This window comes from Dendrobates tinctorius, unplaced genomic scaffold, assembly GCF_039654945.1.
Source record: "Dendrobates tinctorius isolate UK_male_01 unplaced genomic scaffold, ASM3965494v1 ptg000005l, whole genome shotgun sequence".
Taxonomy (NCBI): Eukaryota; Metazoa; Chordata; class Amphibia; order Anura; family Dendrobatidae; genus Dendrobates; species Dendrobates tinctorius.
In genome coordinates, this window is record NW_027361673.1 from 16,623,598 (window position 1) to 16,911,955 (window position 288,358).

General features: G+C 44.0%; 1 protein-coding gene across 4 annotated transcripts; it reads right to left on the bottom strand.

The window, feature by feature from the left end:
• Positions 1-6,424: 6,424 nt before the first annotated feature.
• On the bottom strand, positions 6,425-151,960 carry SLC4A7 (solute carrier family 4 member 7). 4 transcript variants are annotated; one of them, XM_073568496.1, is made up of 27 exons: positions 151,566-151,960; positions 94,030-94,111; positions 82,870-83,013; positions 75,837-75,975; positions 70,079-70,239; positions 66,181-66,369; positions 63,049-63,381; positions 57,508-57,623; positions 54,720-54,779; positions 53,897-54,054; positions 50,187-50,274; positions 49,912-50,058; positions 49,319-49,422; positions 38,534-38,708; positions 35,588-35,721; positions 33,661-33,906; positions 31,863-31,968; positions 30,689-30,850; positions 29,622-29,735; positions 29,238-29,399; positions 27,997-28,248; positions 27,645-27,713; positions 24,929-25,102; positions 24,692-24,823; positions 16,732-16,829; positions 14,439-14,546; positions 6,425-10,951 (listed from the first exon to the last, which is right to left on the bottom strand). In XM_073568496.1, the coding sequence occupies exons 1-27, from the start codon at positions 151,908-151,910 to the stop codon at positions 10,870-10,872; spliced, it is 4,080 nt and encodes a 1,359-aa protein (XP_073424597.1). In that variant the 5' UTR covers positions 151,911-151,960; the 3' UTR covers positions 6,425-10,869. The 4 variants fall into 4 exon arrangements, with proteins under 4 accessions (XP_073424597.1, XP_073424572.1, XP_073424581.1 ...); XM_073568471.1 differs by lacking the exons at positions 54,720-54,779; positions 63,049-63,381 and having other exon boundaries at positions 151,566-151,955; XM_073568480.1 differs by lacking the exons at positions 54,720-54,779; positions 63,049-63,381 and having other exon boundaries at positions 66,220-66,369; positions 151,566-151,954.
• Between the last annotated feature and the right edge of the window lie 136,398 nt (positions 151,961-288,358).

Consider the following 288,358-nt stretch of genomic DNA (forward strand, 5'->3'; position numbering starts at 1 on the left):
AGTTGGTGTTCTTTCTGATGGCCTAGATTCAGTCTTTCGTAGCAATAACAGTGTGATTCCCTGAATGATTTGCCCTTGCGGCAACAACTCAACATTTGCTGCTGGTGGTATGCTAACTGGTGGACTTACAGTGGGGGAAACAATGTTGCGTTGCTGACTACCTTCTTTGGGAGCAGTAGCACATGTGGTACGTGAGTTTTGGTAGTCCATCCACGCTTGCAAGTGCATGGTGGTTAAATGTCTTAGCATGCAACTGGAATTCAAATTTCTCAGATTTTTCCCTCGGCTAAAGGTCTTTGCGCACTTCTTACAGATTACCTTTGCCTGATCATTAGGATTTTGTTCAAAAAAGTGCCACACTGCACTCTTCCTACTAGGGAAGACAGTTTGAGGCCTTGCACGCTGTGCTTTTTTGACCGTCTGGCCAAGCTGTCCTGCAATTTTTTGGGTTTTTGTAACCCGTTTTTGGACTGCTCCGGGCCTGCCAGATAACAACTGTTGCGATGTCGATGCCCGCTGCGGATGCGCCTCCTCCTCTTCTGAGCTATTGGCAGCGACACATTCTACCCCCAATGGATGCCAATCTGGGTCATTCATCACCTCCTCCTCAATGTCATGTGCACCTTCCTCTGTGTCACCGTGTATGGTGGTATAGTATGCGGGAGGGGGCAACTGAGTTTCATCAGGGTCAGATTCTGGCTCAGTACACTGTGAGGACAATGTAGTGCTCTGAGTGAATGTACCAGCAGATAAATCTAGCAGTGGCTGTGCATCAGTGCACTCCATGTCAGATTCATCTTGGCCTGGGAAATACACGATTTGACTTGATAACCCAGGCATGGTATGTGAAAATAGCTCCATGGAGTAATCTGTAGTGTGGCCTACCGCATCCTTCAATTTTGGTAGGGGTGAAGGACACACGGAAAGGTGTGGTTCATGACCATGAGCCTCCAATGACGACTCAGTGCTTTTATTTTTTAAAACTTCAGAAGAGGAGGCGATAGAGCTGGAGGCTGAGTCAGCAATGTAAGCCAAAACTTGTTCCTGAAGCTCCGGCTTTAGAAGCGGTTTACCTACTCCCAGAAAAGGGAGCCTTGTGGAGTCAGATGATGTCGCAGCCTCAACACCTCCAGTATTAGGTGCTATTTTGCTTTTGCCACTACCAGCAGATCCACCACCATCATTACCAGCTGCCCACCCCCGCCCACTTCCACCACACTTTCTCATTTTTTGGAAAAATTTACCCAAATTTACACCAACTCTCTGGTACTGTAAAACAAGGTACAAGGTGTATATAGTACTGGGGAGAATTGGAATGTCTCTACACTTCAGGACACTGTGGGATTCAGTCAGGCCCTGTTTATTTAACACCGCAATATGACAGGCAGATTCTCTATGCTGTTAGAAGGGTGTATAGAGGACTGTGTAGAATTGGAATGTCTCTACACTTCAGGACACTGTGGGAATCAGTCAGGCCCTGTTTATTTAACACCGCAATATGACCAGCAGAAATTTCCTAGTGTATAACAAACTACAAGGTGTATATAGAATTGGGCAGAACTGGAATCTCCCTACAGTGTAGGTCTGTAAGAACGGAACAACTCCTCGACTTATCCTTACAGAGTCACACACAGATAGCTTCACTGTGGCTGTGATAACAGCCCTTACACGGTACTGAGAGAGGAGCGTACACCGCTGTACGGTGTGTGAAAAATGAACGCTCAGTAACTCACAAGGACAAAACAATAAAATCTGGATTGCTATGAAAAAAGCAGCTTGTTCAGCAGTGGGCACACAGCAATGCAGCTACCAGGTAGCCTTAAAAGGCAGCCTAATAACCAACAGAGCTGATGCACCAAAATATAGCCTCCCCTTGCACTGCACAGTGACTAGTGTCTTGTACAGGCAAAATCGCTAGCAGCAGAATCAGTTTTTGGTATCTTCTTCCCTGCCTAACACTCTCCCTACAGAATCAGCAGCAGCTCTCCCTATTCTGAGATCAGCATGAGTAACATGGCGGTCGGCGTCCCCGCCCTTTTATACCCCCTGTGACGTCCCACAAAGCAAGCCAATCACTTGCATGCCCTTCTCCAAGATGGTGGTGACCGCTGCCTATGTCATCACGTTGCCCACAGTGTCCGTTCTTCCTGATTAGCTGGAAAAAGGGCGCGCAAGCATCTTTCGAAACGCGACTTTGGCGCTAAAGTCGCCGACCTCACGCTAAGGTCGGGTTTCGTTTCATGAAACCCGACTTTGGCGAAAGTCGGCAACTTTTCAATTTTTTCGACCCGTTTCGCTCAACTCTAGTCAGCAGTCTTCCCCATGATTGTGGAGCCTACTTAAAACAGACCGAGGGACCTTTTTAAACACGTAGGATGCCTTTGCAGGTGTTTTTTGTAAACTATTCTTATTTACTGAGATAATGACTTTTGGGTTTTCATCGGCAGTAGGCCATAATCATGAACATAAACAGAAAAAAAACACTTGAAATAGATGACTATATAATATAAGAGTTTCACTTTTTGTACTGAAGAATTGAAATAAGTTAACTTTTTGATGCTATTCTAATTTAGTGAGAAGCACTTGTACTATCCTTTTTTCACTCACGTGACTTGTATTCTGACTTGATGACTCACACCGGAGTTTGTGTGTGAGCCGAAAGTCACTTTAACAATTAAGTGTATGACGCCTCATTGTAATGCTCCATAGTGGGAAGATGGAATCCACATGGCAAGCAACCCAGAAATTGCACATAACATACACAAGTCATAAGCAAGAGCACCTACGTTTACCCCTTTATGCAACTTAATTGCAAAGGCTTTAAGTACAACCTTACAGTTATGTCATGACATTAGACCAAAAGATTAAAAATAACTGTGCTAAAAAGTTGGAAGGCAGACTTTGTTGGCATCGGGCGTGCAGTGCCTGGAAGAAATCCCTGCCTCCTGTCCACATTGTTATACTTACCCCCCTCCCATCAGCGTCAGTTACGGCCCCGGAATCCTGCACACTGCCAAAGAAATACATACCTCATCCTCCCTTCTGTAGGCGCTGCATTCAGGGACCATCTGTGCAGGCATATCAGAGCACCCGATGCAAACTCGTGTAGCGAGCACTTGCACTGAACACTAGCAGTCAGTTTTTTTTTTTTCACTTTTTAAAAAAACAAACCCTAACACACCCCTAACGCCAACGAACGGAAAAAAAATTATTTTATCACATTTATCTAACTAAGGGGGTGACAAAGGGGGTATTTGATTTACATTTTTTTATTTTGATAACTGTGATAGGGTATATCACAGTGATTAAAAGGAAGCAATAGGAAAAATGTTGCATCGTTGCCAGTAACAAGCCGGCAGATCATGGCGGGCGCGCTGCGCATGTGCCTGACAATTTTTTTCCCCCATGAAGATGGCGCTGGGCCGGGAGACTGATCAGGAGGGACCAAGAGATGGCAGAGGTATCGGGTGGTCTTGGGGGGCATCATTTTTCTCTCCTCTGGCATGTATATCATGTCGGAATAGAGATAAACAATTGAAACAGCTGGTACACTTTTTTTTTTTTTTTTTTGCAACACCGGAAAATCTGGCCCTGGTTATGTTCTCCGGGGTATCAACTACCCCCCGGTAGCCAAGACTCTGGAGATTTTCCGACCCCAGGAAGCATTACAGCCTTATTCCCGTTTGCCGTAAAACGGCAATGAGGGTATTGGTATCCTTAGAGACCGCCGTTTTACATTGAGGGAATTAGTATCCTTAGAGACCACAATTTTAATGCATATCGGCAATCCCTAAGGGGTTAATGATGTTTGAAAAGTAAACAAAAATCATTGGAAAAAGCAAACAATGCACACCTCTCTCCTACCCTTATATTCCCAATAAGGCCTGCCTGTCGCAGTCCAGCCCATTCTACTAAGTTGCCACTCCACTCCTTCAGTTTGAAAAATAAAAAATGTCACATTAAAGCAAAAGAAAGGAAGGGGGAAGAGGAAATTAGATGAAAGTTCCAAATGATTGCAGTAGGTAACAGACAGCAGATGTAGCAAAAAGAAACATACTTTCATCTAATTTCCTCTTCCTTTTCTTTAGCATCTAGTTCTCCTCATCAAAAGTCACAGGTATTTCCTTATTTTTGCACTGCTTTGGATTATCTGTTTATGTTGCTTTTCTCTTTTATGCCTGAACTCTGCCTTAAGCTGGTGACACACATATAGATGTGTGTGAGTGTGTGTGTGTGTGTGTGTGTGTGTGTGAGTCTCTCTCTCTCTATCAGTATTTTGGATCAACTCCATGTTTTTTCCCCCCCACGGTATTCCATATAAATCTATAAATGTGGATGATGGAATCCCCACGATTATTTCTTTTTTCTGATGTCGTTTTTTGCCTTTTCTGTTGCCTAAAATTTTTTTCTCCTCTTTACTGTATCAGTCATGTATTCTATGATGATATGCTTATTATGTTATTTTTGTTCTGGTTTAGATAATTTCCTTGATGAAGGCCATACTGGCCGAAACGTCGGCGACATTGTGTGACTGATATAGGTTTTGAATAAACTCCTATCTGCAATTCATATTTTTGCCTCAGGTTTTACATAAGAATATCTATATATCTAACAATTAGGAGACTAAGAAGGTCATTCCAGAACTTCAGTTTGTTCTGCTGTAGCCAATGACAGGTCAACATGGCCTTGTTTTGGATCGTTGTTTGTCATGTTGGAACGTCCAAGTATGTCCCATACGCATCTTCCAGGCTGATGATTGCAAATTTGCCTCCAGTATTTGCTGATAATGTTCTGCATTCATCTTTCCTTCAACTTTGACCAAGTTTCCCGTGCCTTTATAGCTCACACATCCCCAAACATCAGCAATCCACCTCCGAGCTTTACAGTAGGAATGGTGTTCCTTTCATCATAGGCTTTGTTGACCTCTCTCCAAATGTAACGTTTATGGTTGTGGTCAAAAAGTTCAATTTTGGTCTAATCACTGCAAATTACCTTGTTCCAGAAGTTTTCAGGCTGGTCTCTGTGCTGTTTTGCGTATTGTAAGCAAGATACTTTGTGGCATGTGCCAGGGCAGCACGGTGGCTCAGTGGATAGTACTGCAGGCTTGCAGCGCTGGGGTCCTGGGTTCGAATAGCCAAGATCAAAAAGCTGTCTAAGGACATCAGGGGCAAAATTGTAAACTACAGAAGGCTGGCATGGGCTACAGAACAATAGGCAAGCAGGTTGGTGAGAAGGCAGCAACTATTTGCATAATTATTAGAAAATGGAAGAAACCCAAGATGACTTCCTCGGTCTGTGGCTCCATGCAAGATCTCATCTTGTGGGGTAGGAATGATTCTGAGAAAGGTCAAGAATTGGCCAAGAACTACAAGGGATGACCTGGTCAATGACCTGAAGAGAGCTGAGACAACGGTCTCAAATATAACTGTTAGTAACACACTACGCCGTCATGGATTAAAATTCTTTGTTGCACACAGTCACCCTGCGTATGCCAGCACATGTTCAGGCCCATTTGACAATGACCATTTGGATGATCCAGAAGACGCATGGGAGAAGATCATGTGGTCAGATGAGACCAAAATAGAACTTTTTCGTATCCACTACATGCACAATTTTTGGAGGAAGGAAAGATGAGTACGTCCACAAGAACACTGTCCCAACCATGAAACATGATGGGGTAAACATCATACTTTAGGTGTGCTTTTCTGCAAAGGGGACAGGATGACTGCTACATATTGAAGGGAGGATGGATGGGGTCATGTATTGCAAGATTTTGGCCAACAACTCCTTCACTCACCAAGAGCAATGAAGATGGGTCGTGGCTGAGTCTTCCAGCATGATAATGACCCCAAACACATCCAGGGCAACTAAGGAGACGTTCCATTAGAAGCATTGCAAGGTCCTGGAGTGGCCTAGCCAGTCTTCAGACCTGAAACCAATAGAAAAATCTTTGAAGGAAGCTGAAACTCAATGTTACCCAGCAACAGCACCAAAAACTGAAAATTCTGGAGAAGATCTGTATGGAGGAGTGGGCCAAAATCCCTGCTGCAGTGTGTGAATTTCGTGAACAACTACAGGAAACCTGACCTCTAATTGCAAACAAATGTTTCTGTACCAAATATTAAGTCCTGTTCTTCTATTGTATCAAATACTTATTTCATGCAATAAAATGCAAATTTATTATGTAAAAATTATACAATGTGATTTCCTGGAGCCAAAAGAAAATTGTAAGTTGTGAAATTTTTAATTTACAGTTCGCATTTTTTTCTATATTCGATACGTTTCATACAAGCCTTCTCTGTGGCATGTTTCTATTTCATGACTATATATGTATAACGTGAGACTCCATCCTCAATAAATCTCTTCCAATGTGCTTTTGTGTGAACAGAAACATAAAATAAAAAAACAAACAAAAACGCTCCCATTTAAAGAAATTTCAGTAGGCTTTATTGCTTTTCAAAATCGACATTGTTTCTCTTTTTAACATTACAAAATATAGTTTGCATTTATTCTAAATTTCCCAACAGATTACAAAGGCAGGGTTTTCACATCTCAGGTATAAACAAGAAACTCACATTTGTCATAAAAACTAACAAAATATAATTTATGGTTTTGGAACTTGCTTTGGATTTTGTTACAAAAGAAGAAAAACAAAACACTATTTTCAATACAAAAAAAAAAAGTCATTAAAAAAAAAAATCTTTTGCTGTGCTTTCATAAAGTTCATCAGTATAATAAATACTAACTGGCTATTTTCGTGTAGGTAACCAAAACAATGGAAGACAACATGGTCGTATACAAGATACTAAAGAGAAAAAGTACGACAAAAGAAGACATTTTATTTGTATTGTGAGAAAATTCAGGTAAATTCTTACATGTTTCAAGTTTAGAACGTAATTGATGCTCCAAAAATCATACAAGCTCGCATCACCCATTTAATCTGAATGCTAAAAATATACAAAAATACTTAAATAAAAAACAAACAGTCTTTAGTCTATTAACGTCCTACAAAGGGAGCAGAATGTAAACATACCAACAGATTAAAAAGAGTAACAATTTTTTTTTTTAAGTTTAATTTTTTTTTATCAGCCTATGCAAAATTATATATTTTTGCATTACACTCCATTACCTTATTTTTTATGACATTATTATGCTTTTTCTCCCAAACACCAGCTGAAAGTGCCGTTTTAACTGCCTAGCTCAAATTTTCACAAGCTTTAAACTGAACTTCTCAAAAGATCCCATACTCCAATACTTTTTACAAACACTCTCAAAGGGCTTGTGCATACGAACGTTTAAATCTGACGAGTGTTACCCGTGGTATTGACGGACCACACTCGTACCTTTTTTATTCTATGGGGCTGTGCATATCTGACTTTTTTCTTGGACTCAGTGGAAAATAATTGCGGCATGGATGATTTGCCTCTGTGAATCAGATTGCACTCGCCCAGTCAAGTCATTAGAAAAATTTAAAAAAAAAAAAAAAAAAATCAGACTGTACTGGTATGACAGTTGAGTGTGGTAAGATTTTCACATAACGGAGAAACTTTATTTTCTCTCCACCTTCGAGAAAATCGCATCTCACTCTGATCAGAGTCTAATTAGCATAACTGGGCCATTTTTCTCCAACTGAGAAAACAATGGTGTGCCCCTCCCCTAGCCTAAGGGCTCATACTCACTTGCGAGAGACTTGTACGATTGTCGTGCGAGTCTCTCGCATTAAAACCTGGCTGGCACTGTCGCCGGTACTGGGACCGGAGCGTGCGGCTACATGTGTTTCTATGCAGCTGCACGCTCCAGTCCAAGTGCCAGTGGCAGTGCCGGGTTTTCATGCGAGAGAGTGAGCTTCACCACTTCCCTCCCACCTACTCGGACAGGGCTTGTTTGACTATGGGATTTGTTGCTAAAGCTACAATTCAAAGTAGTTTGTGAAAAAGCACGAGTCAGGCAGTTAAAACTGAACTTTCAGCATGGGTGTTTAGAAGATCAGAAAGCAAAATATTACTAAGATTCAAAACTTTGCAAAAACTATATAAAAAAAAAAAAAAAAAAAATGTAGTTACTCTTTAAGGAATACTCCAAATCGACAAGATTGTCTACTTAATGGAATCACCAGGGGTCATTACTTTATAAGAGATATCCAAATATAGAAACACGAATGGAAATACATCTACACATGCAGGGACGCATTTCATATACAATATTGCAAAATAACACTTCCATCTTACAATCCGAGTGTGATAACTTTTTGTTTAGTGGGTCACTGGGACTCAACATATTCGATAATCAGGCTTCAGTTTCCCATGGGCGAAAGGCCAGCCTCACAAAGAACAAATAAAAGCAATGAGTATATGTTTGAAACATACTCAAAATTCAAAAAAGGACATAAAACAATTTAAGAAAAAGGAACATAAAACCTTACAGATAAAAGTATGCAAAAATGCATAATTTTTTTTTTTTTTTTTTAAACAGAATACAGCACAGAAAAAGGAAAGGAACTGGAAAGAACCAAGTTATGGACAAGTCATTAAACAAATTTAAAATGGAGGAAAAAAAATTATTCAGAATGAACAATTTTATATGTAATCCTGATACTAAACCGCTAGGCTCCTCCAGCTGAAGAAACACTCGATAGTGGCGGCAGTGCAGGAAGCAGGGGGAGCTTTTGGGGCATTTAAGCCATTTTACAGCAATAGTTTGCCACTTCTCCAGGACAGAAATGCCAGACAAACTGTCTCGGGTCTAGGGGTGCCATATAAATTGCCCTTTTAAGCAACCGGGGTAAAATTTCTTCTTCCAGATGCTCTACTAAAGTTTCCAAAACATCAGAACCAATATTTCGCACCTTTACATGGTCACCTACAATTATTCAGCTAAAGACTACATAGTAACGTGACAGCCATTTAGAAGATTCGTGATCAGGGGACACTTTCATAGGTTGGCTTGTATTTGCTTAAATAGTGAGTAAATTTGAATTCACTTGTTTAAGATTATATTTCTAGTTATTTAAATTCAGCATTTTTTTCTACGTGCATTTATGATTTTCTCGGTAGATACAATATAATGCGGTAATCCTTTGCTACAATTCTGGTTTTTAACGGGAGAATGCGCTTTATCAGCTGTGAAACACATAGAAAATAAACATTTTAAAAATACAGAACTCCTCTTATTGTGACTGGAAGATGCGAGGCAGCTCTAGCTTTCACCATCCGAATCTTCCTACCTTCCGATTATACACCTGGACTCTGAGACCCAGTGGGTGGAGCAGCAGCCAAAAGGAGCAGACATCGAACCTAAGCCAGTGTTGTGCCGGAGGTGCACAACCATCACAGGTGAGCACTTGCACATATAGCCATTACACTTTGTCCCGTTTGATCTGCGCAAGGTGCGCTTTCTTCTTTTCATTTCACCAAAGTTTTTACATAATTACAGTAAAGCCAGATACGGATTTTTTTTTCCCTAATCAGTCTTTATTTTTCAATTATGGAATTTTTATTCCTATTTTCTGTACACGATTAGAGGAAGCAGCCACCTCCATAAACAGCAGCTCTGAGATTTGCTTTCTACCATGGCCATCCATCCAGTGAGAGGCCTACTTTGACACTTTTTATGTATAAAAGGGGCATGGGAACCAAAAAAAAAAAAAAAAAAAAATATAAATAAATTAACACCAAAATTCCTTGAAAAGAAAAATTTGAAACCCCCCCACACCATTTAAGTTAAAAAACCATTAGCTCATTTTCTGATTACCCGATCCCTTTAAGTTGTTCTTTTGCCATTATCCATATTCATGATTTAATCATAGTTTCTCTAACCCGGAGGACTAAAAGCCTATGATGGTCTCGTTAACAAGATGTAGTGTATAGTAATTCAACTAAAAGAACCCAAACTGAATGATAAGACAGATTCACCGTTTGACTACAAAAATAAAACGAATGGTCGCTACCTTGAACCATTATGTTGATAATTTCTGCAGCCCGTGAAAGAACTACATTTATGCAGCTAAAATTAAAAACTGCCACATCACTTCTTTGTAGCAAATTTGGCAAAAAAAATAAAAACAAAATTATAGGTCATACAATGGGACCTATGAAGCGCTGATGTGGCTTTTATTGCACAAACGTCCTGAGTTAATTGACTCATGTCATACATCGGGAGATCAGTGCGCCTGTCCAACAATTCCTTGCATCATCCATTCAGTTTGAATGACAGGCTGTTTTATCAAGCGATTATATTACAGTCGAGTAGCTGCTGAATTACATTTTACAAAAGGACTGGAGACTAGTGAATGGGAAACAACGTAAAGTAACTAAACTGCTTCTTATGGCACTAGTATGCAGTATGACCATTGTTTTAAATGATCTGTTGTCAGAAAGAAAAGAAAAGAAAAAAAAAAAAACAGTTTCCTATTATGATGACCCTAATTGTAGTTTTGGCTAAATGTATTTAATCCAGAAACATATTCCCTTAGTAAGGAGCAGACAGATTTGCATTACACATCATCCTGGTAAAATAGGGTTACCTTGTGAAACGTACGGGAATGACAAATGTAGGACTGTCTGATGGATTGGTACGAACACTATCGCTTGAGGACGGGTTATTAAATATACAATAAAATCAATTAAAAAGAAGGCTATAAAAAAATTCCTATTGAATAAATAATCGTAGAAGAATCATCCTGTGCCGCATTACAATCGAGACAGCCCGCTTGAGATCCTATACAGTATTTACAGTGCTAATAATTTAGGAGGTGCACATACAGTATTCGGGAAATATTCACGCGCTGATGGTCGGATATTCACGTGCGCTACATTCACACACGTTACATACGCTCTCGCGCGCCTTTCCACACGTTTCTTCTTGACAACTCTATAGGGAGGTTTCAGCATCCACGTATTTTCGGAAACTTTCATCTTCTAGGGTGATTTTCACGCTAACTGGTTTGTCAGGACTGGGAAAACAAGCAAATAATGAATCATTAGGTACAATATAACACTAGGGCATAAAAATACCTCTACATTAATGTTATTCCAGGGATGGGGGGGGGGGGGGGAACACATAAATGACATCAAAAGCACACGCAAAAACGAATGCAGTTTGGTCCATATATATTTGGACAGAGTCAACATTTTTCTAATTTTGGTTCTAGACATTACCACAATGAATTTTAAACAAAACAATTCATATGCAGTTGAAGGTCAGACTTTCAGCTTTCATTTGAGGGTATCCACATTAAAATTGGATGAAGGGTTTAGGAGTTTCAGCTCCTTAACATGTGCCACCCTGTTTTCAAAGGGACCAAAAGTAATTGGACAGATTAAATAATTGTAAATAAAATGTTCATTTCTAGTACTTGGTTGAAAACCCTTTGTTGGCAATGACTGCCTGAAGTCTTGAACTCATGGACATCACCAGACGCTGTGTTTCCTCCTTTTTGATGCTCTGCCAGGTCTTCACTGCGGTGGTTTTCAGTTGCTGTTTGTTTGTTGGTCTGTCTGAAGTTTAGTCTTTAACAAGTGAAATGCATGCTCAATTGGGTTGAGATCAGGTGACTGACTTGGCCATTCAAGAATATTCCACTTCTTTGCTTTAATAAACTCCTGGGTTGCTTTGGCTTTATGTTTTGGGTCATAGTCCATCTGTAGTATGAAACAACAACCAATCAGTTTGGCTGCATTTGGCTGGATCTGAGCACACAGTATGGCTCTGAATACCTCAGAAATCATGCGTCTGCTTCTGTCCTGTGTCACATCATCAATAAACACTAGTGACCCACTGGCAGCCATGCATGCCCAAGCCATCACACTGCCTCCGCCGTGTTTTACAGATGATGTGGTATGCTTTGGATCATGAGTTGTACCACGCCTTCGCCATACTTTTCTCTTTCCATCATTCTGGTAGAGGTTGATCTTGGTTTCATCTGTCCAAAGAATGTTCTTCCAGAACTGTGCTGGCTTTTTTAGATGTTTTTTTTTTAGCAAAGTCCAGTCTAGCCTTTTGATTCTTAATGCTTATGAATGGCTTGCACCGTGCAGTGAACCCTCTGTATTTACTTTCATGCAGTCTTCTCTTTATGGTAGATTTGGATATTGGTACGCCTACCTCCTGGAGAGTGTTGTTCACTTGGTTGGCTGTTGTGAAGGGGTTTCTCTTCACCATGGAGATTATTCTGCGATCATCCACCACTGTTGTCTTCCGTGGGCGCCCAGGTCTTTTCGCATTGATTAGTTCACCAGTGCTTTCTTTCTTTCTCAGGATGTACCAAACTGTAGATTTTGCCACTCCTAATGTTGTAGCAATTTCTCGGATGGGTTTTTTCTGTTTTTGCAGCTTAAGGATGGCTTATTTCACCTGCATGGAGAGCTCCTTTGACCGCATGTTTCCTTCACAGTAAAACCTTCCAAATGCAAGCACCACACCTCAAATCAACTCCAGGCCTTTTATCTGCTTAATTGAGAATGACATAACGAAGGGATTGCCCACACCTGTCCATGAAATAGCCTTGGAGTCAATTTTCCAATTACTTTTGGTCCCTTTAAAAACAGGGTGGCACATGTTAAGGAGCTGAAACGCCTAAACCCTTCATCCAATTTTAATGTGGATACCCTCAAATGAAAGCTGAAAGTCTGAACTTCAACTGCATCTGAATTGTTTTGCTTAAAATTCATTGTGGTAATGTCTAGAACCAAAATTAGAAAAATGTTGTCTCTGTCCAAGTATATATGGACCTAACTGTATGTACTGCAAACACGCCAGTATTTTCAGCAGTTTTTTTTTACTGCAAAAAACAAAATGTGTGTACTCGGACCTTAAAGTCCATGAGCAATGGAGTGCAAATTATACAACGCACCAAAGGGCTTAACTGTCTTGTACAGAGACCTCACTGCACCTTCGGCAAGGGCCGCCCATTCCATGTGCATAGACCTCCATGGCTTAACACCCAGACTAAGAGCTAAGTCTGCGGCTGTCAAATGTTAGAAGTTTCTTAGCTGTTAAGACCATACATATGGTTCTTTTCATGCAGAAAACTTAAATGTGAACGAGCACTCCACCCATCAGCAAGTGGCGGTTTTAATGACAGCAGGATACTACCTACTCATATAAATGTAGGCTCTCAGCTCAAGAGAGGATTCACATTAGGTTAAGTTCACAGCAAAGAAGATTGCCTTGTCTGTGTCTGTTAGGCACACATGAATTGGCCAACTGATGCGCCAAGAATCTTCATTTTAACTTACTTTATAAAGCAGCAATGCAATTCTAATTTCATATATTTCATGTTTGCATGCTGTAGCGCTATGGAGTACAGCTTTCATTTGTTGGAATAATTATTGGTAGATCTGAAGCCTCTGTCTCTGCTCCTGCTTGACAGCACTTTTGCCAAAAGTCACCCAGCAAAGAGATAGAGGTAGTCAGTCAAGCAGGAGGAGGTGACACTGGACTGGAAATAGAGCTGGAGTGACAGAGGCTTCAGGGCTACAAATGGCTCTTAAGCCTCATTTGCATATCAATTCATACACGGATTTCTCATTAAATGAGGAAGGACTGGCCATGTAAAAGGTATTTGAAAGAGCTACATGCACATATTACTAGTTTGGGGAATGAAATCCTGCTGACAGACTCCGCTATTGTGATCAGTAGGGTCCTAGTGGTGGGAACCCCAGGGATCAGACAATTATGACATATCCTGTGAATAGATGTTAAGTTGTGATTGTGGGACAGCCCCTTAAAAAACAAAACAAACAGTTATTTCCAATGATGTCTGCTTAAAAAGGAGTTGTCCACCTTTGGAGAAAATTTTTAATGAAATCCAATTGCAATAATGATTTTTAGCCCCCGTTGCATGCATTTAGGAAAGAAAAAAAAAAAAAAAAAAAACTGTGCCCGAAAGATGGACAACCCCTGTAACACCAACTTATTTTTTCACATGTGAAAAGTGGATGTAGCAAGAATTGTTAACACAGACACGGCACAAAGATGGGTCCTGCACGTTGAAGATAGATTTATGAAAGTAATGAAATGGACAATATTGGCTGATGTAGTCTGAAGTGTCCGGAGTGACTGATGACCATGTTCAGACCATTTTCATCTAATGGGGGCCCTGAGACTTTACGTTCTTCTTCCTTAAAGAGGACATGTCTATAATAAACAAAGTATAGACGCTACTCTCGTTTGAGAAGTTAATACATTTTCCAAACAGGCCACACAACACAATTCTGATGCAATGTGTGTGAAGAAAAATAGATGATGTGGATAATATAATCTGAAGGGAAAAAATTAATTTAAACTAAAACATAATACAGAAGAAAGAGTAAAAGAATAGAAGAAGAATGTTTGCACATTGACTTATGCAGGAGTTGCCTACACAATGTATCTGCATTTGGTGCGCGACTACCCAGAAGTGCCGGGAGACAATGAAGAAGTGAACTGATGATAGCTACCTCTGGTTAGACTTGGTTACTTTGGCATTTTCGGGGTTCATAGACAGAGCCTTCCACTGTGCAGTTTTTGCCATCTCATCTGATATGTTTACAACTGATGGGTCAAGGCTAGAGAATAAACACAGGTTGTGGTTAGTAGCGGCTTCTGCAAAAGCATTAATTTAGTTACTTGGCTGATCCTAATTGGAAGCAAAGTCTCTTTTCTCTTCCACTTACAAAAGTAGCAAAGAGAAAATGACAAACGTTTGAAGCAAAATGCGGGTAAATGCCATCGACTGACTATTAACAACGAAACGAATGCTCAGTAATTAGCCAACCTGATCGGAAGCACCGATCGCAGTAAAGGTACTGTCACACTTAGCGATGTACCAGCGATCCCAACCAGCGATATGACGCGGTCAGGATCGCTAGTACATCGCTAAGTGGTCGCTAGTGAGCTGCCACACAGGCAGATCTCACCAGTGACAACGCAGGGGTCGCTACTTACCTGTCAGATGAGGCAATCCTGACGTCCTCCCGCCCACATCCACGCGTCGCTCGTCTCCACAGCAGGAAGCCCCAGTAGGAAGCTGACGACGAGAAACAGTCCAGGACGTTCTCGCGCGATCAGCGATAACCAGCGGGGGAGCGGTCAGAGGTAAGTATCACACACAGCGATATCGCTAGCAATATCACTGCTACGTCACAAAAACCAGTGACGTTATAGCGATATCGCTTAGTGTGACAGGCCCTTAAGACCTCACTCACACGGTCCATTTTCATGGACAGATTCTAGATAATTTGTTGTTTGCTTTTCTCTCATGCAGGAACAATTGAAGACAAGCAAATCACAAAGACAAAACATGTATTTTTTTTCTGCATACAATTATTTTTTTTTCCAAACGGACATGAAAATCCAGAGTGATCCATATAGTTCATAGCGTGTGTATTTAGAAAACAAAATGCAAAAGTTGTCAACCAGTTAGGTCAGTGCATCCATTATATGATCTGCATTGAAATCATGATAATGGAAAAAACATTCATGTCTCCTTCATGGAGATCATCAGTCCTATTATGTGCACAGCATGCATAAAAACGCAGAGGGTCGAAGGGAGAGCGCCAATTTGGCATAGGGAGAGGTATAGGCCGTGCAATCCTCCCCAGAGGATTTAAAAAAGAGCTGTCACTAGGTCAAAGGTGGTTGGTTTTTGTTCCTGCTACTCCTCTGAGTCTTGCATTTAATTATTTGTTTTTTTTTTTATTCCACAATTCAGTTCCAGAGATATGAGCCTTTCAACGCTATTTGCTATGGTCTTTACAAGGTGGTGTGGCCAACGGTGATAATGCGAGCAGCCCAAAAAACCCCTCTAGAGAATCCGGTGAGCAGTGCCCCCTTCAAAACACATTTTGAAATTATTTTACTTGATTGAGTCACTTTGGGGAACTTGAACCAGAGTTCCTTTAATTGCTTGCTCTAGATACTGCAATACTATGTTATCTTAGTATATAGTGTGGATGGCTGTCTTCTATGAAGCCTCACAGGTGGCTACACTTCACAGAAGTACCTAGATGGCAGCCACGGGAGCTTTTGAGCAGCGACCTCCCACCACCACCAAGGTAACTGTTCGGCAATACGCAATCACATTGGTGCGTGCTCTGGTGTTCGTTACCTTTAATTGCCACTGTGACTTTTACATAAATGGTAAAATAGTAGCGATGGGAACCAGCTCGTCGCTGCTGTTACAGGCAAATGCCAGCTCTATAAACACATGCAGACCACAGCATGGATGCACAATTATCTCCATATGCCAAGGGATAACCTAGAGTCCTACGGGGCACTTATGGCATCTGCAATGACATGCTACCTGGAAGGCACAAATCATGAAACTATACATAACTGATATATGCAAAAAATAGGTGATGGGGAGAAAAAAAAAAAAAAAAAAAAAAAGAAAACACAGGTTGAGCCAGTATAGCACAAGCATTTCAGACACCTTCTGCATTTTTCATGTATAGAACATGTACAGAGACTATTGGCACGTTCACATCAACGCTGGTGGTGGCTACAGACAGACGGAATGGAATCATTTACATCTATTTAGAGGATTTGAAGTTCTGCATCAGAAAAATAAAGCTCGGATGTTAAAAGCTAGAACAGTGTTGGGCATAAAACCCCGAGGTCTCAGATTGGACATTAATTGGAAATGCTACTTGGATAAAGAATTTGACTAGAATACAAACAGGTAATAAACACATTTCACTGGTCATAAAATATATGTGCATTCAGAACTATGGCACAATGTATACTGCATACCTATACTTCAGGCTCTTCACAGGAATCTGAAGAAGGCTTCTGCCCTCATAAGCAAGCTGCACATCACTGTCGTCTGCTTGAAGCATTCGTTCAGCTTCCTGAAAACCAAGAACATGAAGCGTAACATAAAAGTTTCTTTGGATTTTTCAAAAGTAAAAAAACACTGACTGCAGAAACTACATACATTTAATGAGGACAAATACCAGAGAACTTCCCATACTTTCTTACTCCTATGTAGTACATCAAAAGTGTGGGGAAAACGGGGGGGGTGCCTCTTACAGTCGGAATGTACTTACACAGTTAGCGTGGTGGCAGCGGGAGTCGGGCGATTCTTCGGTGGTCCCATGATGCAGGGAGATGATCTCACTCCCATCTCAGCCTGGTGCGGCATTTTCAGCGGTGCTCGGTGCTGCGGGGGGCTCCGGAGACATTTTGTGAAAGCCCCCGTAGTTCTTTTTGCCTCGATGCTGTGGCCTCAGGGAAAATGGCCACCGGATGCAGCGCATGTGCGGATTGGGATCTCAGCTCCGAGATCTCGTCTCCCGAGATCTCAATCTGCGCATGCGCCGCCTCTGGCAGCCTTTTTCCCCAGAGGCTACAGTGTCAAGACAATAGAGCTGCAGTGGCTTCGGGCTTTCACGTAATGTAGCCGGAGTCCCCCCACAGCACCGAGCACCGCCGAAACTGCCACACCAGGTAGGGATGACAGTAAGATCATTGCCCTGCAGCGTATGACCACCGGAAGAATTGCCCAACTCCTGCTGCCACCAACGCTGCCGATCCCCCCCCCCGGGTAAGATGAATTCAGGACAGTAAGACGGACCCCCATTTGATGCATTTTCTTTCGCATTTTCCTTCTGAAAATTTGGGGTGCGTGTTATGGTCCGGTGAGTCTTATAGTCCGAAAAGATGGATTTTTGGTTCTTACCGTAAAATCTCTTTCTTGGAGCCTTCATTGGGGGACACAGAATACCATGGGTGTATGCTGCTGCTGCTAGGAGGCTGACACTATGCAAAAACAATAAAATTAGCTCCTCCCCGGCAGTATACACCCACCGACAGGCACCAAGCACCTCAGTTGGTGAAAAAGCAGTAGGAGAAGCAACGAGAAAAAACTCGAACCATATGTACCAACCCAACAGGGGACTCTAAGACCCAACACGGTACAACTGAAACAGGGAGGGTGCTGTGTCCCCCAATGAAGGCTCCAAGAAAGAGATTTTACGGTAAGAACCAAAAATCCATCTTTCTTTATCGCCTTATTGGGGGACACAGAATACCATGGGACGTCCCAAAGCAGTCCCAAGGGTGGGAACAGCAAAAAGGAACGAAAGTAACCGAAAGGCTCAGGTCGGCCGGTGAGCCACCGCCGCCTGCAGAACCTTCCTACCAACCACAGCATCAGACGAGGCCTGGGTATGAACCCTGTAGAACCTCGTGAAGGTGTGCAAAGATGACCAGGTTGCAGCCTTGCAAATTTGCATGGCCGAGGCCTGGTGACGAGCAGCCCACGAAGCCGCCACAGCCCGGGTGGAATGAGCTCTTACTCCCGGAGGGGGCCGCTTTTCCTGAAGACGATACGCTTCCAGAATGGTAGAACGAATCCAGCGAGCGATCGTGGATTTGGAAGCCGGAAGGCCCTTCTGGCGACCTTCAGAGATGATTAGCAAGGAATCGGACAGACGGAAGGAGGAGGTCCTGGCAAGATAGACACGCAGGGCTCTAACTACGTCCAGTTTGTGGAGAGACTTCTCAAGAGGATGAGATGGAGCCGGACAAAAAGAAGGAAGGACGATATCCTCATTGATATGGAAAGCGGAAACCACCTTTGGAAGAAAAGAAGGAACGGGCCTGAGGACGGCTTTGTCCTGATGGAGAATGAGGTAAGGGGAACGACATGACAAGGCCGCCAATTCAGAAACTCTTCTGATGGAGGAAATGGCGATCAAAAAGGTGACCTTCCAAGAGAGAAGGGACAAAGGAATGTCCTGGAGAGGCTCGAACGGCGCCTTCTGGAGCGCGCTAAGAACGAGGTTGAGATCCCACGGGTCTATTGGCGAATGATGAGGGGGAGCCACGTGGGAAACCCCTTGTAGAAAGGTCTTGACCTGTGGTAGAGAAGCTAGCTCTCTTTGGAAGAGGATAGAGAGAGCGGAAACCTGGCCCTTGAGCGTACTGAGGGACAGACCCGCGTCTAACCCAGCTTGAAGAAACCATAGGATAGACGGGATAGAAAACGACATTGGGAAGACTCTTCTATCATCGCACCAACGGAAAAAAGCCTTCCAGTACCTATAGTAAATGCGGGAAGAGGCTGGTTTCCTGGCTCTGATCATAGTTTGAATAACCTGACTGGACAGACCTGATTCCTTTAGAATTGCGGTCTCAATGGCCATGCCGTCAAACTCAGAGACTGAGAATTCTCGTGGTAAAGGGGGCCTTGCGAGAGAAGGTCTGGACGGTCCGGAAGCCTCCAGGGAACGTCCGCGAGCATGTTGACCAGTTCCGCGTACCAAGGCCGTCTTGGCCAATCTGGAGCAACTAGAATCACTGGTACGCCTTCCGATTTTATCTTTTTGACCACCCGAGGGATCAATGCCAGAGGCGGGAACAGATACGGAAGTTGAAACTGGGACCACGGAGTCACCAGTGCGTCGCATGCGACGGCTAGAGGGTCCCTGGACCTGGCTACGAACTGCGGCACCTTGTGGTTCATCCGAGATGCCATGAGATCGACATCCGGGGTGCCCCAACGGTCGCATATCTGAGAGAAAACCGCGGGGTGCAGGGACCATTCGCCGGACGCTAGGCCCTGGCGACTCAGAAAGTCGGCTGCCCAATTTTCCACCCCTGGAATATGGACGGCGGAGATTGTCGGAACGTAACGTTCTGCCCAGCGGAATATCTTGGCCACTTCTGACATTACCTGTTTGCCGCGCGTACCCCCCTGATGGTTTATGTACGCCACGGCCGTGGCATTGTCCGACTGAATGCGGACCGGCTTGCCGGAAAGGAGGGGCTGCCAGTGAAGAAGGGCCAGGAAAATCGCCCTGATCTCCAAAAGATTGATTGGAAGGAGAGACTCCTGTGGCTTCCAGCGTCCTTGGGCCGCTTTCTGATGGAACACGGCTCCCCATCCTAGAAGGCTCGCATCGGTGGTGATGATTTGCCACTGAGGCGGAAGGAAGGACCTCCCTTGGAGAACTGACGCTGGCCGTAGCCACCAAGTGAGAGACTGCCTCACTCTGAGAGGAAGCCGAATAGGACGGTCCAAGGACATCGTGGTCTTGTCCCAGGCTGAAAGCAGAGACAGCTGGAGAGGGCGAAGGTGATACTGCGCAAAGGGCACTGCCTCCATGGAGGCCACCATCTTCCCCAGGACCTTCATGCCGAACCGAATGGGAATGGGAGCAGGCCTCTTGAGAGTTTTGATGCACTTGGACAGAGTTGTAAATTTTTCCTTTGGAAGAAAAACACGGGCTAGCTCCGTGTCGAATTCCATACCCAGAAAGGTCAGACGCTGGGTGGGGACCAGAATGGACTTCTCCTTGTTGACTAGCCAACCTAGGCGGCTGAGAGTGTCCAGGGTTATCTGAAGGCTCCGGAGACAGTCCTGGCGAGACGAACCCTTGATCAAAAGATCGTCCAGATAAGGGATGATGAGGATCCCTCTGGAGCGAAGGATGGCCATCACAGTCGCCATCACCTTCGTGAAAACCCGGGGCGCTGAAGCCAGGCCGAAAGGAAGAGCTGTGAACTGAAAGTGGTCTCCCTGAAACGCAAATCGAAGATACTTCTGATGTTGCACACATATTGGAATGTGGAGATAGGCATCCCGAATGTCCACCGAGCAGAGAAATTCCCCGGGCTCCATGGAAGCAATCACCGACCGAAGAGACTCCATCCTGAAATGAAGAATCTTCACGTGGCGATTGAGCAATTTGAGGTCCAGAATAGGACGAAGAGAGCCGTCTTTCTTCGGGACTACAAAGAGATTGGAGTAGAACCCGGAAAACCGTTCGTCTGAGGGAACGGGAACAATGACTCCGGCGGAAAGAAGGGAGGAAATGGCCTGCAGAAAACCCGGAATCTGGGCCCGCTGTCGCGGAGGCCGAGACCGGAAAAACCGTCTGTTCGGGAATGAAGCAAATTCGATTTTGTAACCGGATGCGACGAGTTCTCTGACCCAAGCGTCGTCTACAACGGACAGCCAAGCATCCGCGAAAAAGGAAAGTCTGCCGCCCACCCTGGAAGAAATTCCAGGTGGGGGTGACCCGTCACTTAGACGAAAATCTGCCGGAATTGGCTCCTGCAGATCTGGAATATTGTCCTCTAGATCTCCAGCGAGGAGCGGGTTTGTAGGAAGGTTTCCTCTGATCCCGCTCCCTGGTGGCAGGCGGCCGATCCTGTTGAGTGGCTCTCTCCGTGGCAGAGAAGGGACGAAAAGGCCTGAATGGTCGAAACCCCCTTCTGTTGAAGGGACGTTTTGGTCGAGACTGGGGAAGCGAAGTACTTTTGCCTCCAGTGGCATCGGAAATTATCTGATCCAGCTTTGCTCCAAAGAGCCTAGAGCCATGGAATGGCAGATTGGTAAGCGACTTTTTCGAAGTAGTGTCCGCATTCCATGACTTTAGCCAAAGGACTCGGCGTACAGCTACTATGTTGCTGTTAGCCCTTGCTACGCAGCCGGCCGCGTCCAAGGAGGCGGCCAAAAGGTATTTTCCCGCCTGGTTAATCTGATCTGCAAGATCTGCCAATTCGTCTTGAGGAGCTGACGCTAAGATGCCTCTGCGAAGGATTTTTGCCCAAGCGGAAATGACCTTCGCCACCCAGGCGGATGCAAAAATAGGGCAGAGAGAGGCGCCAGATGCCTCAAAGATAGACTTAGCCAGAGATTCAATCTGCCTGTCAGTAGGATCTTTGAGCGACGCCCCGTCTGGCAGAGAGAGCACCGTTTTAGAGGCTATCTGGGATACTGGAGGATCTACCTCTGGAGCCTTGGACCACTTTGAGAGCAGTTCTGCGTCAAAGGGGTACAGAACGTCCAAATACTTGCGGCCTGAGAAACGTTGTTCAGGGCGCTCCCAGTGTTTGGCTAAGGTAGTATTGAAATCGTTGTGACTGGGAAAGGTTCGGGACGGAGGTCTGGCTCGTCTAAGGACAACCGAGCTTTCCTGAGCTGGAGCCTCATCCTGTTTAAGTTTTAGTGTTTGGAAGATAGCTGCAAGAAGACTATCGACCATGTCCCGCGTTTTAGAAACGCTGTTCCCCTCAGAGCTAGCTTCCGAATGAGAATCATCGCCTGACTGAAGGCTGTCATCTGAGGAAGGAGAAGGAGGCCTGGGAGCGGAAGGGCCCTGCGAGCTGGAGGACGAAGTGGACAGAGCCCGCTTCCTAGAAGACCTTCCCCGTCTGTCTCTCTGAAGGTCGCGGTCAGGTGCGGACGACTCACCCCGAGAGGTGGTCGGGGCAGAGGTGGCTGAGGATAGCTGAGGTAATCGTTCTAAAACCTGGACCAGCGACTGTGATACTTTTGTCAAGTCAGAAACAGACTGTGACATTGGAACGGCCCACTCCGGGGGGAGAGAGGAGGGAAGAGCGCCCTCCGCCCGGGACTCTGTGCGCTCCTGAGATGCTGACATATTGGAAGGACTGCAGGGGGGGCAGAATGGAGACGACTGACCCGATGCCCACTTCTTTTTACAGCGCGCACAGGCGTAATAGATAGCGGTGGGCCTGAAGCAGAGATCCCCTGAAGGGTTGGGCATAAGTAGACTGCACTGAATGGCCGCAGGATTTAAGGAATAACTGCCGAGGAGAGCTAATCTTTGCCTCAGAGCAGAGCCTACCGAGATTCTGTGAGCAGCAGAAAACGCTGAAGTGTCCCCCAAACAGCGCAGGAAGGAGTGAAACAACCAGGAAATCCTTGTGCTGGAGGCTGGGGGCGGAGCTTAGCGGCCGCTCCATGACTGGTTAACAGCGAAGGAGAGGGCATGGCCGAAGGAGGAGGCTGGCATATGAAACGAAAAGGAGCCCTGTGATGGGCTAGTAAAGGCGCGCTGAAAAGAGCGCGCTCAGGAAGGGAGGAGGGAGCACAGCGATGAGGAGACTGTGAGGGAAAGTGAAAGTGAAAGTGAAGACGCCTCAGCCCCATGCCAGCGCCGACATAACGGAGCTGATCTGACAGTGGCCCTGGGAAGTCTGCCTCCCCTGCTTGTGACGCTGTGTGGTGAGTGGAGGAATCCCCAGTGTCTCCCTGGGAGTGAGAAACAAGCGGCGTGAGCGCGCGGCAGGCAGAGAGGGCGGGAAATTCAAAAATTGTGGACCTGAAATCACAAAGGTACAACTTCTGCCATTCACGGAGGTTATGCGGGGCCGGAGGGAACGTACAGGCACTTACCTGACGTCCCTGAAGAGGATGACCACAGGGGCCCACGGGGAAACGGCAGGCCGCTGGGGGGAAGGGAGTCCTCTGTACCCGCATCCTGCAGAAGACGGCTTGAAACACCTGCGATCGCCGTCTTCCTCTCAGCCCTGTCCCGAGAGAGGGGTGAGGAGGGGGATTCGGCAAGGACTAGCCACCTGTCCACAACCCTTATCACCGGAAGGCGAAAGGGAAAAGTCCTGCCTGCGGTACTGAGAGTTGCGATGTGGGTGACACCACACTGCTCGCTCAGCCGCATGATATGGGAAATCAGGGTGACAACTACACCCTGTTTCCCGATGGAAAATAACCTAAAAGACAAAAGAGGGAAAAATTAAAAAGTTCAGACTAAACCTGAAAAGAAAAATGCGGATCTGGGGAGATCCCGGTCCGCCTCCTACAGACACTAAGCACAAACTGAGGTGCTTGGTGCCTGTCGGTGGGTGTATACTGCCGGGGAGGAGCTAATTTTATTGTTTTTGCATAGTGTCAGCCTCCTAGCAGCAGCAGCATACACCCATGGTATTCTGTGTCCCCCAATAAGGCGATAAAGAAAATAATAATAAAACATATAAAATAATTACAGATATCAAAACATGTCAGCAGCCATCACACTGTACATTGCCATCTAGATTACATAATTCACCTGCGTTATCGGCTATCTTCTTGTTTTGGAAAAGAGAGAGGGAGAAGGTCAAATCAAAATCTCTCTGCAAAACTTCTAAAATAAAGCATAAATGCAGTATATGTACAGTACATGTAACCTACTAGAGATCACAATATTCTATGGAATTCAAACTAGCGGAGGATAGCCCAAATCCCAGTATGGGACACGCCATTTAAAGGGAATCTGTCACCAGGTTTCTCCAATAGAAAGCATGGCCACCACCATTAGGGCCTTTTTTACAGAATACTGTTGAAAAGTCCCCAGCCAAGTTTTCAGATCCCTCAAAAGATAGCTTTAATTATACTTAAGGTACTGTCACACTTAGCGATGCACCAGCGATCCCGACCAGCGATATGACGCGGTCAGGATCGCTGGTGCATCGCTAAGTGGTCGCTAGTGAGCTGCGACACATGCAGATCTCACCAGCGACATAGCAGGGGTCGGGGGTCGCTACTTACCTGTCAGACGAGGCGATCCTGACGTCCTCCCGCCCGCGTACACGCGTCGCTCGTCGGCGCCACAGGAAGCCCAGCAGGAAGCTGACGACGAGAAACGGTCCAGGACTTTCTCGCGCGATCAGCGATAACCAGCGGGGGAGCGGTCGGAGGTAAGTATCAGACATAGCGATATCGCTAGCAATATCGCTATAACGTCACAAAAACCTGTGACGTTATAGCGATATTGCTAGCAATATCGCTTAGTGTGGCAGGCCCTTTACAGACGGGATCTGCAGAGGGGATTGAGCACTTTTTTCTTTTTACAGCATTCTAGTATGCTGTAAAAAAAGGCCCTAATGGTGGTGGCCGCACTTTATATGGGGAAAAACCTGATGCCATGTTCCCTCTAACAGCTTCAATATTTACACATACCTCCTTTTCCTTTTTCTTTTTATCATCTTCTTTCTTTTTCTTACTTTCAGGCATCAGGTCATCCAGCCAGCTTAACTCACGTTTAGTAAAACCAAAATCTAAAAGTTTGCGGATAAATACCAGTGCAAGAACCTAAAAAAAAAAAAAAAAAAAGAAGACAATAAAGATAGACATTGGAGACAGTTATAAATCTTCTTCGATACAAGCACTTTAATAATGGCTGAGAATAACATTTACCATCATTGGGAACACAACAGCAGCGGCAGAGGCTTTGATCACCCATAAGAGCACAAGACAAGTCAGCTGTATGACCGTGAACACGTGGACTTTCCAGAGGGGAACGTAACGTAGATAGATCAGGTCTGGCTGATGTTTTGCAGGCATTCCAAACAACTTGATGCGGTCGAAAAACTGTAGGGTATACATCGAAAGATTACTTTAGTGTCTATAATAAGAAAACTTAGGCTGGCTATAAAATTTGGATTGAAGTTGGCCAAACATTTACGCCTCCACTCACCACTCATATGTATGTGTACTGAATAGACGGGAGTAACCGGCTACCAGACAACCTTGACTGGCTACACCAGTCATATGACAATTATGTTATGTAACTGCCAGAAGACCCATTGTAACTAGATTAGAATACAGGAAAGTGTATATCTATGTACCGTGTTAGCCAGTAGATAGAAAAATATTCAGAATTGAGAGTCCTCAGTGGTTGATACCATCTTTTCAGTTAGCCATTAAAAGGTAACACATTGCAAGCTTTCGAGACTACTCAGGTCTCTTCATCAGGCATAGACTAATACAAAATCTGAAGAGTCACATATTTATGCACAATACAGCACAGAAAAAATGCAATAGATGAGACAAGTGACGTGAAGCAGAATTGTGATTATGGGAGAGGGAGAAACAAATATTGAACCAGTTCATAGATAAGGAGTCCAGATGTTTTATTGTCCTCTGATTGGGGTCTCCTAATGTGTTGTGATGCCCCCACAAGGTCTTAGGAGCAAATTCTTTAATTGATGTAAAAAGACAACACAACTGACCAATTGAATAAACTAGCAGCAATAGGTCCTCTACCAGAAGGAACCCTCCTGGCCACCATGGATGTGGAATCTTTGTACTCTAATATCCCACACCAAGATGGATTAAATGCCTGCAAATTCTTCATGGAAAACACAGGGACTGATGCTGATGCTGTGGTGAAACTTATAAAATTCATCCTCACCCACAATTACTTTGAATTTGACAACAAGATCTATCTACAGGAGACTGGCACAGATATGGGAAGTAAAATGGCTCCACAGTATGCAAATCTTTTCATGGCCAAGCTTGAAAGCGACTTATTGTCCTCATGCCCCATCAGGCCCCTGGCCTACTACCGCTTCATTGATGATATTTTAATCATCTGGACGGAGTCTGAGCAACAGCTAAAGACGTTCCACGAACAGTTTAATCAATTTCATCCCACCATCAATTTAACACTCAACTATTGCAGCACTGAGATTAACTTTTTGGACAGCATCATTAAGCTAAAAAACAATGAAAGAGACATCCCTGTATCAGAAGCCAATCGACCGTCCAACATACCTTAAATGGGACAGTTTCCATCTAAAACACATAAAGAACTATTATCTACAGCCAAGCCATCAGATACAATCGTATATGTTCCAACCCCATGGATAGAGACAAACACCTTGGTCGCCTCAAAAAGACCTTTTTGAATCAGGGCTACCATCGAAGAACGATTGAAAACCAAATTACAAGAGCCAGCAGAATGTCAAGGAATCACCTGCTACATTACAAAGCTAAAGATGGAAATAACCGGGTGCCTCTAGTGGTCACCTACAATCCAAATCTGGAAGTGCTAAGGGGAACGGCACGGAAATTACAACCTTTACTACAAAAAGATGCCCGATTACAATCCATTTTTCCAGACCCCCCCCCACTACTGTGCTTTAGGCAGCCCCCAAATCTAAGAAGCATCATTGTCAGAAGCTCCGTGTCCTCTCCAACAGCTGGAGGAACATTTCCTTGCAACCAGAAAAATGTAAAACCTGTCCATCTATAATGATCATGGACAAGATAAAGATCCCCAATTCACATCAGGACTACAAGATCCCAGGTACTTTCAGCTGCATTACATCTAATGTGGTGTACTTAATTATTTGTACTAAATGTCCAACTGGGGGTCTGTATGTGGGGGAGACAGGGCAAAAGCTTAGAACAAGGATGAATGCTCATCGTCACACAATAAGAGGAAAAAGAATGGCTCTACCTGTGGCAAAACATTTTTGTATGATGGACCACAACACCAGGGATATGAAATTACTGGTATTGAAAGGCAACTTCACATCTCAGATAGAGAGAAGAGTCTGTGAGTATAAATTTATGACGACCTTTGACACTCTCAATGCAGGAATGAATGTGTCGCATGGATTTATGTCTTTTTACATCAATTAAGGAATTTGCTCCTAAGACCTTGTGGGGGCATCGCAACACATTAGGAGACCCCAATCAGAGGACAATAAAACATGCGGACTCCTCATCTATGAACTGGTCCAATATTTATGTTTCTCCCTCTCCCATAATCATAATTCTGCTTCACGTCACTTGTCTCATCTACTGCATTTTTTCTGTGCTGTGTTGTGCATAAATATGTGATTCTTCAGATTTTGTATTAGTCTATGTCTGATGAAGAGACCTGAGTAGTCTCGAAAGCTTGCAATGTGTTACCATCTTTTCAGTTAGCCATTAAAAGGTATCAACCACTGAGGACTCTCAATTCTGAATATTTTTCTTAGATTAGAATAATAACTATTCCTGACCACGAAGAGAGTAAGAGGTTTTAAATTGTATTTATTTATTTTTTTAAACCAGGGGTACTTTATCAGACAAGAAGAGATTGTCCAGTATAAGAAAGTGTATTTAAAGAAAGATGACTAACCTGAATACCCTTCAATGATGAAGCGCCCATGTACAGGAACACACCATACAAAACTGGCATTGGAATAAACTGAAAATACATTACATCAGTATGTTAGTTGCTTTATATGCGTTTTTTTTTCTTAACACAAAGACCATGAGACAAAAGAGGAGAAATTCAAAACCCACCAAAAAAAATACACATCTTATATTTTTCAAGTTTTATATATTTTTCATTTGTCTTGTCTGTGCATTGCCTCTTACATAGGGACACAGCATCTCCATCCCAAACAAGAGGAACAAATTTATCACATGTGCTGGTATAAAAACATCCTTTACATTCAAGCTAGCCATAATTGTGCTCCTCACCTTACCTTCAATACAGAGGTCATGAATACAGACAGTCCCATCAGGACAAAGATCAGAAGGCCCGTCACTCGCTGCTCTCTGATGCCCAGGAATTTTGGCTGTTCTCCTGGAGCAGAACATTCAGATTCCACTTTTAAGCTGTTAACGTGGCTGATGGATAGAACAGTTGCAGCTACAAACCACGGTAAGCCCATGATGGAACAAATCCCCAGCATGACCGAGACCATGAACAAGTCAAGATGATAGCCGCAACCCTTCTGGAGAGCCAAACAAAGCATACAAGTCGTCAGACACATTACTACTAGGGGATGAAAATATAATGTGATATGTATAATAACCTGCATTCATCATAAAGGATTCCCATAAAAAACTACAGGTTGTAGGTTCTCACTTTCTTATAATGGGTCACCGGCTTATTACTGGATAATAACTACCCATGAAAGCAGCAATTTATTCAGGGCTTTGTGGCAATTTTAGGGTCGCTGAAAACATTCAGATGTGCACACAGTAAATTGCTGAGATTCGGCCTGGATATGAAGAATTAACCATTACTTCTTCAAAGAACAGGAAAGCTACTCACTCACATGATCTTACGTGTCCTGTTATAGTATCAGACCTTTTATATTTTAATGATTGGTGAGGTGGTGGGGGGGCACCTATGCTGCGGAAGCTTCCACGAGCGCTGCAGCAGATATCCCCAATGTGTACAAAGCCCACAGGCCCGTCATAGCTGAAGATAAACAGCGCTACGACAGCTTTCTTTCCTTATAAGAACTAGAGGCCAAAAACATGAAGAGAATAGCCCAATATTTTTATACAAGTTTCAGGTCTTTAGGAGGTGGGGTCGCTGTCTCACGTGTGTGAGCAAACATGCGTTTCCACACATTTATCACCTATCCACAAGCTAGGTAATGAAGAACTAATTGCTGGAACCCCCGTGATCATCAGAGCAGGTGCCCAAACTCCCCCTCCGCTGAATAAACCACAAGTCCACTCAGCCACGCCATACAAAGCTATGACCCTGAAAAAGGCTGCCGAGTACAGGGCTTGGGGGTCTTTATCTGCCAAACAGCATTGTGCAAGCTCGATCACCGCTCCATTCAACATCTTCCACATTTTTCCACAGCGAGGAGCAATAATGGTGCCCACAGCGATTAGACCTTTCTCACCAATCCATTGGATAGTGATAAGCGTCTATGCAGAGTTGTACAACTATGCCACACAAGAATCTTCGGTAGATTATCACCTTTAGCTTGTGTTCCTTCCGGTTAATGATCACAGCGGTGATTTGCTGATCCATGAAGATAAGAATAGTGCATAGCAAGGCCGGGATGGCAGCGGCAAGTAATGTCCACCAAGGATTAGGCCCAAGAGGGTCTATGATCCATCCTCTATCTTTCAAAGTTGGCTTAAAGAGGAAACAAATAAATGAACTGATTTAATAAACTTAAAATTAGGGTTACAGCAAGATTGCAACTATTACACACACACACACACACACACACACACACACACACACACACTATAATTAGATACATTCTGTTTTGACCTTAGGATGAGACATTACAGATCCTACAGATTTCAAAATAAGAGATTCTTATAATAAAGTGAAATAAATTGTCTTATTTACCTCAAACTTTTCAGGAACGTGGAGCTTTGGTGATGGAACACCCACAAGGTAGTCAATGAGGACCATGATGACAATAGTGAGGAAAACCCCAAAATCACTGATTGTAGATCGTACCTAGGAAATATAGCTGATGTAAAGAAAGCATTCTTGCTTTGTAAGCTCAGTGATGAGCCACACTGTTTCTGTACGTTGTTCTGTTATTTGTGGTTCATAACAAATCACTCAGATGATGGCGAAAATGATGCCAGAAAGACTCCATTATAAGTTAATAGAATCAATCAGGCTTCTATAGGGTGTCCATTATTTTACTAGAAAAGCTGCTCTATTTAAAGTAGTCCACCCCTTTATTACTGATGACCTATCCTCAGCATAAGTCATCAATGTCTGATTGGTTAGGGTCCGACACCTGGCACCCTGCCGATAAGCTGTTCTCAGTGGCCGGAACTGCTGAGTCTTCTGATAGCGGCAACAGCCCGATACTGCACATCCACTTCGTATGGATTTGAATGGGAGATGGATGTGCAGTACCCAGCCGCAGCCACTATCAGAAGATTTTACAACTCCGCAAGCGAGCATCTCCAACCGGCCAGCCGCCAGCACCGAGAACCGCTGATCGGCAGGGCTGCCGGGTGTTGGACCCTTACCGATCAGACATTGATGACCTATCCAAAGAATAGGTCATCAATGATAAAGTGGTGGACAACCTCCAAGTAAAAAACATGGAATTTGTGACAGCGCCTTTTTACGGAGATTGAGGCTTGCCTTGTGTGTGATCTGGCTGATCGACAATACAGAACCATATGACAAATAAGATCCTGGCTGTTTGATATTTATTAGAGTAGGATCATACATTTTAACAACCAGCTTATTAGGCGACTTAAGTGAACTTTGTTCAGTCACTGTACTTCGGCAGTGAAAAATGAGTAAAGTCTAGCTAATCAAAAGGAAATTGAGACAGGACATGTTGTGGATCAGAGAATCTGCAGCTTGTCATTAGGATTTGCAATAATGTGTAAACAAATTTTATTTTTCTGTATTTTGAAAAAAAACAAAAAAATGAGGCATACCTTGGTTGGAAAATAATTTTTAAACTTGAATTGCTTCAGAAAGGATGAAAGGAAGAAGGTTGTAAAAAATAATATGACACACCAGAAGAAAACATCTGGTATATATGGACCATGGTGACCACAAGCTGGACCCTCAAACGAACCGTGATGGTCGATACATTGCTAGGAAAGATTAGAAATCAAAATGTATAATTAAAGATCAGTTACCAAAACTTTAAAAATGTTTTTCTAAATTCATGAAATTCCGCGTAAATCGCTACAGAATGAAAAATTCTGCAACCTACTAATGTAAAACATGGACTTGCTATCAATGAATGAATCCATATTTCCACACGAGAGGCTGTGTGTGACTGACACTGAGAAAAAAATGCTTACTACAAGAAAGCTGCTGCCATTCCTTTACTAGTCAGCTCTACATGATCCGGATATTTATTTTCACCGACAGCAAGCAGAGATCTTGCAAATGGTGAGTAACATATCGAAATGATATCAGAAAGTTGGAGGAAATCTACAATAACTGAAAGTCATTTCCATACATATGGGTAGCTCCTTCAGAGTGGGGTGAATAATGCAGGATATTGTCAAATTGCAAATGACAAAAGGATATCTGTGAGCACAACTTCACACCCCAACTATTTATATGCGTAAAGTACTTTCATAGACAAGTCCAGCAATAACTTTACATGGCCAATTCATTCTTCTATTATGGAGAAATCAGCACTTGAATTGATGTGTAAATGGCTGTGGCAGATCTGAAACTTCTGTCACTCCAGCTCTATTCCCCACCCACCACTGCTTCCTCCTGCTTGACTAATGGTTCCTTTGCTTGAAGTCACACAAAATCGGGGCAGTCAGTAAAGCAGGAGGAGGCAACGGTGATGGGCAGGAAACAGAGCTGGAGTGACGGGGGCTTTAGCTCTACCAATATCCATTTACATATTAATTCAAATGCTGATTTCTCAGTTAAAGGGGAACAGACTAGCCATGTAAAGGTATTACTGGACTTACATTTAAAAGTTATATGTGCATATAAATAATATGGGATGCGAGATCCTCATGCTGGATTCACTTTAAAGACTTTCTAGTGAATTTAGGATGATACCAGCAAATCAACTTGTAGTGCAGAGTAATGAGAATAGTATGGACATCATATTATACTCGTGTTGCCACTTACCGACACGGTGAGATTACTCCAGGGGACTTCGCTGGCAGTGATATTCTTTGCCATCCATGCAGACAGAGTCTGATTGCTGGGGAAGGTAGGCTCTGCGCACACACATCTAGAGAGCAAATATTACCCAACAATATAAATATACTAAAACACAGAGGCAAAGTTATAGTTTAAAATTTTCAACTAATATTAATATTGGATATATTACTACATTAGACAAAACCATAAAACCTTATAGGCTGCAAGAAGAAACATTCGCGAGTCATCCCCAACTCCAAAGCACATTCCTATTAAAAGGGGGTATCCGAGACTTTACAAAAAATGTATCTAAACACTAGCAGGCAGGTAATTGCAGCTTACCTGCCTGATGTGCATGGCGCCGTTCTTCCCTGGCACAAAGCGTCACAGACTGCTCCTGCCAGGGATTCAGCAGCCTCCGATGATGTCATCTCAACTAAACTGAAGCTTCTTTTCCACTCCACTCTGTCGACGAGACTGGACAACCAGCCTCATTGTGATTGACCGCCGAACCCCCACTGCCTAACTGGGGGAGCCGGCTGTCAGTCAGAATGATGTTGGAAGTCCCGCCCCGTCGCATCAGCAGAGGCAGCTGAATCCCTGGCAGGAGCAGTCTGATTGCTTTGTGCCTGGGAAGAACAGTGCCCGGCACAACAAGCAGGTATGCCGCAATTACCTGCCTGTTAGTGCTTAGGTGCATTTTTGTTTTTTCGTAAAGTCCTAGATACCCCCTTAACTTCATTACATGTGACGGGGGCTGCCAAAAGTTGGAAAGATCAGGGGTCATGCTGGATCTGAATAGGCCCAATTATTAGCTACTTCTAATAATAATAATTGTGGTGCCAACAAGGGAAAGACAAGACATTAAGGACTTCATTTTGAATCATTATGTATTGAAGGAAAATTATGTATCTATCATGTATCGGTAGCCCAATGTAACTGCGAACCTGCACTGTATGACATAAAATAGGTTTTCACACTTCTAATGTAATATCTTGCAAGGTGAAATTTAGGGTTTTTTGTATTCCAACCTAGAAGCCTTAGTCTTCGTCATGTTCTTATGACAGTCAGGTAAAGATTCAAGGAATGATGCCATGGTGTTGTCTTTCTTGGAAGGCTCTTTTCGGTTCCAGTATGACTGTGCCTTCATGTATGAAGCAAATGTATGGGTGAAATTGGTGATGACAAATTTGAAAGCCCTGACCCTAAATCCTACATGTGGCAAATATGGAGGCATTCTTACTAGTATCTTGGGACGTTTTCACAATTTTGACAGAAAGTGTCTAATGCCTTTAAGGATAGTCATCCCACTATGAAAGCCAGTAAAGCTTGATAATGATGCACTGATCAATAATATTACACACATGATCTGGAGTGTGAACAGAGCCATCAGACCGGCTAACACAGAGGAAGAAGTGCAAAATATTAACAAGTCCTCTGGAAAAGGAAATCCTGCCTCTGGGTGTGTTTCATTTCTACCAGCTGTACATTAAATCCACAATGTGGCCTGAGGCACTGTGCTCACTAAAGGCATAAGAACGTGTAAAAGACTTCACACTTCTATGGAATGAAGTGAGAGAAGCTTCTCGCATGATCACAAGGGTCATGTTTAGGGCGGTTATTTGGAAAAACGCCACTGTCATTTTTGCCAAGCCACAGCAAGAAATGGATCCAGCAAGAAGAAGTAGAAGTAATTCCTTCCCACTCAAATGAACCCAATTCTCGCTGGTGGCATTTTTCCCGGAAACACATAATACCTCCGTTATTGGGACAGGTTACTTACGAGTATTTTGTCAGCAAATCGAGGTCATTGTGCATATTGAAAGCATAGTTTTCCCCCAGGTGGTAGAGTTTCTCCAAAGCTTCATAAATAAATATAATACAAATGAGAGCAGCAAACGCTTCTTCTGTAAACCGGGTGATGTAGCAGACGAGACTACTGGCATCCGTGGCCACCAGCAGCAGACACAGGAAGGCCGTCCATAGACCAATGCTGGTGCGTAGAGACAGATAGGACAGGTGGTAGTCCCTAGAAGAAAGGAAAAAAAAAAAAAAAAAAAAAAAAAATTGGGTACAACCACTACCATTAACTTCAATCTGCCCAAGAGACCAAAACAACAACTATGGACTCCGTTTTATTAAAAAAAGATGGACAAAGCCAGAAAAGACATTAGAAGTAGTCCAAAGTTTTATATTTTGCTTCATCTACGTCAATAATTATGTCAAAGGAATAGTTAGACATCAGTCCGCAACATAGTGCTGAACGGCCCATGAAATGTAATGTGAACGCTGCCAAAAGCTCCACAGAGCCTGTATGGAGGAAAAACGTCCATGTGTCTCATTAACAGTACTAGACACCCCATGTGCACCACGTTGTAGGGAATCTGTCAGCAGGTTTTTGGTATGGAATCTGAGAGCAGTATAATGTTGGGTCAGAGACCCCGATTCCAGAGATGCGTCACTTGCTCAGCAGCATGCTACAAAGTTTCAATACAAATCAGTGTTTTATCAGCAGGAAATTGTCACTTCAGAACTAGGAGCCACATTCCAGGCAGTGTAGCTCGTCTATTTAGCCCAGCCCCCACCATTGATTGGCAGCTCGCAGACAACGTACTCAGGAAGCTTCCAATCAGCGTTGTGGGCGGGGTTATACAGCGCTCAGCATTCAGAGGGCTGCTACATCAACAGCAAAGAAAACTGTGCTTTTATAAGAACTGAACCAAACAGCACAGTAAGTGATACATCACTGGAATCAGGGTCTCTTCCCCTATATCATGCTGCTCTCAGATTACACAGTGAAACCTGCTAAAAGATTCCCTTTAAGCTCCTCCACAGCCATATATTACACTATAATGCAGTGCTTCTGGAGGAGAATACTTACTAACGAAACACAGTTGGAAGAAACACAGCGCAATTTGATTTTGGTGTATTACATCTCCAACAAGATTGGACTTTGATATAATACGGTGGTATGCTTGAGACCCTAAAGGGGTATGCCATAAACATCTGGAATGGGAATCTCTCTCCCCTCACACCTACTGCATCCTCACCCATCCCTTGTAGATGGAGCCCTCGGGGGCCGGGTCCCCTCTCCTCCTGTACCAGTTGGTCATTTGTATTGTTTAAGATTTTTTTTTTTTTTAATTAGGTATGCCCCTTTTCACATGGAAAGCGCCATAGAATAAATGGCGCTATAATAATAAATTGTAATAATATCTACAGGCGATGGCAGGGATATCTGGCAGACTCAGGTCCCTTAGGCGAGGTCCCAATATATCTCTAGATCGGGGTAACTAGACCCTCCACAGCCGCTGTGATGTAAGAGGTGACCAAAATGCAGAAACAAAGCGAGCTGTGCGACTCTTGTTCTCTAATCGGCAGATATGAGGCAAATGTCTGTGGAAATTCCCCTTTATTTTGTGTGTGCATGATGAAGGCGCTTGCATTTTTTACTTTTGTTTAAATTAAAAAAAAAAAAAATTTCTCTTGTACAGTGCACACAAAGGCTTCTACAAGTCAGATCCTCTTGCTTATCTAGGTACTGTGTGACACATCCTCTTTTTAACCATCAATTGGGAATTTCCTGTAAAACCTGAATTCAAAGTTAAGAGCGTTAACACAACTGTACAGATTTAGACAAAAAAAAATTTCAAAAAAGCAACAAAACTGGTCGGTGAAGGACGCGTCTTAGACTGCTGAATCATACTTACTTGCAGAATTTAAACAGGATCTTTTCAAACACTAAAACGGGTCCTGTGCTCCCCAATATCGTCAGGGGTTGGCCAGCAAAGAGAGAATAGGCGATGCCCGTCAACGATGCTCCAAAAAGAGACTCTATTGCACTCTGAGGAAAAAAAAAAAAAAAATAAATAAAAACATTATATGCTGGAGTGCATAGTAAAAGCCTAACCCACACAAAACACAGAAAAAAAAAAAAGAAAAGTTTAAACATGTTGCAACCTGAACACAAGACAAATATTTATTTCCTTGTTTGTGAACTACGATTCAGAGAAAAGAAAAAAAAAAAAAAAAAAAAAAAAAAAAAAAAAATCACAACAATTAATAATAGAAATACTGCAACATCGTCTTTTCTAATACATAATGCTCTGAATTTCCCCATGGTGGGACGATTAAAGGATTATCTTATCTTATCTTACATCTAGTATGGAAAGAATTTTTTTTCAGACAAAATGCTTCTCTAAGGCTAGTTTCACACTAGCGCTTTTGAGCGCAGCGACGGCCTGCACACGGCCGCCACTAAGCCCTGCCCCCTGCCGCGCCGGTAGCTCCGCCTGCCAGCGCATGACGCTGCATGCGCCCTGCGTCCCCTATCTTTATCACTGTGGGCGCAGGCCGTGCGCAGTATGCGTTTGGCGGCGCCTGCGCCTTTTTGACGGTGCGCAGAGAGCAACCAAACTGCAGCAGGTTGCGTTTGGCGCAGGTCGGCGCACCGTAAAAAAGGCGCATGCGCCGCCAAACGCATACTGCGCACGGCCTGCGCCCCCAGTGATAAAGATAGGGGACGCAGGGCGCATGCAGCGTCATGCGCCGGTAGGCGGAGCTACCGGCGGAGGCGGGGCTTAGCGGCGACCGTGCGCAGGCCGTCGCTGCGCTCAAAAGCGCTAGTGTGAAACTAGCCTTACGCGTGGTTCATCTTCTTACATGGGTCCCTGTACTGACAGCAAGCTTATACAATGGATTACCTTGTCAGCAATTATGTGCACAGTTTACCTTCTTGACCTCTTATACATTCTGTTTTTCAAGGCTTTAGTTATCACAAAACCAATATTTCATTTAGAAATAAAAGGTAAGTAATCGCCACTAGGCGCCAATATGTAAAGGCCATTTTGCTAAGTATGAGAATTTGCTAAGAACTAATCAACATATAAATATATCCTGTACACGAAGTGACGAGATTATATTACATCAGTGTATAGTGGTGCAGTCTTTGCATTCTTAAAAAGTAAAGAGCATTTCCACAAAAAAAAAAACAAACCCCAAGAACAGTGGTCCCGAGTCTCCCGTTGTTGAGGCAGCGGTTAATCATGCGATTTTAGGTAGCAGCGTGTAGCGCGCATCTATCTTTCAGTTTTGCAGACTTTGAACGAGGTTGCAGTGTGCATGCTCGGCCGCCGCTGCTTCATTCAAACAGAAGACTTAGGAATCCCGTTCTGGTTAAAAGGTAGAGGTCCAAGGTGTAGGACCCCCAGCAATCAGCTAGGCAGTCACTATGTGATGACAGGTTATTGTGGCATGATTGTTCTACCCTCTTCCATTATAATGTTAAATGATCGGTTACTCAGATATGTTTCCTCTTTCGAAAAGGGGCTGCCTTGACTTGTCCCATGTCACTAAGGTTTCATCGTAGAAACGGGCCTAGTTTTCCATAGTATATATATAATGCATTACAAGTTTGCCACTACAGTCTGGGAAGTCATGACAGTCACCCATATTGAAGGGCAGTCATTTCTAGTTCTTACTTTGGAGGAACAGGTGGGGAAAAAACGCCTATATTGAAGAAACCTGTGACGAGATATTGAACAACTTAATATAAAGTGATTAAATTGCTTTTTTTTGTGGAAATACTGCTTAAAGAGGACCTGTCACTTGCTCCCAAAAGGCCTTCTAAACATCCCTGATCTCCCCCTATTCTGCCGTTTTTCCTGGTTTTGCTCTGTGTCGCTCTATTGAAGAGATATTCACATTTGTTTCTTTTGGAGCGCAGGATGGGAAATCTCTGCTTGCAGTTCAACTGGGCGTTTCTTTAGAATCTACTCTGGGGGCATGCACTTTCACGCCTCCTTCCCAGACACTGTAAATCACTGCTCAATTGCTGATCTAGGAGTCTCAGACAGCATTTGGGAAGGAGGGGTTAAAGCGCACACCTCAGTGAAAACTCTTGCAGTTGTACTGGAGGCAGAGATTTCACATACTTTTCTCCAGAAGAAGCGACACAGAGCAAAAAAAATATCAGAATCAGAGGCGCTTAGGAAGGTTTACAAGGTGTTTATTTTATTGAGCAAGTGACAGGTCCTCTTTAAATCACTGTGATACAGCCATAACACTGTCAAAATATAGCACCCCTGTTACGACCACAACAGACCTTATGTAACCATAGTTCTATAGTGACCTAATGTAAGTTCAGTATAGGAGGTCAAGCGTTGCAGATGTAATATGGATGCTTAAACGAGGCTGCATTATGGCCATACGTACATCACTATGTCCACTATACGTAGATAACTTATACCTGAAATGAAAAGCTGTGTGGGGGAAATACTTGTGCACGTTAGCTTATAACTTAGAACAGAAATAGCTGAAAATCAAGTATTTAAACCAAATATACAAGACCTGGTTGTAAATGAATATGCCAATAAAAACTTTGCCTGGTGTAGTACTCTCTGCAGATCGCTGTGGCCCCATTTCTTGCTTATGGACTCTCTGACGCCAGGGAAAAAACTGTTTTACCTTAAACCTTGCATCTTCTGTTCACTTGGTCTCCCCCAAACTGTGTCAGAGCTGTGAGCAGGGGGAAGGTCAAATACTGTGGGGTAGACTCTTTGGATCAAGCATGAACACGTGAGACAAATGCACAAGGACACCTTCCTGAGAAGGTCTAATAAAAGCCTGGGCACTACCAATCTTTCTTTTGTACTCACTATTCTGTTTTGTGTGGCTTCTCCCAGAAGACCTCCAAAAGTGATTACAGGAGACATACAGGCACAGTATAGGAAAAGAACGGAGGCCAGGCACTGCAGGCTTAATGCATCCTTGAAGTCACTCAAGAAAAAAGGAGCTTTCCTTTTGATGTCAAGCATCAAACCACCAAAAAGCCTAAATAGGTGAGATGAAACTTGTCAAACTGTACACTGCAGGAGTCTAACTACTTGCTTAGTTACTGTTCTGCTTTCCTTAGTAATACAAGAGATGTCTACCCATATGAAAGATATTAACGGCACCGTGAATCCCAACGAGCAACCAGGGTCAGAAGTCCAGTACAACGTCAACTCAGGAGATACTCAATCTTGTGAATGAATTACGTGGTTTACGACTACCAACCAAAACAGTGCACCCAAAGTCATGCTCGGCGCGACCCACACAAGGAGACAATGACATGAGATGCAAGAACAGAGTATATCTCAAGTGAAGTTCCCAGTCATCATAATTAGTGACAAGCGAACGCGCATGGATAAGGTGTTATCCGAGCATGCTTGCGTGCTTAAAATAGTGTCTTCGGCGTGCTCGAAAAATATGGTCGACTTCCCGCGGCTGTAAAGAGGCAATGAAGCCGCGGGGACCTGAACATATTTTTCGAGCATGCCAAAGACACTTACCACAAGTGCATGCTCAGATAAAACCTTATCCAAGAATGTTCACTCATCACTAATCATAACCCTTTCTAGGAGACTAGTTTTCACCTGGGGACCGACAATGTAATCTTTAATATGGGTACACCTCACCAGAAGTCTTGCTTGCTTTCCTCATTCTAAACCATTAGTTTACTATATTTGGGATGTCACTGTATTTACAATGGGCAAAAGCCACCGTGTTCCCACAATTTACTATACTTACTGCAAAAAGGAAAGTATATACAACATGGAATAATTATACAATAACATATGATATGCCGTACTTACAAAGGAGTATCATGAAAGCTATTTAGTAACAAAATGCAACAAAGTCATAGAAATAGGAGCATGTTAATGGGAAAAGTCAGGCATTCTTTTAATAAGAGTTAATGAGATGTTAAAAACTATTGATATATTTATACATTCAATATCGAAATAGCAACACCAATATAGAAAAGTCATGGAGTTATGGAAATCACAGGATCAATAGACATGGTGACGATATACAAACAATGAATAAATGGAAACATTTTAATAAACATCACAATTTATTAAGTATCTAGTATTAGCGCCATCCACAGAAATCCCTCCATTTACAGCCTTGGCTGCGGTAAATGAGGATATTAATGGTTGTCTGAGAAATGATCTACAATGCTGAATACAGTTGGGCAAATCAAGAGACCCGCTGCTGGCAGCTCTGTACAACTACCATGGTGGCACCTTTGGGCCTCGCAGGCTGCTCACAGTAGCACTAGCAACATGCAGCCTGATGTTATAGTGTTGAAAAATGCCTCCTGGGACACTATGGAGAAATGGTCGTACCACTGGTCCCTGAACCTGTTCCTTAGTACAGGTCTCTTTACGGCATTGTCCCATTGCACTATTTCAGCCTCCATTTGGAGACCATGTGAGCAATACCATGAAGAGGCATTCACGAGGAACTTCACACTGATCCTACCTCAAGGATTAAGGTGTGGGGTGATAGCCGGCATCCTCTAGTTTTCATTTTGGGTACGCCAACAGCATGGCTTTTCCACCGATTTGGTGATGGAACCAGTGGTATGTTCTTTTCTCCAAAGTGTCCCAGAAAATGTTTTTGAACAGAAAACCAGTCCATGTTACTGGTGCTACTGTGAGCAGCCTGCGTGGCCCAAACATGCAGTCTGCAGCGTCTCCGGGCATGTCTCCAAACGACCAAATCTTGGACGTCGTTGGTTGGAAACAGCAATGGAAGCAGCCAGCAGTGGATCTTGATGAGCTGCACGCTCAAGTGCATTCCGCGTGTCAGAACATTCCTTGGAAAATTATTAATAACCTCACTGATGTCAGTCAAGGTGTGCAAGTGCATGTATTTTTGATGCTCATGTCGGCGCTCATAAGCGATACTGAATAAATTGAGATATTTTGATAATTTGTATATGATTAACATGTCCGTCGATCCCATGATTTCAAATAATTCCACATATTTTCACTCTTGGGGTTACTATTTCAATGTTGAGGAGTGTATTAAGAAACTAATTGTGGTCAGATAATATACATTGCTTTCATAGGACTTACTCTTCTACACTTTCTCCAATACCATTAAGATGAGGGGAACATTCCCCCTTACACACCTGCTGCACAGTACAGTGTTCACAAATGGGGTTTTACAAATGCTTATTCAAATGTGGTGGGGAGAGGGTGGGGGACGTGGAGTTGTGTGTAAATTTTAATGCATTTTGGATCTGATGTGAAACTATGCTACAGATTTTATCAGTTTTAGAAGCCATTTAAGGATTTACGTTTTTCCCTTGAGAAAGCGTGGTCTGTGACACGCGTGACACGCGTAACACGCGTCTGGTCCTCCTCTACCTGGCCCAGGGCTCACTCTGCCTCTGCCTTCGGTAAGCTACCATCCCCTCACATGGTTTAGTAATCTACATCTGACCGCTATAAACCTTTCTTATATATTAAGCGGTATGAGATGCCTTTACCTGGGTACATGACATTGTAAAGTGCACTGGCTATTTATATTCACATTTTTCTTGCTCTGTACCGCATGCACTCACGTGCAGGCAGGCATTGTGGTTACCCTGCGGTTTGCTGCTCTCACCATGTGGTGTTGTCCTATTTATTATTTTGTCTGTTACCTTGATAATGTTTTTACTGATTTAAATAAACATGAATTTTTTTTTACTCTATTCACCTGTATACTCCTGTTTCTCCTTGCATTCATCTATATTGGAGTGGGTGCCTCTTTTTTCTTCATAGGGGGGCTTAGTTTAGCCTCACCTTCTTTCTGACACATTGAGATGTCATTGAGGTATTTGCATATACTAATATTCTTATGTTGTAATCAACTTTTTAAATTATCCAACAGACTATATGTAGTGACTAAATGCATTGTGACTATAGCTTAAGGGGACCTTTCACTAAATTTTTCATGTTGAGATGGACACACGATGTAATGGTGGCTGCAGAGTGGAATAAAAGTTTTTTTTTTTTAAATTTCAAATGTTTGTTGTGAAAATATTTGCAAAGTATTTGGGACCTAAGGAGTTAACTTTAGTGGGTGTTAGATAGTTTTCACTAGGGGCATATACTTCTTCTCCTTGTATGGGAAGAGTCAGACGGCAATATAACGCGGACAAGGATCGCATCGCAATATTCAGACTTGCTGTCGGCTATCCCAACCCAAGTGTGACAGCATGTATTTCTAGGTCACTCTCGAGTCGGGAGAGATGACGGCCAGTCCCAGCATTGTGTTGTGATCCTCGTTCGAGGTATACGGCGGTCTAAATCTTCACTACGAGTTGCTAACTGATGACATCTACTTGGAGTTAAAAGTGAACTCATTAGGTGCTAAATATCTCTGAAATGGAGTGGTGAAAAAGTAAAAAAAGAAAAAAAAAAAAACACAAAACAAAAACACGTTTTATTCTGCTCTGTAGCTACCATGGCATTGTTTGTCCAGTTCAATATGAGAAATTTGGTGAAAGGTCCTCTTTATAATGGAGTTTAAAATGTTGAACTTTTGTCCCCATTAGAGTGCAGTGTTCTTTATAGGGCTGTCGCAAAAAGTTGAATGCAGAGATTTGCTGCCCTATAGAGAATGCTGACTACCAATCCATAAAAGCCCCCCCCGTTCTGACGATCAAAAGCGGGTCTCAGCAGTTGGAGCCCCACTCATCAAAAAGTTATCACCTATCCTGTGTGTAGGTGATAATTTGTTTACTGGAGAACCCCTTTAATAGCCATTACCAGCTCTGTCAGTGGCGCTTTCCCACCATGTAGAATGTACATTGTACTCACCCCTTTAAAAACAAAACAACCCATGACGTTTTCCCAGTAACATGATTTGCCAATCAGAAAACGTCAGTCTTTATCTGACAAGCTGCTCCCCATGACAAAACAATTAAGTGCGAATTGCAGAAATATGTAGTGATCCTTTGGCTAGGATATGGATGTCACTGACAAACAAGGGGTGTTAAAACATTTTTTTTGTTTTCAGATTTCAGTATCGGTCAAGGGGACACATGCCAATTTATAATGCTTGATTTTTTTTTAGTTAAAATGCTAAATTTTTGTGGAAATTTTAATACATTCATGTGGTGAGATGTTGGCTATCAAAATATGGCATTTATAGGGACCTTGGTGGTCCCCCCCACCCACCAAATGCAGCAAGCCTTAGGTCTATCTATAAAACAGGATTTTTGGGTTGCTTACTGTAAAATCTGTTTCTCGGAGCCTTCATTGGGGGACACAGAGACCATGGGTGTATGCTGCTGCCACTAGGAGGCTGACACTATGCACAAAAAAAGGTTAGCTCCTCCTCCGCAGTGTACACCCCACCGACCGGCAGGCGAATTCCTCAGTAGGAGAAGTAACAGAGTAGATTGAGAACAAACAACTCAACTGTAACCAACAAACAACATAAGAACAGGAGTTGTAGAACATGGGAGGGTGCTGTGTCCCCCAATGAAGGCTCCGAGAAACAGATTTTACGGTAAGCAACCCAAAAATCCTGTTTTCTCGTTCGCCTTATTGGGGGACACAGAGACCATGGGACGTCCCAAAGCAGTCCCTGGGGTGGGAAACAAACTTCCATCAGGCCAGTGGACTCACCACCGCCGCCTGCAGGATCCTTCTACCTAGGCTGGCGTCCGCCGAAGCGTAGGTGTGGACTCTGTAGAATTTCACAAACGTGTGAACCGAAGACCACGTTGCAGCTTTGCAAAGCTGCAGCGCGGAAGCTCTGTGGTGCACCGCCCAGGAGGCACCCACCGCCCGGGTAGAGTGCGCTCTGATCCCTGGAGGAGCCACTCGATGCTTGACCCGGTATGCCTCCAAAATTGCCGATCTGATCCAACGAGCAATAGTGGCCTTTGAGGCTGGGTGCCTTTTTCTCGCCCCATCAGGAATGATGAATAGAGAGTCAGACTTTCGCAAGGAAGTCGTCCTAGCTAGATAGACTCTCAATGCCCTGACTAAGTCCAGCTTGTTCAAGGACCTCTCCCGAGGATGAGCTGGACTCGGACAGAAGGATGGCAGAACAATGTCCTCGTTGAGGTGAAACGAGGATACCACCTTCGGAAGAAAAGAGGGCGGAGGCCGCAGAACTACCTTGTCCTGATGAAGCACCAAAAAGGGAGAGCGGCAAGAAAGAGCCGCCAATTCCGACACCCGCCGGATGGAAGTAATGGCCACCAGAAAGGCCACTTTCCAAGAGAGGAAAGAAAGGGGAACGTCCCTGAGCGGTTCAAAAGGAGAACCTTGCAGAACCTCAAGGACCAGGTTAAGGTCCCAAGGATCCACGGGAGCACGGTACGGAGGAACCGTGTGGGCCACCCCCTGAAGAAAGGTTTTGACCTGGGGCCGGGAGGCCAGCGTCCTCTGAAATAAAACGGACAGAGCCGAAACTTGACCCTTCAAAGAACTGAGGGCAAGCCCCGCATCCAGCCCTGCCTAAAGGAACGCCAGAACAGAAGGGAGTGAAAAAATCATGGGCGCAACGTCATTGGTTTCACACCAGGAGAAATAGGCTTTCCAAGTACGCTAATAGATCTTGGAAGAAGGCGGCTTTCTGGCACGGATCATGGTATGAATTACTCGATCGGAGAATCCTGCCCGTTTCAAAACCTCGGTCTCAACAGCCACGCCGTTAAATTGAGCGACCGAGAATTGGGGTGGCAAATCTGGCCTTGAGACAGCAGATCTGCCCTGTCGGGAAGCTGCCAGGGGGCGTCCGCGAGAAGGTTGACAATGTCCGCGAACCAAGACCTTCTGGGCCAATTTGGGGCAATGAGGATGACTGGGATCCCTTCTGCTTTGCCACCGCCAGAGGATCCCGGGACCTGGAGACAAACTGAGGGACTTTTCTGTTGAGGCGAGACGCCAGCAGGTCTACGTCCGGGGTTCCCCACCGACGGCAGAGCAGGTGAAACACCTCCGGATGTAGGGACCATTCTCCCGCTGCGAGACCCTCGCGGCTGAGAAAATCGGCGGCCCAGTTGTCCACGCCGGGAATATGAACCGCGGAAATCGTAGGAACAGATATCTCTGCCCATTGAAGAATTCTGGACACCTCCACCAGGGCCGAGACACTCCGTGTCCCTTCCTGGCGGTTGATATATGCCACCGTTGTGGCATTGTCTGTCTGAATACTGATCGGCAGACCCTTGAGGCGCCTTTCCCAGTGGACGAGAGCCAGATGAATCGCTCGTATTTCTAGGACATTTATTGGCAGAGCTGATTCCTGAGCAGACCATCGACCCTGAACAGTGTGATTGCGGAACACTGCCCCCCCAGCCGAGGAGGCTGGCGTCCGTCGTGACAATCTGCCAGTGGACGGGAAGAAAGGATCGACCCAAGAGAATGAGGGGAGACGTCAACCACCAGTTGAGAGACTGCTTGATCCGGCATGAAAGACGAACAGGACGATCCAGAGATAGAGCCGACCTGTTCCACCTGAACAGAATGGCCTGCTGAAGGGGTCTGGCGTGAAATTGGGCAAAGGGAACTGCCTCTATCGCCGCCACCATCTTCCCCAGGACCCTCATGGCTGTCCGGAGGGACGGAGATCTCGCGAACTGCAATGATCGCACACCCTGCTGCAGGGAAAGAATCTTCTCTTGTGGGAGAAAGACCCTTGACCGACGAGTGTCGAACAGAAGGCCCAGGAACACAAGGCGTTGAGTCGGGACCAGACAGGATTTTTTCCTATTGACGATCCACCCAAGACTGGACAGGGTGGCTAGAACGATCGTCAAACTTAGGTGGGCCTGTTGAAAGGAGGGAGCTTTGATCAGAATGTCATCGAGGTACGGAAAAAGAACGAGACCTCTGATCCTCAACAGGGCCATCAACGCAGCCATAATCTTCGTGAAGACTCTGGAAGCGGTGGCGAGCCCGAAAGGCAGCGCGACAAACTGGTAATGTTCGTGGCAAACTGCAGGAACTTCTGATGTCCGGGAAATATGGGCACATGTAGATAGGCATCCTGAATGTCTATCGAACACAGGAATTCCTGCTCCTCCATGGAAGCGATGACCGAGCGAGCCGACTCCATCCTGAAATGTCGAAGGCGGACTCTCTTGTTGAGTAGCTTGAGATCTAAGATGGGTCGGACTGCCCCGTTCTTTTTCAGCACCACAAACAGGTTCGAATAAAACCCTGTGAATCGTTCGGATTCGGGAACGGGCACAATTACCCCGGAACTGAGAAGAGAGGCGATGGCCGAAACAAATCCCGGGATTAAGGCCGGATCTCTTGGCGGATGGGATTGGAAGAAACGATCCCGTGGCAGAGAAAGGAACTCGATCTTGTATCCTGTCGACACAACGTCCCTGACCCAAGCGTCCTCCACTGAGGCGAGCCAGACGTCGCTGAAGAAAAGGAGTCGACCTCCCAACTGAAAAGGACCCCTTGGAGACCGACGATAGTCATGCAGAAGTAGACCGTCCAGATCTAGATGATCGGCCCTGGGAAGAGTGCGACCGCCATGACGGAGTGGGTCTGAAAGAAACCTTCTTCCTTTCCTGGCGAGCTTGTGGTCTTTGCTGGTTGGAAGGGTTTTCCGCCGCATTGAAACGGCGGAAAGTCCGAAAGGGACGAAACTGACGCCTTGGAGGAGGTCTGCGAGGCTTGGATTGAGGGAGAAGAGAACTCGTCCCCCCGGTAGCGTCCTTAATAATCTGGTCCAATTGGGACCCAAAGAGGCGCACTCCCTGAAAAGGCATATTAGTCAGAGACGTTTTAGAGGACAAGTCCGCCTGCCAGGCCTTGAGCCAAATTGTACGTCGGATCGCCACGACGTTGCTTGACGCCTGAACCGCGCAGGAGGCGGCATCCAGGGAAGCAGAAAGCAGATAATCCCCCGCATGAGAAATCTGATTGGCGAGATCGGCCAGGTGCTCGGGTTGAGCTTTATCCAGGATGCCCTGATGAAGATCCTCCGCCCAAGTAGCTACGGCCTTTGCTGCCCAACATGAAGCAAAGACTGGACATACCGCCGCTGATGCCGCTTCAAAGGCAGACTTTGCTAGAGATTCTATGATCCTGTTGTTAGAATCTTTCAGAGACGCCACACCCGACAACGGGAGAACCGTGTTGGTAGAAAGTCTGGACACGGGAGGGTCCACTGAGGGAGAAGCGGACCAGTTATCCAAGAGCTCTTTAGCAAACGGATAGAGCACGCCGAGACGCTTTCCTCTTTGAAAGCGTCTGGTCGGATCATCCCTCTCCTTGGTAAAAATCTTTCCAAACTCTGAATGGAAGGGAAACACCCTGGATGGTGTTTCCGCCCGTCTGAACGAAACCTCCTGATCTGAGAATTTCGCAGGGGCGTCAGTGATGTCGAAGGTATGGTGAATCGCGGCAATGAGGTTCTGCACCGTAACCATCATGCTCGCATCCTGGTCCGAATCCAGCTCTAAAACCCCTTCAGATTCCGAAAGCGCTTCGCCTGACTCGGGAGACGAGGCCCGAGAGGGAGACTGCTGGGGACCGTGGGGTGAGGTAGGACGAGGAGAGGACTCCGCCTGGAGATCCTGCCTGGGCCTCTTGCGACTGACGCTGGCTGGCTCAGATGGGACGTCCTGAGACGTGCTGGGTCCCGCCGAAGCTCCCAAGGGCAACTTATCCAGAACGGCTACTAGGGACTGAGACACCTTGGTGAGGTCTGCCACCGACTGTGATAGAGAGGAGGCCCAGCCCGGCATGGGGGGCTCACTCACCACTGGAGCTATGGATGGCTCCTGAGCGGCGTCGGGCTGAATTGGATTGCTACAGTCCAGGCAGAGGGGAGTGGACTGACCTGAGGGAAGTTTGCGATTGCAGGACGAGCAGGCAAAGAACTTCACTAGCGTGCTAGGGGGAGCCGCAGAGCGGGTACGATCAGACTTAGCGTTAGACATAGTGAAAAATGAGGCAGTGCCGGCCGGTTGGGGGACAGAAGGCAGAGAAGGGTGTCAGTCTGCAAAAGCAGAGCTACTCACGGTCCGGTGTCCCCAGAAGGTGACGCTGTCTGATCTGTCTGCAGGATGCGCCAGGCCAAACCGGCTGAAACAGAACCAAGTGGACGATATTCGGCAGGGAATGAGGTCCGGCTGGCAGGCTGAAAAGATGGCGACCCCCGGAGGAAAGAGCACGCTCCCAGAGAAGGAAGGGCGGAGCTCGCCGCAGAGATCCCCTCAGCACCGCCCGCCGACCAATGGCAGACAGGTGCAAGGAAAGGGGGCTGGGAGGGCCTAAGACGGGCGGGAGAAAAGCCCGCTTAGAAGAAAGGGGCAGGGGGCGTGGCCGCAACGCAGAGGGAGGCCCGAAAGAAGCCGGGGCCTAAATTAATAGCGCCGTCCGCCTGTCAGCAGGGGGTCGGCACGGAAGCGCGCCGCAACACCGGCCTACGTCCCTGCCCAGAGCTACCCGACTCCTGCGCCACCCCTGCCGAGATGGAAAAAGGGAGGGGGAGAAGCGCAGAACGAGGCCCGTGAAAACCCGGGGCCTGCATGGATGCGGAGACCGTGGGGGGATGCGGGGTGCGCATGGACCCTAACGTGGTCCCCCTGGCGACCGCTCCAAGAGAAAACGCCGGGGGACCGCCTAGACTGAGGGGGCCTTACAATAAAGGTACCTGAAAATCCCACGCTGTCAGTCTCTATGAAATCCGCGCCTCATCCAAACTTCAGGCTCTGGTAGGCGAGAGGGTGGGAGGCGGGGGGGAAAGGACCGTCAGTGCGGCTGGCACCTACTTGTGCGAGGCTCCTGGTCCTGCTCCGGAGACCTATGAGGATACGGGGTGGCAGTACACGCCGTACTCATAGTCTCTTTGTGGGAGTACGGATGTGACTGTTCACTCCGTTTCCCTCCGGAACCTGTAAAGAAACGACGCACACTGAGGTAGATATGGGTCTAATAAAAGACCCGTGTCCACCTCCTACTGACACTAAGCTAAACTGAGGAATTCGCCTGCCGGTCGGTGGGGTGTACACTGCGGAGGAGGAGCAAACCTTTTTTTGTGCATAGTGTCAGCCTCCTAGTGGCAGCAGCATACACCCATGGTCTCTGTGTCCCCCAATAAGGCGAACGAGAAAAGAAACACACAAATGAGTATAACAGAAAAGCCATATAAAGCCTTGATAAAAAATATATAATAACTCAGGCGTGTTTTAATAGGAAGCATCACCACCCTTTTCCACCCTTCTGCTGCCCATACATGAATGCACCAAGTGCAATTTTGTTGTGGGGACTAAGCCTCCATCCCAACGCCAATACCTGGGTGACTTCCTCTAACACTTTGGCTTTGCCCTTTAATTAAAGGATGACATTTTATATATTGCATTTTGTTGTAATAGTTTCACTACTTCCTTTTTTTAATACATTTGCTTAATAATGTCACTATAAAGAGATGATGATTATACACACTTCACACCATTATAACTACTGCCATTGAAATATCCTATGGGGTTTCGCAATGAAGGCTGCCATCAAAGAAAAGGCTCAGATTCATCAGCACTTAATTGAGAAATCCGTAAAGTATTAACTCCTCACACTATGATAGAAATATCATACAATGGTGATATAAAAACAGAAAAAAAAGCGCAAGTAAAATGTACACACCTTCCTGTTCTCTGAAGCTCGGGGCCAGCATGATGCTGCTCCTCCTTCATCGTCTCACCTGTTGGGGTGGAACCATTTGGTATCGTTGGGATCTTGCGCTTTTCCTGATTGAGTAGAGAGAAATATTTTAGCTAGACCTCATAGAAAGAAAATATGAAGATGGACCCCCCCCCCCCCACAAAAAAAAAGTATATACGAGGAAGTCACTGAATCACAGCAATCTGAATTTGTCATAAGAAAAATTACTTTCTTTTTTACGAGGACTGTTCTCCTCTGCATAATAAAATTTCCATTAAGGCAAAATAGCAAAAAAAAAAAAAAAAAAAAAAAAAAAAAAAAAAAAAGGACTTGAAAATCTAGTCTGAGCTATGAACAATTGAGGCCAAATTCAGATGACCATAAACATGGACAACGCTCGGATCCACAATAGTTCCAAAACACTAACGATTTTCAGCATGGACAGATGGCAGCATGCACCATTAGGCTCAGCCCCATAGTCTAGCGTCAGATAAGATGGATTGGGCCAAGGGCACAATAAGGACACTTCCACCCATCAATGACAACACGTCTTCCTAGTCCTTGTGTGATCTTACCTGAGAAGGAACACTTTTTGGTGGCTCAATACGAATTGTTGGATCCCACTCTCCTGGAGGTAGGACTGTAACTTGGTCTAAAAATTCATCAATCCCTGCAAGAAGATCGTTTCTATCTTTTGCCTTGTATGCGACATCATGAAATATCTGTAATTGAAGTAAACAGATGAGAACTGGCGAAGACTCCGCAGATAGGGCTCAGAAAACACAAACTACAGGGGAAACATTTAATAGATTTCGCTTTGAAGAGCAACAAAAAAAGAAAAAAAAATTACTTCATCTGTCATTAATGTAGCAATGGATCTTCCTATTTCATGGTATTGTGCGGCCTTTCCAGTTGGACCCAATAATACAAACAGGAACCTGATAAAAAAAAAATAATAGTATTAAGAAATAAATGGAAACAGTTGGCGCTTAGCAACAATTAGGCCGGGGTCACATGAGCAATGTTTTTCTCTGCGAGACAATCGGGTCGATTATACTAATGACATTCAGCTCAAAGTCTGAGAGTCTGAGCCGAGTGTCAGTATATGGTGATCTGATTGTCTCCCATGAGAATCTCATCATAGCATAGATGAGGAGACGATGGAGAACTTAGTTTCTCCATGTTCTCCATTGTCTATGTCCACGGATGGCGGATTGCACTCTGATGACAGATTGCAGTCCCAGGTTTTACTTGCACCCATAGACTTGAATGGGTGCTTGTGGTGCAATTTCTGGAGCTGCTTGCAGAATGCAGATCTGCACTACCCCAAAATATAACATTGGTCCGTGTGCCCTCTGATAAAACATTGGATAGCACTCAGCCTGTTATACGCTCATGTGAGCAGGACCTTGTAAGTACGATTTAAAAGGCTGGTGCCATCTTTTTCCAGTATTGTACTGATCCTAATTTATTGCCAGTTCAGACCAGCAACATTGTTAAGCTGCTGAACTTTGCGCACCTAATGCCGCGAACAGGGCGCTCCGGCCAGCCGTGGAACAGGGCGCTCCGGCCAGCCGTGGAACAGGGCGCTCCGGCCAGCCGTGGAACAGGGCGCTCCGGCCAGCCGTGGAACAGGGCGCTCCGGCCAGCCGTGGAACAGGGCGCTCCGGCCAGCCGTGGAAAATCCTTAAATATGCAAATATACGGGCACAACAGCACCAACCAAGTGGAGTACAAAACACCAAACAGGACAGCAAAAAATGAGGACTTATGGTTTTTTTTGTGTTTTCTGAACATCCATAAAAGGTGTATGTCAGCAATTGTCCTGATGGAATAAATAAAACTTATAGTCTGCGCCTATAAGCCCATGTCGGACTATTGTGCTAGAAAGGACGTGCGGTGATTAAAACAGTGACAATGGGAAGTCCTTCATCGTACTATCGGCAACAAAGGGATTACACGTTTACTTTGACTTCACAGGACTTCTGTTCTCATTAAACAAACAGTGTGAATTGAAACGGGAATTCAGTACTGCTCAGCGAATGTCTGAAATGGAGGCCCGTCCCATTGTGTCGCGGACGTGAGCAGAACACTAATTGCTTTTGATTTAATTAGTTCATTGCTTGGACACTTTGCATAGACAAAGGCTGTGAAATATTGATTTATGGATTACAGCTGCTGATAAAGTCCACTTGACTGGGAAGGCGCAGATTAGAAATGTGAAATGCTCAATTGATTTCACATCACATGGACTCCGGATTCCTGCAGCGCTGGAGCAGAAGTGCCCAATTTGATTCCCACAGGAAATATAGGAAAGTTTGCTCTCACCCCAAGGTCTCATTCGCATAAAAAAATGATCCGAGAGACTTCAGGTTTTGATCATTTTGTGAGTTTTTACAATCAGTGATTTTCATGTATAAATAAAAGACAAAAACGTCTCCTAATGTTAATCACAGACTGCACACGGCTCTGCATTCATGCAGTCTGATATTCACAGACCCAGAGACTTGTAGTCGTACTTTTCATCAGTCATGACGGTAAAAAACAAAACTAAACTAAACTAAATATATGTCTAGACTAGACGGTCCACAAGGAAAGCACTGTCAAATGAACAGCCTCATGGAGTATAATGGGTACATGCTCTGTGAGCGTCACAGATAGAACATGTATACCCTGCACCCCAGTGTCTCTCGTACATGTCTTCTACAGTGATGGGGCACAGTATATATATTTCTTCCATATTCGGGGGCGCAGTGTATACATTTTCTACAGTGAGGGAGACAGTGTATACGTGTCTTCTGTAGTCAGGGGGCACAGTGGAGGTGTATACATGTCTTCTGTAGTCAGGGGGCACAGTGGAGGTGCAGTGTATTGTGTCTTCTGTAGTCAGGGGGCACAGTGGAGGTGCAGTGTATACGTGTCTTCTGTAGTCAGGGGGCACAGTGGAGGTGCGGTGTATACGTGTCTTCTGTAGTCAGGGGGCACAGTGGAGGTGCGGTGTATTGTGTCTTCTGTAGTCAGGGGGCACAGTGGAGGTGCGGTGTATACGTGTCTTCTGTAGTCAGGGGGCACAGTGGAGGTGCGGTGTATACGTGTCTTCTGTAGTCAGGGGGCACAGTGGAGGTGCGGTGTATACGTGTCTTCTGTAGTCAGGGGGCACAGTGGAGGTGCGGTGTATACGTGTCTTCTGTAGTCAGGGGGCACAGTGGAGGTGCGGTGTATACGTGTCTTCTGTAGTCAGGGGGCACAGTGGAGGTGCGGTGTATACGTGTCTTCTGTAGTCAGGGGGCACAGTGGAGGTGCAGTGTATATGTATCTTCTGTAGTCAGGGGGCACAGTGGAGGTGCAGTGTATTGTGTCTTCTGTAGTCAGGGGGCACAGTGGAGGTGCGGTGTATACGTGTCTTCTGTAGTCAGGGGGCACAGTGGAGGTGCGGTGTATACGTGTCTTCTGTAGTTAGGGGGCACAGTGGAGGTGTGATATATAGGTGTCTTCTGTAGTCAGGGGGCACAGTGGAGGTGCAGTGTATACGTGTCTTCTGTAGTCAGGGGGCACAGTGGAGGTGCGGTGTATACGTGTCTTCTGTAGTCAGGGGGCACAGTGGAGGTGCAGTGTATATGTATCTTCTGTAGTCAGGGGGCACAGTGGAGGTGCAGTGTATTGTGTCTTCTGTAGTCAGGGGGCACAGTGGAGGTGCGTTGTATACGTGTCTTCTGTAGTCAGGGGGCACAGTGGAGGTGCGGTGTATACGTGTCTTCTGTAGTCAGGGGGCACAGTGGAGGTGCGGTGTATACGTGTCTTCTGTAGTCAGGGGGCACAGTGGAGGTGTGATATATAGGTGTCTTCTGTAGTCAGGGGGCACAGTGGAGGTGCGGTGTATACGTGTCTTCTGTAGTCAGGGGGCACAGTGGAGGTGTGATATATAGGTGTCTTCTGTAGTCAGGGGGCACAGTGGAGGTGCAGTGTATATGTATCTTCTGTAGTCAGGGGGCACAGTGGAGGTGCAGTGTATTGTGTCTTCTGTAGTCAGGGGGCACAGTGGAGGTGCAGTGTATTGTGTCTTCTGTAGTCAGGGGGCACAGTGGAGGTGCAGTGTATTGTGTCTTCTGTAGTCAGGGGGCACAGTGGAGGTGCAGTGTATTGTGTCTTCTGTAGTCAGGGGGCACAGTGGAGGTGCAGTGTATTGTGTCTTCTGTAGTCAGGGGGCACAGTGGAGGTGCAGTGTATTGTGTCTTCTGTAGTCAGGGGGCACAGTGGAGGTGCAGTGTATACGTGTCTTCTACAGTCAGGAGGAACAACATATGTATACACTGTTCTCCCTGACTGCAGCAAAAATATATTTTTTTTTCTACTGCTGGATTGGGGGGGTATAGTATGTACTGAGAAACTCTGGTCTAAATACTAAAGTAAAAGAAAACAAAAAAACAAAACAAAAAAAAGAAAAAAACCCACAAGAATGGTACAGCATCCATTTTGAAGCCATATGTACATATAGTAGATACACACATATTGTACTTCTATATACACACACAATATAAATAGACAGCGAGTACCACTTACCTTGTTGGGATCGGCACTTCTGTTAGACCAGACAGGAGAACCGCTGGACTCAACCTGACAAAGGCAATAATTGGCCGATCCAAAGTATCTACTTCTCCCACCAAGACGTTTGAGGCCTCAGCTCCAGGAGGAATTTTCCTCATGAAGTTCATGTCAACCTGAACATAATAAAATATAATGTGATTGGCATAAGACTCCGCTCTAGCACCAATTACCTGTGGAGGGAAGAAGACGGCCCAAGTCTAACGCAATACATAAAATACGTGTGAATTTGAGACGAAAAGTACATTTTTTAAAGTGAGCAAGTCTGTCAGCTGTAAACCTTTAGCGGTCTTTGAGTAGTGACGTTTGTAATGATCTGTGTATTTTTAATGTAATACATTAGAATTGATCAAGTATAAGGAAATTCTGCATTTGATAAAGAAGAATGAAGAAGCTGCGCGCTCATAGTGCACACAACCAAAGATCGGACAGCGACAGACATACTCACCGATCACATATGGAGAAATACACTTACGATACAAGAAATCCAATACTTAAAATGATAATAACTGAGAAATAAAACAGTGTTGGTATTATACACAATATGCTTACCAAGATTAATAATTTGCCACAAGAAAATGTGACTGAACAAATTAATTTCATGGTTTAAGTTTGTTAAAATATATATATATATAGGAAGCTGCACAAACTGGGTAAATGGGGTTGTCATATGTGTATAATAGCACGGCTACAGCACAAATGAGTCTTGGCCAGCAGACAATGGGACATGATTTGCACTGTAGACTAAGAATCACTGACATGGTTTTCGGCAGAGACTTACAGCAGACCTCTTGCGTCCCACTACAAAGGTGCCACAATTACAGTGCCAGGAGTCATAATTCTGCTTGTGGAGGGGAAGAAAGAAAGGGCCAAGCAAAAAAAGCAACACTATTATAAATTGATTGTCAGCTCGAGGACAATACAATAAGCCAACCCAGAAACTGAAAACGTGTATTTGTCACATGCAGCAAACTACGGGAGGACAATGGTGCAATTATCCCAGAGCTTAACACAGTCCATGCTCCACAGGCAGCGAGCCACGACCATGGCGCTCATTAGTCATCACACTGCATAGATTGCAGCCGCAGGGTGGAGACGACCGCACACAATAGGTCCTGTGACCATTTCATTTACTTCACTTCATGGCATAGAATCACAAATATGGTATTAGGAAACTGTTCAGTAACATTACACAAGTACACCAGGAAAATGAGAACCTCGAGCCTATTTAACGGTCCGGCTACGGTGGAGCATATGTTACAAACCTCATCTATATGAAAGTATGCTGCCATGTGGTTGTGTAAAAATGACCGCTACATATGATACTAAGCCCCCATATGGTGGTGTAAAAGTAACCACTACAAATGATACCAAGTCGCCATGTGGTTGTGTAAAAATGGCCGCTACATATGATACCAACAGCCATGTGGTTATGTAAATCGTCTGCTACATATGATACGACACCCCTGTGTGGTTGTATAAAAATGACTGCTACATATGCTACCAAGCCACCATTTAGTGGTGTAAAAATGACCACTATGTATTATCATACCCTAATCATCACTGAAAAGCCCTGGAGAATGCTTATGAGGCCGTGATGCATTTCTATCATCTGATCGATCACCAGACACTGATCAATATAACAACTCTTCGTAACAAGACTTCAGATTAATCCCAACCATTTTCAGAATTGACTACTACTCACTCCCAGAGAGGTACACTTTTCCCTGAAGACTGGTGTGTGAAAATATATGTATATAGAATATTTTTTGTAACTCTTAAGAAAACTTTTAATGTTCGAGGTTTAATAGTGGGGGTCTCTGACAAGGGACAGGAAGGTGCAGCTACGCCTTGCCTCCCTTATAAGGGGTGCACAGGGACTACCTGTGCTCACTCTCCCAGCTAGAAAATTGAATGTGAAATGTAATGCTGCTATATGTGTTGTTGTGTAGTGTAATATATCTAGAGGGAGGCTTTGTAGGAATAGCGATAAGAGTGGGATAGGAATTAGTCAAGTAGGAGGGGCCAACTGGGGTAAGCTGTAAGGTTTTCCTGATTCTAGTTAGTAGGGCCTGAGAGCCCGGACAGGGCAGTTGAGGCACGTAACCTTTTGTTTTTGTTTTAAAGGAAAAAGGGGCCCAGCTCGCCCAAGGACTAAGAGTAACGATTGTCGGTGAAGCAAAGGAATACAGGCCAGCTTTGTCATGGTAGCAGTCAGCTACATAGGAAGACGCCTGCGTGTCTGGGGCAAAACGGACCGGGAACTCTTAAAGATAGTCAGACAGAATGCTGCGGTATCGGGAACATCGGTGCGACCCTGCAATATTCCTGAAGAAGTGAGGGACAGCACAGGGACAAAATGTTGTGTCTTATGTAGGATCTTGTGCTGTACCTAAATGTGAACTGGAAGAGCTGAGAAAGAAACTGAGTAAAATCGTTTGCTTTAAGCTGGAATTTAACTCTGTCTCTCTTTGTGTGGAACCTCAAGAAAGAAACCCCCAGCGAACCAGAAAGGATCCAGATGGACGGGAAAGTGGACAAAAAGGTATGCTACCGCTGGGACATTGTGACGGAGGGCCAGGGTGTGCCAGTACTGCCACGCTCAGCCACGACTACCCCCCTGGTCCCCCTCGCACCCTCCAAGACTTAAGACCGGTTCAATAGAACATACACAGAGTTGGTCTTTAGTCTCAGTGGAGGGGGAGCACTCTGCTGAGCACTTATGCATCTCCACTTGAGTGATTGATGAGGGGCTAAAGACACAGCCACCCACAAACTGGAGGGCAGCAAAAGCATTCAAACTACCCCAGTCTGGCATACAGTTTGGTCCTGTGTGGCAAACAGACCTGGGCAGTGTTCACAGTCATGCAGGCAATCCTGCATGCAGCATCCTGGACATGTTTGATGCCTACAAGACTCCCTGTGACACAAATTAAGACGTCAGCAGAGGCCTAGTGATTGATCCGGCTGCACAGAGGACTGGACGGGACACTGGGGCAAGGCATTGGGAATCTTATTGCCCTTCTCGATCACCATCCTAAAGTCTTGCTACCCTTTGCAATCACACTCTTCATGATTTCTATGTTTAGACACTTTTTTGTACAGCACGAAGAGTAATACCACACAGCCTCCAAACAGATAAAGATGACGTCCATCCTCGGGGATTGCAATCTAAATAGTTTATTTAAAAAATAAATAAAAACCAACAACAAGAAAGAAATGAAACCCAACGTACTGTTGCCAAAATGCAAACTTTTCAAAAAGCAACCAAACCTGTGAATGCAGCTAAATACAATAATGCACAAGATTTACCAAATTGCTCATCTTTTTTATGTATCCAGGAGAACATGCAATCATTTCTTTCTGCAAGTGTCCCTGCCATTATCCTAGGCCTCATACTACCACTTTAATACACTGCACGGACGTCTTAGGGCCTCAATAAAATCAGTGTGCAACGGCCAGTCCATAGAAGATACCATCAACATCAATCAATCCAACATTCAGACATTTTTAGACCATGTAAAACCCATTCAGCATGGACACGAGGGGAGTAATGGAAAATGCCATACCTTGCTGAAGTCCACGGTGATGTTCTCCTGACTGCCCCCTGTCCCGTTCCGTTTCAGCTCGGCCGATTTGCCAACATCTAAATTTCCTGGCATTGACTGTGGTGAAGACAGAAGTCCTATGAAGAAACAGATGTTAGATTGCCTCAGTTGTCTCCTTTCCTGGAAGAAGTAGGAGGTGGTCTTCATGGATGTTATTCAATGAAACACTGATCATTAGTATTCACACTGAGACAGACATGATAATGTCTCCATGATTTTAGTAGTTAATTTGGCAGATGTCTATGCACATACCTATTTGTAATAGCAATGATACTTTCAAAGAACCCAGAAAAGTTCAAAGGAATAGAGCAATCACAGAATCCAATATCTGGAGGGTCCACTACACTGGAGAACAGCAACAGCCCCGATGTAGTCTCATTAAATGACCCGGTCTTAGAAAGCCGCCAATGTAATTCCTGCACATATCCAAGGTCAGCGCACTTTGTAACAAACGCGCAAAGCACACATTACTCTGATCAAGATTTGCAGCGAGTTCTCCTATTAGGCTCGTTACTAATTATTACCTCTACAGAAAAATTACCGAACCCTGAGAGTAGAAGAATCGGCCCCTATGCAAGGATAAAGTGTATGGGCAACAGATTAGTAACTGAGCAATCTGCTGGAAATCTATCAGTATTGCATTTAACTTTCAGTGTACATTGTATAATGACAGCAAGGCGTTTTTTGGAGGAGTGGGGGAATGGTCAGACCATTTGGCATGAGGGAGCTAGCCTTCGCAGTGATAATTTCCTGGTGATAAAATGTTCATTGTATGGGAACAACAGCACACAGTCTGATAAGGAATATTGCCGAAATCTGTTTCTCAGTCCCCAACTCATGCTGTCCTCAAATTAGAGCAAAAACCTTCTGACACATTCCCTTTAAAAGACAAGTCATGCAATACCTTTTCATCACCAGTCTGTTCCTAAGTTATGAAGAAATCAGCCTTTAATTTGATCTGAAGCCTTTGTAACTCCAGCTCTATTCCTCACCCAGCGCTGCCTCTTCCTGCTTGACTGACCGCCTCTATCCTGCGTGACTTCTGCTTGACTGAAAGCGCCTTTGCCTGGAGACACTGGGTGAGGAATAGAGCTGGAGTGACAGAGGTTTCAGAGCTAGCACCTCATTTGAATATAAATGCAAACGCTAATTCCTCAGTAACAGAGGAACAGACTGGCCAAGTAAAGTTATCACTGGATTCGTGTATGAAAAGCTACATGCATAGATTAACCCTGCTGACAGATGATGCTCTTTAAAGAAAAACAAAAAACACTCTTAAAAATGTGTTGCTTTTGGGATGCGTCCATCTTGGTCAACATTCCTACAGGTCATAAGTAGGGTTTCCCTGGCAGGTATTTAATGAGCCTAGTGAGTACGACGAACAGGTGAGACATGCTGCCTAAATATTATTTTTCTTTCCCCAAAATGGATGGTTGGAACCCATTGGGTGTATAGGTCACCTTCTTCTGCACGGTCACTGCTCGGGTTTGCTAGTCGCACAAATGAATTAGAGAACTCACATTTTCCTGTAATAAACAGTAATAACATGCATTTCACTGTGGACACCACAAGCAAGTGCTGCATAACAACCAGTGGTCCTCTCAAGCAGATGGTAAATGCTGTAGGATCCCTCCCCGATAACTCCACTACAATGTAAAGTATGTGTCGTGTTCACAGATCACGGCACGGCGGCTCAGTGGTTAGCTCTGCAGCCTTGCAGCGCTGGGGTCCTGGGTTCAAATCCCACCAAGGACATCTGCAAGGAGTTTGTATGTTCTCTCTCCGTGTTTGCGTGGGTTTCCTCCCACACTCTAAAAACATACTGATAAGAGAATCTAGATTGTGAGCCCATCGGGGACAGTGTGATAATGTGTGAAAACTGTAAAGTGCTGCGGAATATGTTAGCGCTATATAAAAATAAAGATAATTATTATTATCACACATCGAAGGCCACATAAATGACATACTTTACACTGGTAATATTAGACAGTTACCCTGCGTTTGCTGCGCCACGTTTTTCTAGACAGGTTCAGCATGTATGTGACTAGTGGCAGCGTTCCTGAGCAGTACCTGAGAGGAGCACATAGTAAGGACAGCAGGACCCGTGACCACAGCCCAGTGACAGCTCCACAACAATGCAATGTGGTTAGGACAGCATGCAGAGGAACCACACATCCACTCCAACATTAGCTGAGACGTCCTGTGCTAGCAGATCTATCAGACACGAGACTGCAGCACATGTCTCAAACCTGTTACCAGAATACCTGCTACTACTAATCTGCCCGGCGCCAAACGCTAGGGGAGAAAATTAACTTTAGGCCACATGCACACGTTCAGTATTTTACGTCAGTATTTGTAAGTCAAAATCAGAAGTGGGTGAAAAATGCAGAAGTGGTGACGTTTTTCTATTACACTTTTCCTCCGGAACGCTGCCGGGGGGATAAAAGTTCATTTTCTCCAGGCAGTGTTCAGCTACCTGCAGGCACCAGACAGGTTAATGATGCTATTAACAGTTTTTTTTCTGGCGACAGGTTCCTTTTAATCTTCATGAACTTTGGAGTATCAGTACTTTGCAGATGCTCTATGTTCTATACTGCGACGTTTTGCCCGGCATTTCCAGATTCTCCCAGGTGGAGGAAGACTAAAAGCCATCCATGTATCCTCAATGCAGTGCTGACACGATGAAGGCTGCCATAAATGGCTTAAGTCATCTGGCAAACCCAACGGGTCTATTATAAAAATGCCGTCTGAAATACCAGGTGGACTTTCCATAATGGTTATGCTACCAAGATGTGGATTTTACTGTGCTGGTAAAATCCGCAAAGGACTATAAGCAGAAATGGACTGGAAATTGGAATTTTAAAGGGAAGCCATCATCAGAAAATAACCAATTGTTTAAAAAAAAAAAAAAAAAAATACATGTAGCATAAAAACCTGATTTATCAAAAAGTCAGGAAGACTTTACAGCAGTTTCCTTATCAGCAACTGGCAGGATGACAATGACAGGTAACACCGCTATACACAACTGATATCACAGGATCCACCAATCACAGCCGACCCGGTTACCCCTTCCTTCAGAATGATCTTTGCACAGGCTCATTAGACACTTTAATATAAAAAAATAGGGGTCAAAGTTCTGACCATTGTGAACATGTACACGTGTTGTTTCCTGAAACATTGTCATTCCTTTCAATTCAATAGAGTTGACATATGGATTTTGATGTGGATGTATGGCACAAATCCGGTGAAAAAAAAAAATCCATAATGTGTTGATTTCTCCCACATCAAATCAAAATACGGCTTCCTTCCACACCCCTACCACCACCACAACCATAAGGCTGTGTGCACACGATGCGTTTTTTCAAGCGTTTCCGCAGCGCTTGAGCCGGCTCAGATGCTGCAGAAACGCTTAAAAGATGCATCAAATTAATTAGCATGCGTTTTTGGCTTTCTGTGCCAATGCATGCGTTTTTAACCGCTCAGGAATCGCTTAGCGGCTAAAAACGCAGCATGCTCATTAATTTCCGCATTGCTGAGCGTTTTTAGCCATCCCCAATGATCCCAGAAATCGCGTGTCAAAAAACGCGTCAAAAATCGCGCAAAAAACGCGCGGAAAAAGACGCGCGATTTCTGGGAAGGGGATCCTTTTCCTGAGCGTTTAAAAACGCTAGCGTGTGCACATAGCCTAAGACTAATCCAACCTTTATGAAAACACACCTCTCTCTAAAAGTGGGGCACCTACATTATTTTGCGTCAATTTTAAAAAGCCTAGTAACAGGATCGGATGACTGAGATCTGCTGTTATCACCCAATGCAGGCATGCAATGCCCTAACCAAATTCCAGTGGCAATCTCATTATGCAGCAAGCCAGGTAACTCGTCACTGGCTTCACATTTGTAAAAAATGGAGGTCATCAAATGGACGTTTCAGTGTGAATTATTTTTTTTACGTGCCTACGATATTGCCTTTACATTTTAGATAAGGTGCACTCTGGCGTTCTTTTCATGCCTTCACAGAACGGTCACCAAATGTGTCATGACAGTGGTCACACATGCCGAGTAGCTCAGCACACCTGGATCTACGTGTACTCACACAGTGACATGATACATTCATTATAGGATGCAATTCAAAGTACTTGTTCTCACCCACAAAGCTCTCCACAGTGCGGCACCCCCCTACATCTCTTCCCTCATTTCTGTCTATCGGCCTAGCCGAGCGCTGCGCTCTGCAAACGACTTTCGACTAACCTCTGCACTAATCCGTACCTCCCACTCCCGACTCCAAGACTTCTCTCGTGCTGCTCCTATCCTCTGGAATGCTCTACCCCAAGAGATCAGGACTATCCACAATTTGCATAGTTTTAGGTGCTCCCTCAAAACACTTGTTCAGAGCGGCCTATCACGGTCACTAATCACAGTCATTCTCTGTGTAAGTGTGCGTGTGTAGCCCATTCACTATCTCCATCCATCCCTCACTCCCTCAAGATGGCTGGACCTTCATTGTAAATACACACCTGTACTTTGTATCTCCCTCACCTCATTGTAGTTTGTAAGCTCTCACGAGCAGGGTCGTCTTATTTCGTCTTATTTCGCTTTATTGTATTGTTAACGTTGTTACTTATGACTTGTGTTTTGAAACTATTAAACTGTAAAGCGCTGCGGAATATGTTGGCGCTATATAAAGATTATTATTATTATGGTATCTGCCATTAAGCAACTGAGCCTAAGAATAACGGAGCTTGAAGTAATATTTTCTCACCAGTACAGGTATGTACCAGCAATATTAAGACTCAGGACAAATATCTAGACACAGGAGAAATGATTCCATTTTAAAATTGATGTAATTTGTTTTAAAGAAAAGTAACATTACATTCGACAACCTGTTTAACTGTTGTCTCCCATTAACGTATCTCAATGATGAAGCTGTACACAACCTGAAAACTCTGGCAGATCACCAACCTCTCCCAATAATGGGCTTATGGAACATGAATGAGAGAACGCATAAAATAAATGTATTTACCTGGTTATCCTCACTATTATAGACCATAAAGAAAGTTTGTGACAAACATGGATCTCCACAAAAGCTCGGAGATCTGCACGCGTCACTTGCAGGAGGTGAGCCGGGTTAGAATGCATTGGGACCGCAGGAAAAAAAAAAAAAAAAAAATGCTGCAAAAATATTTACAGTGGGAATATTCAAGTTTACACGCAAGTATGGAAGAAGCGTAAAGGGGAGACTGATTTCCTGACCATAATATAAGCAGACACTGAAAGGATAGAGTACTATAGTCACAGGTATGACCAACGTATCAGGAACACTCATGATGTGACCGGGATGGCGAGTAGGCACTGCAAAGGAATAAAACATGCATGCACACGGAAGCAACCTTGTAAGTTGTAAATGTAGGCAGCCAGGACGTGCAATCAATGTGACCAAACGCATTCATGCCAGTGTGAGTGTCAGCGGCAAGGTGCACCACACGGCCGGAGGAACAATAGTTGCCTGGATAGAGGTCACCGTGTTCTTCCTTCTTTATGGCGCAGACATCGTGATTTTCGCCATCCTCCTCTGGTGGATGAACTATTACAGTAGGAATGAGATCACCAGTGAAAGGCGGGATCTCGGGGACCCAGAGCTCACTCCGCTGAGAACTTGACGACTCCAGCCGGCTGAATTTAGGGCTGGAGGGTGGCGTGTTTTGGGGGCTTGGCACAGGGGTGGTTTGCCTGGAGCCAGCTGGGGTTCCAACTCTTGAGGGTGGAAGAAGATAATTGAGGAGCAGGGAAAGGCGAGATTCTGCTCGCAATGAGTTACGGGAGGCTGAGAGGCCTTCCCCTGAGGTAAAACAAGAGAAGAAAAATACAAAAAAGGTTTGTGCTTAGTCTTACAGAATTTGCTCAATTTTCACACACACTCTATTGTGTTCACTTCACAAGACACAATCAATATTTGTAATAGACACGCGTTCCTCTACCTCCAGTATCAAACCAGTCTCTCCAGTCCACCAATCAGAGCCCAGGGTCTTTATCCTTTAGTGCAAAATAAAATTAAAAGCTGAATTCTGATTGGTTGATATGGACAACAAGGTGACAATGGTCAGACACAATGTAGCTTTAGGAGCAAAGGATAAAGGAAACCCATTACTTGTCTTAAACATTGTATATACACACACTGACAGAAAGAAAAAACAGTGACGATGACTTCTGGAGTCATTAATACGTAAAAGGAACATGTCATACACTACATAGAAAAGGAGGCTCACATTGAACTACAATTGCCTCAAGAAGGTTTTCCACAAGATTTCATTGCATCTAAAATCTGTCATTCACATCGCATTTATCAGTAGACGAGAGCGTAAAACCACTGCCCGGCGTCACACTCAGCATTTGTAGGGCTCATTATTGCTGAAGGCCAATTATCCCAAATCCATCTCTATGACGTCAGAGAGACGACATTGCTCCCTAGGTCAGGAGGACGTCAGTAGACGGGCGCTGGAACAATTATTTATTCCCTCACCTAGCCATTTTGGGCATCAAGAACATTGTGATCTTTTTTTTTCTTTAAGTCGTCTTTTTCTGAGAGTCATATTTTTTAAAAAACACTACATTTATTTTATTTATTTATTTTTTTTTTTTTTTGGGGGGGGGGGGGGACAAATTGTATTGTTCAGTTACTTCCAAACGTACAAAATTATGGAACTCTGCCTATAAGCATTCTTTTAAAATGTATTTTTTACCCTACGGTACATTTTTGTTTTCCGTTGGCACCCTTTATCTTCTTTTATTCTATTTTAGGAAGGCAGAATGCACACAAACAAATCTTTTAGCATCATTTATAATTAAATTTTACTAGAACACTTACTATGCATTTTATAATAAGGCATGATTTGATGTAAAAAAAAAAAAAAGTGATTTTTAAGTTTTATTTTACTTTTTGAAAATACTTATAAATGTATGTAATGTTTAAAAGAAAAACAAAAAAAACAAAAAAAAAAAAAAAAGGAGGAGGAAAGAAAAACACACTTCTATAATACATTACATGAGTAATGTTGTGCAGTCTATTACATCTATGTGTCAGAATTCAACTGACAGGCAATTATATTAGGCGGTGCCCGAGGCAGAGGTTATTAGTAGTGATGAGTGAACGTGCTCGGATAAGGTGTTATCCGAGCATGCTCGGATAAGGTGTTATCCGAGCATGCTCGGATAAGGTGTTATCCGAGCATGCTCGGGTGCTGACCGAGTGTCTTCTGCGTGCTTGAAAAATATGTTCAAGTCCCCCCACGAGCACACTCAGATAACACCTTATCCGAGCACGTTCGCTCATCACTAGTTATTAAGCTTCTGTAATTGGCAAATCCGGAGGCCATTATTAGGCCTCCAACTGCCAGAGAAAGACCCCTCTCAACCACAATATGCCATCCCTCTGTCCAACCATCTATTAAGTTTTGAAGAAAACATTTCATGGGTCAACCACTCTAGATTTGTCCTTGATGTGGACACTCAGCAGACAAACATCACAAATCCGTTCTGCCATGCCGCATACTATCTGAAATTTAAGGCATAAATGGACATTTTTAGCACACGGTCATACACGAGACCCTCCATAAGCATAAAATGTCTATAGTGAGCATCAGATGGTGGAATGACCTTCAAGAACCTTTATATCTTGGCTATAGGTGATCATGAATGTATCATTTGAATCATTCCAAGCACCAATAATTGACAACCACATATATCCTGCTTAAAGGGAATCTGTCACCGGAAGTTGGCGGGCTATGTAAAATGCCCTGTGTCCGGTACGATGGGCAGTGTTTCTTCTTTTTTTTTCTTCACCTCATCCGTGGCCCCCGTCCGTGATATTTTCCGGAATTAGAGTTGTTCTCCTCCATAGTTTGCGCGTGCACAAAGCAATCTTGCCTCACGCACGTGCAGTATGCTTTGCACAACAGCGGGCAAAGCCGAAAATCATTACTGCGCATGCGCTGGTGCACTGTGTCCCGGAACACAGCGAAATACTTCCGGGACAGTGTGTACCGGCGCATGCGTAGTAATGATATTCGGCTTTGCCCGCAGCTGGGCAAAGCATACTGCGCGAGGCAAGATTGCTTTGTGCACGCGCGAACTATAGAGGAGAACAACTCTAATTCCGGAAAAGATCACGGACGGGGGCCACGGATGGGGTGGAGAAATAAAAAAAAAAAAAAAAAAAAAAAGAAGAAACACCACCAATCAGACCGGACACAGGTCATTTACATAGCCCACCAACTTTCGGTGACATATTCCCTTTAACAATGCATTTCGCTTTAAACTGGTAGCTAAAAAAAACACGTTCAGAAAACAAACAACTGAACACAAGAAGAGAAAAGGCAAAAGGTAAAGTAAAGCAGTAGCCAATATGAGAAAGGCAGGATGATGAAGAGGAAATGTAAGCCCAGAGTACTACAGATTTCGCAAAAAGAAAAAAGTGCCACTTTTTAGTTTGCTCAGATGATAGATGGAGCGACAATGACTGTAAGCAACTGTGCAAATTATAAAAATCAAGCAATAAGAGTCAGAACGTGGCTGCTGCTTTACAGGTGAAAAGAAGTAGCGAAATAGGTTAGAATAAGCTGCTTGTGACAACTTATCTCACCGTTTCGTTCAAGCAAGTGAGGATCAGAATGTTTCTTGCCTATGTCAGCGAAGGACCGCACCAGTGGGATACGGTTGCTCAGCTTCTTCTCGTTCTGGTGGTGATGTCTCTTCAAGAGAGCTTCTCTAACCAACTCCCTCATGGAATCATCCAGCTGCCCCGACGCGATCATGTTATCCAGCACCATATCTGTGGAGAACAGATGACAAAAGCATTTATTCATAAAACCACAAGTTTCGAAACACATGCGAGAATTGCCAGTCTCCAGAGTTGCCACAGGAGTTGCATTAACGCCCCCAATACTTTCCAATTCTGTAGAAAACATTTCACATCCAAGGTACAGACACTATGATAGTACAGACACAAAAGAAAGCCAAAGTACTAAACTTTATGCTGAAAAAAAAAAGAAATAAGACAGACAGGTGCAAAGTTACTAACACCCTGCTTGTCCAACACACCCCAAAAGAACAATTACCAGATGGCCATGATCAGATTTCATATGAGAAATGGACCTAAAAAAGCAAACTAGATTTATTCCCTGAAATCTATAGCACACCCACGTTATACCAAAGCGCCATACAGAGAACAGATTCACCAACACCCGTCCTATTCTCTCTTACACATACAGTACTTCTGTGGGATTACTACACGGTCTAGGACGACTTATAACTTAAAAGGGGGCTCTGACTGAAATATGACTGCTTTTCCCCAAAAGGAGCCCCACACCATGACTTGTATGTGGTATTGCAGCTCATGGGTCCAAGCTGCAATACGACACATATCCTGTGGAGAGATGTGGCACGGTTTTCCTAATTCTTATCTAAAGAATGGTTTCCTACTAGTGGATGAACAGATGACCAGCTGAAAGTCACCAATAAAGAGCCAATAATAGCAAGAAAACCTATGAGCAGCTGCATGTCTTCCCTATAGCAGTCTCTAATAGGACACATGGAAAGGGCTGTTCCTCCTGATCACCATTAACCTATTATATGCCAATCTGCCCCCTTTCAGGACCCCGGATAACAGTGCTACCAACCTGAAAACAATACACTTTCCTCACCTTAACAGAGAGAAGGACTTTCAATGATGTATGTAGAAACACTGCGCACAGGCACTATTTACCCTGAATATAGAAGGCAAAGGGGTGCTCACTGTGAACGGATGTTGGTGCTCAGAAGAAAATACAAGAAACTTTGGCACTCAAGCCAAGAATTTATTTGTCTTACGTTGCATAGGAGGCCAAAAAAATTGAGTGGAAAAAAAAAAAAAAAAAAAAAGAGAAGTGACTCAACCCTTATGGATACAATTCAGTAAATTCTTGGATTGAGGGCCAAAGATTTTTGGATTTAGTATTTGACCCTGCACACAGTACACAGCAGGGGCACATTTATAAGATTATCTCAGCACAGGAACTTTTTTTTTTTTTTTTATAAACACATCCAATCGTGGAAGTTATTTTTATTCCAAGATCTATTGATTAAAATCTTGTGGGAAAACCCCTTTAGGGACCCCATACACATTAGGAAAGTTGGCTGAGCCTGATGATATTCGCAGATCGGCCGACCATCTATTGTATAGGAGGAGCACCTGACTTGGAAATATCAATTTATGTGCCCGATTCCTTTGTCTTGAGGCAAATGCCTAATCCACCATCTTCACGCAGAGCATACACACTCAGGCGAGCAGAGTGGGGAGAGGTAGCTGTCAGCTTAAAGGGTTTCTCCAGATAAAAGTACTTGATATCTATAGGATAGGTCATCAATAGCAGAATAATGAGGGTCCGTCACCCAGTGCCCCAACTATTAGCTTTTTTTTTTTTTTTTTTTTTTTTTTTTTTTAACTGCAGCCAGAAGTAAACACTTTGAATAGACCTGCAAACAGCGGATCTGTGGAGGCGTAGGGTGTTGGACCCTCTTCAATCTGCTACTGATGACCCATCTAGTAGGTAAAGTCATCAAATACTTATCCCTTTACGTTATCTAAGCTCAATGGGCCCCTATATTGTAGTTTCATGGTGCAGAAACTGTAAACTCTTCACATGTTCATCTATAAAGGCAGCAGGGAAATCTCAGGCAACACCCGTTTAATAATAATTGGTGTAGATTTTATTACAGGAAAGCAGTTAAGACGCAGCAGGGCACAACCATGTAGGCCAAGTGGCCTCTTCATGTAGTTTATTGGTCTCAGCTGCCTGCAGCCTCTCATCTTACTAGACTTCCCAGATGCATACAGTGATTTAAATCGTGAATAATTGCAAAATACCCCCATCACCATAAGTGACAGCCAGAGACAGCGCCTGGGTGTGATGAGGCCAAATAAAAATCCCAAAAGTGATGGTTACTGCAGTGTACTGTATACTGGGCCAGGTGGTTACACCCCAGTATAAAAGTAATGGGGGGAGGTACGTGTTTGGCACAGCGTGGGTTGGACATTAGTCAGGTCTCTAAGCTTTGTTGGAGCTCCCAGACATAGAGATTAAAGATTCACCGGAAACATCCTGATAAGAACATCTACCGTACGGTGACCCTATCATAATGGCACCTGCAGTTCTACAAGCTTGGGGGTCCACTGTGGTAGCAAAGAGCCCAGGAGGCTTTCTAGTGCATTTAGAAGTGTCGATGACTGGAGATTATTGGCCTGTGTAATCAGATCATGCAAGGGCGAAGAAAAGTTTCATGAATAACGGCAGCGTATCGCTCCAGGGGACGTGCTGCCAATCACAAGTATGGGCACCAAGCGATCACACTGTGCGCCGGCCTGTGTAAATCGGCTGCAGCGTATATAAAATAATCGATCGGAGCGCAAAGAGAAGAGTAACGTATAGGTATTCGGTGAAGAGGAAACGTTAGTTTAAATAGCTGTGTAAATGGAAGTCGCCAGCTCATTAAGCATCACTTCAGCTTGGATAACCAAGCAGATGGATCCTTCACATTGATTTCTGCCTCTCAAGAAAGAGGGAACATTAAAAAATAAAATAGCACTAGGTCTAGGGATGAGCGAGTGTGCTCGTTACTTAAGTTTTCCCGAGCATGTTTGGGTGTTCTCAGAGTATTCTGGCGTGCTTGGAGAATTTTTGTGTCTCCGCAGCGGCATGATTTGGGGCTGCTAGACAGCCTAACTACATGCAGAGATTGCCTGTTTGTTAGGGAATCCCCACATGTATTCAGGCTGTCTAGCAGCCGCAAAATCTCCGAGCACGCTCAAGATACTCAGAGAACACCCAAACATGCATGGAAAACTCGAGTAACGAGCACACTCGCTCATCACTAATTAGGTGTCATTGATCTGTAAGAAAAGCATCTACTGCACACAAGCATTGTAGAAGGATTGGGATACCAGTGCTAAGCATTCTGCAAGATAACGGTATGTTCACACAAGGCATAACTGCAGCATTTGTACCAAATATTTTATACAGCAGATTTGGTGATTACAATACACAGCGTTTTGCAGAGCCAGCAAAATTAATGAGATAACACGTCCTGATTTTATTTTTCTATTCTGCAGTATGTCATTTCGACAATTTGTTTTTCATCATCTTTCATCCACTCAAGTGAACAGAAAAAAAATGCAAATAAAAATACTGCGAAATGCGCAAGTAAAAACATGCAAAAATGCATATATTGTACGGTACAAAAAAAAAAAAAAAATAATAATCCACTGCAAGTATACCATGTGTGAATGTAGACTTATGCCTGTAGAGTAAGGGCACGTGTATGGGCAGTGGTATGCATCTGCATGGCGCCCTTTATACAGTCCAATGTAAAGACCAAAATGCTGTTTTCCACTTTAGATGTGGATGAATGGACCCATTGAATATTATCACATTTTCCAAGTTTCATTTGGCCATGCATAAAAAACACACGGGATCTGCAGATGTGCGCTCGCTGCTGCTATTTACCTGCAATCTCCTCGATCGTGCCGGCTCGCATATCCAGCATCACCGTGCCATTCAGTATGCAGCTGCGCAACTCAAAGAGACTGTGTAAAGAGAGGGTGGCCACATAGGGTTTACTCCATCTGTCCCCACCATCTTCTACGTCCTCCTCAAACTTTAGCCACCTTTAACGATGAGAAAAACATTAAAATAAAACCTATATTGCAAAAGTCCAATAACACCGGAAATCAAATAAGTGCTTTGACTCGTCGTGCACAAGTTGCACTAATAACAGCCACCATCTGCTTTCCAATGTACATACAATAAAACATCCTTCATATATCATGACAGTGCAATCTACAGCTACAAGAGACAAGCAGAGGATTTTAGCACAGTATATACTCCAAGATTTAAAGGGAACCTGACAGCTGATACAAGCTGCCCGATACATGCACAGCATGTGCCAGACATGGACTGATCTCAGCCATCTATGCGCAACTTAGGCTAGTTTCACACTAGCATTTGGCAGAGCTCCGGAGGGCTGTGTAGTTCCTCTGTGAAGCTCCACCCACTGCCGCGCTTCCTCCGTTTAGCCCCGCCTACATACCCCATCTTTAGCATTGGTTACGCAGGCCATGCCGATGTATGCGGATGCCTCCGCATGAGTCGTTTTGACGGTGCGGTGACCTGCGCCGAACGCAACGTGCTGGATTTTGATGCGGTCGCCGCTCCGTCAAAACGACGCACTCGGAGGCATCCGCATACAGTGGCATGGCCTGAGTACCCAATGCTAAAAATAGGGTATGCAGGCCGCATGTAAAAATAGGGTACGCAGGCCGCATGCCGGCGGAGCTGAATGGTGGAGGCGCGGCAGTGGGCGGAGCTTCACAGAGGAAGTTCGCATCCCTCCGCAGCTCTGCCAAACGCTAGTGTGAAACTAGCCTTACAAATGCTGCAGCTTAAAAGTCGCTGGGGACCGAGCTGCACAGGATACTAATTGGTCCCCGGCAGCTTCTCCCTGCCTGCTACTGGTGACTTACACGTCTCTCCTTACAGACGCATGCAGGGAGATCAGTCACTCCAGAGGAGCGGGAGAGGAGAAACCTGTTGCCCAAACCAACGTTCAAGCCCAATGCAAACATTGCTCAGCTTAGCAGACAACCGTGGAGTGGTTTACACTGTGCGATTTTCATCTGTAAGCGACTGTCAGCTAAGTTTGCTGATCCGAGGCGATTACTAGCCCGAGGTTGATTAATAGCCCCTCACTACTAACCGTTCTGGCACGTGTTAATGGAATGTTCCGTGCCATAGTCATGTGCTCAGAGCAGCATGTGCCGATCACACTGGATCATGTGCCGAGAATGAGATTTTTAAGAAAAATCATTTCACCCTACAAACAAGTGTTTACCGGATTACATGGGTATGTTCACATACTTTTCGGAGGATTATTTTTTTAAATTGTATATGGGGCGGCTTCTTTCATTCAATTTGATTCAGTGGCCATATCTGGTTGATTTTACAATGTGAAAACGGCCCAAAAATTTACTTGATGATATACATATACAGGAGGTTAAAAAAAAAAAAAAAAAAAAAAAAAATTATATATATTATATATATATATATATATATATATATATATATATATATATATATATATATATATACACACACACTGTATATACATACTGTACAGTGTGTACACTATTCTAATGTGGGCTTTGAAGCAAAATCCACACACAAAAACAAAACTGACAATACACTTGGGGTATCTGCCCACAATGTCATTTGACACCGGCGCATCAGTCAAGTTTTCCCAGGTGAAGAAGCGTCAGGAAAAGCTGGTGGTCATTTTTCCTAAAGCGGTTTTGCCAGCATTGTTGGAATCTTTCTGGTGAAGATAACTAGGTAGACTCAAAGCAAAAAATGTGAAAAAAGCCAGGCAGATGTGCTATTAAAAATTAACTTTTAATAAATTCAACTAAAATAATGGAGCCCCTTTGGTCCACTAAGAGCAAGACAGAACATACATACAAGTCACACAGAGATCATCAGTTAGCTTTAGTGATGAGAGTATATAATAATGGGTTAGGGAAGTATAACATCATGTAAATATTTCAACCCTTAAAACACTCAACAAGCAGGAACTTCCTTAGAAAATTAACTGCAACAACCTGATCAATGCCCTGGTGAGTAATAACAAGCATATAATATGTATAAAAACGGAACAGTCTCACCCAACGTTGCTCCTTGTTCTACCAGATCATTGTCGTTCAGTATTGGCAGGATCCTGTTTCTCCGATTGGGATGAGGGAGGCCCTCATATATGTCCGTACATTACTCCACCATAAAGGACATTCCATAGGATCCATCACAATGTCTTTCCAAGGATTAGCTCCTGAAGCGTTTCATCAATCGAATCATCAGGGTAGGAATGGACTATCATATGAATGTGGGTTTTTTTTTTAGAATGATGGGTGTGCGCCCACCACGTATAAGGCTGGTTTCACATTAACATTTTTGTGCGCAGCACATCGTGCGTACCTATGTTTAACATGGAGTACGCATGGTCTTGCGTTTGCATGCATTAGTCTGCGTTTTCGTATGCATGCGTTTTTCTAGGTGTGTGTCTAGACGCGCTGGACGCAACATGTTGCATTTTTTGGTCCGTCCAAAGGCGTCAAAAAGACACATGCGCACGCTTGTGCACGGAATGCGTCAAAACAACGCATTACAGTCTATGGGAACGCAGGCGTGCGCATGGACATGCGTACACATGCGTTTTAAGAGTAAACATGTCTAGACACTGGTTTAAACCACCCCCTACACAAAGAAACATTGTTTGAAATGCGAGTATAAAAACCTAATGTCTGACTGTACTTTTTTCTCCATTTATACTGTATATTATGTACTAGTGTCTTTTTTTTATTGCAGCATGTCTTCTTCATCAGCAGCAAAATCTGAAGAATTCAGCTGTAATAGGGTCTATATAAAGAATTTCCATGACACACGCCCACTGGTGTCCCATTGGTGGAGTCTGTTTCAAGGATTTTCCTCCTGTGAAATGTGACACCTAGAAAACGCATGCACATAAAAAACGCAAACGCATACTTGCGCACAAAGATGCAAATGTGAAACTAGCCAAAGAGAAAAGAGATCTGGTATATCGCATCAGCAGTCAGAGATGTTTAAATAGACCACCGAATGAAGTAGCGAGGATGTCATTTCCGGTGCACGCTAGTGTGTAACGCACTGGTGACACACTCTTGTCACTTCCGGGGCCGGCGTGTTCACTTGTCACTACCGGGCCTCCGATGTGCAATACCGTGGAGCGTAACGGTGGAACGCAAACAAACTTTCTGGTGTGGCGTTCTTAATAACTCCCAAAATAAATGGAAAAGTTATTTAACCCAGTGTACCGATCCACATCACGAAAAGTCAGGGTAAGCAATCAAAAGTATAGACATTAATGAATCATATAAGGGCAGTGTCAAAATCAATTGAGACCTGTATACAAGATCCTAACAACCCCCATAAAAGGAAGGATCTGAAAAATAGGCATTGGTAATAACATGAAAAGAGGCAAAAAAATGACACCAAAGTAGTGACCCAGTCACAATCAGGAATCATTATTAGTATTAGAAATATTTTGCAGTCTCCAAGAGAAACAAAAGGGTTAAGGGCACACTCATTTATTTGCAGAAGGAGACAGTACCTTAGGGACCCAGTGGGGAAAGGACTTTTTACCTAGAATACCCTAATTATAACCTGAAAATGATAGCTGCCTATTAGTGGAGGTAGGAACCCTAGAGGATGGAACGAGAAGTGGCGCCCCCACTCAACGATGACTGGCCCTGCCTGAAACCCTGGTAAACCCTACAACAGTTATTTCTTGGTCTAAGAGGTTGGAGATAGAAAGCCAGAAAAAAGCCAGAAAAAAGGGGGGAAGAAAAGAAAACACAACTTTTTGTATACAGGCAAATGGAATTGGACCGCGCTGACAGATAGAACCTAAATCTTGTAAACTGTATATCAATCTTCCAATCAGTGGAGGTTGGTACCCTATGGGTAAATGAGAATGGCGCCCCCACTCCGCGGCGGCTGACCCTAACTGACCCCATCATAAAAAACAATTAAAAGTGAGGGTCTCATTAAGGCCCCAGGGTGTTTGGGTTTTTAAGTGATATATCCACCTCGCCTCGCACTGCAGCACTAGCCTATTCCAATGGGGTCTCCTGAAAAATGAGCAGGTCACCACTGTCAACCACTTCAGAAGCAGTTAAAAGTAGTGACATAAGATGGAACATGTGCACGGCAATGTGGTTTTGACACTGCTGCACATTATGTTTGTAGGCCGCTTTTGCAGTGCTTTTTCAGGAGGATTCTGGCCAGAATGCACCTGAAAATGCTTCATATGCACATTGCCTTAGGACACTCCAGCCACTTCCTCCACCAATCAGCGTGTGAAACTGCTGACACGATGACGTAATTTCATCGCATCAGCTGTGTAATGCGGAGAGTCAGCGCACCGGAGACACCGAGACAGGAGCAGAATGCTGGGGAATGGGACCGAGGTGAGAATATGGTGTTTTTTTTTTCGCCATGTGTATGGGATGTTTGGGTGGGCATGGGAAAGCTATGGGGGGTGTCATGCTGCACATGGGGAGGCTCTGTGGGGCTCACGCTGTATATGGGGAGGCTCTGTGGGGCTCACGCTGTATATGGGGAGGCTCTGTGGGGCTCACGCTGTATATGGGGAGGCTCTGTGGGGCTCACGCTGTATATGGGGAGGCTCTGTGGGGCTCACGCTGTATATAAGGGGCTGTGAGGGAGCTCATAATATACAGAAGGGGCTGAACTTGGGTTCAAACGACATATAGGGGGCGTGTCAGCATTCTTAATTCTGTTCAATATTAATATAATAATTATAATATATTGATATTAATATTCAGCAGAATTAATTTCAGCCTATTGGTTCAGCCTTCCAGAACAGTCACAGTCTCATGGGGCCCCTCGGGAAAATTAATTGCCCACCCCTGCCTTAGGATGTTGGGTTAGATTTCTACTGATCTAAGGCTTCGTAGAGCTTCAGAAGATTGGAGGCTCCAGAGTTCAGGAGTAGTCTCCAACCCTTGTACAGTCCTCAGTTCCCACACGTGTAACAAGCTGTGTCCCTGTACCGCGGACTAAAGGGTGAGACAAGAGTAAAACTAAAAGCGGTCTCTCCTACAAGCGTCTGAGGAGAGGTCTAGTTCCAAAGGTCACGATATCAGTCTCTAGCTTGTCAACACTCATTATCAGCTTTCTAGGACAACTATATTGTAAAGTGTGTATATATATATATATATATATATATATATATATATATATATATATATAAAAAAAAGTTTTTATTCAAAGCATTTTACGCCTTATATCTTTGCAATGAGTCACAGTTTTTCTTTATTCTATACACTTAGCCTTACTTTAGGTTATTTTATACTATGGTTCTATCTGCAGACAGTTTCCAGTGAAGCCTATTTATAGAGGAGATAATTATGGGATGCCTTTTTGCGGTTACATTATCTCAGAGCATGCAAACCTTTGGAAGAATGTCCTACATCTATACCAGGAAAAGTGTAGATCTCCAGGTGTGAGGAACGTGCAAGTTGCAACAAGTCCACAACTCTTCCCTGTATGTAGGTGCTGGTGCAATATACTCAGAAGACCTTGCATTGTGTGGACACAGAAGACTCCCCAGCTCAAAGCTTGCTATGAAAGGGACGTGTGGCCAATGGCCCCTCACCTTGCAGTCTCCTTCCATTCAGATTCCTCTCCATCCCGAAAGCATAGCTCGTCCATTTCTGTGAAGAGGTCATGTGGGATGTGTTCTTCATCATCGTCCTCGGTGCCCAGAATAAACTGAACACGCTGGGATGGGGTGTCTGTACAAGGTCAAAGCAACAGAGCGGCAGCTTAGAACAGGGTTACAAATCAAGGCCTTACCTAAAAAAAAGGAAACTCCCCTGTGTGACCAGGTATTTGTTTGCAGGTTACATTTAACATTTTTTGATCATGGGATGTTCTCAGCCTTTGTACCCAGACCAAATTTCACTTTCTTTCCTTTTCATTTTGGAATTCCAAGTTCTAGAAACAGTGTTTTTTCTTATTTTTACATCTTTGTTTACCACCTACTTTTTCTTCATTTAGGGCTGATTAATTATTTAAATGAATTTTAAATACCTAAGTTTTCATATAGACAAAGATGGGGAATGCATCAAGATATGGTACATATTTTGTACGCCAGTCTCTATCCCGGCGGCGGTGGAGTAAGATGCACCAAATTCATTAGGAGGCGCAGACTCGGGAACTGGTCACTCTATCCACATTTCCCGAACTATGATAAGCGCATGAATCGCAACCAGGTGTGTTTTTTATGAAAACACTCTGACGTTTCAGGGAAAATATCATTTGAAAGGTGGGATTATAGAGAGACAAGACTAGTCCGGTGGATTGACAGGTCTCTACATACAAACCATACGCACACACTGACTAGTACGGAGTGGGGGAGTTGCTATGGGACATTATGGAACTAGTCAGGTCTCCCCTATAGTGCCTAGTTTTCTGGATCTGGATGAATTTGTCTTAAGGGCATGTCACACTAAGAGATATCGCTAGCAATATCGCTATAACTAGTGACGTTATAGCGATATTGCTAGCGATATCTCTGTGTCTGATACTTACCTCCGATCGGCTCCCCCGCTGGTTATCGCTGATCGCGCGAGAACGTTCAGGACTGTTTCTCGTCGTCAGCTTCCTGTGGCGCTTCCTGCTGTGAGGACGAGTGACGCGTGGAGCCGGGCGGGAGGACGCAGGATCGCCTCGTCTGACAGGTAAGTAGCGACCCCCGTCCCCAGCGATGTCGCTAGTGAGATCTGCCTGTGTGGCAGCTCACTAGCGACCACTTAGCGATGCACCAGCGATAGTGACCGCGTCATATCGCTGGTACATCGCTAAGTGTGACAGTACCTTAGAGTCAAAAGCCGAAGATCCACAGTATAACTTCACACCATAACCGATTTTCTATAGCTTTGGTGCTTACCTTTGCCAATTCTATACATAATGTTAAAAAAAAAAAAATATATATAATAATAATAATAATAATAATAATAATAATAATAATAAATAATAATAAAGTTCTAGCATAAAAGAATAAAAACCATGTTTTCATTTGCAGAGGCTCGCCCCCCATTCATTTTAGGCTAATCAGTCAGATACAGAAATAGGACTGAGGGTACCGTTACACTTAGCGATGCACCAGTGATCCCGACAACGATATGGATCGCTGGTACATCGCTAAGTGGTCGCTAGTGAGCTGCCACATAGGCAGATCTCACCAGCGACATCGCTGGGGTCAGGGGGTCGCTACTTACCTGTCAGACACAGCGATCCTGACGCCATCCCGCCCCCGCGTCCATGCGTCGCTCGTCGGCGCCACAGGAAGCCCCAGCAGGAAGCACCCGACGAGAAATGATCCAGGACCTTCTCGCGCGACCAGCGATAATCAGCGGAGGAGCCGGTCGGAGGCAAGTATCACATGTAGCGATATCGCTAACAATATCGCTGCTACGTCATAAAATCGGTGACTTTACAGCGATATCGCAGTGTGTAACGGGGGCTTGAGAACAGACTAAAATGGTTGGCAGTTTGTGGTAACATATTCAGCGTAAAATGAAAGCATCGGACGCCCACAGTTGGGTGTCTCTGATTATTTTTTAAAACTCATTTTAAAAAGGGGGCTGTTCAGGACTGACATATTGGTGGGCCATCTGTAGGGCAATGTGAGTTCAGTGGGGGCCTGACACAGCCCCTCCAAAGATCAGCTGGAAATGGCCCCTACAGCGACCAGATCGGGGCAATGCATGGGGCTGCAGTGTTTGGCACCAGGCATCATTATATATATATATATATATATATATATATATATATATATATATATATATATATATATATATATATATATATATATAACCACTGTGGGAACAGGTTTTTTTTTTTTTTCTATTGCTTGTTGGGGGTGATGAGTGACAGACCCCCACTGATCTCATATAGATGACCCATCCCATGGAAAAGGCCATCAATATATCAGTCCTGGAAACGCCTTTAATTTATCTTTCTACACTTCACTCTATTATTGAGGTTCTTACTATGTGGGTAGGTTAGCAGTAGTGTTGAGCATTCCGATACTGCAAATATCGTGTATGGGCCGATATTCGCTGTATCGGAATTCCGATACCGAGTACCGATATTTTTACAATTTCGGATACCTGAATCGGAAGTTCCCATAATGCAATGAGCCAGTGTTGTGGCTGTGATTGGCTGCTGAAATGATGTCATCATGATGCGCGGTCTGTGCGGGCTTGCCGGGGGTCTGTGCGGGCCTGCCGGGGGTTGTGTGTGTGCAGGCATCGTCCGATGGGACGACATACATACGACATACATGCTCACCATCACTTGTCACTTTGTTCCCCGAAGCCAGTGTCATCTCACTGTAAAAAAATATTAAAACAACAAACAAGCAATATACTCCCTGATCCGCAGAAATCCACGAGTGTCCCACGACGATCTCCTGCAGTGCATCACTGAGAGGTTACTATAGTTCACTGGTCTCACTTTATGGCAAAAGCTGCGTGGGAACTTTCTCACACAGCAATGCCAAAAGTGAGACTAGGGACTATTTTTTTTTACAGTGGCGGAGGAATACAGTGCGGAAGGATACCTACCTCCCGTCAATGTATTCCTGGGGCCCCTAGAGAGCGGTGGCATCAGCTGATGCTGCTGTTCTCCATGGGAGATCATCGTGGGACACTCGTGGATTTCTGCGGATCAGGGAGTATATCGGTTTTTTGTTATTTTAATTTTTTTTTTTTTTTTTTTTTTAAAATGACACTGGCTTCGGGGATCAAAGTGACAAGTGATGGTGAGTATGTACTCTGTTATATGTACTGTATGTCTATATGTATGTACTGTATGTAGTATGCATGTTGTATGTATGTCTGTAGCATGTATGTATGTATGTATGTATGTATGTATGTATGTATGTATGTATGTATGTTTTTTTTTTTACATTGAACACATTAGCCGGATGATGGGACGACTACTACTGTCCCATCATTGGCTAATGTGTCAATCACTGTCATTGTAGAAGGCATAGCCCGATGGGACTTGTGCAGGCATCGTCCGATGGGACCACACACACACACACACACAACCCCCGGCAGACCCGCACAGACCCCCCCCGCACACAGACACGTACAGTGTCCGCCCACGCACCGCCCACACTCTTCCCCCCTCCCGAACTGGATGTACAAGTAAAGAAAGGGTTTTTTTTTTTAATTCCGATATTTCTGTCCCATTGACTTGAATGGGGTTTCCGGTATCGGAATCGGCGATACCCGATACTTTTTGGGTATCGGTCCGATCCTTCACGATATCGGATGGTATTGCTCAATACTAGCTAGCAGAGAACCCATTCTATGCTTTCTAGCCATCCTTACACAGCTTATATCCTACAGTCATGTTCCTGAGCCTAGTCCGCAAAGGAAAATCCGTTGACCTCATTAATGACTGAGCCCCAGATCCTCCAGGCTGCATAAAAGAAATGAGCAGGAGTTTAAAAGGAGGTGTCCATTATCGGTCACTTGCATTTTTATGCAAAAACACATTTAGGCTAAGTTCACACTGGGTATTTTTGCAGCTTTTTTATGCAAATTCCCAACTGTGTTTTACAGTACCAGCAAAGCCTATGAGATTTCAGAAACCTCATGCACACAGGTTGGGTTTTCTTACATCAGGATTTTGCGCTGTGTGTGGGTTTTTGCACAATAGAGCATGTCAATTCTTTCAGCGTTTTGTTCAGCATTTTTTGCCCATTGAAATGAATGGGTGGTGAGAAAACACAGGTATTAGGTTTTGCTGCACTTTTTGTGCCAAAACCTAATTCTATAGAATAGGACTTTTCTCTCAACACTAAAACTTCTTCAGCATGTACAAGAGACAATCTAGCATACCACAACTAAAAATGTGGCAAAACATGCAAAGAAAACATGCTTTTTTACTTAGCTTCTTTCCTGCCAAGAGATCTGGTTTTGCGGCAGAAAAAAAAAAAAAAATGCAGAACGCATGCCTAGTGTGAACTTACCATTATGTGACAAATTTTTCCTATTAAAACTCATGCTTTCTATAATAGACAGGGATCAGAATGAGCTGTCCGACCCAATTGTGGCTAGACAGCCCATCATAACCCAAGCTACAGTATACTGGGTGGTCTGACACCTTCCATCATAAAAAGCATTATAAGGGTTATTCCAGCGCCTGCTAAATCATTGCTGACACTAGTAAATGGGGACCAGTAAAGCGCACAATTTGGCTATGCCGCACAGCTTTCGTAAATCCTGCAAGTTATTGAATGAGCACAACATTTCAGGTTTTCAGCAATGTGTGCGGCATTAGCTCTTCTGTGGAAATGAAACAGGTGGGCATTGTAAATGAGACATACAACACCCATGATCTCTGGTCCCCAGGAAGGCCTCTGGTAGGTACCAACCACCGCATACGAGGAAGGCTCCTGGTAGGTACCAACCATCGTATACCAGGAAGGTTTCCCAGTAGGTACCAACTACTGCATACCAGGAAGGCTTCTGGTAGGTACCAACCACCGCATAGCAGGTAGGCTTTGGGTAGGTACCAACCACCGCATACCAGGAAGGCTTCGGGTAGGTACCAACCACTACATACCAGGAAGGCTTCCCAGTAGGTACCAACTACTGCATACCAGGAAGGCTTCTGGTAGGTACCAACCACTACATACCGGGAGCAACCTTGTCATTTTTCAGGTGCTCTGACCCGATCCCAATTCAGAAAGTAACAAAGGTCCTTACACTTGCCCGCTTTCCTGGCTTCTAACACATCAACTTGACTAAGTGACTATTCACTTGCTCCCCATCATATCCCAGTGCTCAACAGGCTCAGATGTCATGATCAAGGACAGTTGAAATGTGCAACATTGGTTTTAATGTTGTGGTGGAACATCAACATTGGGTAATAGCTACTAAGCAGTCAATAAAGGCTGGATTCGGTCTTCTAAACTTGGTTGAGCCATGTGCAGAGTCTTTTTGCAGAGTTTTCAAAGCAAAAATTGAACAGAACTTCCACGTTTTTTGAGGAATTTTTGAAGAGGATTTGGAGTTTCCTCTAAGTGTCTGCTCAAAAAACCTCAGTGTGCACATAGCCTTGCAAAAACTTACAACTGAAATGAGAAAAGTTCCAGCTTCTATCCCATGGAAGCAGGGAAAAAAAAAAAAAAAAAAAAAAAAATGTAGTGAAAGGCCAGTCTGTGTTGCTTCATACAGCACTGACATGTAGTAAATCTACAACAGAAACCCAAGTGATCTAGTTTCCATGAGACATAATGGGTCGCATATCAAGGGGCAAGTATCTCATTGCAGTCTAGAAATAGCTATATCAGGACAGCGCACACAGGGATCAGTGCCACTAAAATAACTTGTGCACATTGTTATACCAAATAAAGCCAATATTCATTGGTACAGTAATATTTCACAGGCAGAAGAACTAAGGGGTTTCGGGCACAGCCTACGTATTTGGGTCATCGAATGACATCACAAGACACTAAACTAATAAACTTAAAATGAATGGAGATAAGTGGAGGATCACAGCTGTACTATCGCTTTTTCTTTGGTGGTGTAGTCCTGCCTATCTAGTGTGCAGCAGTATAATGGACCAGTCACTCGGACATTTGGTTTAGTTCTCCGATTTATCAGTATCTTAGTCACTATTAATATAGCACAATGTTCTGTTTGCACCCAAGACCAAAACTTGACTGTCCACTTTGCAAGAAAACATTTTACGGGCACGCCTAATTATTCTCAGGATCACTTTACAATATGTTCACACGTTGGCCCCAATTTATCAAAGTGTTTACACCAGAACATTGGCATAATACACTCTGAAAATTGGCAAATTTTTTTGTACAAAATTGGGCAAACCTGTGACTTTTGATGCTCTCACGCCAGTTTCAAGCAGCTCCGCCAAAATGGGAGGAGCTGGGACGGGGTTTGACAACCCGCCAAATTCATCAAACGTAGCGGCGTTTTTTACTCCAGTATGTGAGTGAAGCAAACAATTCTGTTGTTACATGCCACTGATAAGATGCGCAAGATTCATTAAGTGGCATGGGTTTCTTAGTGAATTTGGAGCATCCTATACCTGCACTACCCAAAATGCCAGTCTTCAAGGAGATATCCAGGAGTTTAAAAAATGTGCCTAAGCCTTAAAAGTCATGTAGCTGCTAACCGGGCGCCGGTCATTGACCGCTCCTGCCGAACATTCAGTTGCTCCCTAAAATCCTCCTAATTCTGTAGCTTTTTTTTTTTAAAGGACAATTTTTTTTTTTTTTTTTTTTTTTTAAACATCTTTTCTTTCGACACTTCACGTGGAAAAAACAAAATGCACCATGTGAATTATGGGCACGTTTTCCCGTTCAAATCAATGGGAAGCTTTTCCTTAGAGTGTTTGATGAATTTGTTTTATGTGACTCTCTAAATCTAGGCCTGAGTATTTTAGGGAAGATTCTGCTCTATCCATTTTTGCCAGCCTTTGATAGGAGCGCACTTCTTGCAATGGCACACAGCAGCTGATGAGATGCACCAGATTCATTACGAGGAGCACACCTCCAGCATGCACCAATGCCTGTTTTGATGGTTCAGTGTGAACATACCTTAAGGTTGATAAAGTAAAAGATAATGGAATCTGGTGCCTACCATAGTTGGGAGATTCCCGTCCATCATCTTTATCGTTTTCCTTCTCTTTTCTTCTTCGGTGATGTTTGTGCCCACGATGTCTATGACGTCTACGGCTCTGTCTGCCCAGCGGTACATGAACCCCAATATAAACTGCTCTGTGACCTAGAAGGGAAAAGGAAAGAAAAGTAGTAAAAGAAACTGAAGAGTATATATACACACACATAGATACAGTTAACAGACAGTTCTCCATCCTCCTCCTTCTTGACCTGTCCTCTGCCTTTGACACAGTTGACCACTGCCAACTGCTACAGATTCTTTCTTCCCTTGGCATAAAAGACCTTGCCCTGTCCTGGATTTACGCACATTCAGCGTTTCCCACTCCCACACTACCTCCTCATCCCGCCCCCTCTCTGTTGGAGTCCCCCAAGGCTCTGTCCTGGGGCCCCTACTTTTTTCATCTATACTCTTGGCCTAGGACAACTCAAAGTCCCATGGCTTCCAGTACCACCTGTATGCAGACGACACTCAGATCTACCTCTCTGGCCCAGATGTCACCTCTCTGCTGTCCAGAATCCCGGAGTGTCTATCAGCCATATCCTCCTTTTTCACCTCTCGCTTCCTAAAACTCAACGTAGACAAAACTGAACTCATTATCTTTCCTCCATCTGACGTATTTTCCCTACCTGATCTATCTATTATGGTAAATGGCATAATGCTCTCTCCTGCACCTGAAATCCGCTGCCTTGGAGTAACTCTCGACTCTGCCCTGTCGTTCAAACCGCATGTCCAATCTCTTGCCACCTCCAACTCAAAAATATTTCCAGAATCTATCCCTTCCTCAGTCCTCAATCTAATAAAACTCTTGTACATGCCCTCATCATCTCTTGCCTTGACAACTGCAACACCCTCCTGTGTGGCCTCCCTGCTAAGGCTACTTTCACACTAGCGTCGTGCGACGCACGTCGCAATGCGTCGTTTTGGAGAAAAAACGCATCCTGCAAAGTTGCCCGCAGGATGCGTTTTTTCTCCATAGACTTGTGTTAGTGACGCATTGCGACGTATGGGTACACGTCGCACGACGGCTGCGCCGTGTTTTGGCGGCCGCGACGCACAGAAAAATGTTACATGTAACGTTTTTTGTGCTTCGTGTCCGCCATTTTCGACCGCGCATGCGCGGCAGAAACTCCGCCCCCTCCTCCCAGGACATTGCAGCGGATGCGTTGAAAAACTGCATCCGCTGCCCCCATTGTGCTAAACTTTCACAACGTGCGATGCTACGTCGCCCCGACGCAGGGCGACGTGCGTCGCACAACGCTAGTGTGAAAGTAGCCTAACTCTCTTGCACCACTCCAGTCTGTCCTCAATTCTGCTGCCCAACTAATCCACCTCTCCTCGCTACTCCCGTCTCTCCCCTCTGCAAATCCCTCCATTGGCTCCCAATTCCCAAACGAATCCAGTTCAAACTACTAACACTGACCTACAAAGCCATCCACAACCTGTCCCCTCCCTATATCTCTGAACTAGTCTCCCAATATCTTCCCTCACGTAATCTTCAATCCTCCCAAGACCTCGTACTCTCCTCCACACTTATTCGTTCCTCACAAAACCGCCTCCAAGATTTCTCCCGAATATTCCCTATCCTCTGGAATTCCATGCCTCAACACGTCCGATTATCCACCACCCTTGGATCCTTCAAACGGAACCTGAAAACCCATCTTTTCAGGAAAGCTTATAGCCTGCAATAACCATTCTGCCGCCTCACCTCCGCCTGAGCTGCCGCCTCAAAACCACCAGAGCTGCTGCACCCCCGACCTTCTGTCTCTTCCCCACTATCCCATAGAATGTAAATCCGCACGGACAGGGTCCTCTCCCCTCTGTACCAGTCTGTCATTGTAAATTTGTTTACTGTTAACGATATCTATTACTTTGTATGTAACCCCCCTTCTCATGTACAGCACCATGGAATTAATGGCGCTATATAAATTACACGTTATTGTGAAGGATGACTGTTCGGATCGTTTTGACCTTATACTGTGATATTATAGGATTGTATCTTTATCCTGTGGAATCTTAAAAAAAGTTGTGTTTTGTTTTTTGTTTTTTTTTAAAAGAGATGCTACATGTGAGGAATGGGGGGGGGGGGGGATAACATGGTCCTTTTCTCACATACTTTAAAATTCATAAATGTGGTTTTTGCTAGCATAATAATATAATAGAGCAGCATAATATAGGGGCAGAGACAGAAATTCCAGCAATATGTCACTTACTGGGCTGCTTGCTGTTACTTTGATCAAATCAAATTGTATCTGCAGTAGATCCAGCAGTTCTCTCATGCCGAGCCGTGTATAACCCGCCTACACCTCAGATTAGTGTACACGGAAAGCTGCCAAACCATTGGAAGGGTTATATACAGAGCACATGAATATGGAGGACTACACGGCAGCAAATTGACTATCACCGCGGAAAATAATCAAAACTACAGCAAGTAGCCCAGTAATGCGATGCTGGAATCAGGGTCTCTGCCTCTAGATTATGCTGCTCTCAGATTACGTAACAAAAACCTGGACACAGATTCTTTTTAAAGCATGGGAAGATTTACTATCTTCTAATAAACCGAAGGACAGTTCTATAAATATGAGCAAATTGCTAAATCCGGCATGAAGTCATGACCTTGGGATGGATTCGCACATGCCCATAAATTGAGAACAAGTGCTCCTATGAATGCTCATGCTCCGATTATCGCTCTTCTAAACAGGCTGCCAATCACCCAATAATAAGCAAATAGTTTGTTCACCAGGGGAAATGATTCTTAAGTCTGCAGCACGTCGTTCAGGGTAAACAGGATATGTGCTGCCGAGAACAAGGATATTGCATAAGCACAAAATCATCATATTATCGAGTGTTCTGTGCCTAGAAGTATTGTCAGCAGGCCTAAATGAGCTATTAAAAGCCCTCTGATCGTCCAGTAGCGATGAGCGAATGTGCTCGTATGAAGGTGTTATCTGAGCATGCTCGGTAAATATGCTAGAGCCCCCGAGGCTGCATGTCTCGCGGTTGTTCGACAGCTGCAAATTGCAATACATGCAGGGATTGCCTGTTTGTTAGGCGATCCATGCATGTGTTGCGGTTGCCACTGACGGTAATGATGCAGTCACTGTGCGCTCTGTCAATGCAGATGACAGAATCCTGCTTTCCAGAGATTCAGGCACAAAAATGACGGAGCCACTGTAAGGAGAAATGCTAGCAGAGGTTCCTGGCTGCGGCTCATCTATAGCCTCCTTACACATAACTCATGTACATGGCTAAACACAGCTGTTAATGTGGATGTCAAAAAACAAAACAAAAACAAAACAAAAAAAACACAATCAAATTGACCGTCCATCACTATATGGTCATACGTAGACTAAGCAAACGGCTTTAAATGACGCCGGCACAGACCAAAGGGAACAGTCCTGGTCTGACCGCCGGCTATCAAACAAAGGTTTTACTTCTAGTAACCGAACGAATCTAACTCCAGTAGACAGGGTAATAAGACAAACTGCGCAAATGTCAACTGAGATAATTCCGTAATATTAACACCCTGCTATTCATGCAATGTCGTCCACAGAAAAAAATTAATGTTTATCATCTGGATATGACCCTATTAGAAGAATAAGGCTCGTTAGATTGGCCCGGTCATGAACTGGTTATTTTCATCAGTTTTGACTAGGCACATTTTCGCGTTTTAATCACACAAACGCGTTCATTTTTGCCGCTTTCCTCAATCCATGAGGCTTACATTTTCAAGTCATTTTTTCATATTTTTATATTTTATATGCCTAAATATTTACATATTTAGATTTTATTTTCTAAGTTTTTTTCATTTATCCTGCACACTGTGCCCCCCATTCAGTCATATAAGATTTTTTTGGGTAAATTGAACACATTGTTACATAGCCAATAAAACCAAAATTTCCCTTGTAACTGGGCCTGTTATATTAGCCCCAGTTAAAAGGAATAAAATTAGTCTTCTCTGCGCAGGATAGCAGACTGTTTCATACAACCTAGAATGTTCCGTTTTCTCCATACACACAGAGATCACATATTTTCTGGGTCTGGAGAATGAAGCAATGTCAGTGCTTGCTAATCTGTGCAAACAGCACTTGTTCAGCACTGTGTATACAGCGATCAAGAAGATAGATAAGATAATAAATCAGGTCTGCCTTCTCTGCAGATAGTCTAGCTGGGCCTTGCAGCTGGATCCTTACCCGCCACAGCTACACAATGTCATGCAGCTGATCTAGTCTGCACTGACATTCTAAAACATCACTGCATAGTCGGGATCACCCGGACAATCATTATATGTGCAGTCCTGATGGAATTAAAGTGGATCTGTCAACAGACTTCACAATTCATACTGAATACATTATTGGACATATCTTACAGTTGATGACACTCGGTGAACTCAGAGCTGAACAGCAATGAACTCAGTGAGTTACTCACAGTGCTGAGGTCACCGCAGTTCAGACCAGCGGGAAACGCAGCCTCAGTGACCCACTATAACCTTGATGATGTCACTATTGCTCACTGATGCTGCAATCGCAGCAGTTCACTCGTTAGTGGTTCTCAGCCTGGACAGTTGCATCTAGGCACCGTCCAGGTTGAAAACTATTTATCCCCCAGACATGGATTATGGTGTGGGACAGAACGATAGACAGGTGAGGGATATTGTTGTCTTTTTATTTTGTTACAGGAGACAAGGGATTCAATGAAATGGGAGTTAGGTGATTAGGCGAGTATAATTGCGTTTGTTATTTTTAAACAAAAATGGAAAAGTGAGTTTTATATCTAATAAAGGACTTTACTCTTGCTGTGTCTTTCTTTACAATACAACTATAGGATTAGTAATGTATAGTCATCTTATAGACACCTCTCCATTACTAACCTCAGGGCGTGATGTCACCAGACAACACAAAGGTGACATCAACCCCACAAATATGACCCCAGTTGCCACGGCTATAGGGCAAGTGGGAAGAGCCGGACAAAGAGCCAGAATTGGAGCATCTAATAGATGCGCCTTTTCTGGGTGAATGCGGGCTGCTATTTTTAGGCTGGGAAGGGGGCAGTAATATCCATAACCCCTTACCAGCCTGAGAAAACCAGCCCCCAGCTGTCTGCTTTAGCAAGGCTGGTTGTCAAAAATGTGGGTAACCAACTTTTTTTTTTTTTTTACAGCCCAGGCTGATGAATACTCTCGCTCTTGCTCTCACTGTTATTAACGGCAGCAGGCTTCGGATGATGGGAAAAGTAGTCTCTTCAGCAGACATCAATGAACAGAGGTAAGCTTTATACCTCAGATCACAGCTACGCACTCACGCTGTCATTGGACAGTGTGGGAACCGTGGCTGTCTGATCGGTGGTGATGATTTTACTGCCAATCAGAAGCGGTGTTTGCCACGCTCTCATACACCTGACAGTGCGACAAAACACCCGACGTTTGGGTGGCTGAACCCAAACAATAACACTGATTTCCTGGTGAAGTCCATGTTTGGTTTCCATGCCCGAATAATAGGAGTTCCGTACGGACGCAGAACTTTACTGATCGGGTTTGCCCATCTCTAATGGACATCTGTTTTGTGTTTTGGCATACAAATACTGATGTGTGAATGAGGTCTAAAAAGGTTCAACTACAGAGGTATTCTTTTTTATTTTTTTAAAAGAAAACGACAATATCTTAGGACATCGGTACTTCCATAGGAAGATCAATTAAGACTAGCCCTGATCAGGATCAAATACTCTAGGCCAACGTTCTTTATTCCTGGAACTCTTCTAGATTTCCCGATGCTGCCATGACGGATTTTCAGCTGGAAGACGACACAGAACTGGAACATGACACAGAAAATCCTAATACTTCCGTACAAGGGACATTATATCCCAGTTATGACCAAACCTTACATTGTACTCCATCTAGCATTATTAAAGAGATCATCAGGCACCTGACATATTTCCCTTGATAGTTTCACGTAACTGTGCCATTAAAAAAGTAACCACTTTCCAGATACAAAACATTCGATCATATCATGGTCACCGACACTTAAAAACATAAACAAGTCATTGTAATGCTGCACAGAACCCTGGGTTTAGCGCAGTATCAAATCATACCCTGTGCCAAAAAGATTAATCAGGCACTCAGCTATAAAATCATCTCATACCCAACAGAGTCCGACATGTCCAGGAGTAAAATACTAGAAGAGACACACACAAAAGAAAAAAAAAAAAAAAAAAAAAAAAAAAAAAGAAGAGGTAACCAACTATTCAATACCACACTGCCACTCATGTATAAAAGGGAAAAAAACGTGGATATTCCACATTGCTGGTGGGTAGAATGCAGATTCAGGAAACACAAGGATAAGTTTGCGTCTTTTACTAGTAGATGCGTTTTGAGGTTTTCATATTTCTTCAGGTCATAACCAATGATGTGGTTATGTGCTGAAGAATAAGAAGTATAAAAATTTCATCTCCTAACTTCAAAAACAAAAGATTTTCAAGGTGGTAATGAGGTTCCCGTATATACTGGACTTCCTTCACATTGTTCTGTAGCCTTAGTAAAAAGGGGAGATATTAAAAAAACACTCTAGATTTACACGTTGTTTAAACCATAATAATATTTAGGATTTGCAGTCGGAATTTACAATTAAAGTTGTCAATTAACATGCTTCCCCTTTGCCTGCACCTGAAATGTTCTGGGGACTATGGTGCCCGCTGACCCCGCAGCCTATGTGCTTGCAAAATATATATTGCCCCAATGTATAGGTTTCTAGCAATTGGTAATGACCAGCAGTAATAACAAGCCCCTAAGGCCTCTTTCACACTTCAGTTTTTTGCATCAGTCATAATCCGCCAAAAGGACGGATGGCGGATCCGTTGTAGTACTGATGACAACGGATGCCACCCGTCCGTTTTTTTGACGGATCCGACAAATGAAGAATTTTAAAGGAATCGCAGCCTGGAAAGAGAGAGAAAGAGAAAGATAAAGAGAGAGAAAGAGAAAGAGAGAATTTTTTTTTTTTGTCCGGCACCCAGAAAGAATTTCGGGTTAAATGAGTGTCTGGAGGATCCGCCAGAGAAAAAAACGTTGCAAGCTCAGTTTTGAAATCTTTGAGGATGGTGACGGACAGCATCTTTTGGCGGATCCGCAAAAAAAACGGATGCAACGGACGGCAATCCGTCACAATCCGCCTATAAAGGAAGTCAATGGGGAAAAAAAAAACGGATCCTCAAAAGAAAATTGCGGATCCGTTTTTTTCAAAACCTGGCGGATTGTGACTGATTGTAAAAAACTGAAGTGTGAAAGAGGCCTAACAGTAATAGTCACAGCTTCATTAGGCTCATACATTTAGAGCGGTGAAGCGATGTTACCATACATACAGAACTACTGCCCACACCTACAAAAAGCTGAAGAATCAGACTACACCCAAGGAACAACTTGGGAAAAAAAATAATGTTATCCACAAATACACAGAATACAATGCACGTGAAGGGTGTTTAGACAAATCCATTCACATGCAGCGAAAGAGAAAGTCTTGCCATGCACGCAACACATTTCAAAATCCAAAGCGAGCGATATCACGCCGGGTTTCTTTTGTTGTTTTTTGTTTTTGCAGTAGTCTACTCATCGCTTTACTAAAGCAGTGAAATCTGTGGCAGACCCCTGCATTCTCTGCCATGGAGATATCACCTTAGCATTCACAAACATAGTAGGATAAGGGTATATTTAAAAAGGTACAGTGGTGATCATCAGATTAATGAATGGAGAAAGATCTCTGCTGCTTTCCCTATTTGGGGAACAGTACAGTTGTATCAATTCTAGGTTATATTCACATCACATTTTAGAGCCCATTTATCACTGGGAAATACTTCCGATATACACATTAAAAAAGGAGTCTGTCACCCCCTCTATACTCCCCGAAATGCAAACTATAGTAACTAGACAGTTATAGATTGGACTTGGGCCAAACAAAAATAATATGAGCAGTATACATATAATTGCAGTGATTACTTTTAAAATTCAGTTTCATTTCATACGCAAATGGGGGGGGGTGTACCTATAGCGTGACCTAAAGCTCGGCACCCCATTTCATCAATGTCTGTCAGTGGCCACCGCTTCCAGCAATGCTACACACCCAGAATTGTAGAGAGCGGCTTTAGAGAGGAGGAAAGGACCGATGATCAGTTACGAGCTCCTCCTGTCTCCAGTGCATCACAGTAGATCAATGTCAGCGCTGATACTGATCTAATCTATGATCTACTGCACACAGAAGGAACACATATCTGATCCTCTCCTCCCTGAAGACGTATCACACGGGATGGGGTTGGCTACACGGATCGCATCACACGGGATGAGGTTGGCTACACGGATCGCATCACACGGGATGAGGTTGGCTACACGGATCGCATCACACGGGATGAGGTTGGCTACACGGATCGCATCACACGGGATGAGGTTGGCTACACGGATCGCATCACACGGGATGAGGTTGGCTACACGGATCGCATCACACGGGATGAGGTTGGCTACACGGATCGCATCACACGGGATGAGGTTGGCTACACGGATCGCATCACACGGGATGAGGTTGGCTACACGGATCGCATCACACGGGATGAGGTTGGCTACACGGATCGCATCACACGGGATGAGGTTGGCTACACGGATCGCATCACACGGGATGAGGTTGGCTACACGGATCGCATCACACGGGATGAGGTTGGCTACACGGATCGCATCACACGGGATGAGGTTGGCTACACGGATCGCATCACACGGGATGAGGTTGGCTACACGGATCGCATCACACGGGATGAGGTTGGCTACACGGATCGCATCACACGGGATGAGGTTGGCTACACGGATCGCATCACACGGGATGAGGTTGGCTACACGGATCGCATCACACGGGATGAGGTTGGCTACACGGATCGCATCACACGGGATGAGGTTGGCTACACGGATCGCATCACACGGGATGAGGTTGGCTACACGGATCGCATCACACGGGATGAGGTTGGCTACACGGATCGCATCACACGGGATGAGGTTGGCTACACGGATCGCATCACACGGGATGAGGTTGGCTACACGGATCGCATCACACGGGATGAGGTTGGCTACACGGATCGCATCACACGGGATGAGGTTGGCTACACGGATCGCATCACACGGGATGAGGTTGGCTACACGGATCGCATCACACGGGATGAGGTTGGCTACACGGATCGCATCACACGGGATGAGGTTGGCTACACGGATCGCATCACACGGGATGAAGTTGGCTACACGGATCGCATCACACGGGATGAGGTTGGCTACACGGATCGCATCACACGGGATGAGGTTGGCTACACGGATCGCATCACACGGGATGAGGTTGGCTACACGGATCGCATCACACGGGATGAGGTTGGCTACACGGATCGCATCACACGGGATGAGGTTGGCTACACGGATCGCATCACACGGGATGAGGTTGGCTACACGGATCGCATCACACGGGATGAGGTTGGCTACACGGATCGCATCACACGGGATGAGGTTGGCTACACGGATCGCATCACACGGGATGAAGTTGGCTACACGGATCGCATCACACGGGATGAAGTTGGCTACACGGATCGCATCACACGGGATGAAGTTGGCTACACGGATCGCATCACACGGGATGAAGTTGGCTACACGGATCGCATCACACGGGATGAAGTTGGCTACACGGATCGCATCACACGGGATGAAGTTGGCTACACGGATCGCATCACACGGGATGAAGTTGGCTACACGGATCGCATCACACGGCATGGGGTTGGATGCACGGATCGCATCACACGGCATGGGGTTGGATGCACGGATCGCATCACACGGCATGGGATTAGATGTATGGCTCAGAAGACCGTATCACACATTAGATTAGATGCATGGCTTTGCTCAGTCAGTGTAACGCTGCTGTGCTCTGAACACCGACTCCCCTCAGTCAGTGTATCAGACCCAGGAGTAAAGCCTCCTTCAGACATCCTGCACACAGACATCTGAGTGAAGCATTACACTGACTGAGAAGAGTGGAGTCTGTTTTTAGAGCACCGCAGTGCGATAATTACGCTGCTGTGCTCTGAACTCTGCGGTGACCGTGCAGTGAGTGCAGGTTGGGCAGTCGGACATTATACTACTAATATCTGGCTACAGAGCTGTTCTCACGCCTGGAAGAAGTTACTGCTCCAACACTACTCTGGTCATTGAGGACATGTGGTCAAACACGGATCACTTTCTCCTTTGCCCAGGAGCTGCCATATTTGCAGTGTGTAAGTGACATGGCACATATACAGCAGTATGACAGCGTCAGCGATGTTTATTGACATAGTAAAAAAGCAAAAAGGGTAAAATTGAGAGTGGGTGGATAATATACTCCTCTACCGCTGCCTTCTCGGGGATCTAGCGCCGTTCTGCTCCTCTTCTCAGTGATGTCGCCGGTCTTTGGACTCTGTAGGACACACTGCGCTCTGCATAAGTCGGAAGCGACTTTTACAATGTAAACTACGGGGTGTCAGAACAAAGCTCTGTAGGCTTTCATTGTAAAAGACATCTGGTGCACGCATGGAGGAAGCCAAGAGTCTGAAGAGCGGTGAAGTCACTGAGATGTACGGCGCTGGATACCGGAGATATGTTCTTATTGTCTTATGAAAGAGCAATGAGAAAACGTATTATCCTATTACACAAGGACACATACGGATTATCACAGGAGCAGGAACTGCTTGTCTGATGTGGGGAAAATGAGGTTACTTCATAAAGTGAATGTAGGAAATTGCGTAAAGTTAAACTATGGTGTATAAAGAAAAAAATATATATACACCAAATACAAATGTAACAATAACTAGTCCATCACATGATTACACAGTAGATGTCTCATAGCAGATCTAAAGCTACCAATTACAGGGTCGGAGAAGATACAGAACACTTTCAAGGGTAAGGCATCAAGACAGGACAATTCATATTACAGTTGCTGGTAAACAGTTTTTTGTTTTTTTTAAAGGGGGGGGCTTGTGTTCTCTTACTGCTGTATTAGCCACACAGTTCGTACAAACGATTTTAAAGGATTAGATCCTGCTGAAATTGCACACAAAAAGGAACCAGCTGCACACGAGGACACTTACTTTCCAGTTCTTCCTTCTCGAAGTTTGTGTTGACAGAAGAGCTGGTTTTTCCCAAATCAACTACCGCTTCTTCATCGTGACCCTTAAGAAAAACAAGAAAGAACATTAAAAAAAAAAAAAAAAAGTATAATAAAATATATATGTCTGGGCTCGCAAGCAACAGTTTGTCCAAACACTGGAAACTTGTGAGGTCATTAAAACTGAAAGCAAACCGGAATAGAAAGATCGGCTTTACTTTACCAACTTGTGTAAATGTCATAAGTAGAGGGTTCTTGGTTTGAAACTCACTGAGTATATTAATGTTCTAAACTTCACTACCTGTGCTGGACCACGATTTCCAGACCAGACGCAAGTCCCTTGAACCAAAAACAGCCTTATTTATGCCTACAAGGCTTCTGAATTTCAGGTCAGAACATCCGCAGCCGGTCCGGAAACTGTTCCGTAAGTGGTCAGTGACCCCAGTCTAACCCTCTGGTCAGCACTAAAGTCACACTAGTGGTAGATGAAAAATTGCTTACAAAAGCGTTTCAGGTAAAGCCAATAACTAACCTTACCTATAAACCATTTGCACATTTTTGCACCAGTAAACCCCTTTAAAGAACTTTGTACTGGTAACTGCAAGTGGTTTCTATCCCCACAAGAAACTCATACATGGCTCTTACCCAAACTCTAAAGTCACCTCATCCCCCAATCAAACGCGCTATAAATTGTAGACCAGCTTCCACGAATGATCACCAGTGCTCCCCTCCATAGAAGCCTTGAGTAGCTAGCTCTCTCCATGGCCCTGTTTAAAAATCATGACATCAATGCCAAGCCACAGCAAAACCTGCATGTCTACATGAGAATTTCACCAACATTGACAATGCCTTTCAAAAGAAAACTTTAGGGAACTATGGACAGAGACCTGAGTAGTCTGGCTTCTCCCCTCCTCGCCCAAGTTGATTGCCCGATCTCTCCTCATGTACACATGAGGGGAACTCTGCAGCCAGGCTACGATTCATGCTGCCCAAATCTAATGACAGGTTCCCTTTAACATTAATCAAACTAACAATTCATGTTATAGAATATATTTATTTCTAATGAATTCATCCTGGATTCAATTACTCTGGTATCACTGCAGGCCGATTATGGCACTAGTGCCCACACAGACTGTACACCAGGACCAGAAGCTTTATTCTAGCTGATGATCTTGTTTTAGCCTTTACTTCCCCGTGTAATAGACATTTCACCAATAAACTGACCAGTTCAACTGGCTGAGATGGTGGGAACAAACTTGTCACTTCAGCTTACATTCACAGAAATGATGCCCAGAGCAAAGGACGGGCATAAGAGAATGATACATGGACACACAGGTACCGAATATTTCAGAAGTAGACAAACCTGTTCTACCACCTCATGGAAACACCATGCATTAGATCATAGTGTGGTCTCATCAGCTTTCACTTCCCCTAATTCCCAACTAGATGCTTCTATGGACACAAAGACCAAATATCAACCATCTTACATGGAGCGACAGCAATATGTGCAGCATATGGCTACAACCCAAACCACCATGTCTAGACTATCTTCATGACCTCCCGTAGCTGATGCTTCCTGCTAATGTGCGACAGACATGAATGCCGCAGGCTTTTTCCACAGAGGAGAGTTTCCCTCCCAGCCTCTAAAGTGGACAGTCACATAATTATACTAGTTGTTGTAGACAGCAAAGACATTGACTTGTAGCGTACCCAGTGTTGCATTTTGTGGCGAAACAAATGACTCTCTCACCAGAGGCTTCTATGACCCTACACAAACTCTCCATTTACTACAACTCATCCTAAAATAGAGGCATGACAGCCATCCAGCTTTGTGGCACATCCACACGCAACAGAGAAAACAAAAATCAGCTGCTGATTCTATTGTGGATCTGCCACAACATCAACACTTTACTTGCCGATTACGTTGGGGGAATATCCCAGATTATCCCCCTATGCACTGCAAAGGGTTTATAACCACACAAAGATTTCCAACTTGTTCCTCACCGGTCATGGATCATAAGACGTCTATAAATTGCTTGTAGAATGCAAGGCATTGTGGGAACTGTAGTTCTAGCACATTACAGAATAAATAGGGTGCACACTAGTATCGCAAATGCTGATGATTACTACACAGTCTCCTCGTGTTGGGTGCAGGGTGCACACTAGTATCGCAAATGCTGATGATTACTACACAGTCTCCTCGTGTTGGGTGCAGCACGGGGACATGATTTATTTTTAGGAGGTGGGGATGAATCCAAGGAAACTTTTTTTTAGCTCACATTCACTACAGCTTATTAAAAAAAAAAAAAAAAAAAAAACACACTCTATACAGACAATGTGGGAAGGAAGTATGTTCCCCAAATATGGCACCTCCCAGTGAAGTTACACAAATGCCTTTCATATCTGAGGCCAATTTGCAGGTCAGCATGAAAAAGCAAATATCACACATGCAGCACAGTACAAGTTCATCCTCAGGTGCAGTCACAGATGGTATTCTGGTTTGTTTAAAAAAAAAAAATTCCCAAAAATTGAGATTCTGTGCCATCACTACCTGCATGTATGAACATGCCATAGTGGGTAGACATTCATTAGGCTTAATCTCTATGTGGCAGAGAACTGTACAAGCCAAAATCAAGTAGGAATATAGTTGTAGATCCAATAAGATTTATGTAATTAAAAAAAAAAGGGAAGGTAGGGTGGAGGAGGGGGACAGGAAATCCATTCAGAGACAAGTCTTATGTAAGACACAAGCTTCTCCTAAAATATTAATACTTTTTACCCATTTACAAACTGTGTTTTCAAAAAATTAAAAAACGTAAAAAAAGGAAACGTTTTATTCACAAGCGCCATGTTCAGTTCCAAGCAGAACCCTGGGATCACATGGATGCGGCCTGTCTGGCAGGATAGGGTTACCGGCAGGAATGTCCTGGTAAATCTTCAGGGCACATTATATCGCGGTATAACTAAATGGAACGCAGGAGACGGTCCAGGAATAAACCGCTGGCAATCACAAAGTATCTCTCCACGTGGAGAAGGAGACCATTCATAACCGGTGCATGATGACATCCAAACGGCCCTCTAAGAGCCATAATAAAGCTACATAATTGCATCAGTCTCTGCTGGCAACACACAAGGTTAGAACCCGACGAAGACCGGGCACCAAGAGAGGAGGGTCTAATCACCAGCAAACGGGAGGCATTTCAGAGTGCACTTCATATTTCATTATCATGTGGAAGACCCCTTCAGAGAAATACAGTCATTACCAATCCAGGGGCGGAGGGTCGACAGCGATCAGACATTTATGGCATGGCCTGTGGTTAGGGGATTGGATTTGGGGACAACCCCTTGAGAATATGTATGTTCACATGATTTCTCATGTGGCCTAAAACTTTTTTTTTCTTCTCTGGCATTTTGTAAACCTGAAGAGTAAAGTCTTTAGCTTTTTCCTTTTTCAATGCTCAGCGATTTTCCTGCATTTTTTAAGTTTTTTTGTACTTGTGGGTTTTTTTTACTCCATTAAACAATGAACAAATTGCTAGCATTTTTTTTTAATGCAAAAAAAATGCCCAGGTGACTTTTTGGCATTCCCATTGACTTGTATTGTATAGTACAACACGTCTTTAGGGCAGAAGATGCATGAAAATTGGTCTTCTCACTTCTTTTAACCATTTTTAGATAGAATTAAATAAGTTCTTTTTTTGAGTGTTTGGCATTGAAAAGTGACCTTTGGTTTGTTCTAGCAAACCCTTGAGTGATCCGGTAGGTCACAAACTGCTGGAGACTGACTGGGGCAGTACCGATAAGACATGAAGATAGCGGAAGGTAAGAGCAGGTGCAGATGACCATAGATTCTCTCATCCAAGAGAATGAGGTCGATTATCTGTGAGAATTGGGTCACACTCTGATCAGTGTCATTTGCATGAAGACTAGATGGAGGAAAAAAAAAATCTCCATCTTCTTTATTCAGTCAGTCCATGGAAATCAGATTGCACTCAGATCAGATGACATCCGAGTGCAGTCTGAAGTTTTGAATGGACGCAGTGACTTGCATGGCCAAGTGCAAACCAAATATCAGATCAAACTCGGAGGCATGCAGCGATTTTTTCCTCGGACAGACCAACATTGGTCCGACTGCGATGTGATGTTTTGAGGGATTGCCCTTAGACCAAAAATAAGGTAGTTTTTTACCTGCCATTAGTTGAAGAGTAGGGGCAAGAAATTCACATTAGTAGCACTATTCTAGCACGGCAATATTTAAAAAAAAAACAAAAAAAAAAAACACAAAACAACAACCCTGGAGTGGTGCTTTAGACCATCACCAATTGTCTACATGCAAGCTGATTTAGTGGACGTTTAAAGGCCTCTGGCCTAAAGATGGGCAACATCTCACATTTCCCATGGATACAGAAACAGGAGAAGACAGGTTCTTCTAAGTAGGTTAGACAAAGCAGCCTTCAAATGTACAGGGTGGGCCATTTATATGGATACACCTAAATGAAATGGGATTGGTTGGTGATAACAACTTCCTGTTTGTGGCATATTAGTATATGGGAGGGGGGAACTTTTCAAGATGGGTGGTGACCATGGCGGCCATTTTGGATCATGTGACACATCAAACTTATTGAGAATTTCACAAGAAAAACAATGGTGTGCTTGGTTTTAAAGTAACTTTATTCTTTCACGAGTTATTTACAAGTTTATGACCACTTATAAAATGTGTTCAAAGTGCTGCCCATTGTGTTGGATTGTCAATGCAACCCTCTTCTCCCACTCTTGACACACTGATAGCAACACCGCAGAAGAAATGCTAGTCTAAGGCCTCTTTCACACATCAGGTTTTCGCCGTCAGGCGCGACCCGGCGCTTTTGACAGAAACCGGATCCGGCGAAATGCAATGCCGGATCCGGTTTCCCCCCCCATTGACTTGCATTTGCGCCGGATCGCGCCGGATGGCCATGCGTTTCATCCGGTTTTCGCCGGATCCGGCAATGTGTCGCGATCCGGCGTCTGGAAAAAACGGCTACTGTAACGTTTTTTGTCTCCGGCAAAAACCGGCGCTCAATTGCGGCGCTCATAGGCTTTCATTGTGTGAAAAAGCCGGACACGCCGGATCCGGCGTGTCCGGCTTTTTCACACAATGAAAGCCTATGAGCGCCGCAATTGAGCGCCGGTTTTTTGGTCTGAGCATGCTCAGTAGCTCTGCCCACAGGAGATATATAAAAGCAAGACAATGGGACCCTCAGCCACACCCAACATGCCACCCAAGCCAAGAACCAGGAGCAGGAGAAGGCAGCAGACATCTGCAGCAGCAGCACCATCAGCACCACCCCAAATGGAGCAGCAAATGGAACATGCTGAGGAGGGGAGTCCAGCAGCAGATGAGAGACGGTAATTATCAAATCCCCCATTCCTCCAAACTAGGGCCATGGAATATCAAGATATTCATTGGCCCTTTGTTTCTCTTTATTCAACAGCCGCCAAAGAGATGCAGCAGCAGCAGCAGCAATACCCACAGCCATGGAGTCTGGCCATCAAATCTTCTTCTGGGAGCCCTCCCTCGCATCGTCAGCGTTTGACGGTAAGTTTTTATTTCCAAAATCCATCATCTCTGTAATATATGTCTATTCATTGCCTTTTATTTCAAAACAGGAATCACAAGATGAAGAGGAGCTCCCAGAAGAAGGAAGGGGTGGACAGACACCTGGAGTGGGCTCACAATTGGTAAGTTTTTTGCATCAAACGCAGAAACACAACATCACACTACACACAACACATAGAAAACAATGTTCTGCAGACCACACACAGCAAACAAATGCCTACATCCAAAGACATAACATTTTTTGTTTTTTTCTCTAGTCTTCCCAATCTGGTGCTCGGCCAAGAGGTCCTCGCAGTGCCTCCCAGGGTCGTCGGCGACAGCAACGCGGCGGTCACCAGCGTGTAAGTATAAATATTTTTGCTTTGTTTTTTTGCACTTTTTATTTCATTTCTTTTGTGGAGGCTAATGTTATTTTTGTCTTTTTCTTTAACAGCCTTCACAGCGTGCTCCCGACTCTGACGGTGAGGATGGAGGACTCGATGTGGACCACCTCATCGATCTCGTCAGACAAAGGGAGCCGCTCTGGAATATGGCTGACAAGCCCCCACGCTGACCTTATCGTTACCCGACGACTCTGGGAGGAAATCTGTTCGCTCCTTGTGGGCCGCTGGGAGGACCTCGATGTTCGGGCCCAGATTAAAGAGCGTAAGTATATACAGTACCGGTTGCTTGATGTAAACCAGTGTTTCCCGAACTCCAGTCCTCGTGGTCCCCACGGATCATGTGTTCAGGATTTCTATTTACTATGGAAATCCTGAAAACATGACCCCTGGGGACCATGAGGACTGGAGTTTGTGAAACACTGATGTTGTATACTAACCACTCCTTTCTCGTTTCAGGGAACAGAATTGCGAATCGGTGGCGGTCTGTGAGGGATCGTTTCAAGAAGGAGTTCAATAAAGAGATGCGGGCCCCGAGTGGATCTGGAGGACGCAGGAGCAAGTACAAGTACGCACAAGCCCTGTCGTTCCTCCGGGAAACAATGCTCACCAGAAGGTAAATATTACACACCACATGTGAAAAAAAATGTTAGATGTAACTTTTTTTTTCAGCCAGGGCCATACCATGTCAGTATTTTAATTGTTTTTTTTTCTCTTTATTCCACAGCACGGTGAGCAGCACTCGGGAGCCTGCACGATTGGACCCTTCTGAGGCGATCCCTGAGGAGACCGGCACCGAGGGACACTTCGACCGCCCCGGTACATCTGCACCTTCCCAGCCTTCCCACACATTCGACCCATCTGTCCCATCCACCAGCACAGGAGCATCGTGGCCGCCTACATTACATGAAGCTGCTGGTGAGGAGATCGCTTTCCCTTTACCCCACCCTTCTGCCCCTGCCACCTCTAGTACACCTGCGGGTACTGGGCGGCAGCGGCAGAGGGGTCAGGAAAAGAGTTATGCGCAAGAGTTCTTGCATCTGAATGCATCTTTCCAGAACTGTCTAAAAGTCTTGTCAGAGCAAATCTCCGCAGGCTTTCAGCAGATCAACTCCAGCATTCTGGAGGTGAAGACACTTCTGCAAACCATGCATTCAGAAGCAAGATCTTCGCCAAACCACACCTTTTTCAGGTCTGTTGTGGAGCGCATGGCAACACTATCTCCTACCCAGCAGATGCATGTAATGCATTCGTGCCACGGTGCTCTACAGCAGGTTACCTCCCAACCTCCACCTCCCACCACTGTAGTTCCTCCACCTGCACCCCCTCCAGCCACTTTCCATCCTCCCCCTCCTATTACATCTGCACCCCCTCCAGCCACTTTCCATCCTCCCCCTCCTATTACATCTGCACCCCCTCCAGCCACTTTCCATCCTCCCCCTCCTATTACATACCAGCAACCTCACCAGTACCAGCAACCTCCCCAGTACCAGACATCTCCCCACTTCCAGCAACCTGCCCCGTACCAAACTCCTTCCCCATACTACTTTCCATCAACATCATCTGCTCCTACAGTCCCTGCCCAACCCTCCACTCCACCGCCCACCACCTCTTCTGCCTCCCACATGTCCACCCATTCTGTAGTTTTTTCCACACCTTTACCTCTAACTGTTCCTTCCCCACCACGATCCCAGTCCTCTCTCCACACACCCAGTGTCGAAGTGTCCCGCAGCCCCTCCAGCAGTATTTCCACCCCACACTACACAGATTTGTAATGTGTGTTTTTTAATAAAAATGCCCATTGAGTTTAAAACCTTTATTAAAAAAGTTTTTTGCACTTTAAAAACATTTTACAAAAAAAAAAAATTTTTAAATAAAAGTTAAATTATCGTTTCACAATGGTTGTCTGTCTTTTCTTTCTGCGGCGAACTGTTTAAAAAAAAGGTTAAATACAGGGTATTTCAAAGGTAAAAAGGTATTCAAAACCAGATATATAACTGTGGGTAAATTTTAGCTTTTTGCCACAGTTGTGTTCCTGGTTGTGTTTGAAGCAAAGTATTTCACCTAAAAAGTTGTGTTTATTGTTGGTGATTTCCTAACAATGTACACAACTTTTGTTAAAAGGTGAAATACTTTGCATAAAACACAACCAGGTACACACCTGTGGCCTAAAGCTAAAAATAGTAGACCATGACAAGATTGCCAACCAAAGTTGGCTAAGGTATATACTGTTGGTCCAGAAGATACACAAGTTTGGTTAGGGCACAAATCTTTCACACTCTGTCATCCTGCCAGTGTACTCTGCCTTGAGGGGCAATTTTAAAAACCGGATCCGGCGTAATCCGTCGAAAAACGGATGAACCGGATGAGACGGATCCGGTTTTGTCTGTCAAGAACAAGACGGATGCGGCAGAAAACCGGATCCAGCACTTCAGGTTTTACAAAACATTTGCCGGATCCGGCATTCCGGCACGACGCCGGATCGAGCCTGACGCCGAAAACCTGATGTGTGAAAGTAGCCTAAGGGGGTGAGATTCCTTGTAGGAATGCTCGGACCTGACACCCATAATGTGGTGGTGCACCATCTTGCTGGAAAAACTCAGGGAACGTGCCATCTTCAGTGCATAAAGAGGGAAACACATCATCATGTAGCAATTTCAGATATCCAGTGGCATTGAGGTTTCCATTGGTGAAGAATGGCGCCACTATCTTTGCACCCCATATACCACACCATACCATCAATTATGGGTGCCAGGTCCAAGCATTCCTACATGAACAGTTTCCTGGAAAGCGGATTGGTCGTCGTGGGCCAGTTGAATGGCCACCAAGGTCTCCCGATCTGACCTCTTTAGACTTTTAGCTTTGGAGTCATCTGAATGTAATTGTCTATGCTGTGAAGAGATGAGATGTGCAGTATCTGAAACAGACACTGGAAGCCTATGCTAGCATTTCGTCTGTGGTGTTGCTATCAGTGAGTCACGGATTGTAAATGCAACCCTCTTCTCCCATTCAACACAATGGGCAGCACTTTGAACAGCACTTTGAACACATTTTACAAGTGGTCATAAAATTGTAAATAACTCATGAAAGAATAAAGTTACGTTAAAACCAGTCACACCATTATTTTTCTTGTGAAATTCTCAATAAGTTTGATGCGTCACATTACCCTCTTCCCTTTGAAAAAAAAAAATAAAGTTGGATCCAAAATGGCCAACTTCAAAATGGTCGCCACCCATCGTGAAGAGTCTCCCCCCTCCCATACTAATGTGACACAAACAGGAAGTTGATATCATCAACCATCCCCACTTTATTTAGGTGTATCCATATAAATGGCCTACCCTGTACAGCAGATGTGTCTCAAAGTAAGCAAGAGAGAAATTATTGTCTTTTGGTCATATGGTTATCTTTTATGGTGCAGGTGGGAAGTGGTTATAGGGCTTGTCCGGCCTTCATTTAAAAAAAAAAAAAAAAAAAAAAAAAAAAAAAAAACACAAACACACACACACACACTTTACCTTGGGCAAGATTAGTTTAAAAACACCAAACTGAAACATAGTTTCTTGCTGTCAGCCCCTGTGATTTCAGCGTAACCTGCACAGACTTTTGGTCCGTGCCAGGAGTCATGGCCTCACGGCACTTCTGCAATTTCCCGCAGTGGTCAGGTGACTTAAAGGGAATCTGTCACCCCATTTTTCGACTATGAGCTGCCGGCACCGCCATCAGGAGCTTATCTGCAGTATTCTCTAATGCTGTAGATAAGCCCCCGATGTAACCTGAAAGATAAGAAAAATTAGTTATATTATACTCACCGGGAGGGGGGCGGCGGCCGGTCTTGGTCCGATGGGTGTTGCAGTCCAGCGCCTCCCATCTAACGGTGATGTCCTCTTCTTTGCTTCCCGCCGTGGCTCCTGCGCAGGTGCACTGCAGTGCCCTGTTGAGGGCAGAGCAGAATCCTGCAGTGCACAAGCGCCAGGAGAGGTCCAGCACCCGCGCACTGCAGTATTTTGCTCTGCCCTCAACAGGGCAGAGCAGTGTACCTGCACAGGAGCCACGACAGGCAGCAAAGAGGATGTCATCGCTAGAAGATGGGAGGCGCCGAACCGGACCGCGACACCCATCGGGCCAAGACCGGACCCCGACCGCCCCTGGTGAGTATACTCTAACTCATTTTTCTTATCTTTCAGGTTACATCAGGGGGCTTATCTACAGCATTACAGAATGCTGTAGATAAGCCCCTGATGGCGGTGCTGGCAGCTGATACTCGAAAAATGGGGTGACAGATTCACTTTAAAAAAATGGTACGTCCAATGACGCTATGTTTTAGTCACCTGACCCCAAGGACTAGCAGGCCGAAGTGTGTGTGCAAAGCATGTATTCACGGTCAGCAATCTAGTGGTTCAGAAGAGGATATCAGGAGAATGGGGCATTTTAGTTCCAGCTAACCAAGGGAGTAGTTACTTAGGGTAAGTGCACACGTTGCAGAAAATTTCTGCACAAAAACCTGAATCCCTTCCCAGAAACCGCGGTTTTGATGCGTTTTTTACCGCAGCGGTTTCTAAAAGCATGGGAGAAGCCTAAACCGCGGAAAAAAACGCAAAATTAAACTGCATGCTGCGGTTTTTACCGCGATGCGGTTTTTTCGCGGTAAAAAACGCATCAATGTGCACAGAATGTGCAAAATGCATAGGAATGAATGGGAAGCTTATTTTTAGCGGTTTTATAGTGAAAACCGCTGTAAAAACCGCTAAAAAAAACGCTGTGTGTGAACACAGCCTTAATGTTACAATACTGGCATGTACGGTATATGTTAATTTTTAAATTATGAGAATGCCCCTCAAAAAGGGATCAATGGACTACAATGATTTATAACTAATAATATCAATGATCTGGTGGATCACTTATTGATCGTTTTGTCAGTAGTAGTTTCGGAGCTTTGTTGGGACAGGTAGAATTACATGACGTACGGTGAGACCTCATGGTGTGTAGAAGAGGAGAAACATAAGCAGCGCTTTCATGCAGAAGCTTTACACCTACAGCCGTGTATGAGCCAAGATCCAGGAGTCTAATCCTTACAAGTAAGACACAAGGCCGCCTATGCAAGAAATGTAACTATGATCATTTCACTGACCGAATACAAATAGTAAACTTGACTTTTCGACATCTGTGTTTACTTTTCCTATCTGGTGAGCACGCCCCTGACAGAGGTCACCGTTTAGGGGAAGGAATTCTTCTCTCGTGGCACAGGTGATTGACACTGATAAAATATATACACAGATAGTAGAAAGCGGTATATAGGAAAAAAAAAAAAAAAAAGCTCACCACATTCGTAGTTACAGTATAAACTTCCCAGGTGCACGGGGACTTGTAAAAGACCAAATCATGATAAATTTTTAAAAAATCCAGCATCACCAGTTACATGTGAAAAAGGTTTTGGGATTATTTCATATATGCAATAAGGTCAGAGACCATGTTCACACTTGCATTTCAAAAAACACCTTGTTTTGAAAACAAAATGCTTGTTCAAACCCTATTCATCCAGAAAAAGAATGGCTTAAAAATGTGTGGCTTTTTGGAATGCAAGTGAACATGCTATTTTCTTATTTTATTTTTTTTTTAAGAGGTTTGCCGTCAACCAAGTTCAACCTATACATGTCCCTCATTGACAGAATCGTGAATAACTCTTTTATAGAGAGTAGCGAATATTTCGATATTCAGTTCCGATTACCATCGCTGTATTTGCAATATTCGCCGAACGCCATTGGAGTCAACGGGAGTTTGGAAATGATCGTCAAACATACATTCGAGACAAATATGGTAACTTCGGATTCGGCAATAGTTTTCCGAACATAGTCACTCATCTCTACTCATTTACAGCGATGGTACAGCCATGAGGATGAACCGGACCACCAGGGCCATATTGACCGCTCATGCTGCACAAAACAATGCAAGTGAATTTACCTGCAAGTCCAGGTATTACATGTTTAGCACCAGTTGTTCAAGTGCTTCCAGGAGCCATAAACATGGACAAAGGCTAGTCCTATATTCTAAGTGTGCAATGTAGGATGACTTTCCTAAAAGGTTTATAGGTGGTAATTATGCAAACTGTCTCTTCAGAGAGGAAGAGGACTAGAACTCTAGTGCCACCTATTGGAAGCAGCAATCCTAAAAGTCAATGTCGACCCTTTAACGAGCCTTGTCACATGACTTAGGATAATAGTCAAGCCAGAATCTCAATTTGCAGACACTGTGTTTCGGGGTACTGCCCCTCGTCAGTGCAAAGTGTGAGATCTGGTTTGGCTGTGAGAGAGGCGTCTGTCCGATAACCAAGAAGTATCATTTCTCCTTGCGGAGAATGACATATAGGTGGCACTAGAGTTCTAGTCCTCTTCCTCTCTGAAGAAACAATTTGCATAATTAGTATATTTCCCATAGGAGCATTGCAACTTTAAGTCGCCTCATCTTGACATGGTGTCATTCTCCGCAAGGAGAAACGATACTTCTTAGTTTATAGGTGGCACATTTAAACTTTTTTTGCACATAATAAAACATCCAGAATATAACAGGTCTCAGAAGAATCCCATACCATGCACACACACACACACACACACACACACACACACACACACACAAAGGCCTACACTCAGGCTGCAAATTCCCAAACCCAATCCCTTTAGATACCCAAAATGCACAACCCTAGGCCCCTTACTTTTGCAAGGCACTGTATTATTTGGCCCCCTGGAACTTTTCAACCTTTTCCCACATATCATGCTTCAAACAAAGATACCAAAAGTAAATTTTTGGTGACGAATCAGCAACAAGTGGGACACAATTGTGAAGGTGAATGAAATTTATTGGTTATTTTAAATTTTTGTGGAAATGCAAAAACTAAAAAGTGGAGCGTGCAATATTATTCGGCCTCTTTACTTTCAGTGCAGCAACCTCACTCCAGAAGTTCATTGTGGATCTCTGGATGATCCAATGTTGTCCTAAATGACTAATGCTAAATTTAATCCACTTGTGTGTAATCAAGTCTCCGTATAAATGCACCTGCTCTGTGATAGTCTCAGGGTTCTGTTTGAAGCATAGAGAGCATCATGAAGACCAAGGAACACAACATGCAGGTCCGTGATACTGTTTTGGACAAGTTTAAAACCGGATTTGGACACAAAATGATTTCCAAAACTTTAAACATCCCAAGGAGCACTGTGCAAGCGTTCATATTGAAATGGAAGGAGTATCATACCACTGCAAATCTACCAAGACCCGGCAGTCCCTCTAAACTTTCATCTCAAACAAGGAGAAGACTGATCAGAGATGCAGCCAAGAGGCCCGTGATCACTCTGGATGAACTGCAGAGATCTACAGCTGAGGTGGGACAGTCGTACACTGCACAAATCTGGCCTTTCTGGAAGAGTGGCAAGAAGAAAGCCATAAAAAGTGTTGCTTAAAGCTTGCAACAAGCCACCTGGGAGACACACCAAACATGTGGAAGAAGGTGCTCTGGTCAGATGAAACCAAAAATCGAACTTTTTGGCAACAATGCCAAACGATATGTTTGGCGTAAAGGCAACACAGCTCATCACCCTGAACACACCATCCCCACTGTCAAACATGGTGGTGGCAGCATCATGGTTTGGACCTGCTTTTCTTCAGCAGGGACAGGGAAGATGGTTAAAATTGATGGGAAGATGGATGGGGCCAAATACACGACCATTCTTCAAGAAAACCTGTTGGAGTTTGCAAAAGAACTGAGACTGGGACGGAGATTTGTCTTCCAACAAGACAATGATCCCAAACAAAGCAAAATCTACAATGGAATGGTTCACAAATAGGCGTATCCAGGTGTTAGAATGGCCAAGTCAAAGTCCAGACCCGAATCCAATCAAGAATCTGTGGAAAGAGCTGAAAACTGCTGTTCACAAACGATCTCCATCAAACCTCACTGAGCTCAAGCTGTTTGCCAAGGAAGAATGGGCAAGAATTTCAGTCTTTCGATGTACAAAACTGATAGAGACATACCCCAAGCGACTTGCAGCTGTAATCACAGCAAAAAGGTGGCGCAACAAAGTATTAAGTAATAATAATATTGAACGGCCCTCTTTTCAATGTTTGAATTTCCACAAAAATTACCAATAAATTTCATTCAACTTCACAATTGTGTCCCACATGTTGTTGATTCTTCACTAAAAATTTACATTTGGTATCTTTATGTTTCAAGCATGATACGTAGGAAAAGGTTGAAAAGTTCCAGGGGGCCGAATACTTTCGCAAGGCACTGTAAATTTGACCCCCAAAAATGTTCACATTACAGTCAAAACTCCTAAACGAATTATTAGACAAGTCAGTATTTTGGGCAAATCATAATTTTTATGCAGATTTTCCAATTCAAAGTGGTACAAACTTAAAAGGTGGCAGGGGTTGGGGGGTGTTAAGGAGGCTTTACACATAGCGATATCGCTAGCAATATCGCAAAAGCAACACCGATTTTGTGACGCAGCAGCGATATTGCTAGCGATATCGCTACATGTGATACTTACCTCCGACCGGCTCCCCCGCTGGATATCGCTGATCGCGCAAGATCGGACTGGTCCATTTCTCGTCGTCTGCTTCCTGCTGGCGCCGATGAGTGAGCCATGGACGCAGGCGGAAGACGGACTCCCTCGCCGCGTCTGAAAGGTAAGTGCGACCGCCGCTGCATCGCTTGGGAGAGCTGCCTGTTTGGCAGCTTATTAGCGACCATTTAACGATGCACCAGCGATCCTTACCGGGTCGTACCGTGGTCGGGATCGCTGGTGCATCGCTAAATATAAAGGGGCCTTTGTTTCCTTAGGCCCAAAAGCCTTTATCAAGATGTGCAGAATTGTTAGGCACAGCTTGTGTTCCTCAGGCACAATGGGCCATAAAAAAAAAAAAAAAAAAAAAAAAAAAAATTTAACCGGCTTAACGTTAAGCGGATTCTGAAAAGTAAAAAATTACTACAAGTCTTTGAGAGGGATGCAGAACTCTTGAATGTGCTGAGATATTGGGGCAAGATCAAAGAACCATCAAAAGTTTTGTTGCAAGAAGTCAACAGTTGTAAAAAACGTATTGAGAAAAAAGAAGATCCACATTAACTGCCAAAAATTTCAGACAAATAAAATGTGAAGCGACCAGGAAGTCATTATCCTAAAGTGCTGTCATATTCCAGAACTGCAATCTTCCTGGAGTGCCCAAGAGTACAAGGTGTTCAGTGCCTAAAGACATGGCCAAGGTAAAGAAGGTGGAGACCCAAACAATGAACAAGACATAGAAGAAGTGGAAACGTCAAGACTGGGCTAAAAAATAGCTAAAGACAGGAGTCACTCATATCATCAGTCCATAAGGCCGGTTTCATACGTCCTGATATTTCCGGTACCGGAGATAATCGTGTTTGTGTTAGTTTGTCACATTCGTGTGGCATCTGTGTGCACCATCCGTGTGTGATCCATATGCTGTCCGTGTTTTGAAACAGTTTGATTCAATGTTAACCCTATGACTTTTAAAATGCACATGGATGGCACACGGACTCCATCCGTGTGCGATACGTGTTTACACGGACCCATTGACTTGTATGGGTCCGTGTGATCCGTGCTGTCGCTCAAAATCGGACATGTCAGCATGTTTTGCACAAGGACCCACGGTCTGTAAAAACACGTACATAGACCCATTCATTTGAATGAGTCTATGTGCATCAATGTCTCCAGTACGTAAGAAAACTCTCACCATACGTACCGGACACACTGACTTGTGAAACCAGCCTAAAACCTAGGAAGAACCTGTCGGACCAGATACATGGGCACGTGGCTAAATTAATAATGAGCAGAGCCAACAAAAAGAGCAAAGTGCATAAAAAGTGATCCGCACCACTGCAGCCACCAGGTACCTGTTCAGACCAAGAGTCCCGCACAAGCAAATTGATGCTATTTGTCTCGAACAGGGAGAGGACGGCTTAAAAAAAAAATATATATATTTTATGTAAACCCCCAGATGCCAAAATTAACTTCAACCCCACAGATTATCATTCGCACAACAATCTTGTGCACCTGTCAGGGTAGGAAGCCATCCAGAAATTCCAGGATGGTGCATAAAAACAGAGCACTTTTTTGCCATGTTCGCAAGAAGATGAAAATTTAAGCCGTCCATGATTTTTTTTTTTTTTTTTTTAAAGATTAAGAAACTAATAACTTTTGAAAGCAACGGTCTTCATTTTACAGTTTTCATTGAATGTAGTTCAAGTCTCATCAGAACCATGGGCTTCAGAAATATACTGTATCACGTATAAGCATAGTGACTTGTTATGGTTTTCTAATGTATCCGTAGAAAATATTGTTTGTCTGATTTTTTAATAAACTTCAGAAAAAAGTAATAAAGTCAAGTTGGCAATCCTGGCACCTCTGTGATTTGGGTCTTGGGTACTGTAGTATGGCCTCATTCTGCCCCTACAAGCAGAGCCGTGGAGTCGGAGTCATAGAAATCGAGGAGTCGAAGGTTTGGCTTACCGACTCCACAGCCCTACCGGTATAATAATAAGGCCAGCACCCCCATGCACTTCCTTTACCATTATGGAAGCCATCACTTTGACAGCAACACGTGTGGGATTCTTTTAACCAAATTATTTGCCTATAATACCGTAGTTTGACTTGCCAAGTCTTCTATGCTCACTCACATAGTAGAAAATGTTTTTTTGGCATGTCTTTCTGTAGTTTAGCATTTATGGGCATTGTTTTCATAGGATACTTTGTGGCACCTCATATGGTGTTTTTGCACTTTCCCTCTATTTCTTAGTATTTTATAGTAGATGTTGATGTTATGGCGAGTTATGCTATTATGTAGAAACCTACTAGGTAGGGGATCGTTAGAAGGTTATTTTTACAGACCTTACGCTAATTTTTCTGTGTTGCAGTGCATTAAGGGTGAGTGCACAAAGTGAGGATTCACCTGCAGATTTTTCAGAGCGGATTTGCAGGTAAAACCGTAGGTAAAGAGACCTGCGGTTTTCCTGCAGATTTGCCAGAGGTTATCCCCTGCGGTTTGACACTTAGACAATGGAACAGGTGTCAAACCGCTGTGGAATCCGCAGAAAGAAGTGACATGCTGCGGATTTAAAACCGTGGAAAAATCGGCAGCATATGTACTGCAGTTTTGAAATCCCATTGGCTAACATGGTACTGTACATTGCTTGCGGATCTGCTGCAGATCCGCAGGGCTAAATCCGCAGAAGAATCCGCAGCGTGTGCACATACCCGAATAGTGTTAAAAAGGAAAGCAAACGGTGCATTCTGTTGTGGTACCAAGAAAAAAAAAAAAAAAAAAAAAAAGGGGGGCGGTACAAATATAGGGCTCACCTCCAGCGGCTGTAATAGCAGATGCTTTTCGTCTGTTTGTATGTCCAATCACCTTTTGGGTGCAGCTTTAAATATCTTTCCCTGCTGGCATTTCCTGCTGGTGATTGACTCCAACAAAGCCTTTCACTTTGCTGTAGTTTGTGTTGGTTGGAGTTGTTGCGTGCGATTCCTTTTCTCCTTAGGATCGCTAGAGTAGCAATTCCCTAAAAGCTGCCAAGTCCAGTGGGAGCGTCATAGCATTAGTTTTAGGGTGCCAACCTCTGTGGTTCGGCAGGGACAGACCAGGGTCAGAGGAGGGCTTTTTCCTAGCCTGACCAGGGACCTGTTAGGTTCAGGCATTTGTCCCCCTGGTTTGTACGCTACTCGTGTGACTGTGCTTTAGCAGCCATAACCGCTGGATTAGGTACATGAAGAGAGACTGTCTTTACCAGGTGAATGACAGCTGATAATTTAGGAGGGAGGTGTGTACAGTGACGTGCCCTTTGTACTTCCATGGATTATGACGCACATGCCAAAAACATTTTTTTTTTTTTTTTTAACACGCATGCAGGACTGGAGGGAGCAGTGCTCTGGAATCTCTCTAAGCACCACAATATTGTATTGGTCATAGTATATTAAAAAAAAAAAAAAAAAAAAAAAAGGAAGAGCATCTAATGGGGGCGTTTGGAGGCATACAGTGCCCAGAAAGAAAGGCATGGAGCTGTAAACTGATTACCTTCAGGCATGAAATCAGCTTATCCTAAACCTAAAGCGGATCAGTGTCATTGTGCGGCACATTTAGATGACGGTGACAGTTTCTTACTGCGTCCTGTGCTTCTTATCGACATTTCAAGCCTCATTGTAAGAGACAGAAATGACAACAGGATTCCTAATGTATCATTTCTTGTGTCCCTTTGTAGAAATTGCCATTCGGAATAGTGTTACCTCCGTTACTACCAAGATTCCCATTCAACCAGAACACAACAGACAGTATCTAAAGACCACAATCCACTCCAGGTATTTCATTAAGCGCAGTAGAAACACACAAGAAGCAGCAACGTGGAACAGAAAAAGATGTGACAGCGATTCCGTAGCAAGACCATAAAGTAACGAGTGCGCCAGCACACGACAGCCTGTCCCCTTACTATATAAAGCCTGTCAGACTTACAGCTATCATGTCCTTACGGGCACGGCGTCGCTCCATGCTGCCTTCCTAATTGTGGAGCATGTCCTTGACTTGAATCTGTGTAATGCAATCCAGCCAGAGCAGATCTGTGCAGCAGAGTACGTGACGGCTTTATAATGGTGCTGTCACACACTCTCCAGCTCCGGGCCAATCCGCAGAGAGGGCAGTCACTCCTCCTGTATCATACGCGGCTGAAGATTAAGATTTGGGGAACATGGCAGACTTTCAACTTTTTACTTCTGCAAACAGCAAAAAAAAAAAAAAAAAAAAAAATACAATTTTCCCAGATGGTTTCATTTTCAGAGGGTCTGTAAGTGGCTCAGATACAGCAGCCAAGTCGTTTCATGAGAAGACGCAGAGCGGCGTTCGGAAAAGTGACATCAGCTGCCATACTCACCCAGAGGAAGAGCAATAAAGCATATTTATAACGCGGAGGGAAAAGCCTAAGGAATGAACACAGCCGCATCTACACGTGTTCGGGGAAACTAAAGGAGTTGTCTGGGTGTGTAATATCGGTGGCCCATCAATCTCATATCTGTGGGGGGGGCGACAGCAGGAATCTCCAATAGGCCGTTATTCGCTCGGCTACATTTTTTGGGCTGTGTCGCCATTTTTCGGAGACTCGGTACATTTTTATTTTTCAGTCGATGTAGCCGTGTAACAGTTAATCCTTTGCGGGACAAGAAGACATTTTTTCGACTACGCCATTTAAGATCAATGTGACGTTCTGATCGCTTGTTACGGCATTTTTTGTGGAATTCCAATTTTGGGATTCTGGAGTTTAGTTTGCTGCAGTGTTTACCGATCAGATTAATTATTTTTACAAGCCGGACCTTTCGGAACTCAGCGATACCACGTATTTTTTATTTAAATTTAATACCTAATTTTTAGTGGGGGAGGGGAAAAAATCAGGGTGACTTGAACTTACTTTTTTTGTTGCTTTTTTTTTTTTAATTATTATTTTGCTGCACATAGGGGGGGGGGGGGGGGATTTTTTTCTTTGTTGCCCAGCCATAGGCAGTGTTTCAAAGGATGGCATGGGGGTCTTCAGCAGACCCGTTTGTCACAGAAACCTGTCGGTGACCCACGAACATGTCACAGGCATGACAATGGGCTCATGGAATGACGCGCACCCGTGCCATTGTGTGCCAAATGTCGCCGTCAGAGATTGACAGCAGCATTTAAAAGATCTAACAATCGCTTCAGACTTGTGCCGTACGTGTACAAGGGGTTAAATAGTCGCTAATCTGCAGTACTCAGCAGCAGCTGCTGCTGCTACACATTGAACAGAGGCGAGCTGATCTGCTCTATCAGTGCTTACATCCGGCTGCAGGAGCAAACAGCTGATCAGTGGGGGGTGCTGGACCCCCAACGATCTGAAAGGTCATCAATATCATGTCAGGGCAACCACGTTAACCAACAAGTAAATGATACAGGCTACCACCAATGTTATCACATATGTAGTAGGTGATAAAGAACTACATGGTGCCATTCTGGATATTCCTCCTAGACTTGTATGATTAAACTACCAACAAGGCGGTACCATTTGCTTTCACAATAGGGCACCACAGTCCGGATAATGTCAGACTGTGTGCGGACCTGCTCCACTAGTTTCCATAGTATTTGGCTGTAGGCAGCACGGTGGCTCAGTGCTTCGTACTGCTAATGGGTTCCAATCCGAGCAGGGACGACATTTGCATGGAGTTTGCACGTTCTGACTGTGGGTTTCCTCCCACACTCACAAGACGTATAATCGCTGAGACTTAGATGACCATTGTCCGCAATGGGCCCCACAATGCTGCTCAGGCACTGCAGCTATGTTACCTCTATATAAGCTAGCGTAAAAGCAAATACATGTGCAGTGACAGAAGACAAGTAAATGCCACCGCTATGGAAGAAATCTGGGTGACCTTTCATGCTTCACGGTTCTTTAAATGGTTTTGCACACTTAGGCGCAATCAGCTGTTCTGCCATGTCGTTGCTGACAACAGGAGGCAACAGAGAAAACCTGCTAAGAGGGCCGCACTATGCGATGTAGCAGGTGCAACAACACAGACTCCATGGAGCTCGAAACTGTACGGCACAGTTACACAGTTAAAGGGCAGGTACATGGCTGCACAGGATCCGGTTGGCAGCGCGTGGGTGCTGAAGGTTTGAAATCCTAAGACAATGGATGGAGCGCTGACTATGGCTACACGGCAGTCTCCACTAGGATGTGACTGCCGCTACTTAGGCCTGTTTCACACTTCAGTTTTTTGTGTCAGTCAAAATCCGCCAAAAAGGCAGAAAGTGGATCCGTTCCTAACTGATGCCACCGGATCCGTTTTTTTGACGGATCCGCCGAATGAAGAATTTTAAAGGAACCGCTGCGAGCGGTTTTTTTTCGTCCACCAGAAAGGATTTCAGGGTTAAATTCCCGGCTAACTTCCTTTCTCTGGGCATGCGCACTGTAAAATGCGGATCCTGCAGCAAAAAAAAAAAAAAAAAAAAAACGTTGCAGGGTCCGTCCAGGCATGTTGGCGGACGCAAAAAATTTGGCGGATCCAACGGATGGCCATCCGTCAAGATCCGCCGGTAATGCAACTCAATGGGGAAAAAAACGGATCCGCCAAAAAAAAAAAAAAAAATGGCAGATCCGTTTTTTTCAAAAACCGGCAGATTTTGACTGATGGTCAAAAACGGAAGTGTGAAACAGGCCTTACAGGAGAGGGTCGAGGGGTCCCCGGATTAGTAGAAATCTCTCAGTTGCCACCCTGTCTAAATAATTTGACTCCAATTTAAATGAAACTGTCTTCTGTGCTCCGCAGGCGTGAGGAGCTTGGACAATACTTTTCCTTTAGAGAGTGGTGTGATGTGGCAGAGTCAATAGCTCAACTCTCTATTAACACAGCTTTGGTAGACTATCGGTATAAACTCCTCATGGGATGGCATTTGACACCAGGAAGCTAGAATTAATTTTCCTGGGATCCTCTTCCCATTCTTTTTGGTGGGTTATTGGGGTACAACGCTTTGAATGTGCTTTTCTCTTCTAGAGTCACCCAGGTGTCCCTTGCCCGATTCCCTTGGGAAACGTTAATGAACAGGCCGTTACTTTATCTACCAAAACTATTCTCAAATGTTTCTTGCTGCCTTAGTATTGTAGGAGCTTGGAGGTCTCCTTCAATTAACGCTGAGCTAGTAAAATTTAAAGGTTCATAGTTACACAGAGGTTGTCCGAAACACAGTGAACCCAACGCTCAATATCTAACCATTTAAATTTAAAGAGTAACTACTTTCGCACTGTACATCAGTTAACAATTCCCCACAGTTCCCTCTGTACTGTAACTTCCTTCCTTTGTTTATTTCTGCCCCATCCACCTTCTGATGAGATTATGTTGGAGCCTCCCAGCATGCACTGGGGATTCTCAAATAGACCATTATTGGGGTCTGGGGCTGCAGTCACTCACCCCTGCTTTTTCTGCCCAGAAAAGGGATTTCATCGGGGGGGCTGGTACTGCAGTCACTCGCCGCCGCTGCTGATGTCACCACCCTGAATCGGGAAGTCAGTGACAGCGCATTTATGTCGCTGTGCTAATCTCTGGTCTACTTAGCCGTGTGCTCTCTCGCTGGTTCATCACTTCTCATTAAAATCGGTGAGGAGGAACACTAGTGGTGTACATTGAAGCTGTGTGCACACACATGCAGAATATTTCTGCATAAAAATCGGACTCCTTCCCAGAAAACGCGCGTTTTTTTCCGGAGCATCCCCAGTCCTAGAAAATAGCTAGAAATGCGGATTTTTCCGTGAAATTAATGAGCATGCTGCGTTTACCGCAATGCGTTTTTTTTCGGAAAAAAAGGCATCAATATGCACAAAAAGTGCAGAATTAATTAAAATGGGGGTGCTTCTTGTAAGCGTTTTATTTGGTAAAAACGCAGAAAAAAAAACGCATACGTGTGAACACAGCCTGAAAGAGAAAGGACAGGGAAAATATATATGTCAGAATTGACAATCATCGCATGCTCACTAGAAGAGCGACTAGCCAAGCCCCGGAAACGGACTTCATTGAGGACTCCAGTTTCAGGGCTAGTGACTGCAGCCCCAGCCCCCTGGTGACAGTGTTTCAGGGAGGAGAAGGGGCAAGCGACAGCAGCACCAGCTCCCTGATGACGTGCTGTTTGAGAATCCCCAGTGCATCATGAAAGAACAAGAGTTAAAAGTACAGAGGGAATGGTAGGGAATTATTAACTTGATGTACATTACAAAATAAGTTTAATTTTAAAATCAAATAGATATGAAAATTAGGGTCACTGTGACAACACCTTTAATGAGAAGCCCTCTAGTACCCTTTAAGATAAGACTTTGAAAAGATCTGGAGAAGATTAATATCTGCACAGAACTGATGGGTCAGAAAGGCGGGTATGCACCCCTATGGAGTGGATGACTGGAGGAATACCCTATAAATTTCGGTCTTGCTTGCTCACCCGTCTCATTTTTTATTGCCTGAAGACTCCATGAACTCTGATTAACGGAAGAACAGTGTGTGATGGGTACTCATGTTAAAGAAGCCCCCTATGAACCCTTCCCCCCCCCCCCCATATTACACATTGCTTGTGACCTGTATGTGGCTTTTACATTGTAAGCCTATGGGTCATCAAGCTTTACATTGTAGAAGACTTCTGGCTCACACACAGAGCGTACAGTCTGAAGAGCAGCGACGTCACTCAGCAGAGCGGAAACAGATCTGGTTCACACAAAGGGTTCCCGTTGTATATTTGTTTTCTGCGAGCTTTTGCCAAAGAAAACATCATTTACTAATACCAAGCTGGACGTTTCTTCACACAACTGAAGAAGCTTCCAGCTCCGTATTAGTGAGTAATGGGGTTTCCTCCAAAAAGGGTGCTCACTAAAAAAAAATTTGCATGACAGATTGAACTTCCGGCATTGAGAAGCAGCACTTCATGCATCAGCAGGTTCTCAGCAATTTACTCATTACAGGAAGGAAGCGATGACTGATCTTAAAAGGCATCTATGAGGTAAGAGACCAACCAGGACATGATACTAAAAGGCCCTTTATTATGGAAGAAAGTTTACACGGCTCTGTTACTGACTTGATATTTAGAGACATTTTCATTCTTGTAATTTTTCAAAAGTGGATCCATGTATAAAAATGCTAATAATAAACATCACAAATTCAGAATCTCGAATCTGCAGTGACAGCTGCCAAGATGGCGATAGCGCAGGTCACGTCTCCTGTACCGCACCACTGGACTGGAAGATGACCTATTATTTTAATTCTAGTCTTAAGAGGCCAGTTTACCGGATTTTTTTTAAATTTCAACCAAGTATGTCCTCCAATTGGTGCTGTCCCACTGATTCTGTGATAGTTTTTCTTTTTATTCTGTTCCCCTCAGTTCCAAAATTATGTCCCTTAGAAATAAGCAGGCAACGATTCCCGTATACCTCCCAGATCCACGCACGGATGGTTCAAGGGAAAAATTGCACATTACTCTAGAATGGAGGGGCTCAGAAGAAAAAGAGAAGACAGATTCAGAATCAGGAGCAGCGCCAATTGGAGGAGGTCCTAAGTTTAAAGGGTTTGTCCACTGCTAGGACCTCCCCTATTTAATCTGGATGTTTGCCTCTGACTAGATAAAAACACTTATACTCCCCTCTCGTGCTGCTGCCATTCCAGTGGCGTCGCGATACATGCTCCCGGGGACAAGTGTGGTTGTTACATCACGCGAGCCCTGCATCCAGTCACCACCGGCTTTACTTACCCATCTGAAAGCGGGGGACAGTAATCAAGAAGAAAAAAAAATAAAAATCTAGAAATTCACATGCAGTTATTAACATTTTCATGTTATTCCTGTTTTTTTGCCATTGTACAGTATGACAGCTTTTCACACGAAAATGTACTTAAAAGCATACAGAAACTGCAGCAGTAAAGAGTGCATAGAATGCTAATAACCGCATCCATTGGTGAAGTGCAGCACAGAGCAATAATGCAACCCACTAGGGAAAATGATAATGGAGAGATTAAAATGTATAGTTTCGGCTGTAAACAGAGGTAGACTAGGGAACACTGAAGCTTTAAAAACTTCCTTTGGCTTATTATGGACAACATAAACCAAGGTGTAGTAAAATAAATACAGCCCTCTGGGCAAAAATAGGTAAAAAAAACAAAAACCAGTAGCAGAAGACACAGTCCTTCTGAGAGCAGGGTTCCTCCCGCTCACCGCTAGCAGAACACATGGTTCAGACTGGTTCCAGCATAACTTTTCTGGAGTGTTCCTCTCTAGAGATGAGCGAATTTGATCGGGCCCCCTTCTTATTCGGCAAGCTATAGCGCTTACCGAATAAGCTGCAGCAAGAACCCGGATACATGGAGCGCCCCGACCGATCACAGCCGCGACACATGCAGCTGCGGCGCTGGACAGCAGATCAGACGGAGCACTCCAGGTATCCGAGTTCCCGCTGTAGCTTATTCGGTAAGCGCTACAGCTTGCCGAATAAGCAGGGACCTGACCAAATTCGTTCAACTCTATTCCTCCCCAGACACTGATTACTGCTGCATTTGGAGGCCAGCTACTTAAGCCCCAGACCAAACCCTGGGGTGGTGATAAGGTGGGCATCCTCCCACCCGCTCTCTGGATGTCCACATAAAAGCCAGCCCATTATGCAACTTAGCTTAACCCCCTAACCCCTCACAGCACTTAGTGCGCTGGAGGAAAAACGCTGGGTTTTATATTACTGGCACCATTAGATATCTTCCCTCCAGCACTTTACCAGTGACTGTCACAATAATCAGTGGCCAGTCTGACAACAGAAGAGCTGTGCAGTCTGTAATAAGAATCAAACTGATAAGTGTAGAAGAAGGATCTGCAACACAATCAAGCGCCCCAAAATCAAGTCCTGAACACATTAGTTAAAATAAAGAATCATGTGGGCCTGATCCATCTAGAGTGCTCTGTTGGTGCCCACAGGACCAACACAGCACGATTTCCCCTTCTTTTGCTGCATAGGAGATTCCATTACACTGGCGACAACAGCATCCTATAGGGCCCTATGGGTGCAGGAATACTTGCTGACTTGCTTTTTCCTATGGCATCTGAACAGTGCTTTAAGTGACAGATTTCTTTAAATTATTTACAGCTTTAGGAAATCATACATTTAAGTTGACTACGGAAAGTAAGTTCGAGTTTAGACTTGACCCTGGAGTCCAGCGGATGCACCTGCCCCCTATACAGCACAGCATCAGGTGGCCAAAGAGCACACACTGCACACGAATAGACCCCCCAGAATGATATTTCACTGTTGGTTATGTCTTCTGAATCATTCAGCAGTGCATATTCCCTACCCTGCAACACAATCTGCAGACGCAACAAGACAGCGGGCATATTTAAGAAGGATCAGTCATCAGGACAGGAGAAGTGGCCATTTTGCATTTTATTCCATTCCCCACTTTTCCCATTTATTTCTTCCACAGAGTTGTGCTTTTTCATTTTGGACTGTTCTTTATGGTCTCTACCAAGGGTAAGCATGCAGAGCAGCCGAAACACACGTTCCCAGAGAATCCGGAGCTCCATGTCCGCACAAATTAGCACCAAATCTAAAAGACCCATTTCTATGGAACCATATGGAGGATTTAGAACATAAAAAAATGTGAGCAACAGGAATAAAATAAGAGCAAAAACTGGCCACTTGTGATCTGGGGACTAGTCCTGAGCAGTATGAGTAGACTCATCCCATCATTATCGTAAAAAGTTGAAGATTGCTGATCGTTATCCATTTTGGGATGTTTCTGCAGCAATATTAACAAGCCAAACACTAACGTAAGAAGCCAAAACACCACCTAGCATCACTGCCCACAGGGTGACCTCGATGAATTAGCCCATTATCCAAGGACAACCTTCCCAAGACATGTTATTATCACCAGATTCACTTTTTTGGGATTTGAGTTGATATTAGGAGATTGGACACGATCACCGCTGATTTCCGGCTTTGGACAGTTTATTCCCAACCATCGGTGATGCCCAGGAGCGCGGTCGTAGGCTTAGGATTACACCTGTCACAGGCAGGAAACTCCCACACTGACCTCTGTTGGCTCCAAGCAGGAACTGCAGCTACTTTTATAGACTAAGGCTATGTTCCCACAATGAGTACTTAGTGAGCTTTCGACACTGAGAATTTGTGCTCTGTAATGTGAATGGGATTTATAGAAATACTTGAAGATGTCACACCGGGTTCTGTAGACAAGCGGCCGGTCTGTGCATTAGTGGTCCGTGATCGGACATTTGCATGAGCACATATATGCAAAAAGCAGATATATTGTAATCAACTGGTGCAAAGTATCTAGAGCACGTTCTTCATACCCCAACTGTGAGAGCTGCCTCCCTCCTGTAATGTGGATTGCACAGGTGATGGGTAACCTGGACTGTTAGGCCTCTAATTTACAGATTCTGCTACCCTCGAGCTTATTAGGACTACCGAGCTAATATCCTGTCATCAGTCAGCTAGAATGATAGTTCATTGGGAAAGTTCAACAGATGAGCTTTTTATTAAAATTGTGTATTTTTATTAATTTCATATGTATGCGTGACCTTAAAGAAGACCTGCCACCACATTAAAAAGGTCTAGTTTTTGCCATTTCATTTCTGTTGCTCCCCTGGAGTATTGTCCTCTCTTTATAAAAAATAAAACTCTGCCATACGGTCCCAGAGACGTGGGCCTTTTTATTTAGTGCCAATTCTTGTGGTCTTCATCAGAGGGCCTGGCTCAGATTAGATTTCCTGGGTGAGAGGGAGAGGTGGATTTGAGCCTTTAGGCTGCCCTGCCTCTAACCCTGAGCCAGGCTCCCTTTGCTAAAGATAACAAAAAAAAAACCTCATACTTGGTGTACAAATTAAAAAGCCAGTCAGCAGGAAAAATGCTACTGACCTGCAAATCTGGGGTTAATTTGCAGGTTAATAGTTTTATTAACCTGCCCAGCGCCTGCACTTAGCTTAACTCTGCAGGGAGAACATTAACGTTCTGGTCAATGAAGCGTTCCGGTTTCAGTTACAGGGGCGTCTGAGAATAAAGAACAGTGGCTGTAACCGCGACCCTGACTGACAGCCGCCACAATGCAGAGACCGTGTCAGTCAGGGCTAGGGACACCGTGACAAACCAGATTACTGCTGGGGGGAATAAAGTTAATTTTCTCCCCGCAGTGTTCAGCCAAGTGCAGGTGCCAGGCAGGTTAGTAACGCTATTAACCTGGAGATTAACACTATATCTGCATGTTAATAGCGTTTTTTTTTTTTTCCTTGTGTACAGTTGCCTTTAAAGGGTTACTCCCAACACAAAGTTTTCACCTATCCTATCGATAGGCAAGAATTTTACAATTGGTGGGGGTCTGATTTTTGTAATCCCCACCAATTCCTGTTGGATTGGTGTGGCACCCTGATTAACTGTTCCCTATCTATGGGACCACTGGAGAGAGACATTCAAATACCGGGCCCAGCTTTTTCAGAGAATGAAAGGAGCAGGGGGTGCCCATGGGCAGACGCCAGACACCACTCCATTCCAGCAGGACTTTTCAAAGCCCCATTCTCGAGATCAGTGGTGGTGCCAGAGATTGGCCACCCAGTCATTCAATGCTCAGCTATATGCATAGAATTTAACATCTGTGTTGCACCCTCCATTCTAAGACAGAACTCCACTATATGTCGGGGGGGGGGGGGAATCAGACAGTGCTGATAATTCCTCCTCCTAGGCATTATGTTGTAGCTGTGTGAACACAGCCTAACAAAGTCACTCACATTTATGTGTGTCCTCATTAAACTAGAGAGAAAGTCGTATTCCTCATAGATGCCATATAGCTGGATCAGCACCACCTTTACAGAAACAGCTAAGGTGAAATCTAAGGCCATGGTCTCAGTGTAAGAAAAGTACTCCAGAAAATCTGCAATAATCAGAGCAGACTGGTGTTGCATAATTTGTTGCACATATTTGCAGAAAAAGGACATCAGTTTTTGCAAGTGTGAACATGGCATAAAGTTAAATCTGGCCTGCAAGTTAAATCTGGCCTGTAAACAAGACAGTACTATGGGCTGCCTCTCAATCAATGGTTATACTGGCAGCACTTGCAGGATGTCAGTCATCCTCAGAGCATGTTATTTTAGGAGATTCTATGAAGTTCATGGTGTAAGAGCTGACAAGCGTCTGCGGGTGTCCTCAGCCAATGTGACTTGGACATAATGCTGCTGCTGTAAGAGAAATCAAGGAAAATTAAAAACTCAAGTATGAGAACATCTGGAGGTCGCCTATAAAAGAAAAACGATCATGGTCAGCGCCAAGTTTCGCCAGTCTTTATAGGACTGCAAATCTCTGGAAGGAAATGAGCAGCGCACCAGTCACATTCACCATAAGAGTTCCTGGGGTTTTGATCATTCTTGGTGTCATCGCAATACAACGAGTTTACTCAGTATACATCGTGTAGGGGTAAATGGACGACTGATCTCACTGTCCGACTACGTGCGATCCCAGCTCTAACACGACAAGATGAGAATAACCAGTTATACAGTGGAAGTCACTTCTGTGATCCAATCTGAAGGATCCCTTGGCCAATCTGCTCCTTGTTTTATATGTTCAGAAATGGCACATAAATGCCACACCAAAAACCTGCATGAAGTTACAGTACAACGTGGACATGGCTTTATAAATTCCCGCTGATACAGGGTAGGACCACAGGATCCTTTATGGTTTGACAAAAACCAAGTCTCAAAGCGCGTCAGAAAATCGGCTGTAATCTTTACAGACGCATTGGAGTAAGATCTTAAAGGGGTTGTCTGGTCTAAGACAAGTCTGCAGTCACTATGTAACTTCAGACATGTGATTCCTCACATAGCACACATATGCATACTCCCGGACAGAATCGGACTAGACAAGTTTCCGGAGCGCTCAATGCAAGTGTACAGTGTGAGGCTGAGAACAGTCTAGGTCGGATTTTGGCCGGAAGTGTGTGGTCACTGACAGCCGTTCCCGGCGCAGACACTGGAGAATCCTCACAGAGCGCAATGTGAGGATTCACAACTCTGCAGTCAAACTGACTGCAGACTTGTCGTTTTATCCAAAAAAAGAGGACATCCCGGAACTCACATGGGTTGACTTAATTTGCTTTATTCCACATTACAGCAAAACGTTTCAGCTCATCCAGAGCCTTTGAATTGGCAAAGCCTCTGGATGAGCTGAAACGTTTTGCTGTGATGTGGAATAAAGAAATTAAATCAACCCATGTGAGTTCCGGGATTTCCTCTTTTCTTGGATGAATCATTCCCTCTACGTGCACCACGATAACGACTGGAGTGCTGACTACTTTTTATTATCATATGACTTGTCGTTTTAGACCAGACAACCACTTTCAGGGAGACCTGTCATTAGATTCACATAGTCAAAAACCAAGGGGTAAATCAGAACCTGGCTGCACGTCTGCAGCCAAGTATGTTTTACTCTCAAATGTTGCCCCAGCCCGGCTTATTCCTCCTCCGCTCCAGTCAATAGGGAGAGACCGGTCAATGAAATGAAGCAGGGTGAGGAGTAGCATGGCGGGGCTGCACTGGATTAGTGAGGTCCTGCTTGATGGTCCTCAGCTGGCTTTTAAATTACCTGGCTGCAATTGCACAGCCAGCGATTCGTGCAGCATGATTCTAATGATAACTTCCTTTTAAGTTTTCCATCAGCGTGACCATTGTTATCACTAGAAGAAATGGAGACTGGCAGAAGCAAAGGTGTCACATCATCATCATCATATTTTGGTGCTATAAAAAGGAGCCTATAGCTACTGTTACACATTATTTTGCATTGACATTAGTGTGCTAAAATTTGAAGCGGGACCTACAGGACATTGCATCATTATTAATGTCAAAATAGCAAAACCCTACTGGAACAAAGTGGTTGATATGGGTGGCCAGACATCTACATAGAACAGTGGGTGGCAGTAATCTGCTCTTCTATTATTGTTTGCATTTTTTTTTCCCTCTTAATTTTGGTCCAAAAAATAAAGGGTACCTCTAACAATTACACCTCTTTCAAGGAATTTAGAAGAAATGGAGACAGGTGGCAGGCTGAAGGTTGCTTTGGCAACCAACCGAAGCCAGGAGATTTCAGTGAAGCTTCGGCAATTGCGTGTAAATAGAATGTATGAGAGACATGGATCGGCCATGTGACACTTCGCTGAATATTTTCCCCCAGCCATACAAAATAAAAAGAAAAAAAAAAAAAAAAAAAGTTTATAGCCAGCCTACTTCCATTTGCTTGTACTAAGCAAGACATGAACTATGCCAGATGACATTTTCCTTGGAAACAAACGGGGAGGAGGCGCAATAGCTACTTCTGCTGACGTAAAGCATTCTTCCTACCAGAAGATATCTGCAATCTTGTGCCTCACCATGTTATATTTAGTTACACTGTACTTAATCAATACGGCCATCAGGCAACTTCCAGTGCCACAAGGTAAGCAAACAGGCGGAAAAAGTGCTTACGGATTGCAGGGCCTCGCTATTATCTGCCAGATGAATCTGCTGGACACCCTTGTGTTTCATGCAAGGACATGGTGAGCAGAACATATCCGAGACTCGTCCTGGGTCACAGTCTTCAAATAGTATTTGTAACCATGTAAAAAAGCAATAAAACGTAGACAAAACGTCCACAGTTTTTTAACTGATAAACAAGTAAATGTCCAAACATAGAAGAAACAAGTTACAATTGTCTTGTCCAGGGGTGGGGAAAAAAAAAAAAAAAAAAAAAAAGGATCACCTATATTAGACACCCAACTGAAAGCACATGAGACAGCAGCATTCATCATGGCGTGGACTGCGCATGGCCCATGTGGACAGGATAGCGTCTCGTGGTGACATGCTGTAAAAGCTGGTTCCACCTCATCCCAGAGCAGAACTTTATGGATATTACTTGGGGTCTGAAGGCCAGGAAAGTTAAGGAGATGCAGTTATGGTGTCTGGAACGGATCTATACAACTCTAGAGACATAGTGCATTATACTTCTGTAGTCATGAGGTTTTATATAAATTTTTTGGATTCTATGTTTTTAATGAATCTTGAATAAAGCAAATTATTTTTACTCGTTAATAGATGGATGTGCCGCTCATTTCCTCCTATCCTCTCGGGCTGAACTTCACCAGCAGGACCGGCACCCAACACACAGATCTCAACATCGGATGACATGGCGTAGTGAGGCAACAATTCGTCCCTCTGTCAAGTTGTCATGAAGGGATGGACTTTGTCAACCATACTACTTGGGTAAGCCCTACAGGTCAACCATCAATCCACAGCTATCTCAGAACCCTGGGTTTGCCAAAAAGACATTCCCCACAACACTAACCCACCTCCACCTCCCTAAACTATAGACACCGGACAGGAAGGGATCATCCAATCATGCTGTTTTTAAGCAAACTGTGACCCTATGAAGTGGATTCATCTGACCACACAGTGGGGAATATCTATCAAACTAAATGCACCAGAAGTCTGGTGTAATTTGCACCAAAACCAATCTTTAATGAGTTGCAGCATATTAATTGTGTGCTTTAGACATATTTTACAACTTGACAAGAGATGTGGATTATCGAGAAAAGAACGTGACCTAGTGTGCAACAGCAAAAAAAAAAGCCAAAAATGTGGCGCTCATTTTTTGGCAAAAAGTAAGTTAGCGAATAGGTGATGTAAATTAAGTCCAGACAGTATTACAATTACACAAATTTATCAACCGGCATAAGAACAGTATAATAAATTTGGCAGATTTTCAGACTGTCGGATTCTCACATGATAGTAGACAAGCCGCCAAGAACAGGAAACGGTCTTCACAAACGTATGCAAAAGCCTCAATCTGCAGAATCTTAGCTTTAACAATTCTGGTAAATCTGGGTTTCAATTTCACAAGTAGCACATAGTATTGTAGCAGCTGTTTCTAGCAGAGCCCAGTGTGAGAAAACTCGATCCAGCTGCAGGAAGAAATGGTTGTGAAGCCTCCACTATATTTTCAGACAAACATGGCCCAAAACAACAAAATGTCCACTTTAATAAACCACCCCAGAGAGATCCTGCAAGTGAGCACCGAAAATGGCAGAATCCTGAGGATGTCAAGAGTGCGAGCGCGCCCCAGGTACTTTACTCTGAAAATAAAGAGGAGAACCCCATCACCAAATGATCCAGACATAGGCCTCATTCTAATAAATAGCCAGCACACACTGTGCTTAGGATTTAATGATGTTGCTCCGTTCTTTAACTTGTTACTTTCCATGTAGGAAATTGGAGAAGAGGAAAAACAGAACATTTCCCCTTAGGAGCATCTGTTGGTATACAAGGAATCTCTGCAGAGCATGAGAGTGAGAGCTGTCTACTCCCAGGATGCATCATCCAGGCCCAGACACCATAGGAAATGAAAGAAACATTGTTGCAAATATTATTTCCTACTGTGTAGCTAAAAGATACAAAGTATCACATGTAAACAGTGACATTTACATTCTTTATCACCTGGGCTTGAGCCTACTCTGCCAGGAGAACCTATATAGGCTCAAGAGTAAAATTCTTTAGAAAAAGAAAATCCTCTTTGAGGGTTCTCGGGTGGGTACAGCAGGCAGGTGATGGCGTTCACAGGACTAACAGACCCCATCATGGGCAGCAGAATGACGCAGGTTCCCAAGGAGCGCAGGTGCACAGGGAATCCTCAGAGCTTCTTCATGACTACCAGCATGTACAGGAGGCGGCTAATGAAGCCTTCACACGGATGACACCTGGGGACTACAGAATGCAACCAAATCACATCCAACAGGCTTGTGTAATGCTGGGTCACAGGATGGGAAGATGGACCTTTGATCACAGGAAGGGATACGAGTGGCATCCACAGAATTAAACTAAATCACTCACCAGGTTTTTGTGAACCCATTCGATTCCTGCAACCTTGTTTCTAGCGATTTGTCACTTACTGGGCTTCTTGATGCATTTCATAAAAATCAGTTTCGGCTATGACAGATCTACCAGTTGTCAGAATGCTGAGCTCTGTATAACCCCGCTCCCACCATTGATTGACAGCTTTCTGCCTATGCACAGTGTACACAGAAAGCAGTACTGTGGTGGGAGGACAGCAGGAGCTCCTGAATATCAAGGACTAAATACCTGAATCTTTGCTAGTCCTCTGTGACAATTTTCCTGCTGATACAATATTTTTGATAGGAAGTACAGAAGACTGCCCAGTAAATGACATCACTGGAATCAGGGTCTCTGCACCAAGTTTATGCTGCATATAGAGGAGGCAGCAAAAACCCCTTATTAGAGGGTCATCACAAAAGGACGGTTCAAACCAAGTGCAGGCGCTCGGTGCATCATGGCGTGCCTAAACATTTAAGTGCACTTTCCCCTCTATCTCCACCCTACCTTTGCTTTGTGAAACCAGAACTGTTAATCAAAGAATCGGTGCAAAGATAAGTGGAGAGGAGACAGAGGGAAAGTAAGCAGGTGGAAAGGTACATTTAAAATGATTGGCCCTACCATGATGCGCCTGTACTTTAAGTAAGTCCCGCTAAAGACGAAAAAGAACCATCGAAACGTGCACATCTATACCCAGGCTTAGAAAAAAATAAGTTACAGTATTTAGAATAACTATCTGCCACTAGGGGAAAATATACCATTTCTGCAACCTGTGCAGCCACACAAGAGCCCTAGAGGTATGGAGGCCACTTCCACCTCAAAATCAGCACATAATTGGGTGCATTATAATGAACAATTGGACTGCAAGGGGCCAACACACTGTTCTTGCACAGGGGCCCTCTTCCCTCTCTCTGTCTGACCCCTGCTACCACCTACCTGCAGTCAGTCCAGAGAGCTCCTGACAAACACACTAAACATATCCATATGTCACGGTAGCCAGACACAGGGCAAAAATGTGACCCAGCATAGCACCCCAGCCGGGCTAGGCCATTTCCGACACAGAATTAACAGATCCGCTAAGTGTTACAAGTCTGATTGTATAAAAATCTACAGTCAGCACAATGACCATTAAAATGTATGATGATCTAGACTAAAATGTGACAAATGTTAAAAAATTTCATTTATCGTCTAAACTCGCTTTAAAAAAAAACAAAAAAAAACAAAAAAAAACAATTGTGATGAAAGGCTAACAAAAAGCTCATAACCTCAATAGAACAGACTGAATTATAGCAAATGGGTGAGGATTCCATGAAAAAGGGGAGGTTATGAGAGGCGCCAACATACAGTATATGTAGGCCAATAATGCCATGTGAACATAGTCCTGCAGTAAAGTCAGAATCTGCTGTAAACCACTCACGCATTGATGGATCTCCCAAAACTAGATATCATGAAAGGTGCAGGCATTCTGGATCTAAGGAGAAACACTGTAAGGCTACTTTCACACATCAGGTTTTCGGCGTCAGGCGCGATCCGGCGTCGTGCCGGAATGCCGGATCCGGCAAATGTTTTGTAAAACCTGATGTGCCGGATCCGGTTTTCTGCCGGATCCGTCTTGTTCTTGACAGACAAAACCGGATCCGTCTCATCCGGTTCATCCGTTTTTCCGACGGATTACGCCGGATCCGGTTTTTAAAATTGACCCTTGTGGCCCCTCAAGGCAGAGTACACTGGCAGGATGACAGAGTGTGAAAGATTTGTGCCCTAACCAAACTTGTGTACCTTCTGGACCAACAGTATATACCTTTGCCAACCAAAGTTGGCTATCTTGTCATGGTCTACTATTTTTAGCTTTAGGCCACAGGTGTGTACCTGGTTGTGTTTTATGCAAAGTATTTCACCTTTTAACAAAAGTTGTGTACATTGTTAGGAAATCACCAACAATAAACACAACTTTTTAGGTGAAATACTTTGCTTCAAACACAACCAGGAACACAACTGTGGCAAAAAGCTAAAATTTACCCACAGTTATACCTGGTTTTGAATACCTTTTTACCTTTGAAATACCCTGTATTTAACCTTTTTTTTAAACATAGTTCGCCGCAGAAAGAAAAGACAGACAACCATTGTGAAACGATAATTTAACTTTTATTTAACATTTTTTTTAAAATGTTTTTAAAGTGCAAAAAACTTTTTTAATAAAGGTTTTAAACCCAATGGGCATTTTTATTAAAAAACACACATTACAAATCTGTGTATTGTGGGGTGGAAATACTGCTGGAGGGGCTGCGGGACACTTCGACACTGGGTGTGTGGAGAGAGGACTGGGATCGTGGTGGGGAAGGAACAGTTAGAGGTGAAGGTGTGGAAAAAACTACAGAATGGGTGGACATGTGGGAAGCAGAAGAGGTGGTGGGTGGTGGAGTGGAGGGTTGGGCAGGGACTGTAGGAGCAGATGATGTTGATGGAGAGTGGTACGGGGAAGGAGTTTGGTACGGGGAAGGAGTTTGGTACGGGGAAGGAGTTTGGTACGGGGAAGGAGTTTGGTACGGGGAAGGAGTTTGGTACGGGGAAGGAGTTTGGTACGGGGAAGGAGTTTGGTACGGGGAAGGAGTTTGGTACGGGGAAGGAGTTTGGTACGGGGAAGGAGTTTGGTACGGGGAAGGAGTTTGGTACGGGGAAGGAGTTTGGTACGGGGAAGGAGTTTGGTACGGGGAAGGAGTTTGGTACGGGGAAGGTTGCTGGAAGTGGGGAGATGACTGGTACTGGGGAGGTTGCTGGTATGCAGTAGGAGGGGGAGGATGAAAAGTGGCTGGAGGGGGTGCAGATGTAATAGGAGGGGGGAGGATGGAAAGTGGCTGGAGGGGGTGCAGGTGGAGGAACTACAGTGGTGGGAGGTGGAGGTTGGGAGGTAACCTGCTGTAGAGCACCGTGGCACGAATGCATTACATGCATCTGCTGGGCAGGAGAGAGCGTTTCCATGCGCTCCACAACAGACCTGAAAAAGGTGTGGTTTGGCGAAGATCTTGCTTCTGAATGCATGGTTTGCAGAAGTGTCTTCACCTCCAGAATGCTGGAGTTGATCTGCTGAAAGCCTGCGGAGATTTGCTCTGACAAGACTTTGAGACAGTTCTGGAAAGATGCATTCAGATGCAATAACTCTTGCGCATAACTCTTTTCCTGACCCCTCTGCCGCTGCCGCCCAGTACCCGCAGGTGTACTAGAGGCGGCGGGGGCAGAAGGGTGGGGTAAAGGGAAAGCGATCTCCTCACCAGCAGCTTCATGTAATGTAGGCGGCCACGATGCTCCTGTGCTGGTGGATGGGACAGATGGGTCGAATGTGTGGGAAGGCAGGGAAGGTGCAGATGTACCGGGGCGGTCGAAGTGTCCCTCGGTGCCGGTCTCCTCAGGGATCGCCTCAGAAGGGTCCAATCGTGCAGGCTCCCGAGTGCTGCTCACCGTGCTGTGGAATAAAGAGAAAAAAAAACAATTAAAATACTGACATGGTATGGCCCTGGCTGAAAAAAAAAAAGTTACATCTTTTTCACATGTGGTGTGTAATATTTACCTTCTGGTGAGCATTGTTTCCCGGAGGAACGACAGGGCTTGTGCGTACTTGTACTTGCTCCTGCGTCCTTCAGATCCACTCGGGGACCGCATCTCTTTATTGAACTCCTTCTTGAAACGATCCCTCACAGACCGCCACCGATTCACAATTCTGTTCCCTGAAACGAGAAAGGAGTGGTTAGTATACAACATCAGTGTTTCACAAACTCCAGTCCTCATGGTCCCCAGGGGTCATGTTTTCAGGATTTCAATAGTAAATAGAAATCCTGAACACATGATCCGTGGGGACCACGAGGACTGGAGTTCGGGAAACACTGGTTTACATCAAGCAACCGGTACTGTATATACTTACGCTCTTTAATCTGGTCCCGAGCTTCGAGGTCCTCCCAGCCGCCCACAAGGAGAACAGATTTCCTCCCAGAGTCGTCGGGTAATGATCAGGTCAGCGTGGCGGCGGTCAGCCATATTCCAGAGCGGCTCCCTTTCTCTGACGAGATCGATGAGGCGGTCCACATCAATCCCTCCATCCTCACCGTCAGAGTCGGGAGCACGCTGTGAAGGCTGTTAAAGAAAAAGACAAAAATAACATAATTAGCCTCCACAAAAGAAATGAAATAAAAAGTGCCAAAAAACAAAGCAAAAATATTTATACTTACACGCTGGTGACCGCCGCGTTGTTGTCGCCGACGACCCTGGGAGGCACTGCGAGGACCTCTTGGCCGAGCACCAGATTGGGAAGACTAGAGAAGAAAACAAAAAATGTTATGAGTTTGGATGTAGGCATTTGTTTGCTGTGTGTGGTCTGCAGAACATTGTTTTCTATGTGTTGTGTGTAGTGTGATGTTGTGTTTCTGCGTTTGATGCAAAAAACTTACGAATTGTGAGCCCACTCCAAGCGTCTGTCCACCCCTTACTTCTTCTTCTGGGAGCTCCTCTTCATCTTGTGATTCCTGTTTTGAAATAAAAGGCAATGAATAGACATATATTACAGAGATGATGGATTTTGGAAATAAAAACTTACCGTTAAACGCTGACGATGCGAGGGAGGGCTCCCAGAAGAAGATGTGCTGCCCTGTTGATGGCCAGACTCCATGGCTGTGGGTATTGCTGCTGCCAGTGATGCCATTTCTGCTGCTGCATCTCTTTGGCGGCTGTTGAATAAAGAGAAACAAAGGGCCAATGAATATCTTGATATTCCATGGCCCTAGTTTGGAGGAATGGGGGATTTGATAATTACCGTCTCTCATCTGCTTCTGGACTCCCCTCCCGTTCAGCATGCTGCTCCATTTGGGGTGTTGCTGATGGTGCTGCTGCTGCATCTCTTTGGCGGCTGTTGAATAAAGAGAAACAAAGGGCCAATGAATATCTTGATATTCCATGGCCCTAGTTTGGAGGAATGGGGGATTTGATAATTACCGTCTCTCATCTGCTTCTGGACTCCCCTCCCGTTCAGCATGCTGCTCCATTTGGGGTGTTGCTGATGGTGCTGCTGCTGCAGATGTCTGCTGCCTTCTCCTGCGCCTGGTTGCTGTCTTGGGTGGCATGTTGGGTGTGGCTGAGGGTCCCATTGTCTTGCTTTTATATATCTCCTGTGGGCAGAGCTACTGAGCATGCTCAGACCAAAAAAAACCGGATCCGGCCACCGGATCCGGCTTTCGCCGGATCCGGCGCATTGCGGCGCTCATAGGCTTTCATTGTGTGAAAAAGCCGGACGCGCTGGATCCGGCGTGTCCGGCTTTTTCGCCGGAGACAAAAAAACTTTACAGTAGACGTTTTTTCCAGACGCCGGATCGCGACACATTGCGACACATTGCCGGATCCGGCGAAAACCGGATGAAACGCATGGCCATCCGGCGCAAATGCAAGTCAATGGGGGGGAAACCGGATCCGGCATTGCATTTCGCCGGATCCGGTTTCTGTCAAAAGCGCCGGATCGCGCCTGACGGCGAAAACCTGATGTGTGAAAGAGGCCTAAGACCCCTTGTCTCACTCCCTACTGGAAGAAACACGGGAAAGAAACAGAAGTAGGCCACCCGTTAGCTTTTGGATCCGGCTGAAGGTATTGCTGCACGGCTATATGTCACTTATATCCATGTACCCCACAATAGGGTACAGAAAAGTTATAGTAAGTGGGATCTGTAAACACAAAGAGGAATACTTAGATATTCTAGTCTGCTAAATTTAGCTGGACTGCTCCAGTAAAGGTTTCTGGGCTTACAGTTGTGTTTATGATCTCCCTGGTAATGAGTTCACAGTGAGGTTGCTGCATGCAGCAAAGCCACAACATTCCCTTAAAAGCAAATGAAACGCAGAAATTCCCAGAAACGAAATAAAAACACAGGATCCAGAAATGTGAAGGAACCAGCAAGCGCACACCTACCATCACCAAACCTAAACATAGGGACACAAAGAAGACATTCTGTATCAAGTAGCGTCACAAGAATGCAAATCTTTACACTGGACAATTAAAAAAAAAAAAAAAAAAACCTGTGACATGCAACCTTCTATGGAGATTCCCTATGGAAATGTTCTGTACTTGCAAGGAAAAATCTATCTAAATATTAAATGAGACCCTTAGCAGACTATACCTGTATAGCAGGGGGTGAGGAGTGTGGCGATGAAGTGTCCTCCTCGACGCGCGTTTCGGCATCTGCTTTCCCTGACAAATTTAATATTTATATAGCCCGAATACCTTATGTATTATATTTATGCATCCTCCTCACAGCAATCCTTTCGTGACTTCAGATCCGCAGTACAGACATATGCAAGTGCACTTTTTCCAGCCATTCATGCTGCTTACAGATATACGGTACTCTGTTTTCTACATTTTCTGCATGTATCTCAGTGGTTAATACATGTGATGTGTTGATACCAGTACATGGACTCAGGTTATAGGACTTTTGCACTTTATTAAATTTACTATTCCCTTCCTTATCCATACTGGTGTCCACATCAAGGTTAATCACCCATGGTAATTATTCATCATAATTATGATATATATTTTCACAACTTATATATGAGTGTTGCGCTGAATTGCGTTCGTTGCACTACCAGTTATTTTCCCCACCCTATACCTTTTAATGTATTTGACTAATAAAGTTATATATTTTATTCACATTTTGGAATTGTATACTATTTTCTTTGTATGTATGCTCACCGATCAGTCCGTAAGAGATCCATAAATACATATGTGGTGTTATGGAAAGTCCCCTACGTCTATTTACGGTATTTCATATATTCATTATAACTTCATACAGTGGGGGGAAAAAGTATTTAGTCAGCCATCAATTGTGTAAGATCTCCAACTTAAAAACATGAGAGAGGCCTGTAATTGACATCATAGCTAGACAAAAACTATGAGAGTCAAAATGAGAAAACAAATCAAGAAAATCACCTTGTCTGATTTGGCAAGATTTATTTTGCAAATACTGCTGGAAAATAAGTATTTGGTCACCTAAAAACATGCAAGATTTCTGGCTCTCATAGACCTGTAACTTCTCTTTTAAGAGGCTCCTCTGTCCTCCACTCATTGCCTGTAGTAATGGCACCTGTTTGAACTTGTTATCAGTATAAAAGTCACCTGTCCAGAACCTCACAGTCACACTCCAAACTCCAACTCTGGTGAAAACCAAAGAGCTGTCGAAGGACACCAGAAACAAAATTGTAGCCCTACACCAGGCTGGGAAGACTGAGTCTGCAATAGGCAAGCAGCTTGGTGTGATTAAATCAACTGTGGGAGCAATAAAAAGAAAATGGAAGACATACAAGATAATCTGATAATCTCCCTAGATCTGGGTCTCCACGCAAGATCTCACCCCGTGGGGTCAAAATGATCACAAGAACTGTGAGCAAAAAGCCCAGAACCACACTGGGGGACCTAGTGAATGACTTGCATAAAGCTGGGACCACCGTAACAAAGGCTACCATCATTAACACACTACGCCGCCAGGGACTCAGATCCTGCAGTGTCAGACGTGTCCCCCTGCTTAAGCCAGTACATGTCCGGGCCCATCTGAAGTTTGCTAGAGATCATTTGGATTATCCAGAAGAGTATTGGGAGAATAATATATGATGAAGCCAAAATAGAACTGTTTGGTAGAAACAAAACTTGTCGTGTTTGGAGGAGACAGAATGCTAAGTTGCATCCAAAGAGCACCATACCTACTGTTAAACATGGGGGTGGCAACATCATGCTTTGGAGCTGTTTCTCTGCAAAGGGACCTGGAAGACTGATCAATGTACATGAAAGAATGAATGGGGCCATAGATCATGAGATTTTGAGTGCAAACCTCCTTCCATCAGCAAGGGCATTGAAGATGAAACGTGGATGTGTCTTTCAGCATGATAATGATTCCAAGCACACCGCTAGGGCAACGAAGGAGTGGCTTCGTAAGAAGCATACGAAGGTTCTGGAGTGGCCTAACCAGTCTCCAGATCTGAACCCCATAGAAAACCTTTGGAGGGATTTGAAAGTCCGTGTTGCCCAGCGACAGGCCCAAAACATTACTGCTCTAGAGGAGATCTGCATGGAGGAATGGGCCAACATACCACCAACAGAGTGTGCCAACCTTGTGAAGACTTACAGAAAACGTTTGACCTATGTCATTGCCAACAAAGGATATAACAAAATATTGAGAAGAGCTTTTGTTAATTACCAAATACTTATTTTTCCACCACAATTTGCAAAATAAATCTTGCCAAATCAGACATGGTGATTTTCTGGATTTGTTTTCTCATTTTGACTCTCATAGTTGTGGTCTACCTATGATGTCAATTACAGGCCTCTCTCATCTTAAGTGCGAGAATTTGCACAATTGATGGCTGACTAAAAATACTTTTTCCCCCCACATGTGTATTCCCTTCCCTATTCCACCTTCTTTTGAGGTTTTGCCAACCGACTTCTCATCAAGATCAATGGGAAGAACGCTGGTCTGGATGAATCTAGCCCATTGACTATATTGAACCTTGTCCAATTTGCACCAGGAAATCTGTTATCAGTTTTTTTATTTTTTGACAGCATTTGTGATGGCGGCCTGTAGCCCCTCTATTCAAACAGCCATCTAAAGACTTAGCAGATACGATGAAAAGAATTATGCTGCAGGCAGAGCCTTCATAGTCAACGAGGTCCGCCAGGCACTAAGGAAACTGGTCTTCTGACAGATCCAATCGAACTTTGTAGCTTCTGTTATATGCAGATGCTAAATACTAGTGTGAACAGACTAAGTTGTCAGTAAGACCCCAGGAGTGGAAAAAAAAAAAAAAAAAAAAAAAAAAAAAAGTCTGTCCATGATACATAGTGTCTTGGCATAATCAAGTCAGATGAGAAACAGGCTCAGACACATCAAAGGCTCTCATGTGCTAGAGGCGAAAAGCAACACTGAGATCATAAGCAAGTAATCAGAAATGGGGGCTGGACACAGGAATGTGGGCTTCCCAGAGAACTTCATTATTTAGGTCACTTTTACTATTGCCAAATCTTTGCTACTTCTACACATTAAAAAGAGGAGAAAGTTATGACTGATTGTCACTTCACATGGACGGGACGGTACGATGTTATACAGGCAGAATGCTGTGCCAACAGAAGATTGTGTGAGCTGGGACGTTTATGGGATGTTCTGTTGGAGAGAGTCCATGAAAGAATAACCTTAGATCTTATGAATCCATGGCTCGTAAAGATCTTCTAGCTCTTATGAATCCATGGGCAGCATTAATCAGGGACAGACTCGTTACCAAACATCTAGGTTTTACTCAAACACTGCAGCGATTTAGGGCCTATGTAGACAAGTAGTTGCAAGCCGATCAGTGGTCGCTTAACGGCCAACAAGGATTCCAGAAAGACCATCAATTGTTCTGCTGCCGAAAATGCATTCAGATCTTGGGTATGACCAGGACAATGTGCTGCAGAGAACAGCAATTTTACTCGTCTCAACGTGACTGGCCAGTCTCTATTTAGGGAAAGACCTTTTAGTGAAGACCAGCCAGGTAAAAGGAAGCCACAAGAGCACAGGTTCATTCATTTTTCTCCATCTGGAATCCGTTTTAACCTAGGCTTTATTCAAAATACAATAGGCTTTCTAAGGATACTTTCACACATCAGTTTTTTGCCGTCAGGCAGGATCCGGCTATTTAGAAAAAACGGATCCGACGTAAAATTTTGGAGAACTGTAGAAACGGATCAGTTTTTCTGACGGATCCGTCCAGCACGTTACATCTGTTTCCTGGAGGCTGGCCAATTGGATCTGAGCATGCGCAGACTTAAAAAAACGGATCCGGTGGCTGGATCCGTCTTTTTCTGGATCCGGTGCATTCCGGCGCCCATAGACTTTCATTGTAGCAAATAGCTGGAAGCGTCGGATCCGGCGCTTCCGGCTTTTTCGCCGGAGACAAAAAACGTTACAGTAGCCGTTTTTTCCAGACGCCGGAATGAGACAAGTAACCGGATCCGGCGCTAATACAAGTCAATGGGGAAAAACCCGGATCCGGCACTGCATTGACGGATCCGGTTTTACAAAAAAAAAAAAAAAAAAAAGCCGGATGTTGGCTGACGGCGCAAAACGGATGTGTGAAGGAGGCCTAAGCAAATTTGAGGTGAGAAAAAAACAAAACACACACACACACACCAGAAGATAGATGTAGAGTCACTATTCTCTTTTTGATAACTAATTAACCCCTTACCTACAATTGACGTAATATTCCGTCCATGTGACCATGGACACTGATCGCGGCCGAGTGTCAGCTAATTATCACAGCTGACACCCGGCACAATGTGTCAGGGGCGGTCACGGACCGCCCCCGACACGTTAACCCCTTGCACACCGCGATCAAACACGATCGCGGTGTACTGGGGGTTAAAGGGAAGCATCGGCAGGGAGGGGGCTCCCTCCTTGCTTCCCTGAGCCCCCCACGGCAGCGCAATGTGCAGCGCTGCTGCGGGGGGCTCCTTTCCTGCAGGTCCCCGGATCCAATATGGCGACGGGGACCTCCGGGGGCCTGGAGGAAGCTGGCTTCCTCAGTGCCTGCAAAGCGCAGGCATGAGGAAGCCTGTGCAGTGCCTGATCAGCGATCACAGGACAGTTATGTCCCCCCTGGGACATTGTAATAAAGTAAAAAAAATAAAAAAAAAAAGTGAAAAATATATATATATATATATATATATATATATTCCCCAATAAATTCATTTTTTGGAAATAAAAAAAAACACAATAAAAGTACACATATTTGGTATCGCTGCGTCCGTAACGACCCGCCCTATAAAACTGTCCCAATAGTTAACCCCTTAAGCGAACCCCTTAAAAAATAAAAAACGAAGCAAAAAATAATGATTTATTATCATACCGCCGAACAAAAAGTGCAATAACGCGCGATCAAAAAGACACATATAAATATCCATGGTACCGCTGAAAACGTCATCTTGTCCCGCAAAAAACGAGCCGCCATACAGCATCATCAGCGGAAAAATAAAAGAGTTATAGCTCGCAGAATAAAGCGATGCAAAAATAATTATTTTTTTATATGAAATTGTTTTCATTGCATAAAAGCGCCAAAACAAAAAAACGACCTAAATGAGGTATCGCTGTAACCGTACTGACCCGAAGAATAAAACCGCCTTATAAATTTTACCGCACCCGGAACGGCGTAAACGCACCACCCAAAAGAAATTCATAAAACGCTGGTTTTTGTAAATTCTGCGTCCCAAAAAACAAAATAAAAAGCGATCAAAAAATGTCACATGCCCGAACATGATACCAATAAAAGCGTCAACTCGTCCCGCAAAAAATAAGACCTCACATGACTCGGTGGGTCAAAATATGGAAAAATTATAGCTCTCAATATGTGGTGATGCAAAAACTATTTTTACAATAAAAAGCGTCTTTCAGCGTGCGACAGCTGCCAAACATAAAAACCGCCATAAATAGTAAATCAAACCCCCCGTTATCACCCCCTTAGTTAGGGAAAAATAATAAAATTAAAAAAAATGTATTTATTTCCATTTTCCCATTAGGGTTAGGGCTAGGGTTAGGGCTGAGATTAGGGTTAGGGGTGTGTTGGGGTTCGGGTAAGGCCTGTTTCACACTTCCGTTTTTGTGTCCGCCAAACGGATCCGTTTCCGTTTTTTTGACGGAAACTGATGCAAACGGATCCGTTTTTAAAAAAACGGATCCTTTTTTTGACGGATCCGCGGTAACCACTAATGGAAGTCTATGGGACAAAAAAAAGGATCCTGCAAAAAAATGGCGGATCCGTTTTTTTACGGAAACCAACGGATTTTGACGGATTTGAAAAAACGGAAGTGTGAAACAGGCCTTAGGGTTAGAATTGGGGGTTTCCACTATTTGCGCACATCAGGTGCTCTCCAAACGCAACATGGCGTCTGATCACAATTCCAGCCAATTCTGCGTTGAAAAAGTCAAATGGTGCTCCTGCCCTTCCAAGCTCTGCCATGCACCCAAACAGTGTTTTACCCCCTCATATGGGGTATCAGCCTACTCAGGACAATTTGCAAAACAACTTTTGGGGTCCTATTTCTCCTGTTGCCCTTAGGAAAATAAAAATTTGGGGGCAAAAATATCATTTTTGTGGAAAAAAAATTTTTTTGTTATTTTCACGTCTGGGCGTTATAAACTTCTGTGAAGCACTTGGGGGTTCAAAGTTCTCACCACACATCTAGATAAGTTCCTTGGGGGGTCTAATTTCCAAAATGGTGTCATTTGTGGGGGTTTCCACCTGATGTTTTGGTACATCAGGGGCTTTCCAAACGCGACATGGTGTCCGATCTCAATTCCAGCCAAAAAAGTCAAATGGCGCTGCTTCCCTTCCGAGCTCTGCCATGCGCCCAAATAGTGGTTTACCCCCACATGTGGGGTATCAGCGTACTCAGGACAAATTGCACAATAACTTTTAGGGTCCTGTTACCCTTGGGAAAATAAAAATTGGGGGTGAAAAGATCATTTTGTGGAAAAAATATGATTTTTTAATTGTACATTATAAACTTCTGTGAAGCCCTTGTGGGTTCAAAGTTCTCATCACATATCTAGATAAGTTCCTTAGGGGGTCTAGTTTAAAAAAAAATGGGGTCACTTGTGGGGGTTTCCACTGTTTAGGTACATCAGGGGCTCTCCAAACGCGACATGGCGTCCGATCAGAATTCCAGCCAATTTTGCATTGAAAAAGTCAAACGGCGCTCCTTCCCTTCTGAGCTCTGCCATGCGCCGAAACAGTGGTTCCCCCCCACATATCAGGTATCAGCGTGCTCAGGACAAATTGCACAATAATTTTTGCAGTCCAATTTCTCCTGTTACACTTGGTAAAATAAAAAAAATTGAACCTGAAGTGATTTTTTTGTGAAAAAAAAAGTTAAGTGTTAATTTTTTTTAAATATTCAAAAAATTCCTGTGACGCACCTGAAGGGTTAATAAACTCCTTGAATGTGGTTTTAAGCACCTTAAGGGTTGCAGTTTTTAGAATGGTGTCACTTTGGGGTATTTTCTATCATATAGACCCCTCAAAGTGGCTTCAAATGTGATGTGGTCCGTAAAAATAAAATGGTGTTGCAAAAATGAGAGATCGCTGGTCAACTTTTAACCCTTATATCTTACTAACAAATAAAAATTTTGGTTCCAAAATTGTGCTGATGTAAAGTAAACATGTGGCAAATGTTACTTATTAACTTTTTTGTGTGCCATATCTCTGTGATTTAAGGGCATAAAAATTCAAAGTTGGAAAATTGCGGAATTTTCAAAATTTTCGCCAAATTTCCGTTTTTCTCACAAATAAACGCAAGATATATGAATGAAATTTTACCACTAACATGAAGTACAATATGTCACGAGAAAACAATGTCAGAATCACTGGGATCCATGGAAGCGTTTCAGAGTTATTACCTCATAAAGGGACAGTGGTCAGAATTGTAAAAATTGGCCCGGTAGTTAACGTGCAAACCACCCTTGGTAGTGAAAGGGTTAAAAATAATATTGTCATTTACCGTAACTTTAGTTTACTCTTTTTCACATACATGATCATGAGGATGCGTGGGGACATCCCACCCCCCTCTGCCACAGACTGGTGGGTCCATGATTTTCATTGATGGATCCGCTTCACCTTTGGAAAGCTAATCCTTATATACAAAAGCAAAAGGTGCGTCAGCAATCCGACAAACAGCAAAGTCAGAATTCCCAGCCGTCCCACACACTTCAAAGCTCCAAGTTAAGCGCCGATTAAGGAATTTAGACGTTCGCTCTGTACAGATCAGCAACTTTCATCTCTATGTTGCATTTTCATAAACCAGCAGATTAAAAAGAGCTTCAAATGACTCCGTCGGGTTTTCACCGTATGCAAATATGAAGGGTAAATAAAAAACATTTATTAGACGGCACCGTACTAAGATGCATCATTATGAGACAGCAGAAAAATTAAATAGAGAATTCAAATCACTTTGACACAGGTGCATTTTGCCCCATGTTTCTCCTGTGTTTTGGGGGCAGGGCCACGGTCACAGTACAAGCTTGCACACCTTGCACCCCCCAATGCACTTTTTACAATGATGCTTCAGTTAAGAGATTAAAATCAAAACTTTTTTTTGGGAAAATAACAGCAAAAAAAATGCATTGTGTGAGCACAGGCTTGGATTTTAGGTGCAGATTTTTCATAGATTGCAAACGTGAAATCTCATCCAGCGAACGCACCTGCTGGAAGACAAAACGTCTCTGCTACACCTGACAAAAGCAAAACCAGTCAGGGACAGTAGGAGACGTTTAGGATTTGCGGCACAGAGATTTTTACGGCTCAGACTGTCTACACCTGCGCTTTCAGTTTACCGTAATCTAATTTATGTGAAAAGCGGATCCTTCACAAAATAGAAGCAATCAGAAGCAGTAGCGCCCCATTTACTAGACTGTCATTCTGGGGTCTGCTTGGCGACCAGACCAAAGAGTGCAGCTTGTAGAAAACGATACCTTATGACATCTTACTGAGAATTAAAATCAGAACTAAATGACACTATGGAAACATCAATGATGGTCAATTATTTTCTGACCTCCCATAGAAACCGGCCACGTCTCCATTCACAGAGCGCACGGCTTCTTTCTTGAGACAGTTGACATTTCCCTTTGGGACTAAACCTCAGACATTTGAGCACATCCAGAGTTCCAAGATAGAAAAACACCTTTTTAAAAATTGTCACAGCGATATGAAAAGAAAAAAGGAAAATTAATTAAAAAAAAAAAAAAAAAAGTGACAGTCACCACTCAGCAATGTGTAACCTGCTAGCATCAGTCTGGCAAGTCACAAGAGCACTGCAGTCAATCGTTAAGGGGGTTGTCCAGTTGTGGAAAAGCCCTTTAAGCATTTTACCTGTATTGGCCAGTGATCGACTAGTGATTAAAAACACTCCCAGATCTCCTCTCCTGGGAGTCAGTGTGAGATAAGGTGTGTTCTTTTTTCCTGGATGATGGCCACTGCTTATGATTGACCAATGCAGTACAGGAAAAAGTGCATGCCCAAAAAAAAAAAAAAAAAAAAACACCACTATGGCAACGCCCAGTTAGGCTTATCATAAATTCTAGAGAAATTAAAAACAAATATATGTAGTGTTACTTAGCTCTCCAGCCACTATTCCAGGATGTGACCAGTTTAGTACACAAACTGGTAAAAGGTCATTTGTAACCATAAAAAAGTTATTGCAGTCCTATTTTTTTTCCCCACAAGTGAGAGATCTTCCATTTACTTGCATGTACTTGTATTGGTAATCTACAGGTAAATCCTGCTTAGCCAGATTACTGGATAAGTGGCTATAGGGAGAAAAAAAAAAAAAAAAGTTGTATTCTCCCTGCAGCCACTAGTTTCCAATTGTGAGGGTGTTGCAGGGAGAGGACACGGTCGCCACTCACTACACAGCGAGCGCGGCTGGAATCCTGCCTAGTGCACTGCCAGCCTGCTCTGGAGTATATGCTTACGGAGAGAGCCATCAAAGTGCAGGGAGTGAATACAGCCGCTCTGACTCTATAGTGAGTAGTGACAGTAACCACTCTCTGCTCCACTCCAATGACCGGAAGCGAGAAGCTGCAGGGAAAACAACATTCATATTTTCCATGTAACCGCTGCTCCAGTAAGCCAGCTACACAGGAATTAACCATTTAGCTGCAGATTACCAGTATATCTGCAGGTAGATAGCATTGCTGGATGTGACTAGTCCCCTTTAACGTGTATTTTCTCCAATTTTTAATGTTATTTAGAAAACAAGCTACCTAAAATAAGAATACAGGCGGAAATTATCAGGAGATGCTAGCATAAGTACGCACATAGGGCGCTGACCTTTCCAATGTTTCATGTCAAATGTCACTTACACAGGCAGGTAATCCTTTGAAAGCAAGGTAAAAGTCAGTAACAATATCTTAAAATGCCAACAAACACGGTAATCCCAATCCACATAAGATGATCCTGCTTAACTTCTTTGTGACATTATTTTTAGACATAAAAATTGTCTCATGGTTAAACAAGGCCACGGTAGATCACACACCTAAGATAACGGCCCACGGCGGCACTATGGCACCGGACAGCCTTGTACCTCACGCTTCATTAGAACTGGAAGGCACAGCTGACATCTAGGTAGCAGTGCCGCCTGTCTGCAGCCAATCATTCTGACATTTAGTAGATCTCATCAACAGGAAATTTTGCACCTACGGGGCAATAGAGAGAGCCAAACTCTCCCAGGAAGTCCTTGACATTTAAAAAAAAAAAAAAAAAGTGGAGAGCTGGAAGGTCTCCCAGGCACAGCCAAAGACTCATGAAATCTCCTGGATATCAGCGCTTCAACAAGGTTTCTATTGAGCAGCTACCAGGATCTACAAGGTTTCTATTGAGCGGCTACCGGGATCTATAAGGTTTCTATTGAGCGGCTACCAGGATCTATAAGGTTTCGAATGAGCGGCTACCAGGATCTATAAGGTTTCTATTGAGCGGCTACCAGGATCTATAAGGTTTCTATTGAGCGGCTACCAGGATCTACAAGGTTTCTATTGAGCGGCTACCAGGATCTACAAGGTTTCTATTGAGCGGCTACCAGGATCTACAAGGTTTCTATTGAGCGGTCACCAGGATCTATAAGGTTTCTATTGAGCGGTCACTGGACAGAGGCATAGAAGGCACAGGGAAGAGGCATGGACGATGGTGGCCTAAGGCCTCTTTCACATTTCAGTCGGGTTTTTTTTGGCGGAATCCATTTTTTTCCCCATAGACTTACATTAGCGGCGGATTGTGACGGATGGTCGTCCGTTGCATCCGTTTTTTGAATTTCCGCGTCCGCCGTCTGAACTAGACGGTCAAAGTAACTTTTTTTTCAGCGGCGGACCCGCTTTTTTTAAACTGAACATGCCCGGAAGTCGGAAGATGCTCAGTCAGTCTCTCTCCCCTTTTCCAGAGTTCGGTTCCTTTAAGTTTCAGACACTGGCGGATCCGTCCACAAAACGGATCCAGTGCATCCGTTATTTACATAGCGGAAACGGATCCGTTTTTTTCACACTGACGGTTTGCAACTGACGGAAAAAAAAAAAAAAAAACTGAAGTGTGAAAGAGGCCTAAGGGTGTATGCACACTCTGCGGATTCTGCTGCGGATCCGCAGTGGTTTTGGCCCTGCGGATCCGCAGCAGTTTTTGCTGCTGTGTACAGTACCATTATAACCTATGTAAAATAAAAACCGCAGTGCAGACACTGCGGAATTTTCTGCGTGTTTTTTCTGCGGTTTTAAATCCGCAGCATGTCAATTCTTTGTGCGGATTCCGCTGCAGTTTGGCACCTGCTCCATGGCAGGTGTCAAACCGCCGGCTAAACCGCAGAAAAACTGCAGATAAACCTGCGGTTTTAATCAAATCCATGCGGAAAATTCTGCAGAGCAATCCGCAGGGTGTGCACATACCCTAAAAGAACAGGAACTGCCAAGTGCCCCCCAAAATATCTAAATAAATAAAAAAAAATTTACGGCCCTACACAAAATGCATTTTAGGCTGTGTGCCCACGTTGCGTGTTTTTTTTTTTTTTTTAAGCGTTTCCGCAGCGTCTGTGCCGGCTCAAACGCTCCAGAAACGCTTAAAAGAAGCTTCAAATTAATTTGCATGTGGCTTTGGCTTTTTGTGCCAATGCATGCGTTTTTAAACGCTCAGGAATTGCTTAGCAGCTAAAAGCGCAGCATGCTCGTTAATTTCGGCATTGCTGACCGTTTCTAGCCTTCCCCAATGACCCCAGAAAAGGCGCGGAAAAAAAAGGTTCAAAGACACACGGCTTTTTTGCAAAAACGCTCAAGAAACGCGCGGAAAAAAGACGCGCGTTTTCTGGGAATGGGGATCAGCTTCCTGAGCGTTTAAAAACGCTAACGTGGGCACATAGCCTTAATCGAAATCCTCCCAAAAGTGCATCTTTAAACGTTGCCATGTACCTAAATGTTGGCAAGTAAACACTAACAGGCAATAAAAGCATTATGCCATGATCCATTACTCAGCTAAGTGGCAAGGAATGGGGGGGGGGGGTATACTGACAGCAGGTAATACAGTATTGTAAAACAATAAAATATCTACACGAGGGAGGCATTAAAAAGGGTCAACCTCCTGTCCATTTGTATCTCCTTTGATGCTATGGAACACTCAGTGCCTCACTTGCCTTCTGATACCCTCTAGCCAAGAGCGAGATTGGCAGCAGTCCAAAACTAGTGTCCCCCCCAATGCCCCAATGGATCACTGCTTCACAAAGCAGCACAATTTTCCTAATATTTGCAGATCTAAAGCTGCTGTGGGGGGGGGGGGGGGGGTAGAAAAACTAAAATCAGGCATCTTGCACCTTTTATAACATGAGCATTTTTTGCTAAGATGCCCATACACCTGAGATCTTGTTCATCCAGCTGCCATCTCCCATACACGTGAACACATGGCTGGGGACGTAAAAGAAAAAAAATAAAGAAAAATCATCAAGTGCCCAAATGCAAACTGCCCAATCCTTCTCTCTTCTAATAAGATCTGTTTCTGAGTAAATTGGTGGGACAGGCAGCCTTTAATCCTAAAGTTATAGGGGGCTTTATACATCCAGAGGCAGAAAACTAACAGACCCGGTGTGATCCGTCCATGCCTACCAGAGGTGCCGTGGGAGTGTTGTGGATATGCACACAGGCCATTTGCAGCATATTCCAGTATAAGGCCCGGCTCACCTATATGATTTTTATGCACATGCTCTATCCATGTTCATCACAGACAGACCACGTTCCCATTATAACCCATGGGGCTGTTCACTAGTCCGGGTTCATCGCATATTGCTGGAATGAATTGATCCTAGTCACGGAACAAACAAACAAACAAAAAAAAAAAAAAAAAAAAAAAAACACCCACGCAAGTCAATGGGTCAATGTCAAACGCAGATTGTATTCTAGCTGTGTGTTTTTCCATCGACTTTCATGGGAGAAACCCAAGAACAATCCATCAGGTTTTGTTTTTGTATACGAGAACAAAAATTGATAAAAGGCTGTTAAAAATGGACACAGCAAGCAAAAATATTGAGACTAATCAGATGAAACCCATTTAGAATTTCAGATACGCAGAGAAAGAAAAAAAAAAAAAAAAAAAAAAAAATGATAATAAATAACCCCTCTTTCCTATAATCCACAGGAAAATCTGTCATGGCCATATCCAAACTAAAAAATCATACACACCTTTTGGACAGAGGGAAAAAAAAGGCCATCATGGATCGACAGCTGGAAGGAGAATGTCCCCGATGCTCCTGGCACAGCAGAGCAGTGCAGCTGCACTTCACTTAGCGCTGGCCTATGTTCTGACAGTCAGTGCTTTGTGCACTTGTCAATCAATGCTCAGATATGTCCGTGACCTCCCGCATAGGTGATTTATTCCACTGGTACGTGTGCACACTGGGAGAGCATGCAGCAGATGTTGCCGAGTGAAAATCCATCGGGTATTACAGAAACAACGCTGGGGGAAATCAGCATTTAAGAAACGGCACGTACGAGCCACAGAAACTCGCCACAATGCAAACTGATGACTGCTGAGGATGTCAAGTCAGCATCAGGTTAATTTCTGACATTAATGTCACCCTCTACAATGCAGACTGGGAAACGTGCAGCTGCAACACGCTCTTGATGTACAATCTATGCACTCTTGTCATTGTTCTTAGACCAAGTGTCTGCAAAAATGTAAAAAAAAAGAAAAATTAAAAAAAAAACCATTGCTGGGTGTTTGAATTTATGGAGAGGGTTTCCAGGGGGCATAATGACTGAGCCCATGCAGGGACAATTGGCAAACACCTGTTTAAGTTGCATGTGCGTTCAAGGTTGCATATTCAGCTGATATTTACTTTGGCGCAGGGACACACCAGGTCCCTGCACAGCAATACAAGCCGCCAGCCAGCCAGAGGCCAGCATGCAAGTCACTGGTGGCACACAGCCACGACATCATGTGTCGCCCATAGCAGGCACACCAAAGTCAGCTGCCAGCTTCTGCGCCAGCTACAGAAGAGGACGACGCGTGTCGTGGGGGGGGGTTGTGGAGAGGTGAGAATAACGGTTTGGAGTTTTCTTTTATGTTTTGGATAACAGCGGCTGGACGGGAAACATTATTACTCGTGATGAGTGAACGTGCTCGGATAAGGTCCTGTCCAGCCATGGTTGGGTTAAACCAAGGGTCTTCGGCGTGTTTGAAAAATATGTTCGACTCCCTGTGGCTGAATGGGTTGTGGCTGTTAGGTAAGCCCTGCATGTCTGCAGCTGTCGAACAGCCGCGTGGACTCAAACATATTTTTTGAACACGCCGAAGACACTCGCTTAGCACACAAGCATGCTCAGAAAACACCTTATCCGAGGCAAGTTCGCTACTCACCAATTATTACAGGATGGGCCCAGAAGGGGGATACTAATGCTGGATAGTGAATGGGAATATCGTACCAGGATGTCTTTAAAAGACTTAGTATGATGCGCCAGGTCACAGACACCACCGCAAATGCCCCGATGCGTGTTTCGCTCACATGCTTTCTCAAGGGGAGTAATATTAACATATTTGTTTGTGGTGTCATGTTTTGATGACTAGGTGCACCCAAATATTTTTTTTTCCATTGGCATTCATAGCTCCCTGGTGGGGCATACAGGGTCTATAATCTAAATTAGTGATTTATAAACGTAATGGTCAATACCAAGTAATTGTCTGCTACAATAACTGAAAAATACTGGGAAGGTGGTGCTTATTATTTGTAATTTATCAATATTTAATGTAAATACATATTTGCCTTTTACAAGAAATTTGCACCTTCCTATTTGATGCACTTACCGAATGCAGTTTATGATGAGTGAGTCACTAGACATTTTTGGCACGTGGTGGTGGGTGGGGGGGGGTGCAACTCTAGACTTTTTGGCAGTAACTTTTGCTTTCCACACAAGGTACATGTACCACACAAGGTCACACTCCCTTTGAGAGACCACGTGAGCGAAACGCGCGTCAAGGCATTTGCGGTGGCATCTGTGACATGGCACTTCATACCATGGGTAAGCACTGATCTTGCAATAACTTCACCTGTATGACCCAGTTGGACTATCTTTGTAAATTACTTTAGCCACATTCCTACAATGTCCACTGGCAACTACGTTGCTGAGGTTGATCTACATTTGGTCTGATGTGGCACTATTGCCTGCACTATATTTTTTTGACTCATCACCTCATTTCTCCACACTTGATATATCCTCCTTGTTACAAACCTCATGCGTATCCTCTTTTTGTAAGATATATGGTTTTATATTTCTGTTCAATAAACTTTATTGATGCTATATTTTTATGTGAGTGGTTCATGGACACTTAGTATCCATCCATAGGCAATATAGGGGATTCAAGCCAGTATGTGTGTGTACACACACACACACACACACACACACACACACACACACACACACACACACACACACGTATATTTGTTTTAATGGGGAGACGAGCGGCTTGCATCTCCTTGTGTGATCTGATTCTGAGGCCCAGGACACCCCACAACTGATTGGCATTAATGGGGTGGGGATTACTTGGGGCCAGTAGAGACACTCCATCTGTGACCCACTCCATCCTAATCCCCACAGCTACTGAGCACATTATGACACACTGTACCGAATACAAAGCAGTGGCGAGGGCGGCACACTGAGGGGCAGGAGGCCGGGACGGGCGGCTCTTCCATGTGACTCATTTCCACCAGAGATGAAACATTGGATGGAGTCACCGGTGATGAGGAAACCCTGCGCGCACACACGTGCTCCCCGCAGTCGGTGACGTGGAGATGCTGACCCTTTACAAATCCCCCCCGGGCAACAGTACACGGGTTACGTGGCCTCTGTATGCAGCAGCCGCGGTGGTGTACGGGACCCTGACCCTTCTGTATTGGGGTGCCAGGCTGTACCACACTGCCCAGTGCCGAGGTTATACGGTGACTGTGTCCTCCAAGTACTGCGTGTGCCCACTACAGGTACCAATGCCAGCAGCTGTACATAACTGCCCGTGTACACTGGGGAGCCATTACAGGTGCCAGCCTGCCACAGGACCAGTATATAATATCTAGATCATGCTTGTACCATGTGGCTCCAGTGTATGACAGTGTACAGGTGATGGATGACCATAGTATGCCAGTAGGTAATAATCGCACATGTACCATAGAGAGCCAATACCGAGTGTACAGTGTCCATGTACCACTCTGTCAAAGTATGAACTAGCGCCCATGTCGTGCCACATACATTGCTGCCCACGTACCATGTCATGCCACTAAACATTGCGCCCATGCACCAAGTCATGCCAATATACATACTTTTACACACATAAATACACACTAGATGTACCATGTAATGCCAGTATATTAGTGTTTATGTACCACGCCACGTGCCCGTGTTACTGTACCCATGTACCACACAGTGCCCGTCTTACAGTGCCCATGTGCCACGCAGGGCCTGTGTTACAATACCTGTATGCCCCTGTACCACCCAGCACCAATGTGTTACCGTACCTGTGTAAAACGGACTCACAGGTACAGTAATACAGGGGCACTGTGTGGTGCATGACACACGGGCATTGTAACACAGGGGTGTTGTGTGGCATATGGGTACAGCGCCCACGTGTTACCGTACCCATGTACCACCCAGCACCCACGTGTTACCGTACCCATATGCCACGCAGCACCCGTGTTACAGTGCCCGTGTGCCACACACCAGACAGTGCCCCTGTATTACTGTACCCATGAGCCCATTTAACTGTGCCCATGTACCACGCAGTGCCCGTGTTACTGTACATTTGTGGCCGTGTCTTACGATGCCCGTGCGTTACCGCGCCCATGGGCCACACAGCGCCCGTGTGCCATGCAGCACCCGTGTGTTACACTGCCCGTGTGCCCCTATTTACCACGCAGTGCCTGTGATACTGTACCCATCTACCACAGTGACCCTGTGTTACTGTACCCATGCGCACCTGTGTTACAGTACCCGGGTTACTGTGCCCGTGTGCCACGCACCACACTGTACCCATGTACCACACAGTGCCTGTGTTACTGTACCTGTTTGCCCATGTTACAGTGCCCGTGTGCCACGCAGCACCCATGTGCCCCTATTTACCACACAGTGCCCATGTTACTCCACCCATGTACCACAGTGCCCCTGTTACTGTACCCATGCGCACCTGGGTTACAGTGCCCATGTTACTGTGCCCTTGTGTGCCACGCAGTGTCCCTGTGCCAGTGCCCGTGTGCCACACAGCACCCCTGTATTACTGTAGCCATGAGCCTGTTTTACTGTGCCCATATACCACAGTGCCCATGTTACTGTGCCCACGTGCCACGCAGCACCCCTGTTACAGTGCCCGTGTGCCACGCAGCGCAGTGCCTCTGTATTACTGTACCCATGTACCACACAGTGCCCATGTTACTGTACCTGTGTGCCCCTGTGTTAGTGTCCATGTGCCATGCAGCACCCATGTGCCCCTATTTACCACACAGTGCCCATGTTACTCTACCCATGTACCACAGTGCCCCTGTGTTACTGTACCCATGCGCACCTGTGTTACTGTACCCAGTTTACTGTGCCCCTGTGTGCCACGCAGTGCCCCTGTGTTACAGTGCCCGTGTGCCACGCAGTGCCCCTGTATTACTGTACCCATGAGCCCATTTTACTGTGCCCATATACCACACAGTGCCCATGTTACTGTGCACGTGTGCCCATGAGCCACGCAGCACCCATGTGTTAAACACCGCTCATGTGCCACGCAGCACCATTGCATTACTGTACTCATGTGCCCCTGTACCACAGTGCCTGTATTACAGTACCCAGGAACCACAGTACGCGTGTTACAGTGCCCGTGTGCCCATGTACCACAGTGCCCCTGTTACTGTATCCCTGCCCCTATACCACTGTGCTCCATTACTGTACCCATGTTACTGTGCCCGTGTGCCATGCAGTGCCCCTGTGTTCCTGTACCCATACACACTCAGCAGCTGGCCGGGCATGCGGTATCCCAGAGACCGGGACAGCAGAGACAATGAGCCGCGTCTGGTACCGTGGTGAGCAGCGGTCTCATCTGTTCCCCGGCGCGGTCCTCGTCCATGGCTCCCGGGATGATGAGCAGTGGCCGGGAGCTGTACACGTGTCCCCGCCGGGCGCTCCCGGTGCTCACAACATGAGGTGTCCTCACACAATCCCCGGTTGGCGGTCGGTCTTTATCGGAAAGCGGTGCCGTTGTGTCGGTCCTCCCTCTTCCGCCCCCCGTCCCGCCCTCACTCTGTCTCCTGTCTGCTCCATTGGCCGGGCCTGCTCTCCCCGGTGTCTGCCTCCCTTCCCCCTCTGCGCTTTGTGCTTTCTCCCTGGAGGTTGCCTGCGCTGATAGCTGATGGTGGGGAGCCATTATTCTCCTGGCCGAGGTGACTGTACCATCCCACCCTGTGTGAGCCGTCAGTGGACGTCAGCAGTCCTGTAGCGGCTCATACACCGCTGCACGCCCTCTGCCGCCACATCTGTCGCCAGTGGCATCCGCGAGCCCTTCTTTACAGGCACTGCAGTCACCTACAGTGTCACTGTGACAAGACTGCACTGGTACCGACAGCGTGGGCATCTGTATACTAATCCCCACAGCTACTGAGCACATTATGACACACTGTACCGAATACAAAGCAGTGGCGAGGGCGGCACACTGAGGGGCAGGAGGCCGGGGCGGGCGGCTCTTCCGTGTGACTCATTTCCACCAGAGATGAAACACTGGATGGAGTCACCGGGGATGAGGAAACCCCGCGCGCACACACGCCGCCGGTGACGTGGAGATGCCGAGCCCTGTACAAATCCCCCCGGGCACCAGTACACGGGTTACGTGGCCTCTGTATGCAGCAGCCGCGGTGGTGTACGGGACCCTGACCCTTCTGTATTGCGGTGCCAGGCTGTACCACACTGCCCAGTGCCGAGGGTGCCCACTACAGGTACCAATGCCAGCAGCTGTACGTCACTGCCCGTGTACACTGGGGAGCCATTACAGGTGCCAGCCTGCCACAGGACCAGTATATAATATCTAGATCATGCTTGTACCATGTGGCTCCAGTGTATGACAGTGTACAGGTGATGGATGACCATAGTATGCCAGTAGGTAATAATCACACATGTACCATAGAGAGCCAATACCGAGTGTACAGTGTCCATGTACCACTCTGTGAAAGTATGAACTAGCGCCCATGTCGTGCCACATACATTGCTGCCCACGTACCATGTCATGCCACTAAACATTGCGCCCATGCACCAAGTCATGCCAATATACATACTTTTACACACATAAATACACACTAGATGTACCATGTAATGCCAGTATATTAGTGTTTATGTACCACGCCATGTGCCCGTGTTACTGTACTCATGTACCACACAGTGCCCGTCTTACAGTGCCCATGTGCCACGCAGGGCCTCTGTTACAATACCTGTATGCCCCTGTGCCACCCAGCACCAATGTGTTACCGTACCTGTGTAAAACGGACTCACAGGTACAGTAATACAGGGGCACTGTGTGGTGCATGACACACGGGCATTGTAACACAGGGGCGTTGTGTGGCATATGGGTACAGCGCCCACCTGTTACCGTACCCGTGTACCACCCAGCGCCCACGTGTTACCGTACCCATATGCCACGCAGCACCCGTGTTACAGTGCCCGTGTGCCACACACCAGACAGTGCCCCTGTATTACTGTACCCATGAGCCCATTTAACTGTGCCCATGTACCACGCAGTGCCCGTGTTACTGTACATGTGTGCCCGTGTCTTACGATGCCCGTGGGCCACGCAGCACCCATGTGTTACACAGCCCGTGTGCCCCTATTTACCACGCAATGCCTGTGATACTGTACCCATCTACCACAGTGCCCCTGTGTTACTGTACCCATGCGCACCTGTGTTACAGTACCCGGGTTACTGTGCCCGTGTGCCACGCAGCGCCCGTGTTACTGTACCCGTGAGCCCGTTTTACTGTGCCCATATACCACACAGTGCCCATGTTACTGTGCCCGTGTGCCACGCAGCGCCTGTGTTACAGTGCCCGTGTGCCACGCACCACACAGTGCCTGTGTATTACTGTACCCATGTACCACAGTGCCCGTGTTACTGTACCTGTGTGCCCCTGTGTTACAGTGCCCATGTGCCCCTATTTACCACACAGTGTCCATGTTACTCTACCCATGTACCACAGTGCCCCTGTGTTACTGTACCCATGTGCACCTGTGTTACAGTACCCAGGTTACTGTGCCCCTGTGTGCCACGCAGCGCCCCTGTGCCACGCAGTGCCCGTGTGCCACGCAGTGCCCCTGTATTACTGTACCCGTGAGCCCATTTTACTGTGCCCATATACCACACAGTGCCCATGTTACTGTGCATGTGTGCCCGTGCGCTACGGTGCCCATGTGCCACGCAGCACCCATGTGTTAAACACTGCTCGTGTGCCACGCAGCACCCAAAATATGTATGCCACGCCGCACCACTGCGTTACTGTACTTATGTGCCCCTGTACCACAGTGCCTTTATTACAGTACCCAGGAACCACAGTACGTGTGTTACAGTGCCCGTGTGCCCATGTACCACAGTGCCCCTGTTACTGTATCCCTGCCCCTATACCACTGTGCTCCATTACTGTACCCATGTTACTGTGCCCGTGTGCCATGCAGTGCCCCTGTGTTACTGTACCCATACACATTCAGCAGCTGGCCGGGCATGCGGTGTCCCAGAGACCGGGACAGCAGAGACAATGAGCCGCGTCTGGTACCGTGGTGAGCATCTGTCACCAGTGGCATCCGCGAGCCCTTCTTTACAGGCACTGCAGTCACCTATAGTGTCACTGTGAGGTGGCATCGTGTGATTGTCTCATAGCCGCCTTCCTAGACACTAGAAATCTCCACGGAAGATCTGAATTCAGCTCTTGATGCGGTGTGGAAGCTGCTGATCTTGGTCAGGCAGGACACAGACCTGGGACTGGGGCTTTGTTTGGCCATGAGATGATTACCTTAAGTGGCCAGTAGATGTCAGCACAAGTCACAGATTCCAGAAATTAGTTTTACATCTCTAAATATAAAAGTGAATGTATGTATGTGTGTATCACCAACCAATCACGAAGCATCTTTCATTTCACCAGAGCTGTTCAAAAGAAGCTGAGCTGTGATTGGTTGCTATGAGCAAGTTTTCCCACTTGACAGTGGGTCGCCCTCCCAGGGCCGTGGGGTACTCGGTACCGGGCCGGTGTCAGGGGAAGGTGCTGCGGTGGCGGTGACCCAGTCCGTGGCCCTGGGCGCCCAATAAAATGGTGGTTTATGTTATAGTTTATATGGATAGTTCGTGACGCCACCCGTGGTGTTTGGCAAGTAAGCTGTTAAGCCAACGCTGCATGCAGATCCACTGGGACTGATGGTGTGTGCAGCATAGATGGTAAAGCTCCCCACAGATGGAGCTGTAGTCCCAGGGCAATGTAGGCCCTGGTGCCCAGATGTAGCAGGGCTCAGTGTGTTGGCGCAGAATGAATGGAGGACACCAGAGGATGTAGTTCCAAGGCTTTACTCTCAGTCTGTAGTGCACCCCGGTGCCTGCCTCCGCACTGTGTCCTCCGGGTGAGAGACTCGGTCAACCTCCAGGCAAGATGGAACTCTCCTTTCCAACACTCCGCCAACATGTACCTTTCCTGAACGTCTCCTCTATAGCGCCTTTAAGTGCGAAGCACTCCAGTACTTAGTTACCCTGGAATGCCTCTCTTCAGGTGTTCCTAGAACTCTACTTGTATGACAGACAGCTGTAGCCTGCTTGGGGACCTCCTGGATCCCGGCTCTCTATTCCGTTGCTGTTGTGTCCCAAGTCTTTGATGGGAGTAGTGCATTTACAGCCAACTACTCCACCAGTGTCTGCTGCAGAACCATAAGCGTTCGTACAACCTCGGAGACCGGGCCCCGGCCTTGCGCTGAGAACCTATAGGCAGGGTTCCTCTCTCAACCCACGACTCCTCTCTGTTCTCTCTCCTTCGTTACGTGCTTATCCTTCTTTCTTATGGAAGCTGCAGTTTCAGGTCTACGTCTCTTCTCCTTCCTTTCCTTTCCGTGCCAGCTGGCTCAGACCACTGAGGCAGCTGCAGCACTCCTTCCTCCATCCCTTCTTCCAGGGATCCTCACTCTTAACTGAGTAACTGTCCTTTCCTACTCCGCCTGCCCTCTCTGCAGACTCACCTCAAATCCTACACTTTCCCCTTCTTTTATATCTAACTCCACCCACCTCCCAGCACATCTCGTGTTACGAAGCAGTGTTCCACGAAGGGTGCTCTGCTACCCTGAGCCTGAAGCTGCAATGTGGCCCTGCTGAACTATCCTGTGTGGGGGATGCAGGTGTTGGAGCGTGGTCAGGAGTTCCCACCTTACCCGGATGGTGGGGCACCACACCTTAGGAGAAGGTGCAGTACCTCTGTGGCGACCGAGCCTCAGGGGAGCCACAACAGCACCTAAGCAGACACTGACATGGTGGGAGAAATCTAGCATCCCCGGGGACTTAAGCTCCCAGCCATTGTCTGCCCTCCAGAAAGGAGCACAGAGCAGATGTCAGAAATGAATCCCCCCTCCCATGCCTATATACCCATCACACATCCTCCTTCCCATAGGCATGTCTTCCCTCTTAAAGGGATCTCCGGTATGGAATGGAACGGTATGGAAGTTAGGACCATTCCACTCAGCGCTGTGGTTCTGACCCCAGGGTCTCATAAAGGGATCATTGGTATGCAAGTTAGGGCAAATCCACTCAGCGTTTTGGTACTGACCCCAGGCCTTTCTTAAAGGGATCCCCGGTATGGAAGTCAGGCCAATTGCCTTCAAATACTCTGGTACTGACCCCAGGCTCTCTTAAAGGGATCTCCTGTACGGAAGTTAGGGCAAATCCCTCAGCGCTCTGATTCTGACCCCAGGGTTCTATTAAAGGGATCATTTGTATGCAAGTCAGGGCAAATCCATCCAGCACTCTGGTTCTGATCCCAGGCTTTCTTAAAGGAATCCCCGGTAAAGAAGTTAGGGCAAATCCACTCAGCGCTCTGGTTCTGACCCAAGGCCCCTCTTAAAGGGATCCCCGGTATGGAAGTGAGGGCAAATCCACTCTGCACTTTGATACTGACCCCATGCCTCTCTTAAAGGGATCCCCGGTATGGAAGTCAATTGCCTTCAAATGCTCTGGTACTGACCCTAGGCTCTCTTAAAGGGATCTCCTGTACGGAAGTTAGGGCAAATCCCTCAGCGCTCTGATTCTGACCCCAGGGTATTAAAGGGATCATTTGTATGCAAGTCAGGGTAAATCCACTCAGCGCTCTGGTTCTGATCCCAGGCTTTCTTAAAGAGTTCTCCGGTATGGAAGTTAGGGTAAATCCCTCAGCACTCTGATTCTCACCCCCGGCTTCTATAAAAGGGATCATTGGTATGGAAGTCAGGGCAAATACACTCAGCGCTCTGGTTCTGATGCCAGGCCTCTCTTAAAGGGATGGAAGTTAGGACCGTTCCACTCAGCGCCCTGGTTCTGACCCCAGGCTGACAGGATGCTGTAGATAAGCCCCTGATGTCGGTGCCGGCAGCTAACAGTCAAAAAAAAGGGTGACAGATTGCCTTTAAAGGGAATCTGTCCCCTATTTTTTCGTATATAAGCTGCACAACCGCCATCAGGGGCTTATCTACAGCATTCTAAAATGCTGTAGATAAGCCCCCGATGTAACCTGAAAGATAAGAAAAGCAAATTAGATTATACTCACCCTGGGGGCGGTTCGGTCCAATGGGTGTCGTGGTTCGGTCCGGCGACTCCCATCTTCATGCGATGACGTCCTCTTCCTTTTTGCCTGTCGCGGCTCCTGTGCAGGCGTACTTTATCTGCCCTGTTGATTGCAGAATAAAGTACTTCAGTGCACAGACGCTGGGCTTCTCTGACCTTTCCCGACGCCTGCGCATTGCAGTACTTTTATTAAGTCCAAGTAGGTGTTTTCACTATGGGCACTTCTCCGTAAAGGAAAGAAGAACATGTCCCACGATAGCTTAGACCTCCTTCAAGAGTCAGTGTGGGGGAAGTGGCAGTGGAGCTGAGTTTAGCTATGTCACATTACAAACTCTTCCATCGGCTCTTCTCCTTTCGTAGCATGGTCACCTTTGGTCCCATACATTTTGTATCCGGAGATGTGTCAGTAATCACACTTAGATCTGTTGTGCTCACAGCAACTTGTAATTGCTCTGCAGTGAGATCAGATCAGGTATGTCATGACATCTCACAGAGGAGCAGCCTGCCTACTCTGGGCTACTTCTGTATGAGTCTGGTCTCACTGCAGAGCGATTACAAGTTTAGCACAGCAGACATTAGTGTAATTACTGACACATCTCTTAACAATGTGGGAGGAGTGGTAGTACAGCAGAGGTGACCTTGCTATGAACGAAGGAGATCTGAGATCACCTTGTCAAATATAAAGTGTATACAATTGCTAGTAGATTCACAGATTATACACATAATAATAATAATCTTTATTTATATAGCGCCAACATATTCTGCAGCGCTTTACAGTTTAACAGTTTCAAAACACAAGTCATAAGTAACAACCTTAACAATACAATAATTAAAGCAAAATAAGACGACCCTGCTTGTGAGAGCTTACAATGTACAATGAGGTGGGGGAGATACAAAGTACAGGCTCAATTTTTGTGTTTTTTTTGAGTCTCTTAATTGAAGCTTCATGTTAATAGGCGTGTGCAAAACTCTGAAGCGATTGGCCATGATACCGAAGGCATTTTCTACAACCCAACGTGCCCTTGACAAGCGGTAATTGAAAATTCTTCTTTCCCCCGTAAGACTTTTTTGGGGGAACGGTTTTATAAGATTGGGATGAAGCGGGAAGGCCTCATCACCGACAAAAACAAAATTAAGGTTGCCTCTAGTCTCTGAGTTGGGAGGCAAATGAAGGTCACAGTTGTACAAATGCTCTCCAAAAAGTGTGTGCTCTAAAACACCACCATCGGAAACCCTTCCGTTCATGCCAACATCTACATTTATAAATTCGTAATTGGCATTAACAAGGGCCATCAGGATGATGCTGAAATAGCCCTTATAATTAAAGAAATAGGATCCGCTGTTTGGTGGTTGAGTGATCCGGGCATGTTTCCCGTCCAAAGCCCCACCACAGTTAGGGAACTGCCAAAGCTGCTCAAAATCGGAGGCAATCTTTTTCCATTCCTCCTCCGTGTTGGGAAACTGCATGTAGCTCCGTAGACTATGGAAAATCGCTTTACATGTCTCCGGTATTAGAACGCTGAGCATAGTCCTTGAAATGGCTGCAGAAAAATGCAAGTCTTGCATTGAGCGTCCGGTGGCCAGGAATCGCAGCATGACTGCCAATCTTTCATCTGCCGGGATGGCAGCACGCATCGCTGTATCCTTCTGTTGAATAAGGAGTAATTTTTTCCAGTAAATATATGAAGGATTCCTCTGACATCCGCAGATAGTTGCGGAAATCATGAGGATTTTTCTCCTGAAGCTCTCTTACAAGTTGCATGTAGGACAATTCGGACCTCTTCTGCAGCCACTCTCTGGTCCACATGCGACGCTTTCGTTTTGAATGCCTCTCCAGCCTCCGTGTCTCATCTTGACGCCGAGCTTCCTCAACCAGCTCATACATAACTTTGTATGTAACCCCCCCTTCTCATGTACAGCACCATGGAATTAATGGCGCTATATAAATAAATAATAATAATAATAACCAGCAATGCAGTAACCACAACAGCACACTGCGCTTGGTTCATGATGGTGTAAACTGAAAAAAAAAAAATAAAATCAAAAGATGAGAAAAGTTTCAACAAAACAATAAAGCAATTATTAAAACTGTACATGCAAAATGTCATGGTACTCTGCATTCCATTCCTTTAGCGAGTGTGCCAAAAAACGTGCTTTGTTGGGTGTGTGCACACGAGACCCCCTAAAATGGCTGCCCATGCAAAAGCATATGTACACAGATAGAAGCCAATCCCTCCCCCCAGAGGAATGATAGCAGATAATTGGAAGGTGTCCTATAAATTAAATAAGATGGAAACGCATTTGAGACTCCACACGATACCTACCATGCACACTGAGTATAGGTGTCAGAAGAACCATTGAAGAATAGATAAATTGATGTGGAGTGGCAGCCGGAGAACGCTACTATGATCTGCAAACCAGCATGCGGTCAGGAGCAAAGAACGGAAGCGCTACTATGTTGCCTTCTTTTAAGGTAAGGCCGCCAATCAGGACGCAGTAGCGACCACCAATCAGAGCCGAGGGGGCGCGGAAAAGGCACCGCAAATCCATGCCTATGTGTCTCGCTTCTGAGTCGCTAACGAGGTCGTTGGTAAGGTGTCAAACATACCGATGCATGCTACCCAGCGGGACCTCGATAATCAAAAATATGTCCAGGTCATTCCAACACGACCAGCGATCTCACAGCAGCGGCCTGGACGCTGCTACCTGTCAAACGTAGCGAGATCGCTACTGAGGCCGCTGTTGCGTCACAAAAATTGTAACTCAGCAGCGATCTCGCTAGCGATCTCACTTAGTGTGAAGGGGGCTTAAGTCAACTTCAACCATGATTAGGTATTGAAGCCTTGTCCACTGGACAGTAGTACAAACAAGCAAACCATCAGCACATGTATGAGCAAATGATGTATGTTTTAATAATAAATCAAAATTTTCAGCAGCTCCAAAACCCACAAAGAACCCAATGGTCATATGTAGTAAATAAATTCTTCATACAAAGATCCATAGGTACCTCAGATACCTTTGACCAAGATTTCAGACCTTAATTAGCCTGTTAAAGTTATGGCTTGTTCACTATCATTGTTAGGAAGGGCCAGGTTCGGCAGATTTCCCAGCTTCATAAAAACCCAGCCTCCTCTAACCTATACCAAAAACTAGAAGACTTGGGTTCTTCTAAGCAGCTGCCTTGCACTCTCAAAATGAAAATGGTGGATGTCCACAAACCAAGAGAAGGTTAAAAGAAGATAGCAAAATGTTTTCAAGTTGCCCTTTCCTCAGTTCAAAATATAATTTGCAGTTAACAGGAACAGTGGAGGTCAAGATAAGGTCAGGGACACCAATAAAAATTTCAGTGAGAGCTGCTTGTAGGATTGCTGGAGAGGTCAATGAGAACCCCCAGTTGACTGCAAAAGACCTTCAGAAAGATTTAACAAACTCTGGAGTTTTGGTACATTGTTCTACTGTTCAGAGACACCTGAACAAATATGTCCTTCATGGAAGAGTCATCAGAAGAAAACCTCTCCTGTGTCCTCACCATAAAATTCAGAAGTATGCAAAAGGACATGGAAACATGCCTAATGCATTTTGCAAGTCTTGTGAATGAGGTTAAAATAGAACTCTTTGGCCACAATGATCAAAGGTATGCGTGGAGAAAAAAGGGCACAGAATTTCAGGAAAAGAACATCCCGCCAAACCATTAAGCATGGGGTGGATCAATTATGATTTGGGGTTGTGTTGCAGCCAATGGCATGGGGAACATTTCATAGGTAGAGAGAAGAATGGATTCAATGAAATGTTATCAAAGTGTTGATGCAAACATAACACCATCTGTAAAAAAGCTGAAGTTGACAAGAGTTTGGCTTCTACAAATGAAAAATGATCCGAAACACATTTCAAAATCCACAACAGACTACCTCAAAAGGCGCAAGCTGAAGGCCCTCACAGTCCCCTGATGTGAACATCTGTAACGGGACTGGTGGTGGAACCACCAAGGAGACCCTGGAGGGGTGTAACTAGTTGAACACCAGACTCGTTGCTAGAGCCCCTGATGGTGGGGTTAGATTTGGGTCCAAATGGATACCAGGTGCTACACCAGGACAGACCTCAGATGCACAGCAGCTGACCCCCAAGGGGCAAGAAGCTGGAACGGCCTAGAAGGGAAAGTTCAGCAGGTACAGACAGGCATGGCAGGAACACAGGAGTGGCAGGTGCTGGCAGAGATGACTTGAATACAGGCAGGCACTGGAAGGTGCAGACAGGAACAGCTGGTATTCAGGCAGGCACTGGCAGGTTCAAGCATGTATGTCTGGTATACAGGTGGGCTCAGCAAGTGCAGGCAGGTACAGCTGGTATACAGGCAGGTACAAGCAAGTACTGGAAGATAAACTAGAACAAGGGACCTGGGAACTAACAAGCATGCAACTATCAAAGAGAACACGTTGCTTGTTGCTCAGGTGGCAGTGCCTTAAATAATTGGCTGGGGACTCTTTAGGATAGCATGTGCTGTCCCTTTAAGAAGGAGGGAGCGCGCTTCCTAAGCATAGTGCTAGGGATCTGTGACCCATGCGCAGACACTGGGTAGCAGGAGGAGGAAGTGCGGGATGGGGACAGCGACGGTGAGTGAGGGGGAGGAAGGAAGCCTGCAGGGATGCCGACACTACAGTATCATTGAAAATCTGAAGCTAAAACTCGAAATATCAGTGCATGCAAGACGACCCAGGAATCTCACAGAAATGGAAGAATTTTACAAGGAAGGGTGGATGAAAATCCCTCAAACAAGAATTGAAATAGTGTTGTTTGGCTACAAAAAGCATTTACAAGCTGTGACACTTTCAAAACGGTGTGCTACTAGATACTAACCAGGGTGCCCAAATTTTTGGTCATTTTTAAGATGTAAAAGATTCAAATATTTTTTTGTTCGCTAAAATACAAAGGAAATGTGTCATCTTTATGTAACTTTAGGTCCTTAGAGATCATTTCATCTTCAACTTGCTTTAGGGTATGTGCACACGTTGCGGATTTTGATGCGGATCTGCAGCGTTTTTGGACGTGCGGAATTGCATCAAATCCGCAGTGTAGTGCACAACCAATGTTGGAGAATGGTAAATAAAGAATTGCTGGGCACATGCTGCAGAAAAATCCGCACAGATTTGCAGCGGGTTTTTTTCTGCAGCGTGTCAATTCTTTTTGCGGATCTGCAGCAGCGTTTTAGCAGTCTGGCATTCATTTTCATTTCTCTCATAAAATCTGCAAGAAATCCGCATCATTTCAGCATGAAAACTGCAAGCATTTTACTGCGTTTTCTGCCAAGTGATGCGGATTTTCTGCAGAAAATTCTGCAGCCTAATCTACAACGTGCGCACATTCCCTTACTGTTCACAAAAACAGTTATTTTGAATAGAGGTTCCCAAACTTTTACATGCCACTGTAGGAGTGAGGGAATACAACATACCCATGATGGAGAGCGCACATGTCAGAAATGCGCTGCATTGTATGTGGACCTTGCCGCACACCGTTTAGTATTGTGACGTCACCAATTGACACTACAGCTTCTGTTTGAACAACTAGAGACTGTGTGAAAAGTTGCTACCGGCCATGGTATTTTCCACAGAACACTCCAGTTGGAATATCATGTATCTATAACAAGAACCCATTACAATCCTTATGGATATTTAAAGTGACCCAAAATCTACACTTATTACTGGTATTGGAATGCAGACATCAGACTATCATCTGACAATCTGTGTATCAGCTCTGTGCATAGTCTGCGATTTGAAGGCTTGTCTTTTTGCATTAATTATTGGGACACCATGCATGGATAGATTTGTTATTTCATACTGGTTATATAATGTAATCTCTGGTGGTTTGGGATTCCTACCTGCTGCAGGCTGAGTGCATTTAGGATATCAATAGTAGCGCCGTGTGTGAAATTTCATTAGCGTGATTTAACTTAATTTGTTAAGAAATTGTACCAGTTATTTCCAATCAAGGTTACAGAAAATAATAGTGATGGTGACTTCACTATTTTCTGCCAAATAGACTTGGCAAGACATTTCTAACACTAATACAGTAGATAATATTAATATTTGATAATATTATTTAATAGTAAAAAAGGTGTGTGATGATCAAACAAGGCAGACAAGTGAGGTACAACTTACTATACAATTGTCGCTCAGTACTCAAGATCATCATACATATTAGAATAAATTGGCGGAACTAGCGCTATGAATTGTGTATCCAGGTCCAAAACCGCTAATGCTGGGCAAGAGAAGATATGATGCCATCAGAATTGCATGGCAGCCATTTACACTCTTTTTCCCTTTGAAAACACATGACATTAAACATGCAAGTGTGTGGGGGTGTCAGGAGCAATAGCTGTCGACCGGACAGACAACGATGTATGGGCACCTTTATACTAGTCATGTGTACACCAATACATAATCATTTCCAAGTTGCCAAAGCTTAACATGAAGAACTCTTGATGACAACTAAAACAACCAGCAAAACTGCTACTAACTACAAAGTTACTACTATCATCAGAATTGCATGGCAGCCATTTACACTCTTTTTCCCTTTGAAAACACATGACATTAAACATGCAAGTGTGTGGGGGTGTCAGGAGCAATAGCTGTCGACCGGACAGACAACGATGTATGGGCACCTTTATACTAGTCATGTGTACACCAATACATAATCATTTCCAAGTTGCCAAAGCTTAACATGAAGAACTCTTGATGACAACTAAAACAACCAGCAAAACTGCTACTAACTACAAAGTTACTACTATCATCAGTATAGACATGCATCACTAGAACCACCAACAGTACAGGAATATACCTGTGTTGCTAGTCATTTCTCAAAGCCGAGTCAGAGTGGTCAAGGAGTCCAAGATCAGAAGCCAGGAGGGTACGTCATAAACAGAAGGAAGAGACAAAAGCGTAGTCTGATAACATTCCGAGGTCAGACTACCAGGAGGATAACGGATCAGAGCTGAAGGGGTTAAACAGGCGGATGGTCCGAACGAAGTCCAAGGTCAGGCAACAGATCAAGCATACAGAACTCAAGGCACAGGAAAGCACAAACCTCACATACTGAATGTATGATATGTCTGGCAGAGTTCTGGGAGACACAACTCAGTTAAGAAGCATGGCAATTAACTGGAATAATAAACTCATAGAGACAGCCAATGCCTCACAATTTCAGATTGGATAGTTGAGCTGTCAATCAACACATTAACAGCTCAGCACGCCCCTGTACCAGATTGCATGGCCAAGCTGTCCATCAAAGTACCGACAGCTTCAGCACACTCCTAAACCAGATTGGACAGCCGAGCTGTCAGTAACTGTATCCCAGACACCCTGAGGGGTGGAACCGTGACAGTGCCCCCTCTTCTAAGGGGCCACCGGACCCCAGGCTTCCCAGGAAATTTTAGGTGGAAGGCCCTGACTAACCGATTGGCCTTCACATCTCGAGATGGGACCTTTGGATCTCTCCTCTGGTCCATATCCCCTCCATTGGATGAGGTACTAGAGGGAATTACAGACCCTTTGAGAATCCACAACTCAGTGAACCTCATACTCCAGGCCACTGTCTACTGAAAGCGGATGAGGCGGGGATGAGGGAAATAATAATGCAGAAGGAGCATACTCCTTTACTAGAGATTTATGGAATATGTTAGGGATGTGAAGGGATGGAAGAAGCTTTAATATAAATGCCACAGGATTGACCACCTCTAGAATCTCATATGGACCAATAAACTTTGGGACCAACTTTGTCGATGACACTTTAAGTTTAATGTTCCTGGAAGACAAACAAACCTTATCCCCAATCTTAAAAACAGGACCCACCGAACGTCTTCCATTGGCCTTTCATTTTTGGTGAATCTGGGCAGTCCCAATATTCTTTTGAACCTCCCTCCAGACATCCCCAAGTCTCTACACAGCGACCTCCACCCCAGGGCATTAAAAAATAATTCTAGAAAATTCAACAAAATGGAAAACCATAATTACATACAAACGGTTAGGTTCCAGTGGATTGATTTACTTGACTGTTAAAAGCAAACTCAGCGAGAGGTGAAAATGAAGACCAGTCCTCCTGTCGCGCTGCCACAAAGCACGTTAAAATTTGTTTCAATGATTGATTTGTCCTCTCAGTCTGACCATTGGTTTCAGGGTGATAAGCAGATGAAAATGACAAGTCAATCGCTATTTTACTGCAAAAAGCTCTCCAAAATTTAGAGACAAATTGTACTTCCCTGCCAGACACAATGTTCAGAGGGATCCCATGTAACCTTATAATATGAGAAATAAACAATCTGGAGATTGTCTCTGCATTAGGTAATCCTGACAAAGGAACAAAATGAGCTTGTTTTCTGAATCGATCAACTACCAACCAAATAGCAGTCTTCCCATCAGACAGAGGCAAATCTGTAATGAAATCTATGGACAAATGAGTCCATGGTCTTTCTGGAATAGGCATTGGAGCCAATTTCCCAGCCGATCGGCTATGACTGACTTTGGCATGTGCGTAGACTTCACAAGCAGATACAAAATCTTTAATATCCTTATGCATGGATGGCCCCAAAAAAGTCTATCAATGGCTTTCCTTGTGGCAGTAACCCCAGGATGACCACTTAAAATGAAATCATGAAATTCCTGTAACACCCGCAATCTTAGGAACACAGGCACAAATAATTTGGATCATGGGGAAGTGGAAGGAGCCAACGACGGGGCTTTACAAATCTCTTCCAGCTCCGAGGTTACCATAGACACCACAATACCCTGAGGAATAATGGAGATTCAGGAGGAGAAATGGAATGTAGACTACGAGATAAAGCATCAGCTTTGACATTCTTAGACCTTGGCCAGAATGTAATAAAAAAATTAAACCAAGCTAAAAACAAGGACCATCTGGCCTGTCTAAGAGTTAACATTTTAGCCGATTCAATGTAAGCTAAATTCTTGTGATCCGTGATCACCGTAACTAGATGAATCACCCCCTCCAAAAAATGCCTCCATTCCTCAAAGGCTAAGTTGACACCAAGTAACTCCCGGTTCACAACAACATAATTTCTCTTCGCCTGAGAAAATTTTTTAGAAAGAAAAGCACATGGACGCAGGTTAGTCAGAGTTTTGGGCCCCTGTGATAAGACTGCTCCCACTCCGATCTCCGAAACTTCCATTTGCACAATTAACAGTTCTTGGAGATCAGGTTAGATCAGAATGAGTGCAGATATAAAACACTCTTAATCTTTCAAAAGCCCTGATAGCACCCGGCGACCAAACCTTGAGATTCGCCCCCTTACGTGTAAGGTCAGTAAGTGGTTTAGCAATCTGTGAAAACCCTTTGATACATTTTCTATAATAGTCGGCTAATCCCAGAAAAAGCTGCAAAGCCTTAAGATCATGAGGTTGAACCCAATCAATTATGGCCTACACCTTCCCAGGGTCCATCTTAAACCCTTCTGCTGACAAGATAAACCACAAGAAATATTTACTGCACAAAAAAAACACATTTCTCTAAGTTAGCAAACAGAGAGTTCTCCCTCAGTCTCTGTAACACAAAACGGACATTTTGATGCACAGCAGGTGCATTAGATAATCTGAAAGGCATGACAAGGTTTTCAAACAGACCCTCAGACATTAAAAATGCCGTTTTCCACTCATCCCCCATCCAGATGCATATCAAATTGTAAGCCCCTCTAAGATCAAGTTTAAAAAACACCCTGGCCCACAGAAGCTGATTATATAGGTCAGGGATGAGTGGAAGTTAGTAAGTATTTTTAACCGTGCTCTTATTTAGTTCTCAGAAATCAAGGCAAGGACGGAGAACCCCATCTTTCTTTTTAACAAAGAAAAATCCAGCAGCTACAGGGGAGGAGGAAGAATGGATATGAACCTTACATAAACTTCAATTAACATTCTTTCATGGCGGTCTGTTCAGGCCCTGTCAAATTGTAAAGGAGAGCTTTTGGCAACTTGGTGCCAAGAATAAGATCAATAGCACAATCAAAAGGATTATTGGGAGGTAGTATCTCCGCCTATTTTTCCAAGAACACGTCTCCAAAGTCCTTCAGGTACCCCTGGAAGACCCTCCAGATTAGCGGAGTGTTATGATTGAGTCACCGTAGGAGGCAAAAACAGAAATGCTAGCTAAGTCCTGAAAACCAGAGAAGTTGGCAACTATCAGATTGCAGACCCCTGAACCTATCAACACAACTAGCAGTAGCCGTGGGGGGTTCCTACGATGACCTAGACCCCTCGATCACAGCCGGAGAGATACATAGGCCTAAAGAAGGAAAGGGGAAATCTAACTGCCCCAGAGCAGACCCAAAGCAATAGGCAGCCCCCCACATATAATGACGGTGAAGCAAGATGAAAACACTTACACAGACAGAAAGACAGGCTGAGCAAAGACGGGGCCCAAAAACTACCTAGATAGGAACGGATAGGAAGGCTGCTGTCTGCAATCTGCCAAAACCCTATCAGAGACAAAAGCCAACAAGCTGATATAAAAATGGCCCTGAAGCAACTAAGCTTCAAAAACTAAATCAGCACTCAGGTACTTTCAGAAGACAGCGCTCAAGGAACACTGCACACTCCAGCAGGGAGTGGCAGAATCCAAAAAGCAAGAAAAACAAAAACAAATCTTAGATGCAAAAAGGCAAAACAGAAAACTTAGCTTTAGGAGAGCAGGAATCAGACTGGTGTCCAAGAGTCCACAGAGAAATCACCCGCAGGGCAGAAAGGGCGTAGGCTGCCTTAAATCCAGTCAGTGACTCCACTCAGCCAATCGTCTTCATTAGTCCCAGGTGCCTGATAATCAGGCTCACTACCTTCCTTCACTAGAATAGGGAGTTCACCAGGCCTCAGTGACGGAGGGGAAAATGAACTCACAACAGTACCCCCCCTTGAGGAGGGGTCACCGAACCCACAACAACGCTACCAGGGCGATCAGGGTGAGCCCGATGAAAGGCACGCACCAATCTTTTGGCATGAATATCAGAGGCAGAGACCCAGGAATTATCCTCCTGACCATAACCCTTCCACTTAACCAAATAATGGAGTCTCCGTCTAGCCAGACGGGAATCCAGAATTTTCTCTACCTCATATTCCAAGTTACCTTCAACCAATATAGGGTCCGGAGGTGCCACCTCAGGCACAACTGGCTCAACAAACCTCTTCAACAAGGACTTATGGAACACATTATGGATCTTAAATGTGACAGGAAGAGCCAAACGAAAAGAGACCGGATTAATAATCTCCAAAATCTTGTAAGGTCCAATAAATCTAGGCTTAAACTTAGGAGAAGCCACCTTCATAGCAATATTTTTTGATGATAACCACACCATATTGCCAATCTTAAACTGGGGACCAATGGTCCTATGTCGATTGGAAAACCGCTGGGCCTTTTCCTGGGAGAGAGATAACTTATCCACCACTTGGTCCCAGATCTGGTGCATTCTCTCCACCACAGTGTCAACACCTGGGCAGGCAGAAGGCTCCACCTGCCCTGAAGAAAATCGAGGGTGAAAACCAAAGTTACAAAACAAAGGTGACATCAAAGTGGCAGAACTAGCTCTATTATTTAAAGCAAATTTGGCCAAGGGCAAAAATGAAACCCAATCATCCTGATCAGCGGAAATAAAACATCTCAAATACGACTCCAAGGTCTGGTTTGTTCTCTCTGTCTGCCCATTGGTCTGAGGGTGAAAAGCAGAGGAGAAGGACAACTGAATTCCCAACTTGGAACAGAACGTCCTCCAAAATTTAGACACAAATTGAACTCCTCTGTCAGATACAATGTTCTCAGGAATCCCGTGCAAGCGAACCACCTGTTGCAAAAACAGAGGCACCAACTCAGAGGAAGATGGCAACTTAGGGAGTGGTACAAGATGAACCATCTTAGAGAACCTATCACAAATCACCCAAATAACAGTCATTCTTTGAGAGACCGGCATATCAGAAATGAAATCCATTGAAATATGGGTCCATGGCCTCCTGGGGACCGGCAAAGGCATCAACAACCCACTAGAGCGAGAACAAGATTTAGACTGGGAGCAAGTCCCACAGGACTGCACAAAATTCCTGACATCATGAGACAAGGTGGGCCACCAAAAAGAGCGACTCACCAGATCTCTAGTACCAAAAATACCTGGATGACCAGCCAATGCAGAGCAATGAACTTCAGACATCACTCTCTTCTTCCACTGGTCAGGAACATACAACTTTCCACTGGGGCAACGCTCAGGTTTGTCCTCCTGGAACTCTTGCAGAGCAAGTCTCAAATCGGGCGAGATGGCAGAAAGAACTACCCCTTCGCCTAAGATGGTGGCAGGCTTGGTCACCACAGGAGAATCAGCAAAGAAACTCCTAGAGAGGGCGTCTGCCTTGACATTCTTAGTTCCAGGAAGGAAAGAGACCACAAAATCAAAACGTGTAAAAAACAAGGCCCACCTAGCCTGTCTAGGGTTCAAGCGTTTAGCCGACTCTAGGTAAATCAAATTTTTGTGGTCAGTGAGGACCACAACTTGATGTTTGGCTCCCTCCAACCAATGTCTCCACTCCTCAAATGCCCATTTCATGGCCAACAGTTCCCGATTCCCCACATCATAGTTACGTTCAGATGAAGAGAACTTACGGGAAAAGAAAGCACAGGGATTCATTTTAGATGTTACCGGATCCTTTTGGGACAACACCGCTCCTGCACCAATCTCAGAAGCATCCACCTCTACCTGGAATGGGAGTGAGACATCAGGTTGCCGCAGAACCGGGGCAGAGGTAAATCTACGCTTCAGCTCCTGAAAGGAAGCAACCGCCTCCGGAGACCAATTCAACACATCCGTACCCTTCCTGGTCAGGTCAGTCAATGGTTTGGCAATACTAGAAAATTTTGCTATAAATTTCCGATAAAAATTAGCAAAACTCAAAAACTTCTGGAGGGCCTTCAAAGAAGTGGGCTGAACCCAATCATAAATGGCCTGTACCTTGGCCGGGTCCATTTCAATAGTTGACGGAGACAAAATAAATCCCAAAAAAGAAATTCTCTGTACTCCAAAAAGGCATTTTGATCCTTTGACATACAGAGAATTCTCTCTCAAGATCCGGAACACAGTCCGAATATGTTCCACATGAGAATCCCAATCCTTGGAGAAGATCAAAATATCATCCAGATAGATAATCAAAAATTTATCGACAAAGTCTCGGAAAATATCGTTCATGAAGCACTGGAAGACAGAAGGGGCATTAGTGAGCCCAAAAGGCATCACCAGGTACTCAAAATGTCCCTCCGGAGTATTAAACGCCGTCTTCCATTCATCCCCCTGCTTAATGCGGATAAGATTATACGCCCCCCTGAGGTCAAGCTTGGTAAACCAGCAAGCACCTCTGACTCTACAGAATAGATCCGAAATCAGGGGTAACGGATACTGATACAGTCATATGTAAAAGTTTGGGCACCCCTATTAATGTTAACCTTTTTTCTTTATAACAATTTTGGTTTTTGCATGAGCTATTTCAGTTTCATATATCTAATAACTGATGGACTCAGTTATATTTCTGGATTCAAATGAGGTTTATTGTACTAACAGAAAATGTGCAATCTGCATTTAAACAAAATTTGACCGGTGCAAAAGTATGGACACCCTTATCATTTTCTTGATTTGAACACTCCTAACTACTTTTTACTGACTTCCTGAAGCACTAAATTGGTTTTGTAACCTCATTGAGCTTTGAACTTCATAGCCAGGTGTATCAAATCATGAGAAAAGGTATTTAAGGTGGCCACTTGCAAGTAGTTCTCCTATTTGATTCTCCTATGAAGAGTGGCATCATGGGCTCCTCAAAACAACTCTCAAATTATCTGAAAACAAAGATTATTCAACATAGCTTCTCAGGGGAAGGATACAAAAAGTTGTCTCAGAGATTTAACCTGTCAGTTTCCACTGTGAGGAACATAGTAAGGAAATGGAAGAACACAGGTACAGTTCTTGTTAAGCTCAGAAGTGGCAGGCCAAGAAAAATATCAGAAAGGCAGAGAAGAAGAATGGTGAGAACAGTCAAGGACAATCCACAGACCACCTCCAAAGACCTGCAGCATCATCTTGCTGCAGATGGTGTCACTGTGCATCGGTCAACAATACAGCGCATGCATAACGCCTTTTTGTATGACCAAACAACTCAATCTTTGTTTCATCAGTCCACAGGACCTTCTTCCAAAATGTTGCTGGCTTGTCCAAATGTGCTTTTGCATACCTCAGGCGACTCTGTTTGTGGCGCGCTTGCAGATACGGCTTCTTTCGCATCACTCTCCCACACAGCTTCTCCTTGTGCAAAGTGCGCTGTATTGTTGACCGATGCACAGTGACACCATCTGCAGCAAGATGATGCTGCAGGTCTTTGGAGGTGGTCTGTGGATTGTCCTTGACTGTTCTCACCATTCTTCTCTGCCTTTCTGATATTTTTCTTGGCCTGCCACTTCTGGGCTTAACAAGAACTGTACCGGTGTTCTTCCATTTCCTTACTATGTGCCTCACAGTGGAAACTGACAGGTTAAATCTCTGAGACAACTTTTTGTATCCTTCCCCTGAAAAGCTATGTTGAATAATCTTTGTTTTCAGATCATTTGAGAGCTGTTTTGAGGAGCCCATGATGCCACTCTTCATAGGAGAATCAAATAGGAGAACTACTTGCAAATGGCCACCTTAAATACCTTTTCTCATGATTTGATACACCTGGCTATGAAGTTCAAAGCTCAATGAGGTTACAAAACCAATTTAGTGCTTCAGGAAGTCAGTAAAAAGTAGTTAGGAGTGTTCAAATCAAGAAAATGATAAGGGTGCCCATACTTTTGCACCGGTCAAATTTTGTTTAAATGCAGATTGCACATTTTCTGTTAGTACAATAAACCTCATTTGAATCCAGAAATATAACTGAGTCCATCAGTTATTAGATATATGAAACTGAAATACCTGTTGCAAAAACCAAAATTGTTATAAAGAAAAAAAGGTTAACATTAATAGGGGTGCCCAAACTTTTACATATGACTGTATTTAATAGTAATTTTATTGAGGGCACGATAATCAATACAAGGCCTTAAAGAACCATCCTTCTTGGCCACAAAAAAAAACCCGGCACCTAAGGGTGAAGAGGATGGTCTAATATGACCCTTCTCCAACGCCTCCTTAATATAGGACCGCATAGCCTCGTCCTCTGGTACAGATAAATTGAAGAGCCGACCCTTAGGAAATTTACACCCCGGGTTTAGTTCAATTGCACAGTCATAACTCCTATGAGGAGGCAAGGACGCAGACTCATTCTCACTAAATACATCATAGTAGTCCGCCAAATAGTCAGGAACCTCATGCGACTGAGGAGAGGTGGAAAAAACCGGAGCCTCACTAAAGGTACACCGGCAACCCCAACTCACCACAGACACAGACTTCCAATCCAAAACTGGATTATGAATCTGCAACCAGGGAAATCCCAGAACAACGGCATCATGCAGACCATGCAACACCAAAAATCTGCAATTTTCTTGGTGGTCTGGGGCGACCCGCATGACCAACTGGGTCCAAAACTGAGGTTTATTTTTAGCCAGAGGGGTAGCATCAATCCCCCTCAAAGGGATAGGCGTCTGCAGAGGCATCAACGGAAATCCACAATGTTTAGCAAAATCCAAGTCCATTAGGTTTAGCGCTGCTCCCGAATCCACAAAAGCCTTGGCGGAAAATGTGGACAGGGAACAGATCAGAGTAATCGCCAAAAGAAACTTAGGCTGAACCCCACCAACAGAAAACGTGTGTGCAAGGCGTTTCTCACGTTTAGGACAAACAGAAATAACATGTGAGGCATCTCCACAGAAAAAACACAGCTTATTACGCCTTCTGAATTCCTGATGTTGCGCCTTAGACAAAACTCTATCACATTGCATAGGTTCAGACGTCTGTTCAACCGGTGGCAACACCTCTCGTGAAATCCTGCGTTCACGTAAACGCCGATCAACCTGAATGGCTAAAGACATAGAATCGTCCAGACCAGAGGGAACAGGAAATCCCACCATAGTATCTTTTATGGCTTCTGACAAACCCTTCCGAAAGAGAGCAGCCAAGGCACTATCATTCCAGGTAGTAAGGACTGCCCACTTTCGGAACTTTTGACAGTACAACTCTGCAGATTCTCGACCCTGGTTCAATGCTAACAGGGACTTTTCAGCCTGATCAATAGCATTAGGTTCGTCGTACAGCAATCCCAAGGCTTGAAAAAATGCGTTCACATTAGTCAGAATAGGGTCATCTGGTTTCAAAGAAAACGCCCAATCCTGGGGATCGCCGCGCAGCAAAGAGATGACAATTTTAACCTGCTGCGCTTGGCTCCCTGACGAGTTAGGCTTCAAAGCAAAAAATAATTTACAATTATTTTTGAAACTCAAAAATTTAGATCGATCCCCAAAAAATACATCAGGTGTGGGGATCTTTGGTTCAACAGCATGCGAACGAGCAAGATAGGCGGAAATTCCTCGCACTTCAGCAGCGAGCTGCTCCACACGATCAGACACTTGCTTTATCTCCATTGAGAGAAAAAAAAAAATTCCCCCTACGGCCTCAGAGATATAGAGGAAAGAATATACACACACTTTTTTTTTTTTTTAAACACAATTCTTTCCTGCTATTGAGTACCCCAGGATCTGCGGTTTGGCGGGTGATTCTGTTATGACTGAGTCACCGTAGGAGGCAAAAACAGAAATGCTAGCTAAGTCCTGAAAACCAGAGAAGTTGGCAATTATCAGATTGCAGACCCCTGAACCTATCAACACAACTAGCAGTAGCCGTGGGGGGTTCCTACGATGACCTAGACCCCTCGATCACAGCCGGAGAGATACATAGGCCTAAAGAAGGAAAGGGGAAATCTAACTGCCCCAGAGCAGACCCCAAAGCAATAGGCAGCCCCCCACATATAATGATGGTGAAGCAAGATGAAAACACTTACACAGACAGAAAGACAGGCTGAGCAAAGACGGGGCCCAAAAACTACCTAGATAGGAACGGATAGGAAGGCTGCTGTCTGCAATCTGCCAAAACCCTATCAGAGACAAAAGCCAACAAGCTGATATAAAAATGGCCCTGAAGCAACTAAGCTTCAAAAACTAAATCAGCACTCAGGTACTTTCAGAAGACAGAGCTCAAGGAACACTGCACACTCCAGCAGGGAGTGGCAGAATCCAAAAAGCAAGAAAAACAAAAACAAATCTTAGATGCAAAAGGCAAAACAGAAAACTTAGCTTTAGGAGAGCAGGAATCAGACTGGTGTCCAAGAGTCCACAGAGAAATCACCCGCAGGGCAGAAAGGGCGTAGGCTGCCTTAAATCCAGCCAGTGACTCCACTCAGCCATTCGTCTTCATTAGTCCCAGGTGCCTGATAATCAGGCTCACTACCTTCCTTCACTAGAATAGGGAGTTCACCAGGCCTCAGTGACAGAGGGGAAAATGAACTCACAACAGCGGAGCTTATTTGTACATTTTTTTAGATATTTCTTGTAACAATTGAGGCTCTATTTCACAATCTCCTGACACCAATCAATCACTGGATTGTGAATGTGCAACCATGGAAACCCCAGTACCAATCCAGCAGGTAAATTATCCAACCCAAAACAGGAGATGAATTCAGAGTGGAGTGCTCCCACTTGGAGAGTGAAATCCACCGTTGCTCTCTTGACCAAATTGTGAGCTAACGGTGTCTTGTCAAGAGCAATGATTTGAATGGGTCTTTCTAAACTAACTGTCCCTAACTCTAACTTCAGAACCAGTCCCAAATCAATAAAGTTAGCAGCAGACCCACAGTCAATAAACACCAATGTTGATAGCACCTGGTTCTCAAAGGAAATCATCGCATTTATCAGTACTTTTACAGCGAAAGAAAAAGGTACCTGGGAGTCTGGGTGACCTCTTTGGCCGTCACCCAGACTCAGATGTTCTCCCGCTGGTTTGATAGCTTGAGGATGAGTTGGGCAATTCTTAATTAAATGTCCAGAGAGACCACAGTAGACACAGAGTCCGAGATCTTGCCTCCGTCTTCTCTCCGTAACTCGAAGACTGGCAACTCTAACCTCGGGTAAATGGACCTGCTCTGGGGGAGTAGTACATGTGGCCTGCATTTCACCATGTCTCTCACGGATTCTGCGGTCCATTTGTATGGCCTGAGTCATGGCCTCCATCAGGGAATAAGGGGCGTCATGGAGGACCAGAGGATCCTTGAGTGTCTCAGAAAGGCCTCTTTGGTACTGGCACCTGAGAGCAGCATAGAACTATGGTGGACCACTGCTGAGACTCAGTACAGTAGTCCTCAGCTGTGCGACCCCCCATGATCTTAGTCTCAGCGACCTGGATTCTGTTGGGTTTGTCATATATCAGACCTAAACGGTCAAAAAAAGGCATCAACAGAAAACCATTCTGAGGCTTGTGGGGTCAAAGAAAATGCGCAGGTCTGAGGACCCCCTCACAGTAGGTACATGATTATTCCCACCCACTGGAACTCCTCCCCTGATGACTGGGGGCACAGGGTAAAAAAATAACTTACAGCTCTCCACGAATACCCTAAACTGGTCTTTCACTCCCGAAAATTTATCAGGGAGGGATATCACAGATTCAGGAGATGCTAACTGTATATCAGAGGGTACTGAAGCCACAGCCACTGCCGGCAGTGGGTACTATGGTGGGGTCTTCATCAAGTTATTTATCTGACCCTGCAACTGATATTGCGATTACTCCAGACTCTGGCAATCCTTCACCAGATCCTGAGTCATCTGCATCAAATTCGCCACCTGGTCACAAGCGTATGAACAGGATCCATACTGGCGTAAAAGAAAAATGTGATGTGATGCTAGTCACTTTCTCACAGCAAAGCCGTGAGTCAGAGTGATCAAGGAGTCCAAGGTCAGAAGCAAGGAGGGTACGTCATAAACAGAAGGAAGAGACAAAAGCCTAGTCAGGTAACGTTCCGAGGTCAGAGTACCGGGAGCATAACGGATCAGAGCTGAAATAGTTAAACAGGCAGATGGTCAGAACGAAGTCCAAGGTTAGGCAACAGATCAAGCATACAGAACTCAAGGCACAGGAAAGCACAAACCACATACTGAATGTACTGTATATCTGACAGTGACAATATCACAAGCCACCTTCAGAAATGGTAATACTTCCTAGAACCACCATCAGTACAGAAGCACATCACCAGAATTACTAACAGGACAGAAATGCATTGCCAAAGCTATCATCATTACAAAAATACATCACCAGAACCATAACTAGTTGTTATACCCAAGGGTGGCACAAGTGGATTCGTGGACCCACTGTGCCCCAGGACTGGGCTTGCCTTGGAAGAGGAATAGCTAAGCAGCTACCTGTTGTTCACTGGAGCTTCTGATGGTCGAGACAGACTGGGCTGCAGGTATCCACCAGGTACCACTCCTAGGCAGATCCTAATAATCCAGCTACTGACCCCAGGTGTCGGGTTTGCTGACACACACTAGGGCTACATTCAGACACACTGGTCTAAGACACTGAATCAGGGACAGGCTGCACATGGAGCAGGGAACAATGTTCAGGCCCTGGCCGCACTGGGATCAGGGGACCTCGGAAACAGGACTGGCCACAATTAGACGAGGGGACAATGTTCAGGACCATGGCCGCACTGGTAGTCTGGATTAGGTTCAGGACACTAGCCCAGGGGAGCAGGTTCTGGCTCTGACGGCAAAAAGTCAAGGGGAGCAGGTTCAGGCTGTGGCTGCATGTGGACCAGGGGAGCAGGTTAAGGCCCTGGCCATACACAGACCAAGGGAGCAGGTATAAGATACTAACCATACACATACCAGAGGTAAGGGTTCAGGATACCAGGACCAGGGATTCGGGTTCAGGGAACTGGCCACACTGGGACCAAGGATTTGGGTTCAGAACGCTGGCCACACTGAGGCCAGGGGACCTCACAACTCACTAGTAGGAGAAACTACACACTAATTAATATTGTTGCATTGGTGACTTCCTAAATGGGAGGGAGTCTTTTATACAGGATGACTCCCAGTAATTGGCTGGGGACATTTTACTATGTGCATGCACTGAACCTTTAAGAACGCAGGAGCACTCGCATTCCCACACACACTAGACACATCAACAGGAAGGGCGGCCTGCACAAGCAGGATACATGCCAGCAGACGGGGACCAGGCAGTGGGGCCAGAGCAGTGAGTATACCAGTGTCCCTGCATGGAGGGGAAAGGGAAATCATACAGGGGCGCTGGCAATAGTGTTACACTAGTACATGAATACAGCACCAAAATAGTCTTCAGTACAGAAATAAATCACCAGTACCACAAACAGTACAGAAACACATCACCAGAACCACCATCAGTAAAATGCATACCGCACCAAGCTTAGTACAGTGATCAACTGTAATGTTAGGTCAGCACTGTATACAATTTTATCACACAAACCTATAAGTCCAAGTATGTTTTAAACAATGGTAAAGAGATACTGAGAGGCCATACAGGATCCACAGTACTAATTCGATATAGTATCGCAAATAACCATTTACATCCAGGTACCTTATAGGTGACATCTCTTATTTGAGTTGTCCTCTTTCTTCTCCATCTTGCTCTGGCGCCATGGTGACTTTTCACATCCACAGCTTATCGCTGCAGACTTCCCTCTTCTCTGGTCTTCTGCATCACATCCCAACAAGGTGGATGTTTACCGGAGGAGACCAAACAGAGAGGGGTCTGTACATAAGAAACATGGAAAAAGCCAAGCAAGCACATGCTGCACCCACGCCAATTTTACACACTAAAGCCCCCTTTACATTTAGCGATGCACTAGCGATCCCGACCACGATATGACCCGGTCAGGATCGCTGGTGCATTGCTAAATGGTCACTAGTGAGCTGCCAAACAGGCAGATCTCACCAGCGACGTAGCGACGCAACAGCGGTCGTTACTTACCTTTCAGACGCGGCGATGATGACGTCCTCCGCCCGCGTCCACGCCTCGCTCGAAATGGACCTGGATGATCTTGCACGATCAGCGATAGCCAGCAGCGGAGCCGGTCGGAGGTAAGTATCACACATAGCGATATCGCTAGCAATATCGCTGCTGCGTCACAAAATCGGTGACGCTTTAGCGATATTGCTAGCGACATCGCTATGTATAAAGCCACCTTAAGACTGTCCTGTGATATAGATTTTAGAATTAGGATAAATATTAGTGCTGAAATACAGCAGCTTTTTTAGATAAAGTTTGACATGGGAAAATAATTTACAGCTTCATTAGTACAGTGTAACCATCCATACCATCCATGAGAGTATAATGAATCTTGGATCATTGCGTTATCATAGATAAGTAAAAACCCATGATTTCATGGTCCAAATTGCAATGGAATGGAATTATCGAGTATGCACGAAGTTTATCACAGTGGTTCATGCTGGTGCATCCTTTGTCTAACTTTGTACCTCTTTTTTGGTTTGATGCCAGTTTTTTCTTATTGTGCATCATAAGCCACTCGCCATTCTTTCAAAGCCACACTATTGCAAAGCCATGCCTCCTTCTTGAGGAGCAACTTATGATGGTAGGATGCATTAATGATGGTAAATTTTCGCCATTCAGCCTTGTGAATTACTTTCGACGCTTTGAATCCCTTGCTGGTAAAAATTCAATTGAAAAAGAATCTGAACAACAGCAATGAAAAAATAAAAAAGTTATTGCTCACAAGCAATGAAACAGAAACAGTACACTGGAACCTCAAGGCCAAAAAAGCAGCATCCATTAAGGGTATGTGCCCTCAATCAGTAAACGCTGCAGGTCTGGTGCTGCGTACTTGTGCAGCGTCCAACTCGCAGCGTCCAGCTGTTACAACATAGTGGATGGAGTTTCAAGAAATCAAATGTCAACTATGCGTGAACAGATGCCCGCGGCTCACCTGCGGAGACAGACATTCAAGGCCGCAGCATGTTAATTTCCGCAAGAAAAATTTCACCAATACAATGTACTGAACGTGGTGAATCAGCATGGATCAGTGAAGACATGTGGATTCACCTGCTTTCAATAGAAGACAGCGCTTTGGACACAGCGAACAGTTCCGAGTCGTGGGCACCAGGCCTAAGGGTTTAAGGTGTTTTCCGGATTTATTGTCAATAAATCTTTTAAATGCATATTATTAAAAATTATGCAGCTTTGCAAAATCACTCCTATAATAATGTTATATCGAAGCTGTAAACCTATTCTGTTGTGTGCAGCTGATGCAGTAGCTTGGCTTGGCGTCTCAGAAATCTCGCAAGTAATGAGCCGTGAACCTGTGTAAGTTGGACATGAATGAGACTGCAGTATACAGAAGCATTGGCTGCTCAGCTTGTCTGGAATGCCACCCACTGAAAGAAGCCTGGGAAACAATCGCGGAAACCTCGTCAGTTATTCTAATGAACTGCAATCTAGATGATTCGTGGGTGAGGATAAGTTCTCCTTTTTACTGCGCGCTCCTCTTATATGTGGTCAGGATTTACACAAAGAGTTAGAACTGAATGTAACAAGGCATGAGCTACCTCAGAGTAATAAGGGTCACTCTCAATGCCTCCTAGCGAGAGGATCCACCCTCACCTTTCCCTCGTAAATTCAAATAAAAAGTAAATGTAAAATCAGCATCAAGAACAAGTTTTAGAAACAGATATGAGCAAATTAGCCGAAATTTGAATTCGCCAGATTTGCTCAAATTCGGCCTGGAAATTCTATTCTTATAAAACATTATTAAATTTAAATGAGTTGCCGGTAAAAGATGTTTTTAAGGTTCTGAGGTCTCTCTAGACTGACTAGTGCATAGTAAATTCAATAGTTAAAAGATTAAAAAAAACATATTCATCTTGCCCTTCACCTGTCTTGGCACTGTTGCCCTCTGCCAGCTTCACTGATGCTTCACTTCCCTCCTTATGGCTCCAGTCTTCTCTTCAGTCTTCAGCACCTCCAATGCTCATTAGGCCTCAAGCAACGTCAATGCCATGGAGAGACGAAAACCATGATGTCACATGTGACCTAAACAGTGCTTGACGCACCAAAGAGTGAAGGTGGAAGAGATCAATGGAACTGGAGGAAGCAAGTCAGCGCAGAGAAGTAGTGGAAACTTGCAATAATTACCAGAATAAGTAAAGGACAAGGTAATTCATTTTTTAACCCCTTCCTGGCCTTAAGTCTGCAGCACTCTCTGTCAATCTTGTATAAATTATTCAGAGAACAAATCTGCTAATCAGTTCCATTCCGCTGGTGGCTCATTGAAGTCATTACCCCTTAGATAAAAGGCTGAGCCTAATAATTTTTAGTCAAACTATAGCAGACAAGATGGTAGGGAAGCTTCTGCTGCAGCCAGTTGTCCTACAGCCACACACAGCATAGTGATGTGACGGGGATATGGCTAAGCTCCTGAGACACACAGAAAAGATTACTTTTATATTTTTCTCAATTTTACCAACAATGTGTGACAAAATAGGATCAAAGTAATGGACGAGAATAAGGGAGCAATAGATGGGATTTTTTTCTTTTTTTGTGAGTGTTTAGTGTTCTATAAACTATAACTTGGAGCTAAAATCACACTTCTGGTGGCTGTGATTACAAACAGCTAACATTTTATAAAATGTTTACAGTTTAAAAACCTTTACATAGCTGATTGTGAGAGAGCTGCTAAGACCCTGTTTACATCAGCATTTTAATTGTGTTGCGCAATAAAATTATTTGGAGTACTAGCTACCCCCTATGCCGGATATCAGTTCCTTCAGTTTCCTTCATGAACCCAAAAAATAGAGCAGCAGGCAGGAAAATTAGTGCAAAACTGTGTGAAAAATTGCAACCTAACAACCAGCAGGACTGGTGGCACCATTGCGAATATGCTGCCACTTCAGTGAGGACCTTACAGAAAATGCACCCCTGTCCATCTAATAAATCTCTATGGTAAATATCAAGCATATATGGTGCACTGTTGATCTTGTGCTTGAAACAAGAGCTAAGCAATGAGATAAGAGGCCTGCTCATTGATAATTTCAATAGCTTACCACCCCTCATTTTCCAATAAATAGATAGGGACGAGGGCTGTTGAAATGACCAGCCCCGGTTCTCTTTTCTCATTACCCCTTGGTCACACTGGGTGCTGGACCAATAGTGCAGTGTGAAATTGCTAGTTAAAAGTTAAAAAAAATAATCAACTATGAGTATAGTTGTGTTCCTCAAATTTTAACTTAAAGCCCCATACACACTGGATAACTTTTGGACAAGCTATTGCTCAGCTGACAACTACAGTGGATATGAAAAGTTATACCCCTGATAAAATGGCAGAAGAAGAATCATTTCAAAAACGTTATCCACCTTTTAATGTCAAACATAATATATTATATCCATTGAGAAACGAACTGAAATCATTATGGGGGTTGGTGGGGACTAGAAATAAAAGTAAAATAATATGGTTGCATAATATCCCTCTTATAATTAGGGATGGAGTTGTGTTCAGAATTAGCCAGTCACATTTAGGCCCTGTGCACACAGTGCAGATCCAGGTGATGCAGGTGATGTACAGTACCATTACAGCCTATGTAAAAAAAAAAACCGCTGTGCACATGCTGCGTTTTTTTCCGCGCGGTTTTTGTGCAGAAAAAAAAAAAGCAGCATGTGACTTCTTTTGTGCGGTTTTGCTGCAGTTTTCCACCTGCTTCATTCTACAAATCCGCAGGTGGAAAACCGCAGTGGAAACCGCAGTGAGGCTATGGGCCCACGTAGCGTTTTAAAACACACAATGAAAACCGGACTCCTTCCCAGAAATCGCCCGTTTTTTTCCGCGCGATTTCACAGAAATTTTACCGCGATTCTGTTCGCGATTTTGCCGCAATTTTCTCAAGCACTTTCCAAGCGATTTGAAGCATCGCTTGGAAAGTGATTGACAGGTTGGTCACATTCGTCAAACATAGTGTTTGACAAGTGTGAGCAGCTTTTTACTATTGAGGCCGCCTATGCGGCATTAATAGTGAATAATAGAATGTTAAAAATGATAAAAACAATAAAAAATCCGGGTATATTTACCTTCCAACATCCTGTGCTGCCATCCCGGGCCTCAGCGTTCCCAGCGATGCCTTGCGAGACCTGTGATGACGTTGGTCTCGCGTTACTATAGCGATCTCGCGAGACCGCTAGAGTCACGCGAGACTACGTCATCACATGACCTTGTCGCAAGGCATTACTGGGAACGCTGTGGCCTGGGATGGCAGCGCGGGACGTCGGAAGGTAAATATACCCGGATTTTTTATTTTTTATTCTTTTTTTTACAGGGGTATGGTACCCAGGGCCTGGAGGACAGTCTCGTCTCCACACCGTGGGTACCAACCGCACATGAGACGCTTAACTTCCCGCATGGTGGGCATAGCCACATGCGGGAAGTAAGCGGTTCTCATGCATTCCTATGGGTGCGGAATCACGGCAATTCTTTGTGATTCTGCACAAAAGAATGAGCATGCTGCGATTTTTTCCGCGATGCGATTCCGCCGTGGAAAAAAGCGCAGCATTAGCACAGCATGTGCGGAATGCCATAGGAATGCATGGGGGGCGTCATGTACAAGATTACAAATCGCATTGTGGGCACACAGCCTAAAACTGCAAAAAAAGGGAAGAAATCCGCAGGAAAAATGCAGGTCATTTGACCTGCGGATTTCGTAAAATCCGCGCTGAAAAATCTGCGAGAGGATCCGCACTGTGTGCACATAGCCTTAAACTCATGTTGCATAGTAGTCAGTACACAGCTACCATCATTTAAACCAAGAATGGGGAACCTTTTTTCTGACAAGGGCCATTTATTTATACCATTCTTCAGGGGCCGTACAAATTTATGAACTTGAAAATGATTCTGCTACATTTGATGAAATATTTAACTGACCCCAATGTGACTGTTGGAACTGCTTCTCTTTGGTGCGGCTGTGATGTTAGATGGTCTGGATGATGTTGCTACTTGTAACTGCTTTTTTAAATTTGCGTTAGTCTGCAGCGCAGGCAACTCTTTGCGATAATACCTTTTGTAAACAACTCGCAGCAGTAAGTTGCACCAAACACAGATGTATATTACACTGCACACAGTGGGAAATTCATAATTATCATGTTACATTTATAGAGCCCAAGCAGTGTGAATAAACATAACATAGGAGACACTGAGACTTTTGTATATACATCACATAGAAGATGCCGAGACTTCTGTATATACATCACATATGAAACACAGAGACTGCCATGTACAGATCACATGAGACACCATGGCTGCTATACATAGATCACAGTAGACACTGGGGCTGGAGTATATATATCACAGGAGGAAATACAGGGCTGTGCTATATACATCACAGGAAGATACACAAGGCTGCGATATATACATCACAGGAGGAGACATTGGGCTGCGATATATACATCACAAGAGGAGACACAGAGCTGTGATATATAAATCACAGAAGGAGACATGGGGCTGTGGTATAGACATCACAGAAGGAGGCACAGAGCTGCGGTATATACACAGGAAGAGACAAGGGGCGGGAGTACTGTATATACATTAAAGGAGGAGAAACGGGACTGTGTGACATTACAGGAGGAGACACAGGACTGCGGTATAAACATCACAAGAGGAAACATTTGGCTGCGATATAGACGTCCCAGGAGACACGGGGCTGTGGTTTATACATCACAGGAGGAGACATGGAGCTGCACTTGTCATGCATCTGGTTCAATCTCTTGAGCCTGTGCTTTGAGGTCATCTTCTCTTTCCACTGAGCCACAGCAGATACACCTTTTGTCTGGATGTTTAGTTTCTGTTATCCTTGCTTCAATCTTTTTCGGGTACCAGTTGTTTTCATTTACTTATTTGTCTGCCCTCACCTTTTAGTTGCAGCTTTAGGCTTTATATACTTTTCCTCTGCTGGTATTTCTTGTTGGTGATAGTTTCATTTAGATGTCCAGCCATACTGCTGCAGTTTTAGCCAGTCAGTGAAAAACCAGCTAGGATTTATCTCTCTTCTTTTTATGTTCTTTACCCTGCACCTGTTTTCTGTTTCATTTTAGAAAGTAGGCAGTATTTTCCATTCTGCTCTGCCCTCTTGTTCTTTAGGAGAAACGTGAAGCGCTCAATGGCCTTTCAGGCATCATAGGTCTGAGTTGCTATCATCTAGTCCATGGTTTGGGCTATTTCAGCTCACGCAGTTATCTCTATGGACTGTGGGGTCATGATCTCTAGTCTGTACAGGAACCGGGAGGGTCAGTTGCAGTTTTTTGTGTGTTACCTATTTCCTGAGTCAGTTGTTACACTATCAACAGCAGTATAGACAACACAGGAGGAGACACAGGCCTGCAGTATATACATCACAGGAGGAGACACAGGGGCTGTGGTATATACATCACAAGAGGAGACCCAGGTGCTGCGGTATATACATCACGGGAGGAGACACAGGGGCCTGAAGTATAGACATCAAAGGAGGATACTGTCACATAGTGACAAGGGACTGTGGGCACCTACCCGGGGTGCCCTAGGCTATCCCTGTCCCCCTGATTACCCTGGATAGTAAAGATGCTGGGGTCTCATACCTTGTTATGCTCCTATCTTACCCTTATCTGTTCCCTCCTCCATCCAGGGGCGTGTGAGGCCGAAGTGTATAGGCAAAAACTAACCAGACAGACGGGCAAACAGACAGGGATAAAAGAAAACTACAATCATATAAATACACTCACAAAACAGCAAAGTGGGGAGGAATAGGAAGTAAGAAACAAAATTGGAGAGGATAAGGATAAACATGCAAACCAACTCCAATCAGCAATCTCATGAAAAACTCTCCAACTGCCCACTCCAAACACTGAACTTTCTCTTTCAACTCCAAACCAGGTAGTGGTAACTATCACTGGCAAGGTCAGAAGCAAGGAGAAGGGTTCTCATATCTGCTAGGAGTAATGAACTCAGGACACCTGATACAACCCAAGACAGAGAACTCCAGGAGGCCAACTAAGCAGTTTAACTCTTGTAGCACCAAAGCAAAGAAAGCCAGTACTGTTAATAGGACAGTGAAGTTGTTCTAACTACCGCAGGTTTATGTGTCACCAGACACTGCGATCGTATGACCCCACTCTGTCGCAGTGTCCCTATGACAGATACTCAAGGCTACGGTACATACATCACAGGAGGAGACACATGATTGTGGTATAGACATCACAGGAAGAGACTCAAGGGCTGCAGTATAGACATCGCAGGAGGAGGTATGGGCCTGCAGTATATTTCATCAATAGAAGGAGATAAAGATGCTGATGTATATACATCACAGGAGAAGACACAGGGGCTGCGGTATATACATCACAGAAGGATACACAGGAGATGCCGCTGACATCTTCTGTGGAACGAGAGAGCATCACACACTAACTCTGCCCACAAAGTATGTCTTGACATTGGCCTAGACATAATCTTGTATTGCATGCACTGCAGTATTCAGTAGTGAACGCTACATGTGCGTGCTCGCAGAATAAGACATTAAAGGGCCGTCAAAATGCAACTGTCGGCCCAAGCATGCGGTTCCAGGGAATCTGACCGGAGGTCGGATAAAAAGCTTGACGTTCCCCATCCCTAATTTAAAGTGATACTAATAAAGTTTAGCTGTTCTGCAAGGATTTTTCTGATATTTTCTGAGTTGTATTTTACAGCAAACGCCATGATCCATAAACAGCTTACAACACAGCAAAGGGATCTCATTGTATAAAGTTATCAGTCAGGAGAAGGGTACAAAAAAAATGTCCAAGGCATTAGATATGCTATGGAACATTGCGAAGAAGGTCGTCAAGAAGAGGCTTAAATTTGGCACAACATTGACATTACCTAGAACTGAATGTCCCTCAAAAGTTAATGAAAAGAGAAGAAAAGTTGTCTAGAAAGCTATCAAAAGGCCTACAGCAACATTAAAAGAGCTTCAGTGATCTGTGATGTGACAGATCAGCGATCTCACAGGAAAGTGATGTTCCACCTGAGACAATGTAATAAAGTAAAAAAAAAAAAAAAAAGTGTAAAAATAACTTTTAAAAAATCACTAAATAAATTAAAAAAAATATATTCCCTAATAAATTCATTTTTTGAAAATAAAAAAAACCCAAAACAATAAAAATGCACATATTTGGTATCGCCGCGTCTGTAACGTCCCGCCCTATAAAACTGTCCCATTAGTTAACCTCTTTAGCGAACCCCTTAAAAAATAATAAAAAACAAAGCAAAAAATAATGATTTATTATCATACCGCCGAACAAAAAGTGCAATAACGCGCGATCAAAGACGCATATAAATATCCATAGTACCGCTGAAAACGTCATCTTGTTCCGCAAAAAACGAGCTGCCACACAGCATCATCAGCAAAAAAATAAAAAAGTTATAGCTCGCAGAATAAAGTGATGCAAAAATAATTATTTTTTATATAAAATTGTTTTCATTGCATAAAAGTGCTAAAACATAAAAAAAGACATAAATGAGGTATCGCTGTAAACGTACTGACCCGAAGAATAAAACCGCTCTATAAATTTTACCGCACGCGGAACAGTGTAAGCGCACCCCCCAAAAGAAATTCATGAAACGCTGGTTTTTCTTCATGGTGCATCCCAAAAATCGGAATTAAAAGCGATCAAAAGATGTCACGTGCCCGAAAATGATACCAATAAAAACGTCAACTTGTCCCGCAAAAAATAAGACCTCACATGACTCAGTGGGTCAAAATACGGAAAAATTATAGCTCTTAATATGTAGTGATGCAAAAACTATTTTTACAATAAAAAGCGTCTTTTAGCGTGTGACAGCTGCTAAATATAAAAACCGCCATAAATAGTAAATCAAACCCCCCGTTATCACCCCCTTAGGGAAAAATAATAAAATTAAAAAAGTATTTATTTCCATTTTCCCATTAGGGTTAGGGCTAGGGTTAGGGTTAGGGCTGAGATTAGGGTTAGGGGTGTGTTGGGGTTAGGGTTGGAGTTATAATTGGGGGGTTTCCACTGTTTGGGCACATCAGGTGCTCTCCAAACGCAACATGGCATCTGATCTCAATTCCAGCCAATTCTGCGTTGAAAAGTCAAATAGTGCTCCTTCCCTTCCAAGCTCTGCCATGCGCCCAAACAGTGTTTTACCCCCACATATGGGGTAACAGCCTACTCAGGAAAAATTGCTAAACAACTTTTGGGGTTCAATTTCTCCTGTTACCCTTAGGAAAATAAAAAATTGGGGGCAAAAATATCATTTTTGTGGAAAAAAATATGATTTTTTTATTTTCACGCCCGGGCGTTATAAACTTCTGTGAAGCACTTGGGGGTTCAAAGTGCTCTCCACACATCTAGATAAGTTCCTTAGGTGGTCTAGTTTCCAAAATGGTGTCATTTGTGGGGGGTTTCCACTGTTGAGGTACATCAGGGGCTCTCCAAATGCAACATGACACCTGCCGACCATTCCATCAAAGTCTACATTCCAAAACGTCACTACTTCCCTTCCGAGTCCTGACGTGTGCCCATACAGTAGTTTTCTCCCACATATGAGGTATCAGCGTACTCAGGACAAATTGGAAAGCAACTTTTGGGGTCCAATTTCTCCTGGTACCCTTGGGAAAATAAAAAAATTGGGGACTAAATGATCATGTTTGTGGAAAAAATACGATTTTTTTTATTTTCACGCCCGGGCATTATAAACTTCTGTGAAGCCCTTGGGTGTTCAAAGTGCTCACCACACATCTAGATAAGTTCCTTGGAGGGTCTAGTTTCCAAAATGGTGTCATTTGAGGGGGGATTCCACTGTTTAGGTATATCAGGGGCTCTCCAAAGGAAACATGACAACCGCAGACCATTCCATCAAAGTCTGCATTCCAAAACGTCACTACTTCGCTTCCGAGCCCCAACGTGTACCCATACAGTAGTTTTCTCCCACATATGAGGTATCAGCGTACTCAGGACAAATTGGACAACAACTTTTGGGGTCCAATTTCTCCTGGTACCCCTGGGAAAGTAAAAAAATTAGGGACTAAATGATCATGTTTGTGGAAAAAATACGATTTTTTTATTTTCACGCCCGGGCATTATAAACTTCTGTGAAGCACTTGGGGGTTCAAAGTGCTCACCACACATCTAGATAAGTTCCTTAGGGGGTCTAGTTTCCAAAACGGTGTCATTTGTGGGGGGTTTCCACTGTTTAGGTACATCAGGGGTTCTCCAAATGCAACATGACACCTGCCGACCATTCCATCAAAGTCTGCATTCCAAAACGTCACTACTTCCCTTCCGAGTCCCGACGTGTGCCCATACAGTAGTTTTCTCCCACATTTGAGGTATCAGCGTACTCATGACAAATTGGAAAGCAACTTTTGGGGTCCAATTTCTCCTGGTACCCTTGGGAAAATAAAAAAATTGGGGACTAAATGATCATGTTTGTGGAAAAAATACGATTTTTTTTATTTTCACGCCCGGGCATTATAAACTTCTGTGAAGCAATGGGGGGTTCAAAGTGCTCACCACACATCTAGATAAGTTCCTTGGAGGGTCTAGTTTCCAAAATGGTGTCATTTGAGGGGGGATTCCACTGTTTAGGTACATCAGGGGCTCTCCAAAGGCAACATGACAACCGCAGACCATTCCATCAAAGTCTGCATTCCAAAACGTCACTACTTCGCTTCCGAGCCCCAACGTGTACCCATACAGTAGTTTTCTCCCACATATGAGGTATCAGCGTACTCAGGACAAATTGGACAACAACTTTTGGGGTCCAATTTCTCCTGGTACCCATGGGAAAGTAAAAAAATTAGGGACTAAATGATCATGTTTGTGGAAAAAATACGATTTTTTTATTTTCACGCCCGGGCATTATAAACTTCTGTGAAGCACTTGGGGGTTCAAAGTGCTCACCACACATCTAGATAAGTTCCTTAGGGGGTCTAGTTTCCAAAATGGTGTCATTTGTGGGGGGTTTCCACTGTTTAGGTACATCAGGGGTTCTCCAAATGCAACATGACACCTGCCGACCATTCCATCAAAGTCTGCATTCCAAAACGTCACTACTTCCCTTCCGAGTCCCGACGTGTGCCCATACAGTAGTTTTCTCCCACATATGAGGTATCAGCGTACTCATGACAAATTGGAAAGCAACTTTTGGGGTCCAATTTCTCCTGGTACCCTTGGGAAAATAAAAAAATTGGGGACTAAATGATCATGTTTGTGGAAAAAATACGATTTTTTTTATTTTCACGCCCGGGCATTATAAACTTCTGTGAAGCAATGGGGGGTTCAAAGTGCTCACCACACATCTAGATAAGTTCCTTGGGGGGTCTAGTTTCCAAAATGATGTCATTTGTTGGGGGTTTTCACTGTTTTGGTACATCAGGGGCTTTCCAAACGCGACATGTTGTCCGATCTCAATTCTGTCATGATCCAGTGTTGGATCTGGCGGTATTAAAAGCACAAAGTGAACTTTTTTTACTTTGGAAAGTTCCAAGGTGTCTTGACTGTCCCCGGTGGTGGTGAGTGGTATTGCACTTTAGGGTTTTTTGCACTTAATTATGGATCAGGTGTGACACCCTATAAAGGTGTGCTCAGGGGGTTCACTCACTGCCTGTGATATTGTGAGAGTGTGTTCACTCTGTTTTTGGAGAGCCTGGATGAAGGATGGAGCTGGTGAGGAGTCCTGCGCAGCTTAGCCAGGGGGGATGTGTTTCAGCTATGGTGTCTGGACGAAGGGCTGGCATGGCGTGGTGGAGTCGCAGTGATGGTGTCAGCGGGAAGTGTCTGCATGGGCTGGTGGAGTGGCGACTATGGAGAGTGGCACTCACCATGTGGGACTTGGCCGCTGAGCTGGACTCAAGCATGCTCGACTTCGTGTCAGCAGCTGAACTCTTCCTTGGGACTCTGGTACTAAGCAGCTGCAACTGGTTTTGGACTCTGCTCCAAGGCTGCACTAAGGTGAAGGATCCTGTTATGGTGATGGATCCAGGTGGAGGAGAAGATGCACTCAGGTGGAGGGCTCTGTTGCTAGGAGCGCACGCAACAGAGCAAAGCTAAGTGGTGTTTCCCCTGTATTGTCTCTTTCCTCATGTGTGTTATTAGTGCAGTGGTGGGATTAGTTTCTGCACCGACCTATTCCCTAGTGAGGGTTTAGGTTCAGGGCGAGCTAGGGCGTTGAGGTACGCGTGCGGCGCCCGGTGCGAAACCGGCATAGGGAACGTTAGGAGTGCAGGAACACTGGCTCAGGGGAGCTCAGGAGGTCTCCAATTCCCTTTTCCCTATTGCAGGGCCCACCATTGTTAAAGTTACCCAGGTTCCCCCCTTTATTATTTAAATGCGCCTTACTGGAGGCGGTGTTTCCAGATATTGTATGTATAACGTGTAATACCTAAATTCGCCAGGTGGAGGCGGCGTATCCACCTGCACGTTTTTATTATTTAAATGCGCCCCACTGGAGGCGGTGTATCCAGGGTCACGTGTGTTATGGGTCCGCCTTGCGGTAACATCTGCGTCCTGACACATGTGATCATGACATTTTCCAGCCAAAAACATCAATTGGCGCTGCTTCCCTTCCGAGCTCTGCAATGCGCCCAAATAGTCGTTTACACCCACATATGGGGTATCAGCATACTCAGGACAATTTGCACAAAAGCTTTTAGGGTCCTGTTACCCTTGGAAAAATAAGAATTGAGGGTGAAAAGATCATTTTTGTGGAAAAAATATGATTTTTTTCATTGTACGGCTGTACGTTATAAACTTCTGTGAAGCCCTTGGGGGTTCAAAGTTCTCACCACACATCTAGATAAGTTCCTTGGGGGGTCTAGTTTCCAAAATGGTGTCATTTGTGGGGGGGTTCCACTGTATTGGTACATCAGGAGCTTTCCAAACGCGACATGGTGTCCGATCTCAATTCCAGCCAAAAAAGTCAAATGGCGCTGCTTCCCTTCCGAGCTCTGCCATGTGCCCAAATAGTCGTTTACACCCACATATGGGGTATCAGCGTACTCAGGACAAATTGCACAATAACTTTTAAGGTCCTGTTACCTTTGGGAAAATAAAAATTCGGGGTGAAAAGATCATTTTTGTGTAAAAAATATGATTTTTTTTAATTGTGCTGCTGTACGTTATAAACTTCTGTGAAGCCCTTGTGGGTTCAAAGTTCTCACAACATATCTAGATAAGTTCCTTGGGGGGTCTAGTTTCCAAAATGGGGCCACTTGTGGGGGGTTTCCACTGTTTAGGTACATCAGGGGCTCTCCAAATGTGACATGGCGTTCGATCTGAATTCCAGCCAATTTTGCATTGAAAAAGTCAAACGGCGCTCCTTCCCTTCTGAGCTCTGCCATGCACCGAAACAGTGGTTCCCCCCACATATCAGGTATCAGCGTACTCAGGACAAACTGCACAATAACTATTGCAGTCCAATTTCTCCTGTTACCCTTGGTAAAATAAAAAAATTGAACCTGAAATTTTTTTTGTGAAAAAAAGTTAAATGTTCATTTTTTTTTTTAAATATTCAAAAAATTCCTGTGAAGCACCTGAAGGGTTAATAAACTTCTTGAATGTGGTTTTGAGCACCTTAAGGGGTGCAGTTTTTAGAATGGTGTCACTTTTGGGTATTTTCTATCATATAGACCCCTCAATGTGGCTTCAAATGTGATGTGGTCCGTAAAAATAAAATGGTGTTGCAAAAATGAGAAATCGCTGGTCAACTTTTAACCCTTATAACTTCCTTACGAAAAAAAATTTTGGTTCCAAAATTGTGCTGATGTAAAGTAAACATGTGGGAAATGTTACTTATTAAGTTTTTTGTGTGCTGTATTTCTGTGATTTAAGGGCATAAAAATTCAAAGTTGGAAAATTGCGAAATTTTCAAAGTTTTTGCCAAATTTCCGTTTTTTTCACAAATAAACACAAGTGATTTGAATGAAATTTTACCACGAACATGAAGTACAATGTGTCACGAGAAAACAGTGTCAGAATCACCGGGATCCATGGAAGCGTTTCAGAGTTATTACCTCATAAAGGGACAGTTGTCAGAATTGTAAAAATTGGCCCGGGAGTTAACGTGCAAACCACCCTTGGTAGTAAAGGGGTTAATACTGAAATTGATAAAAGTCAATAGACTTTTAGACCAACTCTTTGCTTGACAATAAGTGACTTGAAAAGAGTTCATTTTATATTGAGGGAGAGGAAATTTTGAATACTATCTCCACAATTTATGTAATTTCAGATGAAGGTTAAAGATTGACCAGAAAATTTACATGTAACCTTAGGAAGATTCAAATCACCAGAAAAACACTGGTACATATTGTAAATAATTATTTGCATACTAAAACATTATGATTATTAATCATGATTTCTGACAAGTTATGACATTGCTAATAAATGTTGTTGGACCTTCTGCCATATTTATTGCTGTATTGTAAAAAATAGTCTCAGTTTCGTAATTTTTCCGGGCCTGATCTCTGAAATAAAGGATGAAAAATATAGAAACAATCATGGGCTGCCAGCTCACAGGTCAACGCAAATATTTTGTTCCCCTTTACCCATGGACCATTTGTACCCCTGAATCCCTTCTGCCATTCCAGTTTTTAACCCCTTATCCACCAAGCACATGAATTGTATTTTAAGAAAATACTGATAAGATTCTAGTTTGTCTGCTGCATCTAAATAAAATAAGATCGCTTCATCATACTGAGAGCTTTGTCAACCCTGTGGCTGCCTTTGTATAGTGCAGAAGATGATAACAAACTCATTTTGACTGCTGCACTTTTCATAGGACTTTGCAGCACCAACCGAGATGTGAAGGCAGCCCCTGCTTGCTTACTTACTGCCTTTCTCCAAGAAGAAGCAGCAGTAGGGGCAAAATTTTACACCGTCACATGATTTAATGCACTGTGTGACCACCACCGGATCAGCAGCATAGAACAAAGGTAAAATTACAATTTGGGTATTGTAAGTAACAGCTTCCTTTTCCCATTACTTTTGTACTTATATATGCTTCCCCAGGGGCAAAAATAGTCACTTTTCAACCTATGGAGTTGCAGGATTGCCATCTTCCTCCCTAAATGACCATTTTGGACCATTATGATCAAGCCTCATTTATGAAATCTTGTATATTTCATTTTCATGGCAATAACTTTGGAATGCTTATATTTATAAAGGTGATTCTGAGAATGTTTTTTCGTGTCAAGTTGTACTTTATGCTGAAAGGGATTTTAGATGGATATGTTTTGAGAGTAACAAAAAAATAGCAATTTTAAAACTTATAGCTTTTTTGCCCTTCACAAAAGGCATTTGAATGACATTGAGCTATGAGCCAGATGTCCAGCTACAGGTGTTTATTCCATTGATCTCACGCCATCGCTGTCAGAGGCTATCATGGTACAGAGTGCGATGGCAATGGAGGCTGAAATGGAGGTCTATCCTCTTCAGCAATGATTCATGCTTTTGTCTTAAATGCAATAATATGAACGTGTCCTAGGAGTCATTTTTCAACATGACAATTCCAAGCCATATGTTGCCGTTGCTGTGAGCAGCGTTTGTGGCCTAAATTTGATATCCTAGCTTGCAGCGTCTCTGGACTTGTCTTCCACTGACTAAATAAGGGATGTTACTGGTCATCAATTGCAAAGAAAGCTGTCAGCAGTGGATCTTGGTGATTTGCATGCCCAAGTGTACTATATGTGGCATTCATCAAACAACCATTAATAACCTTGTTTATAGCACACTCAATATCGACATGTTTTGAACATTTTGTTTCTATTTTTTCATCATTTGCATATCATTAACACGTCTATCTATACTGCAATTTTCATGATGTCACAACTTTTCCTTATTGTTCTTGCAATTTCAGTGTTGAGGAGTTTGTAAACAGTAGTGTGCAAAAAAAATTGCTGCAAAGTAAGAGTGTTTTCATTTTCAAAATAACTTTATTAAATTTTTAAAATAACAGTAATATTTAACTTTGACATTTAAGTGTCGAGATTGCAATAGGACGAAGGGAATGGAAGGATAATGAGTTCGGAATAGGTTTAAGTTGCTTTATTAAGACATACAAGGGGTAAAACAAAAGGGAGGGTGGGAGGGGAAATATAAACTAAACTAAGGTTGTCGTGTCTCTTCGATATGTTGGGGATTAAATAATCCCATAAGGAAAAGACAGGACAATAATCTAAAAGTATTATTTCTTTGCAATGTTTTTAGGAGTATATAAACCCCCATAAAAATAATGACAAGCGTAGTAACAGTATTGTGTCTTTAGATGCTTTTAGGGGTTGAATAAACTCCTAATAGTAATAGGACAAGCATACCTTAACCTGTAAAGAAAAAACATATTATTATAGAAACACTAATATACCAAAATGCTTATTACTAATACAAAGAACTATAAGTACAATTATATGTAGACTTGTCGAAGTTGGTCCGAGTACATCCAATACCCAAGGACCAAATGGAGGGAAAGTTCAGTTTTTTTTTTCAAACTATACTCGTGGAATCTGGATCGATTACACTCATTAAATCGCTTTTCCAATAAAACTTGACATTTGAAAGTCCACAATTCTGTAGAGAGTGGGAATTACACACAGTCCTAATTTTCAAATATCAGCAAGACGAAGATCTTGTATAGATGTCGGAGGGTAAGAGTGTTTTCAAAACTAAACGTTTTAATAGTTTATTCAGAATAATTAACACAATGGAAAATGAATGAACACAAGAGAAATCTAAATGAAATCAACATTTGGTTTTACTTCCCTTAGCTTTGAAAACAGCATACACAGTATTTTTCTAGGTACACTTATAGAAAGTCAGGAATTTTGTAGGATTATAAAAAAGTGTATGGGTAACCAGTTATACAGAACAAATCATTATCACTTGTTGGGTATAATTGGTTACTCATACGCTTGACTACAATCCTACAAGATCCCTGACTTTGCAATATATATAATATAGAGTCTTAATTAAACACTGATAGTCATATGAAATGTTGCAAACATTTTAGAATTACCCTATTTACACTTTTACATAATATATTTAATTGGTTAAACATTTTGACATTAGATTAGATTAATACACACTAACAATATAATTTAAATTAATCAGTGTAGGAATTACCCAACATAAATGCTAATGATTCTATCAAATGTTGATTTCTCTTAATCTGTAACATTAGGTGCGGTTATTTCACATATTTTCTAGGTGCTACATGTAGATAAATATATTAACAAATTGTTTACTCTGTTATCCATTAAATTAATAATTCCCAACTTTTATATATTTAATTGCACAGGTACAAAGTTTTCAGGTATGAAGTAGTAAAATCCCTAAGGAACAGGTGAATCATTTATTGCTACCAAATCATTAGTATAGTTATTCACCAATAGCAGACAGTGGACATCCATTAGCTGGCATAATGTTATCACAGCTGCTGGAAAATTTCCCATTTGGTCTTAGGTGGGGAGTGCTCCAGGTCATATTGCTTGGCCCATGATCGGTATGTGGGTATTGGAAACTTGCATCCCTCTTGTATAACTTTGTATGGCAAAATGACCATCTGAATGGTTGACTATATGCAATAGAGTTGGCATCTGTTAGCCGAAATACAGGTTTCTAATGGATGAATGTGGCCTGTTGCTTTATTTGGGTTGACCCCCAGAGGAAGACATTATGCCAAAACACGCGTCTGGGCTTAGCGCCATGTCTTGCAGGATGATTATAATGTTCACTTTCTTACCCTGACTTCTTCCGTTGTTATTTATTCGACTGTACACTTTATCCTGGACTTAATCTTTCATATAAGTAAATTCAGCAATAGGCTCATTATCGTATAATTTATTGCACACTTTTATCTTGGTTAACTGGTTCCTGACTGCCCACTGTAGATAAACTTCGGCGCTTGCTGGTCTTTATGCAGTGCCGACATTTTTCTACGGTCGGCACTCTGGCAGTACTCAGAACCCCCAGGTTCATATGCAGAGCGGTTAGGCCTCTTTCACACTTCAGTTTTTTGCATCAGTCAAAATCCGCCAAAAGGACGGATGGCGGATCCGTTTTAGTACTGATGACAACGGATGCCACCCGTCCGTTTTTTTGACGGATCTGACAAATGAAGAATTTTAAAGGAATCGCAGCCTGGAAAAGGGGAGAGAGAGAGAGAGAGAGAGAAAAAATTTTTTTGTCCGGCACCCAGGAAGAATTTCGGGTTAAATGAGTGTCTGGAGGATCCGCCAGAGAAAAAAACGTTGCAAGCTCCGTTTTGAAATCTTTCAGGATGGTGACGGACAGCAACTTTTGGCGGATCCGCAAAAAAACCGGATGCAACGGATGGCAATCCGTCACAATCCGCCAATAATGGAAGTCAATGGGGAAAAAAAACGGATCCTCAAAAGAAAATTGAGGATCCGTTTTTTTCAAAACCTGGCGGATTGTGACTGATTGTAAAAAACTGAAGTGTGAAAGAGGCCTTACTCTGACAGTTAACACCATCGGGACCTGATTGGATCAGGTCCAAATGATGTTAACCCCTTACTATCTTTTAGATACCGCAATTGCAGCATTTAGAAAATAGCAGAGGGAGAGAGCTTTACTCACCTCTCTGACTTTCCGAACGTTGTCATCAGGGCCGCCATCAGGGCATTACTGCCCTTACAGGCGTTTGGGTTCCAATGAGCTGAGGGGGCCTGCAACGGGCCCCCTCTGTTTTGCTCATCGGCCCCAGCAGCAGGATTCTGCCTAAGACACCCGGGCAGTTAAAATTTGTTAATGTACAACAGTTAACAGCCGCCAGCCAATCACAGGCCGGCAGCTGACGACAGCGGGCACGTCGCCGGCATATGACGTCACTGTCATATGCCGGAATGATGCTGCGCGCCTCAGATGCATCGACCGGAGGACACTGCTGGAGCTCGGCCAGGTGAAGAGAAACTTTTTATTAATTTTATAAACCCGCGGTATGGTGTGCGTTATACTGGCATGGGGGTGCATTATACTGACAAGGGGGTGCATTATACTAGCATGGGGGAGCATTATACTGGCATGGGGGTGCGTTATACTGGCATGGGGGTGTATTATACTGGCATGGGGGTGCATTATGCTGGCATGGGGATGCGTTATACTGGCATGGGGGTGCAATATATTGTGGAGTGCTTTATAATACTGTGGGGCTGCATTATATCAGGGGGGTGCACTATACTATGGGGCTGTATTATACTATGGGGGTGTCGTATAATACTATAAGGCTGCATTATACTATGGTGTGCATTATACTATGGGGGTGCGTTATATTATAAGGTACATTATACTGCTATGGGGCTGCATTATACTGCTATGGGAGTGCGTTATACTAAGTGGGTGCACTATACAGTACTATGGGCTGCATTATACTGCTATGGAGCTGTGTTATACTGCTACGGGGTGCATTATACTATAGAGGTGCATTATATTATGGGGTGCATAATACTGCTATGGAGGTGCAGTATATTATGGAGTGCATAATACTGCTATGGGGGTGCATTATATTATGGGGGTGCACTATACTATTTGGCTGCATTATACCGCTATGGGCCTGCATTATACTATTATGGATGACTATGGGGGCAATATGGAGAGACATGAGGCAGAATGAGTGGACACGTGGGGTCCAGAATGTGGGATCTTATTACTGTAGGTGCTAATTAAAGGATATTTTTGAGGTTACTGTTTTCATTGTGGTGAGGAGAGGTCCTGCTACTGTGCAGGGCTTTTTTTTTCATCTGGCGTAATATAGAGGTTGGAGAAAAATTAGGAAATTTGCTCTAGATAACTGTGTTCTTTTCTGCAGAGATGAGTCCTGGCTGAAAGAAGTGATGGCGGTCTGTACTAGATGTTGAAGAAACGCGAAGATGAAAGACTTCAACTAGATATGTCACTGGTGAGTCAGTGTGTTACCAGTACACTTACACTATATACTGTATACAGAGCTCCTGTGTATAATGTCATTGGTGATCACTGTATTACCTGTACACTATATACAGGGTTCGTGTGTATAATGTCACTGGTGATCCCTGTATTTCCTGTTCACTTACACTATATACAGAGCTCCTATTTATAATGTCACTGAAGAGCGCTGTATTACCTGCACACAGACACTGTATACTAAGTACAGATCTCCTGTGTATAATGGCATTAGTACTGTGTTTTTTTAAATTAATTATTAGTATTGTAGTATTCTGTCACTATGTGGTGGTAATATGTGATCTGGACAAGGTGTGGCGGTATTTGTTCCTTGTATGTGGTATTATTCAGTCACTATGTGGTGGTAGTATGTGATCTGGTAATGGCGTGATGGTATTTGTTCCATGTAAGTGGTATTATTGTTCACCATGTAGTGGTAATGTGTGGTCTGCTCATGGTGTGGCTGTTTTTGTTACTTGTATGTGGTATTATTTGATCACTATATGGTGGTAATATGTGGTCTGGTCATGGTACGGTGGTACAACCCTTATGATATTATTGGTCATTTTAAAAATGTAAAAATAAATAACAATATCCCTAAATTGTATTGGATATTTTAACAAATATTTAATCAATTACAGTAGAGTAGGGCCCGGCCAAAAGAGTTTACCTTATCTTGGTAGCAGATTAAAAAATCTTTTGGCCAAAACAGAAAGCTGCTGGCTATGTATGTGATAATGGGAACTGTAAATGTGTGATTGGTGAGGAGGATGTTTTGCAGATGTGGAGTTTTTCCAAGAGAGGGTGCTGGGACTGTGGAAGGTTTGAGGGGTGGAGGCGGGGCTAAGGTGGAGCCTGAGTGGAGTTTCAAGGAGCCCCCCAAAATTTTGCCATTATGGGGCCCCGAAATTCCTAGTGGCAACCCTGGCGAGGGATGATCCATGAGCTGTATTTTAGTGAGGCAGTGGCCAGCAACTTCAGGGGAAAGGACTGTATGGACCACTTCAAGATTAGTGAAAATCAATTTAAAGGGGAATCCCAAGCGATACTTGATGTTATTGGAGCAAAGAATTTCTAGATATGGTTTCATTGTCTGTCTTTTGGTGATAGTAGTGGGAGCCAGGATCGGGAAAAGTTCGTAGGAATGGCCTTTGAATTTTAAAGGTGCAGACTTGCTTGCTGCCTGTAGGAGCTGTTCTTTTGTTTTAGAAAAATGCAGTTTAAGAATTATGTCTAGCGGCGGGCTATCTGGCTTACATTTGCTTAAAGCTCTATGGATTTGGTCCATTTCTAGGCGCTCGATGGATACCGGTTGGAATTCTTGAAACAGAGCGGTCGCCGTAGATTGGAGATCTGTAATTGTTCCAGGTAGCCCTCTGATTCGAATATTACATCTGCAGGCGTTGTTTTCAAAATCCTCTAGTTTGTTGTTAAGGGTGTAGATCTCATAGTGGAGCATCTCTCTTTTTCATGGGTGGCAAGGGTTGTGGAGGTCGAGTCCATATTTTCTTCAAGGTCGAAAGTAAAGGAACCCAGCTCTCTAATCTCTTTAGATAGTTCTTTAGTTAGCCTGTCCAACATTTTGGATAGTTCGGAATGTAAAATAGATTGGAACTGCAAGAGTAAAGCTGTTCCAGAGTTGGGGTACTTGGTATCCTGGATGTGGAAGCTGGGATCATCACTGAATCGGCTCCATCTGGTATAGAGGAAGTGGATGATTCTGATGAGGAGTATGGTGCAGGAGACATGTTGATATCCAGATCCATTAATGCGTGGAACCTTTTATGCTAGTGCAGTGCAGCATAGCGCAACCTCCACCAGGGGGGTGCTGGTGAGGGAAGAGAGATTGCATACACAGTGTAGCAACTCTGAGCAGCAGCACAAGCACCACCAGGTGGCGAAAGAGTGGTTGGACAAGCCGAGTCAGAAACAGGAGCTGAAGTACCAGAGGTCACAGCAGTACACATAGTCAGAAACAAGCAAGGGGTCAGCAACGGTCAGAAGCAGATAAGACAAAGACAAAAGACAGAAGCAGGTCTGAATGCAAGCCAAGTTAAAACCAGGGAGTCAACAAACTTACATGGAAACAATGAGTCAGGACAGACAGAGGGAATAAACAGACACAGGGCAAGTCAGGGATCACAGCTAGACAAATCAGGATATAACAGTCAGATACACACGCTGACGGCAGAAGTATAGATGACACCGCCTGCAGGATGCAGCAGAGCTAAATAGCAAGCCTGAAACAGACTGAGGCTGAGAAAACTTAACCCCTGAAATGACCAGACCAGGAACATGGAAAGACAGGACTCAAAACCCGGTCTGGATCATGACAGTACCCTTGTCTCCGGGGGGGGGCACTGAACCCCCAGGCCTCCCAGGATAACATGTAGGAAACGCCCGAACGAATTGATCAGCATGGACAAATCGTGCCGAGACCCAATGGACCGTAACCCCTCCAATGGACCACATATTGAAGTGAACTGTGGACCATGCGAGAATCCACAATCCGTTCCACTTCATGCTCAGTCTGACCATCCTCAGAGACAGGAGGTGGAGGGGATGGGGACCCAGCAGAGGATGGTACAAAAGACTTAAGAAGGGACTTATGGAACACATTGGGGATCCGAAGCGACGGAGGAAGGCGTAAGCAAAAGGCAACTGGATTGACAACCTCAATGATCTCATAAGGACCAATAAACCTGGGACCTAGCTTAACAGAAGAAACTTTTAGATTAATGTTCTTGGTAGACAACCACACTTTATCTCCCACCAGGAACAAAGGTCCTACAGACCGTCCCTTATCAGCAAAATGTTTATGTTTGCCCTGAGCTTCCCCAATGTTCTTCTGGACCTCCCTCCACATATCCCCCAACCGTTGAACTGCCATATCAGTCCCTGGACATCCTGAATCCAGCCTGGAAAATTTGCCAGTGGATTGGTTAATCCAATTGTTAAATGCAAAATCAGCCACGGGCAATGAAGAACACCAATCATCTTACTGAGATGTAGCAAAACTGTTCAAATGACTGATTGGCCCTCTCTGTTTGACTGTTGGTCTCAGGATGGTAGGCAGAGGAGAAAGTCAAGCAAATGCCCAATCTTTTACAAAATATCCTCCAAAATTTGGACACAAATGTTACTCCTCTATCAGAAACCGCACTCAGAGACACGCCATGCAGCCTTACAACGTGCTCAACAACTTGGATAGTGTTTCTGCATTAGGCAATCCTGTCAAAGGTACAAAATGCACCTGTTTACTGAATCTGTCAACCACTACCTAGATAACAGTTTAGCCATTGGAAGGAGGGAGATAAGTGATAAAATCTATGGACAAATGAGTCCAAGGTCTATCCGGATTCGGCGATGGCACCAATTCCCCAGCCGGTTGGTTATGGGAGCTCTTAGCACGGGCACAGGTTTCTCCATTGGAACAAATAGGACCCCATTTAACAATATCACGAAATCCCCAGTCTATAACAGGATTATGCCTCTGTAACCAGGGGAACCCCAACAACAGTCCCACAGGAAGATTATTCATAACTTAACATGAAATTTGTTCCTCGTGCAAGGAGCCCACCTTGAGGGGGAGCTCCTCAGAGACAAACTTAATAACATTTTGAGCCAACGGTGTCATCAATGGGAATGATATGGATAGGAGTCTCTAGTCTAACTGTCCCTAACATTAACTTGAACACCAGACTAAAGTCAATGAAGTTCATGGAAGATCCACAGTCCACAAAAACTGAAGTGGATGCGAAACCACCTACATAACACAGTTCCACCTCTAACAAAACTTTTTGAAATGCTGAAAATGGTACCTGAGAGTCTGGGTGACCTCCTCGACAATCACCCAGACTCGGCCACTTGTTACTCGATGGACAAGAGGGTCAGTGCTTCTTCCAATGTCCCAGATCTCCACAATAAAAACATAATTTCCCATCACGTCATCGCTTCCTCTCTTTCTCCTTGAAGTTGGTGGCACCAGTCTCCAAAGTCTCTGTGAATTGCACCACCTCAGACTTGGCAGGCAATACAGGAATCTCACGCTGGATAATTCCTCCCATAACCTCCGGTCCATACGAATGGCCTGGGTCATGGCCTCCTCCAGAGAACTGGGTGGTGGACAGAGGGCCAGTGCGTCCTTGAGATTATCAGAAAGTCTTCTCCTGAACTGGCATCTCAGAGCAGAGTCATCCCAAGACACCTTAGTAGACCACCGTCTAAACTCAGAACAATACCGTTCAGCAGTGAGTTTATTCTGGGAGAGACCCATGATCATCTCCTCTGCTACCCTGACTCGGTCTGGTTTTGTCATACTTTATTCAGGGCTGTAAAACTATTCGTTTCGTGTTGTTGTACAGATATGCAACAAATTCATGATTGTATAACTGCCATGCACCAGGTGTGTTTGACGTCCATTTTTTTCTAAGTGCAGCCCACCTTATATATATGTGAGTGATACCATGTTGTTAGTATTGGTTATGTACCTGAGGAAGTGGACATGACGTCCACGAAATGCGTAGTTTTATAGCCCTGAATAAAGTATGCAACTCTTCTGAACCCAATGGTTCCCTTGCCTGATTTTGGAGGAGCGCGGATTTATCGCCATCTTGAATATCCTGTCCAGAATTTCTTGAAGATCCGTCGTGGGTCCTGTGCCCTCTGCAGCCCCCCTGACAAATTCATTATATGTGTTGTGCATACTCACAATATGCAAAGGTGAGAATTCTACCTTACAGTCCACTAATTGCTTATTGGGTAACTGCGCTATTGCGCCTCTACACTTTCTAGAAGGATGCATAGCTGCCCAGAGATAAGTTACCCCCCTGTTCTTGTCCCTGTATGCCTGTCACACATTGCAGCTTTGTGTCTCCTCTGCCTGCATCACTTCGGATGCACTACTTGTAATGTGAGCAGGGCCGGTTTTAGGCAAAGTGGAGCCCTAGGCAAAGTTTAAAATGGGGCCCCAAATGCTAACATATTGCACATCACAGAAGCATTTCGATTGTATTTACATGCGCTGAGTTCAGGTCGCTAAATGAGTGTGATCGACAAAATTGAAGAAGTCGTTCAACATTTGTTTCCCGGCCTCTTTCCACAGTCTGAGAAAGAATGATGGGAACAGAACGATCGCTAAGGGTGTGTGCACACGTTGTGGTTTTTGCTGCGGATACGCAGCGGATTTGGTCCTGCGGATCCGCAGCAGTTTCCATGCTGTTTACAGTACCATGTAAACCTATGGAAAACCAAATCCACCATGCACATGCTGTGGAAAATTCAGCACAGATTTGATGCGGTTTATTTTCCGCAGCATGTTACTTCTTTTTTGCGGAACCGCAGCTGCAGTGTAGGTTCCGGGACATACAAATCAATCAATCTCTCTCTCATCCGCACTGCCAAACCGCAATAGAACCTGCATCAAATCCGCTGTATACATGCTAGGAATCCACAGGAAAAATGCATGTGTTTTACCCTGCGGTTTCTGCCAAGAGATATGGATTCTCTGCAGAAAAAGCCACAGACTAATCCGCAATGTGTGCACACACCCTAACAAATCACCATACAGTATCATGTTATCAGCAGCACCTCTACAGTTTACACCCCATAGTCCTCCATATAATATAATCTGCCCCATAGTCCTCCATATAGTATAATACACTCCTCAGTCCTCCATATAGTATAATACACTCCTCATAGCCCTCCATATATTAAAATACACTGCTCAGTCCTCCATATAGTATAATACACTCCTCATAGTTCTCCATATAGTATAATGTACCGCCATAGTCACCCATGTAGTTCAATTCACTTCAAATAGCATAATGCACCCCATAGTTCTTCATATAATGTATTCCCCATAGTCCTTGATACAGTATAATGCAGCCCACATATAGTATAATGCAGCCACCCAGTAGAGCATAATGCAGCCACCCCACAGAGTATAATGAAGCCCCGCCATACAATATAATGTAACCCCCATAGAATATAATGCAGCCCCCCTCTTATAGTATAATGCAGCCACCCCTTAGAGAATAATGCAGCTACCCCAGAGTATAATGCAGCCACTCCACAGAATATAATGTAACCCCCATAGAACATAATGCAGCCCCACCCCCCATATAGTATAATGCAGCCCCTCTATAGAATATATGGCAACCCCCTCATAAGATATAATGCAGCCCCTTATATAGTATAATGTAGCCCCTCCATAGAATACAATGTAGCCCTCCTCATATAGTATAATGCAGCCCCCATTGAATATAATAAATATAATACATCCCCCCTATAGAATATAATGTAGCCCCAAATAGAATATAATACAGCCCACCTCCCCATAGAATATAATGTAGCCTCCCATATTATATAACACAGCCTCCCACTATAGAATATAATGTAAAATGTACCCCCCATGGTATATAACACAGCTGCATAGTATATAGCCCAGCACCACATGGTATATAGCCCAGCATCACATGGTATATACCCCAGCACCACATGGCATACAGCCCAGCCCACCATAGCCCAGCCCACCATGGTATACAGCACAGCATGGTATACAGCCCACCATGGAATAATTCAGCCCACCATGGTATAATACAGCCCACTATGGTATACAGACTGTATACCATGCTGGGCTGCATAATACAGCCCAGCATGGTATAATACAGCCCAGCATGGTATACAGCCCACCATGGTTTAATACAGCTCAGCATGGTATAATACAGCCCAGCATGGTATATAGCCCCCTAGAATTGTATAATACAGCCCAGCATGGTAAATAGCCCCCCCAGAATGGTATAATACAGCCCAGCATGGTATATAGCCCCCCCAGCATGGTAAGATACAGCCGAGCGTGGTATAATACAGCCCAGCATGGTAAATAGCCCCCCCAGAATGGTATAATACAGCCCAGCACGGTATAATACAGCCCAGCATGGTATATAACCCCCACAGAATGGTATAATACAGCCCAGCATGGTATAATAAAGCCCAGCATTGTATATAGCCCCCCTAGAATGGTATAATACAGCCCAGCACAGTATAATACAGCCCAGCATGGTATATAGCCCCCCAGAATGGTATAATACAGCCCAGCACGGTATAATACAGCTCAGCATGGTATATAGCCCCCAGAATGGTATGATACAGCTGAGCATGGTATAATACAGCCCAGCTTAGTATATAGCCCCCCAAAATGGTGTAATACAGCCCAGCATGGTATATAGCCCCCAGCATGGTATGATACAGCCGAGCATGGTATATAGTCCCCCCAGAGTGGCCCCACAGTCCAGTACTCACACTGATTTAAAGAAGAAAAAAAATACACTCCTTACCTTCTCGTGCTTGCACTGCTGGCTGCTCCTGTCTCCTGCTCTGTCTGAAACACAGTGAGTGAGCAATGATGTCATCGTGCCCCCGCTGTGTCAGAGGCAGAGCGGGGAATGATGGGAGAGGGAGCATCAGCTGACGCTCTCTCGTCCATCACTGCCTCCTTCAATGAGGTGGCGGGAATTGGCGCTGGGGGGCAGGTGGGCCCCCCTGCCTCACAGGGGCCCCATAGCGGCTGTGTGATGTGCCACTGGCTGGGGGCCCCTGGAGGAGCGGGGACCTTAGGCAGCTACCTGGTCTGCCTGCCCCTAACACCGGCCCTGAATGTGAGACTCCAGTGTATGATCCACTCACTCTTTCCTGTCCCCCCTCCTTCCTCAGGAATGTCCTAATTAGCAGACAGAATTTCCTTTGTCTCTTTTCCACCATGTGAAGCTACTCTCATAGGCAATAATGAGAATCTAATCACTTGGTCATAGAACGCCACCAGATTATAATAGAAATATGAAAATGACATATTGGGACATGCTTCGATCGGGCTTCACTACAGTGGTTCTTACTAAATTCTAGCACCAACAGAACCAGGGAAATGGAATTCTCCTGAATGAAGTGGAATAGACAGCTAGTGTTTGATGTCATTGCAACGCTAAATTCAATATAAGATGAATGATGGTTCTGCCGATATTCTGCTAGGTTCTCAGGCTCAGATATGATGGTTATAAGTTTACAGAACCCAAATCTGTACTTTGAGAAAGGGGAGGACTGTCACAAGCCAGCCCCTTTAGTGATGCACAAGCCCAAAGGTATAAGGTATTTTCCCCTACCCCTCCCTCATTCTAGCCTGGGATGCCGTGGCAATAAGATCTCAAATGATTGGTGACATTTGGCTCCTCCTCCCCGCATGGTTCTGCCTGAAATGATCTAAGCAATATGTAAGTTTATCTGTTTTTTAAATCCCTTTTAATTGTGGTTGCATTGTACATACTGTTATTGTCTCATATTGTAAAGCCTTTTTATCTTCTGTAAACACTGCCCATCTTTTGGGAATAAACTATAAAATTTATTAGTTCTGTCTCCTTGCTCTGTGAGGTCCCGCGCCTCCCATCTTCATGCGATGCCGTCCTCCTTCTTCTGCCACGGCTCCGGCTCCGGCGTACTTTCTCTGCCCTTTTGAGGGCAGAGTAAAGTACTGCAGTGCGCAGGCACCGGGAAAGGTCCGTGTAAAAGGATAAATGTAGAGGGAGCAATATGGGTGGAATATACTGAGGTGAAATAATATGTAGAGGTGGAAGTAATGGGAGATACAGTGTGATGGACCAGTGTGAACAGGGAAGGGCGTGTAGGTAGGTAAGGCTCTAGAAAGGGACAGCCTGAGGAGAAACGGAGGAAGGGGGACAATGGCACGCCAATCAGGCATATCTATATAATCCCACCCCCATCCCTGATTAGCAGTTTACTGATAATGTAAATACAGAAAGCTGACAAACAGGGGTGTGGGCAGGGTTATATACATAGCTCAGCATTATGACCACTGCTACAGTGGTTACGGAAAGCATTCAGACCCTTTTAAATTTTTCACTCTTTGTTTTATTGCAGCCATTTGGTAACTTTAAAAAAGTTCATTTTTTTCTCATTAATGTACGCACTGCACCCCATCTTGACTGAAAAAAAACAGAAATGTAGAAATTTTTGCAAATTTAGTAAAAAAACAAAACTGAAACATCACATTTTCATAAGTATTCAGACCCTTTGCTCAGACACTCATATTTAAGTCAAATCCGTGTCCATTTCCCTGTCATCCTCCTTGAGATGGTTATACTCCTTCATTGGAATCCAGCTGTGTTTAATTAACTGATAGAACTTGATTTTTAATGGCACACACCTGTCTATATAAGACCTTACAGCTCACAGTGCATGTTAGACCAAATGAGTATCATGAGGTCAAAGAACTGGCCAAGGAGCTCAGAGAGAGAATTGTGGCAAAGCACAGATGTGGTCATGGTTACAAAAGAATTTCTGCAGTACTCAAGGTTCCTAAGAGCACAGTGGCTTCCATAATCCTTAAAAGGAAGAAGTTTGGGGCCACCAGAAGTCTTCCTAGACCTGACCATCCAGCCAAACTGAGCAATCGTGGGAGAAGAGCCTTGGTGAGAGAGGTAAAGAAGAACCCCAAGATCACTATGGCTGAGCTCCACAGATGCAGTAGGGAGATGGGAGAAAGTTGGAACTTTGTGGACAAAGTCAACTATCAACTAATCTCATATTTACATAGAATATACCAACCTGCGAGCTGGTATCCAATGGGCAACTCATTAATATAGACAAAATGTAATTACCTCAGTCCAATGCCAGACAAAAAGGGTGCAGTGTGAAAGGATAGGAGTTTCTGTAGTGCCAAATAGAGGCTTCAAGGAGCAGTGATATAATTAGCATCATGTACAGTCATATGTTAAAGTTTGGGCACCCCTATTAATGTTATCCTTTTTTCTTTATAACAATTTTGGTTTTTGCAACAGCTATTTCAGTTTCATATATCTAATAACTGATGGACGCAGTTATATTTCTGGATTCAAATGAGGTTTATTGTACTAACAGAAAATGTGCAATCTGCATTTAAACAAAATTTTACCGGTGCAAAAGTATGGGCACCCTTATCATTTTCTTGATTTGAACACTCCTAACTACTTTTTACTGACTTCCTGAAGCACTAAATTGGTTTTGTAACCTCATTGAGCTTTGAACTTCATAGCCAGGTGTATCAAATCATGAGAAAAGGTATTTAAGGTGGCCACTTGCAAGTAGTTCTCCTATTTGATTCTCCTATGAAGAGTGGCATCATGGGCTCCTCAAAACAACTCTCAAATGATCTAAAAAACAAAGATTATTCAACATAGCTTTTCAGGGGAAGGATACAAAAAGTTGTCTCAGAGATTTAACCTGTCAGTTTCCACTGTGAGGAACATAGTAAGGAAATGGAAGAACACAGGTACAGTTCTTGTTAAGCCCAGAAGTGGCAGGCCAAGAAAAATATCAGAAAGGCAGAGAAGAAGAATGGTGAGAACAGTCATGGACAATCCACAGACCACCTCCAAAGACCTGCAGCATCATCTTGCTGCAGATGGTGTCACTGTGCATCGGTCAACAATACAGCGCACTTTGCACAAGGAGAAGCTGTATGGGAGAGTGATGCAAAAGAAGCTGTTTCTGCAAGCACGCCACAAACAGTCGCCTGAGGTATGCAAAAGCACATTTGGACAAGCCAGTTACATTTTGGAAGAAGGTCCTGTGGACTGATGAAACAAAGATTGACTTGTTTGGTCATACAAAAAGGCGTTATGCATGGAGGCTAAAAAACACAGCATTCCAAGAAAAACACTTGCTACCCACAGTAAAATTTGGTGGAGGTTCCATCATGCTTTGGGGCTGTGTGGCCTATGCCGGCACCGGGAATCTTGTTAAAGTTGAGGGTCGCATGGATTTAACTCAGTATCAGCAGATTCTTGACAATAATGTGCAAGAATCAGTGACGAAGTTGAAGTTATGCAGGGGATGGATATTTCATCAAGCAATGATCCAAAACACCGCTCCAAATCTACTCAGGCATTCATGCAGAGGAACAATTACAATATTCTGGAATGGCCATCCCAGTCCCCAGACCTGAATATCATTGAACATCTGTGGGATGATTTGAAGCAGGCTGTCCATGCTCGGCGACCATCAAACTTAACTGAACTGGAATTGTTTTGTAAACAGGAATGGTCACAAATACCTTCATCCAGGATCCAGGAACTCATTAATAGCTACAGGAAGCGACTAGAGGCTGTTAATTTTGCAAAAGGAGGATCTATGAAATATTAATGTCACTTTTATGTTGAGGTGCCCATACTTTTGCATCGGTTAAATGTTGTTAAAATGCAGATTGCACATTTTCTGTTAGTACAATAAACCTCATTTGAATCCAGAAATAAAACTGAGTCCATCAGTTATTAGATATATGAAACTGAAATAGCTGTTGCAAAAACCAAAATTGTTATAAAGAAAAAAGGTTAACATTAATAGGGGTGCCCAAACTTTAACATATGACTGTATATACAAAATGGAAGCAAAAGAGGAGAACTGTATGGTACCTAGTTGTATAATGTTGTCCTTGTAATGGCACTGGCTCATCACTAAATGGTGATGGAAATCTGTGGAGAATGAATGATAACACACATGAGGGGGGTGCCAAGATATGTGCTGCCTGAGGTGCTTAAAAAAGGTAGCTGACATCATGTGCAGTGATCTGTGGGCAATGAGGAGATTACCTTGTGTAACTAATGTCTGTAGCGGCGCTCCCGCGCCTAGCTGCCATGCTGGCGTGTCTGCAAAATGCTTAATGTGAGCATTTAAATGCCTGGGTGAACCACCGGACCGGAAGTGAGCGGTCTGGACTATAAGTGACGTCGTGCAGCTGGTGTGTGTATACTGTGCATGCGTGGCCGTTGTTAAGGTCTTATATCTTGTATTATTTTACACCAGGTGATATATTTGTTACTTATGTACTTTTTATTTTACAGCGATTTTGTGATTAAGGCCTCGGTGGAGCCGAAACGTTGTGTTGTTATCGCTTTTACCTCTTATTTCTGTTACGCTTCTATATGATTGTTAATTAAACATAAGCTTTTTTGAACGATAATCCACAAAAGTGTGCGGTGAAGTTTAATTAGTCTATTTTGGGACCACTAGGTCCGTTACACCAGCACCTCATAGTGACAGGACTGAGTGCACGCTAACCTTATTCTCCTGGTTATCTGACCCCCTTGGCTTGTCTCCGTTTACTCTTTGTCTTATCCCTAGGTACTACGCTCTCGTCTGGCTTGACCCTCAGCTTTCCTTGACCACGTGTACTATCTTTGCCTTGCACTCTGTGCATTTAGTTGCCTTCCCTGCACTCACGTGCAGTGGCTCCGCCCCTGGTCACATGACTGCTTAGTGCCAGGTCCTGTGCGCTGCTCACTGCTTAGTCTCAGGTCCTTTTGCACAGCGTACCTTGTTCCTGCACTCCTTGTGCTCATGCACGTGCCCACTGATAGCGCCCCCTAGGCAGCGCCAGTGACACCACCGATGTCATCACACCTCAGACTTGATTGAAGGTTCACCTTCCAACAAGACAATGACCCTATGCACACAGCTAAAATAACAAAGCAGTGGCTTCAGAACAACTCTATGACCATTCTTGATTGGCCCAGCCAGAGCCCTGACCTAAACCCAATTGAGCATCTGGAGAGACCTGAATATGGCTGTCCACCAACGTTCACCATCCAACCTGACGGAACTGGAGAGGATCTGCAAGGAAGAATGGCAGAGGATCCCCAAATCCAGGTGAAATTTTTTTTGCATCATTCCCAAGAAGACTCATGGCTGTACTAGCTCAAAAGGGTGCTTCTACTCAATACTGAGCGAAGGGTCTGAATACTTATGACCATGTGATATTTCAGTTTTTCTTTTTTAACAAATTTGCAAAAATTTCTATATTTCTGTTTTTTTCAATCAAGATGGGGTGCAGAGTGTACATTAATGAGAAAAAAAAATAACTTTTTCAAATTTACCAAATGGCTGCAATAAAACAAATAGTGAAAAATGTAAAGGTCTGAATACTTTCTGTACCCACTGTATATCTACAACAGAAACATGGATCAAAAACAACAGGAATCAAAACTACACCAAGCAGTTCAGTAAGTGATGATGTTGTTTTTGATACTTTATTACTGCATTAATGATCATTCTGGTGCTATATTCATTTGCTGATGATAGTTCTGGTTATGTATTGATGGTGGTTCTGGAGATATATTAATGTACTGATGGTGGTTTTGGTGCTATATTTTTGTACTTATGATGGCTTCAGTATTTTAGTCATGTTGTGATGGTGATTGTGGTGAATTCATGTTTCGATGATGATTTTGGTGCTGTATTCATGTACTGATGATATTTCTGGTACTGTATTCATGTACATGATTTCTTATACTACAATACTGTGGTATTGCAGTGTATAGTATAAGCAATCATACGATTACAGATTTAAGTCCCCTAAGGGAGCTAAAAAAAAAAACCCAAGGTAAAAAATAATGAAAGTTTTCTAAATATATAATATAAATTAAATCACCCCCTGATTAAAACAATGAAATTGAAAAAAATAACATATTTTGCATTGCCTCAGTCTAATATAAATCAAATATAAAATTAAGTGACTTGTAAGACAAAGAAAAAAAATCAAAACACCTCACCTTTCTAAAAAAAAAAATAAAATAATAAAGAGTGATCAAAAGGTATGTTCCCCAAATTGGTAGTAATAAAAACATCAGCTCATTATGAAAAAGCAAGTCCTCATGAAGGTCAATGGAAGGAAAATTAGAAAATGTTACAGGTCTCAAAAAATGGCATCACAAAGCAATTTTTTTTTTTCAGAAAAACTGATGAAAGTTTATTATCATCGTAATCGCATTACCTGGAGAATCTTTCTGACTAGTCATTTCTACCATACAGTGAATGCTGTAAAAGCAAAACCCAAATAAACAATGACTGAATTACATGTATTCACCTCAGGTTTAGATTGCAGGGAGGAACGTCGTTCCATCTTTATATTTATGTTATCAGATAAAGTGAATTCAATACTAAAACTTCTCCAGCAAAAAGAGCGGTCATATATAGAGAGTATCTCTTGAAAGTGAAAAATCTGAAAGCACAAAAAGAAATGACCACTGTGTTATGAGTCTAAATAAATTAATAAAAAAAAACAAGATGAGAGGTAAAATATTTTATTTTCGTTACGTGACTAGTAAAAGTACAGGGTGAGAAATTTTACTGGGTGTGAAGGAACTGACTCATTGATACAGGTAGTAGTTATACCGTTAGCATTTGTAAATCTCTATATATAAAACTGAATGTGTGTGTGTGTGTATCACCAATCAATCATGAAGCATCTTTCATTTCACCAGAGCTGTTCAAAAGAAGCTGAGCTGTGATTGGTTGCTATGAGCAACAGTTTTCCTTGCAACCAATCACTAAGCATCTCTCATTTCACCAGGGCTGGTTAAAAGAAGCTGAGCTGAGATTGGTTGCTATGAGCAAGTTGTCCCTCTTGACAACACCTCAGCAGACACTGACATGGTGGGAGAAATCTAGCATCCCCGGGAACATAAGCTCCCAGCCATTGACTGTCCCCCAGAAAGGAGCAGAGTACGACTTAAATGAATCCCCCCCTCCCTGCCCATATCCCCATCACACAACCTCCGTCCCATTGGCACATCTTCCCTCTTAAAGGGATCTCCGGTATGGAAGTCAGGGCAATTGCCTTCAAATGCTCTGGTCCTGACCCCAGGCTCTCTTAAAGGGATCTCCTGTATGAAAGTTAGGGCAAATCCCTCAGCGCTCTGATTCTGACCCCAGGGTTCTATTAAAGGGATCATTGGTATGCAAGTCAGGGCAAATCCACTCAGCGCTCTGGTTCTGATCCCAGGCCTCTCTTAAAAGGATCCCTGGTATGGAAGATAGGGCAAATCCACTCAGCGCTCTGGTTCTGACCCAAGGCCCCTCTTAAAGGGATCCCCGGTATGGAAGTGAGGGCAAATCAATCCAGTGCTTTGGTACTTACCCCAGACCTCTCTTAAAGGGAACACCGGTATGGAAGTTAGGGTAAATCCCTCAGCACTCTGATTCTCACCCCAGTCTCTCTTAAAGGGATCTCCTGTATGGAAGTTAGGGCAAATCCCTGAGCGCTCGGATTCTGACCCCAGGCTTCTATTAAAGGGATCATTGGTATAGAAGTTAGGACAAATCCACTCTGCGCTTTGGTACTGACCCTAGGCCCCTCTTAAACGGATCTCTGGTATGGAAGTCAGGGCAAATCCATCCAGCGCTTTGGTTCTGACCCCAGACCTCTCTTAAAGGGATCCCTGGTATGGAAGTCAGGGTGTTGTGAACACTTTTGACCTGACTTTTGAGTTTGGGCTCCCTCTGGTGGTTGAAGCAGGTAATGGAGCTGGTCGGGTTGACAGAAGTCAATCACCTGAAGAGGATGAGTGGAGATCAGGTGTTACAGACTGGGAAGATTTAAGTCAGCAAGCTTCCTTCAGTTGTTGCTAGTGATTTGGTTTTCTTCCTATGCATTTTGAAGTCTGCTTGCCCCCTGCTTGGTCTTGCATTGTTCAGCTAAGTTATTTGTTTGCTGAAATCTTTTTGCATTTTATCCAGGTTTTGTCTTTCTTTGCTTTCTGCTTTGCTGTGTGGGTTCAGCATTGTTCCCTGCTGGGACCAGTGCTGGACCTCGTTTCATATGCTACAGCTTATGTCAGTCTGTTCAGTATTGCTAGTCCCCTGTTATATCAGTATCGTTTGTTTTGCTTCCAGTTCACACCAGAATGTTGATCTAGTGGGGGAGAGGTAGTGTGGCCTCAGTATTTTTGCATATCAGACGTGTTTGATTTTTCTTAGGGTTTTTTGCGTGATTGCAGACAGTATCTGTTAGGAACGGCGGAGCGCACTAAATAAAATAATAATAAAGTGCATTCACCGCTCGGGGTCCACCGTGCAGTAGGTGGTATAACTGCTGCTAAGTGGTGGCAGACAAGCAATATGGCGGTATGATGCACACGGGTTAAACTTCACCCGGAGTGCGAAGTTCGGCCTCTGTTCACACACAGAGGTGCCGCAACAAAAAACATACAAAACTCTGAACCTGTTAGTGACACAGGCTTCAGGTAGATGCACACACGGTATCTGGTCACAGGAGCAGGACCCAAGACAGAGGAGCTGCGTCCCTCTAGACCTACTGTGTGTGCGGCGTCGCTTCTGCGGACGCCAAGGAGGGCTGCAACTGCAGCACGACGTAAGACACTGCTGCTCGACGACAAAGCAGAAAGCAAGCGCGATGTCTGACGCTAGCGTAGCGGTGCGGTGAGCACAGTGGCTTAAGGCTTGCCACTGACTGGCGCTGACTGCAAAACTAATTCCCTATCCACATGCGTATTATCAGAGGGAAGGGGTTTCAAATGAGTCAGTCACCAGAATCATGCATCCGTCACCATTCACACATAGCAAGTATAGACTATACTAGCGCATAATAACCACAATATCCAAAACCTAATAAGGAGGGCACTTCACACAATCATAAAGCACAAATCCCATGAAAAATAACATGGAACAAAGAAGAGATCCCAATAATATTAAAAAATCCTTTTATTCAAAATAATTATAAAATGACAAAAGCATAATGCCATATAGGGGACGCTATGCACACTCACAAAATCATATGAGGAGAAAATACATAAACCCGGACTGGAACATGTGTAAGCCAATCACATAACAATACATGTCAATGATCCAGATTACATTCTAAAAAAGACCATGAGTAATGTCCAAAAATAGACAATATCACTCCCCAAACGTGAGAACAGTCTCCCCCGGAAGAAGCAGGTGGCGAAACGCGCGTCGGGGTGAGGGGATGCTGGACCACACTCTCTTACATAGGTAACGATATATCATTTTCTCTGTGCACTATGGCATTTTCTTGATTAGGTTGCCTTACATGGTGACTGTGTTATTTACACACGGTCTCTGAGTATTTGGGCCTCTAGTTTACAGAGAGACTGTTCTCACGTTTGGGGAGTGATATTGTCTATTTTTGGACATTACTCATGGTCTTTTTTAGAATGTAATCTGGATCATTGACATGTATTGTTATGTGATTGGCTTACACATGTTCCAGTCCGGGTTTATGTATTTTCTTCTCATATGATTTTGTGAGTGTGCATAGCGTCCCCTATATGGCATTATACTTTTGTCATTTTATAATTATTTTGAATAAAAGGATTTTTTAATATTATTGGGATCTCTTCTTTGTTCCATGTTATTTTTCATGGGATTTGTGCTTTATACTAGCGCATAGCGGAACGGCCATGCGCGCTTTTTATAGCTGTGCGGGACCTTTCAGATCTCCGAGATGGACCAATGAGATCTGGAACAGGACCTGGACACATGACTCCCGATCTCCAATGGGAGATCTTCTCGTGAGCATGCCCAGAAGGAGCACAGAGGAGCTTAGTCTCTGGAGCGGTCTGCTGCAAAGTAATCTTCTCTGCAGTAGATGGGCAGCAGGAGACCGCAGAATGTGAGGCTCTGGTTTCCTGCAGAGCAGATGCAGAAACCAGATGCCTAACAGTATCTTTCCTGTCCTGTTCTATCCAGACAGTTTGGGCCCCATCATTTGCTTACTCTATTTTCTGCCTGTGTTTGTGCCTCATCTTGTCTCACTGGCAATATATGTTTGGGGGCTATCTATTCCTTTGGGGTTCTACTCCGGGGCAGTTTAGCTTCCCCCTTTCTTGCTTTAGGCTTAGTTAACTCTTTGGCTGTGCTGAGGCGTCTACGTCATCGTAGGTATGTCCCACGGCTAATTCTAGTTGTGTTGTTAGTTTTAGGGGTCTACAATCTGCTTAGTTACTAACCTTTCTGGTGTTCTGGTTGCCTTGCTTATTCCCCGGCTATCCTCCTCTGTGACCTAATCATAACATCAGGGCAATTGCCTTCAAATGCTCTGGTACTGACCCCAGACTCTCTTAAAGGGATCTCCTGTATGGAAGTTAGGGCAAATCCCTCAGCGCTCTGATTCTGACCCCAGGGTTCTATTAAAGGGATCATTGGTATGCAAGTCAGGGCAAATCCACTCAGCACTCTGGTTCTGATCCCAGGCTCTCTTAAAGGGATCCCCGGTATGGAAGTGAGGGCAAATCCACTCTGTGCTTTGGTACTGACTCCAGGCCTCTCTTAAATGGATCACCGGTATGGAAGTTAGGGTAAATCCATCAGCACTCTGATTCTCACCCCAGGCTTCTATTAACCCCTTCCTGACATGAGACGTACTATCCCGTCCACGGTACCCGGGCCCGTATGACCGGGGACGGGATAGTACGTCTACCGCGATCAGCGGCGCCCACGTGGTGAGCGCCGCTGATCGCGGCCGGGTGTCAGCTGATTATCACAGCTGACACCCGGCACTATGTGTCAGGGGCGGTCACGGACCGCCCCCGACACATTAACCCCTTGCACACCGCGATCAAACGCGATCGCGGTGTACCGGGAGTTAAAGGGAAGCATCGGCAGGGAGGGGGCTCCCTCCGTGCTTCCCTGAGCCCCCCACGGCAGCGCAATGTGCAGCGCTGCTGCGGGGGACTCCTATCCTCCAGGCCCCCGAATCCAAGATGGCGACGGGGGCCTTCGGGGGCCTGGGGAAGCTGGCTTCCTCAGTGCCTGCAAAGCGCAGGCATGAGGAAGCCTTGTGCACTGCCTGTGACAGATTGCTGATCTGTCACAGTGATCTGTGATGTGACAGATCAGCGATCTGTCACAGGACAGTGATGTCCCACCTGGGACTATGTAATAAAGTAAAAAAAAATTTAAAAAAAAGTGTAAAAATAAATTAAAAAAAATCGCCAAATAAATTAGTAAAAAAAAAAAAAAAATATTCCCCAATAAATTCATTTTTTTAAAATAATAAAAAAAAAAAACAATAAATGTACACATATTAGGTATCGCCGCGTCCGTAACGACCTGCCCTATAAAACTGTCCCATTAGTTAACCCCTTTAGCGAACCCCTTAAAAAATAAAAATAAAAAACGAAGCAAAAAATAATGATTTATTATCATACCGCCAAACAAAAAGTGCAATAACGCGAGATCAAAAAGACGCATATAAATATCCATGGTACCGCTGAAAACGTCATCTTGTCCCGCAAAAAACAAGCTGCCACACAGCATCATCAGCAAAAAAATAAAAAAGTTATAACTCGCAGAATAAAGCGATGCAAAAATAATTATTTTTTATATAAAATAGTTTTCATTGCATAAAACCGACAAAAACATAAAAAAACGACCTAAATGAGGTATCGCTGTAACCGTACTGACCCGAAGAATAAAAGCGCTTTATCAATTTTACCGCACGCGGAACGGTGTAAACGCACCCCCCCCAAAAGAAATTCATGAAACGCTGGTTTTTGTTCATTCTGCGTCCCAAAAATCGGAATAAAAAGCGATCAAAAAATTTCACGTGCCCGAAAATGGTACCAATAAAAACGTCAACTCGTCCCGCAAAAAATAAGACCTCACATGACTCGGTGGGTCAAAATACGGAAAAATTATAGCTCTCAATATGTGGTGATGCAAAAACTATTTTTACAATAAAAAGCGTCTTTTAGCGTGCGACAGCCGCCAAACATAAAAACCGCCATAAATAGTAAATCAAACCCCCCGTTATCACCCCTTTAGTTAGGGAAAAATAATAAAATAAAAAAAATGTATTTATTTCCATTTTTCCATTAGGGTTAGGGCTAGGGTTAGGGCTAGGGGTGTGTTGGGGTAGGGTTAGGGCTAGGGTTAGGGCTAGGGTTAGGGTTAGGGCTAGGGCTAGGGTTAGGGCTAGGGCTAGGGTTAGGGCTAGGGTTAGGGCTAGGGTTAGGGGCGTGTTGGGGTTCGGGTTGGAGTTAGAATTGGGGGTTTCCACTGTTTGGGCACATCAGGGGCTCTCCAAATGCAACATGGCGTCTGATCTCAATTCCAGCCAATTCTGAGTTGAAAAAGTCAAATGGTGCTCCTTCCCTTCCAAGCTCTGCTATGCGCCCAAACAGTGTTTTACCCCCTCATGTAGGGTATCAGCCTACTCAGGACAAATTGCAAAACAATTTTTGGGGTCCAATTTCTCCTGTTACCCTTAGGAAAATAAAAAATTGGGGGCAAAAATATCATTTTTGTGGAAGAAAAATGATTTTTTTATTTTCACGTCCGAGTGTTATAAACTTCTGTGAAGCACTTGGGGGTTCAAAGTGCTCACCACACATCTAGATAAGTTCCGTGGGGGGTCTAGTGTCCAAAATGGGGTCACTTGTGGGGAGTTTCAATAGTTTAGGTACATCAGGGGCTCTCCAAACGAACATGACACCCGCAGACCATTCCATCAAAGTCTGCATTCCAAAACGTCACTACTTCCCTTCCGAGCCCTGACGTGTGCCCATACAGTAGTTTTCTCCCACATATGGGGTAGCAGCGTACTCAGGACAAATTGGAAAACAACTTTTGGGGTCCAATTTCTCCTGGTACCCTTGGGAAAATAAAAAAAATGGTGACTAAAAGATCATGTTTGTGGAAAAAATACGAATTTTTTATTTTCACGCCCGGGCGTTGTAAACTTCTGTGAAGCACTGGGGGGGTCAAAGTGCTCACCACACATCTAGATAAGTTCCTTGGGGGGTCTAGTTTACAAAATGGTGTCATTTGTGGGGGGTTTCCACTGTTTAGGTACATTAGGGGCTCTCCAAAGGCAACATGACACCCGCAGACCATTCCATCAAAGTCTGCATTCCAAAACGTCACTACTTCCCTTCCGAGCCCTGACGTGTGCCCATACAGTAGTTTTCTCCCACATATGGGGTAGCAGCGTACTCAGGACAAATTGGAAAACAACTTTTGGGGTCCAATTTCTCCTGGTACCCTTGGGAAAATAAAAAAATGGTGACTAAAAGATCATGTTTGTGGAAAAAATACGAATTTTTTATTTTCACGCCCGGGCGTTGTAAACTTCTGTGAAGCACTGGGGGGGTCAAAGTGCTCACCACACATCTAGATAAGTTCCTTGGGGGGTCTAGTTTACAAAATGGTGTCATTTGTGGGGGGTTTCCACTGTTTAGGTACATTAGGGGCTCTCCAAAGGCAACATGACACCCGCAGACCATTCCATCAAAGTCTGCATTCCAAAACGTCACTACTTCCCTTCCGAGCCCTGACGTGTGCCCATACAGTAGTTTTCTCCCACATATGGGGTAGCAGCGTACTCAGGACAAATTGGAAAACAACTTTTGGGGTCCAATTTCTCCTGGTACCCTTGGGAAAATAAAAAAATGGTGACTAAAAGATCATGTTTGTGGAAAAAATACGAATTTTTTATTTTCACGCCCGGGCGTTGTAAACTTCTGTGAAGCACTGGGGGGGTCAAAGTGCTCACCACACATCTAGATAAGTTCCTTGGGGGGTCTAGTTTACAAAATGGTGTCATTTGTGGGGGGTTTCCACTGTTTAGGTACATTAGGGGCTCTCCAAAGGCAATATCACACCCGCAGACCATTCCATCAAAGTCTGCATTCCAAAACGTCACTACTTCCCTTCCGAGCCCCGACGTGTGCCCATACAGTAGTTTTCTCCCACATATGGGGTATCAGCATACTCAGGACAAATTGGACAACAACTTTTGGGGTCCAATTTCTCCTGGTACCCTTGGGAAAATAAAAAAATGGTGACTAAAAGATCATGTTTGTGGAAAAAATACGAATTTTTTATTTTCACGCCCGGGCGTTGTAAACTTCTGTGAAGCACTGGGGGGGTCAAAGTGCTCACCACACATCTAGATAAGTTCCATGGGGGGTCTAGTTTCCAAAATGGTGTCATTTGTGGGGGGTTCCACTGTTTTGGTACATCAGGAGTTTTCCAAACGCGACATGGTGTCCGATCTCAATTCCAGCCAAAAACGTCAAATGGCGCTGCTTCCCTTCCGAGCTCTGCCATGCCCCCAAATAGTGGTTTACCCCCACATGTGGGGTATCAGCGTACTCAGGACAAATTGCACAATAACTTTTAGGGTCCTGTTACCCTTGGAAAAATAAGAATTGAGGGTGAAAAGATCATTTTTGTGGAAAAAATATGATTTTTTAATTGTATGGCTTTATGTTATAAACTTCTGTGAAGCCCATGGGGGTTCAAAGTTCTCACCACACATCTAGATAAGTTCCTTAGGGTGTCTAGTTTCCAAAATGGTGTCATTTGTGGGGGGTTTCCACTGTTTTGGTACATCAGGGGTTTTCCAAACGCGACATGGTGTCCGATCTCAATTCCAGCCAAAAACGTCAAATGGCGCTGCTTCCCTTCCGAGCTCTGCCATGCGCCCAAATAGTGGTTTACCCCCACATGTGGGGTATCAGCGTACTCAGGACAAATTGCACAATAACTTTTAGGGTCCTGTTACCCTTGGAAAAATAAGAATTGAGGGTGAAAAGATCATTTTTGTTTAAAAAATATGATTTTTTAATTGTATGGCTTTATGTTATAAACTTCTGTGAAGCCCATGGGGGTTCAAAGTTCTCACCACACATCTAGATAAGTTCCTTAGGGGGTCTAGTTTCCAAAATGGTGTCATTTGTGGGGGGTTTCCACTGTTTTGGTACATCAGGGGTTTTCCAAACGCGACATGGTGTCCGATCTCAATTCCAGCCAAAAACGTCAAATGGCGCTGCTTCCCTTCCGAGCTCTGCCATGCGCCCAAATAGTGGTTTACCCCCACATGTGGGGTATCAGCGTACTCAGGACAAATTGCACAATAACTTTTAGGGTCCTGTTACCCTTGGGAAAATAAAAATTGGGGTGAAAAGATCATTTTTGTGGAAAAAATATGATTTTTTAATTGTACCGCTGTACGTTATAAACTTCTGTAAAGCCCTTGTGGGTTCAAAGTTCTCACCACATATCTAGATAAGTTCCTTGGGGGGTCTAGTTTCCAAAATGGGGTCACTTGTAGGGGGTTTCCACTGTTTAGGTACATCAGGGACTCTCCAAACGTGACATGGCGTCCAATCTGAATTCCAGCCAATTTTGCATTGAAAAAGTCAAACGGCGCTCCTTCCATTCTGAGCTCTGCCATGCGCCGAAACAGTCGTTCCCCCCCACATATCAGGTATCTGCGTACTCAGGACAAATTGCACAATAACTTTTGCAGTTCAATTTCTCCTGTTACCCTTGGTAAAATAAAAAAAATTGAACCTGAAGTATTTTTTTTATGAAAAAAAGTTAGATGTTCATTTTTTTTTAAATATTCAAAAAAATTCCTGTGACGCACCTAAAGGGTTAATAAACTTCTTGAATGTGGTTTTGAGCACCTTAAGGGGTGCAGTTTTTAGAATGGTGTCACTTTTGTGTATTTTCTATCATATAGACCCCTCAAAGTGGCTTCAAATGTGATGTGGTCCTAAAAATAAAATGGTGTTGTAAAAATGAGAAATCGCTGGTCAACTTTTAACCCTTATAACTTCCTAACAAAAAAAAATTTTGGTTCCAAAATTGTGCTGATGTAAAGTAAACATGTGGGAAATGTTAGTTATCAAGTTTTTTGTGTGCCTTATCTCTGTGATTTAAGGGCATAAAAATTCAAAGTTGGAAAATTGCGAAATTTTCAAAATTTTCGCCAAATTTCCGTTTTTCTCACAAATAAACGCAAGTTATTTGAATGAAATTTTACCACTAACATGAAGTACAATATGTCACGAGAAAACAGTGTCAGAATCACCGGGATCCATGGAAGCGTTCGAGAGTTATGACCTCATAAAGGTACAGTGGTCAGAATTGTAAAAATTGGCCCGGTCATGAACGTGCAAACCACCCTTGGGGGTGAAGGGGTTAAACGGATCATTCATATGGAAGTCAGGGCAAATCCACTCAGCGCTCTGGTTCTGATGCCAGGCTGACAGGATGATGTGGGATATTAGGGGTAGTAGTTCGGTGGCTCTGGCTGATGGGATGATGTGAGATATTAGGGGTAGTAGTCTGGTGGCTCTGGCTGATGAGATGATGTGGGATATTAGGGGTAGTAATCCGGTGGCTGTGACGGGATGATGTGGGATATTAGTGGTAGTTGTCCGGTGGCTCTGGCTGATGGGATGATGTGGGATATTAGGGGTAGTAGTCCGGCGGCTGTGACGGAATGATATGGGATATTAGTGGTAGTTGTCCGGTGGCTCTGTGTTGTGAGTTCATTTTCCCCTTCACCATTGAGGTCTGATGAACTCCCTCTTCTGGTGAAGGAAGGTAGTGAGGCTGATTACAAAGCACCTGAGCAGAATGATGATGACTGGGTGACTGGGATTGCTGACTGGATATAAGGCAGCCAACGCCCTTCTGCCTTGCGGGTGATACCCTGAGGGATTCTTGGAGACCAGTCTGATTCCTGCTCCTCAAAAGCTAAGTTTTCTGCTCTACTTTTTGCATTTGTGTTTTGGTTTTGTTTTGCCTTGTTTTTCTGGATTTCTGCTTTTCCCTGCTGGGTGAGCTGAATTCCTTTTTGCTCTGTCTTCAGGTAATACCTGAGTACTGATATAGTCTTTTTGAAGCCTAGCGTCTTCAGGGCTTTTTTCCCTATCAGTCTGTTGGCTCTTGTTTTTGAGAGGGTTTTTGCGGATTGCAGACAGCAGCTTTTCTATTCTGTCCTATTTAGTTAGCTTGGGCCCCATCATTTGCTCAGCCTATCTTTCTATCTTTGTGAGTGTTTTTTCATCTTGCTTCACCGTCATTATATGTTGGGGGCTGCCTATTGCTTTGGGGTCTGCTCTGGGGCAGTTTAGATTTCCCTTTCTGTCTTTAGGCTATGTAGTTCTCCGGCTGCGATCAAGGGGTCTAGGGCACCGTAGGAACCCCCCACGGCTACTGCTAGTTGTTGTTGTTAGGTTCAGGGGTCTGCAATCCGATAGCTGCCAACTTCTCTGGTTTTCTGGACTTAGCTAGTATTTCTGTTTTTGCCTCCTACGGTGACTCATTCATAACAGAATCACCCGCCATACCGCAGATCCTAGGGTACTCAATAGCAGGAAAGAATTGTAAAAAAAAAAAGTGTGTATATTTTTTCCTCTATATCTCTGAGGCCGCAGGGGGAATTTTTTTTTCTCTCAATGAAGATAAAGCAATTGTCTGATCATGTGGAGCAGCTCGCTGCGGAAGTGCGGGGAATTTCTGCCTACCTTGCTCATTCACATGCTGCTGAACCAAAGATTCCTACTCCTGATGTGATTTTTGGGGATCGGTCTAAATTTTTGAATTTCAAAAATAATTGTAAATTATTTTTTGCCTTGAAGCCTAACTCGTCAGGGAGCTCCACGCAGCAGGTTAAAATTGTCATCTCTTTGCTGCGTGGCGATCCCCAGGATTGGGCGTTTTCTTTGAAACCAGATGATCCTATTCTGACTAATGTGAATGCATTTTTTCAAGCCTTGGGGTTGTTGTATGACAAACCTAATGCTATTGATCAGGCTGAAAAGACCCTGTTGGCATTGAGCCAGGGTCGAAATTCTGCAGAATTGTACTGTCAAAAATTCTGAAAGTGGGCGGTCCTTACTACCTGGAATGATAATGCCTTGGCAGCTCTCTTTCGGAAGGGTTTGTCAAAAGCCGTAAAAGATACTATGGTGGGATTTCCTGTTCCCTCTGGTCTTGACGATTCTTCTGGTAATTACTCTGATCTGCTCCCTGTCCACATTTTCCGCCAAGGCTTTTGTGGATTCGGGAGCAGCCCTGAATCTAATGGACTTGGATTTTGCTAAACGTTGTGGATTTCCGATGACACCTCTGCGGACGCCTATCCCTTTGAGGGGGATTGATGCTACTCCTTTGGCGAAAAATAAACCTCAGTTTTGGACCCAGGTGGTAATACGGGTCGCCCCAGACCATCAAGAAAATTGCAGATTTTTGGTGTTGCATAATTTGCATGATACCATTGTTCTGGGGTTTCCCTGGTTGCAAATTCATAATCCAGTTTTGGATTGGAAATCTGTGTCTGTGGTGAGTTGGGGTTGTCGGTGTGCCCTTAGTGAGGCTCTGTTTTTTTCCACCTCTCCTCAGTCGCGTGATGTTCCTGACTATTTGGCGGACTTTTATGATGTATTTAGTGAGAATGAGTCTGCGTCTTTGCCTCCTCATAGGAGTTATGACTGTGCAATTGAACTGAGCCCGGGGTGTAAATTTCCTAAGGGTCGGCTCTTCAATTTATCTGTACCCGAGCACGAGGCTATGCGATCCTATATTAAAGAGGCGTTGGAGAAGGGTCATATTAGACCATCCTCTTCACCCTTAGGTGCCGGTTTTTTTTTCGTGGCCAAAAAGGATGGTTCATTAAGGCCTTGTATTGATTATCGTGCCCTCAACAAAATTACTATTAAATATCAGTATCCGTTACCCCTGATTTCGGATCTATTCTCCAGAGTTAAAGGTGCTTGCTGGCTTACCAAGCTTGACCTCAGGAGGGCATATAATCTTATCCGCATTAAGCATGGGGATGAATGGAAGACGGCATTTAATACTCCGGAGGGACATTTTGAGTACCTGGTGATGCCTTTTGGGCTCACTAATGCCCCTTCTGTCTTCCAGTGCTTCATGAACGACATTTTCCGAGACTTTGTGGATAAATTTTTGATTATCTATCTGGATGATATTTTGATCTTCTCCAAGGATTGGGATTCTCATGTGGAACATGTTCGGACTGTGTTCCGGATCTTGAGGGAGAATTCCCTGTATGTCAAAGGATCGAAATGCCTTTTTGGGGTACAGAGGATTTCATTTTTGGGATTTATTTTGTCTCCGTCAACTATTGAACTGGACCCGGCCAAGGTACAGGCCATTTATGATTGGGTTCAGCCCACTTCTTTGAAGGCCCTCCAGAAGTTTTTGGGTTTTGCTAATTTTTATCCGAAATTTATAGCAAAATTTTCTAGTATTGCCAAGCCATTGACTGATCAGACTAAAAAGGGTGCTGATGTGTTGAATTGATCTCCGGAGGCTGTTTCTTCCTTTCAGGAGCTGAAGCAAAGATTCACTTCTGCCCCGGTTTTGCGGCAACCTGATGTCTCACTCCCGTTCCAGGTAGAGGTGGATGCTTCTGAGATTGGTGCAGGAGCTGTTTTGTCCCAAAAGGATCCTGTAACATCTAAAATGAATCCCTGTGCTTTCTTTTCCCGAAAGTTCTCTCCATCTAAACGTAACTATGATGTGGGGAATCGGGAACTATTAGCCATGAAATGGGCATTTGAGGAGTGGAGACATTGGTTGGAGGGAGCTAAACACCAAGTCGTGGTCCTAACTGACCACAAGAATTTGATTCACCTGGAGTCGGCCAAACGCTTGAACGCTAGACAGGCTAGGTGGGCCTTGTTTTTTAAACGTTTTGATTTTGTGGTCTCTTTTCTTCCTGGCACTAAGAATGTCAAGGCAGACGCCCTCTCTAGGAACTTCTTTGCTGATTCTCCTGTGGTGACCAAGCCTGCTACCATCTTAGGCGAAGGGGTAGTTCTTTCTGCCATCTCGCCTGATTTGAAACGTGCTCTGGAAGAGTTCCAGGAGGACAAACCTGAGCGTTGTCCCAGTGGAAAGTTGTATGTTCCTGACCAGTGGAAGAAGAGAGTGATGTCTGAAGTTCATTGCTCTGCATTGGCTGGTCATCCAGGTATTTTTGGTACTAGAGATCTGGTGAGTCGGTCTTTTTGGTGGCCCGCCTTGCCTCGTGATGTCAGGAATTTTGTGCAGTCCTGTGGGACGTGCTCCCGGTCTAAACCTTGTTCTCGCTCTAGTGGGTTGTTGATGCCTTTGCCGGTCCCCAGGAGGCCATGGACCCATATTTCAATGGTTTTCATCTCTGATATTACTGTCTCTCAGAGAATGACTGTTATTTGGGTGATTTGGGATAGGTTCTCTAAGATGGTTCATCTTGTACCACTCCCTAAATTGCCATCTTCCTCTGAGTTGGTGCCCCTGTTTTTGCAACAGGTGGTTCGCTTGCACGGGATTCCTGAGAACATTGTATCTGACAGAGGAGTTCAATTTGTGTCTAGATTTTGGAGGACTTTCTGTTCCAAGCTGGGAATTCAGTTGTCCTTCTCCTCTGCTTTTCACCCTCAGACCAATGGGCAGACGGAGATAACAAACCAGACCTTGGAGTCGTATTTGAGATGTTTTATTTCCGCTGATCAGGATGATTGGGTTTCATTTTTGCCCTTGGCCGAAATTGCTTAAAATAATAGAGCTAGTTCTGCCACTTTGATGTCACCTTTTTTTTGTAACTTTGGGTTTCATCCTCGATTTTCTTCAGGGCAGGTGGAGCCTTCTGCCTGCCCAGGTGTTGACACTGTGGTGGAGAGAATGCAGCAGATCTGGGACTAAGTGGTGGATAAGTTATCTCTCTCCCAGGAAAAGGCCCAGCGGTTTTCCAACCGACATAGGACCATTGGTCCCCAGTTTAAGGTTGGTGATATGGTTTGGTTATCATCAAAAAATATCGCTATGAAGGTGGCTTCTCCTAAGTTTAAGCCTAGATTTATTGGACCTTACAAGATTTTGGAGATTATTAATCCGGTCTCTTTTCATTTGGCTCTTCCTGTCACATTTAAAATTCATAATGTGTTTCATAAGTCCTTGTTGAAGAGGTTTTTTGAACCAGTTGTTCCTGGGGTGGCACCTCCGGACCCTGTATTAGTTGAAGGTAACATGGAATATGAGGTAGAGAAGATACTGGATTCCCGTCTGGCTAGACGGAGACTCCAGTATTTGGTTAAGTGGAAGGGTTATGGTCAGGAGGATATTCCTGGGTCTCTGCCTCTGATATTCATGCCAAAAGATTGGTGAGTGCCTTTCATCGGGCTCTGGCTGACGGGACAATGTGGGATATTAGGGGTAGTAGTCCGGTAGCTCTTGCTGATGGGATGATGTGGGATATTATAGTGAATGTGGCTATGCGGAGTGGACGGGGCTATACACTCAGCTTTATATATATACAGTCATATGTAAAAGTTTGGGCACCCCTATTAATGTTAACCTTTTTTCTTTATAACAATTTTGGTTTTTGCAACAGGTATTTCAGTTTCATATATCTAATAACTTATGGACTCAGTTATATTTCTGGATTCAAATGAGGTTTATTGTACTAACAGAAAATGTGCAATCTGCATTTAAACAAAATTTGACCGATGCAAAAGTATGAGCACCCTTATCATTTTCTGGATTTGAACACTCCTAACTACTTTTTACTGACTTCCTGAAGCACTAAATTGGTTTTGTAACCTCATTGAGCTTTGAACTTCATAGCCAGGTGTATCAAATCATGAGAAAAGGTATTTAAAGTGGCCACTTGCAAGTAGTTCTCCTATTTGATTCTCCTATGAAGAGTGGCATCATGGGCTCCTCAAAACAACTCTCAAATGATCTGAAAACAAAGATTATTCAACATAGCTTTTCAGGGGAAGGATACAAAAAGTTGTCTCAGAGATTTAACCTGTCAGTTTCCACTGTGAGGAACATAGTAAGGAAATGGAAGAACACAGGTACAGTTCTTGCTAAGCCCAGAAGTGGCAGGCCAAGAAAAATATCAGAAAGGCAGAGAAGAAGAATGGTGAGAACAGTCAAGGACAATCCACAGACCACCTCCAAAGACCTGCAGTATCATCTTGCTGCAGATGGTGTCACTGTGCATCGGTCAACAATACAGCGCACTTTGCACAAGGAGAAGCTGTATGGGAGAGTGATGCGAAAGAAGCCGTTTCTGCAAGCACGCCACAAACAGAGTCGCCTGAGGTATGCAAAAGCACATTTGGACAAGCCAGATACATTTTGGAAGAAGGTCCTGTGGACTGATGAAACAAAGATTGAGTTGTTTGGTCATACAAAAAGGCGTTATGCATGCGCTGTATTGTTGACCGATGCACAGTGACACCATCTGCAGCAAGATGATGCTGCAGGTCTTTGGAGGTGGTCTGTGGATTGTCCTTGACTGTTCTCACCATTCTTCTTCTCTGCCTTTCTGATATTTTTCTTGGCCTGCCACTTCTGGGCTTAACAAGAACTGTACCTGTGTTCTTCCATTTCCTTACTATGTTCCTCACAGTGGAAACTGACAGGTTAAATCTCTGAGACAACTTTTTGTATCCTTCCCCTGAAAAGCTATGTTGAATAATCTTTGTTTTCAGATCATTTGAGAGTTGTTTTGAGGAGCCCATGATGCCACTCTTCATAGGAGAATCAAATAGGAGAGCTACTTGCAAGTGGCCACTTTAAATACCTTTTCTCATGATTTGATACACCTGGCTATGAAGTTCAAAGCTCAATGAGGTTACAAAACCAATTTAGTGCTTCAGGAAGTCAGTAAAAAGTAGTTAGGAGTGTTCAAATCAAGAAAATGATAAGGGTGCCCATACTTTTGCACCAGTCAAATTTTGTTTAAATGCAGATTGCACATTTTCTGTTAGTACAATAAACCTCATTTGAATCCAGAAATATAACTGAGTCCATCAGTTATTAGATATATGAAACTGAAATAGCTGTTGCAAAAAACAAAATTGTTATAAAGAAAAAAGGTTAACATTAATAGGGGTGCCCAAACTTTTACATATGACTGTATATATATATATATATTTATACATATATAATCATTATAATTTGTTATAACTAACCATAGTTAGTTACTATGCCCGAGCGGCGCCGGACTCTTCAGGTAGTGATATATAAGTTCAAGACTGACATCTGGGGCCATGCAGAGTAATACATATATAAAAGTTCAAGACTGCCATTTAGTGGCCATGCGAGTAATGCTCTTTTGCAAAACTTAAGAACAATTCTTGATCATTAAAATTCCTGACCCACTAATTAAATCATTTTTGTGTATGACCAGATTATCAACAATTCAATTCCATAGTGACCCCCTTTAACTCCGAAGGTGGTTTGCGTTAATGACCAGGCCAGTTTTTACAATTCTAACCTCTGTCACTTTATGAGTTAATAACTCTGGAAAGCTTCAACAGATCTCACTGATTCTGAGAATGTTTTCTCTTGACATATTGTACTTCATGATATTGGTAAAATTGCTTCGGTATGACTTGCGGTTATTTGTGGAAAAAAAAACGGAAATTTGGCGAAAATTTGGAAAATTTAGCAATTTTCCAACTGTTAATTTTCATGCCCTTAATTCACAGAGATATGTCCAACAAAAAAGTTAATAAGTAACATTTCCCATCATTTTACATCAGCACAATTTTGGAATCAACTTAGCGCCGGGTGTCAGCTGTCAGAATTAGCTGAGGCCCGGTGGCGATCGCCCTCGCACAGCCCATGTATGTGGGCAATCGCGATGACGTAAGAATCCGTCCCTGGTCAAACAGGTCCAGGCCACATGGACGGATTATTACGTCAGATGTCAGAAAGGGGTTAACGGGATTCTGTTATGACAAAAAATGCTGTTGACATGCAGATATGTTGTTACTCTACAGGTTTATAGCATCCAAAAGCTGTGCGGCCACCACACTGTAAGCCCAGCTGCCAGGAGCTAATTAACTGTATTCCTCCCAGCAGCCTCCAGCTTTCAGCCATAGAGCCTCAGTCGTCACGGCTTCAGCCACTGCTCATTACATAGTGAGCGGTGGCTGTAGTCACTCTCCAGCACTGCCTGACAGCTCAGGCCTCATTTCCAATTGTGTGTAAAACTGGCACGTGCAGTGCAAGAAAAAATCACATTGACTGCATATGTGATTGACAGGACTCGCCAATGCAAGTCTATAGGTGGAGAAAAAAAAATCGGATGGCACACGGACCATACGTATGCTACCCGATTTTTATGCATACTTTTCAAAGGAACCCCGAAATTTCATCAGCCAAGTACAGCATAGCTAGATGTCCTGTAGACATACAGTGGGGAAAAAAAGTATTTAGTCAGTCAGCAATAGTGCAAGTTCCACCACTTAAAAAGATGAGAGGCGTCTGTAATTTACATCATAGGTAGACCTCAACTATGGGAGACAAACTGAGAAAAAAAAATCCAGAAAATCACATTGTCTCTTTTTTTTTCATTTTATTTGCATATTATGGTGGAAAATAAGTATTTGGTCAGAAACAAAATTTCATCTCAATACTTTGTGATATATCCTTTGTTGGCAATGACAGAGGTCAAACGTTTTCTGTAAGTCTTCACAAGGTTGCCACACACTGTTGTTGGTATGTTGGCCATTCCTCCATGCAGATCTCCTCTAGAGCAGTGATGTTTTTGGCTTTTCGCTTGGCAACACGGACTTTCAACTTCCTCCAAAGGATTTCTATAGGGTTGAGATCTGGAGACTGGCTAGGCCACTCCAGGACCTTGAAATGCTTCTTACGAAGCCACTCCTTCGTTGCCCTGGCGGTGTGCTTTGGATCATTGTCATGTTGAAAGACCCAGCCACATTTCATCTTCAATGCCCTTGCTGATGGAAGGAGGTTTGCACTCAAAATCTCACGATACATGGCCCCATTCATTCTTTCATGTACCCGGATCAGTCGTCCTGGCCCCTTTGCAGAGAAACAGACCCAAAGCATGATGTTTCCACCACCATGCTTTACAGTAGGTATGGTGTTTGATGGATGCAACTCAGTATTCTTTTTCCTCCAAACACGACAAGTTGTGTTTCTACCAAACAGTTCCAGTTTGGTTTCATCAGACCATAGGACATTCTCCCAAAACTCCTCTGGATCATCCAAATGCTCTCTAGCAAACTTCAGACGGGCCCGGACATGTACAGGCTTAAGCAGTGGGACACATCTGGCACTGCAGGATCTGAGTCCATGGTGGCGTAGTGTGTTACTTATGGTAGGCCTTGTTACATTGGTCCCAGCTCTCTGCAGTTCATTCACTAGGTCCCCCCGCGTGGTTCTGTTATTTTTGCTCACCGTTCTTGTGATCATTCTGACCCCACGGGGTGGGATTTTGCGTGGAGCACCAGATCGAGGGAGATTATCAGTGGTCTTGTATGTCTTCCATTTTCTAATTATTGCTCCCACAGTTGATTTCTTCACTCCAAGCTGGTTGGCTATTGCAGATTCAGTCTTCCCAGCCTGGTGCAGGGCTACAATTTTGTTTCTGGTGTCCTTTGACAGCTCTTTGGTCTTCACCATAGTGGAGTTTGGAGTCAGACTGTTTGAGGGTGTGCACAGGTGTCTTTTTATACTGATAACAAGTTTAAACAGGTGCCATTACTACAGGTAATGAGTGGAGGAAAGAGGAGACTCTTAAAGAAGAGCCAGAAATCTTGATTGCTTGTTTCTGACCAAATACTTATTTTCCACCATAATATGCAAATAAAATGAAAAAAAAACAGACAATGTGATTTTCTGGATTTTTTTTTCTCAGTTTGTCTCCCATAGTTGAGGACTACCTATGATGTAAATTACAGACGCCTCTCATCTTTTTAAGTGGTGGAACTTGCACTATTGCTGACTGACTAAATACTTTTTTTCCCCACTGTATAATGTCACAAGTCCCTTACATATAATAAGCTTGCACCCTTTAGTGCCTTTCATGTGGCACTAAAGGATTTTTCCCCCTTATTTAAACTATTAAATAGGTAAATAATAAAAAGAAAATGATGTGTGATCCCCCTTATTTTTGGTAACCAGCAAAAGTAAAGCACATAGCTGTGGACCTGATATTATCAGGCTGGGATGATCAATGGTTATTGGGCCCTTCCCAGCCTAAAAATACAAGCTCGGGCCAATTCCGGCACTATCCCTGACTTTTCACAATTTCCCTGGGGTGGAGGTAATCGGGGTTATGGTAGTTGGGGTTCATGACAGCTGTAATTTTTGACAAAATATTTTCAGTACCTGGCGCCTGCGAATAGTAGGAAATTTACTCCTATTCATAGTGACCGGAGCCAGATTCGGGGAACATGGACTAAATCAGAGCTTTGTGGGAACAATTTTTCGAATAAATTGGTGAACGAGGGACTGCCTCTTGTTTTTATCTCTGTGTTTTTATGTTTTTCAGGTTCTCAATTTCTGGATTACATTTATTTGGTGGATTACAGCGGATCTCCATTGGTTGTTTTCATTTTCAATAAATTGGTGAACAAGGGATAGTTTGGATGAGTCTTTATTCAAATAAAGTATTTTTTTCTGTGTGTGTGTTTTTAATTTTTATTATCGGGTTAGTAATGGAGAGGTGTTTATCACACACACAGAAAAAAATCTTTATATACGATTGCTTTATTAGTTTTGTAAACTAGCTTTACGTTATATATAGAATTGCAGTATGTAAAAGATGATGTTAAAAATGCATTGCTTATGGATTGCATACGCATGTCATACAGATGTCATACGGATGCTAGGTGAGAAAAAAACCCACACGCTAACATTGCACTCGCATGAAATATGCATGCCACTCACATGACACTCGTCTTACTTTTCAGGATCAACATCGGAACAATTATTTTTTATGTATATGTGAGTGAGGTCTTAGAGTTTGCTCCCATCTGCATATAAAATTGACGAGTGCAATGTGATAAAAATCGCATTGCACTCGCACCATTATTATTCAGTGATGCAGTGCTCATCTGCAAGTTTTTCCTCAGCTGGAATCGGGCTGAGGAAAACAATTGCAACTTGCTGTGTATGTCTGCGTATATCGGACAAGACTCGCCAATGCAAGTCACTGGGCTGAGAAAAAAGACATGCGTATGCAGTCCTTTTTTTCTTGCACACAGCTCAAAGGAATCATGAAATTTCATAAGCTAAGTAGGATAAATTTACAGCCAAGAACACTCAGGATAGATAGATAGATAGATAGATAGATAGTGATAGAAAAATAGTGAGATAGATACTGTAGATTGATATGAGATAGATAGAATAGATATATAATTTTACAAGCCCCCTACATATAATAAACTTGCACCCTTTAGTGCCTTTTATGAGACACTAAATGGTGTTTAGCCTTGTTTAACCTAATAAATAATGAAAAAATGTAATGGGATTCCCCATATTTTTGATAACCAGCAAAGGTAAAGCAGACATCTGCGGGCTGATTTTATCAGGCTGGGAAGGTCCATAGATATTGGGCTGTTCCCAGCCTAAAAATACCAGCCCTGAAGTGGCGCACTAAAGCGGGAGTCACACATAGCAATCTCGCTAGCGAGATTGCTGCTGAGTCGCAACTTTTGTGACACAACAGCGATCTCACCAGCGAGATCGCTGTGAGTGACAGCGATCAGCGACCGCCCCCCCCTGCCAGTATCGCTGATCGCTGGAAGAAACCTCTGGACATATTTTTCGTCGCTGGTCTCCCGCTGGCCAGCACGCATCGCTGCGTGTGACAGGCGGGAGACCAGCGATCAGCTGTAAAAAATAAAAAAATAAAAAATATTGTTATTCTCACCTTCCGACGTCCCGCGCAGTCATCCCGCCTCTCTCCACGCTCCCGGTCCCAGTGATCCTTTGCACGAATGACCGCGAGACGTCGCGCTGCCGCGAGACCGTGACGTTCTCGCGGTAATTCTCGCAAAGGATTACTGGGACCGGAGCATGGAGAGAGGCAGGATGACTGCGCGGGACGTCGGAAGGTGAGAATAACAATATTTTTTATTTTAATTCTATTTTTTTACAGGGATATGGCATCAGCGCTAACGAACACAGCGATGCCGGGCGCTCGGCATCGCTGTGCTGATCGCTGGTGAAGCTGTCTGTTTGACAGCTCACCAGCGATCACATAGCGACTCACCAGCGATCCTGACACGTTGATATCGTTGTCGGGATCACTGGTAAGTCGCTATGTGTGACTCCAGCTTAACTCTTCCAATTGCTCTGTTGTGATGGCACTTGAGGTAATGGGGCTTCGGTTTGATGTCAGCTGAGATTTGTGATGAAAAAGTCACAACTAGCATCAAGCCCTGGTGAAACTACTAGAAAGGTATCTATCAGACACCCCCGTTACCAACCCAGTAATCAAAAATAAAAACACACACAAAAATAAAATTCTTTATTTGAAAAAACACTCCCCCGCACTTTCCCTGGTTCACCACTTTATTAAAAAATAACATGCAGGTCCAACATAATCATGGGAATCTGACCTAGTCCACAAATGGATACCTGAAAAATTTAAAAAGAGAGAAAAAGAAACAAGACAATGTCCTTCATTCATCAATTTATTAGAAGAAAAAACGTTCTCACGCAGGTCTGACGTAGTCAAGTATTCCCTGAATAAGGCACAAGAGACTGAATAGTTGTAACATTACTACTAATCACAGTCACCAGGTACTGACTTCACCACTCAACAGAGTCTCCAGCTCATGCTGCACTCTGAAACCCGGCGGCTCTGAACAGCTGTGTTGCCAGTAAGTACTTGTATGCTGCTCATCAGCATTGCCGAGTCTCACAGAGGGCTTCGTGACCGAGCGACTCAGATGAGTGGTATAGCTACTAATGTCACTGCTGTTCCAAGTTGCCAGTTCTCTTGGAGTGTTAGCGGGAGTGGCTGCTGCTAAAGTCTCCATAGGCTTTCATTGAATGTTTTGGAGGTACTGGACTACGTTGGACCTGTTTGGGACCCTTATTTTCTAATAAATTGGTGAACAGGCGATAGTGTCTTGTTTTTTTTTGTTTCGTGATTTCAGTTATTCATTTGTGGACTATAGAGCTTATTAATGTTAAGTTATTGCATGGTAGTTAATACATATAAGAAAACCTACAAAAAAACTCCCATAGAATATGCAGAAAATCACGACTGGTATAAAAATAGAATACATGCATTTATGTGACATGTTCAATACATATAATTACATTGATCCATGTGTAGAGCAGACACATGGACATATACATCATCACTTATATTCTCTAAAACAAGTAGTACAATATTGCCACCTAGTGGTGTTTAGGAGGTATAAATTTCAATCTATGGTTTAGTCCATGTATCAGGGAAAGTGCCAGTGCTCATATAAAGTGCAAATGCAAAGAGTGTATATGAAGTGCAAATGCATGTCAATGAGCTTTCAATAAAGGCATCCCCCCCAAAAAAACAACACACAAACATTTCACAGGGTGTATTGCATATCCAAGTATACAGTTGTGGCCAAAAGTATTGACACACCTGCAATTCTGTCAGATAATACTCAGTTTCTTCCTGAAAATGATTGCAAACACAAATTCTTTGGTATTATCTTCATTTAATTTGTCTTAAATGAAAAAACACAAAATAGAATGAAGCAAAAAGCAAAACATTGTTCATTTCACACAAAACTCCAAAAATGGGGCAGACAAAAGTATTGGCACCCTCAGCCTAATACTTGGTTGCACAACCTTTAGCCAAAATAACTGCGACCAACCGCTTCCGGTAACCATCAATGAGTTTCTTACAATGCTCTGCTGGAATTTTAGACCATTCTTCTTTGGCAAACTGCTCCAGGTCCCTGATATTAGAAGGGTGCCTTCTCCAAACTGCCATTTTTAGATCTGTCCACAGGTGTTCTATGGGATTCAGGTCTGGACTCATTGCTGGCCACCTTAGAAGTCTCCAGTGCTTTCTCTCAAACCATTTTCTAGTGCTTTTTGAAGTGTGTTTTGGGTCATTGTCCTGCTGGAAGACCCATGACCTCTGAGGGAGACCCAGCTTTCTCACACTGGGCCCTACATTATGCTGCAAAATTTGTTGGTAGTCTTCAGACTTCATAATGCCATGCACACGGTCAAGCAGTCCAGTGCCAGAGGCAGCAAAGCAGCCCCAAAACAGGGAACCTCCGCCATGTTTGACTGTAGGGACCGTGTTTTTTTCTTTGAATGCCTCTTTTTTTCTCCTGTAAACTTTATGTTGATGCTTTTGCCCAAAAAGTTCTACTTTTGTCTCATCTGACCAGAGAACATTCTTCGAAAACCTTTTAGGCTTTTTCAGGTAAGTTTTGGCAAACTCCAGCCTGGCTTTTTTATGTCTCAGGGTAAGAAGTGGGGTCTTCCTGGGTCTGCTACCATACAGTCCCTTTTCATTCAGACACCGACGGATAGTACGGTTTGACACTGTTGTACCCTCGGACTGCAGGGCAGCTTGAACTTGCTTGGATGTTAGTCGAGGTTCTTTATCCAACATCCGCACAACCTTGTGTTGAAATCTCTTGTCAATTTTTCTTTTCTGTCCACATCTAGGGAGGTTAGCCACAGTGCCATGGGCTTTAAACTTCTTGATGACACTGCGCACGGTAGACACAGGAACATTCAGGTCTTTGGAGATGGACTTGTAGCCTTGAGATTGCTCATGCTTCCTCACAATTTGGTTTCTTAAGTCCTCAGACAGTTCTTGGTCTTCTTTCTTTTCTCCATGCTCAATGTGGTACACCCAAGGACACAGGACAGAGGTTGAGTCAACTTTAATCCTTGTCAACTGGCTGCAAGTGTGATTTAGTTATTGCCAACACCTGTTAGGTGCCACAGGTAAGTTACAGGTGCTGTTAATTACACAAATTAGAGAAGCATCACATGATTTTTAGAACAGTGCCAATACTTTTGTCCACCCTCTTTTTTATGTTTGGTGTGGAATTATATCCAATTTGGCTTTAGGACAATTCTTTTTGTGTTTTTTCATTTAAGACAAATTAAATGAAGATAATAATATCAAAGAATTTGTGTTTGCAATCATTTTCAGGAAGAAACTGAGTATTATCTGACAAAATTGCAGGGGTGTCAATACTTTTGGCCACAACTGTAGTTACCAGCCTGGACCCGCTAACGCACGTTTCGCTAATTGCTTCCTCAGAAAGGAAGCTCACTGATATGCATTTGTACTTTATATATACTATTTGCATTTTATACTCTTTATGTGAGCACTGGCACTTTCCCAGATATATGGACTAAACCATAGATTTTCCAACACTCCAGTACATGTGCGTGTATACATACTCTTTGTATTGAAATTTATGCCTCCTAAACACCACTAGGTGGCAATATTGTACTACTTTTTTAGAGAATATAAGTGATGATGTTTCTATGCATGTGTCTGCTCTCCACATGGATCAACGTAAATGCATGTAGTCTATTTATATACCAGTGGTCATATTCTGTAGTTTATCTTTGACAAATGTAAGTCAAAAAGTGTTGAACTCTTTGTTTTGGGCAACTTCCTGATTGCTCTGGTGCCCGTGTATGTAGGGTTACTCTATTAGTTTTGTAAATTAGCTTTAAGTTACATAAAGCGTTGTAGTATCTAAAAGATGTGGTTATAGAACGCATGTCATACAGGTGCTGATTGCCAAAAAATTAGTATAATGGCTTTGCACTCGCGTGACATATGGAGTGACGTACACATGACACTCACATGACACTTGTCCAACTGTTCAGGATGAACATCAGAGCGATTTATAATGCGCTGATGTGAACACTTAGAATGCTAGTAACCTGTAGATTAATGCCATATTACAGTTTAATAGCATTCAAATGCTTTACCGCTGCCACACTGAAAGCCCAGCTGCGGGGAGGAAATAACTTTTATAATAGAGGTTTCAGTCACCACTCAGTATATAGTGAACATCGGTTGTAACCACAGCTGAACAATTAGTATTAAGTTAATGTACCGATGCAGAAATATGCTACAGTGGGTAAGGAAAGTATTCAGACCCCTTTAACGCGAACCTGTCACCCCCCCCCCAGGCGTTTTTAAGTAAAACAGCCACCTTGTTCAGCACTAATGCTGCATTCTGTCAATGTGGCTCTTTTACTTAGCATCCCTTCCACCACAGAAATAATCGTTTTTAAAATTGGTCAGACATTCCTGATATTTGACAGGGGGGCAAGTCTTTCCCTCTCTGACAGAGACGCCTCGCATCCATCAGTCATGTCCTCCTTGTGTCTTTTCTCCGCCTCCTCAGCGTTCATTTCAAATGCCCGCGCTGTAATATCTTCTATTGGGCATGCGCAGTTAGCGCTGCCCTTCTCTGACATCACGTCATGATGTCCTTCCTGCTGCGCCAGCCGGCAGTCCAGGGGGAGATGAGGCTGCAGCTACGAGCTCCGATCAGGTGCTAGCACGCATTGTCCAGAGGAAGCGATGCTCTGTGCACACCAGCAGGAAGCCCAGAGTGCAGCTCTACCAGCCGCTGCCTGCACAACGCTGCATGCTCAGGCTTCACGTCCATTGACGTCACGGCTGCAGGAGGGCCTGTGGGCGGGGCCTCGGCGGATCGCTAGGACTTTTTTTTAACCTTCACAGCTCGATTGCCAAATGTGTTGCCCCTAGCAACCGGAGCCAGCGCTGATGTCAAGGGCCTTCTGCACGAGCTGTCAGTCACAGAGCAGAGCGGTAGAGAGACAGAGAGAGAGAGAGAGCGGGGAGAGAGAGGTAGAGAGACACAGAGGGAGGAGACCGAGGGGAAGAGAGAAACAGAGGGAGGAGAGACGGTCAGGGGAAGAGAGAACGAGGGAGCAGGCGCAGTAGGAAGGACATCATGACGTGATGTCAGAGAAGGACAGCGCTTACTGCGCATGCCCAATAGAAGATATTACAGCGTGGGCATTTGAAATGAACGCTGAGGAGGTGGAGCAAAGACACAAGGAGGACATGACTGATGGATGCGAGGCGTCTCTGTCAGAGGGGGAAAGACTTGCCCCCCTGTCAAATATCAGGTATGTCTGACTAATTTTAAAAACGATTATTTCTGCAGGTAAGGTACCCTAAATAAAAGAGCCACCTTGACAGAATGCAGCATTAGTGCTGCACAAGGTGGCTCTTTTACTTAACCCCTTTCTGCCATATGACATACTATCCCGTCCATGTGCCCTGGGACTTAATTCCCAGGGATGGGATAGCATGTAATAGCGATCAGCGGCCGGGTGTCAGCTGATTATCACAGCTGACACCCGGCACTATGTGTCAGGGGCGGTCACGGACCGCCCCTGACACGTTAACCCCTGGCACACTGATCAAACACAATCGCAGTGTACCGTGGGTTTAGGGAAGCATCGGCAGGGAGGGGGTTCCCTCCGTGCTTCCCTGTGACCCCCACAGCAGCGCGATGTGCAGCGCTGCTGCAGGGGTCTCCTTCCCTGCAGGTCCCCGGATCCAAAATGGCGGCAGGGACCTTCGGGGGCCTGCAGGGAGCCGGCTTCCTCATGGCTGCAATGCACAGGCACGAGGAAGCCTGCAACATTGCCTGTGACAGATCTCTGATCTGTCACAGCGATCTGTGATGTGACATAACAGTGATCTGTCACATGACAGTTATGTCCCCCCTGGGACATTGTAATAAAGTTAAAAAAAGTGTAAAAATAATTTATAAATAATCGCTAAATAAATAAAAAAAAAAATATTCCATAATAAATTCATTTTTTGGAAATAAAAAAATTAAGTAAATAAAAGAACAATATTTGGTATTTCCGCGTCCGTAACGACCTGTCCTATAAAACTGTCCCATTAGTTAACCTCCTTAGTGAACCCCTTAAAAAATAAAAAACAAAGCAAAAAATAATGCTTTATTGTCATACCACCGAACAATAAGTGCAATTACGCGCAATCAAAATGATGGATATAAATAACCAAGGTACCGCTGAAAACGTCATCCTGTCCCGCAAAAAACGAGCCGCCACACAGCATCATCAGTGAAAAAGTATAAAATTTATAGCTCACAGAATAAAGCGATGCAAAAATAATTATTTTTTATATAAAATTGTTTTCATTGCATAAAAGCGCCAAAACATAAAAAACGACATAAATGAGGTATCACTGTAACCATACTGACCAGCAGAATAAAACCGCTTTATCAATTTTACCACACGCGAAACGGTGTAAACACACCCCCCAAAAGAAATTCTTGAAATGCTGGTTTTTGTTCATTCTGCGTCCAAAAAATCGGAATAAAAAGCGATCAAAAAATGTCACATGCCCGAAAATGGTACCAATAAAAACGTCAACTCATCCCATAAAAAATAAGACCTCACATGACTCGGTGGGTCAAAATACGGAAAAATTATAGCTCTCAAAATGTGGTGATGCAAAAACTATTTTTACAATAAAAAGCATCTTTTAGCGTATGACAGCTGCCAAAAATAAAAACTCGTCATAAATAGTAAATCAAACCTCCCGTTATCACCCCCTTAATTAGGGAAAAATAATCAAATTTAGAAAAGTATTTATTTCCATTTTCCCAGTAGGGTTAGGGCTAGGGTTAGGGTTAGGGCTAGGGTTAGGGCTGATATTAGGGTTAGGGGTGTGTTGGGGTTAGGGTTGGAGTTAGAATTGGGGGTTTTCCACTGTTTGGGCACATCAGGTGCTCTCCAAACGCAACATGGCATCTGATCTCAATTTCCGTCAATTCTGCGTTGAAAAAGTCAAATGGTGCTTTTTCCCTTCCAAGCTCTGCCATGTGCCCAAACAGTGTTTTACCCCCACATATGGTCTATCAGCCTACTCAGGACAAATTTCAAAACAACTTTTGTGGTCCAATTTCTCCTGTTACCCTTAGGAAAATAAAAAATTGGGGGCAAAAATATCATTTTTGTGGAAAAAATATGATTTTTTTATTTTCTCACCTGGGCGTTATAAACTTCTGTGAAGCACTTGGGGGTTCAAAGTGCTCACCACACATCTAGATAAGTTCCGTGGGGGGTCTAATTTCCAAAATGGGGTCACTTGTGGGGAGTTTCAACAGTTTAGGCACATCAGAGGCTCTCCAAGCGCGACATGACACCCGCAGACCATTCCATCAAAGTCTGTATTCCAAAACGTCACTACTTCCCTTCCGAGCCTGACTTGTCCCCATACAGTAGTTTTCTCCCACATATGGGGTATCAGCATACTCAAGACAAATTGGGCAAAAACTTTTGGGGTCCAATTTCTCCTGCTACTCTTGGGAAAATTAAAAAACTGGGGGCTAAAAGATCATGTTTGTGGAAAAAATATGATTTTTTTTATTTTCACGCCCGGGCGTTATAAACTTCTGTGAAGCACTGGGGGGTTCAAAGTGCTCACCACACACCTAGATAAGTTCCTCAGGCGGTCTAATTTTCAAAATGGGGTCACTTGTGGGGGTTTTCCACTGTTTAGGCACATCAGGGGCTTTCCAAACGCGGCATGGCGTCCAATCCCAATTCCAGCCAAAAAAGTCAAATTGCGCTGCTTCCCTTCCAAGCTCTGCCATGTGCCCAAATAGTGGTTTACCCCCACATATGGGGTATCAGCGTACTCAGGACAAATTGCACAATAACTTTTGGGGTCCTGTTACCATTGGAAAAATAAAAATTGAGGGTGAAAAGATCATTTTTGTGGAAAAAATATGATTTTTTAATTGTATGGCTGTATGTTATAAACTTCTGTGAAGCCCTTGTGGGTTAAAAGTTCTCATTACACATCTAGATAAGTTCCTTGGGGGGTCTAGTTTCCAAAATGGGGTTACTTGTGGGGGGTTTCCACTGTTTAGGTACATCAGGGGCTCTCCAAACGTGACATTTGAATTCCAGCCAATTTTGCATTGAAAAAGTCAAACGGCGCTCCTTCCCTTCTGAGCTCTACCATGCGCCGAAACAGTGGTTCCCCCCCACATATCAGGTAACAGCGTACTCAGGATAAATTGCACAATAACTTTTTCTGTCCAATTTCTCCTGTTACCCTTGGTAAAATAAAAAAATTGGACTTGAAATATTTTTTTTGTGAAAAAAAGTTAAATGTTCATTTTTTTAAACATTCAAAAAATTCCTGTGAAGCACCTGAAGGGTTAATAAACTTCTTGAATATGGTTTTGAGCACCTTGAGGGGTGCAGTTTTTAGAATGGTGTCACTTTTGGGTATTTTCTATCATATAGACCCCTCAAAGTGACTTCAAATGTGATGTGGTCTGTAATAATAAAATGGTGTTACAAAAATGAGAAATCGCTAGTCAAATTTTAACCCTTATAACTTCCTAACAAAAAAAAATTTTGGTTCCAAAATTGTGCTTATGTAAAGTAAATATGTGGGAAATGTTACTTATTAAGTTTTTTTGTGTGCAATATCTCTGTGATTTAAGGGCATAAAAATTCAAAGTTGGAAAATTGCAAAATGTTCAAAATTTTCTCCAAATTTCCATTTTTTTTCACAAACGCAAGGTATTTGAATGAAATGTTACCACTATCATGAAGTACAATATGTCACGAGAAAACATTGTCAGAATCACCAGGATCCATGGAAGCGTTTTAGAGTTATTACCTCATAAAGGGACAGTGGTCAGAATTGTAAAAATTGGCCTGGTCATGAACGTGCAAACCACCCTGGGGGGTTAAGGGGTTAAAAACGCCAAGGGGGGTGACAGGTTCCCTTTACATTTTTCACTCTTTTTTTCATGCAGCCATTTGGTAAATTCAAAAAAGTTCATTTTTTTCCTCATTAATGTACACTCTGCACCCCATCTTGACAGAAAAAAACAGAAATGTAGAAATTTTTGCAAATTTATTAAAAAAGAAAAACTGAAATATCACATGTTCATAAGTATTAAGACCCTTTGCTCAGTATTGAGTGGAAGCACCCTTTTGAGCTAGTCCAGCCATGAGTCTCCTTGGGAATGATGCAACAAGCCGCATGCGTATGGAGCTTAGCCGCATGTGTATGAGGTGTACGGAGCGGAACCACATCTGTACGAGGTGTATGGAGTGGAACGCATGTGTACAAGGTTTACGGAGTGGAGCCATGTGTGTACAAGGTGTAAAGAGCGTGGTCGCTTGTGTGCAAGGTGTATGGAGCAGAGCCGCATGTGTACAAGGTTTACGGGGTGGAGCCATGTGTGTACTGAGTGGAGCCGTGTGTGCGTGAGGTGTACGGAGCGGAGCCATGTGTGTACGAGGCATACAAAGTGGAACCGTGTGTGTTTGAGGTGTGCCGAGCCATGCGTGTACAAGGTGTATGGTGGGGAGCATTTATACTTCCCCCAACCGTCCAAGATCCAGCGGGACAGTCCCAATTTTGACAGACAGTCTTCCCCGCTGTCCCGGCCGGGAGCTTACTTTTCCTGCGGACACAGGAGTACACGGCGGAGCCCCGAGGAGTACTTTCAAATTCGCACGTGACGTTCCACCGGAAAAGACGTGCTAGAAGCTGACCGGAAATTAGATAATTTCAGGAGGAGATTGTGACAGAACCATGGAGGCACTTCAGGGAATGCTCCAGATCCTTCACGTGTCGCTCTCCGACAGTGCAGACAGCACGATTGCCTTGGAATCGGGGATGCCGGCCATGTGGGTATTACAATTAGGTGGGCATTACAATTCGAGCTGGGCTGCTATAGTATCTTTATGGAGTCTTTATTTCTTTCTATCTCTGTTCTTTCTCTCTTTCTCTCTTTCTGTTCTTTCTTTCTCTCTAATCTTTCTTTTTTATCTCTCTCTGTTCTTTCTTTCGCTCTGTTCTTTCTTTCTTTCTTTCCCCTCTTTCTTTCTCTCTAATCTTTCTTTCTTTCTCTCTCTGTTCTCTCTTTCTCTCTCTGTTCTTCTTTTCTCTCTCTGTTCTTTCTTTTCTCTCTCTCTGTTCTTTCTTTCCCCTCGTTCTTTCTGTTCTTTCTTTCTCTCTGCTCTTTCTTTCCTCTCTTTTTCTCTCTTTGTTCTTTCTTTCTCTCTCTGTTCTTTCTTTCTTTCTCTTTCTTTCTCTGTTCTTTCTTTCCTTCCCATCTTTTTTTCTTTCTGATCTTTCTTTTTCTCTCTGTTCTTTCTTTCTTTCTTTCCCCTCTTTCTTTTTTTCTTTCACCTCTTTCTTTCTCTCTCTGTTCTTTCTTTCCCCTCTTTCTCTCTCTGTTCTTTCTTTCTCTTTCTTTCTCTCTCTGTTCTTTCCCCTCTTTCTTTCTTTCTCTCTCTGTTCCCCTCTTTCTTTCTCTCTCCAGCCCTGTTCTGTCTTTCCCATTTTTTTCTCACTTTCTATTCTTTTTTTCTGTCCACTCTTTCTTTCTCTCTCTGTTCTTTCTTTGTTTCTCTCTGTTCTTTCTTTATTTCTTTCCCCTATATCTTTCTCCCTCTGTCCTTTCCCCTCTTTCTTTCTCTCTCTGTTCTTTCTTTCTCTCTCTCCTTTCTCTCTCTCTCTGTTTTCTTTTTTCTCTCTCTGTTCTTTCTTTTCCTCACTACCAGCCACTGTGCCCATAATGTCAGCCACTGTGCCCTCAGTACCAGTCAGTGTGATCAGCAGGGCAAATGGGTGTGTTTGGGGCATGGACTTGTATATCTAGTCGTGGGATGGGTGTGGTCAGGGGCACGGCCTACAATTTCCTGTAACGCGCCACAGCCTTTGTCCCTCTTTCCCTTCAAAAGTTGGGAAGTATGCAAACTGACAGCACAGTGACAGCACATTGTCACATGAATGCCACATACGTACACACAGATGGCACAAGGACACGGACAATAGATTTCACCAGTACTGGTTTTTCCAGTACAGGAATCACTAGGACATGTGAAGGAGGCCTAACTGTGGGGAGCCGGCTGTCAATTAGCATGATGTTGGCATTCACGCGCCAGCCCTGGAGATGGAAGTATTTTTTGAGGAATAAGGCTAGTTTCACACTAGCGTGTGGCCGAGGTGCGGAGGGCTGCGGCTTTCTCTGTGAAGCTCCGCCCATGGCCACGCCTCCTCCATTCTGCCCCGCCTCTATCGGCATGTGGCCTGCTTATGCTATCTTTAGCATTTGGTACGCAGGCCATGCCGATGAATTCAGATGCCTCCGCATGCGTCTTTTTGACGGTGCGGCGAGCGCACCAAAATGCAACATGTTGTGTTTGGCGCAGGTCGCCACACCGTCAAAAAGTCGCATGCGGAGGCATCTGCATTCATCGGCATGGCCTGCATACCTAATGCTAAAGATAGGGAAGGCAGGTCACATGCCAACAGAGGCGGGGCTGAACGGAGGAGGCGCGCCCAAGGGTGGAGCTTTACGGAGGAAGCTTGCAGCCCTCTGAACCTCGGCCATATGCTAGTGTGAAACTAGCCTAAGAAGAGGGTTACTTCCTGCCTGGAGTGATATAGCAGTTAGTGTGAAAACACAGGAGGTGAGATCTGCAGCCTCAGTGATGAGTGTGTGAAGGGAAGAAGCAAAACAGAGATAGCAAAAGTTTGTAACTGGAACCAGCGGTAGATTAATATGGCCGAAGCATCCTGAACCTCTTGGGTGAAGTAGGATAGAGACAGAAAGAGAGCTTATCTGCACTGGATACAGGCAGGAGCTCAAGGAGGAATAGCTGTGGGTTGTGGGTAATCCTGAGACAGGACAGGTGAAGTGGGATTGAAGAGAAGGTAACCTGTAGGCCAAATCTGGGAGTTCTATTGAATTAATACTGGACTTGCCAGCATGGGGCATGAGTATCAGTGGAGAGGGCTGTGGTCCGTGAATGATAGACAAAAGTAGTGAAGTATTCAGGTCAGGCAATTCGTTTTGCTGAAATGTAATTTACAAGTGAAGCACAATCGCATGTAACTGACATATCTATGCCTCTATGTAAAACAGATGAAGCTGTGAATGCTAATTGTTGTACCTGCTATCTCTTGTACATACATTACACCAGTTTCATCAGTAAAGACTTTAATTTTTAGAAATTGGACTGCTTGCTTTCTTAAGTTTGTAATACAACGACGATACCTACACTATTATAAAGGTATGAAGCCTTAATAGAAATGTCAACATATTTTTGCTGTGTAATCTGACGCAGCATGAGGTACAAACAGAGACCCTGATTCCAGCAATGAATCACTGAGTTTACCTGGTGCAGCAGTTATGATAGCTTCACATTTTTCTCTGCTGCAGATTCAGCAGAGCTCAGTTGTTAAGCTGTATATAACGACGGCCACACAACAGATTTCTATGTACATTTTACATTGACAGAAAGCTGATAATCAGTGCTGACGGTTTTGTTGGACTAGGTTGCACGAGGCCAGTTGTCCTGTAGTGATAATCTACTGATAAAACACTGGTTGAACTAAAACAGCAAAACACAGCCTAGTAAGTGACACATCACTGTAATCAGGCTCTTTTCCAGTACCTTATGCTGCTCTCAGATTACATAGCAAAATCCTGGCGACAGATTCCCTTTAATGCATAACATTTGAATGTTCTAACTACACACTTAAGAGAACCAGTTTCACTGGTGTATGGGGTCGCAGCGCCACACCTTGACCCTCTAAACGCTTACACATGGACATCTCAAGTCCTTAAAATAAACTTTTCAGAATGAGCTTTCAGGGATATGTTTCATGGTGTGCTGCTCTACGAGGCTGAAAATGGCACCCGAGTTTGCAGTAACACTGAAGTGCACCCGTGGTTTAATTTGCCCTAACTTGAATGCCTGGCCTTTGGCTACATGTGGTAGCTACATCTTGGAAGTTGAGGTCTATTTCCAGGGGCTAAGCAGTGGCATTAAACCACTGATGATTAGCTGCTTGTTTGCTAATTGGTGAATGTTTAACCTCTTAGTGCACAATCATGTTAATGAAGGTGATTGCAGGGATGAGTGTGGAGAGGGCTGTAAATGTATATAGCCAACATTTGTTTCTAACAACAGCATTTGTCTCCATTATCCTATTTCCATTTGGTTTGTACATTACTATGCTTCCCTGTTGTGAATTCTCTCTCTGGCTTCCCTCTAGTGATTACTGAAGATAGTGGAGCTGGTCAGATTGAGAGTTCTCTTTCTGGGCTCCCTCTGGTGGTTACTGGAGGTAGTGGAGCTGAGCTGATTGACAGAGGCTTGCCACCTGATAATGAGGAAGACAATTGGAGATCTGGGGTTTCTGATTGGGATTTAAGACAGCTGACTCCCTCCATCCCTGCTGGTGATTTTCTTCCTGTGCCTCCTGATGTCTGATGTCTCCTGCTCTTTCCCTGCATGTTCAGCTAAGTGGTTAATTTGCTATTCCGTTTGCATTTGATCTGGTTTTGTTTATCTCTGCTTTGTGCGGGTCAGCTAGCTCCGGCTGGGGCTGTGCTGAATCACCGCCCATATGTTACTGCATGTGCCAGTTTGTTTTGTCCCATTTTATATTGGTCTTTTTGCTTTGCTTTCAGAATATACCAGAGTGCTGATATAGTGGGGGGAAAAGTCGTGTGACTTCAGTGTTTTTGTGCATCAGACGTGTTGGACTTTTTGTAGGGTTTTTTGCGTGATTGCAGACAGTGTCTTTCCTTTCCTGTCCTGTCTAGTCAGTGTGGGCCCCATCGTTTGCTCAGCCTATTTTTCTGCCTGCGTTTGTGTTTTCATCTTGTCTCACCGACAATATATGTTTGGGGTCTGCTCTGGGGCAGTTTAGATTTCTCCTTTCTTGCTTTAGGCTTAGTTAGCTCTCCGGCTGTGCCGAGGTGTCTAGGATCATCGTAGGTACGCTCCACGGCTACTGGAATGCCAAGAGTGTGAAAAGCAGTAATCAAAGCAAAAGGTAACTACTTTGAAGAACCTAGAATATAAGACATATTTTCAGTTGTTTCACACTTTTTTGTTAATTATATAATTCCACATGTGTTAATTCATAGTTTTGATGCCTTCAGAGGGAATCTACAATTTTCATAGTCATGAAAATAAAGAAAACTCTTTGAATGAGAAGGTGTGTCCAAACTTTTGGTCTGTGCTGTGTATATATATATATATATATATATATATATTTCACAGAGTTCTACATAGCAGAATAGCCGCTAATTCAATTGTTGGCTTCTATAAAATCATTACAAAACCCGACATGAAATGACACATGGTTTACACTCAGTAAACCATTTCATTTAATTTATTTTTGTATATGTCTTTGACTAATAATTAGGTTAGGGTTTGTGTGTAAAATTTGGGACATGTAGGTGTTAAATAAAGTGGTAAATTTGTTGAAAAAAATTGTGTGGGCTCCCGCAGTAAAGTCACAACCAGAGAGGGAAAGTATTATGAATAGATCACCGAGGAGGATGGCAGGAATAGGCTAGGCACCAGGAAACCAGAAAGGTTGGTAACTTAGCAGATTGCAGACCCCTAATCCTAACAACACAACTAGCAGTAGCCGTGGGGCATACCTACAATGCCCTAGACGCCTCGTACAGCCGGAGAACTAACTAAGCTTAAAGCAAGAAAGGTGAAATCTAAACTGCCCTGGAGTAGAACCCTAAAGAAATAGATAGCCCCCAAACATATATTGTCGGTGAGACAAGATGAGACACAAACACAGGCAGAAAATAGACTGAGCCAATTATGGGGCCCAAACTGTCTAGATAGGATATGAAAGGAAAGACACTGTCTGCAATCACGCAAAAACCCTAAAAAAATCCAACATGTCTGATGTACAAAAAATACTGAGGTCTCACGACCTCTCCCCCACTATATCAGCATTCTGGTGTGAACTGGCAGCAAAGCAAAAGAAACTAATATAACAGGGGACTGAACAAACTGACACAAGCTGTAACATATGGAGCAGGGTCCAGCACTGCCCTTGCAGGGAGCACGCTGAACCCTCACAGCAAAGCAGAAAGAGGCAAAACCAGATCAGATGCAAAGGATTAGCAAATTAACAACTTAACTGAAAAATGCAGGATCAGGCAGGAGACAGCAGACCTCAAAATGAACAGGAAGAAACAAATCACCAGCAGCAACTGAGGAAAGCCTGCTCACTTATATCCTCCCAGTCAGTAACCCCTGATTTGCAATCATTGTCGTCAGGTGGCAGACTTCCGTCAATCCGGCCAGTTCCACTACCCGCAGCAACCACCAGAGGAAGCCCCGACTCAGAAGTCAGATCAAGATAATTCACAACAGGAAAGCCAGTGAGTGAGGGCAGCTTTTAATAGCCTTGAGAGGGATCATTGTTTTTGCCCCCCCCTCGGCTACAAAAATCTGCCCCCAAACACCCCAGAAAAGGCGCATCTATAAGATGCGCCTTTTCTGGCACTTAGCCTCTCTATTCCCATGGCCCTGTAGTGGTGGCTAATGGGTTAATATTAATGGGTTAATGTCACCTTGCTATTGGAAGGTGACAAGCCGGATTAATAATGAAGAGGTGTCAATAAGACATCTATCCATTATTAACTCTAGACTAGTAAAGGGTTAAAAACCACACAGACATTAATTAAAAATTCTTTTAATGAAATAAAGACAACAAGTTTTTGACCAAATTTATTCCTCTGCTAATCCATAAATAAACCATGGACCTGTAAAAAAACTAAAACAAAAAGCCAACAATATACTTACCTCTCCGCTGGTCAGTCAGGTCCCCCACTGCAATCCATCAGAAGGGATTAAGTGTTTTACAACGGGACCGGTGCTAATGCGACCAGCCCTCTGTAAACCACTGCCAGAATGAATTAGTTCATCTCTGTTCAGCCTCCCCGGCTGACCGGAGATGAACTAATGAGCGTGGGAAAGTTTCTGAATTTTTCCCACGCTCATCAGTTCACCTCAGGTCAGCCAGGGATGTCAGTAAGGCTGCGCGAAGGCCCCTGACAGTGGCATTTAACAAGCGCTTCCTGCAAACGCGCCAGAAATACATTCACCGGTGACCCACGTCACATGATCGCGTTTCACCAGTGTGTCGGCATGACAACCTGAGGTCTCTAGGAGACCTCTATGGTTGTCAGTGTCGGCCAGCTATGATCACCACCCAGTGGTCGGCGCTCATAGCAAGTGAGTAAATATGGTATATAGAGGCGATCTGTGCGCCTCTATGTAGCAGAGCCGATCGGGTAGTGGCAGCTTCTAGACAATTGAAGCATGCCGAAAGTTAAAAAAATTTAAAAAAATAAATTAAAAAAAGTTTAAATCACTCCCCTTTTGCCCCATTCAAAATAAAACAATAAAAATAAAATCACACATATTAGGTATCACTGGGTTTAGAATCGCCTGATCTATCAATAAAAAAAGCATTAACCCGATCGCTAAATGGCGTAGCGAGAAAAAAAATTAAAACCCCAGAATTAGTTTTTTGGTTGCCGCGACATTGAATTTAACGGGTGATCAAAAGATCGTATCTGCACCAAAATGTTGTCATTAAAAACGTCAGCTCGGCAAGCAAAAAATAAACCCTCACCCAACCCGAGATCACGAAAAATGGAGACACTATGTGTCTTGGAAAATGGCACATTTTTTTAACAAAGTTTGGAATTTTTTTTCATCACTTAGATAAAAAATAACCTAGACATGTCTAGTGTCTATGAACTTGTAATGACATGGAGAATCATAATGACAGGTCAGTTTCAGCATTTAGTGAACCTAGTAAAAAAGCCAAACAAAAAACAAGTGTGGGATTTCACTTTTTTTGCAATTTCACCACACTTGGAATTTTTTTCATGTTTTCTAGTACACGACATGGTAAAACCAATGGTGTCGTTCAAAATTACAACTTGTCCCACAAAAAACAAGCCCTTACACGGCCATATTGATAGAAAAATAAAAAAGTTATGGCTCTGGGAAGAAGGGGAGCAGAAAATGCAAAACCGAAAAAAACTCCTGGGGTTAAGGGGTTAAAATGTTGCTATTACCATAGCAACATTTTAGTGAATAACACATATTTTTTTCATTTTTTTATTCCATGTCAGTTTTACAAAAGGTCCTGATTTTGACATACAGGACCCTCAAAATCACTTTAAAAGTGAAGACGTAGTTGCTAAAACATAGGAGTTTTAAATTTTTTGTTGGAAATGTGAAAAGTTAGGCTAGTTTCACACTAGCGGTTTTTTGCGCTGCTTTTGGAGCGCACATGAAACACATGTTAAAAGCGCATGCAAACGCTTGTAATTGCTCCTTTTTTTGTAGCATTATTGTGCGCATACCTACAAAAAATCGCAGAGTTTTTATGCGTTTGTAAGCGTTTTTCATGCGTTTGCATTTTTTATGCGCAATAAACTGGAGAAAAAATCCTTGAAAAATTCTTGCAACACACTCCACCAATGGGACAGCAGTGGGCGTGTCTTATGGAAAATCTTTATAGAGCCCCTGTTTACAGCTGAATTCTTCACATTTGCTTGCATTTGACTTGAGAAACATGGATCTGCACTGGAAGAGCTTTGTCTTTGACTTGGATCTGGACATGAGGATGGCTCAGGCTTATGCCGTTGCTTGCCATGAACAGAGGGAGAGAGAGAGGCAGCGAAGACGGCAGCGGCGGCGTTTGTGGATACATCCCATTATTGAACTCCGGGAGAACCGTGGAGCGTACCACACCCTCTACAGCGAGCTCCAGGCAAACCCGGAGAAATGTACGGATTATACCCGGATGACCAAAGAAACCTTTCACTATTTGCTTGATCGGGTAAAAGAAGTCATCCGGAGACAGGACACGCAGCTCCGGCGTGCGATTACTCCTGAGGAACGGCTCCTGGTCACATTAAGGTACGCAGTTTTGCTAAACCAATGCCTGCTGATTTTTCTTGGTTGGGACATGTACTGCCATTACAGTTCTGCCATGTCGTTAACTAAAGGCTGCCATAATTTTTCGATGCCATGTATTGAACCAAAGCCTGCAGATTTTTTTTTTTTTTTTTTTAATTTAACGTGTGTCAAAAAATTACGTATACACAAATATTATTTTTTTTTGTTTTCTTTGTGTCACAGATTCCTGGTTACTGGAGAGACCCTCTCGTCACTGCACTTCCAGTACCGGATTGGAATCTCCACGTTGTCTGGAATTGTAGCGGACACCTGCCGGGCTTTGTGGAACGTTCTTTGTCCCGAATTCATGCCCCTGCCAACTGCAGAAAAGTGGTTGGAAATTGCCGAAACATTCTGGACTGTCTGCAATTTCCCTAACTGTTTGGAAGCGGTAGATGGGAAACACATCCAGATTATCAAGCCCAAAAGAACAGGTTCCGAGTACTACAACTACAAAAAGTACTTTTCTACTGTACTCATGGCCATTGCGGATGCAGAATGTCAGTTTATTGCAATGGACATTGGGGCATTTGGCCGTGGGAATGACTCCCAGGCTTTTAAGAACTCAGACATGGGCAGGAGGGTGTATGGCAGCAACTTCAATTTCCCCATGCCATGGCCTCTTCCCAACACCGAAGGTCCGCCACAGCCATTTGTAATGGTTGGTGATGAAGCATTCCACATGTGCCAAAACCTGCTCAAACCCTACTCCAGCCGGGACTTGGACCTCAACAAAAGAATTTATAATTACAGGATCACCAGGGCCAGGAGAACAGTAGAGAGTGCATTTGGTATACTTGTATCTAGATGGGGCATTCTTGGCACAGCTATTAATCTGAAACTGGAAACAGTGGATGAGGTGGTCAAGGCCTGTGTTGTTCTACATAATTTTGTAATTTCTCGAGAGCACCCGAACTTAGATCTTGATGATGTTGCTTCAAACCCATTGCCTGAATTCACTCAGCACCCTCTCAGGTCATCCGTTGAAGTTGGCCAAATGAGGGACCAATTTGCGGCCTACTTCAACTCAGATGTAGGACGGGTGGAATGGCAAGAGCAAATGGTGTAAAAAAAATTTCTTGGTGGTATGTTAATAATAAAAAATTTTTTTTTCATACCTGTTGTTGGTATGTTAATTAAAAAAAACCTTTTTGAAACCTGTATTGCGTGCATTCTCTGTTTTTACACTCCCAAAACCATTAGCAAGTATCCAGGTGTATCAGTGAATTTATGATGCTGTGTTTTGTGCATCATGAATTCACTAATACTCCTGAGTAGGTAACTGTCTACATTCGTGTAATATTGTACAGACTGAATCAAGCAAGGTTCCCCTACTTCAACAGATCAAATTGTAATGAAATCCATATCAAGATCCAAAAAAAAAGGATTCCATACAACATGATCTGTTGGTGGCCCTTGAGGACTGGAGTTGGGGAACCCAGCTGGATCCACTCTGTGCAATATTACAAGAATGTAGAGACTGTTGTGGAAAAGACAAGTCATGTAGATTTATTTCATTGACAACACATATCTCCAAGACTGACACAAGAAACATGTCTCAGTAATGGAGATATCTGGTGGCAAAAACGCTAAGTGTACGGCGCAGTGTGTGTAGTTGGCGATTTACACAGTAACCAATCAAAATATTTTGTATTTTGAAAGCACAATTGCACATTTATTTTGTAACAAAAACTAAAAAACAATTTTTTATTAGGAAAGACGTTTGGGGAAAGATTGGGATACTTTGGGTGTGTGGAGAGACGAGGAACGACTGGAGGTTGAGGAAGGGGTTCTAGGAGAAAGGGCGATGAAAGTACTGGGGGAAGGGAGCTCTGGAATGGACATGGAGGCAGGTTGAGACACATTAGGAGGAGAGGATGGATGGACGAACAAAGGGTTTTTTTTCTTTTTTTTGGAATATCCTGCCCGGACCGACTTGCAGCCTGTGACCACCTTACTTTGGTGGACCGCCTGGTGATGGTGGACTGTGTTGTTGCCCCGTAAAATAGGGAATGTGGATCACCCCTTTGCTGCTCTGTGGTGGCGGTGGCAGTAGAAGTGGCAGGGGCGGTGCTAGAAGGGGAGAAAGTTGGGTCGGTGCTCCTCCGATGAGGAGTGGTGGTGGTGCTCTTTTAATGAGGAGTGGTGGTGGTGCTCCTTTGATGAGGAGTGCTGGCGATGCTCCTTTGATGAGGAGTGCTGGCGGTGCTCTGTTGCTGAGGAGTGCTGGCGGTGCTCTGTTGCTGAGGAGTGCTGGCAGTACTCTGTTGCTGAGGAGTGCTGGCGGTGCTCCTTTGGTGTTGACTGGTGGTGTCTGTGGCCCAAGCAGGTTCTGTAGTGGTTTGGGTCCAAGCTGGTGGTGCTGTGGTGGTGGTGGTGCCTCATACAGGAGCAGCGCTTGCCATAGTGGTGGTGGCGAAGGAGTGTCCAGCAGCACTCAGACTTGGGGTGGTGTAGTGGTGTCCCTCTTCGCTGGGAATGCAGGTGGCCGTGCAGTAGTATGCAGCAGAAGTCGGTAGTGTGGTGAAGCGAGTCAGCGGTGGAACTGTTGGAAATGACACCACTGACTGCTGCACATACCGATTCTGCTGCATAGCCTGCAAAGATGAGAGAACAATTCAACAAATGCACCAATATCATAATATATAGATTCATAAGGCAAATGCCAAATAGTTTTGGTACTGAAATTATGGACCAAAAGTAAGGACTAATCGCAAAGCGCCCTCTAACCACGCCCCCTGAAGAAGGAGCATAGCGCTCCAAAACGCGCGTCGGGGTGACACCTGTACACTGACCGCTCTCATCTCTTCTCTCCTGTTGCCGCCTTATTAAATAGGTATGTCTATTTCACTATCTGTCCATCTATTATGAGAAATTGAGTGCCCACTTGAGTTGGTGCTTATATGTTATTAGTGGGCTTGATCTGTAGTGTTCCCGCCTGATATTATGATTCATAAAAGGGCACAGGGGTGATTGTCTAATGCAATACTATCTTGTTATAAGTCATTATATATTTGAGATAGCTGCTTTATGTGTCAGCGTCTTGGTCTTTTTAAGCTACTCTCACATTGTGGTGTTTTGTTTGCCCCATCTGTATGCTTTTTTACAATAAAGAATTTTTTCAGGGATTTTTTCTTAAAATTTTGGACTTGTTGATCGTTTGTTTGTTTTTGCGTTTATGCATAGCCTGCAAGTAAGCAGTGTTGCAGGCCTGTAACACACTCAGCTGTTGCTCAGGACTAAGGTGTTCCGCCATGCCCTGTTCAATTTTACAGAAAAAATAGTGCGCTGGTCTGTTGAGGTTGGCCTCCAGACGGTCAAGGTGCTGTTCAACAGAGTGGAAGTGGTGTTCCATGTGGTTAAAACCACATTCCATCAGGGAAAAACCACTTTGCATTCTGGCGGACAGCGCCTTGAGGCTGCCCTTAAAGACCTCGCTCAAGAGCATGAACTCAGGCATGACAGGCCTGTCCGAGGCCCTCTGCCGCTGGTGGGTAGTGCCCGCATAACCAGTGACAGAGACCTGGGACAGAGGAACACCAGATGGACCAGCTTCCTGGTCACCAGCTGTCTGTGTTGCTGACCTGAAAGATGCTTCCTGGCCAGGACGGGTCCGAGATTAATCGATGAAGAACCGCTCCAGGGACAGGTTGCAGGGTGCTGCTCCAAGTGCTGTGGAAGAAAGGGAAAACATTAGTATCATGCATTTACAAGAAGCATCACCTGTGGATTTGAAAAGCACATAGTAATAACAAACCAGAAAAAAAAAAAAAACTTGTGCTCTGCTGGCAAGGACCGGTCTCAGGTAAGCCAACTCTCAATAATAGCGGTACTTTCTTCTGCGCCTTGCCGCTGAACCACTCCGTACCTGTCCCTCAGCACGAACATCAGTGTTGAAGCGGTCCTTCATCGAGCGCCAACGTGTGCGGATTTTGTTCACTGTTGGGGAAAAAAAGAAAAAAAAAATTAGAAAATGCACTTAAGGAAACTTAATTATCAGCACACACACCGGATAGAACTTTGCAAACAGTCAATGCTGCAGCACAAATAAAATTCTAGACACAATGCAGTCACTGTTGATATTGAGGACTCTGTTATGTTTCCTGCTAGAATATATGTAGCAGCGAAAACAACAGTATCATCTGGAGCAAGAGTGAAAACCGGATCATGACAGCAGAAGACAAAAATCAATCACTGTTTTCCTCATGGCATTGGTGTTTTGAATGCAAGAATATATCTTGCCACAAAAACACCAGCACCATCAGGACCATAAAGCAATGCAGCAGTTGAAGACACAAATCAATCACTCTTTTCCACATGGCATTGGTGTTTTTAATGCAAGAATAAAGGTGTGTGCACACGCTGCGGATTCTGCTGCAGTTCCGCAGCGGATTTGGCCGCTGCGGATCCGCAGCAGTTTTTGCTGCAGTGTACAGTACCATAATATCTTATGGATATTAAAAACCGCAGTGCAGACGGTGTGGATTTTTCCGCGCGATTTTCCTGCGGTTTCTAAACCGCAGAAAGAATTGACATGTCAATTCTTTCTGCGGATTCCGCTGCGGTTTGCCATCTCCTCCATTGTGGAGATGAAAAACCGCAGGCTAATCCGCAGGTAAAACCTCAGGTCTTTTGACCTGCAGATTTACCTGCGGATTTTACAAAATCCGCGCGGCCAAATCCTCACCCCAATCCGCAGCGTGTGCACATACCCTATATCTTGCCAAAAAAACACCAGCACCATCAGGACCATAAAGCAATGCAGCAGCTGAAGACAAAAAACAATCTATGTATCCCACAAAGCATTGATGTGTTTAATGCAAGAATATATCTTGCAAAAAACACATCAGCACCATCAAGACCATACAGCAATGCAGCAGTTGAAGACAAAAATCAATCACTGTTTTCCACATGGCATTGGTGTTTTTAATGCAAGAATATATCTTGCCAAAAAAACACCAGCACCATCAGGACCATAAAGCAATGCAGCAGTTGAAGACAAAAAACAATTTATGTATTCCACAAGGCATTGATGTGTTTAATGCAAGAATATATCTTGCAAAAAACACATCAGCACCATCAGGTCCAAAAATCAATGCAGTATCACAGAGCATCTTTATACTTACTGAACGCCCTTTTTGAACTTGGAGAGGCGCTGTCCCAGCCATCCATCATCGCTGCGGCCACCTCATTCCAGAGCTGCCGGGTCACCACTGTGTCTTTGTACTGCTGGTCACAGCTGTCCCACAACGAGATACGCTCCTCAATGAGGCGGATCAGGTGCTCGTTGTCAATGTACACTACTTCTCTCGTCATCCCATTGTGGAACCTAGAAAAAATAATATTATAATGTTTTGAATTTTGGAAAATGAAACAGATACAAAAAGAAAAAGAGAAAAAGCAAGATAAATAAAGACAGAAAAAAAAATATATATACTAACATTGCGTCTCCTCGCCACGACTTGACTACGCTGCTCCCGCTCAGAATCCTCCCGCTCAGACTGCTCCCGCTCAGACTGCTCCCGCTCAGACCGCTCCCGCTCTTCACCTTCAGTGCCCGTGTCCAATGTCTGTAAAGAAAGAAAAAATTAAACACATTTATAGAGGCAGATATACAGTGGGGAAAAAAAGTATTTAGTCAGTCAGCAATAGTGCAAGTTCCACCACTTAAAAAGATGAGAGGCGTCTGTAATTTACATCATAGGTAGACCTCAACTATGGGAGACAAACTGAGAAAAAAAAATCCAGAAAATCACATTGTCTGTTTTTTTTTTCATTTTATTTGCATATTATGGTGGAAAATAAGTATTTGGTCAGAAACAAAATTTCATCTCAATACTTTGTGATATATCCTTTGTTGGCAATGACAGAGGTCAAACGTTTTCTGTAAGTCTTCACAAGGTTGCCACACACTGTTGTTGGTATGTTGGCCCATTCCTCCATGCAGATCTCCTCTAGAGCAGTGATGTTTTTGGCTTTTCGCTTGGCAACACGGACTTTCAACTCCCTCCAAAGGTTTTCTATAGGGTTGAGATCTGGAGACTGGCTAGGCCACTCCAGGACCTTGAAATGCTTCTTACGAAGCCACTCCTTCGTTGCCCTGGCGGTGTGCTTTGGATCATTGTCATGTTGAAAGACCAAGCCACGTTTCATCTTCAATGCCCTTGCTGATGGAAGGAGGTTTGCACTCAAAATCTCACGATACATGGCCCCATTCATTCTTTCATGTACCCGGATCAGTCGTCCTGGCCCCTTTGCAGAGAAACAGCCCCAAAGCATGATGTTTCCACCACCATGCTTTACAGTAGGTATGGTGTTTGATGGATGCAACTCAGTATTCTTTTTCCTCCAAACACGACAAGTTGTGTTTCTACCAAACAGTTCCAGTTTGGTTTCATCAGACCATAGGACATTCTCCCAAAACTCCTCTGGATCATCCAAATGCTCTCTAGCAAACTTCAGATGGGCCCGGACATGTACAGGCTTAAGCAGTGGGACACGTCTGGCACTGCAGGATCTGAGTCCATGGTGGCGTAGTGTGTTACTTATGGTAGGCCTTGTTACATTGGTCCCAGCTCTCTGCAGTTCATTCACTAGGTCCCCCCGCGTGGTTCTGGGATTTTTGCTCACCGTTCTTGTGATCATTCTGACCCCACGGGGTGGGATTTTGCGTGGAGCACCAGATCGAGGGAGATTATCAGTGGTCTTGTATGTCTTCCATTTTCTAATTATTGCTCCCACAGTTGATTTCTTCACTCCAAGCTGGTTGGCTATTGCAGATTCAGTCTTCCCAGCCTGGTGCAGGGCTACAATTTTGTTTCTGTTGTCCTTCGACAGCTCTTTGGTCTTCACCATAGTGGAGTTTGGAGTCAGACTGTTTGAGGGTGTGCACAGGTGTCTTTTTATACTGATAACAAGTTTAAACAGGTGCCATTACTACAGGTAATGAGTGGAGGAAAGAGGAGACTCTTAAAGAAGAAGTTACAGGTCTGTGAGAGCCAGAAATCTTGATTGCTTGTTTCTGACCAAATACTTATTTTCCACCATAATATGCAAATAAAATGAAAAAAAAACAGACAATGTGATTTTCTGGATTTTTTTTTCTCAGTTTGTCTCCCATAGTTGAGGTCTACCTATGATGTAAATTACAGACGCCTCTCATCTTTTTAAGTGGTGGAACTTGCACTATTGCTGACTGACTAAATACTTTTTTTCCCCACTGTACTTACCCAAAGGCAGCAAGATCCTCACCTCACGATCAGCTTGGGCCAGTTCTTGCCGAGATGGCGAATACAGTGATCCAGAAGAAGACATGCTGAAATGAAAACAAAAAATACATTAGTACATTATAAAATTGTGCAGGACACACACACATTATGTTGAAGAATGCTCACATTTTGGCTCTTCTAGGCTCTTGTCTGGTCTCCCTGCAAGGCGGTCTGTAGAGTAATTGTCCCTGAAGGCACATTCTTTTATCTACACTCCTCCCAAACAATGTTGCTCATTTAGTAGGAGTTTTAGACAAGTGTCTAGACATTGTTTACTCAAATTGCGTGCGCGCACAAGGCGCTGACGTGCGAACTGCCAAGCGCTCGTCAGCGACCACATAGATTGTAATGCTATTTTTGCGTGCACAGCGAGCGCACACGTGCGCGTGCGATTTTTTTAATGATGTCGGCGGAACAAAAAAATGCAACATGTAGCGTACGGCGCGTCTGGGCGCACACCTGTAAAAGCGCACGCTAAACGCTGATCAGCGCGTACATTCGCAAGACCTTGCGACCTCCATGTTAAAGATGGGGGAACACTGCGCGTGCGCCCGATAGCGCACGGTGTGCTGCGCGATCAAACGCTAGTGTGAAACCAGCCTTACTGCTAATTTTTTATCCCTTGTAACTTCCTAACAAAAAATTGATATGTTTCAAAAATGAAGCAACCATAAAGTAGACATGCAGTAAATGTTATTAATTATTTTGTGCAGTTTAACTCTTCTTTTCTGGTCATAAAAATTCAAAGCTCAATAATTTTGAATTTTTCTAAATTTTTGACATTTTTTTATAGTTTCATAAAAAAAATGCACATCGTATCGACCTAAATTTACTACTATTATGAAATACAATGTGTCACGAAAAAAAATAATCTCAAAATCAATGGGATATGAAACATTCTAGAGTTATTAGTGACACTAGTCAGAATAAATTTGGCATGATCAGGAAGGTGAAAACAGGTTGTGGCGTGAAGGGCTTAAAATTGTAATTAATTGAAACCCCTTTAAATCTCAACTACAAGAATCTGTAAGTCAACACATAAACAAAAAGAATATACATATCTAATGCCCTTGTCCAAAGCGGTGCTATTGTCTCTGGTTCTTCGCTATTGGTTGACGTCCCGAGAGCCCTGGTTTGTTGATCACGACCGGTATTTTCTTCTGGCAAATCTGTTTGAATCAAGTATTTTTCTGTAGTGAGATAGCAATTCGGTTAAATGGATGACACTGAATACCTTTACAATTAACTCACTGATTGTGATTGGACGTTTGTTGTGGCGGGATTGTCGAACGTGGCCAGCAATTTTGCCAATATTATTATGTATCACAATGTATCACTACAGTCATGAAATACTGCTAACCCCTGATGAAACAAAGCAGTAATCAACCTTTGATGAAACGTGCAGTGCTATCTCTGCCGTCATATAGCTATGATTTTCTAACCAAGAATAGTGCTGATAGGTGTAAGGTAGTTCCTATATTTATGAGGCCTACATGATTGCTATTTGATAATGAACCATGTGGATGGACACCCCTGCTAATTGTGTAGTTATTGATCTAGAGTTTTATCTAGCAATATTCAAAGTGATTAGTGACTACCATATTTTTCAATGACAACTGCTATCTAGATCTTGGCAAAATCATAATCCAGGATAGTTAGTCCAAGATCTGGATCATGAAATATAGGGTGGTCTTCAGTGTGATTTATGGGTTACTGATTCTTGACATTCACAACTGAAGTCCAACTATCAGTAATATATTACTCATCAATTAATATACCTATACACACTGATTAATTATAAGACAGCAATACGAGTGTTCATAGTTTTAGTACTTCAAGATTGTTAGTAATAATGTTGTACTGTGTATATATCTATATTTAATTTTAAAATTAAATATTAAAAGGTATGTTTTATAATTCTATATTTTAGTCCACTTGGATTAGACAATAAATTAAGAGTGGTAGTTTTGGAGATATCTAGTTTACAATTAGTCAATGAACCAATGCCCTTGTTTTCTCTCAAATATCTTGTTTATAGCCATACAGTAGTGATTCATAAAACATTAGATCTTTCCTTCTTACATATCTGGAGGGCTTCACAGGCTGCAGCCACAATTCTGATCTAAGCAGACAAAGCAGGCAGTTTTAGGAGATAAATTTGAAATTTGCAGGTGCATATATGAAGCCACAGGGTATACGTCTCTTGCCACATGATTATCTGTGACATCAGGGAGCAGTGTTTGAATTTCCTGTGGGAGGAAGGAATTTTCTGTTGCCTAAGGGTGCCACAAAAATCGAAGGTGTTAATGTACCCGCTTGACTTATAACATTAAGTCATATGTGGAGCAGCAGTAGGCTTGTTTATTTTTTCCAAAGTTCTACCTCTTCATTTTTTTCTGCATCAAAACCAATTTGTCATGGAAAAAATTCAGTGTATCAAAAGTTATTTATATGGCTCATTCATTTGGCCTAAAGTACGGTATATGTCAGGAGCTGTCCCAGATTTATAATTTAACATTTATATAGTCCCCAGTTCACCTGAAGGAGGTCAAAGATTTATATACTGTACATACACTGTGCATCATACATGAATTCCAGTATTGCTATAAACGTAAAAATGTGTGGTAGTTAGTTAACTTTTTTTATTCAAAAATGTCAAATCCATCCAACCACGACAAGGTGACCTCATTGTGGATGATCTAGCCCAGGGTTCTCAAACACATATATATGAGCATTCCATGGCTCCATTGTGCAGCCCTTATATCCCTTAGGCCTCTTTCACACTTCCGTTTTTGACAATCAGTCAAGATCCGCCGATTTGGGAAAAAAACGGATCCGCCATTTTTCTTTGCGGATCCGTTTTTTTCCCCATTGACTTTCATTATTGGCGGATCTTGACGGATTGTCGTCCGTTGCATCCGTTTTTGTGAGGATCTGCCACAATGTTGGTGTCCGTAAACATCCTCAAAGATTTCCAAACGGAGCTTGCAACGTTTTTTTGGGCGGTGGATCCTCCAGACACTGATTTAACCCAAAATTCTGTCTGGGTGCCGGACAAAAAAAAATTCTCTCTCTCTCTCTCTCTCCTTCCCGGCCAGCGGTTCCTTTAAATTTCCTCATTTTGCGGATCCGTCAAAAAACGGATCCTGTGACATCCGTTCACATCAATTACGAATGGATCCGCTTGTCCGCCTTTTTGGCGGATTGTAACTGACACAAAAAACTGAAGTGTGAAAGAGGCCATAAATGATCGCTGCCCGGACCAGGGTGTGCTGATGTCAGCACTTATTTTCAGCCAGAGGCCAGCAGTTGTCACAGCCCGGCATGACGTCACTGCCATGCGCCTCCTTGACTGTGGAGGAGGAAGAGGATGCTGTGCACCGAGAGAGCGATGTCAATCGAGAAGGATTTTTTATGTGTGTGTAAAGAGTGCCAAAATGTAGGACATTGTTAAAAGTACAAGATGGGGACAATAATGGGCACATGACTATAAGGGAGGGACAAGGATGAGGATATTACTACAAGAAAAAGACGACAATGACATTACTACAAGAAGGGGACAAGGATGGGGAAATTACTATAAGTGAAGGACCAGGACGGAGACATTACTATGTGATGGCAACCAAGATGGGGATATTACTGTATGTTGACAACAAGGATGGGGACATTACTATATGATGGCAACCAGGATGGATACATTACTATTAGATGGCAATCAGGATAGGGGCATACTATATGATGGTGACCAGAATGGGAACATTACTTTAGGATGGTGACATTACTATAAAATGGGGACCAGGATGGGGACATTACTATATGATGGTAACTAAGATGGGGACATACATTGCTATACGATGGTAACCAGGATGGATTCATTACTATAAGATGGTAACCAGGATAGGGACATTAATACATGATGGAAACCAGGATGGGGACATTACTATAAGATGAGGACTAGGTTGAGGACATGACTACATGTTGGGGACTAGGATGGGGACATGGCTACAAGTTGAGGACGAGGATGGTGACATTATTGCAAGGTGGGGACCAGGATGGGAACATTACTACAAGATGTGGACAAGGATGAGGATCATTACTACAAGATGGAGACTAGGATGGGGTCATGATTGCAAAATGGGACCAGGATGAGGATATTACTAAAAGATGAGGACAAGGATGAGAAATATTACTACAAGGTGAGGATTGGGATTAGGATATTACTACTAGATGAAGACCAGGATTCAAAATAAAGTATGAAAAAATAATAGAAAAATATTTGGCCACTAAAAATACTGTTTTATGTAAAAACTGAAGTAAAAAACGAAGATCTGTATCATAACCCACATGATAAACACCAATAAAAATAAAAAAAGAAAACAAAATTAATAGAAAATGATGATCAAAAAATCATACAGAAAAATAATTGTATCACTGAAAACATCATCTTCTCCAGCAAAGAAGGTGGCCTTTCATATTCATATATTTCATATTTTTTCTTTGTGAGGCCCATTTACCCAGCTGAGTTTGAGACCCCTCTTGTAGAAAGTACACTGGGGCTCTGAAAGAGTCTGGCCAGTATGAAGAAGGTTCAGGTCCTGCAGAGGAGTTGAGATAGTTCATGAAGGGTGGTTGGAACTATAGTAATGAATCTAGGAGCCTAGGTAGAGCCCATGAGAGAGTCAGTAACTACAGATGTATTTAGGGCTAAAACTGTATCAGAACTGTTTTTTGTGCTCAACTTTTTCTCAAAAAATTGAATAATAAGTGAACAAATAGTTACTCATATTACCAAAATGGTACCAATAAAAATGTCAAGTTATCCTGTAAATAAAAAGTCCTCACACGAATCCTTTGGCAGAAAGTGTGAGAAGTTATAGTTCTCAGACTTAGGATTTACGCCGATGTATGTGATTTTTTACATGCGTAAAACCACATTTCTTTTAATTATGAGAAAAAAAATAAAACAGTGTTTAAAGCTTCTCCTGTACATTACATCTTTAACCAAGAACATTGATGCCATCCGTGTGCTGTCCTTAATTTTCCCAGATCCATAAATTTGTATGGATAATTTTTATTTGTGACTTGGATCAAAAATTGACATGTATGCCTATCTGCATTGTGTCTTAGCTTTGTGGTGATTCTTTTTACTGTACTTTTTATATTGTATGTTTTAATCTATTTTTCAATAAAGTTGTTTGCTTTTGCATTTATATATTCTTTTAGCCATGCTTCTCATGTTAGGGTCTTCTTAAGAGTTGCCAGAATCCATGTACAGCCCCGTAACGCAGCTGTCTGTGGAAATGCACTTTGCAGTAGTGTATTCTTGGGCAAACTTGAAATATAAAAATTAATGGCCAGCTTGACTATAAATAGACTGTCATATATTGAATCATCTCAGGGTGGACCTTATGCATTATCAGCATTTACTATATGGCCAATATAGCCAGCCTTGACTTCTCTGCTAGCCCCAAATGCAGAGATGTCCTCATTCCTGTTGTATTTATGGATGTCCACATATGTGGTATAGTAAATGAAGATGTGGGACTGTGAGCGAAAAACTGATGAGAGAATGAATTAGGATGTTATAGAAACCTGAGTGTGTTCATGTGTTTTCTTGAGGTCCTAGTGAACAAGAGTGGAGATCCAGATTACATAAGAAGGAGTTCCACTGCATACTCTGTTTTCCAGCAAAAAGTGTAGACTTATGAAGACAATCAGCACATTTGAACTATGTAACTGTATATATAATGTGGTTAACATGCCAGTCTTAAGCATGAGATCCACTAGAAGTACAGGGCATTGAAAAATTATTCATACCTTGTGAACATTTCCTCATTTTTCCACATTACACCCACAAACTTAATTGTATTTGATTGGAGCTTTATGTAATATACCAACTCAAAGTAGCAACTATTTGTGAAGTGTAAAGGAAATGATACATGATTTTCTAATTACTTAAAAAGAATAGAAATCTGAAAATTGTGATGTGCACAGTATTTGTTTTCAGCCCCCTGTAGTCTGATACCCCTAAATATAATCCTGAGTGACCAATTGCCTCCAGAAATCACACAATTAGTAAATTGAGTCCACCCTTGTGTAATTTAATAACTACAGCTGTTATGTGAGTGCCTCAGAGGTTTATTTGAGAACATTATGTGTGAAACAGCATCATGAAAAGCAAGCAACACATCAGGTTTAAAGTGGTAGAGAAGAGTAAAGCAGGGTTAAGTTGTAAAGAAAAATAGTCCAAATTCTAAACACCGAACAAAGCACTTTTCAATCCATCATCCAAAAATGGAGGGAGTGTGGTAAAACTGCAAACCTATTAAGACATGGCCGCTTACCTAAATTGACATCCTAAGCAAGGAGAGCACTAATTAGAGAAACAGTCAAAAGGCCCATGGTCGCTTTGGAGAAGCTGTAGAGATCCACATCTCAGGTGGGAGAATCTTTCCACAGGACAATTATTAGTCATGCACAGTATTTCACAAATCTGGTCTTTATGGAAAAGTAACAAGAACAAAGTCATTTTTGAAAGCAAGTAAGAAACCCATAAAAAGTCTGGTTTGCAGTTTGCAAAAAGCCATGTAGGGGACACAGCTAGCATGTGGAAGAAGGTGCTCTGGTCAGATGACACCAAAATAGAACTTTTTGGGCTAACTGCAAAATACAATATGTGGTGGAAAAGTAGGAGTGCTTTTCTTCAGCAGGGACACGGTAGCTGGTCAGTTGATGAGAATATGGATGGAGCTAAATACAGGGTGATCCTGAAGGAAAACCTGTTAAACCCTGCAAAATACTTGAGACTGGGACGTAGGCTCACCTTTCAACAGGACAATGACTTTAAACATTCTGCTATCAGCGAAATCAGGCATACGATGATGAGTAGTACTCTCATCAGCCAACACCTGTGACCGGCAGTAACCTTTTACCGCTGGTTAGAGTTGTTGGCTCACATGCTGTAATTTGTGTGACATTGTGTGAATCACAGCGCTCTGACCAGCGGCAACTTACCGCCGCTCAGAGCCAGTGTTTCTCACGTTGTCACACAGATGACAGCATGGGAAACACTGGATGTTGGGGCGCCCCCTTTCATTTGAATGGAGTCCGAGCTCGGGTTCATGTTTGGGTACCTTTCGGGTACCCAAACCAAACTGATTTTTAAATGTTTGGCCGAACCAGACTGACCCGAACATCCACAGGTCTGCCCATCACTAGTCTTAACATTGTGTGGATTCCGTGTACTTTCTATACGCTTTTATCTATTTTTTCAATAAAGTTGATTCATTTTGCATTTATATATGATCTTAGTCATGCTTCTCATGAAATGACATGCTGCATGTGATCAGTATTTATAAGTGGGACTATACGGTATTATAACACTTATGAAAACTTCTGCACTTAGCACAAAGAGTAACTGTCACGTCGCCATCAGACTTCGGGCCTGCTGTTCCGGTCGCGGCCGCTAGGAGGCGCTGGACCGCCACTTCGCCGTCAGACTCAGGGCCTATTGTCCCGGCTTTAGCCACTAGGAGGCGCCGGTCTGTCACGTCGCCGTTAGATTCGGGGCCTGCTGTTCCGGTCGTGGCCACTAGGAGGCGCCGGACCGCCACTTCACCGTCTGACTCGGGGACGGCTGTTCCTACCTCGGCCACTGGGAGGCGCCGTGGTTCGCCCGTGAGTTGTGGTGACAGAGAAGGGACTCCTGCGCAGGCATCTGGTGGGCGCAGGCTCCGCCCCTCTGTCAGTCATCAAGGGGTTACTGCATCACCATCTGGCCTGGTCCTGGGGGAGGTCCTAATGACATCATCAGTCCAGGAACCTGTGAGGGATGACCTGATCCCTCAAATACCTTGGGACTGGTCTTGCAAGCCGCCGGATATATTCTTGGTTCCCCTGCGTGCTACTGTGTGAATAGCTATAGTTAACTTTGACCTCAGCCTGGATTTCTGACCATTCTATTGCCTGCCGTTTTTGTACTTCTGCCGCCCTCCTGGTTTCTGACTCTGACCTTGGCCTGGATTTCTGACTCTGCTTCTGCCTAATGATTTTGTACCTCTGCCGCCCTCCTGGTTTATGACTCTGACCTCGGCCCGAATCTGACTCTGCTACTGTCTGCTGTTTTTGTACAGTTGCTGCCCGACTGGTTTAGACTTGGATCCCTCTACGTTTTTGGTCCCGTATTGAAACACCTCTGTGGCGACCGCCCTGCTCTGGTCCACTGCTCTTATTCAGACAGCTACCTCCTGGGCTCTGCTATAAATCCAGATCCCTGTATAGGGGTAAAGGGTATCAGGGTTGCTCGGGGTGTTGTCTTACTGCAGCCCAGACTCGCAGACGGACGTCACATTATATCCGGCCACAACATAAGCTGCTTTTGTGTATATGTCTATCATATATAAAAGCACTCTCCTGAAATTTTTTTTTCCCTTCTTCTCCTGCCTGAGCTAATCTCCTGCCCTAACACCTGCTGCAGTGCACAACCTGAAGGAACACTCCCATCTTCCTATGCCAGCATGCTGCAGCCTGGAGACTTCAAGGAAAATGCTGGGTGTCGGAAATCCACATTCCTGGGACATCGGCCCCTGGGGAGCTCTGGTCAAAACTGCCCGGGGGCTCAGGTATTGCCCGCAAATGCGGCTAAACTTTTGTTACCCATTTCTCTCTCGTTTGCTAAGTATCAATCCAGGTAGAATAGCAAGATCTAATTTACATAAAAAATGAAGCTGATCAGCTACCATGCTACCTAGCAGAAGAAAAGTGCCAAGTGCACCCTCCGATGTCAGCGTCACTTACTGAATCAGAGAAGTGGCACCTGACAGTAAAAGCAGATGATGCAGGATCTGAGCCATGTTAGTTTTTATTAACCGACATCAGGCTATTGCGCCTGCGCATTGTGGAGGCCCCAGATCCCGCCCCACAGTGTATTATGATGTATTCTCACTGCGGGGCTGGGGCCTCCACAACACGCAGGCGCAATAGCCTGATGACGGTTCTCGGGCAGTGCGCACTGCGCATGCCCGAGAACACTTGCTGCAGCACAGGCTCCAGGATTCAAATCAAGAGGAGGCAGTGACGCACGGGGCATCATGATGGACAAATCGTGGGCGGCGCCGAGACACCGGACAGGCATGATTGACGGATGGTAGGCGGCTGATAAAGGGGGACACAACATACCTGTGGGACACATTGCAGGTATGAGTAGCTAATTATAAAAGTCAATATTTTGGCATTACTGGGGTCAGAAAAAGAAGAGCCACCTTCACAGAATGCAGCCTTAGTGCTGCTGAAGGTGGCTCTTTAATTAAAAAATGCCCTGGGGGGGTGACAGGTTCCCTTTAATGTTGAACGTTGGAAACAACATATCTCCTCATTTTTCTCTTTTTTTTCCTGCACGTGTCACGGTATGCCCCCAAAGCTCTCCTAAAGGAGAAAAAGTTGCTGTCCATGTATTTTTAAGATTTTAAAAATAGACCCACAGTGGTTTTAAAATTAAAAAAATGTATATACTTACCTACCGGACCTCCAATTCCTTATTACAGCTGCTAGTGTCTCTCACCAGTTTCCTAGCTTCTGCTTCCAGAAGGAGGTATCAGGTGACCTTGACTATAGCGGTCACTTTCTTTCTGAACCAGGACTCATCGCTAGGAGGCTGCTTCTTGTGGTTCAGACTGAAAGTGACCTCTGCAGCAAATAAAGGGCCACTGATTGGCTGCAGTGGTCACCTTGTACCCCTGCTGGAAGCAGTAGTTGATAGACAACCAGGTTACAGATATGCCAAGGAGTGGCTGGGGTTAGGTAGGTGACTATGATATTTTTTTTATTTAAGACTACCCTGAGCCAATTTTAAAATACCGGTAACAAAAAAATAGGGCAACCCTTCAATGAGTCAATTTATCCAGCTAATACATCACATAATATGTATACCATTGTACACAATGTACACCATTATTAATGAATGTCTGGTCATATCTCTTTAATAATACAGGTATGCTCACATAACCAAGCATTATGGGATTTCCTGTCAAATGAAAAGAAACATCTCTTTTGACAGCTGTGCTTTCTATAAATTGTCTGCAAAATACAAAGAGATTTCGAATTCTATGGGATTTCTGAAATACATTAATTTTCTGACTGCTTATCGCAATGTATGTCCCAAAGCTATTGAAATTTGTTCCCCTCTTTCACCGACCAGTGATCCTGACTCATATGTGTAGTGATTACAAAAAGAAATATATATGTATGGAGAACCTGGGGGAATCACATTGTGACAATATCTGTTTCATTGCTTATACTCTGCTGGGTCTTAGCAATCTGTTGGCAGTCTATTGTGAATCAGTCACCAGCCTACAGGAGATACAGTAGATTAAGTGAATATTTTTATAGTGAATGTGAGCAGCCATTTGTAAACTTAGATGATGAAGGAGAATTGAACATGAAGAAGAGTATTTTTTTAATGTACAGTGCTCAACATAAATGAGTACACCCAAACAGATTTGTCAAAAATTCTTTCCATTCCTTTAAGAATCCACATTTTCTATGGGATACCAAACAACAAAATACTCCTACAAATGTGGGCCATTGATTGCAAAGAAGACTTGTTATTTTGCACACCCCAGAAAGTAATTTTCCTAATAAATTCTTTCAAGACCATGTTAAAAAAATAAGCACAACCCAATGAAAGTCTTAGCAAAGATAAAGTTTAGATTACAAAATTCTAATGAACAAGAATTCAACCATAGATAAGTCTAAATGTTCATTAAACAGGTATCCAGCAAACAGATGACTTTAAAAAAAGCTTTACTTAACAAAGAACACCGCTTCCCATCTCATGCTATCAGCTATAGCACCACAAGGAAGAGAAATGTCTCAAAACCTGAAAAAGATAATAATTTTTAAGATAGGTGAAGGATACAAGAAGATCATCAAAGCTTTGCTTATCGGTCAGAATACTGTAGCAAAAGTTATGCAAACATTTAAAGAATATGGAACTGAAACCATCGCAAAGAGACATCCAGACCAACCACAGAAGTTAACACTTAAACAGGAGCTTCTTCTGATGAGAAGTATTGAAGAAAATCAGCATGCAAGTTCACTACAGTTAGCTAAAAAAGTAGAAAGCCAACTGGGTATACTGTTTCCAATGATATAATATGACGTACACAACAGAGGTTTCATTCATGAAGGAAGCTTCTCCTTAAGCACATGCACAAAAAAACCCACCTACAATTTGCTAGGGCCCATGCTGAAAAATATGAGGACTACTGGGACTCTATAGTCTGCAGTGATGAGATCAAGATAAATGTTTTTTGTAACTGATGGCTTCAAAACTGTATGGCATTGTAAAAGTGAGGAGTACAAAGAAAAATGCATGGTGCCTACAGTGAAACATGGTGGTGGCAGTGAAATTATGGGGGCTGCATTAGCGCTGCTGGTATCGGGGAGCTACATTTAATTGATAGCTTCATAAATTCACATATGTACTTCTATATATTGAAAGAGAAGATACCGTCACTCATGCCCTTGGTGGTTGTGCACTTTTCCAATATGACAATGATTCAAAACATACATCTAAGACCACTGATGCATTTCTGAAGAACAGGGTGAAAGTGATTCAGTGGCCGGATATGTTTCCTGATCTGAACCCAATCGAACACCTATGGGGAATTCTGAAAAAAATTGACGTATTGCATTTTTTTTACTTCATATCTGGAATCAGGACCTTTCATTTTTGGTAAATTCAGCAAAAATACTTTGGTCTGTAGAAATTTTTTTTCAAATGTAGACCAGTGAAATTAATGACATTTTAACTCCCAGGAGTTAGACAAATATAACGTTCCTTCATGAAGGCCTCTTCATGGAATTGTCCATGTGGATTCCAGAGCAAGTTCCAGCTATCTTTGAATCCAGAACATAAGGACTCATTGCTGAAGAGGACAGATTTCCATTTCAGCATCCATTGCCTTCTTGCTTCACACCACGATAGTCTTTGAGAGTGGTGGCATGTGGTCAATGAAGATGCTTTCATGAGTTAACGTCACACTGGTTCTACTCCTGCAATTATGGTATGATGTTTGGGTAGCCAAAAACCTCTATTCTTCATTCCAGGTATGCTAACAGCTCAGTGTTACATTGATTTGGTCATGGAATCAGTGCTATAGTCATTTCTCCAAAGTGTCCCAGGAGCCATTTTCAAACAAAATGCCAGGGCACATGTTGCTCGTGTTGTTGTGAGCAGCCTGCAATGCCCAAACGTGCTACCATGAGACAATGATAATAAACGGTCAAAGGAGCGCTAAGAACACCAGGACAAAGTAATAGTTTCTGTAGTCCACAACGCGTTTCGATGGTGACCCGTCTTCATCAGGTGGCAGTGACCGCTACCCTTATTGACTTCAAATGTGCTACCATGGCTTTCAATGTCTCCAGCAGATCTTGATAATTTGTGCGCCCAAGTGCATTCAATGTAGCAGGACATTTGTCAGATAACTATTAATAACCTCATTGAGGCATGTCAAGGCGTGTAACTGCATGTGTTTCTGCAGGTGGCGCTCATACTCATTACTGAATAAATCAAGATTGTTTAAAAATGTTCTTTCTATTTTTTTATCATTTGCATAACACCAATATGACTATTGATCCTGTGATTTCCATAATTACAGGACATTTCCTTGTTGCCATTGCAACTTCCATGTATACTTTTTAGATTGCAAATATCTTATTGATTACCTTGAATTTTTCATTCTGTCTACAAAAATGTTCAAATTAACTAATGAATCAGTTTTTTGTACTCTAAAATTCTGCCACTAAAAACTCAAGTTGTCCCACACAAAAAAAAAAGATTTCACAGAGCTAGAGTGACAGAGAAATAAAATGTTAATGCTGGGGTTTTAATACCATGTCTGTGTGATCCGTTACAGTAGATAATAAAGTTTATAGACAGCAATTAAAGGACCTATAGGCAGTCGTTTGGATTGTAAAGTAAATACATTGCGATTTAATGTAAATTAAATTGATACCTTTTTTTGAAGGAATCTGTGTTTGCGTTCTTCCCCAAACACCATTTGAAGTTACGATATATGCTATTGAGGCACAAGGGCAGCTGGGCTAGACACTGAACTTGGTCTTCTTCTGTCAGTTTAGGTATTCACTGGCCCCTCAGTATGCATCGTCTGGCCAAAATCTTTGCCAAGGGCAGTACATGAGCAGATCAATTTTTTGGCTCAATGACATCATGTAGAAGTTACTGCGCATGTGCCTTCACTGGCAATAACGACGCCTACATGAGTACTTGTCCATATCCATTTTGAATGATCACTTTTTTCTTCCATTTCAATTAACTTGTAGAAGATCTATTGGGCTATTTATTATTATAAATTAGATGCAATAGTTTTCTGATTGTCAAAAAGATGTGAAAACCTAATTGATACAAGTGTGAAAACAGTCAAAGAAATCTACCACAAAGTTTTTTTTTTTCAAAAGCACTTTGCCATGATCAAAATAAGCTTCAAAAACAGATCTCTCTGAAAAGAGACATGATCCAGATCCACCCAAATGTGTTGAAGAACATTTGTATAAGGGCTTGTTCAGATGAGTATGTTAACTATTCGTGTGTTGTCTGTATGCAAAGTGGTTAGCATAAGGACAGCATAACGCCAAATGTGTTAGTTCATATGAGCATTACTACTCATGCACCAATGGTCTGCATGTAAAAAATCACAGCATGCACTGCTTTGATCCACATTCCGTATCAAATTCACTCATACAGTAAGTCAATGGGTGTGAAAAAAATGGATCACATACTGGTTGCCATCCGTATATAATGCATTTTTCACAGATCTACTACATTTATTAAGACAGGAAACTGTATTGGACCTTTTATTTATTTTTATTTATTTTCAAATAAGACTGCATGACATTTAGATGTACAATACAGAAATACAAATGGCACATGGATATAAAAAAGGACATACAGGTACAATGTGGATATTTGTTGTTTGCCTCTTATATCAGCTTATTGTCTGCTATCTTTGCAAGACAGGGATGCAGGATCATTGAACAATGGATGTTTGATAATATATTGATTAACCATTGTGCAGTACCCAGTGGCTTGTTGACTTGCAAAACAGAGGAGTAAAAACTATGTTATTGGATTAAATAGTCAAACAATACAAATTAATGTCATCATATCTTCCTCTTGACTTCTGGATGACAGCTTGATGGACAACAGTTGTGAACTACAGTATATAATGGGAATATGCATTTGTAACGAGATCCATTGAACCAGAGATTCTTTACAAAACCACAGTCAGGAACAATCTTCAAGACAGCTGCCAGAACATCATGGCTCCATCACTAGAGACACAGATTTGACATTCTACAGGATGTCAGCTTAGGAGACCATGTTCATGGCTCTGGCTGAAAGAATACAGATCTGCTCCATTAACCATCACTGAACCCATGGATACATTTGGGAAAGTTTGGATTGGGACCCACCGGTCACCTAGCTCCATGGAGATGTGCAAAGAAGCCAGGTTGTGACCCTCCAGTCACCTGACCTTGTACCTCAATGGACTATCAGCTTCCTAAGCTTGTCGTTACCTCCTCTCTGTGCGTGCCACAGGTGGGAGTTAGAGTTGAGCGAAACGGGTCGAAAAAATTCAAAAGTCGCCGACTTTTGGCAAAGTCGGGTTTCATGAAACGAAACCCGACCCTAGGATGAGGTCGGCCACGAGGTCGGCGACTTACGCGCCAAAGTCGCGTTTCAAAAGTTTGTTTTGCGCTCTTTTTCAGCCAATCAGGATCCACGGACACTGTGGGCAACGTGATGACATAGGCACGGGTCACCACCATCTTTCAGAAGGGCATGCAAGTGATTGGCTTGCTTTGGTGGGCGTCACAGGGGGTATAAAAGGGCGTGCACGCCGACCGCCATCTTACTTCTGCCGATCTTAGTATAGGGAGAGGTTGCTGCTGATTCTGTAGGGAGAGCGTTAGGCAGGGAAGAAGACAAAAAAACTGCTTCTGCTGCTAGCGATTTGGCCTGCACAACACACCAGTCACTGTGTGTGCAGTGCAAGGGGAGGCTATATAGTGGTGTATCAGTGGTGTTGGTTGTTGGGCTGCCTTTTAAGGCTTCCTGACAGGCTGGCATTGCTGTTTACACACTGCTCCGCAAACTGCTTTTTTAAAAGCAATCCCAATTTTTTTTTTTGTCCTGCTGAGAAGAAAAAAAAACTGCTTCTGCTGCTAGCAATTTGCCCTGCACAACACACCAGTCACTGTGTGTGCAGTGCAAGGGGAGGCTATATAGTGGTGTATCAGTGGTGTTGGTTGTTGGGCTGCCTTCTAAGGCTTCCTGACAGGCTGGCATTGCTGTTTACCCACTGCTCCGCAAACTGCTTTTTTAAAAGCAATCCAATCTCCCTTATCCTCTAGTCACTTTTGTCACAGCTGTGGCATCGAGCCTGTCACATAGCGCTCAGATATTCATTGGGCCTCACACAATCCAAAAGTGTCCAGTGTCCAAAAGTGTGTGCAGAGATTCAAAATCTCCCTTATCCTCTAGTCACTTTTGTCACAGCTGTGCCATCGAGCCTGTCACATAGCGCTCAGATATCAGTGGGCCTCACACAATCCAAAAGTGTCCACTGTCCACAAGTGTGTGCAGAAATTCAAAATCTCCCTTATCCTCTAGTCACTTTTGTCACAGCTGTGCCATCGAGCCTGTCACATAGCGCTCAGATATCAGTGGGCCTCACACAATCCAAAAGTGTCCACTGTCCACAAGTGTGTGCAGAAATTCAAAATCTCCCTTATCCTCTAGTCACTTTTGTCACAGCAGTGCCATCGAGCCTGTCCCATAGCGCTCAGATATCAGTGGGCCTCACACAATCCAAAAGTGTCCACTGTCCACAAGTGTGTGCAGAAATTCAAAATCTCCCTTATCCTCTAGTCACTTTTGTCACAGCTGTGCCATCGAGCCTGTCACATAGCGCTCAGATATCAGTGGGCCTCACACAATCCAAAAGTGTCCACTGTCCACAAGTGTGTGCAGAAATTCAAAATCTCCCTTATCCTCTAGTCACTTTTGTCACAGCAGTGCCATCGAGCCTGTCACATAGCGCTGAGATATCAGTGGGCCTCACACAATCCAAAAGTGTCCAGTGTCCAAAAGTGTGTGCAGATATTCAAAATCTCCCTTATCCTCTAGTCACTTTTGTCACAGCAGTGCCATCGAGCCTGTCACATAGCGCTCAGATATCAGTGGGCCTCACACAATCCAAAAGTGTCCAGTGTCCAAAAGTGTGTGCAGATATTCAAAATCTCCCTTATCCTCTAGTCACTTTTGTCACAGCAGTGCCATCGAGCCTGTCACATAGTGCTCAGATATCAGTGGGCCTCACACAATCCAAAAGTGTCCACTGTCCACAAGTGTGTGCAGAAATTCAAAATCTCCCTTATCCTCTAGTCACTTTTGTCACAGCAGTGCCATCGAGCCTGTCACATAGCGCTGAGATATCAGTGGGCCTCACACAATCCAAAAGTGTCCAGTGTCCAAAAGTGTGTGCAGATATTCAAAATCTCCCTTATCCTCTAGTCACTTTTGTCACAGCAGTGCCATCGAGCCTGTCACATAGCGCTCAGATATCAGTGGGCCTCACACAATCCAAAAGTGTCCACTGTCCAAAAGTGTGTGCAGATATTCAAAATCTCCCTTATCCTCTCGTCACTTTGGTCACAGCTGAGCCATCGAGCCTGTCACATAGCGCTCAGATATCAGTGGGCCTCACACAATCCAAAAGTGTCCAGTGTCCAAAAGTGTGTGCAGAAATTCAAAATCTCCCCTGTCCTATAGACACCTTGTACCTTGTTTTACATTACTATATAGTTTGTTGGATTTTGTCTACATTTCTACCAAAAATGAGGAAGGCTGGTGGAAGAGGCCGTGGAATTGGGCGGGGGTTGGCAGCTGGTAATGATGGTGTTGGTGGTGGATCTGATGGTAGTGGCAAGAGCAAAATAGGACCGAATGCAGGAGGTGCTGACCCTGCGTCATCGTCTGGCTACATAAGGCCTCGAACGCTTAGTTTTCTAGGAGTTGGCAAACCGCTTTTAAAGCCAGAGCATCAGGAAAAAGTTTTGTCTTACATTGCTGACTCAGCCTCCAGCTCTATCGCCTCCTCTTCTTCAGTTGTAAAAAGTAAAAGCACTGAGTCGTCATTGGAGGCTCATGTTCATGAACCACACCTTTCCTTGTGTCCTTCACCCCAACCAAGATTGAAGGATGACGCAGGCCATACTACTGATTACTCCATGGAGCTGTTTTCACATACCATGCCTGGATTATCAAGTCAAATGGTGAATTACCCAGGCCAAGATGAATCTGACATGGAGTGCACTGATGCACAGCCGCTGATGGATGATTCTGCTGGTACATTCACTCAGAGCACTACATTGTCCTCGCAGTGTACAGAGCCAGATTCTGACCCTGATGAGACTCAGGTGCCCCTTCCCGCACACTATACCACCATACACGGTGACACAGAGGAAGGTGCACATGACATAGAAGAGGAGGTGATGGATGACCCAGTTGTTGACCCAGATTGGCATCCATTGGGGGAAGAGGGTGCTGCTTCCAATAGCTCAGATGAGGAGCATCCACAGCAGACATCGACATCGCAACAGCTGTTATCTGGCAGGCCCGGAGCACTCCAAAGACAGGTTCCAAACATCAAAAGAGTTGCTGGACAGCTTGTCCAGAGGGTCAAAAGATCACAGCGTGCTAGGCCGCAAAATGTCTGCCAAAGTAGGAAGAGTGCAGTGTGGCACTTTTTTGAACAAAATCCTCATGATCAGGCCAAGGTTATCTGTAAGAAGTGCGCAAAGACCTTTAGCCGAGGGAAAAATCTGAAAAATTTGAATACCAGTTGCATGCTTAGACATTTAACCAGCATGCACTTGCAAGCGTGGACACAACACCAAATCTCAAGTGCCACATGTGCAACTGATCACAACGAAGGTAGTCAGCAACGCTACATTGTTTCCCCCACTGTAAGCCCACCGGTTAGCACAGCAGCAAATGTTGAGGTGTCGTTGCAAGACCACAGCAGTCAGGGAATCCCACTGTTATATCAACGAAAGACTGATTCTAGGCCATCAGAAAGAACACCAACTCCATCACCATCATCAACCCTCTCTCAGTCCACCCTGTCCACCGCTACTTCCACCATATGCAGCTCTCAAGTCCAGCTCACCCTCCCAGACACTATGAGTAGGTCAAGAAAGTACTCAGTCTCTCATCCGCGTACACTGGGTTTGAACGCCCACATTGCCAAACTAATCTCGTTTAAGATAATGCCCTTTCGGTTGGTGGAAAGCACAGCTTTCCGTGAACTCATGGCCTATGCAGTACCACGCTATGACCTACCCAGTCGCCACTTCTTCTCTCGCAAAGCCATCCCAGCCCTCCACCATCATGTGAAAGACCGCATTGTCCATGCACTCAAGCAGTCAGTGAGCGGAAAGGTGCACCTCACAACTGATGCATGGTCCAGTCGGCATGGCCAGGGCCGTTACGTGTCCATCACTGCGCACTGGGTTAATGTGGTGGATGCAGGGTCCACAGGGGACAGCGGTGGTGGGACAGTGCTGCCTAGCCCACGGTATAGTAAACAGTTGGCTGTAGGCGTTCGACCCTCCTCCTCCTCCTCCTCCAGAAGCGAAAGCTCGTCCACAGAGTGCAGTCGTACGAGCACTCCATCTGCAGCTGCCACTGTTGCACACGATTTGTCCCCCTATCGAGCAGCTAGTGGAAAGCATCAGCAGGCTGTGTTGCAGATGATGTGTTTAGGCGACAGACACACCGCCGAGGTGCTGGCCGAGTACTTGAAGCGACAAACTGAGTCATGGCTGGGCAGTGTACATCTTGTGGCAGGCAAGGTAGTTAGTGATAACGGACGTAATTTTGTGGCAGCCATAGCCCTTTCAAAACTCAGCCACATACCTTGCTTGGCTCACACCTTGAACCTGGTGGTGCAGTGCTTCCTCAAAAATTATCCGGAGTTAACAGCCCTGCTCCAGAAGGTGCGAAGACTGTGCACGCACATCCGCCGGTCGCCTGTACACTCCGTTCGTATGCAGAAGCTGCAGCGATTGCTCCACCTTCCCAACCACCGCCTCATTATCGACATTGCAACAAGGTGGAACTCCACCCTGCACATGGTGGAGCGGCTGTGCGAGCAGAGGCAGGCCATAATGCATTTGTGGGAGGATACACGGTCAGGCACTTTGAGAGCAGACATGGAGTTGACAGGTGTGCAGTGGTCGAAGCTGAAAGACCTCTGTAAAGTCCTTCAGTGTTTTGAGGAATGCACACGGCTGGTAAGCGCAGACGACGCCATCCTAAGCATGAGCATCCCACTTATGCGTCTGCTCATGCAAACTTTGACGCACCTTAAGGAGCAGGCGTCTGCAGCCAATGTTGATGAGGAGGAAGAGGAGGAGGGAATCCTTGATGACATTCAGCCATTGTCTGCTCAGGGACCTCTCCTGGACGAGGTGGAGGAAGAAGAGGAGGAGGATGATGATGATGGGGATGATTACTTAGGGGAGGAGGATGCATCTCGTAGGGCAAGTGAAAATGTTGGCGTGGCAAGGTCTGGTACAGGGTTTGTGCATGACTGGAGGGATGTGGATTTGCCAGAAAGTGCTCCACCCAGCACTCGCAGTGCATCATTGACACCGGGAACATTGGCCCACATGTCAGATTATGCCTTGCGGATCCTAAAAAGGGACCCCCGCATTGCCAAAATGATGAACGATGACGACTACTGGTTGGCCAGCATCCTGGATCCACGCTATAAAGGCAAATTACAAAACATCATGCCACAGGAGAACCTTGACCTAATATTGGCTAATAAACAAGCAACTCTGGTAAATCGGTTGCTTGAGGCATTCCCAGCACACAGCAGCGGTGATGATTCTCACATGAGCCGTACGGGCCGGGGGCAGCTTGGCAGAGGTGTTCGTGGTGCACACAGCAGAAGTGGCGTTGGAGACAAGGGTTTCATGACAATGTTGTGGACTGATTTTTCAAATACCGCTCACACAACTGGTAATACTGCATCGATGGAAAGTGACAGGAGACAGCAGTTGTCAACTATGGTTACAAACTACTTTTCCTCCCATATCGATGTTCTCCCACACAGGTCATTCCCCTTTGACTATTGGGCCGCTAAACTGGACACCTGGCCTGAATTGGCCCAATATGCCTTACAGGAGCTCGCTTGCCCAGCTGCAAGTGTGCTATCGGAAAGAGTCTTCAGTGCAGCTGGATCAATCCTGACAGAAAAAAGGACCCGTCTGTCAACCCAAAATGTGGATGATCTAACCTTCATTAAAATGAACCACGCATGGGTTTCCAAGGATTTTGTCCCACCTTCCCCTGATGACACATAGGGTGACAGAAAAATGACTTGCTTTGGTCCACCTCTTCCTGGTACTTCACCTATTTCGCCTTTTGCATCAGCTGAATGTCCAACATCAACATATGCCACTTTCTAAAACTCCCTAACTGTGCTGCCTCCCCCCCCATGGCCGGGGTCACCACCTACCGCACGACACCGTGCGAGTGCCGTTGCCCTGGACAGGTGGGTAGGCCGACTCTTGGGCGCGGGCACTGGCACAGGGTCCCTCATAGTGCAATCAAGTGTCTCTGACGGTGGTGGTGCACACCCGCCGTCAGACACACCGCTGTACTATGAGGGGCCCAGTGCCAGTACCGACGCCCACGAGTGGGCCCCCCTTGCTTGGGCAGGGCCCCAGCATTTGCAATCTTTACCTCTCCCTGCTCCTCCGCTGTGTAATCTGGGCCATCAAATCCATACTGTGCCTGACACCGTCTGAGCCTGCCTCTAGAGACATATATTTTGAATGTGTACGCTATCCATACATGTTATCCAGGGATACGGTACCCTTTCTAACCTTTGTGCAATCACATGCAATCCATACTGGGCCTAACACCGTCTGAGCCTGCCTCATGCTGTATAGACATATATTTTGAATGTGTACGCTATCCATACATGTTATCCGGTGATACGGTACCCTTTCTAACCTTTGTGCAATCACGTGCAATCCATACTGGGCCTAACACCGTCTGAGCCTGCCTCATGCTGTATAGACATATATTTTGAATGTGTACGCTATCCATACATGTTATCCAGGGATACGGTACCCTTTCTAACCTTTGTGCAATCACGTGCAATTCATACTGGGCCTAACACCGTCTGAGCCTGCCTCATGCTGTATAGACATATATTTTGAATGTGTACGCTATCCATACATGTTATCCGGTGATACGGTACCCTTTCTAACCTTTGTGCAATCACGTGCAATCCATACTGGGCCTAACACCGTCTGAGCCTGCCTCATGCTGTATAGACATATATTTTGAATGTGTACGCTATCCATACATGTTATCCAGGGATACGGTACCCTTTCTAACCTTTGTGCAATCACGTGCAATCCATACTGGGCCTAACACCGTCTGAGCCTGCCTCATGCTGTATAGACATATATTTTGAATGTGTACGCTATCCATACATGTTATCCGGGGATACGGTACCCTTTCTAACCTTTGTGCAATCACGTGCAATCCATACTGGGCCTAACACCGTCTGAGCCTGCCTCCTGAGACATATATTTTGAATGTGTACGCTATCCATACATGTTATCTGGGGATACGGTACCCTTTCTCACCTTTGTGCAATCACGTGTAATCCATACTGGGCGTGAGAACGGCTGACGAGCTGTTAAGCAAGCTACAGCACCTGTCCAGACAAGTACAGGGATTCCCTAGCGAGGAGACTTATTTGATTGTTTTCAATGTTGGGACAGCAATTTTTGGGGAGCACTATACTCTGGAGAATGATAGATGGGGCCCACCATACACTGGAACATTCCAAAGGTGGACATCAGACACTGGAGCAGCATTTACAGGGCCCATTATACACTAGAGCATTAGAAATGGGGCCCATTATGTTTGGAGCATTATTTGGGCCCATAAGACAGTGGAGCTTCATCCATGGGGACCAACATATACTGTAGCATTATGTGGAGCTCATCATATACTGTTTCAAACATTATATGGGACCAATGATTCTGTATGGAGAAATAGATGGGCCTCGTCATGAGATGTAAAAAGTGAGGTATTTTTCATTGGACTATACTGCTATTTCTCTGCCGTATCGGAGCATGATGAGTTGTGGTATGTGTTAAAGGGGCGCTCTTTCGCCCAGGGCACATGAAAACCTGGAGCCAGCCCTCCCCCCCCACAGTTTGTAGCCAAATAACCCCCATTTTTCAGTGCGTAACTTGTTTTATGAAGTTAATTAAGGTTGACAAGCTTAAGAAAGAAGAATTGATGCTTTTGGCATTCAAATGGGCACTGTAGGTGTGTTTCCTGTCCTCCTCTCACTGCCGACTTTTATTCCCCATTGACTTACATTGGGTTTCGTGTTTCGGGACGACCCCGACTTTTCCCTATAATCGGACGATCTTGCTCGACCCGACTTTTGGAAAAGTCGGGTTTCACGAAACGAAACGCGACCCTAAAAAACCAAAAGTCGCTCAACTCTAGTGGGAGTAGTCGGTCCAGGAAGTCGCAGCTGGTTTTAATCCTGGCGAGTCAGCGGAAGGGTGAGACTGTCATGATCCAGGCCGGGTTTTGTCTTATAATAATAATAAATTTTATTTTTATAGCGCCGACATATTCCACAGCACTTTACATTTCAGAGGGGATTTGTACAGACAATAGACATTACAGCATAACAATAATCACATACAGTAGATTATAACAAATACCAAGAGGAGTGAGGGCCCTGCTCGCAAGCTTACAGTCTATGAGGAAAGAGGTAGACACGAAAGGTGGGTGGTAACAGTTGCCCTGATTGTACGGACCAGCCATAATGTTAAGTGTGTAACAGTACAGACACAGAGGGCTAATGGATGCATAAAGCATGTGGGAACATGATGCTGGGAACCTGGTTATGGTAAAATTTTTGGCTCTGCCACACAGGGATAGGTTAGGTTAATGTGTTGAGGCGATAGGCCAGTCTGAATAAATGCGTTTTCAGGACACGCTTAAAATTGTGGGGACTGGGGACTAATCGTATTGACCTGGGAAGTGCATTCCAAAGAATTGGCGCGGCACGTGTAAAGTCTTGGAGACGGGAGTGGGAGGTTCTGACTATTGAGGATACTAACCTCAGGTCATCAGCAGAACGGAGGGCGCGGGTAGGGTGGTATACTGAAACAAGGGAGGAGATGTAGGGTGGTGCTGAGCCATGGAGGGCTTTGTGGGTGAGGGTAATAAGTTTATACTGAATTCTGGAGTGGATGGGTAGCCAGTGTAATGACTGGCACAAGGTAGAGGCATCGGTGTAACGATTGGTGAGGAATATGATCCTGGCTGCAGCATTCAAGACAGATTGGAGAGGGGAGAGTTTTGTAAGAGGGAGACCCTCTTCTCTCTCCTTTCCCGGTCTGGCCATGTCAGGGGTTAATTTTCCTTGCCTTGCTCCTGTATCTGGTCTGCTATATCTCTGTGCTGCTACCTGTGTGCAGTGCCAGTTATATTGCTTACCTTCGGCGTGTTTAGCTAGCTCTGGTGAGCTTCCTGATCTGTCCTGTTACATTCTTCTGACGCTACCCGTGTCTGTGGACCTTCTTCCTACTCTCCCTGTGGACCCTGCTCCTTATCTCCCTGTGTGTTTTGACTCACTGGTATTTGACTTTAGCTTGTCCCTGACCTGATCCTGTCTCAACCATCTGTAAGCTCAGCTATTGACCGGCACTGACCTTTTGCTCTCTTCTGACGCTGTGTCTTGGATTTCCCTTTGTACTGCGTTATTCTCTGGTATCGACTTGGCTCTCTGACTTTTCCACTGCCACCTAGTGGTTGCCTCACTGTATTTCTGCTGGTCAGCTTCATTGCAGGATCTTCGTCTCATCCTCCACTCTGTTGCCATCTAATGGAGTTTGTGTCACTCTGTAGTAACCCTCAGTAATACAGCATGACAGAGACTCTGTAAATTTGAACTATCTTGGGTATTTTGCTGGGACTGTTCTATGTGTTGTTGTGTGTCTTGTAGATCCATAAAGTATTGCCACACTGTTTAACCCTCTCCCTGTGTTATCTGAGTAGTATTATGCCCAGGGTAAAAGAAGAACAGGCATTCAGTGGGACAATCCCTGGTCCATGCAGTCTCAAGCCAGTGGACTAGAGCACCCACTGATCCACGTGTCTCTACAGGGCTTTAACCCCTTCACGACATGTACAGTGCATGTCAGGTCTGCCCCTTTGATGTGGGCTCTGGCACTGAGCCCACATATTTTCCGGCACATGTCATCTGATTTGAACAGCTGACATGTGCCCCTAACAGCCGCGGGCCGTTAACCTGTTAAATGCCGTTGTCAATCTCTGTTTGCCATTTATAGCTTTTGTGCTGCTCTGTCCATAGATGGTTGTACTGTAGACTCAGCTATCAAAGAATCCAACAGTGAGTTTGTTCTCATTGGCATTTGTAACTCTTTTAGGCTATGTTCATACTTAGACACTTCTCTACCATGAACACTGCTTTGAGATTTCCAAATGAATCCCTGAAAAACAGGATTCAGATGGACCCTCATTCAGACGTCTGTGTTGCATGGTCATATTCTTTCTGTGTACCTTAAAGTCTACGGTGCTATTCACATGTCCGTGTTTTTTCGCGGGCCGTGTCCAAGCAAAACTCACAAAGTCATGTCTGTTTTTTCTGGCAGCACGGACGAAAAGTACCAATACAAGTCTAGAGGTCAGTGAAAAACATGTACAGTACACAAGTGTTTAACATTGTAATGTATAGGAGAAGCTTTGCAATCTATTTGTTGATCCAAGGGTGAAAATCACTGATGACACAATGATCCAAAATACTGATGACACACTGATCCATAATACTGATGGCACACTGATCCAAAATACTGATGACACACTGATCCATAATACTGATGGCACACTGATCCAAAATACTGATGACACACTGATCCATAATACTGATGGCACACTGATCCAAAATACTGATGAAACACTGATCCAAAATACTGATGGCACCATGATCCAAAATACTGATAACACACTGATCCAAATACTGATGGCACAGGTACCATTTTTTGCATATGTGAAAAACACTTATGTCTGAATGAGGTTTAATAGAGCTGACAAAGTAAATTTGGACTCCATTTGACCTTTGTTCCAATGGTGTCTAACTTTTTAGCCGGATTCAAAAGCATGGGCTATCACACTTTTGTGTCCACCTAGAAAAGTATACTGCATAAATTGACATGCTGAAGATTTCATATCAAACAGTATTAATTTCCTATATTGTGGAAAGGATTTAATAAAATCTCACACTGAATGCTGGTACTGTATTAGGCAGGAGATTTATCACCTGGTAAAATCTTGAGGGAGAGTCGATTGTGAATGCAATTTTTATGCATTTTATAATGTGCATTGCTATGCTATACCTTGCAATTGTCCCGTATAGATAAATAGTAAACGTTACCAGAAAGTTATGAAAATTGGGTTTATTTACCTTGGATGAAATATTTTTGATCATTAGGTCAATGTATCTACAGCTGTGTTCGTTTAGGTCATCATGGTGGTCCTGGGTTCAAATTCCACCAAGGACGGCATCTGCAAGGAGTTTGCATGTCCTCCCCATGTTTTATGGGTTTCCTCCGGGTTCCTCCCACACTCCAAAAACATACTGATAGGGAATCTAGATTGTGAGTCTCAGTGGATACAATGTTGAAAATGTGGAATATGATGAATATATAATGAATTTGGATGTTTTTTTAATCACATTTTGAAGATGTAAATCTACATTTCGGACACTAGATGGTGCAGTAATCATGTTCAACCTCATGTGAAGGTATCGCAGTTGTAAGAACATCACTGATAAAATGTCATGAACCAAAAAAAGAACTACAAAGTAGAAAGGCTGATGATTTTGTACTTCCCTGGTCTCTATTACAATGGTTTGGTGTGAGGTAGTATTAAACATTGTATTTATGAAAGACTTTTCTATGGTATAAAATGAAATATTATGAAGTACATGTTTCATTACACAGATGCATTTAACACAATATATGTAGGATGTCCATAAGGCAGTAAACCAGAGGGGGCAAAGTTAGCGTTATGTAAAATCCCCTAAATATATATACTGTATATACTCGCGTATAAGCCGAGATTTTCAGTCACTGACAGAGGGACTTGGAAGACAAAGCGTCGTGCAGCGATGGACCAGGGACAGGTGAATATCGTCAGTGCCGGAATTCTGAGCCAGTGGTGACACTGGCACCTGTCCCCCATAGTGCACCAGTGTCTCCGCCTGCTCAGGACACCGGCACCTGGCCCCCAGCGACGAGAGGTGAGTATGTCATTATTTTTTTTATTTGCAGCAGCAGCATATGGGGCATAATGTATTGAGCATCTTATGGGGGCATAATGTATTGAGCATCTTATGGGGCATAATTTATGGAGTATCTTATGGGGGCATAATGTATGGAGCATCTTATGGTGGCATAATGTATGGAGCATCTTATGGGGCATAATCTATGGAGCATCTTATGGGGCATAATCTATGGAGCATCTTATGGGGCATCATATGGGGCATATTATTCTATGGAGCATCTTATGGGACCATCATGAACTGTGTGGAGCATTATATGGGGCTCCTGATTCAATATGGATATTCAAAAACATTTAACCTACTAATGTCTCAATTAATTTTACTTTTATTGGTATCTATTTTTATTTTTGAAATTTACCAGTAGCTGCTGCATTTTCCACCCTAGGCTTATACATGAGTCAATAAGTTTTCCCAGTTTTTTGCAGCAAAATTAGGGGGGGGGTCAGCTTATACTCGGGTCGGCTTATACACGAGTATATACGGCACCTAAATATTACACTTGGCTTAGGACCATTTCAGTGAATTAGAAAACCAAAACCCTTGGAACAGAAGCCAGGTCTCATCAGTAGATGACTGACAGCATTTTTTTGAAGCAATGCATTGAGAGTATAGTAATTAAGAGCCAATCCAAGTATACAGTGGGTACGGAATGTATTCAGACCCCTTTACATTTTTTACTCTTTGATTCATTGCAGGCATTTGGCAAATTCAAAAAAGTTCATTTTTTTCTCATTAATGTACACTCTGCGCCCCATCTTGACTGAAAAAAACAGAAATGTAGAAATTTTTGCAAATTTATTGAAAAAGAAAAACAGAAATATCACATGGTCATAATTATTCAGATCTTTTGCTCAGACACTCATATTTAAGTCACATGCTGTCCACTTCCTTGTGATCCTCCTTGAGATGGTTCTACTCCTTCATTGGAGTCCAGCTATGTTTAATTAAACTGATAGGACTTGATTTGTAATAGCACACACCTGTCTACATGACCTCACAGCTCACAGTGCATGTCAGACCAAATGAGAATCATGAGGTCAAAGGAACTGGACAAAAAGCTCAGAGACAGAATTGTGGCAAGGCACAGATCTGGCCAAGGTTACAAAAGAATTTCTGCAGTGCTCAAGGTCCCTAAGAGCACAGTGGCCTCCATAATCCTTAAATGGAAGAAGTTTGGGACCACCAGAAGTCTTCCTAGACGTGGCTGCCCAGCCAATCTGAGCAATTGTGGGAGAAGAGCCTTGATGAGAGAGGTAAAGAAGAACCCCAAGACCACTGTGGCTGAGCTCCACAGATGCAGTAGGGAGATGGGAGAAAGTTCCACAAAGTCAACTATCACTGCAGCTCTCCACCAGTCGGGCCTTATGGCAGAGTGGCCCAATGGAAGGCTCTCCTCAGTGCAAGACATATGAAAGCCTCATAGAGTTTGCTAAAAAACACATAAAGGACTCCCAGACCATGAGAAATAAGATTCTCTGGTCTGATGAGACGAAGATAGAACTATTTGGTGATATTTCTAAGCGGTATGTGTGGAGAAAACCAAGCACTGCTCTTCATCTGCCCAATACAATCCCAACAGTGAAGCATGGTGGTGGCAGCATCATGTTATGGGGGTGTTTTTCAGCTTCAGGGACAGGACAACTGGTTGCAATTGAAGGAAAAATGAATGAGGCCAAGTACAGGGATAACCTGGATGCTCTGGACCTCAGACTTGGGCGAAGGTTCACCTTCCAACAAGACAATGACCCTAAGCACACAGATAAAATAACCAAGGATTGGCTTCAGAACAACTCTGTGACCATTCTTGACTGGCCCAGCCAGAGCCCTAACCTAAACCCAATTGAGCATCTCTGGAGAGACCTGAAAATGACTGTCCACCAACGTTCACCATCCAACCAGACGGAACTGGAGAGGATCTGCAAGAAAGAATGGCAAAGGATCCCCAAATCCTGGTTTGGAAAACTTGATGAATCATTCCCAAGAAGACTCATGGTTGTACTAGCTCAAAAGTGTGCTTCTACTCAATACTGAGCAAAGAGTCTGAATACTTATGACCATGTGATATTTCAGTTTTTCTTTTTTAATAAATTTGAAAAAATGTCTACATTTCTATTTTTTTCAGTCAAGATGGGGTGCAGAGTGTACATTAATGAGAAAAAAATTATCTTTTTTGAATTTACCAAATGGCTGCAATAAAACAAAGAGTGAAAAATGTAAAGAGGTCTGAATACTTTCTGTACCCACTGTAGCTGGTCTGTGGTAAAACTGTCCAGAGCAGAGCACAGATCCTCCAAAAATGTAATATTTCATTCTAAGCATAAAAATATCTTCATCAGAGAGAAAGATTCTAAAAGTCAACATTGATGCTATAACGACTCCTTACACGTTTCAGTTGAATTAGGCTAAAAGTCTAAAAACATTGAAGCAATTGCAACCAATAAGTCAATATAATGTAGCCCCCTACAGGATATCGCAGCAGATGGTGAGTTTATTTTATTACAGCTGGAAGATTTTAATAGACTAGCTGGAGAGTCCGGCGCTGCCCGGGCATAGTAACTAACTACGGTTAATTAAAACAAATAATAATGACTATATCTAATATATAAATCTCAAGTGTGTGTGTGTATGTATGTATGTATGTATGTGTGTGTGTATGTCCGGGATTGGCATCCGCACCGTCGCAGCTACAGCCACAAAATTTGGCACAGTCACACGTCTGGACCCCGAGAGTGTCCTAAGCTATGTTGTGAGGCGAAATTTTAACCCCGCGCGTTCCAATTCACCAAACAATTTTGCCCCTATCTACATAATGGGGAAAAAGTGTGTGTGTATGAAGCCCCGCCCCTCATTATGATGTTATAATGGTTGCCATGGCGACGCTGATGTCATCATAGGTTGCAAGCCCCGCCGCTCATTATGATGTCATAATGGTTGACTATGGGATGGAAGATGTGTGATGGGTATATGGGCACTGGACTATGGGATGGAGGATATGTATGACGGGTATATGGGCACGGGACTATGGGATGGAGGATGTGTGATGGGTATATGGGCACTGGACTATGGGATGGC

Coding starts and splice junctions, on each gene's coding strand:
- SLC4A7 (XM_073568496.1), bottom strand. CDS start 151,910: ATGGCTCCCCACCATCAGCTATCAGCGCAGGCAACCTCCAGGGAGAAA. Junction 54,055..54,719: donor TGGGACGCAAGAGGTCTGCT/GTAAGTCTCTGC, acceptor TATTATGTTCAG/GTTGACATGAACTTCATGAG. Junction 29,400..29,621: donor ACGTTCCTGAAAAGTTTGAG/GTAAATAAGACA, acceptor TTCCTCTTTAAG/CCAACTTTGAAAGATAGAGG.